We start from the raw sequence: 217848 nt of genomic DNA on the forward strand, positions 1-217848 counted from the left end.
ACTTTTACTTAATATAAAGGTATTAAGTATAAGTAAGTTTTATCTTATATTAAATATTACTTTATTAAGGTTATTTATAAAGAAGTTTATTCTTTATTAAAAATTAATTATATTATATTATTATAAGTATATATCTTTAAAAAGTAAAAATAAACTTAAAAAGAAAGAGAAAAAAGAAGAAAGATTTCCCTTATTTTACCCCCCTTTATATTCTTACTTAACTTATAGATTATTTAGGTTAGGTTTAAGCTACCTTTATAATAGGTTTAGCTTAAGCTTAAGCTAGTAGCTTAAGCATATAATAATAATTGCTTTAAATACGATTTTATTACGTAATCAAAGTGTAATATAAAAAGCAAATAGTTTTTAAACGATAAATATAATTATTAATTATCTGAAAAGTCTTTAAGCTTATAAGTATTTTATTATATTTAATATTAACCACCACACACGCTCTAACGAACCGCTACTAGAATAGCTAGCTGTTACGAACGACACTGCATAAGACACGGGACGGGACCGCACCGGCTAGGATAGGCATGACTCGTGGGTATAAGAAGAAGGTAAGGGCACGTGACTAGCCACGTGACCTAAGAGGCGATTAAAGAGGTTAATATTTAAATATATTAACTAAAGAGAATTAAACTAACTAAACCTTAAGCTAGTTAATTAAGGTTTAAAGAGATTAATAGTTAAGCTAATTAATTTAAGACTATAATAAAGAGATAAACGAGTACTTAAGGAGAAGGTATTTCTATAGTTAAATAATTTAAATCTCTATTAATTAATTTAAGTAATAGTTTTATTATTAAGAGTTATACTCTTAACGGCCTTATTATAATACTACTTAAAAAGCTACTTTATAGCATTTAACTTAACTTACTTTTTAAGAAATAAATTTATTATACCTTAGAACTTAAGCTATTATTATATTTTAATTAATTCTATTTAATAAGTTACCTTAAAACTTTAAGTAGTAATAACTTTTAAGATATTTACTTTAAGCGGAAAGACTATTAACTCTAAGAAGATAATAAAGTACCTTTATAATAAGATTATTAAGCTTAAGAAGTAAAATTGATAGCTTTTTAGCTAATAGAATAATCTCTATAAGAAACTTAAGGTATAAGAAGAGAAACTTATAATAGTTTAAAATCTTACACTTATATTCTCTATTAATAATAATAATATACTAAAATTCCCTAAGCTTAAATTATAAAATAGTTATAAGGGTAATATAAGGAACTTTCTTATATAAGCTTAAGCTTACTTATAAGTTAATAAAAAAATCTATATAACACTTAAGTTATAAATTCTTTATATTAGTAATCTCTTAACTAAAAAAGTAATAAAGTAATAAAAGCTAACTCTTCGCGTATATCTTAAATATAGCGTTAAAGCTAAAGTAAAAGTTATTTATATCTTCTTTAATTATAAAACCTTTAAAGAATAACTTCTTATTACATTTAAAAATTCTAATAAGTATAAGAAAGCTATATAATAACTTACTTAACTTAAGTAAACCGGATTTATAGCTTATTACGCTAGGGAGTTTAAACGTATTATAGTAAAACTTAACTAAAATACTAAACCTAAAATAGAAGTTTTTTATTAAGGACTTAAAGAAGAAGTAAAGAATAATATTTATTAAGAAGATTATTCTAAGCTATTTAATAACTTTATTAAAATGGTTATTAAGGTAAATAACCGTTTATATAAGTAATATTATAAGAAAAGTTATAGGAAATTTAAATTATATACTAGGTTTAATAAACCTAATAGTAGTAAGCTACGCTAAACATTAATAGTATATAGGTACCACGTTAAACTTATAGAACTTAACGTTATAAATAAGAAAAGGGGGAAGACTTATTATAATTATAGTAAAACTAAACACTTTATAAATAAATGTAAAGCCTTAAAGAAGCTATAAAAGCTAATTTCTAAAGGTAAAAAGCTTTATACTATAAACTAAGAAGACTTACCTACGCGAAATCTTAATATAGTAAGTAATAAAGAAAGCCTTATATTAATAAATAATATTAGTTTAAATAAAGATTAGAAATTTAAAACCTAACTAATACTTAATAACTTTTAGGAATATTAAATACTCTTACTAAAAAGTAAACCTTTACTAGAATAAATTTAAGAAGAAGAGAATTATTTAATTAAGAAAGATAAACCTAAAATTAAATATAAACTCCTTAATTAAACCTTTTATTATAATAATAATTACTATACGTACCTTAATAGTAAGTAAGGTAACAAATAGTTTCTATAAGAATAAAAGGGAAGAAAAATAACCCTTATAATATAATTAAAATTATAATAAACTAATTTAAAGATATTAAACGAAAATTTATATTATACTAAGAATAACGTATATATTACTTAAGCTATAACCTTATAATATAAGAAGAAAGGGAATTATATAACTATAAGTAACTCGCTTAGCTTAAGTTTAATTAATATAAATAGTAGGTTAAGCGATTACTAAGAAAGCTTTAATAATACGTTAAAAGATAACCGCTAATAATAGTAACTAGAATAATACACTAGAGAATAATATAAGAATAGAATTAATAAATTAAGAAACGATAGCTATTATTATAATTAAAACTAATTTCTTAATAAAGATCTAATAGGTCTTTATATATTATAAATATTAATAGTATAATATACCTTATAATTAATATAATTATAATAGAATAAAGAATTTAGGTAATAATTAATAGTAGAGTATAAGGAAATTTTATCTCGCTAAATCTCGTTAATAAATTACAATTACCTTAAACACCTAAAGATAAGCCCTATTAACTTATAATTATAAAAGGAATTATAGTAAAGTATAGCTAAGAAGTAATTAATATAAAAGTAGCGTAACTTCTCATTAATATATAAGGCACGAAATACTAGGTTATATTAAATATTATAGTAATCTTAAAACACGATATTATATTAGGGATACCCTAGTTATAAGCGAGTAATCCACGAGTTAATTAGAGAACTAATTAACTTTAATAGAATTTACTAGAATACGGTTATAAAGCTAAGAGCAGCTTATAAAGGGCACTTTAATTAAACTATAATAGGCCTTTAAAAATATATGTAATTATTAAAGAGTTAAAAGCTAAGATAATAGAGATTCCTAAGAAATACTTAAAGTATAGTAAGCTATTTAATAGAGAGCTAAAAATAGAATTACTAGAGTATTTACGCTAAGACTATAAGATTAAACTCTAGCTTAATACTAAATTAACGTTTAATAAGATTTATTCTTAAAACCTTAAGTAAAATAAGGCACTTAAGAAGTATTTAAAGGATATATTATAAAAGGGATATATAAGACTATTAAAGTCCCTAATAAAATACTTAATTCTATAGGTATTAAAGAAGAACGGGAAACTATAATTATATATTAATTACTAACACTTAAATAAGATTATAATTAAGAATTAATACCTATTATCGCTTATAATAGAAATTAAAGATAAGGTTAAAAAAGCTAAATAGTTTACTATACTTAACCTAAAAGAAGCCTATAACCTTATATAAATAAAAGAAGGCTATAAGTAAATAATAGCATTTTAAACTAGTAAAGAATACTACGAATATCTAGTAATACCTTTTAGGCTTACTAACGTACTAGTAACCTTTTAAAGAATAATTAATATAATCTTATAAAAATAACTAGGAGTATTTATAATTATATACCTTAATAATATTCTTATTTATTTAAATACCCTTAAGAAATATAAACGATATATATATAAGATACTATAAACTTTATAGAATAATAAACTCTTAATTAAAGCCTTAAAATACTAGTTTTACTAGAATACTATATACTTTTTAAAGTATATGCTTATATACGAAGAAATATAAATAAGCTTAAATAAAATTAAAACTATTAAGAAATAGCTTATATTAAAGAATTTAAAAGAAGTTAAAGGATTTATAATATTCGTAAACTTCTATTATAAGTTCTTAAGCGAATATAAAGATATTTTATAACCTCTTATAAACCTAATAAAGAAAGAAGTTAGCTTTTAATAGAATAAACTAAAAGCTATAGTATTCTAGAAAATAAAAGATTTAATTACGTTAGAACTTATATTAAAAGCATTTAATTAAAATAAACCTTATAAGCTTGAAACGAATACCTTAGACTTTATACTAGGCGAATAGCTTAAATAATAAGATAACTAGAGAAGATTATACCTAGTTATATTCTTCTTAAAGAAACTCTATAAACCTAAACTTAATTATAGGATCTATAATAAAGAACTTATAGCTATTATTAAGTGCTTTAAAGAATAAAGACACTATCTTATAAGAGTAAAGCATTAAATTAAGGTTTATATTAACTATAAGAATCTTATATTATTCTTAACTATAAAGAATTTAAATAAATAATAGATTAAATAGTATAAAACTCTTATAAATTATAACTTTAAGATTATATACTATAAAGAATCTAAAAACGAAAGAGTAAATACACTTAGCTAAAAAGAGAATTTAAAATTAAATAAGTAAGTAAGTAATACACTCTTATTACGCGCTATTAAGGATAAGAATCTTGTACTAGGCACCTAAGAAATTAATATAATCTAGTAAGTTAAGTTAAATAAAACATAAATATAATAGATTATATTATATATTAAGAATAATAGCTACTTAAATAATTAAGAAACGAAAACGCATTTATTTAAGGAAGGTAAGACCTTCTTATATAATAAATAATAATATATTCCTAGTATACTTTAAGAGTAGCTTATTAAAGAAATATATGAATACTTATTACACGAATACTAGGGTATAGGAAAGATAATTAGTAGATTAAAAAGATCGTATAACTTCTTAAAAAGCAGAAAAATAGTATAAGAAGTTATTAAGAAATGTAATACGTGTAATAAAGTAAAATTAACGCGATACGTACTATACGGAGAATTATAACTAATATTACTACCTAAAAGAGTATAATAAACTATTATAATAGACTTTATTATTAAACTATTAAAGTTAAAAGAACCTATAATAAGAGTAACTTATAATAGCATTCTAATTATTATAAATAAACTTATAAAATACGCTTATTATATTTTATATAAGAAATTAAGTAATACTAAGGACTTAGCGTATATATTCTTTAAAATAGTTATTATATAATACGAATTACTAATAAAGCTTATATTAAATTATCATAAATTATTTACCTTAAACTTTTAAAAATGCCTTATAGAAACTATAAAGATTAAATAAAGCTTATTAATAGTATTTTACCTATAATTAAATGGATAAATAGAAATCTTAAACTAAATACTCGAATAATATCTATAAAGCTATATTAACTATTAATAGAATAATTAGGTAAAATGGCTACTACTAGTATAATAGGCTTATAATAGCTTTAAGATTAATAATATAAAGATATTACTATTTAAGGTAAATTATAGATTTAACCTTATTATTAAGATATATATAACATAGAATATAAACGCGCTAGTAGCTATAGCGCATGTAATAACTATAATAGAAATATAAAAACACTTATAATAGAAATAAATATTTTTATAAAACTAAATAAAATACTACGCGAATAGAAAGAGATTACTAGTATTAATCCTAGAGAAAAGATATAAAGTATACCTTATTCGTAAAAATATTAAAACTAAGTAACCTAATAATAAACTTAACTAGAAGAAGATTAAACTATTTCTTATTAAATGAAAAATCTTAAATATTAACTATAAACTATTATTATTAAATAAAATAAGAATCTATCCTATATTTTATATATTACTATTAGAGAAAGCATTAAATAAATTTATAATTACTATAAATATTATAATAAAAGATACTAACGAATATAAAGTTAAACGAATACTTAAAGTATAAGAAGGTATAAAGAATTATTATTATCTCGTTAAATAAAAGAGATATTTAAACTCTAAAAACACCTAAAAACCAGCTAAAAATCTTACGAATTACTTAACGTTACTTAAATAGTTTTATTTTTAAGAAACGCATTCTAATTAATCTTTTAAGTACCGCTTAATAACTTAATATTAAATTTAGTATTTAAGGAATAAACGAAAATAGAATTTAGATTCTTAGAAGAAGTAAAAAGGACTCTTATAGTCTTTTAAAGCTATTTTACTTTCTTACGTTTTATACGTTTTAACTCTTTAACGTTATTAATACTACGCGTAATTACACGTATTATTTTCTTAAACTATAATTTCTTTTATTTTTATAAACGTAAGACCTTTTAATTCTTAATTAGAGCACGCTTCTTAGCTTCTTTAAGCTTTCTCTTAAGCTTATAATATTAATTCGTAATACTATAAAGTTATTAAAAGGTTACCCCTATAATATTATAATTCCCTTACTTATCTACTATACACTTTATATAATAACTTAAATTAAAAATAAAGGCTTTATATTAGGAAAATCTTATATAAGTGTAATAAGCGTAAGCCTTTATAAGAGATAAAAATAAATTATTAATTATTATAGAAAGAAGGTTATTCTAGTAAAGGAAAGAAGTAAATAAAGCTTTAAACTACTATTTTAAGATACAATTAGTTAATATAATAGTATATAATAATAAAAGAAAGAAAACGTATAACACTTAAGGTAGCTTATTTTAATAGCCTTAAGAATAAGACTAATAAAGAAGAGGTATAATATTATAAACGATACTATATAAGATATAAGATAGGACTATATTAGCTAAGATAAGCATAACCTATAGGTATAAGAAGAAGGTAGGGGTATGTAACTAGCCACGTAACCTAAGAGGCAATTAAAGAGGTTAATATTTAAATATATTAACTAAAAAGAATTAAACTAACTAAACCTTAAGCTAGTTAATTAAGGTTTAAAGAGAGTAATAGTTAAGCTAATTAATCTAGAACTATAATAAAGAGATAAACGAGTACTTAAGAAGAAGGTATTTCTATAGTTAAATAGTTTAAATCTTTATTAATTAATTTAAGTAATAGTTTTACTATTAAGAGTTATACTCTTAATAGCCTTATTATAATACTACTTAAAAAGCTACTTTATAGCATTTAACCTAACTTACTTTCTAAGAAATAGACCTACTGTGTCTTAGAACCTAAGCCACCGTTACACTAGCCTAGTAGGCACCTTTAACCTACACGATTTGGAACACGCTTTATATAACTATAGGTTATAGTAGGGCGGGGATAACTTGGAATAAAAGCGAGGGGGTTTTTCTTTCTATATAAAGGGTTTTCCCACTCGAACTATATGTAGAAGTACTAGAATAGCTTATAATAGCTCTAGGGTACTTAATAAATAAATAAATAAAATATATTTAATATTAATTACTAAATAAGAAAATTAAAAAAAACTATACGAATAAAAAAAATAAGAGTTAAAGCTTTAATTAAGTTAATATTCTTTATTAATCTAATTAACTTTAAAACGCTTAAAATAAACAGCTATTTACGATACACTTATATCGTGTTTAAATACATAATAATCTTCGGTCTTTATTAATAACCTTAATAAAACACCATGCAAAGTTGAAAGCTCTATGTCGATAATATGCTACCTTGTAGGGTAACTTCAGGGCATTCCACCTGCATCAAGTCCTTTCAAAAATGTCAACAGACAACACACAAACCACCAGATTTGAAGCTTTGTAATGTCATTATTCGTCACGACGCATTGTGAAACTTGTCTCCTGACCTAGTCCTAGAGCCGACATAGAAGTATATGACGCGAAAAAGGCCACGGTAAACAGGACCTGACCAGATAGGACAGGCATGTTGTGTCAGCAAAATCCTCTGCCACAGTACGAACGCGGTCAAATGAATTATTCAAAAGACTACTCACGGCGCTTGCCCAAAATGGCATTCCCAAGCCCAGTTCACGCTCGTCGCCGAGATGCGAGCCCAGGTCGAAGATTGTCGCCATTGACAAAGTTCCCAAAGACGCCCCTGCTAGCTCCGTAAGTGCTTGACCTGCGTATAGACTCGCTGTGCTGGAGCCCTGGCTCTGCGCTATATCTCCGAGAATGCCCTGCATGGCTTGCGGGAACGGAATTCCAAAGGACACGATAATTGTGCCTAACCAGCTCGGCCGTGGCTATTAGCTTGAGAGGGGCTTGTTTGCTCCAAAGAACGTAGGAAACATACCAATAACAACAAAGATGGCGCTAGTACTGAAACCAGTGATTATGTTCCCCACGGCAAGTAGAAATAGAGTTAATCTGCAAACGAGGATATCGATGCCGTCTTGGTGTGGATATCTAGCCTTCCTACTCACCAAGAAGTTCGCTGCCGGAACCAGTACTACAAGGACTACTATGGCACAGACAGCTCTAATGGATAAGAGATAGCCCGCCCGAGCCAGCGTCCATTCTAGGCGTTTAGAGGAAAACTGAAGAAGTAGAGGGCTGGACTGGATAGCAAAGGAGTGTATGAATATCAATGCAAACCAACCCAGGGTTCCGTCATTACGGCGGGCCCTGTCGTACAAACCCCTGAGGGCATCTACCATATTTCTTTGCCCAACAGGCTTACGCTAGACACGTTATTAGTAGAAGATCGTAAGAGAGATGGCTAGGACGCGAATCATATTGGATACCTCATGTGTTCTCTCCCGATCCTGCTGTGAGTTGACCAAGGGAGGACTTTGGGGGAGTGACATGGTTTCCGGAAGAAGGAGTATTATGGCAAAGGACAGCAGCATCAAGGGCGAGCAAAACTTGAAGGGCAGCCAAAGGTCTTGGCTCAAGAACCACGAGCCAAGAGGCAGCGCGACTATATCAGTAATATGGATAGCAGCACCAAATATGTAAAAGACTACCGAGCTGGGAAAATGCTTAGTGCTTGTAGAAAGCTGACAAGGGAACGGGACGGCGAACCGTTTTTCTTCAGCGCAAACATCGACAATGACGCTGTTGAGCACCGCTGTGAGCATACGTGAACCGCCGCCCAAGGCCAGGAACAGCGATCCGAACCAGATGGATTTGGGGGAGAAAACTTCGTAGAAGTAGCCTTTAGTCCGAGTTAGAAAGTACACGGGACGCTTGTAGTGACGTCGTCCAGGACGCTCTCACACACGATCAGAAGCCAAACGTAGGCGAGTATTTGGCCCGCTATGCAAAGCATTAGCACAGGCTTCCTCCCCCATCGATCAGCTAGGCGCCCGAACGGGAGGGTCAGTAGAAGGCCTGCCAGGGAGATATTGGGATGAGGTCAGCGAGAACGCAGCTCTAGGACGCACGAGGCCAGTTTCATCCATGAGTACGAACCGGGGATGCTGTCGAGACAGCGCTTCCAAGCTCGTAGATAGGCAAGCGAGACCTGAATATCAGCTACCTTGCAGAGAGACTCATCAACATATCCGAGAGGTGGTGGCCCGATAACACTAGGATCGCGCAACGCATAGAATTCTCTGCAAACAGTCATTTCGAGTAATCGAACCTCTGGAGCGGCCGTGAGTGAGCCTCCAAAGTCGGCTACGACGGTCAGCAGACCGCATAGCAGCAGCACCGTAGCTCGGTTGTACTTTGGGGAGGAGTCCGAGTTGCAAATAGCAACAAGTGGGGCGGCTTCGTCATCAGTATAAGTGTCATCGCGAACAGAAGGCGCATAGTCTGTTTCCATGACTGCCCTACTGCACCGTGTATTGTTGGAATTCAGCATGGACACTGTCACACTGGGAAAGTAGAGCTACGAGGGCGGCATGCCGCGTATAAGACGCAGCGGCCCTCGTATCTACGTGCTGGGTTGAACCAATCCTTTCGGCAGGCTAGCAGAGGACTCGGGAGCCAGCCAGGTCCTGACGACACATGACAAGTCTTTCTGGCATATCCTACCGTAGCATTGCGGGTGGGGAAGAAGGCAGGCCATTTGTGATACAACCCACACAAACAATTGGTAGTTGACACTTTATTCTAATACGTGCCCGTATACTTTGCACTCTGAGACACGGCACCATCCGTTGCATACAGAAGAAACGCTTCATTTTGCCCAAGCGGGGCATCGAATATGATCAGCGGCCACTCCGTACTCGCACAGTCATTCCAAGACCTGGGCCGATGTGCCGATGAGCCAGGTGACGGGCCTCGAGATCGCAATATTGGTATGTTGCGGCGGATGGGTGAAGCACCACAGCGCGTCGTGACTGGGCGGCAGCTTCACCGGTTGCCAGGGTTGAGCATGCCAAACTACATATGTGCATCTTCTGACGCACCCGAGGCTGGGATTAGGTCATCCGCCTCCCCTGACAAAAGCCTCTCGGTGGCTTTCTTGCGCCTGCGGCAGGTAAACAATGGCTTTTTATGCATCATTTTCAACCAGACCGTTGACGGCGGGGTACACCGCCCTTTTGCCTGGATGAAAGTGCCTTGTTGGATAATGATGAGGATAGTCTTACACTATACTATCTATTGAGCACTTGCGATTCAATTATCGTTATTAATTAAAGATGCAAAATAAGTTATAACATTTTGACATGTGCTACCAATTGAAGTGCATAACCAAGTGTCTCAGTGACCCCGCACAGCCAAAATTATCACATGTTCCAGGGAAGGGATTTGGTTTTCCGTTAGAAACAGCCCAAGGCTGTAAAGTCTTTAAACAGGACAGTCAACTTGCTTAATATCAAGGTATTTATTGTTTCCAGAAAGTCTGGAAAGTTGGCTAGGAAGCTTGCAGTGCAGTCTTGAGTGAAAATCTGCCACGCAATAAGTTAACCTACCCGAAAAATTTACTACATCTAATACATGTAGATGCAAACAAGGCCAATCATTCGCTTATCCTGTTTAGCCTCTACTTGAACACGAGCTCTTACTCTTTGACTTTACGATTGGGCTTAGACGGGTACTGAGTTATATATGAAGATGCCTAATATACAAGACAAGCTACAACTACGGTATAGCTACTTTGTCTTTTCCTGGCTATACTGCTCCACCTCGCTTGTTGCAGCTTTATCCACCAATTGGTTGACATCAACCAGGGCTGTATGGTGGCTATGGACAAGTTCAAGGGTAGGCGGGTGATACGACTTTCGCGCGCTCAGGATCCAGTTGGAGCCAGCGATGACGATGATGACTCCAAAGGCGACGACACAATAGTTCATGTTGACTGCATCGACCGGCCTTGTTGGAGGCCACACAAAGAGGACCGTCGTCAGCAGCGTCCAGGCAACGCTGGCAGCATTGCAGATATACCCCACGGTATTCGACAGCTTGAAGCTGCGGTTTTCAGGGAGCATGCACCGTCCGCGCAGCATGTTGATGCCCGGGGGGATGGCGTAGGTAATGGTAAAGCAAACGACGGCAGCCGAGATGATGGCGTTGAAGGCACTGGTGGAGCCGAGAAATACCAACCCGAGGACAATGTCCCATGCGAAACACCAGAGAAGCCCGGCCACTGGGGCGCCGACAGTCGGGCTAACATGCTCGAAATAGCTGTTAAAGGGCATGCCGCCATCGCGTGCTAGAGCGTAGGCTATGCGAGCGCTGGTAGCCATGTCGTCGATGGCACAAAGAACAAAGGAGAGAAGCGGGAACAGCATTAAGCAGATGCTGCCTGCCTTGCTCCGCGTGGCCTGGTAATATATCTCGAGGAGTGGCTGGGAGGACGAGATGGCTGACGGAACATCACCGATGACGGCGAGGACGGCAGCGATGTAGCCAAAGCCAGTAATCACCGCCATGGCGATGGCGTAGATGATGAGCCGCGGACCCTGACGAGTTGGGTTCAGCATCTCTTCGATCATGTGGATCGTAGAGTCGTATGCGGTCACAGAGAATGCACTTGATGACCGTGTTAGCTCGTAGCTTTTCAGCACGCGACGGACGGTACTTGCCCCTGCAGTAGACCGAGCTGCCAGGCCCAGCCATCGGGCCAGCCGGACTCGTTGATAAAACCGCCAAAAACAAACTTTGCGCTCTGGAAGTTTGGGGCTGCGCATGCGAGGATGGTGACGAGGCTGATTACGAAGCCAGCAAGGGTAAAGAACATGTTGTACTTGTTCAAGTGGCTCAGGAAGCGATTAGCAAGCAAGTTGTAGCTCAAGGCAATGCCGTCGACGGCAATATATAGGAGGAATCTTTGCCACGGCCTTTGCTGAAAGCCGGGATACATGAGCTCGCCATAGCTCATGATGATTCCACTGACTAGCAAGCAGTTGGCACCGGCCAAGCACACCCACGCGGCAAGGTTGATCCAGCCGGTGATGTAGCTGACGGCGCGTCTGGTCGACTTCCAGCTTGCCACGGCCGCCCAGTGGTACTGGCCGCCGGCGGTCGGATAGGCCGAGAGGAACTCGGCAAGCGAGACGCCGCTGCACATGTTGAAGACGCCGGCGATGACGATGCCCCATACGGCGCTGCTAGGTCCACCGGACGGCAGGGAGGCATTGACCGTCGTGCCAATGGCGCACCACGTATTGACAATTGCGAATGCCATCCCCAGCATGGAGAGGTTGGAGAAGGAGTTCCGGTCCAGGTCGGACTTGATGCCAAGCAGCTCAAGGGAGGCGTCGGCCTCGGGGGTGGCCTTCGGATGCCGCTGCCGGATGGTGCCCCGGTTTTCTTCCATTTAATGAGATGTGACAGGAGCTTATTATATAAGAGCCTGGAACGGCAGTTCAATTCTTGATAGTACCTTGCCTTGGCATCAAAGGTCCTCGTTTTTTCCCCAAGGGCCTTGGGGCAGATGGCCCTTGCTTACACAGAGCAGCGGTGAGCCTTTGAGCCCAGGTGCCTGAGGCCTTGGCTAGGTCTTGAGCCCTTGTGTAACTATCGTCAGGTTCAAGAGTCGGTCCGTGTCGCAATGCCGCCGCGGGGAAGCAGGCCGAAGTGATGGAGGAGACGAAGCACCGACCATGTTTGAGGGCATGCGTGGCTCTTTAAGCGTCAAATCCTCCTCGATAAGGCTCCGCCAACCCCGGAGTTTGTTCCGTTCCATGTTGCTTAGTTGGCTGTTTGTTATCTTCCGGGGTTACGCAGAGATGGAGATGAGTTCCTTTACTAAAACGAAAAGGGCAATTGGTAGCAAAGGAACACGAGCCGCCGTGGGTCCATCGATCCTGGCGCCACATCGGATTTTTGAATCTTCCTTTCCAGGTCACCCCTGACTCCCCGACTCCTTTTCCGATTCGGGACCTGCTGTTTCCCCGCAAATCGTCACTGAGGCTGAAGCCATCCGGCAAGCATCAGATTCCAATGTTCCCACCGACGCGAATCAGAATCACGAGGTCACGCAACGGGTGTGCGGTATGCAAATGCAAGAGGGTAAGCAGCCACTCGCCGTCGATCTGCCGTGTCCGGTCGCTAACCATGCGTTTTGCAGCTCAAGTGCGATGAAGCCAGACCCAGTTGCTCGCGCTGTCAGAGACTGGGCATCCCGTGCCCAGGGTACCAGAAACCCTTGAAATGGACGACAAGTCTGCGAACCCCCGAAGGGTCATCGAAATCTCCCGCCGTAAGTGCGTCGAGACCGCCTCCAAACTGGACCGCCTATCCGTTCAATCAGCCCCCGGCCGAACCTCCTGCCCTGTCTACCATCGACGTCTCCGGCTCCGAACTGTTGGAACAGTTCACGAACCCTATCGAAACCGGAGCCAATAGCATAACACAACATGATGGCCTTGCGTCAGATTCGCCGTTTGAGGCTCTTTCAGAGGGTACAGGCACCTCGTTTGAGCAAACTTCAGAAACAATGTCTGGTGGGGTATACCAGGCATTCAATGAGGATGGTTGCTGGCCAAATAGTTTGTTGAGCGAGACAAGGTCGGACTTCAACATGCCAACGCTCCTTGAGTCTCCAAGCCAGCCTTGGGGGTCTCGTTGCGAGATGCCGCTGGCACAGGCGCTGCAGGATCACACGTCAATCCTGGTAGAGTACTATTTCAAAGAGGTGTGCGGAATGATGTCTTGCTACGACAGTCAAATGAACCCATACCGAACAACCATTTCCAACATTTGGTCCGGCTCCCAATCGCTCTACTACGTCACTCAGAGCATGGCTGCTGCATGTCTTTCCGATGTCATGCCCGGCCTTTCTTCTCTCGGTAGGCAACTCCGAGACCAGGCAGCGCTGTGCCTGTCGATGGAAGCTCGAGAGTCTCAAATGGAAACCTCATCCCTGCTGGCATTAGTCATGCTCGGAATGAGCCTCAGCTGGCACGACCCTGATAGCGTAGGCCAGCTGGAGTTTGAGATACTCGCCAAGACGGTCTCGTCTTCTGCCAACTGTCAGATCAACTCTCCTCTGGCCCATAAACATAAACGCGTCTTTTTCTACAACTCTCTTGTCTACTGGCAGATGCTCCTAGCATTCGTTACCGACCAGGAACCCAATCTCCAGGGCATCACCCAAAACCAACCACAGCCAGCCCAATTCGAAGGGCCAGAAACATCGGAATCCTACATACCACATCCCCAAACGGGCATCGGCATCGAGGCTCAGAGGCTCGTGGCAAGAGTGGCAAGCCTTGTTCGAAAAGAAAGAAGACGTATTCGCAATCGCCAGTTTGCATCTAGAAATGATATCGATCAAGCCAAAACAGCCATTCTTGACGCGGAGCGCTTGCACTCCGAGCTGTGCGCAATTCAGCTGCCGCGCGAGGATGAGATTGTCGACTCGGGTGACGAGATGACTCCGGCCGATCATCTGCTCAAGGTTGCCGAGGCATACAGGTGTACTGGCTTACTACAACTCTACCGCAACTTTCCAGATCTGTTGTCGTCCTATGCGTCATCATGTAAACAAAAAACCCAGTCCGTCAGCTCAAGCACCCGTGAGGACTCTCGCCCCAGCTCAGATGCAGCATTTTCACAAGATGTGTGGCTGACTGGTTTGGCCCTGCACATTCTCGATTTAATACAGGATATTCCTACATCATCGAGGAGCCGGTCCATCCAGCCATTGCTGTTTGTGAGCATCTGCAGTGAGTTGGCTCTGGGTCGTGGGGCTCTCTCGCTTCCCGATGTGTTGATACCGCCCGTGGCAAGCATTGCCACCAGCCCACGGTTTAAAGCACCAGCGACTGACCTCGAAGTCTTGCGTGCAAGGAAGTTTGTCATCTCGCGCCTCTCGTCCTTTGAAAACATCCTAGCCGCGAAGCCCATACGTCGAATGCTGCTACTGGTTAAAGAGACTTGGAAGTGCATGGAAGAGAAACAGCAGAATGTATACTGGATGGACGTCATGATGGAAAAGGGCTACGAGACCCTTATGGGCTAAGCTACAAGGCGAGTACTCATGTTACCACCTGGGGCTGTGGTTGCATGTGTCTTTGTTGTATGATACTATTGGGGGGCGTTTTGTGCTCGATGGCAAAGTGAAGTGGGTAGGCATGTGAAGGACAACAATATCTTTTTTCCTGTGCTGGCACGGGGCTTCGTTTGCTTAAAGCATCGCGTAAACGACGGCTAGGCCCCGCTGACAGACATTAGACGATGCATCTATTCACCAGACCATATGACAGTAGGGACCCGAGCCCATCCTTGTTCATTTTCATTTGCTTCTTTATCCCACAAACCTTGAGCAAGGGATTTCCCATGGTGAATTCGGTCTGCTCCGGCGGTTCCAAGTTATGCAGTCAATATTATTTTCGACTACACGAATTATCACCACGGGGACAGCGTCAGCGCCGTCTTGCCTCAGTCAAACCGGCTCGTCATCACCAGCAGTGACTACGTGTCATCTCTCGAGGGCCGATGAAACACGCGCTCCGTGCAATGGTAGCCTATACCGTCGAAGCTCAAGAATCTTTTGGGCGTTGTTTGACGAGTTGACACTACATGATGTCCTCCTTTTTAGAAGCCGTCCCATTCTATTATGGGCACTTGTCGCCTACGGTTATTCCAAACTACATGCGAAGTAGATTTGTCTTTTTTCTCTTCTTTTCTTTCTTTTTTTTTTTTTTTTTTAACCACGCTTTGGGGAGCACATCGTGTGCGCCAAAGACATCAGCAAACGGATCATTCAAAGGGTCCGGCCCATGTCTATACTCCATGTAGTCAGTCACTTTCTGCACCAAGCCAGGATACTCGTCCTCGCGGTAGACGTGTTTCAGGAACGAAACCATGCCATCGACTCCCGCGCTGACGCCCGACGTCGTCCACACCTTGCCGGCCACGACGAACGCGCGCGCGCCACCCAGTGTGTCTTGGGGCCGCACTCGACGACTTGTTTCCAGACGGCATTGTTGGACGTGGCGCGGAGACCATCCAGCAGGCCTGCCCTGGCTGCCATGGCGGAGCCCGTGCACACGGTGAAGAGGTACTTGAGTGACGGGAAGACGGCTTTTAGAAAGCTGATTTCGGGCTCGACCTGGTCTGTTGGGAGGCTGCCGAGCCCGCCGCCAAGGACCAAAACGTCCAGCGGGGGTGCTGTGTCGAAGGTGTGCGTGGGGAGATGGAATTGCGAGGCTTTTAAGTGGAAGCCGTTGGTGGGCTTGGAGCGAGGCGGCCCCTCGTTGAGGTTGGCGGGTGATAATCTCATGGGTACTTGGCGGTCGGTGTGGACTGGGCGACCGATGACGGAGAGAGTCAGTTTGGCGCCGGGCAGGCACTCGGCGAGTGTGTTGAGACACTCGAGGGGACCGGCGATGTCGAGAACCCCGAATCCGGGGTAGAGGAGCACGCCATAGGATACTGGAGGTGCGCCCATACCTGATGAGGTCAAGGCCGTCAACGACCGAGATGCTTGCAGTAAGCGGTGGGTCGTAGAGATGACGGAGGAGCTTAAGAGAACATTGAAGGAAATAAGCACCAAATGAAGGGATTGATGGCGGGAAAAGGCAAAATGCTGGGCGATTTTTTGATGCAAGAGGGGAGTTGCAGGTGACAGAGACCATGAAGAATGCAATCTTGAGCAGATTTTCAGGTTGGAAAATGTCCCGAGAGGATCTGTTGCGTCACGCTGTTATTCCAGTGCAACACGGATTGTTGTCCGGGCCAAGAAGCAGTCCAATTGGATACTAATGAAGTCGACTCTGGGCATAGAGCATGGATGGGCATAGCCAAGCCTCAATATAAATGCGAAGCGCCGAATCGGCTCGCGCTATTCCGGAACGATGGTAGCCGGCCGTTTCGGCTCAGCTCGGAAACTGGCAACCACCTCCGGGAAACTGGTGCGATTTGGCATTGGTGATGTGATTTGGCGACGTCTAATTATCTAACCTTGGCGCCGGCAAACCACTCGTGTGGACCATGTCTGTGCGATTGACGGTTGTGGAAACGCTTAGATGGCTTCATTATTCCGAGATTCTTATCTGTTTCCCCGAACTGGCGAGCAGGTTGGCGGGAATTTTCCAAGGTCCACCCCGGATGGCCCCGCGAATTCACAAGGGATTGCATGGATTACTGGGCATCGTTCCTGCAGATGTATCGCGGGCGGAGGGGGTTCCTCAACGGGTGATGCTGCGCTCTGGGACCGGGCTTGATGCTGTCTGGTTGGGTTTGAGCCTTGCAAAGCCGCTGAGTTTAAGGATTTTATGAAATCCGGGCCTCTGAACTAGTCTTTTTCATATTACCCTGCCGGGGTCCGCCTGCAGCTAGCTTTAGCATCAACATCAATCAACACCACATGTGAGGTTCACGATGCATTTACACGTGAATAGCGTAAGCTAGTTTTTTATAAACTGGTAGCTAATGAGTGTTTTGATCTCTGATTGATTAAATACTGAAAAAGGTTTTCATTATATTATACTATATTAAGGAGGTAAAGCAGGAAGCTGCAGTCAGCTTGGTTGCTTGCCAACGTGCCGTTTCACTCTACGTCGGTCACTAATTTCATCCGCTTTTCCTAGTAAACAGAGTCCGAAGAATTCTCTCTTGGAGCAGCTGCGCAGATGTGACCTACAAGGGTTTTGCACATGTCCAAAAGAGTCGGCAGTGTGAACACTGACAAGCCATACTCTCAGACAGGAACCTCAGAAATATCCAAAGACACAATAAACGCATTCGGCTTCAAATATAGCCCATAGAAGGCACTCCAAGTGCGAATAGTCTGTAAATTGATTCACCGCCGTCATTCAAGACCTCAAAACTCATATAGTTCAAAAGAGATATCATTACAAGCAAGTAGCGTTTATACCATCCACAACATATCAATTTCAACCAAATGAATACCGAGACCTCGTCCACAAATCTCTTCGCAGCGCTGTGAGAATTACTGCAAACCAGCCTGTTCCTCGCTCACGACAGTCAACAGTTTATACCTGCTTGATTGCCCCCCGTTGCTCTAGAATCTCCGTTGCGAGCGTTCGTAGACTTGCTGCTTGTGTGATGGCGCTTAGAAGCAACTCGACGCCCGTCTCCCTGCGGATCCAGTTGCGCAACTCGACAGACACGAGTGAGTCCAGATTATACGATGCCACGGGCGCATCGGCCAGCACCTCGTCGCGCTCCATGATGGCCATGGCCGCAACCTTGGTGATGAGTGCCTCTGTGAGGCCCTCTAATGGGTTCTCAGCCGCTGTCCAAGACGTTGAATACATATCCGCACCTCCACTTCCGCCGGCTCCGTCTCTCTTCTTCTTGTCGGCCTTGAAGCGCTCTATTGCATGCACCGGATGAAGATACTCCCATGGTCCATCTTGTACTGCCTTGTTGTCAAGATAGAGTTTGAAAACGGCCGTCTTGCCGTCGTGATAGAAGTTTGAAGACTTGCTAATAATGGCTTTGACGATGGTCTGTATATTGGCCATTGTCAGCGTTGCGCCTAGCGTCTCCTGAAGAAGGCTGCTGAGGCTTCTGTCAGCGACGTAACCCACGTCCAGAACCACGGGCAGGGCAATGGAAACGGTGTGCTGGCCACGGGCGTTGCGATACTGGGCAAAGGCGTCGTAAAAGGCCTGATTGTCTTGTCAGCATTCAAACCAGCCTTGGTTGGGCTGCTGTCTTTATGAACTTACTGCTGTACCGGCATAGATGGCTTGCCCGCCGTTTCCGGTGTCACCGAGAAAAGACCCGAGAGCTATGAAGAAGTCGAGGTCGTCAGGCATGAGCTCGTGGAGGTTCCATGCACCCTGGACTCGAGGGCCCATGACAATCTCCCAGTCCTCGTAGGTGGTATTCTCAAATAATTTATCCTGTCAAGTCGAGGCTTAGTTCATGTACCGGATGGGAGTGGCTTTCTTGAATAGGAGGTATCTTACGCTAAGAAGAAGAGCACTGTGCACAACACCGCGAACGGGTGGAAGATCTCGAATGGACTCGACAGCCTTGGCGAGTTCCGCTCGAGATCCGACGTCGCAGGCCAGAGCTAGAACGTTGATGCCAGTTGCGTCGTATTTCTTCAACAACTTCTGAACTTCTGCGCCGGAACTACCGCTGCGGCCCAGAACAACAACATTTCGTGCTCCATTGTCAATCATCCAGTACGCCAGACTCAGACCGATGCCGCGGGTTCCTCCAGTTATCAGATAGGTCGCGTCGCTCTTCAACGAAAATGCCGTCGGCCGTAACGCACTCTCAGCCATGACATTTTGATCTGGACCCAACGTTATGACGATTTTGCCCATGTTTTCACCGGACCGAAGCTTGCGTAGACCCGTGGAAAACTGAGAAATTGGTAAAACCGATACAGGCTTGATAGGAACAACGACGTGACGCCGAAGTAGCTGCACCACCTGGCCAAAAACGTCCTTGACCTCTTCCGGTCGATGTTGAAACAGTCCACCCAGATCGATGCTGCTGAAGGAAACGTTCTTTTCAAACGTTCTCATGGGCAAGCTGTTATTCTGAAAGGCGGCCTTTTTGTCGATTTCCACGAATCGGCCGAATCGCGCGGCCAATGCCCAAGTGTCGGCCAGGAGCTCTCCGCCAAGCGCATTCACAATGACATCCACACCCTTTCCTTTCGTCGCACACAGGATACCATCTCTGAACTGAGAGTTGCGGCTCGAGAATATCTGGTCTGAAGGAACCCCCAGTGTCTTGTGTAGAAACTCTCTCTTGTCACCGGTGCCCGCCGTTGCGAATACCCGAGCCCCTAGATGCTGCGCGATAACAACACACGCCTGGCCTACCGCCCCAGCCGCCGAGTGAATAAGCACAGTCTCATTCTTTTGCAGACGAGCGGTGCGGACCAGTGCCAGGACGGCAAGAGAGTATGCTAGCGGCATGCTGGCAGCATCCGTGATGCTAATGTACCCTGGAACTCTGGCGGCATGCCATGCCGGCATCTTCTTATACGTCGAAAAGGCACTTCCTTCCAGCGCCAAGAAGAAGACATTGTCGCCCTCTTGCAAATCTGCCACCCCGGAGCCCACCTTGACGACCTTGCCGGCTCCGTCAAAGCCTGGCGGAGCCCAGGAAATGGCCCCCAGCACGAGATCGAGGTCTCGGTGGCCGACGCCCACCGCTTGGACTTGGACGATGATGTCGTCCTCGCCAAGCGGCGTTTGCAAGTCGTCGGTTCTGCGAAAGTATATGGAGTCGGGGCTGCCGGCCACATCGATTGTCATCTCCAACGCGCCATCGCCTTTCCAGATGTTTTGTTCTTTGCGGAACGAGACGCCTTGTTCTACGGCGAATTGCTCCTTGGTGTCCTTCAGCATGCGCATGCGAGGCAAATGGATCGAGTCCTTGTGCCACACAAAGTCCTGGTCCTGAGCGCGCGTCATCTCCGAGTCCACCAGTGTTCTCATCAGCTTTAGAATACCAGAGAGGCCCCGTTGCGTGTGTGGCACTTGGTCAAATGAAAGGAGGCTCTTGTTGCCTGCCTCGATCCGCAGCGTGCGAAGCATGCCTTTGATGGACTTGCACTCGGGGACGTCGCCCTCGGGAATAACCCACAGGAGCCCTGCGTTGTGTACGAGCAAGCTCTTGATGGTGTGAAATCTCTCAGCAGAGACGTCCCGCAGGAGAGGCGTCTCCGGCGAGTCAATCACGATGTAGTACGAGTTATTCGAAAAGTCGACCTCGGCAAGGGGCTTCGTCTCGACTGCAAAGCCAAGGTCTGATATAGCGTCCGCCAGGTTCTCGGCAAAGGCGACTTCTTCATCGTCAATCAACGGCCCGCAGACAACGACAGGCCCCGTCTCTTCCTGGCGGTCCACTTTGCTCGAACACATGATGCTCATCGTCTGATCGCCAGAGCCAAGACCGCCCTGGATGCAGGCGTCGAGTCCGGAGAAGCCAGTGTCTACGAGGAGGCGATTCCACACGTCTGTGGGCATCATGGGTCCCTCCTCGAGGTCACGGTAGTCATCTTCGGCATACCACCAGCCAGGCAGCAAAACAAACGGCAAGGCCAATGCCGGGTGATGGTTCCCCTCCAGCACGACTAGTTTGCCCCTTGGCTTCAGCAGAACCCGCAGGTTGTTCATCGTGGTGGACATGTTCTTGGTCGCGTGGAGCACATTGGCCGCGATGACGACGTCGAATTCCTCTGCTTCGAATCCTTGGGCAAGGCAATCCTGGCTGATGTCGAGCTTCTTATACGTGATGCGCTGCGCCCACTTGGCCAATTTGGCTCGAGCGTTTTCGAAAAACCCAGAAGAAATGTCCGTAAACGTGTATTCCAGAAAGGCGCCCTGCTTGGTACGCCTGGACAGAGCCTCGAGAACAGGCAGCGACGTACCGGCAGTTCCGGCTCCGATTTCCAGGATGCGCAGGTTTGGCTCCAGATCGGAAATGCCGAGGACCACGTCGCCGAGGACCTTGCTGAGACGCTCATTCACCACGTCCGCCTCGTAATGGCGTGTGAGGAGGCCGTCTGCGAGCATGATTTCAAGCGGTTCTACTTGCCCTCGCAGGATCGGCACCAGGCGCTCGCCAACGGCGCATAGCATCTCACCCTGCGCATCGTGACGTCGCACCTTGTCAAGCAAAGCCGTTGGCTCGGTATCAAACTCGACCTTGTTTTTGGCAATGTATCGGGTTGCCCAATTCACAAAACGTGCCAGGTGGAATGGCAAATTCGAGCGATCATCCCCCTCCGTCTCTTTCAGTCCGTGAAGGAGGTAGTATGACGCCACGATTTCTAGGTTGCGCATGTGCATGACTTGGGCCTCTTCGAAGCTGCCAACATGAAACTTCCTCGATACCTCGTCTGGCTCCATGAAGTCGATTTTGGGCAGCAATTCCCAGACCCAGTTGTCCGGGAGACTGGCCGCCGGGTCAGCATCTTCGTCGGCCGATCCGATGGAACGGAACGACACAGACTCCCATTCTGCTACGGGAGCGAGCGAGCCATCCGCCTGTCTTAGGAAGGCAGAGACGCTGATACGCAGCCGTCCGCCCTTGACGTCGTAATCCAGCAAGCGTGTGACGATGTCGAAGCGCTGTTTCGAGCCTGCTGGGATCTTGTTGGAGATTCTAAAGCGACTAATGTAGTTGGGCATCTGCGCGGGCCGCCTTCCGTCCTCAGTCACCTGGAGAGGACCGCCGCCTTGAAGAAAGCCGTCTAGCGTTGGAGGATCGACAGTAACATGGGAGCCGTAAGGGCCGGGGATTTGCTGCCACGGCTCGAGGTCGCGAAGCCGATGCTCCAAAACGGTAAACCCATCTCCCTCGAAGAACCTCACCGAGTTGCGGAATGTTGTACCGTATTTTGTGGCCCTCACACCCGCATACTCGTATGCGTGCGCGATGTCATGCTCAATCAGATTCGGAGTTGCGTCTACAAGCGGCAGGGCCACTTGCAGCGTCGGGGTTTCAGTAGTCATCTCTGCCGTCTCAGGCTCGATTCGACCGTATGCATGTATGGTCCATCCGGTGGCCTGTTTCCAGGTGGAAATCTCAAACGACCAAGTCGTCGACGAGAACGACCCGGTCCCGAGAGCAGCGGGCCAAATCCTCGTCACCATGTCGACGGACTCCTCTTCGTGAATCTCCATGCTCGTGACAACGTGGAAATCTTGGATGAGAAAAGCCGCCGCCGGGGCAGTCAGTGCCCTCCTTGCAGCCTCGATAGCGCACGACATGTATCCCGTCATGGGGAAGATGACTGCCCCGGCCACCACGTGGTCCCGAATCCAGGGCATTTCGTCGAGATTGAAGACCTGTCTGTATATATGCTGCTTCCCTCCGTCGGTGGCGACTCTCCTTCCCAGCAGAGGATGAAAAGTCTCTCCCGGGAAGAGTTTCTGGTGAGTGGCCCGCGGCCTGACCTCGTAGCTCACAGACTTGTCCCACGCATATGCAGGAAGGCCGGTGACTACATGAGCATTATGCATGGTAGTTTGGTTGACTTGGTCGAGAAGTATCGGGACTCCCATGTTGAAAAGGGCTCCTGCAAGGCTCAGGAGCGCGTCAATGCCTTTTGTTCCCCGTACAAGCGAGGAGAGATACGTGAACGACGTCTTGAGCCCTGGCTCAACTTGGGCGAGCTCTACAGTTTGCTTGATCGGATTCTTCAGAGCAGCGTGCGGGCCGATTTCCAGAATCACGTCTGGAGCAGTATCCCTGACAGTACTTGACTTGACGTTCTTCCGAGACGCAAGCATGCTTTGGATGGCACTTGCAAATTTGACCGGCCGGACCAAGTTTTGGACCCAGTACGAGGCATCGAGGCCATTCTCTTCCCATACGTGTCCGGTGACCGAGGACACAAATTCAGGGCTAGATATATCCTCTGGGGCTCTTACATGCTGTTCAGCTTGACAAAAAGGCTGGATTGCCTCGAGATAAAAGCCCGCCACCTCTTCCATGTGCCGGGAGTGGTATGCCATTTGTACTTTTAGCTTGCGAACAAACAGGCCCTCTGCTTCTGCAGCTTTTCGAATGTGCTCAATGGCGAGCTGGTCGCCCGAGATTGTTACGCTCTTTGGGCTATTGATTGCGGCTACGGTCGCATAATGACCATTTGCGTGTTGCTCGATCAGTGTCGACGCCTCTTCGAATCCGACACCAACAGCCAACATGGCGCCTTGTTGTTTCTGCTCACGGGCCAAGAGGGCCGCTGCCTGCCCTCGGAAATATGATATGGCCACGGCGGCCTTGAACGTAATCAAATTTGCTGCAAAGGCCGCAGCCATCTCTCCACTAGAATGGCCTGTGACTGCTGTCGGGTTGATGCCCCAGCTTCTAAGCAACGTCACCAGCGCAAGCTGCACCGCAGTACATGCCGGTTGGCTAATCTCGGCTTCATCGACTCGTGAGTCATCTTGCGTCTTGCTAAGCTCTTCAGTCAAGCTCCACGGCGCTCCCATAGCTCGCAGATGCTCTTCGGCTTCGTCAATGGCGTTGGCAAATACTTTATAATGTCGCAGGCCAACAGCCATGCCGGCGTATCTGTAATGTCAATACATGTAAGTGTATCCCCTGGTACCAAGACGAAATTACAGAGCATTATACGTACTGTGCGCCTTGGCCTGTAAAAGCAAATGCAATGGCGTGATCTTTGGCTCGCGTGGGTTTCGCCGTCGACAGCTTCTCCTGAAGGGTGGCGACCGAATCGGCAACAGCAGAGACACGATAAGGGTATTGTGTGCGGCGCTGACCTAGAGTGTAGCTGAGGTTTTTGATGAACTCGTCGGGTTCGGGAGCCTCGTCAAGGTATTCGTCAAAAGACGTCAGATAGGAAATCAGACTCTTCTCAGTCCGCGCAGACAGCACAAACAGGCGCGGATCCTCAGTTCCGGCACTATTACTGCTACATCCAGTTGCTCCGTTTGATTGGTGCAGGCCATTCGTCCCGTCACTGCCATTTGTAGCATTTGTCAGACTAGCACCATGATATCCATTCGTACCGTTGGTCCCATTTACGCCGTGAATGCCGTTCAAAGTGCTCGTGCCATTTGTCCCATTTGGCACCCGTTTGGGCAGCCACGGTGCGGCGTCTTCCAAAATAATGGCAGAGTTACTTCCACCGAAGCCTGACCTTGATAGTCAGTATTTTTTTGCGCAACTGAGCGCAAGGGAGGAGTCCAAACATGACAAATAAACCCTTCACTTACCAAAGTTTGTTACCATGACTCGTCTTGGTTCTTCACTTGGCCATGGAATTGGGGCCGCGGGTACCACGAGCTTCTCCTTTCCTTGGATCCTAGGGTTCATCTTCTCGAATCCTGCCGTTGGCAAGATTATGCCGTTTTCGATCATCAGGATTGCCTTGACCATGCCGAGAATCCCGCTAGCTCCCTCTAGATGTCTGGACAAAATGGTCAATTGGGATTTACGCATGTTGTATCAAGCCTTCTAATGACCACATCACTTACCCGAAATTGGATTTCACAGATCCAATATAAATGGGGTTTGATGAAGTTCGGTCTTTCCCCAGCACGGCGGCGAAAGCACCAGCCTCGATAGGGTCACTATCAAGTTTGTCAATTCTCTCCGGTCCCCTTTTATCTGCTGAAGGGCATGCTGACATACCCGGCTGCTGTTCCTGTTCCATGGCCCTGTCTCAATGCTTAGTAGACTTCAAGAGTATGTTTTGAAGAGGGCCAATGTTGGAGCGTCTTACTTCAACCACAGGAGTCTGTGAAGGATCCAGCCCAGCTTTCTCGTGAACTGTCCGAAGTAACTCCCGATGTGCCACGCCGTTTGGCATGGTAATTCCCTCGGAACGGCCGCCATGATTGCAGGCTGAGCTCCGAATCACGGCATGAATTGGATCGCCATCACGGATGGCGTCATCTATGCGTTTAATGAGAAGACATGCGGCACCCTCACCGCGACCAAAACCCGCTGCCTTTTCGTCATACGAGTAGCTCCTCCCATGCGATGACAGCGCTCTGTTTGATTTTCGCTTCGTGGTCAGTTATGAAAAATACAGCCAGAACCACGGAGCTTCACGTACCCTGTTTTCTCAAGGGCAAGCCATCCGCCGGGGCCCAGGGATAGCGCTGCTGCTCCGACAAACGCAGCATTGCATTCGCCGTTGCGAAGTGCCGAAACAGCCTGGTGTGCGGCATAGACACTGCTTGCACATGCGGCGTCGAGGGCAACGCTCGGGCCGTCAATGTCAAAGAAATACGAGAGGCGGTTTGAAACCATGCAAGGTGCAACACCGGTTGCGGAAAAGGTATTGGCAGCGTGGTGGTCGTCGCCGAGACGTTGCGAATACTCGTGCTGGCCGGACCCTATGAAGACGCCGATCTTTTTACCGGCAAGATCGAGCAAGCTCTTGCCAGCATCTTCAGCTGCCTCCAAAGCACATTCTAGCATCATTCTATGTTGTGGATCCGATGTCCGAGCCTCCTCGGCTCTCATGTGGAAGAAACCGGCATCAAAGGCATAGATGTCTTCAGGTAAAAAGTGCGCTCCCTCGGCCCTGAAGACGCCAGATCTGTCCCCTCCAGGTTTCCAGTACGCCGAGGAGTCGAACCTCTCTTCAGGAAACTTGGACCAGGCAGACCTGGCCTGCTCCAAGTATTCCCACAGTCCTTTCCTCCCAATACCAGGCGCACGGTAAGACAGGCCAATGACGGCAATAGGAGTATCTTGATCCATGGCGTCTTGTTTGTTTTTCACGTGACCCGGCTAAGATTATAGTGTTCCTTAAGGATATGGGAGCGATGGGGTCTACCAGGCATCTACACCTCAACTACACCCTGGGTCATCTTTTCCTCTATATATGCTGGGTGGTGACATGCAAGAGTAAGGACATTCCAACGTAGCAAAATGAGCCTCAGCAGACACTTGGAGGCTTCTGAGAAGCGCCAAGCCTCTGTATTGGACGCCCTGTAGGGAAGGGACTTCTGGGCTTACCAGGATTTCATGGGCACGCTCCATGCTTTCCCCTGGCTTCCAGCTATTCCCGATTTCTCCCAACTCTCAAATGCTCCTCTGACAAGTTCTGACATTGTTTTCTTAAAATGGTGGCCAGGACGCCGAGGACAAGGTTCTGATAACAAATAGTCTGACTAATATTCAAGTCTTGTCACTTCTCAAACAATAATTGCACCGCGTATTCTGGCATGTCAGCACCTGTACAAGCAGCATGCAAACTTGCATTAGCCGAATAAGCGGACACGATGTCTTCAGAACCAAAAGGGCCGTGATAATGCTCACCATCTACACCATCTGCTTATCGTTGACCAATCCATGTGTAGAGTGCTTCCTAGTGATAACCGTGGCGCTAGGCCTTATTCCAATATTGCACTGTCTATATGAAGACAAGGGGTGAGTCGTATCATACTTTACTACCGCCACGTCCTAGAGGAGCTGTCAGCATGCATGAGGGACAATGGGTAAAAATGGAAAGGATCTTGTCGGGTACGCCACGCAAACGTCAGCATGCAGGAGCCAACATGTAAGTAAGCCTCATACACTCGACTCCTCATTGCAGTTGTCAGACTGACATATTGGTCCAACAGTGCGTATTGCAAGTCCCGCCCCAGATGTTCATGTAACATGCGGAGTAATTTCAGAAAAAGATCTCTGGAGTGTAACTAATTTGTTCAACAATGGCCTTTGGGTCGCTGCAAAAAGCCAAGCATGTTTAACTATTAGGAAAGCATATAATTTTAGATCCGATGAGGCTTAAATCATCATAGTAGAGAGTATTATCGGCCCAAGATGCCAGTGACAGGAATGAATTAATAATGTTGAAAAACAATCCGTCATCCACTATCATTACATTTCAATTACTAGCTTGCCAAATTGTTTCCCACCCTTCAAGTCTTCAAACAAGCCGTCAATGGCATCGACGCAATCCAGACCCTTGACGGATCGACTAACTATGGGCTTTATCTTTTTTTCCTGGATAAATCGCACCATATCCCTGAATTCCACTCTGGACCCCAGAGTGCTCCCTCTCAATTCTATATTCTTCAAAACCGCCTGCATGGGCCAGTCCATCAGCGGCCCTACCGTCATGCCATAGCTGGCGATGACTCCTCCCGGTTTGAGGATGGGCGTAGTTTTGATAACAACGTCACCGCCTGCTCCATCAACGACGGCATCCAGATAGGGTCGTTCCTCTGGCAGTTTCTGACTTAGCTTCTTCGGCCAATCGTCATCCTTGTATATTACGCCGTCCCTTGCCCCCAACTGCACGGCCTTGGCGATCTTTTCCGCCGACCCAGACGTCACGTACACGTTGCACCCGAATTCCAGGGCAAACTGGAGCGCCTGAAGGGCTACACCTCCGCCTATGCCCGTAATGAGGATATTGCGCCCCGGCTTCGCATTCTGCGACTTGACAACGAGAGCACGCCAAGCTGTCAATCCGCAGGACGGTATGGCAGCCCCTTCCACAGCACCAAGATGCCCCGGACACTCTTCGACCTCGGCCTCATCAACGACAATATAGTGCTGGGCGGCTCCTAGATGAGTGTATGGCTCTGTGCCGCCCATGGTGCTGAACTTGTCCCAGTCCTCCGGTCCGTCTAAGCTTGCGGACCATCCGCGACATGGCGTCAGAAGTACTGCCTTGTGTAGAAGACCGGCTGTGCAGCCAGGCCCTTCTTCAACGACTGTTCCGTAGCCGTCAGACAGCAGAGGAGCCTTGAAGGATATATTTGGGTAGAGATTCTGACGTATAAACAGGTCGCGGTGATTCAAGCCAGCTGCTTCCATCTTTACTAGGAGTTCATTGGGTCCAGGCGAGGGTCTTGATATGGCCTTTAGTTGCAGCGGGTAGTAAGGCTGGCCGGCCTTTACCTTCTTTTCGCGTATCACCAGAGCATGAGGCATTTTGCTACCTGGGACTCCAGAGAGAGTTCGGAGAAACAAGAAGTTATGAGTTGCAGAGACAAGAGATGTTGGTTGATCAGAAGAGAGTATTGTCTGGGGTACACAACGGCTCATCAATTTAATCCTACTAAAATAGTGCTCCGGTAATACGCTCCCCCGTTTTGTGGGATATTGAGCCTCGGAATGCCTAGTTTGTCTTTTTGATGGCTTGCGAGAAGAAATCGTCAACTTTGCTGGCGTACGTCTACTCGTAAATGCATCGCCCGGGGTAGCTGACAGTCATGGCCAGGTGAGCATTTCAGCAAGATATTATTGTCAACATCTCCGGCATGATCTGACCAATTCCCAAGGATAGAGGGAGCTGTACCCTTGTTGCATTGTCAGCACATATGCACCACACTGCGCTCAGCAGGCTTGGCTTGTCACTGCATGGGTCGTATTACAAGGTCAGATGACAAGCTCGAGTGATACGTAGTGGCATGATTCCATCGTTCGATCTAGGCCACCCGGCATCCAGACAGCCAGTCATTGCACCTTGTTAGCTTTTTGAATGAATTAATTCTGCTTTCTTTCGTTGCGCATATCGCCTTCATGTTCTGATCCAGGTCCCATGACCGCTCACGTAATTGTGGCTACCCTAGACTCTTTATCCGTCTCCCACAAGACCACATCCAAAAAATGGCCTATGCTACCAAAGCAATAGTTGCTGTGGCATTGATATATTTTTCACAGTTTTTGCGTAATTTTCTTCGGAATATTGTCAACGGACGGGCTATTAAGCTGCCGTTGGTTATTGTTCCGGTAGATCAGACCTCGCTGCTCTGGTTGATACTAGCCCCCCTTGGTAGAAAACAACTACAACAGATATTGCCTGTGCAAGTCTGGAATAGGCTGGCGATTTCTATTTTCGGCTGGGAGTTTCATGAAAAATTGCGACCGTTTCAACAGTTCGCAGATGACCGTGGTGATGGAAAGGGATTGTCGTATCTGCTAGCTGGATTGGGTCAGCTCGAGCTCTGGACAGCCGACCCGATAGCAGTCCAAGACATCTTGCTTCGCCATCGCGACTTTGAAGTACCACACTCACTCGAGTTTGCCCTTGGACAATACGGGCCGAATGTACTGACAACAAATGGAGATCAATGGACAAGGCATCGGAGAATAGTCTCTAGTGTCATCGACGAGCGCATATCAAAGACTGTTTTTGAGGAATCGATCCAACAGACTAGAGGCTTGCTAGGTGAGATACAGCCATCTACAAGTTTGAATAACCCTCAGACCACCGACACCTTCCATTTATTTGACATGCTAAAAAAAATCACCATTCATGTTCTTCTCACTGCCGGAATGGGAAGGACAGTAGCATGGAATGACGGCAACGACCAAGAAGCAGACAAAGGTTTCAGAATGACACATATAAGATCACTTACGACGGTTGTAACAAGCATTGCGGGCGCTGGCTTACTTCCAACTGGCATGCTCACTCATTGGCCACGGTGGCTACCAGGCCATGACAAAATGACATCGATCGGACGTGCGAAGAATGAGGTACAGATGCGCAGCAAAATAATCTTGGAAGCGGAGCGGATTTCCATGGCCAGGGGAGAGACGTCTGGATCGACGAACAACATCATGAGAAAGTTACTTGAGGCTTCACAGGACGGCCATGATTCTGGCAAGCCACTATCGGAAGCTGAGATGATCAGCAACCTGTTTATTTTTACTGCTGCAGGCTTCGAGACAACAGCAACATTGTTAGCCTACGCCATGGTTCTCCTCGCCAGATATCCCATGTGGCAAGATTGGCTGCTTGAAGAAGTGGACGAGCTCGCTTCGGTCGATGAGCCGTCGGAACCAACGGAGTACACGGCTGCTTTCCCTCGAGCCATACGCACCATGGCATTCATGTACGAGACTCTGAGATTATACAGCCCGGTATGCCACGTCCACAGAGAAACGGCTTCGCCGCAAACTTTGCAAACGGCCACGGGCACCGTCCACCTGCCGGCCAAGACGAGAATTTACGTGAATTCAGTGGCGGTGCACCTTCTTCCTATATGGCGGGACATAAATAGAGACTCGGACCCGCCCTTTTACAAGCAGGAACCAACGGCCTCTGCTGACGAGCACGCATTCCGGCCGTCGAGATGGCTCAACCCGCCCGACAAGACGCAACGAATTTACCACCCGCCAAAAGGGACGTGGATTCCCTGGGCGATGGGGCCACGAGTTTGCCCGGGCCAGAAAATGGCCCAGGTGGAGTTTACGGCTGTTGTTTTGACGCTGCTGCGGAGATGTCGCATCGATGCGGTCCCGTTGGACGGGGAAGGGCGCAAAGAAACAGAGGAAAGGTTGGACGCTGAGCTCCGTGACAGCAGCTGGGTCACGGTTCTACAAATGAACAACGTGTTTGATCCCAAGCCGAATAAGGGGCTTCCTATGAGGTTCTCTCGAAGGAGATAGTCGTTGAACTGCTCCATCTGTCACGGCTGGATATAGCAGGCTGTATGATGACAAACCCTTTGTTGGCTGGCTCTTCGCAAAGCGACTACGTCAACCTATGAGTTGCTGAAAGCTATGATTAGTTTGTTGAAAGGCCGGGATTACCCTCCTGTTAATCGAAATTGAGCAATCTGACACTTGTGAAGGGAAATAATGAGCGACGGTTGGGATGACTTTGACCTGGATGAAAAAACTTTCCAAGGTTGCTCGATGAGACCAAGGTACTTGTGACGTACGTGTATCTACGTGTAGATGCTGCTACTTGGCGGTACTTGTGCGAATGCTGCCAAGGAAAACGGGGTCGGTGCTCAAGATCTGCATTTTGACGCGGCACAAGAAGCTTAGCGTCTTGGCAGTCGTATTATCCTATTTAGGACTAGTGCCACGGCCAGGGCCTGGTGACACCCGATGAGCTCGGCCAATCATGACGAAGCGGCTTATGAGTACCAGTTGACGTCTGTCAGACCTTCAGTTGCCTTCTGCTGGTGGTCAGGCACTGCCAACAGAGGCATTCATGATTCCGAAATCTTGACGTCCTTCATCCCAAATCGCCTTGTACCAGCTCTCATGCCATCACGCAGAGTCAAAAGAGAAGACCGCCTCAAAAACTAAAGATTGGCCCATCAACTCAAGATGGCGAGCGGAGAGCCAGGTAGGCGTCATGAAGCTCCTCTCCTCCATGGACGCGACCGCAAATGCTAACAAGCTCAAGTTCTGGGCAGTCTTTTTGTATACGCCCCTAACCAAGCCGCGCCAATCTTCTTCACCATTGCCTTTGGCCTCTCGGCAGTCGGACACATATGGCAGTGCATGTGCGTGCCAGCGGTATCGTATACCATGCTGTAGACGAATTGGCTTGGCTGACATTATACCGACGCAGTCGATATAAGAGCTTCAAGCTTCTCGGGTTACACCCGCTCTGCGCCATTCTCTTTACAGCCGGCTATGCTCTGCGGGAATACGGATCCATGAACTACCTGTACAGCGACCAAAATCTGATAATATACATACTGAGCCAGGTTTTCATCTACGTTTGCCCGTCAGTTCAAAAATCCCAACCAAACTTATTTAGCAACTATAGTTGACACCAAGCTCGCTGCCGTACCAGTCCACTTCTCGAGCTCGCCAACTATCATGTCCTCGGCCGAGTACTATACTACATCCCGTATCTCGCACCTATGCCTCCGGGAAGAGTGCTGGCTACGTTTGGTGCCTTGATGGCGCTTGTCGAGACCCTGAACGCTGTCGGTGTAGCATTGAGCTCGAACCCATCATCGGATATCTCGCAGCAAAAATTGGGGAGCAACTTGATCATATCCGCTCTCGTAATCCAACTCGTCGTCATTCTCATTTTCGTCGTGCTCGCCGGCATTTTCCACGGGCGTTGCAGGAGATCCAACTTGCACGTCAAGGCCGTCTCCACCACTCTAGTCGTGCTGTATATCAGCATGGCCCTCATTTTGGTCCGTTGCATCTATCGCCTGGTGGAGCATGTGGGCAACACCACGGTGGACATTTCCGACCTGGAGCTGCTCGAGGCGCTGAGTCCCCTTTTGCGCTACGAGGTGTACTTTTACATATTCGAGGCCAGTGTCATGCTTATCAATTCCGTGATATGGAATATCTGGCACCCGGGCCGTTCCCTCCCCAGGAGCTCCAACGTTCACTTGTCGCCAGATGGGGAGACGGAAGTCACTGACAGAGAGGACGTGGATGATCGGTCGCTTCTAGCCAAGGTGGCGTGTATTCTAACGTTTGGCATTTTGTTCCGCAAAAGGACCAAGAGTGCTCCATTTCACGAGCTTGACGATTACCAGGCTGCCCGCTAGTACCATCACCCGTCAACGCCCTCTTCCTTTGCGACATGGGACTATAGTGTACACTTCTCACAGAATGATGACGCATAATTGAAAAACGCCCCCCCGGCGGATTGCAATAGTTGGGCATTGGAAGAAAGGGGAGGTTATGCCATCTACTGTGTTATTTGCCTGTTTGGGGGTCGCTGCAAAAGAGTTTACTCGGCTAGTCTATAATTAATGGAACGTAAGATATTGTTGAACGGGAATTTATACTTTGTTGGTGAATTCAAAAGTTCTAGTTTCAAAAATTAGGTCCATGGGAGACTTGGGGTTTGGTATTTCTCCACTCTGCTTTTTGGTTCTTTAATAATGCAATGTCGTTTCATGTACCATTGGACGTTGTGAGCTAACTGCTATGGAATGATCGTCTCTATTATCTTCCTTTGCTATTTTTCTTTTCTGTTTTCCACCTAATTTATCAGTCAAAATCAGGCAATTGATGGAACGTTGGGCCGGAAAGTTGTCATCTTCACCCGACTCTATGCTTGGGTGACAGATTTCAAGTCGGCAATTCTCGATTTCCCGCAAGAGGGTATGGACCCCTTGCAAAGTTCAAGTTGGCGGTGGCAGATCCCAGGTGCCGACAGCTCGACGGTACCTTGATTTCGGGGCAGATTCTGAACTTGCTGACTTCGGCCACTTCCTTTTTGGGATCAGCAAGTGCTGACAGGAACTGGGCCGAAATGCATGAGAGAGAGAGCTATGCTATGCAGCCGATCGGTGTGCCACGCTGACATGCAGGTTGACCGCGGCGGATCCAAAGTAAGACTGGTTGCGGTCCGTGTGGGAGTATTCGGAGCAAATCAACTTATTTCTTACATGCGTTATTGCCGCCCGCAAGTCCGAAGGGGTGCGCCGAGAGCGCGCAGTCCCGACCTCTGGGCTGGACGGGTGTAACACCAGCCTCTATGCTTACATTTCTGATGGTGAGCTGCTTGCACATATCCCAAGCGTCGTAAGCTGCACGTCTCGTAATATCTGTCGATTACACCGTGGTTCCCATGGCATTCAAGATCTTCTTGCGTTGATGCCTCGACCGGCAGTCAGGTCGCCTCTCTGGCACGTACGCGCGTTCGCAACGGTGTCTACGCGTACAAAGAGGATTCTGCGAATGCACAAACTGCTACACAGCCCCCCATTTGTGTCACTTGTAGGTTGATGCGACTGTGAGTGTGGAGCCGGCAGCACCATGTAGTGTTCAGACAGATGCCATGGCACAATGCACTGCCGACGAAGCGTCGTGTCTTGACGAGCGAGGCAGATCTGTACCTACCTAGAGCATCGCATTGCATTCGAAAGGGGCTAGTTTGCGAGGGGACGATGTAGGCACCAGTGTATCGTCAGACACGCGGAATTGTGCATATGTGAACATGAACGCTTGTAACATGACTGTATGTCGACGACGACGCAACGGCTGCAGGCCAAGGGCCAGAGCTTCACGCTGTCTTAAAATATTACCCATCTGCATGGATTCACATGCCTTCTAACAAAATCTGCCGGCGCCGCTGCGCCGTGGGCCTGCGTTGCAAGTGTTTCCCGCCTCCATATATCAAAAGTGCGCCCCGAATTCACCACATTTTCGAGGCCTTCCCAGGGCTCAGTCATCACTCCGAGTCTCCATCGTACGAGTTATCTGTGTAGCTCGAGCTTTCGCAGTCTTCGTCTCTCAGAAACGGCATCTTGTGGTATTTCCGCCTCATCGCGGCCAGGTAGTTCCTCACTCGGTCGTCTCTTTTCAGGAAGCCGACCTTGACACCAAGCTTGTAAAGCACTTGGACCTCCTTGATTGCTTTTTCTGCAGGAGACCGCTTCTCCATGGCCTGGCTGGTGCTTGGATTCGCCCCGAGGCATGCTGCCGGCGCGTCCGTGTCGCTGCGCTAATGGTCGACAATTAGAAACACGACGCAGGACTCGCCCGTGGGAATTGGGCATCGGGAAGTAGGAAACCTTACCCTGTGACTCGCATCAGAGGCTGACTGCTGGTGCTGCACCTGCGAATAGCTACGACGTGGCTGGCCACTGAGCAAGGCGTGACTGCTCATGCTCGACGATGATTGCGAGACCGAAGCCGGACTTTGGTATTGGACATGTGGTGACGAAATGATGTCATCGGCGACGGGTTGCACCATGACATTGTCGTGGCCATCCTCTCTAAAGTGTTCGTCTCGCTCATTCCGGGTGACGGGAAAGTCAAGACCCATTAGTGGCCAGGCCGACTGAGAATCTCCATGGCTCTTCGGTTGGTGCTGTACCCAATGCGGGGGATCTTGAACAAAGTAGCTCACCAACGCCTGCGATCCGTGTAAATACTCGGGGTGAGGCGGCGACGGGGGCAGGCTCATGAATGGTGTGTTGATGGTTGCTTCCTTGACGGTGAGTTTCTGTCCCACTGGACCGAGCAAACCGTCAATGGTGCTGGGGCCAGACGGTTGTTTTTGACGCTGCCCTAGAGTTATACCATTGTCAGCTTGGCTACGCACCGCAGTTCCGGTCAGGGCTGTCATACTTCGGCGTTGCTGCGATTCGCGGTTCTGCCGTCGCCGTCGCTCACGGGACTCTTGGTTCAGTGGCATTTGGATAGGAGGAACTTCTTTCTTCTTTTGGAAAAAAGATGTCAAGTCAATATGTTGAGCGACCTGTTTAGTTATGAAGGTCGCTGTATCAGCAGATGCCAAGGGGGGGTCATGTCAATAGCCCGACGCGGACTACAGGCATTCAGTATAGTTCTCGCTGGTACGACGAAATCGGTACGAATGGCCCTGCACTTTTGCCATGTTACCAGGTTGATTGGGCTAACTAGTATCCTGACTGACGTGCCGGGTCGGCAACATCTATTCCTCGGTCAGCCACATCTCGAACGAGCCGGTGAATCCTTCTGGACTCAATCAAAAGCCGTCTTACTAAAGCTCGGCAGACAACTAATGCAAGGTGGGGGCTTCGAAGCTCAGCAGCCAGATGACTGAGGAAGAAGAGACCATGACTCCTCCCCCCTTTCATGCTCGATTCGAGCAGAAGTCTGCTCACCATGTCTAAGATAACCGCATTCAGCACGCAGACGCACCGTGTGTCTAGACTACAAGGTTCGCGATTGATGGCCCGAGACAGGCTACAGGGTGGCTTATAAGTATTTTTGAAATACCAGGGCCTTGGTTTAACTTGCGTGACGTCGTTGCCTCAACAACATACAGCGGCGAATAGATGGACTCCTCAACATGGTCGCTTGCATGGTCGCCTGCAGTGCCCGCACATCTTGGCACCCAATAGCTCGTCACGTAGGGCTTACTATGTATATTACTTCATTTTGTTTCAAAAGAGGAGTGTCAGACGCAAGCAACCCCGTGTTGGGTGCTGATGGTGTCTTAATATTCTTGGCGACTGGGTGTTGCTAACCACGGTTTTCGTATCTTATCAATAGGGACGGTTATTAGAGCCTACGTAGGCGGGTTGCTCCATCTCTTTGAATTAAGATTCAATGTTGAAAATTTACAGCGGAGCCGGCGCATACGCAGTTGGCGAGACTTGAGACATTCCGATACATGGTCCACCATCTGCAGGCCACAATGGTACTATCAATATAGAGGCGATGGCGTGTCTGACTTACGATATGTTTCCACATAAATATATATATATAGAAACATAGGTCTCACTCAAACTCCCAGCTCTTTTGCTGTTCGCCGCCCTCTTTCAACCTTTCCCAAGCTTGGAGTCTACTAGGCGAATCCGTCTTGTAAGCATGGTACCACGTAAGCCCAAACCTTGGCACGAGACACCCCGAAAGTCTGTCCCCATCTCACGGATATTCCTGTCTTAGCGACTCTTGACAAATGATACCATGGCAAACTTGATAGTGTACTCTCATATCTCGGGATGCGGAGATGCTGCACGTTTTCCATGTTTGGGGGCAGAGGAAACGGGTTCCCCGTGAATATTAAGCATATCAATGGCACCCTGCCTGCTGATCGGTACATCAACACGGCGCGGGGTTGTGAGACATGTTCTTGGAGCATGCTTCATTGCAATTGGCCGCAACTCGAAATTGCCAGAGCTACATCTGTATGAATGGTCTGACTCACGAGCCGGGAAAGTTGGCCGAGGCATGTCAAGCTCGACCTCCATCCATACATCATATTTTCGTTGGAAAGATATGGTCAGCATCATGCCACGCAGTAATGGACCGATACTTGGTCTAGAACCAGGGCAACCGTGGTTCGTTAGTTGTGGCGGCGGCCGCGCGCGTTGTACTTGTACACCTGCTGCATGTGTAATCGGGAGCAATCTCGTCCGGCTTGACGGGTAGACAAGATGATTCGCTCCCGAATCAACCCTATTGCTACGTTCCATTAATGGCAGGCCTTGGCACAAGCAAGGGTCTCGGGTCGCTTGGGCATCCTTCCGCACTCTGCAGCCATGGTTGGTTAATTGGTTGCGACATGGATAGCCGCAACTTCTCAATGGATCTACGACTACTAACGGGAGGTCGGTACAAGGGCGTCTGCAATGCATCACCTGTGCCTAGCTTCGCATCATGGTAAAATCACAAATTGCCAAATCTTTCCTTGCATATTCTCGATATAATTCCAAATCCCAGGCACTGTTCGAGCAGGATTCCTAGGTAGTAGAGAGATCTGCGCTAGAAAGTAGGTTCTTGGACGTGTTTAACCACCGGCGAATCCTGTCCCTATCTACATTCCGAGTATTTCCCCAAGGTAGCCGTTCTACTGCAATCCAAATGGTAGGAACCGCCTCAGAAGGTAGGGCTGCTTGCGCATATTCTTCGACAACGGCGAGACTGCGGTCCACGATTTGCTTGTGCGGCCGAGGCAGTCTCTGTAGTGTTCTTGTTGTTGGTAAACGGGCATCGGATAAACAGACCACAGCCACGACTACGGTTCGGCCTGCCGAGATCTGGGTCAGCATTACAACATGACTTAGTTCATCACAGCCGAGAAGCGTCCTTTCGAGCTCTTCAAGTTGTACCGTCCGCCCCTTGATCTTGACGCGGCTGCTTCGTCGTCCGACCAAGACAATGCTGCCGTCAGGGTTGTATCTGCCGAGATCCCCGGTGCGATAAAACTTGGAGCTGCCAGCCGCAAACAAAGAAGCCCATTGAGGTGGCGCGATGAAAGAAGCTGCAGTTTTGAGCCCATCTCCAAAATAGCCTTGTGCCACACCCGAACCCCCAATTAACAGTTCGCCGGTGCTGCCGATCGGGGCCAGGTCGTGAATGTTTTGAGGGTTCACTATCCAAACTGAACAACCATTCGGGAACCCGACGCAGTCAACGTCGAGAGATGCAGAATTCACCTCCGAGAGTGTACTCAGCAAGGATGCTTCACATGCCCCCCAGCCACGGAACAGTCGTGCGGCATGATTCCACGTCGTCATCACCTTGCTCTGCAAAGGCTCGCCGGTGCACACTATGGACTGCAGGCTGGGGGCATTACCCGGCAGTAGTTTGCCAAGCTCACCTGATGGAAGTATTGCCCAGTTTGGCTGAGTGACTTGGATGGCGCGCGAGAGGCTATGCTCAAGGTCCGAATCAGTAGAGACGCAGAGACAACCCCCAGACAACAGCATCCCCAGGACCTCATAAACACTCCAACTCGACACGTAGGGCGCCATGTGTAGCAGGCGGCTGCCTGGTTGCCAGCTCAGCGCTTGAGCTTGCGACTTTAATGACGAAACTAAGCTGCGGTGTTGAAATACCATTCCCTGGGACTCTCCCCCGTTACCGCTGGTGAAGAGGATATAAGCGATATCCGCCGGGCTGCTCATATTGCTCACAACAGCGCTGGGGGCGTCGAGTATGGAGCTGACAGAGTCGGCACCGACAGAAAAGATGTCTACTGCAAGACCGACAGACTTGGAGTACTCTGTAGATGATGTCAAGACAAGTTTCACACCCACCCGGGAGCAAATTGCTGCTCTGTCCTCGATGTTGTCATTCTTGTCGAGTGGGACGCATATACCTCCCGCTTTCAAAATTCCGAGCATCGCGACGACTGCCCATAGGGACCTCTCAAACACCAAGGCCACCGCAACGCTGCGTACGACGCCTCTTCGTCGCAGTTCTTGAGCCAGCCGATCAGTCATTTGGTCCAAAAGTCGATAATCAGCCGTCCCGTCACTGGCCTCCACTGCCGTTGCGTCAGGTCGAACTCGCACTTGATCACGGAACAACTCGTGAATAGGCTTTGCTGACTTCTCCACAACTCGTGCATTCCATGTGGAAATACGCTGACGGTCATGTGGATTCAGTAGCTTCAAGCTGCTCAACTTGGTCTTTGGCGCAGCTTCTGTCAGCAGTTGCAGTACATACTCGAACTGATTCAAGACTTGGTTCAGTTGGACCTCGGAGATGGCCTCGGGATCGAACCTGGGATCGATGATGAATCCACCGTCATTTATGCTGAAGATTAAATGCAAGGGAAATGGTGCTTCAACAGACACCATGCGGTCCAACTTGATATCGGTGTTGCCACCCGCAGCAGGAAGCTCGGGCAAGATATTCAGCAGTGTTCGGTACGATGCAGCGTGCTTGGATGCCTGGCTAGCAGCGTTAATCTTGCTTATGCCCCAATGTACGGCGGGATGCGCCTGCAGCTGTCGCAGAGAAAGAGCCCTGTTTTTAATCAGTTGTCCGACGGTCATGTTGCGATGCAGATCAACCTGCACAGGAACTTCGGTGACGGTCGGGCCCAGAGTACCCTGGAACCCATTTGAAGAGGACGACCGGCCAGACAAGAGGTAGCCATAAGAGACGCTGTCGTTTCCCGTGTAAATACTCGACGTTATAGCCCACGCGGCCTCGATGTAGTAGGGCATTTGGGCATGGACTTCTTCGCCGCTCATACGTCTGAAAGCTACCTCTCTTGTCATGGCTCTCCTCACTTTATCCGAACACCCCGACTTGAAACTGGGGAAAGCAGCAGGAATACCTCTGAATCGGGAGGCCCAGAAAGACTTGGCTTCGGAGTCGTCAATCGCCCTACAGTGAGCGACAAACTCTTTGAACGCAGGGCGCTCCGGAGTTGCATGTCCGTAATACGCAGCCGCCACGTCCACGTTGAACATTGTGAACCAAGACCAGTAGTCCATAACGGCGTGGTGTATCGTAGCAACAAAGTTCCTGCCGAGGAAGGCCGCGCGGAACAGTGGTACTCCCAACCACAGACCGTCTGCTCTGCTACCACGCAGATACTGATCGACGTCGCCAGAAGGGCGGATGGGGATTTCCTCCACGCCCAAAACTACTTGAAGGGTCCCGAGATGACATTTTGCAAACCTCGTGCGCAACGTTGGATTCTTCGAAATCACACCCTGAAGGGCTTCGGAAAACCGCTCAATACTGGCTCCAGGGCCGAACGTGAGGACAAACTGGTATACTTCGGGTTTTGTTTCATGAATCATGTGGATTTGTGATGGGGTGCATTCGTAGAGGTCTTCTATGGCAGTGACTGGCGTGTTGCAAAACTTTGCGACGTCAGCTAGTACCGATTCCTCGATATCAGCTCGCGACATGATCCCAGATGATGCCATACTGGCCGTGCTGTTGGTGTTGGAGATGGGACTTTTAGCAAGAAACCATGTGGGAAATTCACCCCGTTTGTAAACAAATTTCAGTGTGCCCAGCCGAGTGCCCTGGTCAGCATACGGTATTCTCCTGGGCTATGGCAAAAAGTCACCCGCGTTCTGTGAGCTTTGAGATGATGCTAAGAGGACGGTGAACAAGACTCAATGACGTGAGTACTGTTATTGGAGTGGTTGAATGCAACAACAACCCTCTTTGGCGGCAGCTTTTGATGGTCGTGCCGACTCGGAGTATGCCAGTGGCACAACTACTTTGGACTACGTTGTGCATGGACTTGTGATTGCCCAACCCAAAAGGCCAAGAAAGATAGGATCAAGTAGTTCAAGGTTTGTAAGACGCCAATGAATTGCTGACTGCAGATGCTGACCACACGTCAGCATACTCCTTGTCCCGTTGGGCCTGTGAGGTCAGACGGCACAGCTACCCGTAACCACCGGAGCTGACTTGTTTGACTACAAGTAACAGGATCTTTTGCATAGTGCAGTAAGCCCTGACTTTGGAAAATTCTAGGGCTCCTGCGACCAAAGTAGCTCATGAGAGGGCGTTGCTCTAGCACCTTGGAGGTTGCCATGGGTGAGTGGACTTGGTACTGCCAGCTACAGTTCCTTGGAATATGATTGCAAGACTTCTCGTAAGCCATTCTTCAAGGACGCCACTTTCGGAATCCTAACAGAGGCCGTACAAACGCGGTGTTGTATCTTTGTTAGCCGAGTCCGGCATTCCGGGGCTTGTTCTTGGCCTGCTCACCTCTGTGTGGTCAGCTTCACCATTCCTCTTATGCGCTTGTAGACGGCTATCAAAGGACTAAACGAAAATCCAAGTGAAGCTCAACTTACTCAGCGTGGTCGGGGCCTCCCACTGCGTAAGTCATTGCTCACACATGCACCTGCTGCACGGGACATCCAAACTCATTCCTCCCTTGGTTGCTGAGTTTTATAATTTCAAGAATTGGGTTCTCCAGTAGAGAAAAAAAAAGACATACTAATTCACGGCAGAGAGTGGACATGCATGAGGCAGCAAGAGCTGCATTGTCGTCCCCAGGCGACTCGGATGAATCCATAACCATCGCACCCATTCCGTGCCATACATCTACGAGTCCCAACAACCGCGACTATGAAGAAAGGAAAAACAGCAGGGCGGAATCAAGTCTCAAATCCTTTATTGTACGTCATGATCAGATGTGGCTCGGACCTGGTGCAAAAATTAACGTCAACTGTGTCAGCGAGTCTTCCGGTACAATGACACGCGGGGATGGATTTTGAATGCCATCGCCTTTTTGGCCATGATTGGCGCTGGTACTGCCCTGCCGCTCATGGATGTCGTTTTCGGCGGCTTTGTCAATGTCTTTAATAATTTTGTCACTGGAAAGCTTTCACCCGCCGAGTACATGGATGAGGTCGGCCATTATACGTACGCATTGCTCTTTGAATGGCCTCGCGTCGTCCACACATGGCTAACCAAACGTGGCGAAAGACTGTATTTTGTGTACATTTTTATCGGGAGATTCTCACTGATATACACATGGACGGTTTGTGCCTTGGCTTTGTGTGTCTTGTCTTCATGGTCGTGTACTGAGAACCCTAGATGCTGGTCAACATCACAGCTATCCGCACAACTAAAAACCTACGGGTCGACTTTGTTCGCCAAATTTTGCGTCAGGAGATATCCTTTTTTGATACTCCCTTGCTATCTGTATCAGGACAGGTAACTATCAATGGGAATCTCATCTACTATGGCATCTCTGAGAAACTGGGATTAGTTATTCAGGCACTTTCGATGCTCATTTCCGCATTCATCGTAGCTTTCGTTGTGCAGTGGAAGCTAACGTTGATCACTTTGGCCATTGTACCAGTCAACACTATAGTCATGCTTGTATGCATTTATTTTGATGCCAAGTATGAGTATCAAATGTTTGACATCTATGGCAAATCTGGATCTCTTGCCGAGGAGGCCTTCTCGACTATTCGCACGGCTCATGCATTCTGGGCCTTCCCAAAGCTAGCTGCGAGATTCCGTGAGATTCTGAAAGAGGCCAGGCAAGTCGGTGATAAGAAATCTGTTATATATGCAATCTTATTCCCCGTGGAGTTTTTTAGCATCACCGCCGGCTATGCGCTGGCATTTTGGCAGGGTATGCGAATGTACTCGAGTGGTGAGATCCAGAGCCCTGGGACTGTGGTAACGTAAATACCCTGCCATCAAGCACTCTTCGCTGTGATGTCTCTTTCTAAGGTATGCACAGGGTTATTTTTGCAGTGTTGGTTGCAGCCCAGGCTCTGACGCAAATCGCACCGCAAATGATCGCTATATCGAAAGCCATGGCCGCTGCACAAGACTTGTTTTCTACCATCGATAGAAAATCCTCCATTGACTCACTTTCGGATGAGGGGATTAAAATTCAAAACTTCCAAGGCAATGTTGAAATTCGAGCGCTTTGCTTCTCATACCCGTCGCGACCAAGTGTCCCTGTTCTGGATAATCTTGGCCTGGATTTCCCTTCGGGCAGGACAACGGCCATAGTGGGTGCCAGTGGCTCTGGGAAAAGCACAATATTTGGACTTTTGGAGCGCTGGTACCCGTATTCGAGCGGCGAAATAACGCTAGACGGACAAAGGCTTGAAGACATCAACTTGCGGTGGCTAAGAACCAATATTCGCCTTATCCAGCAAGAGCCCACGCTATTTAGTGGTACCATATATCAGAATGTCGTGGATGGCCTCTGCGGTACTGACCATGATAGTCTGCCTGATGAGGATAAGAGAAATCTTGTCATCGAGGCGTGCAAGTCTGCCTTTATACATGATTTTATCCAGGACCTTCCTAGCGGGTACGAGACTTGGATTGGAGAAAGAGGCGCCTCATTATCCGGCGGTCAAAAACAACGCATTGTTATTGCCCGTACTATTATATCCGACCCAAAAGTCTTGCTCCTGGACGAAGCAACCAGCGCGCTGGATCCAAGCTCGGAGAAGATCGTGCAAGCAGCACTGAATAGTATAGCCAGGGGCCGCACCGTGGTTATCATTGCACATCGACTATCCACTATAAGGGACTGTGATACTATTATCCTATTAGCCAAAGGCAAAATGATAGAACGGGGCACCCATGCTGAGCTGATTGAGCTTGGGGGCGTCTATGCCAGACTCGTCAGAGCGCAAGACCTCGGGCAATCGTCAGACCAGATTGAAGAAGCCCCTGATGATGGACAGCATAAAGCTATGGCTGGCAAAGAGTTGACGCAAATCTCTACAACGACAAATCACAACAAGAGCTCTACAGAGCCTACCGATCGACATGCCTTGCTCCATGGACTTTTCTTGGTCCTAAAGGAGCAACGAGCATTGTGGTGGCCCGCACTTGTGATTTTTCTAAGTTGTATGGCCGGAGGTAAGATGTCGTTGACCGCTTTTGACAACATCTCGGCTAAGAAATGGTTTCCAAACAGGGATTACTTACCCAGCTATGGCAGTCTTGGTTTCCAAGTCGTTGGAAGCATATGAAACAACCGACGTGACCAAGGCCAACTTCTTCGCCTTGATGTTTTTTGTTGTCGCACTTGGAAACCTGGTTCTGTACGCTGCCACCGGCTGGCTCTCAAATGTCGTTGCTCAAGTATGTCCTTTTTGCTTTTCACACTTTGCATTTAAAACTAGTACCTGACGGGTTCCTCATTCAGACTGTGATGGAGTTTTATCGAGGCGACATCTTCAATAGCACTCTTCGACAAGACATGCTTTTTTTTGACAGGCCAGAGAATAGCACGGGCGCGCTTACATCAAGACTTGCCTCGGAACCTACAAGTCTACAAGAGCTTCTCTCTATAAATATGGCGCTCATAATAATCTGCATAGTCAATCTCATCTCTAGCTGCATTCTCGCCATTGCGTACGGATGGAAGCTAGGACTAGTTCTAACCTGTGGCGCTCTGCCCTTTATTGTAGGATCGGGCTACTTACGTATTCGCCTCGAATCAAAGTTTGAACAAGACACCGTCGAGCGGTTCGCAACTAGCAGCGCTATAGCTGCTGAAGCGGTCATGGCCATTCGTACCGTATCCTCACTGGCTCTTGAATGGACAATTATCCAGCGGTATCAAAAAGGCCTCGAGGGCATCGCACGCCATTCCATCGGTAGCCTTGGCTACAAGATGCTTTTCTACTCGCTGAGTCAGTCAGTGTCCATGCTTGCAATGGGCCTCGGTTTCTGGTACGGCGGAAAGCTCGTTTCAACCGGCGAGTATACATCAAGCCAATTCTATATTGTGTACCTGGCAGTCATCTTCTCCGGCGAAGCGGCTGCCATCTTGTTTCAGCACACAACCAGTATTTCCAAGGCTGGTACGGCGATCAACTACATCTTCAAATTGCGGCGAGACCGCATCATGTTTGACGACGAGCCTGGTCCGGACTTTCCGCCCCATGCTGCTATTGAGACTTTGCGCGACGAAAAGGGCTTGGAGGTGGCCTTTGATGACGTGCATTTTTCCTATCCCCTTCGGCCAAAGCAAAAAGTTCTCCGTGGCGTCAATATCAAGATTAAATCCGGCACCATGGTAGCTTTCGTTGGGGCCTCTGGGTGTGGAAAATCTACACTTGTAGGACTGCTCCAGCGCTTCTATGACCCTACAACCGGCATACTGTGGGCAGGCCATCGAGACATCAAAACTCTTCATCGACGTACCTACCGCCGGGATATGGCGCTGGTCCAACAAGAGCCCGTCTTGTACCAAGGATCTATCCGGGAAAATATCACGCTCGGGATCGAGCAAGGTGACCGTGACCCTACCGAGACGCAGATCATGGAAGTATGCCAGAGCGCGAATATATGGGACTTTGTCTTGTCCCTCCCAGACGGGCTTGAAACACCTTGCGGAAATCAGGGATTCGCTTTATCGGGAGGGCAGAGGCAGCGTATCGCGATTGCCAGGGCTCTTATTCGTAAACCTCAATTATTGCTTCTTGATGAAGCGACGAGTGCGTTGGATACAGAGTCTGAAAGGGTGGTAAAGGCAGCACTAGATCGCGCAGCAGCAGGGAGAACGACAATTGCGGTTGCACACCGTCTCAGTACAATTAAAGATGCTGATAATATCATCGTTGTGTCTAGGGGAAGTATAGTCGAGTCGGGAACCCACGATGAGCTGTTGCGTAAAAAAGGCGTGTATCACGAAATGGTATTGGGACAGTCACTAGATAGAGAAGTGGGATGATGCAAAGGGGACGACGGCCTTGCCATAACATATCGCCGATTGCCAAAGGCGAATAAAGGCCGTAGTAGAATTGTGCCAGCTGCTATGTAAACCCATATTTTAAGACAAAGTCGTGATACTCTGGTAGCTTGATTGTCCCCTGGCTCTCAACTTGGCACCGAAGCGCCAGACTGTTCCCCCAACCGTATCCCAGTGCCTCGTAAAGGGTATTTAGAGACAATGGGAAGGCAAAAGCTAGCTGCTCCGAAGAACCTGCGTCGCCGCTGAAGCTGAACTGACATGCTCGGGGTAGGCATCCATGACTTATGCGTGTAGCGTGGTGTCGAAGATTTGCATGCCAAAAGACAGCAGGAGGATGCCAATGTCGAGAACAAGCCAGAAAGGCTGATGCTGCGCAGTCCATCTATACAAGAGGAATTCGATGGGTGTGAAGAAGACTCCCGGCAAGCAACAAAAGCGGAATCCGGAGCCCGGGGACGCTGGTATTATCGGTACGACCTGTCATCCGTTTATACATGTGGTCCATGTGTGGTCCGCAAAGTTGGGAATCAGAGATGGTGCCAGTGTATATTGAAATGTAGTACAGGCCAGAGATGGAGATAGATTCGCCATGCGCAGAAACGTAAAGGAAGGAGAAGCTGGCCGGCGCAACGTGCAGCAGACCGTAGTTGATGCCTTCCGGGATGGCCTGGATTTGGATGATTGGGTGGAATACAAGGAGACGGAGCGGGCGAGACAAGCTGCGACTAAGCTTCCAGAAAGTAGGACGACCGGATTTGCGCGTCTCGAGCTCGGTGTGATAGCGAAGTCGCCCGTCTCTTTGCGCCGCTTCTCGGCTCGTCGACAGAGGACAACTGCGTGACTCTCGTGGAGTAGGAGTAGGGAAGAAGCCTCTAGAACAACCTAAAGAACAGTAGTCGCCCAGAACATCCGCCTCCAAGTGGAATGTTCGACCATGAGGCCGCTGACAATGGGCCCGACAGCAGAACTGGTCAGCGAGATGAGAAGGTATAAGCTCAACGAGTGTCCTCGCTGCTCCACCGGCCATACATCACCGAGCACACCATATCCCAAGCTGTATACTGCACTGACCCGAAGCCGGCCAAGAGACGGGTGCCAATCAGCAGACCCTTGGAGTGGCGAACCAGATATTGGTGACGTGGAGGATGGATTTTCTGCCCTACATTTCCGACAGTAGAGGCCCGATAATGGGCGGTCCAAAATTCAAATACCGTGGCCGAGAGATCGACAGTGCCGTTGTCGACTCGGTTATAGACATGTTCAACTCATCTGCGATGGTTTCGATTCCTAATGCCATCATCTACAGGCATGTCGCATTAGCAAGTGTCCGTAGTGTTAGCCCGGGCATGTAGTCTTACCGTCGAGACCATGATGCGGACACGAAGGGATGACCGCTCCTGGCACCAATGACCGTTGTGCCACTTATATCGTCATCGGGCATCAGACCGTCGTCTACTGGGTTTCAGGTGGAATTTTTATTTAGACACGGAATCTTTACTTTCAGTTCGCGGGTAGTGATTATTTCAAAACAGGGCCGTCCTGAGAAACTCAAATGTGCTCTCGGATGTACTGCTCCATAAACTTCCAAACGAAAGACTTTGAACACTCCCAAGTGGTATGCGGCTGATACGATGCCTTTTCAGTGAATCCCCAAAGCCAATCATCGTGTACGCTACTCTAAGGGTTCAATCAAATCCCTATTCTCTCACAGGTTCGAATATTTCCCATGTCCATTAGAATACAGCCAGGCTCGCATCTTACCCTAGGCACCACGGCCATTCCCAGACCAGAATTTAGTTGCGGGTCTGCTTTGCGCGCGGGCAACAGCCGTCTTCGGCAGCCAAGGACTCACATTTACCATGTCTGCCATCAGACTGGGCTCTTGTGCTAACGACTACGTCATCTTAAAGCCGTGTATCCTCAAATACTAGTTCTATAACGGATACGTTGCTCCGACATGGAAAGATTAATAGGGCTCAAAGTTGTAATGCTTTAACTATTTCTCCCAGAACCCGGTAGGAGACACGTAAGCTACCTCTTGGCTTAGCATCCAACTTCATCCTCTGGCGAAATTACGTTAAAAATAAAGAAATCAATCGTCTTTCTTTGCTATTTCGTGTGGAATTGGGCCTTCAATTGGCGTCTGTGAGGTGCAAAACGGGAAATATGTTGTTCAGCATATTCGTCTTGTTGAAAAAAAAAAAAGCTGAAGACAGGTGGATTAGAGACACTGTAAGTTACTTGGCTAAACGAAAGAAAAATGGTGTGTTTATATCGAGAGATTTACCATTGCACTAGTTAGACTATTATACTAGCCGCATGATCAATCAATGAAATTAATGCTTCAAGCTCACATCAACATGTACCAGCGACTAGAACCAGACCACTCACATGGTGCCGAAGCCATCGCAAGCCCAGCAACCGCGCCATGTTGAGTGAAAATTGCAACACTGACACAGCATCTATACCAGAGTCAGATAAGCGAGCATGGCTCGTCATTTTTCAAAGTGAGGTCAATGTCGCCTCATTGCCTCGGAGACCCGGATGGCACAGCACTTTGGAACAGCCCCCTTGGTGTGGTGAGGTGAACCGGGCTGCTTCTGCATAACTGAGCATGGTTGCAATAAATTTCTCCCATTTTCTGTAAGAAATAGTACCGCATGAGCTTCCCACGGCCTTGTAAACCAGTGACGTACAGAGTAAAATGCCAGCGTCACCTCGGCCCGCGTATTGCGATATCATAAGCTGGGCTCACCGTGGAACTGGGATGATTCCCTGCTTTCCCCGTCGCCCAAGAAAAGACAATGGACAGCATTTCTATTAGCTCTTGCCTGGGAAATATATTCCTGTTACTACCTTGCTGCAGGATCGTATTGCACGTATGATCACTCGTGTCTATGTAGTATCACTTTCTTATCGTTGGCTATAACGAGCAAGAGTCCTCCATGGCTAGCTTTATTGTTCCCGTTCCTCACACCACCAGACAAGACACTTCCTATACCAATCGTCTGTGGCACTACTGTGTCGACTTGAGCTTGGATAACTCGCCGAACACAGCACCGGCCAGGAGCACGTCGTCTTTATATTAAGGTTACTGAAACCCCCTGGGCTACAAGAAGGGTGAATTCTACTCCGAGCAGCGCCATCACTGTCTTCGCGCAGCTCATTTTATTCGGTCCATTGCTCTGCGTCTAGTTATACAATGTTAACGGAATATAAGGGGGGATAATTCCTATTTAATTAAAGCGCGTTCTTTTTCGTAATAATTATGAGCCTAGTTAACGTAACGGTATAATTTACCTTAATTCCACGCACCTGTTATCCGATTTCCTTCTAGTTTAAGACCTATATGCGGTATATTTTAAGGGATTTTTAGCTGCCTAATATAAATAACCCCATTAAGCCTACTACTAAGCCTGGCGTAACCAGCCACAAGCACACGAAAACGCTGCCAGTAATAACCAACTACTATCCAGCTTACATTATAGCTGCGATACCATAACTTTAATCTAAACTGCGGGGGTGTGTTAACGGAATATAAGGGGGTATAATTGCTGTTCGATCAGAGCGCGTTCTTTTTCGTGATATACAAGTTGAACATCTATTGCATTGTCCCTGCGTCGGTACTGCCCTCCAAAAAAAAAGCTGTGGGCAAAGCTCATGTATCTTGGAACTGCCAGACAGTAGTTGTATCATGGTCAGAATAATGTATTGTAAAATGGTATCCAAGTGTATCGCTATGTAATGCCATGGTCCCGCTTCCCAAATCAATAAATATGTTCAATGCCGAAAAATTACACCTTTTGCAGAACTTTTTTCCCCCCAACCACGTTTGCACACAGGTTCAATGACGCCATATTTTACGCAGCCACTTCAGTCTCTTCTGGGATGGTTGCAAATTTAGTGAGTACGTTCTTTAGCGCAGGTCGGCGAATTGGCTTGCTCAAGAACTCGTCCATGCCCGATTCCATGCATTCCTTCACGTTGCTCTCTTCCGAAAAGGCAGTGAGTGCGACAATTGGTGCCACATAGCCCATCTTGCGTATCAGACGGGTTGATTGCAGCCCATCGAGGTTGGGCATCTGGATATCCATGAAGATCAGATCGAATGGCTGGTCCTTTTCCATATTCACCTTCACTAGCTCGTAGGCCTCTTGGCCATCCTTCGCTATCGTAACATTGTTCACTTTCTCGAGTTTGAGCATCCTGCTGACTACCTCGATGTTGGTTGAGTTGTCGTCTGCAACAAGAACCCGCAGTTCGGCCCGGCCCGCTTTATCGGCTCTTACTTTTTGGATCGCTGCTTTTTGCTGGTCTTCACTGGTTCGCGGTGGCGTAAAGCTGGGGGCGAAAAAGGGAGTGCTGAGACCAACCAGTCTAGGCTGGTTATCTTCCCTAACAGAAGGAATGTCGTTCTGTTTGGCTTCTTGTTCGGGATCGACGATGCCGCTGCTGAGTGAATTGTGGTGAACGTCACCGACGGCAGACCCAACACTTGGGGTCCTGGAACGAGTGCTGCTTGATGCAGTGCTTGGGGCACGGCCTTGGACGTGTTTGAGCGGGATCCGCAAGGAAAACGTTGATCCCACACCCTCCGTACTAGTGACGCTAATAGAGCCATTCATCAGCTTGGCAAGCTGCGCGCATATGCTCAGTCCGAGACCGGTTCCTCCAAATTTCCTGCTTAAACTGGAATCGACCTGTACAAAGGGCTCGAAGACTTTCTCTTGCATAGGCTCGGGAATTCCACTTCCGGTGTCCTGAACTTCAAACTCGAACATGTAGAGTTTGGCATTGAGCCGAGGCGGCGTTGGGGACCGCTCCCGCACATGGACGTGCGCATTTGCCTTGGGGCCCTTGTGGCTTGGTACAGCTGTAGTAGTACTGTCCTGAAGCGCCGAGGCGTGAGTCGTAGCCTTGGAAATAGATGATTGAGTAGAGCCTGAGCTTATCCTGTGCCAACTTTGTCCAACTCGAGTGGAGCTGTTCCATTGTGACCTTGCTTCGTTGCTGTTTCGCTCAATCTCGCCGACGCAGCGCATTCGGACTTCGACCCTGCCTCCAGCCGGTGTGAATTTCAAGCTATTGCTAACCAAATTAATGATGACTTGTAGGATTCGATGTTGATCGCCCCAGAGATACACATCCTTGAGCCGGCCCATTCCTGGCGGTCCCAGAGCGGGGAGTTTCTTGGCCTTTCCTTCCTGCTCTGAGCTCAAGAGCTTTTCGTCGCATTCGAAGCCAAGAAACGTAACTTCAAACGTGATGTTGCTCTCGCGTACTTGCTTATCGAAAATGGATATGATTTGTGATTGAATATCGCCTAAGCGGAACTCTCTGTCTCCGAGTCTAACTTGCTGGCTGATTTGGTTCTTGGAGAAGCTCAAAAGATCTTCCAGAAGGTGGAGCAGCAATTCGCCTTTGACTCGTTAGTAACCATGGGTTCTGGAAAATTTCATACTGCGGCAGACAAACATACCCGATCTGTAAAGAGTCTTTAGCGACTGCTGGATACGCACAACATCGTCGTCTTCCATGCAAACAGCACATATGCCCATGATGCCATTTAACGGTGTCTTGAGCTCGTGTGAGATGTTTGCAATGAATAGTGTTTTACTCTCGTTGGCGGCCTCGGCTGCCCTTTTACTTATCTCAAGTTCACGAGTTCTTTCGGCGACCTTTTCATCAAGAGAAGTGTACTGCTTCACGAGCTCATCCGTCATTTCATTGTACACTTGCGTAAGCTCCGTAAGCTCGTCGGTGACAAAGTGTTTTCGCTCTTCAACTCGCCCAGGAATCTTGAATATTCGACGATGGTTGTCAATCTCAGCCTGTGTCATTGCTCGTCGTCTCTTGTTGAACTTGCGACGTAAATTGGCAAAGAGGCCTTTGATCGAGCCGGATGACCTCGAACCTGAGCTAGGACTCTGCACATCATACTCGTCGTACTCCTCCTCGTATCCAGCCGGCCAGATGGACTTTTCTGTCGCCATCTTGAGTCGTCTGATGGGGCCAACGCTGAGGTGCGCACATGGGATAACGAGGATCAATATCAATGCGGCCGTGCCAAACACACAGCCAAGCAGAATCTGTCTCAAAGTACTAATTGGCGCATAGGCTTCGCCACCGGCTTGCTCTACCACGATGGCCCAGTCAACTAGAGCTGACTGAGGACGGGCCACACCCACCGCGACCGCCACGTCTTGCTCGTTGCTTGTGGACAAAAGTGCTCTGGCGTTGTTCGGCTGCGAGTTATGCTTGGTATAGTCTTTGAGCACCGCTCGGTATTGTGCAAGCGTAAACGGGCCATGGAAGTCGCCCGTGGCGTAGTCTCGCTTGGCATGGCGGTCAGCTTGCCCGGCAACGGGAATAGGAGGAAGGACGAATTTCACGGCTGAGGCTGCCAAGGCGTCGGCTGGAGGTGAGTAGGTGCTGTTAGAAAGCAAAATGGGAGGCAGAAAATGGTTAGATGGATGGGTTGGCCCCACAAGCAGAACCATGCCTGTCGATCCCAGACCCTCGCGAGTCGTCTGAACGTCGAAAAGGGCTCCAGCAGAAACAATTAGCGTCATGTAGCCAAGGATGAAGTTTCGCACGCTGAGCGATCGGACAGGAACCGTGAGTGACATGAGGGCAAAGGACTCGTTGATCATCAAGGGCCCTAGAAGAAGGCCGTCATTGTCGCTTATTGCGACCCCCGGAAAGGCGTAGGCGCCAAAGGCTGGGGTTGAGGGCTGGTACGGATTGGGATAGCCCAGTCTCCGATATGTAATATTCGGGTACAGGAGCGGCGGGTAACCATAGTCTGTGTCGCTGAGGTTCACTCTGGATCCGTTGGGGGTCAAATTCGGCAGCTGTATGTTCTCGGCCTGGGTACCGACGCCGCTGCCAGTGACGTTGAGAAGACCGCCCGGGTTGGCGCCCGTGTCGTTTCTAGAATATAATCTAGCCTGGAGGAGGCCAGTCAAGCGGCTGGTGCTCATGGCACTTGCCAAGTCGGTGCGGGCGGCGGCAAACGGATCAGTCTCGTCTTCATTGTAAAAGTTGACGAATGCCTGCTGGAGCAAGACGCGAGTTGCCAACGTCTGACTGATTGTTTGCAACAAGTTGAGCTCGGAGTCAATCCTTGCAGCCTTGAGAGCGGCAGTTAAGGAAAGGCCGCTCGACGCAACACCAGTGACGAAGGTATGGACAAAAAACCATGTGGGAACAGACACAATGGCGAGGGCGATGAGGACGGTACATATGACGAGCGTTGCCAGCTGTTCTCGGATCGAGAGTCGCATCTTGATGGCTTCGCAACACGTGTGAGGGTTTGCTTGCCGGTAACGGCTTGTCTACGAGTCGCTACGAAGCATTATTCGGCGGCTTCAACGAGTGCGATTGAGTCTGACGGGAGCTGCTGCAGGGCGCCATGCAGAGGTGCGACTGCCGAGGACAGTTGATGCATCGAGCCAGCAAAACGCCGCTCTGTTCTTTCGCAACAGCTCGGTAGATTGGACCGTCGAGACGAGCGAAGGGGCGATGTCGTAGTCACGGCGTCGATCAGCACAGGCGGGGTGCGATTGAAGAGAGGGCGGCAGCGAGATCAAGACGGACGATCAAGGCATGGGAGTTGAAGTCGATAAGGGCAATTCTACCCCTGGCATGATGCCGCATGGCCGTATCGCATCACCGGCCTCGCAGGCATCTCTGAGCATGGAGAGCGAGATGTCGGTAGGCTGGCTGGCTTGGTGGCTTGGCTGCGAGTCACGGGGAGTTTTGTGCTCAACTGGAGGCGTCAACTGGTAGTTGCAGGGCGGATCAACAGCTCCGCCAACTTGTCGGCTTGTTGGCTTGATGGCTTGTCAGCTCACGGTTGATGGTTGGTGGTTGATGGACCGGGTTCTAGACCAGACCCTCTCGATTGTCTGGACCGCGGAGAAGGTCAACGATGCTCCTTCAGAACCAGACGCAACATGGAGGCTGGCGGGGTCTAGCGGGCAGGTGGCGGCACAGTCTAATTGATCAATGGCTGCATGTGCATGTGCATGTCTGGTGCGTTTAAACTCGGTGCTGGTTTAAGCAGCAAGCCATGTGGCGATGCTCAGCCAGCTTGAAGGGTTTAATGTATCTGTGAGAATCTACTGCACATGGTCCAGTTCCACGTTGACCCCAGATTCTGGCAGCCCCAGATCAAGCAAATTGAATTGACATGAAGAAAAAAAAATAGGACCAACAATTCCAGATTCGTGGGCGATCTGTGCACGGCGGGGATGCGGGCCGCTGATCGCTGATCGTTTGACAGCTACCCTAGATCCGGTCCGATCGCTGTGCTTGGTCCAATTTGTGAGGTCATGCACAGCTCTGCTGAACTTGTTCCAACATGGGATGAAAGAAGGTGTCACCGGCCAACACCACAGCGGATCAAGGCATGTGTCGTGGTAGCAGGGCCGCCGAAAGTACTACCTTCTCCACGATAGAGTTAGGGAGGGTTTATTTGGCCACCCTCCTGGCGGAATTGGCCACTTTTTTGTGGCTGGATGTGGCTGGGACAACCGATACCGGGCCCCCATAGATTTTTGTATGGGGATAACGTAAAAACTGTCTGTACGGTCGCGCCTTTATGAAAATCGGTCAAATCAATTGATTCAATGAAGCTATTCAGAGATATCTGTCGTGTGTGCCGGCTGTCGCATAACATCATCCATTGCAGCTGCCTGTTGAGTCATTTCTTTAATAAATTGATCCATTTCGCCTTTAAATTCAGCGGGGATATCATCATCCCAAATAAACGAGGCGTCTTGGCTGCCCCATTGTGACTCTGTAAAAGGTCGTTGTGAGGCTTTTGGCGATGAATTTTGTGGTGTTGAGGCCGGACTTCCGTCAATTGTTTCATCGAAGGGCTTCCATTGAAAGGGTGAGAATGCACGAATTTGGCGTTGTGTGTTGTAAAAAGCTTCAATTTACAGCGTTGTTGCGTTGTGTTGTGTTGTGTTGTGTTGTGTTGTGTTGTGGGCAGGTATCACGTGATGCGTTGTGTGCGAAGTTATGATGGTGTTGATGAGGTTGGCCTGTCTAAATCCCCTTGCTAATCACTGGTAAATTCCGACACCAGGCGCTGACAGGCACCAGCCACCAAAAAAGTGGTTAATTCCGCCAGGAGGGTGGCCAAATAAACCGTCCCTAGAGTTATTTAGGTAACATGCGAGAGTTGACTCAGCACTAAACCCGCCCTAACGCCGTCAAATATGGAGGACCCGACCTAGACGCTGGGTCGTAGGGAGGCATCTGGGCATGTCTCAGCCATTGCGTATAGCAGTCGCATTCTGGCATCGTTATCGGTTAATCCGACAAATCCGTAGACGCCATTCGCGCCACGAGCCAATCAGAGGCGTGCCTGGCGCTCATCAGAGTCCCCACCTAAACTCACGTCCAGAATGTCCCGAGTTACTAATCCCAGACCTTCGTCCTCAATTAAAACACCATGTTTCTCATCGGTCTGGGGCGCCTCGACCCCATGCACAGGACCCTGACGCGCATGGGTTGCCAAGTTTGGTTGCAGACTCGAGGCCCTCTTTGATTCCTACTTGCGGCCTGGTGTGCCCTCATTTGCAGAAAAACACTAGAGATGGGCATGGCAAAGTGACTGGTCATGATGCCTTCGAGTCAGAGCGGACCATATCAACTACCTGGCAGCAGTGCGGGAGTCGAAAATATCATGATGCAGGTGGATCAATTTCATTTATGCCAGAAATTACAAACGCTCTCACGACCATCGACACAGCAACTCCTTCGCCCCTTTATACAATGCTCTAATAATGCTCCCATGCAAGTCTATAATCCGAGTGCCCGTCTATTTCGTTTTAATTTAGTTCCAACGAGGATGTGTCACCGTCCTATGCCATGCGTCAAACCACGGAATCGGGCTCGGCCTTCCAGAACAGCCAGCTACAGGCAATGACGAGCTTAATTCCTGCCACTGTCCACAACGATGGGTCAACTGCGCCGGCCGCCTTGGAGATCCAGCCACCGCAGATGGCTCCCACCAGTGTCAGGACAAAGGCGATGAATCGGCGGTTGCGTTTGTCGTTCTTGGCCAGCGTGAACAATGCCGGGTCAGACATGAGGTCGCACAGCATGCTGGTGACCACGACCGTGGGAACCTCTCCCACCTTTAGTGTACGACTGCTGACAATTTGACCGGCTGCCTGGAAACTCAGCAAGGCGATGATGAGGAGCTCCTTGAAATCAACGTCGGTAGGAAGCCGTCTTGACGGGTAAGAGCCGTCCACGACGCCGCCCTGCACAATGGAGGCGGCGGCTATGACGAGGATTGCTTGGATGAGAAACGAGAGCATCATGATCCCCCGTCGTCTTCCGCCCAGGTACAGCGCAAAGCGAGAGAATGCAAAAGAGCCTACAATGAAAAAGGCAATCGAACATAGCGACCTAGCCCATCCATACGGCTTGTTGTTGTAGCCAGATGTGCCGAGGGCAACGAAAATCGTGTTTCCTAGAAAACATGGTGTGAGTCGTACCATCATCAATCATCTCAGTGAGACTCCTCCTGGCGCTGGGTGATGAACAATGTACCTGTTTGCATTGACACAAAGGTTCCGTAGGCTGTTAGGAAATGACAAAAAAAACCACAACACTCATGTTAGCCTACCGTACTTGGCGATGAAGAGCGGATACTGCGCAAACTAACCATTGTATATGGTGCCGTCAGTCAGACCTGACACAAAGCAACACGCTAGCATGGGCAGATAGGCCAATTTGAGGTCAACATTTTGCGATAATTTCCTGACAACTTGCTTCTCTTCCTTGCTCTGTCGGTCTGTGTCGGAGTCCGACCTGCCTGGGTTCTCCATGTTGAAATCTAGGGTGGCTCCCGAGAATGCACGTACGGAGTACAGTTGGAGAGCGATGGACAGGAGAACAGTGATGAGAGTCAGCGTTTCTGACAGCGGCCTACGGAGTAGAGGTGTCAGTTATGTTTTTTTTTTTTCGCCAGTGCCTCCTTTCCCTCCCGTCCTTGACCCATTTCAACGGAGCGGGAATAAACGGAGTCACTTGAGCCTTCAGCCAATCCTTGGACGCAGGTCGCAAGAAAATCTAATATCGACCCGCTTTATGGGGCGGTTCCTCTTGGCCATGCCGACTCAACACTGGGCAGGCAAAAGGTGTGATGTGATGGTGCCCTTCTTTTTTTTTTTCCCCTCAAATGAAAACAGCATCACGGAGACAAGTTGCTGTTGAACTCAACACGTTCGTCTCGTGGTTTCCGTTCTATTGAGTAGCTCATGCATGAGTTTCTGTTTCTTTGCCTGCCAAGGAACTTATGCCACGTAAGCCCTGGGGTATAGCACTGAGCCAAAGTAACCCTTTTCCCCCGAAGTTTAACATGTTGATGCAACACTGCGTTGCATTGGAAACGCTTTTCTCAGTCTGCAAGACCACTGACGCCTTTATAGAATTAGCATGCTCACATACCTACCTTATGGAGTACATTTGACAACTCGGGTTGCGGGCCGCTCATGTCCCACGCAACATCATCAACAACGTTAACCCAACGTCCATTGGTCATCATGGCCAGCATGGCGCTTTGCGAGGCCGCAATTATTGGACCAGCATCGACTGCCGCTGTGGCGGAGTTTCTTGGGTTTCTCCCCCCTCCCGCCGACGCACCTTGCCGGCCACCCGTGGTGGTGAAGCCGATCGCGACATGAAAAGAAAAGGGAGTTTTGGTATGGTAATACGTCTCCATCCGCATCCCGTGTTGGGCCGGGGTGATCAGGGTGATCGGGGCTCGTTGGTATATTAGCGGCTTTCGCCATGTGGAGACGGACGGTGGTATCATGGTATGTGGGTATTCCCGGCTATGGTTCGCGAGCATAGTTCGCAAAAGCACGGATGATGACCCTTGGCGGGAGTCCTGGGTTAGTGTTGGTGATAGTAGTACTACAACCATCAGCACCTACGGCTAGCCTCGACGCTTGGCTTTGGAGCCTGGGAATCTCACCATCTCGCATGAGCCATTCCGCCAGTAATCCCGAGCAGATTGCCGTGTTGCTAAGGCGTTGGACTTATCCCCGGCGTCTTGGCAGGGTGTGTGGTTGCGATATTCGGTAAAGCCTGTCGATGTCCGACGATTGCCAACCCCTGGCAAACCTGCAAAACATTCGGAGCAAAGAGGACATGACACATCTTGGCTCATCGGCGTCCCGTAACATCGTCAAGGTCTGACTGTAGAAGTTCAGCAACTCCTCCCTCTATCTGATAAGCTTACTTGCTAGCTCAGCCACCGAACAGGTTCCCCCAATCCTACATACAGCCAGGGAGGAGGGGGGGGGGGGGACCGGCCGTCGTCGCCAAGCTTTGTTGGGGGCGACGCCGTGAATGCCCTGCAGAGTCATGAACAACGTACGACCAGTGGCCAACTCTAAATTTTGTACCACATACTCTGTACTATTATGTATCGTGGTTGTGTGACCAAGTTGGCCCGTGTTTAGCTGGGTGGCGAGGAGAAATCGTCAAGGGCAAAGCCGGGCTTATGATGATGAGGGCTTTGTAGGACGTGAGTTTCTGCGACGTTACTGGTGGCCGTTTTTCTATAAAAACCCCCCTGATCGCCGTGAAGAAAAAAGAGATATCAAATTTGAACTCTGTTCTATATCCAGAGCACTACAAAACCTTTTACTTGGCACTTCTCTCTTGTGCCCTTCTTCCTCCAAGCAGCCCCCTCTAGCAGTTCCTTTCTACACTTGGTCTTTTTTTCTTTCTTCAAATCCAAAATGTTGCCCAGTGCAGTTGAACAGTCCGTGACTCGGGAAGACCCCCTTGCTCGTGACATGGGCGATGCCTCCAGCAGTCATGAACAGGTGTCTGGGCACGGCAACCTCCCTGGCTACCTGTCTCTCAAGCATGCCAGCGCAGAGGTCAAGGAGCCTGTTTCGGGAGCCACCAAACTGCGCAAGATGCTCTTTGAGACAAACGAGCTCATTGTCTGCCCAGGTGTCTACGATGGCTTGTCAGCCCGTACTGCCATTGAGCTCGGCTTCAACGCCATGTACATGGTATGTCACCCTAGTCTCACTGTCAAAAACGTATCATATACACATATTTCCTAAGGCTTCATGAAATTTCAGACAGGAGCAGGCACCACGGCCTCCAGGCTCGGTCAGCCCGACCTGGCCATTGCCCAGCTGCATGAAATGCGTGAGAATGCGGACATGATTGCAAACCTGGACCCCTTCGGTCCTCCACTTATTGCTGACATGGACACTGGCTACGGAGGTAAGCATATCCCGTTGAAATCTACGAACCTTTGTCTAGCATATCCGAGTACTTACCGTGTGCCGTCCAGGTCCCATCATGGCTGCCCGTACTGTGGAGCAATATATTCGGGCTGGAGTTGCCGGCGCGCATCTCGAGGACCAGGTCCTTACAAAGCGATGCGGTCATCTCGCTGGCAAGAAGGTTGTTCCTCGAGAAGAGTACTATGCCCGTATCCGTGCAGCCCACGCAGCACGCGTCCGTATGCGATCAGACTTTGTCTTGATTGCGCGAACGGATGCCCTGCAGTCGCTTGGCTACGACGAGTGTATCGAGCGTCTCCGTACAGCACGGGACCTCGGCGCAGACGTCGGTCTCCTGGAGGGCTTCAAGTCCAAGGAGCAGGCAGCTCAGGCCGTCAAGGACCTGGCACCCTGGCCGTTGCTCCTGAACAGCGTCGAGAATGGCGCCAGCCCAACCATTACCGTGGACGAGGCGCGCCAGATGGGCTTCCGAATCATGATCTTCTCGTTTGCCTGCATTACACCTGCCTATAGGGCCATCAAGGAGACTCTTACCCTGCTGAAGACCAAGGGTATTGTTGGCACGCCAAAGGACTTGACGCCTGTCCGCTTGTTTGAAGTGTGTGGACTGCAGCACTCAATGTCTGTTGATATGGAGGCCGGTGGACTTTCGTTTGCAAATGGTGTATAACCTTTCCATCAAAATTCATCTTGTTACTATTATGATCCATATGAAACACGTAAATATCTCAACTGCGCATAAGACTTTCCGCCATCTTAGATGTTTCAAGTAACAGTTTTGGGTAAAATTCTCATTATTGCTACACATGTCCTCATCTGTCCCACACTGACTATACATGGTGAAGATGATGAAAGGAATACGCGACATCCCCGTTGCTCCACTGGCAAACAATGGAGATCAACAATACTCAGGGGTGGTATAGCCGTTGCGTCATGATGGGTCACATTGAGGTTTATTAGTCGTTCTGACTCCGTTTTTTGCCACAAAAACTCGAGTATCCGGGTTCGGATAACGCCCGAGGAAACGGGTGTTGTGCATCACGAAAGGCAAGGTGAAGGCTCCCTGGGGCTCCCTGTTAACCCTTCCTCTGCATTTCGACACGCCACTTCCGTTTCTGTGACTGCGTAGCGCCATCACATACTATCGCTCCGTACCACACTATTCAAGAACCATGACCTCCGCCGCCCGGGTTTGTTGCACTAAGATGTAAAGAGCAGGTACTACACCTTACTAGTCACTTGCCAGTTCCTGATGCGAAACGGATGTTGTAGCCGTAAGCGTCCTCCCTAATATGGACTTCGGCTCACCCGGACGCTGCGCTGATTGATTAGATCGCTCAACGATAACGGGCTTGCATATTCCAAACGACGTGGACGGGGAAACCCGGGTGCGGCTGAATATTAGCCTCGACGCCCGAATCATTTGAAAAGAAGCTCGAATCTTTCCAACCACTACCATGGATAAAAGCGAGGGATGGCGAGACTGCTATAAATAAGTAGCGTTCCTATCGCCTCTTGGGCAGATTAAGGAGGGATAGTCTCCATTCGATTTTATATAGGGCCAACTATTTCCTAGTATTTAGAGTGAGATTTTGATCATCTATTCCCACAGGGGGTTAGGCTTAATACAATCATGGACTCCGCGGCCGAGTGAAGGGAAGAACATGGACAACTAGTCTCTACACTTAGTTGTGCGTTTATATCGGCTGTCATGGAGCACGAATCCTGGGCGATGACAATGAGAGTTTGGATTGCCGCCATTTCAAGCCAGCGCGCGAATGGAGAAAGTAGCGAATTACTGTTTGTATGCGTCTATTCTCGCCATAAACGTCGCACGATAGGATTACCTCGGCCACCCTTAGGTTTATATAGAAAAAACCGCCAACTACTCGCTATATGATAATGACTTGACCTCTGATTATAGACCGATTTGTGTCACCGCGGGGGGGATTTTGCCCTTGTAGGCATCCACAGATACATTTCCGTCCTATATCCTTGACGCACGTGATGGCCAATAAGAATCCCCGAGTGTCATTATGGGTGTATCGGACAAGCTGCGTGAATCCACGGATTGATTGGTGACGATCTTTACGCGGAAGAGAGGAACCGGTGCCACCCCTCCCACGCGACGACGTCCAGTCTCCTTGGGCTTTTACCAGCAGACGCAAATCGGAACATCTCAATGGGGCAAGTGTCGTCAAGTTGCTGCTTGCTGGCAGCGCCACTAGATGCAACCCGGTCCGGGACCCCCCAACCTTGCAAGTTGTTCCCCATGGACGAACCAATAGACATGACCAGGTAGGCTGCCAAATTGCCGCATTGGGAAATCGTTGACGGTATTGCTTCAACTACATGATGCAGTACTAGGAACATGCTTGTGTGAAGCGCCCAAGGAAGATGTTCGATGGAGGCTTGCAAGACGACAAGCGTAAGTTTCAGGATGGAAATCTTGGGGGTTACTGCTTGATAAAGTAGGTGGCAACTTTTTGTATTGGACCGCATTGCTACTGTTCTGCTTAGCTGGCAAGAGAATTTGAATAACCTATTATACTGGCTCGGCAGTGTCGAGGTAGCCGCGAAGATTCATGTTGAAGGCGAGATTACTCGGGCTGCTGCCATGTTACGAATGTGCATTAACCATTGCAGAAACCTACTTTGGTCAGCCGACTGCCTGTGATAGAAAGTGAAGAATAGGTTTACACGAGGAGAAGAAATGGCTGTCTTGCCGCCTCTACCCTGGCGAAGAAAAATGCCGAAAGAGGCACAATCGCTCTTTCGAGGACACTTATTATTTACAAATGGTTTTAAATGTCTCGAGAGTTTTTGTTTTCTTTTTTTCCGCTTCTTATCCTCCTGAAATATAAATTACTGGCATTGCCCACCCTTGTTATCTTTGTTGAGCGTGGGCGAGGAACCGTCTTCTGACTGAGGGGCTGACTGCCCAGCAAGAAACATGTTGAATTTAATCAGCTAAAAAGACCCTACATGCTCGTAATGCTAGTCAGGTATCCATCTCACGTCTGCCATGCCGCAATTCGTGGCTATCCTCGTCTAACTATTCTCAAAGTCTACTCCTCACTATATCGGGAGACGTTGTGGGCTGGCATGTCGGCCATCATGTGTAAAATTCGTCTCGGATATCTCCCGCAAAACGAGTCTGATTCCCGTCAGCGTCCGCGACTTGCCGTACTCTGAGAAACGCGAACGTCGAGGCCCAACTCATGCACTTTATTCGTCATGTACGAGTCGACAGGTCAGCTCCCGTAGACACAACAGAAGAGAGACATGTGACTTGTCGACTCGGAAATGGAGCTAATCAAAGCTGTGATGGCCCAGAAGATGTGGAAAGTCTCAACTTCGCACTCTCGGTCTGACTAGACACATGCTGCCATGGACATGTCGACGCTTGGCATCAGGGCGTGCGTCTCTTTTATTGGAGATGCGTCAGCCATCACAGTCACTCAGCGAGCTAATACCGCGTCAGTCGCGCGTTGGAGAGATGGACGTCACATCACAAACATGACGAGCGAGGATCCGAACCCTTCAGGCATTGTGATGATATCTGCTGATACACGGCAGATGCACAGCTGCACGGGAGTGGAGATTTCTCTGAACAACTCAGCCTGCAGCATTCAGTGGGCTCAACCCAACACTGAACGGGATTTCCTGGCGTCTCGGAAGTGACGTGGCGCGCGCCGGAGCGAGTATCACGATGTCAGGATTCATGCAGGTATCCCCGCTGCACATGTCGGTCTTGCCAAGCATCTACGCCGCCAAGGCCATGAAATGTTGGCTACACAAACATCGGGATTCCGTGGCACGCAATATTTGTGCTACGCCTTGTTTCTTTTTTTAAGACGGCGCGGCGCACTGCAGCATCTCACAGGACAATTTGCGACTCGGGATACACAGGCGGGGGAACCAGTCACCACCACCCATTGCGAACCGCATCTACAATCGCAATCACTCATCTTGAGACATGTCGAGCGGTGATCTGACTGGATGTGGCCAGTTGCTGCTGCATCTTTGGCCGTGGCGCGATTGCGCACAGCCTGTGGTGCCCATCTGCCTCGATTCAGCCCTTCCTCCCCGCATGATTGTGACATATAATTGACTCTGGACGGCGCTGGGGTCGCAGGGTGGCAGCCCGAGATGCCGTGGTTTCTTGCAGAATTCACCTGTCGCGCGCAGCAGCAGTTACAACTGATGAAACGGTACATGGAGACGTGCTGGTCTGTCTGACTCGGGACGGCCAAGCTGAATGGGATGCATCGTCGTGTTGCTGGCCCCATTGGCCGGCCATATACACACACAACAAGACGCAGAACAAGAACCAATGATGCAGAGAGCCCCGCATCACCAGGGCGAGACACATTAATAGGTGCTTATGCGGCGGATACCTTTGGCCAAGGGTGAATGCATGAGTGACAGGAATAGGTTGGCATACAGATGGGGTTACAAGGTGGCCGGTCAGCCCGAATGTGGCCGTCGGTTGCCAAGGTCTTTTTTCTTTTGAATACTTTTAGGCCATTGGTGAGGGGTTATATTTGCCGACGTCGTATATATGACCATGACGATGAACCACTTCTCTGTATATACTCCTGTATTCCTGTTCCAGCATTGTCACTGGACCGCAAGCTTTTAGCCACCATGCCGAGCATCACGGACGATTACCCCGAGTATAGTCGTACTTGCAAGCTCGACACTCTCCGAGCGACCGAGTACGGCTATCTCGACGAGCAAGACCACATCTATCTTGATTATACCGGGGCGGGGCTTGCAGCCCGGACTCAGTTTCAAGCTCACAAGAGCCGTCTTGACGGCGCAACGTTTGGAAACCCACATTCGGAAAACCCTACCAGCCGCGCCGCAACAGACCTCGTAGAGCGGGCGAGGCGGCGAGTCTTGTTGCATCTCAACGCATCCCCAGAAGACTACCAAGTCATCTTCACGTCCAATGCTACCGGCGCCGCAAAGCTCGTGGGCGAAGCGTACCCGTTTGCAAAGAGCTCGAGGCTTGTCCTCACCTCGGACAACCACAACTCCCTCAATGGGCTGCGCGAGTACGCCCGACGAGCCGGCGCAAAGAAAACACGATATGTCCCCATGCGGCCCAAGGACCTGCGTATCGACACGGAAGCAGTCATCAAGACACTGGGCCGTCCCAGGCCGTGGCCCTTGGGACGGCCCTCGAAGCGTCAAAGAAAGGGCCTCTTTGCGTACCCGGCTCAAAGCAACTTTAGCGGCGTGCGGCATCCGTTGAGTTGGATCAAGCTGGCCCAAGACCTCGGCTACGACGTGTTGCTCGACGCCGCGGCATACCTCCCCACGAGCCAGCTCGACCTGTCCACCGTCAACCCGAGCTTTGTCATTGTCAGCTGGTACAAAGTATTTGGATTCCCGACGGGGGTCGGCTGTTTGGTCGCTCGCCGCGATGCGCTGGCCAGGCTCGCACGACCGTACTTTGCCGGAGGCACCGTACAGGCGGCCACGGTAGCCATCCCCTGGCACACGCTGGTGTCGGGGGAAGGGGCCTTTGAGGACGGCACCGTCAACTACCTGTCGATTCCAGACGTCCACGTCGGCCTGGACTGGCTTTCCACCGTTGGAATGGACATGGTTGCGACCCGAGTACGATGCCTGACCGGGTGGTTCATCGACCGCTTGCTGAAGCTCCGGCACAGCAACGGCAGCCCCATGATTGTTCTGTACGGACCGGCAGACGCAGAGTCTCGGGGAGGCACCGTTGCGTTCAACTTTGTAGATGCCCGAGGAAAGGTCGTGGACGAGCGCCTCGTCGCCCAGGAGTCCAGCAGGGCACACATTTCGCTTCGCACCGGCTGCTTTTGCAACCCGGGCGCGGGCGAGGCCGTCTTTGGCATTTCCGCAAGGACGCTGAAGCCGCTCGTCCGCCAAAAGGGCGGCACATTTGACGACTTCCTCCGCATAGCACATCTGCCGACTGGTGGCGCCATCCGGGTGTCGTTTGGCATCGCATCCACGTGTGGCGATGTCGACTATTTCATTGCTTTCGCGACAAAGACGTACAAGGACCGCGTGACTTCGACCGAGGGCTTGGCCCCGAGGCCGGGCTGTTGATGTGTTGCATTCACAACATGCTAGTTTTCGTGCAAAGGCGTATGTGGCATACGGACGATGCAGTTGGTGCGTCATGATATCCAGATACCGTGGGCTTGGTGGCTTGGACTATACCACTTGTGTTTCAAATGTTCTTTTTGTAACGGACAATTCATGGGTAGGATTACAAGGTAAATGGCATTTAGGGGTCTTCTAGATGCAGAGTAGCCTTTGAATAAAATTATAGAAAATAACGTACACTTATTTGATCTAGTGGCATTTAAATTATTCATCTAAAGAGCAGATATATTATCTCGATTGACGGCTGTGCATCGCATTGGACTGTGAAATCAGTCTTTGGGTTGAATCTGCATGTCGAGGGAATTAAAGTCTCCTTTATAGTTGGAGAACGCAAGGCACTGGAAAGGCCACGTTTGAATTGAAAAGGCCCTATTCCAAGGTTTTAGCTAGCCAGCTTCTAATTTGAACCTTGCAGCCTAGTTTGAACCTTTTACATGACCAAGGCACGGCTGGATGACCCCTCTATGACATGTTACGGACTCGTTGACAAATGTATATTGCTTTACCCGACTGGCCTATATGCCAGCTGTAATACAGAAAAACTGTCTATAGAGGCTGCGAGTTGGCATAACAAGTCACAAGTCAAACTGTGGAGCCATGGAGCCAGATGATGCAGCGACAGCCGTCTTTGGCCGAAAATCCCCGGCATCCAGCTTATAAGTGTGTCCTTTTGTCTCTCTCTGCGGCCCTGACACACATCTTCTCACTGCCATATCCCATTGAGGGGAGCCAGAATGTGGATAAATTGTTAGCTGCAGGTGAGCGGTGGTACCAGCACAACACAAGGGCTACATGGTCCTGGAAACCAAACGATTCTACAACGGCATACATGTCTCGGCTACACTTATTCCCTGTCGCACGGGTATTACAGCATGACGGCACGGACCGCCTCTTGAGCCCGACGATAGTTACACAAGGGCTCGGAGAAGCTGGAGGTTTTATGCGTCGGTGACCTCAGGCCTCAAGGTTTACCGCTGCTTTGTGTCAAGACCGTTCTACCTACCCCAAAGGAATGTCAACGGATAAAAAAAGGTAGCGAGTGGGTGAATACGGAACTTGGGCAAGCTTCCGCTTCACCTGTTTGATTTGAAATATAACATAGGTACTTCTCGGCCTATAATTAATCAAAGGAAAAATATTTCTTGGTAATCAATTGATTGAAAAATGGAGATGTTGGTATTTTCGTCTGTAGCATCGCGTTTGTGGCATTCCGGATTCTGTTGTAACATCGAATTTGGCGGCTCTACGGAGTAGCGGGCTCCAATTGAGCGGCCTTGAAGCGCCCGCATCAGCAGCTTGAACAGGCCAGGCTCGAAAAGCGGCTTCAACGGGCTCCCGGAGGACCTCTAAAAGGCCCCTAAAAGGGATAAATTACAGGCTCTAGCTCTCTCCGCTTTGCCTATGCCTGGGGCAACTTGCTCGTTGGCATCAGGGTCTTGTACTACAGTAGAAGGCTTAATTGGTGCCGTCGTTTTACTATACAAAATACATACTAAAACCTGGAAGGGGACGAGGCAAGCCACATCATTCCGCTTGATCTAAGTTGGGCAGCCACGGGCAGTGGACACGCACGGCTCCAGAGCGTGCCTCAACTTCACATTGACCACGAGAGTATATAATTCATCCTACCACTCTTCATTCATGTACTTGATCCACAATTCAGCTTACAAATATGTCTCTTTCCGCCCGTTCTTATGAAGGAGAAACCACTTGCTCTGGATGTATTAAAGCGGAAGCAATCTCTCTACGCGTTGGTATGGAGCCGGGAAATCCTCAGTTCAATAACACCTTTTAGCTGCTTACGTCTTTGCCTAGGTTTCAAAATGCAGAAGAATGGTGCACCGAGCTTTTAACAAATGTGCTCCAGTGTAGTGAGTAGAATGCTTGACGGGGTAGCATGGGAAACTTTCTGGCTCCAGATGCAGGCAAACTTTGAATGTTACGTCCCAGATTTAGGTATTTGGGCTGTACGTGAAATCTGCCCGCAGCTAGGGGGGATTCGAATCCTCTTTGTAGAGCGTTGTAGCTAGGATTAGCTAGCAATATAAGAAAAGTACTTTTCAGGTCGTAATAGCATAGCATAAATGCCTCAGAGAGTTCATTCGGAACTGGGCTTTTAGGCATACGAGAGCTTTATAGAAGGTACGTTCTATATTTGCGACTTGTTTAAAAGTAGAATTGCCTCGAGTTAAAAACAAATTTGGTACACATACCTTACGTGGCTTCACGATGTACAAGCGAGCCAGAATCTTATGGCTTTTGGGTGGTAAGGCTCCAAAAAGTCTCCATGTCTCGATAAACACTGTATAAGTAGGAGCCTTAGTTGGTGTATTATTTGCCGTTATTTCCGTCCTAGGAAGATCGAATTTCCAATAGCCTAAAGACGCTCTGGATTAGGAAGATGAAGTATTATTACAAGAAGGTCGCAGTTAATATTCCAAGCAAGAAGGTTTAAAAATAATACATTCTTGTACTATCGCGACAACTATCGGGTTTGAAACATCGAGTGATGGAGCAAAAAGGCCCAGTAATAGCGGCCCGTAGTTGAATACCCTCGATCTAGATCACAATTGTGCCATTGCGGCCCTGAAATATACTGATTTGTTCAATTATAGTGGAAGAAGAAATATGATACAACACGAACGCCTACCAGTAGTGAGACTGGTTCGGCAGTAGCCATTAATCAATTGAGCTCACATTCGAAAATATCAGACCTTAACCTAGCGTCTGAACTAAACTTGCTTTTATAATCCATCTTTGTTATAACGTGTCATCCATGGCAAGCGCTATATCATAATATCGTGCATCAAGCACTCATTATCACTATTGCCCGCTTTCGGAACAACCCCTGCGCCTGATGTAGGTACAAAGAGTTCTTCAGTACTAGGAGAATAAAACCTTGTAGAGATGCATCATCGTCAAGCCCTGCTGGCAACATCTTGCGTTTCTCCGTACCAAGGCCTATAGTCTAGCGGCAGCGCTCGATGCTAACATGACGGGACACTGGCAAATTGTGAATGACATTTAGCTCACAGACCGCTGAAGAAAATTTAAAAAATTGTCAACTAAATCTTCGCAAGACTTGGAGTCGGGAGTATAATGCTGCACTATCCTAACCACGTGCATTTATAGCTACGTCGTGATAGAAAGGGACGTATTGCGCAGGGAACTAGCATACGCCGCAAAATGCAAAACAGCCAGTCCCACGCTGATAGTAAAGTCTGTAAAACAAAATACAGTGGAGATACCTGTTTTTCTGCTAGTGCTGGTAGACCTTTCGAAAACTGCCAATGGTAGCACGTCGGTGCTGTTTCGGCTGTGGCGGGAAATACCGAGTGACATGTGTAAGAAAGAGTCTGGTAGCAGTAGCACCAAAATCCGGGGATTTAAACACTGGACTAGCCAGCGGCACGCGAGAAACCAGCACACCAGACTTGTCAGAAACGAATACGGCCAAGCTTAAATGACGATACCGTAGCAACAGTGCTTCTAGGGCAGAAGATGAAGACTCGGGCACCAAAGTCTTTCGAGGCTTTGATTGTTTCCTATAGGCTTGATAACCCAGATCCCCATGTGAGCCGAGGAAGGAGTTATGCAGCGTCGTGCGGCCGACCTGCATCAAGGAATTTTGGAATGGTCTGAGAAGAGTTTCCTCCTTCTGGCATCTCGCTCGGTCCAACTGATGAACAAGCATTTGCTGTCATTCTTTGACGTCTGCTGTTAGTTAGAGCTCGTCAAAAATCCACAAACGATAAATATGCCGCGGCCGAATATTTCCACCAGACACCTTCGCTTTTCCAGAAGCATGGCCAGTTGAACAAACATATGGGGAATTGAAATCTGGGCAAGGCCGGGGCTCAGTGTCGGAACCTGCCAAGCATGTGAATCAAGTCACGCCAACCTCGGATTCACAGGCTCACCAGTGTCGCCACCCCTGCCAGATTTGATGTTCAAGGTCCAATCACGTCTCTTGTCAACGTGCTTCGTGCCTTCCAACTGAGCTAGTGCATAGGTACGTCACAGGAAACACATCGAGCTTCATCGGGCCAACCAGTCGGATCTAATAAAACGCGACAAGAATCTTGGTTCGAGGCGGGCACGGATGCCTCCGTCAACACGCGGCTCGACGAGGCTGGGAGTCTTGCGTCAAGCTTTTATGTCAATATTCATGCTTGATCTTTTTCTGTTTTTTTTTCCTCCCAAGTAAAAAAAGCTTGGATGCCACGCGCTGATACAAAAACGCTGTTATTTGTGACGCGCGCAAGACATGGTATTGGGAAAGGAAATATTTTTGCAAGGTTTGATAGTCTCAAGGTATCGAGACGACTATAAATTAGGTAAAACTTCTAGCGTCAGACATTTTGAAAAGTAATATATTTACTACATTCTGGTATCTTGGTTGCGGTAAGCGGGCGGTCCGCTCAGAGTGTGAGATGCAAAGCACCTCATCCAGTTCGACACCTGGAAAAGGATCCCCGGAAGCTCCGTGTTACAAGACCACCAGACACTTTCAGACCACCAGACACTTTCAGAGAGGGTGTTTAGTACTCCGCACTTTCCTTGGGGCTAGGGCTGACGGACAAGAGCACGCGTGAGGTATCCAAGTCCGCGGTGGGGATACGTCTGCATAATAGCTGGGGAAGACCGACAAGGCTCTACACGCACAGACAAAACGGTCATGCGTGGCTGTGTTGGGATGGTGAGCCAGGGGAAGGGCAAGCGGCGGTAGGTGATGATGGGTGAGGGGTGGTTTCAACGTTCCCAAGGATCGACGTCATGGTGGCTCACTAGCACTCCGTCTAGCCAGCCAATTCTGGGGTATTGGAGAACATGGCGTCTAAGATGCCGGCTTGGGATCAAAGTATTCGTCGAGTGCTTTGCGGCTCCAACTGCGCGAATCAACCGGAACCCTTTCCCAACCTGGGGAAGTCCAAGCACCGTCTGATCGGCAGTGCCCCTATCCCCGGATCTATTAAAACCATGGTCGAGCAATCGTTGCCCACACATTGGGCGCAGAATACACACAAGTTTTTCACTCACCATCTTTGCATATCTGCAGTTCAACTGGCTCCTCGAGCCATCTCATCTGGTCGCTTAGACGGACACCAGCGGCAATGCTCGCAACCCAAGCAATGACTGTCGACGCCACTCGGCAGGATCACTATCCCGACTTTGACCGTACGTATTGAAACTCGAGTTATTTTTTTTTTTTTTTTTTTTTTTTTCAGAAAAGCCTTCATTAACACGGTACGCGCGATGATTCAGTGTTACACGACCGGCCAGGGCTGTGGTCAGACATCCCGTCAAGTAATCTCGACGCTCGCTCATCACAAAACATTTGTAGCCAGTTTGATCTTGTAGCCCACATGGCCTTCCACGCAAACATGTTCCCAGAGTATCTATCTTCGCAGAGCCTTCAGGGTCAACAATGGACTGGCAGGGAAGCATGCCGTTCACAACCACAGAGTCCCTGCTCATCTCCGTTGCAAAGTCAGCATGGCCAGATACACGAAACACGCGACTTTGAGGAGGAGACGACGGATATTCCAGATCAAAGAGGTCAACAAGGCAATGATGTGAGATACACAGACTTTACTACATCACAGCGTGGCCAGCGGTCCCAGTCTCGGTCATTGCCCGTTGGACACCTCCGCCATCAGTCGTCTGTGGATTTTGGCGAGGATCTCTTGCGCAACAGCCACGACACAATCGACGAAAACATCTTTGCAGACTGGGCCTGGGGTCCACGGGAACGATCTGGGAGACGAGCTGTTCGCGAGGGCTCCATGCAATGGGGAAGCGACTCTGGCTTCGACTCCCCGAGAGGTTCTCTCGCGTCCATTTCAGGCGACGAAATGGATTCAAACTCGTTCCCCCATGTGAATGGGTCGGAGAAGGAGGAATCTGGGTTCACAGCTCTGTCATTCGGATACCGTACTCAAGTCTTGAAACCGACAACGGGACTTTCATCATCCCTCGGCGAACACCCGACTCCTTGGCCGGTACTGAGGACCCGGACCGGCTCCATCGATCCAGACGTGGCATCTACGTACAGAGCGCTGTCCATGGAGTACCTGGGCTCTGCAATGCACGAGCGCAAGCCGCTTGCTACGGTAGGCCCGCGGCGTGAGAAACTGACGGAGCAGCAAAGGCGACGAAACCACATCCTGCATGAGAAGAAGCGTCGCGCCCTGATCAAGGACGGATTCGACGACCTACACAACCTGGTCCCGGACGTGAAGGATCGGGGCCTCAGCAAGTCTGCAATTCTGCTCAAGGCGGCCGAGTGGTTGAGCAGTTTGATATGTGAGAACAAGGCATTGCGTGCCCAGGCAAGGGCCCTTGAAAGCGCCGACACGATGCCCAGCCCACCGCAGCCTGCATCTCCCCATCAGAAGAGTCACAGACGGATTAACCGGCGTATTTGATTGGACTGCATGGAAGCCGAAGGCGGGCTCCGTTTTGTATCTTGTCTTGAGGATGGATTTGGCGTGTTAGAGCCACCAGATGCCCACTGGGGGAGAAGAGGATCAACGAAAAAGAAAAAAAAAAAGCCAGACCTCTAATCTCGGGGGCGTCTAAAGGGGAAAAATGGGTTTGTTGGCCAGTAGTCTTTGTATGGTAGAGCACAAACATGGCCAGTGTGAATGAGGATGCTCTTCTAGTCAACATGGGTGGCTCCACGTAATGACAAGCTCTAATGATACTTGCACCACATACACTGCATTCCGCGTCTGACTGTGAAACTGCATGTTTTGCCTCCGGGCCTTGCCGCCGAGAGCACTTGGGTCCTGAGCGGAATACTCGGCCTCTTCTCCGTGGGCCGTTGTGGCGCACCAACATCCCCAGGTGCCCTGAACGTGCCCAACGCTGTCTAGTCTGGGCGACTTGCCGCCATGTAACCTCACCATGGAAATAATTCGTGGGGACGCGCTTGGGTTGGGGTAGTTGGCCTGGCCGGCTAGGCGTCATGTTGCTCATTCTCTCGGAGCCCGTCGTCTGTTGTGGTGTCGGCAACTCGAGGACCAAGCAGACGGACGGACGAGACAAATGACACCAGACGTCTTGTGATTTTCTAGTTTGGCAAAGAGTTGCCCAGCACACTGTCCCGACTGCAACATCACAGCAGAGCATTTGACTCTATTCTCATCTCGGCCACTTGACTTCTCCAAGTCCAAGACACTGCGGGGGAGGGGCATGGAGCATCGAAGTCCGTGCATAGGACAAGGTTTTCCCCAGCCATTAATTTAATTTCCCCTGGCTCCCCCCCTGGACCAATGCCGAGTTGCGACTGGCTGGTGGCAAGTCTTGTCCGAAGATGGCAGCGGGAGCGAAAGAGAGGGGGTGGACCAGTTGACCCCGGCAAGTTGCTGCAACACACATGAGCCGGCACTCATCAACATGTCTGGCTGTCGGATCTATTTATCGGTTCTGTCTTGACTTGAGACTGGGTTTGGGCTTCTCAAAAGAGCACCCGCCGGACCTTGGTGTCCGGGCCGCGTATGAACCTTCGGACGTATATTTTGCTATCGGGTTTGGTGTCGGCCGCCGAGATCTGCTCGTTAGCCCATCTGCCATCGGACAGCAATGTGGACTTCGAAAAAATTAAAAAGAAAAAGAAGAAAAAACATTCGCAAGTCTATTGAAATTCCGTCCAACTTAAGACAGTCGCTGGTGTTAGCGCGAGTGTTCGTTCAGACCGACACCGCTGGTCTCGACACTATTTCGTATCCCCCGCGAAGAACCCTCATCATTGTCTTAAAGCTTCCAGAAACTTCGTTTCAACTTGGGGAAAAGGAAAGTAACTACACCGCCTCAAGGCTCTAGGGACTTAGACACGAATGTGCAGCCTACTAAGCCCATTCGGGGATTCAAACATTGCTCAACGGCTACTAAAAGTTCTCGAGAGCAGGAGTAGCCAAGATGGTCTGAGGAGCCCTGTGGTATAATTTTGAGGTCGCGTTACCTTTTTCTGCACTTCAGTCCCGCTTCACCTCTGCCATGGTCGTATGCTAGACCGTCATACCGTGTTGCTGTCAAACCTCTTGTTTGAGCAGTCCCTTGGCATTCATAACAACAAGACGCATCGTTGATAGACTTGTGCCCCTAAAGAAGCAGTATTCCTGCTTTATTTCATAAAACGGCTAAAAAATTGAATTCATAATTGAAGCAGCAGACTATCTTGTCGTGTACACATCGGTACAAGATGAAAGCACTGGATTCAACTACATTGGGCGCAATTAACAGATATCAAACCATATTGCATCTACCGAGAAGATCAAGTTGAATAAAATAATAATTTTCAGCTTGTTCGCCGCCCAAGTGCAGACTTGTTACAAAAGGAAACTACCCATTGACAACTACCAAGTGGCCCATGCACTTGGTCGCTCACAGGTATGGAATTGAGTGGTGGAGTTAGCCCTTAATCGTATAGACGCGTTTTGTATAATTCATTGAGAATATAAATCCATTGGTTGGACAACCTACCAGCTCGAATGTCCTAATCTGTGACTATTCGACAAGAATGCTACCATTGCGGCTAGAGAGAACTTCGCAAGTCTACCCCGTAGCTGGAGAAATGATACCCTACCCAAAGAAATTATAGTTCATAGACCATGGGCTTGTTCCACTCTGAAGCCTTGGCACCATATTTCGCCGCGCTTTGACATAATTCGCCATCTTCGGCTCCTGTTTTCACACCGCGCAGGCCCATCGTTGCCCTATTAAACGAGAGTATTTGAATCAGACCATGCCATCTGTTGATTATTAATTGATAAACGTTTCAACTCAAGCTGTTACATGATCCGTAATGCGGGAAACGCAATGTATAGATGTGTCACTCAGCTGATGCTTGTATCTTGTATTTCCTCCATTATGTACCTTGGCTTGCCGCCTTCATTGACTCACTGCCCTCTTCATGACACAAAGATGAAAGTTTCCTGTTTCTATTCCTCATTTTAGCAGCTTCCCGTCCGACTGAAACATGCAATATTTCTCTTGCGAGTTCTTGTGAGTCCCAGAGGGCATGTGTTTCCGGTTTGCAGTTCGCCCAATGCCCAGCAACTCCACGTGATAATCATAGTCGTAGCGATCCGTCCATGGAGGAAGTACTACTTGAGGAGCTCTCGCACTATTTCAAACTAGTCTCCGGATGCATGGGAATGATCAGTCATGTATGTATATACCAGATTGCTTCGTAATATGAGTTTGCACCGCCGTGATGTACGCTGCACACAATGTGCCCAGAGTTGAGTTTGGCAGTGGGTTGGGGCTTAATCCAGTCGTAGATTCTCGCAATATCGAGCTTGAATTCGTCTGACAGAGTATAATATATTTTGCATCCAGGCTCACCGACTTCGTATGTGGCTTGCTTCCTCAACTTCCAGAGAACCTGAATGACGGACGACATGGGGGCTGATGACACGGTTGCCAATACTACTCGAATTTCCTGTGCCAACTCACAAACACGATCCTCAGAAACGCGGCATATTGACCCAAGGTTGATATAGATTGTCCGTATTTTGAATAGCCACTTTGCCAATTCTGCGTCGTTATGCTCGACGTTGCGAGCAGATCTGAGGATCGGGCCACAGGGTATAACGTGCGGTGGAATGACAGAGAGAAGATCGAGTTCTAGCAATGTTCCTACGAGAAATCTGGATACCTTGGGGTCTCTTTAGTAGCAGGTTAACCAGAGTCCTTAAAATTACTCCTACCTTGCTTAACGAGTGAGCTTCGACATCTTTGATATGGCGGTCAGTTTTAAAGGCGAAGACCGTATAAAAAACAAGTAGGATGTCCAGGGGTATCAAATGCCGTGGTACAGGATATTTATCACGAAAAAGAACGCGCCTCAATCGAATAGGAATTATAACCCCAGCTTATATTTCACTAACACACCCCCGTAATTTAAATTAAAGTTATGATACCACAGCTGTAATGTAAGCTAAATAGTGGTTAGTTACTACTTATAGCGTTTTTTTTATAATGCAAAGGGGCCTGATCAGTGAGCACGGCTCGACGAAGCGCAGAGTACAAGACTTTTATTTGGGACACACGCGGGATTTAGCCAGATATTTGCACGTTTGGCTATGATGAACCAAATGATAGCAAGCGGTAAGATCGGCAGTCATTAGATAGTCTACTAGAGCCAGGTCCGCACATACGGAAGTAATGATGCTAGCAACCGAATTAAATAATATCTGCATATGAGTACCACTGTACGGCACCGTAATTGTCATGGTGTCGCGAATGGCTCGCATCGTTGTTCTAATGCCCAGTGGCCTCAAGTACGACTCTGGAAGGTAACTATCGCGGCATGGAACGAATGTCGTAGAAAAGTATTGCATGAATCCCGCTTCCATTTTCAAGCCCTGGAGTCTGTGGAAATCAATAGGTGTTGCCGTGGCAGCTTGATTCTCGGCATTTTCCCAGAGCGAGTACACCTCCGTCTGGAGGCTGTTCAAGGTTGCAAAATGAATTTCAATTCTTGCCTTCCTCTGTAGCAAGTCCTCTGCAACAGCAAGGAGCGCGCTGGCATGACCACGGCCAACTTTGGTCAGTAACAGAAGCTTCCTTGGCATGGAGGATGTGACCGACGGGTGTCGTACCAAGCTGGCAACTTTTCCGAACACCAAGTGGCTGCATTGCCCATTATAAGTATATATTCTTATGCATCCCGGCGCGGACTTTTTACATAGTATTATACAGAGTATCATGCACCCGAAAGTGGACGGTTGTCCGGTAACCCTGCATATGCCAACGCATCGCAAGCGTAGGCAATACAAAAGACCATGTCATGTAGCGGGATCACATGTTTTCGGCAATTTCCTCTGAAAACTCAAACTAACCCTTGACTCACCTTGGTTGACTCCGGCCCGGTATGCTGAGTGATTTTTCTGTATTTGAGTCTGTGGCTAGACTAGCTCCAGCGTATACTTCAATATGCAGACAATTACATGATCTACCAACATCTTTCCTTCGGCCTCTCCGACCTTGAGGCTCACACTATACCTACTAAGCGCGTTGATACAAGACAGTCAACTCAATTGTACAGTAACAGGTCCTTGAGCGCCCACATCTCGGTGAGCACAAACTCTACTGACAACAGATACCAATTCCTGCAGTCCTGGCATCCCTCGTAACTGTATGGCCTTTGCCATGATCGGGTAACATGGCCAATCCTCATCGCACATTCCGAAAAGGGCCATAGCTCCGTGGATGTAGGGATCATTACGGCCAACTACATGGCGTGTTGGAACGTCGATTATGCTGTCGCATTCATCGGCCAGCAAGCAATGAACTGTTTTGTCTGCCAGCCGAACGGGTGCCATCCGGCAAAGAAGCATTCTACCCAACAGGAAAAGAGTTAAGATAGTGCAAAAAAGTGGAATCAAAGTTCAGAAAGGACAAACACACCTGAATCTGTCGGGGCCTGCCTGCTTCCTCCCATAATCACTTCTCCGCTAGGGATGAGTGTCAACGGAATATAAGGGGGTATAATTGCTGTTCAATTAGAGCGAGTTCTTTTTGTGATAATGAGACTAGCCGCCACTGTGGCACCTTCTGAGTAGCCAAGTATTCCCTTTCTTGGTCAGGACTATGACCATGTGTATTTTGAGAGCAGAATAGCACAGTAACTTGCTGTAATGTCCGGGTCTTCATCCAAAGCCTTGATGAGTCGCCTCAATGTGTTTCGGACAGCCGGGGCGCTGAAGGATTGCTGACCGCCTACCAACGCCCGCATAGTATCTTCGGCAGTCATGTCTTCTAGAAACCCGCGCAGCTTCGACAACATGTCGTCGAGTTCGCTGACACCGTGAAGGCAATAAAGCGATATAGCGGACCCGGACCAAACTAGGCGTCGAAGCCTGCCGGAGGTGTCGCAATATGTCCGCCATTCATCCATTTGAACTTGGCGGAACCGGATTTCCCTACTGCATCAATAAAAGGCCGGAGTTGTGTTTTAAAGTGCTGAGAAATGTAAGTTGTTGTACTGCTGTAAAGGAAACACCGTGCATGATGGACTTATAAAGGCACTGCCATAGGCTCCGTGAAGACACAAGATTGTTATTCTCGAGAAAGACTGTCGAGGACAGTGAAGGTCTGGCGCGAGATGGCCTTCCTATTTAGCCACAAGGCTGGCTCGGTCGTTCATATGGAGCCTGTTCACGAGCCGCGGGATAGGGCGCTCAAAAGTTATCACGAGTTCTGGAATCATTGGGTGCGACGGTCCAGGGTTGCAGCCTTGCATTTCCCCGCAAAGAATATGCAGGGACGACGGTTGATTGTGGCTTGAAGGTTGGTACCCGGTTCGTGGCGCGGCACATGGCTAACCCCGAGGTTATCATAGTCATTATGAGCTATAACGACCGTTCGTCCAGACCCACGGGTCCTAGTCCGGCAGTTGGCGGCGTCATATCCAGGAGGCAAATTTCCTACCTACAATCAGCTTGTCGGGAATGAGCAAACAGGCACGGATCTGCAGATCCACGAATAGCTTCAACATACAGGCGTGGCCAAGGGGCGGCTACGTACCAGACTGAACTTGAACCAGACTTTAATCGAATAGGCTTAGTACACTAGGACTATTCTGTTTGCCGGCAAGTTGATCTGGGTTTGGAACAACAGTTATTAAAATGCTACTTTAAGTGGACTGACAGCCAGCTGGGTTCTGAGTTATGATAAATGGCTCTCATCAATCACCTGTCTGGTAGATGCCGTATACTAGCTTCTGATGACATGTGAGCGCGGGCCGAAGGGTATGAGAATCCTTGTGAATTCAGATCCGGACAAGATGAAACCTTCCTTCATCGTGGTGGTTAATGGCAACCCTACCGTTGCACATACAGGGCCAACCCTGCCAACCACCCATTCCTGGTGGATGATCAGGAGAGATGGTAATTCCTCAGCTAATCCATGAGGCCATTCGGCGGTTCTGCAAAGGCAAGTGAAAAAGGGATGTGCGCAACCTTGTAAACCGCCTTCCGGTGAAACCGCCTTCCGGTCCAAATACAAAGCAGAACCTCGTCATCATGCATCCGTGATTTTACATATTTGTATACATAAACTTCTTTTCAATTCTTAATACGTGTCTCATATTGCCCAGATACCATGTCTACAACAAGCCCGATAGCTATTGTGGGCATGTCATGCTGCCTGTCTGGCGCCCACTGCCAATTTCGAATAGGCAAATGCAGAAATTCCGCTAAGCAAGTGGCATATGAAGGTGGCCGTCACTCTGCCTCCTTGGCCAAAGGACAAACCCCTCATTAGGTCAACAACTTTGGCTTTGGTGGATCAAACGCTCATGCCGTCATGTAGAGAATTCCCCTCTCGCTATCTAGGTTGCCAGTCAAAATCTCCAAAGAACAAGCCAAGTTGTTTGTGCTCTGCGCCAATGGCGAGGGTGCCGCAAAACGGATGATATCCCAGCTGAGTGTGTCCTGGAACACCACCCGGAAATATTTGAGAAGAGGATCTTCAGCGAAATTACATATACTCTGGGCGAGAGACGATTATATCTGCCGTGGCGAGTTGCGATTACGGCAAAACCAAGCGACGAGTTGGCCATGTCACTAAACAGTCAACTGGTCCTACCAATCTTCCCAAGAGGTCCACCAATAACACCCCAAACTGGGGTTAATTTATACCGGTCAGGATGCCCAGTGGGCGCAAATAGGACACGAACTTATTGATACTTATGCCGTATTTTCCAACGCCATTCGTGCCGCGTCTGTCTGAAGGACCTCGGCGCGAACTTTTGATGGAGCAGCTACTAAAGCTCAAGGACGAGTCCAGGATTGCCCAGGCGAATCTATCCCAGCCAATATGTACAGCAGTACAGCTTGGGTTGACTGATATTTTAGCCTCATGGGGTATTAAACCAAACATGGCGCTCGGCCACTCCAGTGGTGAAATTGTCGCAGCGTATGCGGCAAGGGCCATCACCGTGCGCGAAGCCATGGCGGCTGCATATCATCGCGGACAGGCAGCCCTGTTGGTAAAAGAAAGACACCCGGAGCTTCGAGGACTTATGATGGCGGTGGGTTGTAATGCAAACGAAATTCAGCGCAAGATTGAGATCTTGGGACTGTACGAGTTGACAGCGGCTTGTCATAACTCTCCTAATTCTACAACGGTCTCGGGCGACGAAGACGCGATTGATAAACTCGCTGCTGAGCTTGAGAGAGATGGCATCTTTAGCCGTAAGATTCGTGTTGATGTTGCCTACCATTCGTGTCGCATGGTATTGGTTGCGCAGGATTACTTGTCGGCCATCAACGATATGGCGCCTCGCCCATGTCTTCCCGAGGCGGCATTCTACTCGCTTGTAGGCAAACACAAAACCACCGAGGCCTTGGGGCCCTCATATTGGGTCAATAATTTAGTGAAGGCGGGGGAAAATAGATTATATTGTGATATGAAATTTTATAGAATTTCAAAAATCAAGCTTGTGTAGGAGCTACATATTCTTTTAATATTAATTTTAAAGCATTCTATTCTCAACAGCTCTCCTGGACATGTATAACAACGAGTAGCCGGGTGTATTGATCGAAGTCGGTCCTCATTCCGCTCTCAAAGGACCCATCCAGCAGATACTGCGATCTATAAGCCCGCAGGCGAACAAAGAGGTGAAATACTTGCCATCTCTGATGCGGCATCAAATCACTGCCACATCCCTGATGAATGTTGCTGGAAACCTCTTCATTCAGGGGCTCGCTGTGAACTTCAGCGAGATCAATCAGACAGCAGCAACGCAACCACCGAATCTCGTTACAGATTTTCCCCCATACCCTTGGTCTAGCCATCCATACTGGTATGAGCCGCGTGCCAGCAAGCAACATCGCCTGAAGCCGTTTGCTCGCCATGATTTGCTCGGAATACTCGACGACAAATACACAGATTCTGAACTTACTCCGTACTTGGCGCAATATTATATCGGTCGACGATATTCCATGGCTCAAAGGCCACCGCATGCAGTCTCCTGTTACGTATCCGTTGTCAGGGTATTTATGCATGACTGTTGGGTCGGCATCGCAGAGGGCGCAGCTCCGACAAGTTCAAGTTGAACAATTGGCGTCGTTCCATCTCCGGGAATTCATCGCCTCAAAGGCTCTCATCATGGATTCCACAACCCACTATGAGACAGTTATCACCTTGCGTCCGTAAAATGAGGGAACTAGATCTCATTCAAATGACTGGGACGAGTTTTGCATCTCCTCGTGGGCACCAAGCAGAGGTCGGCTTGAACACTGCCGCGGCTTGTTGTCTGCCAAAAAGTCGCGGAATGCGAACACCGTCAACCAAGCCAAGTTCCAAGGAGCCTATTCTCGATTATAAGAAGCCACGAATAAATCCGCGGTTGTTGTCCCCGTCACCTTGAATGAGATGTATGCCGAGCTGGGTCGTCAAGGGGCCGAGTACGAGTCATCATTCGTAAACTCAGCTGGATACACCAGCGTGTCTAGCGAATATACCGTGAGAGTTGTTGCTATTCCGGATACCGCGACATCAATGCACTCTGCCTATCAAAACCCGTCAATTTTTCCAGCCTCATTCATGGACCTGATGTTTCAGTTTACTTTCCCACTGCTTGGTGCCGAGTTTGGCATCATGCCGTCTCTGTTCATGCCCTCAGCCATCAGCGATATTGAGATTAGCACAAGGCTACCGAATATTCCGGGTGAGAGTGTTCAGGTAGTAGCAGCCGGCCGTCTCAGTCTTGAGAGTCCAGGCCCCGTTTCATCTTACATCGACGCTTGGCATGTTGCATGTAGCGAGCCGGTCGTCACAATGGAAGGTTCAAAATGAGTCCTGTCAAGAGCGATGTCAGCGCCGATCAAAAGCCCAGATATCTATGTTACAAGGTTAAATGGAAGACCTTCAACACGAGTGGTGAGGACAAGAAAGTAGAAGCTTTCACAAAGGGTGTAACCATGTCCCCAATGGAACCGCCGAAGCGCGGGTAAATGGAAGTGCAACACACGAAGAAACAAACGGACACCTAGCCACAAACGGGGAGCAATACACGAATGGAGAATCAGAGAGCCATCAACCCCTTCACAGCGTGTTGACTAATGGGCATTGGAATGGCTGCAATGGGCCCAATGGACATGGTTCGAGATCCGAGGCAAAGATTAACGGCAATGCCAATGGATTCCACAAGACTCCCGGAGTGAATGAGCACCATGATGCCCAGTCATTATCATCTGAGATGAAGCTGGACGTCACTAAAGCTGTGACAAGGCTTAGGATCAAGAGCTTGGAGCAAAAGACTCAATTCAACCATAATCTTATAGGATACGGATACTAAAGGTCCTTAATTTAAGAAGAACGAGAGGGATTAAAAGACCTTTAGTTACTCATGGAAAAAATAAAGGGGCTTATGGTCTCTCACCGCCCTCGTGATCTCCCTGTGTAACTTCCTGTTGGTTCTCTTTGTTGGTCTCCCAACCGTGTAATAAAATTCGTCTTGGTATCCGGTCGACATAAGTCGGACCAACTGATCTCTTCACTCTCTCAGCCGTTGTTATTTCTCTTAACGAACCAAGTCCAGCTCCATCTGCTCATTTCCTTTGTTTACTTGAGCTTGATGACAATTTCCTGTCAGATTTGTCGGAAGAAACCTTCTGCAAACTCCAAAGCTTGCTACTCACCGGATCGTCTGTGTTATGGGCGACGACAGGGGCATATCGCTTTGCATTGCATCCTGAAAGAAATATGGCTCAGGGCATGTTTCGTAGCGTGCGCTCCGAGACGGGAAATACGAAACGAACTCTTGATATAGATCCAAACTCGTCATGAAGCCACTCTGAGAAAGCGGGGAGGTCATAGTGCGTGCTTTTACTGCCATCACAAATCCCGTCAGCAACTTTTCAGTACAAGATTTTGAGTTTCACGAAGACAGCGGCAAGCTAATTGTGCCTCGGATAGCGATTGACGATGCCATGAATTTGGAAAATTTCCACCGAGCAAACCCCTTGGTGCCATATGCTCAGAATTTCCAACAGCCTGGCCGTCGCCTCAAAATGGGTGTTGGCACAGCCGGGGCACTCGACTCCCTGTACTGGAAAGATGACCTTGAGAAGCCCTTGCCTGACGATGAGATTGAAAACCAGGTTGCTTGCAAATGAACTTCAAAGACGTTGTCATAGCAATGGGCCAGCTCGCAAGCCCGTACATAGGTGTCGAGTGCAGCGGCACTGTCACACGCGTAGGCGCGCAAAGGTCACGTCTCTTGCTATATGAGATAGAGTCTGTGCCGTGCCGCTCGAAGCATATGGATCTTTTTCTCAGTGTCTTGCCTCGAGCGCGGCTGTGATTGCGCATGACATGTCCATTGCCGTCGCCGCTTCCATACCCGTGGTGTATTGCGCAGCCTACTATGGCCTTGTTGACCTGGCTCGAATCGAATCGGGTGAGAGCATTTTGATTCATGCAGCATCAGGTGGTGTTGGTCAAGCTGCCATCCAGTTAGCTCAGGTGATTGGTGCAGAAATCTACGCAACTGTGGCTCGGCAGAGAAGAAGCGGCTTCTAATTGATACGTAAGGCATAGCTGAGAGTCACATATTCTATAGCAGAGATGATGCATTTGATCCTGCTATTCGTCACGCCACAGGCGGCCGAGGTGTGGACGTTGTCATCAATTCTCTAGCTGGGGATCTCCTACGAAAGAGTTGGGCGTGCCATAGCTGAGAGTCTTGCACCCTTTGGAAGGTTCATAGAGATGGGGAAACGAGATGTCACTTCAAACACACGTCCAGACATGCTGAAGCTTGACTCTAACTGCATATTTAGTTCAGTGGAGTTGACATTGGTAGCGGGCGAGCGACCCAGGTTGATGAGTCGGATCATGGGGAACGTTATGAACCTCTTGAGACGAAAGGTTGTATATCCCATAGGTCCAATCACAGAAACAAGCATCGACCAAGTAGGAACATCTTTGCGAAAGCTGCAAAGTGGAAAAACACCTGGAACGGTCATTGTCAACCATTCACAGCCAGCAAAGGTCAAGGTGCGTTTAGCTTGGATTTAAACGCCATGATTGCGGACTAACAAATCGCACCAGGCCACGCACCCGACCATGCCTGTCAACGTGCTTGGTCCAAATGCGACTTACCTCATCATCGAAGGCACAGGTGGTATTGCGTGTGCCATTGCTACAAAGCTCGTCCAGCAGGGTGCCTGTGACAAGGGCTCGTTATAGGGCTTGGAGCAAAAGGGCTCTATTCAGTAATAATCTCGTAGGATGTCAAAGGTCCCGAGTTGCCTCAAGGAAGGAAGAGAAAGGTGACCTTTATTTATACATGAAAGGGACGCCCGGGCACGTGTTCCAGCTGTGTAACCAACAAGTCCGTTTACGTATAGAAATGCGATGTGAGTGACAAAGGTGCTGTGTCGGCCTTGGTCTCCGGGCTACGGAAATCACTCCCACTTTTTCGTGATATCATCTATGCGGCCATAGTACTCAGGTTAAGGCTCCAAGTTCCTTCCATCATCTGACTCACTCAACCTCTGACACAAACATAGGACATATTGTTTGAAAAGATGGCGTTTGACGATTATAACACCGTCATCCGGTCCAAGGTCAGCGGCGCACGCAACTTTCACGACGAGTTCCATGATGACAAGCTGGACTTTTTTATCCCGCTCTCATCCGTAGGTATTGTTGGAAACAGGGGCCAGGCTGCATACTCGGCGGCGGAAACCTTTCTTGATGCTTTGGCTCATCATCGCTGGCAAAATGGGCAGGCTGCCTTGTCCCTGAATCTCGCAGCTGTTGACGACGTCGGATATCTAGCCAGCAATTTGGCCAAAGAATCCGAGGAAATGAAGACTATATATGGTAGCTCAATGACCGAGGCGGAGGTGCTTGGTCTTGGGGAAGTTGAATCCAGGGGCCAATGCATCTTGAGGCTGAATCTTGACAATCCGGCGATGCTGCCATTCTGGGCAAGCGATGCAAAGCTTTATCACATCCGTGAACAAGCCCTTGCCACATCCGCGAATCTAGGGTCAGCCGGAGGGTCGAATATACCTGTCGCGGAAGGACTAAAGCATCTGTCAAATAAAGAAGAGGCGATTGACCTGGTGGCAGATGAGCTTGGTAACAAGCTGGCTGCCATTTTGATGTTGGCACCGGAAGACATGGCAACGCAAAAGACGTACATGTCAATCACGGCATTTGGACTGGACTCATTGATCGCCATGGAGCTGCGAAACTGGATTGGAAACGAACTTCAAGCACATTTACAGGTATTGGAATTGCCGACAAGGGGTAAACGTACGAAATTGGCAGCATTGGTTTTGAAGAAGACGCGATTTGCTACACCCTTGGGATAAAGAGGAGAACCGGGGCTGGACATAGAGGGGTAAATACGTTTTGACTTCATTCAAGCATCTGGCAATACATAGGGCGAGATTGTTATATTAGTTATGTTCGCCGTTTGTTTCTCTCTATTCTGGCCTTGTCGATATTCAAGAAGACGGCCTCTTTCGAAAGTGTGTCAATGGCTACTATGGCACAGACGATATACTATCCGCCGCTAATGAGACCTTTGAACAGGTTACCTTGGCAAACATCGGCAAATGACAGGTTTCAGGACTTGCAATTGCATCTATGAAGGAACAAAAACTTGGGTCAAGTTTGCCCCAAGCCTGTACGAGATGTGACGATTGAGAGACCTGCAACTGCCCCAGCTGTGCTATTTCATGGGGTCTGCCAGAGTGATCCAAGCGGTAGATTAAAACAACATATTCACTATTATGCAAATGCCTGTAACGCAATTTAGAAAACTCTTCAAGAAGACACCGGTATAGACGCGGCCGGGTCCCTCAGAGTCTAGCCTGGCCAAGTATTTGACGCCTGGACACATTCATGGCGGATCATATCGTCATTGCCAATTGGTGATCTGTGGGATGCCAATTCCTCTCTTGAGCAACAATTGGCAATACACATTGCAGGCCAATATCCCAATCGACAACTAATTGCATCACAACTTGGCCCAAGCACTACACTGCCTCGAGATAGAGTTTTTGGCTCGTGTCGCTAGACCTTGCCAAAGCCACCACTCCGCCTCAGAATGGAAAGTATCCTCATTTCCGCCTTTCCTGGCGACAGTCATGGATGCGGTGTTGCAGATTCCCGGTGCTATCGACCACGCAAGTGCCGGCGGATTTGAAGAGACGCTGGTCACAAGCCGCATAATTGGTGACGTGCTATTATTAGTGAACATGTCGCATCCAAAATTGGCAGATGGCAGCAGAACAGCCCAGCTAAAGTGGCAGCGGAAGTGGCTGGCATGGCAAAGGAAACACGCCCAATCTGGCTCCTGAGACGGGCAAACACCAGCATCCATGGCGATTTACTTCCTATGAGTACCAAATTTAGACAACGAGGTCTCAGGTATCGTCAACTTACATGCATGAGATTTATGAGGCAGATTCCGCCTAGATCTAGAGCTGGTGCCGGAAATGGCCCAGCAGACGGGGGGCAAATGACAGTGTTGAACATTATTGTTCTCACCATGTGGGTTATCGAAGCATTTACATGGCCTGTGCACAAATTATGGCATCAATTGGCGCACATGCACGAGGCATTGGTAATGCACTACTGCACAACTGCGGCACACCTGCTGCAAAAGGCGCGGGGACTCCGCGGGCAGGCCAAGGGCACAGTGCCACGGCCAGTGCCTGCATGCATCCGATGGGTAGGGCAGGCCGGCTCGCTTCAAATGCGGAGTAATCATGATTGATGGCTTATCCATCATCAATTCTTCTTCGCTTCCACGTTGCATCTGCACAAGACAAGTGCCTGTCATGTGTCTGGGAGGTCAGCCAATCCTTTGCCCACATGGTTGCCTACAAATGCAGTCGACGTACCCTCATCTTGCCGTCATGGTCTCGACGACCTCCACCAGGCGTTTCGACATTCTAGCCCGGCCGTGACAGGCAACGATCGAGTACAGGGCGCATAGTGCGAATCCAAGCAGCATGGTGACAAGGCGGTTCGAAATAAATTGCGATGCCCCAGAGCTAGTCAGTGGCGTCATGAACCAAACGACAACATCCCTGCGCCAGCCCTAGATGGCGTCTTCAGACATGTCAGATCCGTCCCCTCGACAGTCGGAATGAATCGACAGGCGCAGGTCAAGCGTTGCGACCCGAGAGTCGGAGCTTGCCGTTATCCGAAGAGTGTCACAACTTGGGAAATACGACACACGACACGCTCAGACTTGCTTCCCTCCGTCTGCCTGCCTCTGCGCGTGAAGGGGACCCTGGTGGACAAACTCAATCGACACAAGTATATATTAAGAAAAATCAAGCCTTTTTCGTCCACGCCACAACCAAGCCGCATAGCTCTCTGCCCAGTCACGACTCGTGTGGTGTGGTCAGTGGTCGATCTAGCTCCGCATCGACCCCTAACTCGTCAAGTCCCTGAGTTCTGGCGTTGGTGGTGCAATGGCTTAGGACAGCCTCTAACGCTTCTGGACGCCATCTGGACCACAGCCGTCTCCCTGGCCTGCCGAGGACGGGTCAACTGGTACCCTTCTCTGGCCACGTCGTGGCGGAAACAAAATGTACTTGCCACGTTGTTTCAAGACCTTCAGCTAAACGCGCCACGATTCGTGCGGTTCCCATGCGCACGACTCCATACCCTCGACAAGTAAGACAGCACGGCAGGAGGATCCGAGTCTTGGGAGCAACGGCATCAGAGTTCTTCCCGCGAGAGTAGTCCGTACTAAAAGTCAATATTCGAACTCTGGTATGGGTTGGTTGCGGGGCTTACCCGAGCTCAGCCTCAGCCCTCTCAAGAGTCCAAGATACAAAGGGCCATCGGTGAGAGTCCGATCAGCCACATCCCAGCAAAACGGCAGGCCAGTGGCTGCTCATGTAGGCCTGGGCCGTTTGTCCCCTGGATGGGGAGCAGCTAAGCATTCACTAGCACCAGCTGACCAGGGTCCAGCAGCCACTTGTATCGTCGTGTCAGACTTGGTGACGGGACTCCGTGGGCGAGACATCGGTCATGAGTGGCGCAATATTTGTCGCACCTGGCACCAAAATGACCCCCAAAGATGCGGTAATTTTGTGAGCGAGAGTCGACATGGACACAAACTTCGCAGGGCTTGGCTGGGCGCGCGGGCTGCTGACCACTGCCGTCAGGTTGAGAAGTAGTCATGCCGCCCGTGATGCATAGCGAACCCAGCAACCTGGTCTGTGACAGCTTGTCACAGCCGCCTCCGATATGCAGCTATTATTAACAGCCCAGCACTGCCCAGATGCCACTTCTGTATTCCTATAAAGCTATCTTGGGTCCCAAACACACACCTCCGGCGAGCGATGGTTGCGTAACTTGAACCCGTGGTCTCCGAGGGCTTCCAATATTGCAATATTGCGGTCTTGCGTTTGGTGGGCATAATTGGCTCCTTTGTCGGGACAATTTCCAGACTGTTTAACGCGGGCGGATCAAAGTTGCAATGATGAATTCTTGATCAACGCCGCAGAGATGGAAGTAACCAAGCATGCCCAAGACACCATGGTCGGCGCAACAATAAGAGAGATTGACAATGACAAGCCGGCGACGATTTCACAAGATAGTTTGGAACATGACCAGAGGCGACGGCGACGGCGACGGCATTCGGACCCGAGCAGATACGAAATTCTCTGTGCTCGGTCTCTACTCCTGTGGCTGATTGCCAGCGGCGGAACTGGGTTGACCATGTAAGTTGATTCAAATGAGTAAGGCTGTGGTATTTTAACCAAGATCCCGTCGCCACTGACACGGGCTCGTCTGCAAAGCGGAATCATCCTCGTCATTACATGGGCTGCCCAACCCAAGGCCATGCGACCAACTCAGTCGCACAACTTCATTTCCATTAATCCCATCGATACGTCAAGCCCGTCTCCGGACACGTACCTCAATGACTACGCAAAATCTGTCATCCCCGTGCCAGTGCATTCGCACAATGACTATTGGAGGCCGCATCCACTATACTCGGCCCTCGCGGCTGGCTGCATGAGCGTCGAAGCAGATGTATGGCTAAGCCCAGATGGTAACGACCTCTACGTTGGCCATCACCGTTCATCGCTATCAGCAAGCCGAACTTTGCAAACCCTTTATCTTGATCCAATCAAGGAGATTCTCGACAGGCTGAATCCGGGCAACGTTTCTGACCTCGATGGCGGGCCTAATGGCATGTTTCAGACGGCACATGATACCACATTAGTCCTTCTCATTGACGTCAAGGGAAACGCAACACAGATCTGGCCAGTAGTTGACAAACAACTGGAAGCCCTTCGCAAAAGCGGCTACCTCTCAACACTTGAATACAGCAACAGCACATCCAGCTCAAAGTCGGCACCTGTCTTCAAGCAAGGTCCCATCACTGTTGTTGCGTCTGGCAACATCGGCAAGTCGAATGTCACGGGAGTCGGATGCGACGCCCTGAATCAGTTCAAGGACAGCTTCCTTGACGCACCTATTGATGCGCTTGTTGACGGCTCCAGCTTTGGTAAACTTTCGGATTGCCAGGTCGACTCTCTTCTTGACCGACCACTTGCCAAATTTTACACAGCATCGGCGCCATTGATGCATATCTTTAGGCCAACCAACAGTGGCCTCTCAAGTAGTCAAAAAGACCACATTCGAGCCGCCTTGCAAGCCGCGGCAGCAAAGAATCTAACGTCCAGATACTGGTCTCTGCCGTCGTGGCCCATTTCACGGCGAGACTATGTTTGGCAATTCCCGGTGGACGAGGGCATCGGCTTGTTAAACGCCGATGACATTGAGAGTGCGACTAGACTGGAGTGGAACAGGGCCTACAAGGCTGAGCTTGTCTGGATTGGCATCTCGTCCGCCTACATTTTTTTTGCTTCACTGTTGTTTGCCTACTTATACGATAGGTCGAGTAAGTCGAACAAGTCGAAAATGGCAGCACAGGAGTCAACATAGCATGTTGGGAAGGAGTTTGGCAAGATACACGGGCCTTTGTACAATGTTACGAATTACGACTTGATATACCCAGAACATATTTGAGCTTTTTGATACACGACGCCAATTGACATTTGTATAACTACTTTTTGCGATCAGTAACTGAGCCGACTAAGAAGTAGCGACGCATGCGTTTTTGTGTGGTGTTGATTGCACGATAATAGACTGGAGAGTTTGGAGTGGTCAACCCGGCTAGAGGTATGGTGCCTGCCGGGTTTGACGGGGAATTGCTGCGTAATAAATGAGGAGCTTGGCAGTTATATCATGACATGCAGTGACAGCACTTGAGACTGAAATACCACCGGCAGCCCCAATGAAACGGTCGAGTGTATCCGGCCATGTCCATTCGGCTTCATCGAGTGGCTTCAGTGTCGACGCGAGTATTCGACCACGCGGCGGCGTTGAATTGCCCCGAGTCCTTGCGAGCGACCACTGAACTCTATACTACAGATGACTGTCTACAACAAGCACCTGCGCACACAAAGGTCTTGTGACAGGTACATGTGTAGCTTGATCGCTGGCTCGGGTACCCATGCATGCCTAAGACTGCCAAGCTAGGAAGGTCCAGTTGTGCAGGCTAACAATCCTGCCGAGATGGGCGAAACACAATTGAGTGCAATCATGATCATCACCAATAGTCACGAGACTAATACACGTCGTCTTGGCTTGCTTGTTGGAGCAGCAAGCGTACCCGAAAGTGCTGGTGGCGGTGCCGGACTGCGTGCGCGCTTGTTGAGGCCGTGACGCAGGTTTGTGCAACAGTTTCTCAGCTTTTCTAGAATAATGGTAATATCACTGTCGGCAATAGCAGCTACATGCTCGTGATTCTATTTCAGGATGTGGGTGGTGATGGCTGGAGCAGGCGTTGCCGATCCATGATCGACGCTGCCACCGGTCGGGCCCGACAAGATTGCCGTCGTGATTGGTTTTTGAGTCGAGTTGATCTCATTCAAGGACGGGCAGTGAGAGCCTATGAGCAGCTATCAATTGATCTGTCGCACGTAGTTACTACATCCAAGATAATTCACGTACGCCATTAACCCCAACCCAATCTGCATCTGCGTCATCCACAACATCATGCACATCATCATCATCGGCGTCGGTATCGACGTCCACATCAGCATCGAAGGATAATGATTGCGACCGTTGGTCCGTACGGCAGTCATTAAGCGCGACAATTAAGAAATACAACAGAGCGCGCCTATATGTTCCGCCCATTGCTTGGACCCCCACACATTTAAAGGTCTTGCGTGTGCAGTTCAACCCCAAGCCTCGACCCAATGTCAGTGACCACGGTCGCCGACATGATAAATGCGCGCCCCATAAGCGTGAGATACTACGTGCCGCGGGACACCTCAGGTGTAAAAGTGCGGAAGCGCAGCAGATTGCCATGGGTGGGATTCTGAAGCACTACAAACTCGAGGAACTTGAGATGTTAGTTGGTTAACTGAAAATAGTAATGAGCGGGCTCTGTATCTTACATTGGGAACTAACCCAATTGCAAAGTAATAGAACCAACCGCCTGGAACTGCGTTACGGCGACAAAAAAAAGCTGCACTTGTTCTTACAGACGGTATCTTCAAAAGGAAATCCAGATTACCCGTTGGCAACTAAGTGGGCTAGTGGATCGTCCACTTAGTCGCTGACGGGTAGGACGGTTGGCATGTATCAACCTGGGGACTATACGAGCGCTTTGAAACGAATACATCTGGCACAGGAACCCTCTATATCTGAAACGGAGGAAAGTACAAATACCTAACGGACCGGGGTTGGACTTCGGAATGAGAAGCTGCGGCGCCTCAAGCCGGCAGTCGAAGCAGAGGATCCCTACATCATTTGTGTCTTGATTGCCTTGGCACAGACACAACGACGGGAAAGGAGAACCGCTTTGGATGGACTTGGGTTTGACGACAAGGGACCGGTAGAGAAAGTGCATGCGGTTGCGTTCCCGTTTATTCGGGCACGGGTTGCGTACTTTTATAAGGCTGATATACCGCATGCCTTCTTGCAGTAATTAGAGAAACCATGAAGCTGTTAGATACGGAGGATTTACGGTTTCATATGTATCAGTTAGCCTGGCCGTGCTAGAAGAAGCTCTTAATCGCTTAATAAAACTCTTTTATTCGAATGAACTCTTGCACTGCATGGGATTAGATGGCTAATTTTGCATTAAAAAATGAAACCCCTGCGCATTGGTATAGCGTGAAATGAAATGAACAAAGTGACAAAGACCGTGGGTGACAGCTGATATTGCAACTGTATGTATTGTCAAGTATAAGTTACACCGGTACACATTATAGGCGGTATAAGCTCTAATATACACCCTACCTACTAATCTAGCTAAAGTAACTGTAATTAGTTATAGAAATTAAATACCTCTTCTTAATGTAATTATAGAGGCTTATTCGCTAAAAGCTAATATATATATTCTATTACTCTTATTAAAACCTTATAGGAAAAAGAGTGGTAATTAATAATTATTAACGTAACGTTCTTTATTAATATTATTCTTTTAAGTAATAGTCTTCTTTTTCTTCTTTTCCTTTCACTTTAAGCTAATAAACTTAATCTACTTCTTTAACTCTAGCTATAGTAATACCTTTATCCCTAAATTCGCTAGGTTTTTCTCCCTAAAAGTCTAATTAACCTTTACTATATCTTCTTATATAAGCTCTTATATCTTATAATAGTAGATTTAAATATGCTTAGTTTATTTATAGAATTTAGCGTTATTAAAGATTATTATAGCGCTATTATTATTAGTAAATAGTTATAACGGTATTTACTCTTTATATATCTCCCCTATTAGGCCTTTTAAATATATAGCTTTTAATTCTATATTAAAGAGCTTAATATACTTAAATTTAATACTTAATATAGCTATTATACTTTATTTCTTACTCTTTTAACTAATAATAGCGCTAATTAGTAGAAAGATATAATAGTTTATAAATCTTAAGTTACTTTTATCTTATACTTACTTAGCGTTAAAGTAGCTTATAATTTATTAATTACTATTACTATTAAATTATAATAGTAAATTAAGTGTGTATTTAATATAGCGTAATACTTACTTTACTATAAATAAGTGTTTTATTAATAGGTTTATTATAAACCTATTAAGCTTTACTATTAAATAGATTAAATTAACGCGAGTATTAATTATTACGAATATTAGCATTTTAAGAATATATTAAAAAAGCTACTTATTATTCTTATTATATTTCTTACCCTCTTTATAAGGTTTTAATACTTTAAAGACGTTTATAAGTGTATATTAAAGCTTTATATTATTTATCTTTAATTACTTAAGTAACCTTTTTAGGTATAATTATTATAATAATAAGAGAGTTCTTTTCTTATAATCTCTTATTATAATTATACTTAAAAAGAACGTTATTACACTTAGGTTAATTATCTTAAACCTATTTAATAACTTACCCTTTACTTTTATAATAACTTTCTTATTTAAGCTAAAGAATAATAAGTTATTCACGTAAATACTAATAATAATATTATTTTTAATAAATATAGCCTTATTATATTTAAATTATTTAAACCTATAAGAGATTAATTTAATAAAGAGTATCTTAAATTATACTTTAAGAGCTTATTTTAAGCTATATAACGCCTTCTTTAACTACTAGACCTTATTAAATTTCTTAAAGCTATTTAAAAGTTTAACGTAGATTATTTCGTTTATATAATTATATAAAAAAGCTATCTTTACGTTTATTTATTTAATCTTTTAGTTTAAGAGTATAATTAAAGTAAATAATAGGTAATAAGTCTTTTATTAAATTATTAAGGTAAAGGTTTTATTATAATTAATATTATACTTTTATTTAAAGCCTTAAATTACGTATTAAGTCTTATAGTATTTAATCTTACTAGTTAAACCTAGCTTAGCTTTAAATACTTACTTATTAGTTAATACGTGTATATCGTTTATTTTATTTACCTTATTATCAGAGCATTAACAAGAAAACTACATTTTCATTTTTTAAAAAAGCTTAAATAATTAATAATAAATCTAATAAAATACTTGAATTATAATAATAAATACATAAAATAGCTAATATTATAGCCAATCAGCTTATTTAAAAAAGTGGGTCCCTTTAGCTTTTTGTAAGCTTAAAAACTAGATTATATAGTTTTCTAAAAACTTACTATACTACACTACACTACAAAAACTACAAAATGTAGTTTTTGAAGTTTTAGGCTTATAATAGTATATAAGGACCCACTTTTTTATTTTAAGCTTATAATTTTAGATTTATGCTAGTTATTCGTAAAACTTATAATTCTATAAGTATTTTATTAGATTTAATATAATTTTTTATATTCGAAACTACAAAAACTACAAAACTATAAAACTACACTACTTCTAATGCTCTGCTTATTATAGGTTTCGTTTTCTTTTAAAGCGTTAACTTTATTTATAATAGCTATCTTTTATTTTAGCTAATTAATTAACTATAAGGCCTTTACGTAAGTCTTAGGCTTCCTATTCTTTATTACTTTATTTAGCGTTATAAGGTATACTATTAAAAGGGGTATAATATTCTTTAATATTAAGAGAAGTTCTTAAAGTTTATTTATAAAGGCAAACTCTTATAATAGATTTTTAGGTAAGGCGTTTAACTTAATACTTTTCGTTTTTATATTAATAGGTTAATCGTATAATATACTATTAGGTTTTTTAGGGGCTTATTAGTTAATTTACTAGTATAAATAGCTAGTTAAATTCTCTCCTAAACTTCTTACGCTTAATAGTTAAATTAATTCCCCTTTTAAGTCCTCTTTTTAGACTAATTAATAAGAGCTTTTATAGTTAACTTTACCTTAAAATTAATTAAGAAGTATTATTATAGCTATTTAATTAAGAGAATCTCTTTTATATAGGGTAATATAGGTAAGTTTATACTTTATTAAGAAAGTTTAAATTTAACCTTTAGGTTAATTTACATTTACTCGTTAAAAGTAATCTTCTTAGCTTATTTAACTAAACTAATAATTAAATTCTATAGTTAGTAAATATTATTAGCTTTATATTCTATAAGAAAGTATAAATACATTTAGTTATTAAGCTTCTTTAAAAACTTAGCCTTTAATATTAGCTTATACGCTTTATAGCTTAATTATTAAAGGTATAGTATATATAGTTTAATATTAGTTTAAGCTTTATAAAGTATTATATTACTTATTACGCTATATAGTAATCTTTTTTAAGTATAAATAACCGCTTATAATATCTTCTTTTAAAGCTTCTTAGGTAATTTACTATTATAAAATATAACTTTAACTTAATTTTATATTATTTAATAAGCTTACTTTATAAGGTTTTAATTTAATTAATATAATAAGGTTCACTTAAATATAATTCCCTTATACTTAAAGAAGTTTAAAAGGATTATATTCTTAAATTTATTATTATTATTTAACTTATACTATTAAACTACTTTATACGTTTATACTTTTATTATTATTACATTCGCTTAAATGTATATAATAGCTTATAACTTCTCTTATAATAGGTAAACTTATAGCTTTTTAGTAAGGTTATTAATTATTAGTAGGTAATAAGCTTCCCTTATTAGAGTTAATAGGCTAATAGATTTCTTAAGGTTAATTATTTATCTTTAACCTTAATTAAGTGCTTTATAAGTTATGCTTTAAGCGTTCTTAGCCTTACCTTTTCCTATAATATAGGCTTTATAAGGCTTTACACTCTTATTTATTACTTAAATACTTAAATTTATTATTAACTTAATATAGTTTACGTAATTAAGGTAGCTTATTCTAAGGTATAGCACTTATAAAGGGATAAACTATAAGGTATTATTTATAAAGAAAGCTATTAGGTTATTAATAACTTTAAGAGTATTCTAGTACTTTATAGTTTACGTATATAAGTAATTTAAGTAATTAAACTATTTATACGTTATACCTTAAATAATAAGATATTCTTTATTATATATTACGCGCTTTTTATAATAGTTTTATATGTACTTAAAGCGCGGCTTTTTAGTAAACGCTTTTAAGGCTAATAGATTTACTAGTAATATTAGAATATATAGTACTTATTAAAGCTTAATAAGCTTAGTATTATTAACCCTTTAAACTATTAAAGAAATTATACCGCTATTAAGTACTTAAGTACTATTATTTACTTTATTTATAGGGATTAGTTTATTAAATATCTTATAATTATTAAATATATATTAATTATAATAAACGTAATACTTTATAGTATTATTAAATATTTAATTAAGGCTTTTTATATTTACTTTATAACCTTTAACTATTATATTAATAATCTTATTCTTATTAATTATTATTATAAAGAAGTTACTTAAGTCTTATAGCTACATTAAAAATGCTTTTATATCTTAGGGTATATTAGCGTTTATATTATATACTATTAAGCGTTTATTTATAGTATTTTTATTAACGCGTTATTTATTTTAAACTATATACTTACTATTATTATAATTACTTAAAGTGTTTAGCTATTCGTGTATACTATAAACCTTTTAAAAGAGCTCTTAATAGTTATTAGGCTTTAAGGCCTTTATTTACTTTTATAGGGGCTAATTTAACTCTATTATATCCCTTTTATACTTATTATTAGCACTATTATTAATATAATAGGTAAAGGGATTAATAAGGCCTTTATTACTTTAATTAACGAGCTTCTTTTTTATCTTTAAGCGTTAATACTTATTTTAAGTAAGGTTTATTAGTAAGTTTAAGGTAATATTCGTACTATTATTAATACTAGTTACCTAATATTATTAATAAACTTATAAACGAAAAATACTAAAGGTATCTTTTAGGTTAATAAGAAACTATAACTAATAAAGGTTCTTAAATATTATTTAATTTAATTATATACGTTTAAGTTTATATAGTTTTTCCTTAAATACTTAAGCGAATTCTTATACGTTATTATATTTTTATAAGGTATTAGTAATAAGTCTAGTAATAACTTTATTAAGAATATTAACTTTACGTTATTAATTAAGTTTTTATAATATTAAGTAAGCCTTATATGTATTTATTTTAACTTTAATCTTTTCTATTATATAAGTAAAGTATAATTTATAAATACTTATAAGTAAGTTATAATTACGTTATTCCTAGAATATAAGTTATTATACGTGCTTATTTTAGATTTTATTTAAATAAGGCTCTATTAGAGAAGTAAGTTATAAGAGTTCTTAAAGAATAAGCGTAATAAATTTAACTATAATAGCGTTTTTTAATACTTTATTTTACTTAGCCTAATTAATACAGTTTTTAAGTTTAAGTATAATTAAGTAATTACTATTATTATTAATAGCTTTAATTATTAAGCTTTATACGTTAAAGTAATTAATATTAACTTTAGGTTCTTTATTTAATATTAGTTTAAGAAGTATAGTATTATTACGTTACTAGAGAGCTATTATACGTAATATATTACTAGAGTATTAACTTAGTAATCTTAGTGTATATTAATATTTTAAGAGAATAAAAGCTAGTAGTAACTTAAAGGCTTAAAGGTTATTAAATTATTTAATATAATTAGGTTTTTAGTTTATTTAAGTGTTTAAAAGATATTAAATATTTTAAGTAATTATATATACTTATAAGGTATAAGTCTTACTTTTAATCTCTTTTAAATTAAAAGGGGAAATACTTTAATATATTACTTAAAGCTTACTTTTAAAGATAAAGTACCTATTAATAAAGGTATCTTATTAGTCTCGCGTATAAGTTATAAGTAAATATTTTAATCTAGAATTAATGCTTATTAAAGAAATATCTTTAAAGGCTTAAATATATTAGTTTACCCTTAACTTTTACCTAAAAGGTATTATTAAGCGGGAATTACTCGCGCTTAAGATATTACTTCTCTTAGTTATACTAAAAGGCGTTTACTAGTATTAGTAATTACCTATATTAATATTCTCTTTACGTATAACTTACTTAAGTTTAAAGTTAATATTAATTATTAAAATATTAATAGGCTTATTACGCTTCTTATTTAAGATAAATAATAGGCTACTTACCTATTAATTTAAATTCTTAAAGTTATATTAAGTCTTTATAATAATAATAGTAATACTAATAATAGTAAATTTAACGCTATTTTAATCTAAGATTTAAGGTTATCTTACCTTAAACTTACTCTTACCTATAATAAATAATAGTGGATTTGATAGAGTAATATCTATTATATAATAATTATATTTAATATAAAGGAAAAAGAGAATTATATTTAAAGAAGAAGGTTTAGTCTTTAAAACACCTATTAAAAGAGCTTTTTATAAACTTAAAAGAAGTTTAAAGTAATAGTAAAAGCTTTAAAGCTACTAAGCTTATAACCTATTATAACTATATATATTATTCTATTATATAAGATAAAAAGTACAAGTTACACCGGTACACATTATAGGCGGTACGAGCCCTAATATACACCCCACCTACTAATCCAGCCAAAGTAACTGTAATTGGTTGTGGAAATCGAACAGCTAAGGTACCCTAGGCAGCGTAATTTGGTAGCGTAGTGACTGACACACATGCTGGAATGGACAAGACCCCGCATCGGAGGAGCGGCCTCCATGATGCCGCGACCAAGAGCTTGACTGAAACTGTGCCCAACTCCTTGACCAGGGCGTCGCCGTGGACCGCTTCAACGCCGAGCGCGCAACGCCCTTGCATCCCGCCATCAAAGAAGGCCACGTCGACATTGTACGACTTGACAGTGTCGAGGCACCCTACCGCCCCATATCGTTCAAGCCGCTGCACGTGGCAGCCAGGACGTTGAAGCCCGCCATGCCGCCGCATGGGACAGAGGAATGCAGCCTTGCTCGTTGGGCGAATCTACATCGGCGCCTCTTTCGAGCAGCAACATCATGACGTCGCAATAGCCACGCTCAGCTGCCCAGGAGAGAGGATCGCGCCGGTCAATCTCGACGCCTGTGGAAGCAGTAATCCAAGCATCGGCTCGTTTCCTTGTTTGAGCATACACTAATAGAGCTTGGAGCGAATAATCTAGGACATCTGCGTGAGCATTGTTCTCAAGCAGGACATGGACCAGATTACTGTGCCCGCCCACAACCGCTCGGGAAAGTGCCGATCTGCCCCAGAACAGCATCGATAAAAGGCGTTTTGTGTTTCCGGCCGTATGCGAGAATAACATCAATTGATGTTGGCCATTCTTCAGCACTTGTGAGAGGCTGAGTAGAATGACATCATTGAAGACATGGACGTACGGACTGTAGGTCTCACGTGCTGCCACTCCTTGACTTCAAAGTAGGTAAAGCGAAAAAAATTAGACGGGGGTACGAGTTGACTAAATTTCGAAGCAACCTAGGATAAAGAGTCCGGGTCTGAACTCTGCCGTTATAAAAACGATATACGCATTAATGCAGTACGAATAGAGCTGTAGTATTACTTGATAAAATCGTAATTAAAAGACTACTATAAAGTAATAAAAAGAAGGCACTCCGATAAATGGTCTTATAAGAGACAATGATGCGTGGTTAGTAACAGTCTCCTGGCCTAGGTACGGCCAAAATACAGTGTTACTATATGCCCTCCATCTAGCCCCTTTTTTTGATTTTTTTTCTTTTCAATAATTTAATAAGAGATAATTACACATGTATGTATACATATTCGCGGTATACCTACCTTATTATTAGCGGCCAAGGCAGTTGGTAAGTAAAGTAATGTAAAAGTGCAGCAACTGCTATTACCTTGAATAAGCGACTTGATGTCAGTGCTTATATAAAATTTTATTAAAAGACGAGTGTAACACTGTGAATCCGCTACTTAGTAGTCATCTAGCAGCAGCGGGCCAATATATTGAAAGGGTATAGAGTCGACCGCTGTACGATACACAAGATCACTCTCTATAAGCAGCAGTGACAACAGAGGCGACACAAGCTAAGAGACGACGGCAGGTCGGCGCATAGATATATCCAGCGAGTAACGCGCCAATGCGCCACCAGCTGTTGACTCGGGGCGCAGGAAAGACAAGGCCTCGGGGTCGTTGGCCCTGAAACGACAAGGGGCTTCACCAAACAACCCAGGGCGTGCAATAGAAGAAGTAGGGTGAGAATATGGTGCCGGCAAGGCTTCTCATTCGATAAGGAGAGGAGCATTGGTGGTGGTGCCTGCACAGTTAGCGGTCGCCGGGTAAAACTGCAGACTCGTATCGTTGTCATAGCTTCTCGTTGACCGACCCACGGTTAAGTGTTATAGAGTAAATTAAGCTAAGGGCAGCGCTGCCAGTCAATGGTTCGTTGTCTGTTTCCCACGTAGCGTAATTTCGAACGAAACAAGCGGCTCTTTCCAGCATATTCCTGGAGCTTAGCATGAGGAAGCTGTTACAGGGCTCCAGGGAGGCTATATCAGTGAGGACGTCGCAAGCATTATTGATGACACCGTACTCCGTATTGCAAGGTTCGGCGCCATCAGGATATTTAACTGTCGATGGCGAACGTGCCTCGCTCGTGTCGAGCAGGATTCCGCCGTTTCATCAAGATGCCGCCATCGCCGGAACTATCAGTGCACAAGCACAACCCCTCTAGGGCAGACTTCCATTCGCTAGCCATGACATCGCAGGCTTCAACGTATTCCTGGGCCTGAGAAACGCCCGATTGGTAGCTAGGTGAGCCGAAGCCCGATGTCTCTACGCTGCCAGTGGCCGATCGTAAGCATAATGCAAGCATTTTTTTATGCTCGGCGATCGCAGTACCCATCGGCGGAGGAGGGCAAACCCAATTCAGCACGCCCCGAAGTAGCCGAGCACCCCTAGCAGCAGCTCGCTGCATGCAGGAGCCATCCCATCGTCGGCGAGCCGGCGGGTTTCCTCGAGAAGTGCGGAGAGGCCAACTTCCTTCCCGTGTATCCCAAGGCCTCCTGGTAGGCGGATATAATATCGACTGAGGGGCAGAGTTGAAAGGCATTGTTATCAAAGATCCCGACGACTACTATTGTTGGAACTACAGCAGCAATTTCCACAGCGGACAAGGTGGTTATTAGGTAGACATTTGGAACCTCGATTGATGTGGCAAGGACAGGATAACTGGGCTTGGAACAAAGGGTTCAATTCAATATTTAATAAGCAACTTTGAGACATTAAAGGTCCTTGGTTCTCAAAGTCTTGAGGGACCAGGGTCTCTATATATACAAGACGTCGGTGTGTGCTAGAGGCCTGATGCAGCCCTCGCTTGTAGTCTCGGACCTTGTAATAGCTTCCTTGTTATTGGGTAACACCCTTGATGGCCCAACGCCTCTGTTGTGGTCTCAACCGGGTGACAATTGATCAAATTTGAAGCTATTGGAGGTGAATTGTGTTACACAGAGGCCACATAGCAATGTAGGCATTGGGCCATCCCTTGAACCTGACGATACTTGCACGAGGGCTCGAGACCTAGTCGGGGCCTTAGGCCCAAAACTAGCTTATTCTCCAGAATTCCCACTTGCCAGCCATCCCCTTCGTGTCCAGCTAAAAGCACGGTATAGCCCAAAGCACAAGGGGGGGGTGACGAGCAGTCTAGACGCGCGAACAAAAGGCTGCCGATATTTCTTGCCTCAATTCTTACCATGTCCCATCCCGAACATAATAGCGCTGCCAAATATCAGAAGCAGCTTCCAATTCTGAATACGAAAGATCGACGATGGCCATTATAAAGGCTAAGCTCCAATACGGTTGGCAACAGGTATACGTGATGGCAACCAGGCCCTTGTAAATCCAATGGTAAGGAGCAGTTGATTGAAAAGCTTTTCTTTGCTGATTGTAGTCGAGAAAATTAAGCAGAAATGGAAAATTTTCCACCTACTAGTTGGACTGGGCTCCAAGCACATCGAAGCCTCCTTCCTCTGGGCTTCAGGGACTAAACTCAACTTTACTCGGAGCCTCGTCGAGACCCCTGGCGCTATACCGGCAGATGCCGCCATTGAGGTGATGAGCCCTTGTCGGAAAGAATCCCTCGCCAGAACAGTGGAAAGCGTCAAGGGCGTTCCCAATGTTATTATATTCACTTTCCTTGCTATCAGTGACAACTATCAAGAAACGATATTCGAGGCCAGCCAAGAAACACTACTAGAGCGAGCTCGAATTTGCACCGAATATGTTCGCTCTATTACAAAGATGAGCCTATTGCAAGCTCGCTGACAAATTGGTCATTTGGTTTTGGGATGGAAGACTTTGGTAACAGTCGGCTGGAAGTAGATCTACGTCTAGGGGAATTAGTTCGGAATGCCTGGAGCCCCTCGTGAGAGAATCCAGTCATCTTGAGCCAAGCTTCTAGTGTGTAGTGTCTACGCCGAGCAAGGGAATGTTCTTCAAGAAACATCTCCAATCGCGAGACTGTGTGTATATCCCTGCGCACCCACAACGACCGTGGGTGTGCTGTCGCATCCGCCGAGTTGCATTGTCTGGTAGGAGCCGACCATGTAGAGGGGTGTCTATTCGTCAATAGCAAGCGAGCCGGCATTGTTGACCTTGTCACCACGGCGTTGAACCATCTTCGCCAAGGAGTCAAGCCGGGGCTCAACTTCTCCCAGCCGCCGTACATCCGCCATGTATACCAAGAAATTACTGGCCTGCCCATCCTCGGACACCCTAGTCTAGCGACTTGTATTTCAGAGCATGGAGTGGCTCACATCAAGGTTCCATAAGAAAGGGCATGGCCAAGCACCGCAATGCGATGACGGCTACCAAGAAGCAACCCAGCTGGCAGGTTCCGTATCTGCCCCTTGATCCTCTAGATGTGGGACGGTCATTGAATAGCCTCATTGGCATTAATAGCCAGAGTAGCAAGGAAGGGATATCATGGGTTATACTCCATGGGCTAGGCCTGGATCTACCCGGCGAGGGTGCCCTGGAATTTTTAAGAGTGACAAAGGCTCATTCGGAACGACTTGGGCGCGGAATTACGGCCACGGAGTCGCGCGACCTCTTTGTGCGGACTTTCTCCGTGAGCGACATGTCAAGGACGTATGGTTGTCGTGCCATGGTGTCCGTCATTTTAGCTTAACATTGACAAGTATGCCAGCCTCGGCTCTGTAAAAATGATGGTTGCGCAGCTTTCTGGCTTGCTAGAAAGAACCCTTGACCTTGTGGGGACGATTTCACAAGACGTGGACAGCGTGACTCCTCAAAGTGCAGCTTTTGTCAAGTGTAATGTGAAGGGAAATAGTATTGGCGTCGGAGGAGGGGCCATGGCACAATCAGTTTTGTCTAGGCTAATAGTAAGTCTTTCAAATATTACGCCAACCTGAACATGTTTCATAGCATTTACTGGCACCAATATTGATTTATAAAATGTTAACTTGGCCATGTCAACTTCCATCTCCAGAATTACTTAGCCCGACTAATAGTATTAATAATGATATTTGATAATAAAAAATAATAATATCAAGTTTCGATATCTTTTTTTTACTATTTTGACCTGTCTTAATAAGGGTACAAGCACTACATCAGGTAGGGCCCAGTGAGGATAACACAATGTAGCCAGTCGTACCTCAGCCAGAGGTTCGTAATCTACCGAGTCAAACACCATGAACGCATGGCGAAACGTCAGATGCTAGCAGATGGTGATTCATCGCGGTGCGCTTATTTCAAATATATATTATAGTTCTGCGACCCTGCGGTATGGCAAAGACAGGACAAAACTAATAAGCATCTACATTCTGCCATAAAACTACGTGAAAATTTAATTCTTATTTCTTCCGCCGGCAGCCAAACGGTATTAATTCCCAAATGTTCCCACAACTCGGCACAATCATAGCAACAGCCTGGGCAATGAACAGCCACACGGCCACCATGTCGGTATCCGACTCGATGTGGTTTCGCTGCACAATCAATTCCGTCCACAGAATAAGTGGCCACCCTCCAAACATGATGACTGCCGAGCCGATCAGAATATCAGGATACTTGTAGCTGGAAATACCGCTGCTTAAATCCCCGCGCCACGGGATTATCTTGGACGAGTAGTCGACCTCGTCAAGATACACCATTCGGATGGCGGTGTAAATGGCCGCAAACACGCTGACGAGTGCGAAAATCGAATCGCTAATCTGCCACACTAGAATAAACCTGTGCCACCCTTCCGTCAGGGTGCGCCATCCGAAAAAGAAGAATTGGTACTCGTTGAAGCCGTCGGGCTGGTTCGTTGCCCAGCTCACCCATGCAGAAACCGTGTTTAGAACGATGACGCCCGCCGTCCCCATGCCAAGCACCATGGCCATGAAAATGTTGTTAGAAGTCACGCCGCCGAGGTATGTGACCACGTATATCAAGTTAAAGTGGACGGGCAGCAGCGACAATGCGTGCAGCTCATTGCCCCGGACAGCCTTGTACCACTGGAGCTGGGTATACCAGTTGTATGCGAGGAAGCCAATGTTGCTGGGACAGTTGCTGCCGATTCCGGAGATGAACTGCGCTGGGGACAGCATGAAGCTGGTGTACAGCAGCCATCGGTTGGTAAGGCTGAACCCGTCCACGACTTGGTTGGGCAGCGACATGGCGAGGAGTACAAATTCGTTACTCTTCTTGCAAATGGAGCGCTACTTTGACACGGGGCCGAAGAAGTTGAAGATGGGTTGGTGGTGATGGCCACGTTGTAAGGTCTATGGATGGGCACAAGAGGAAAACCCTCTTGGGGAGATTTATAATATCATCTTGCCACGGCAAAACGTCTTGTTGTGCTGCCTACATGAGGGGCAGTGCATGAGGCTGAAGAGAGTACTGGTTTTGCAAATGCATGAGGTGACGCAGGAGGCCTTCAGCCTCACTTTGGTTGACGGCGGCTGTTGCGCCTGGAGAGATATGGCTTCCACAGCGAAAGACACCAGCCTACTTCTGCAGGAAGCAATGTTCAATGTGTGCTAATAGATAGCACCGTGCCGTCTTCTCATCTCGACTGGAAAACTCGACAAATGCCATACTCAATGACAGCCTAAGCGGCGCAACCCATGGCAATATTGGTGCCTTCCAACAATAACTGGTCGCAGTAGCGGGTCCTTATGGTGATTTCCAGAGCTTCCAAGTTCTTAGACTTGTAACATAACTACTGTATGGAAGTACTCCTTGGAAAAGGTTCGTGAAAAATGCTCTCGGAACATGCCTGGTTATTTTTGCGGCACTGGGGTTGGCTGTGCTGGTCACGGCGAGACTACATCACTGTCGGTTAGCAGGCCGGCCAGTGTAGCCGTGGCCGTTGAGCGTCAGACTCAAGACTCAACTGATAATATAGTGATTCAAGTGTGAGCGGAGAAGCAAGAAAAAAAAGTAAGGAAAAACACAAAAGAAACGAAATGATGCAAAGAGACCAATCACATTGAACAAGCAAAAAATGTAGACAATGAGACCCTTTTCAATAAACTCCGGTACAGGGAATCGAACCCTGGGCTGCTCGGTGAGAGCGAGCGATGTTAGCCACTACACCATACCGGATTAAGTACTTGTGGATGCCGGGTGTGGATGCACAAAACACCTATACTGTCAGAGAGATTCTGCAGCAGTAGCAAGCGTAAATGTGGAGCCACCTTGCAAACAACATGATTATTCCTGCTTCCACTGTTGCGCGCCTTGGCGTTTGGTAATTCCTCTTCCTAATCCTCGATATCGTTTCTGGCAAGTGCGCTTGTTCACATATGTATGATATGGGTGTGGTGGCCAGGCCACACGGGTAACTAGCCCCCCTGCAATGTGAGATGCGGAAGAGACGCCTTGCGGTCTAAAACCCGAATGCAAGCGGCCAGCCCTCTTTCATTATTTCTACAAGGCAGCGATTTAGCCGCAAATATACTAAGATTAATTAGACTTGGATGATAAAGCCCGAAAGGAAAGTTCATGGGATGAGCCTGGTAATGCTTCAAATGTTGCTATTTCCGACTACCTATCTAGGTACCTAGGGTAGCTGATGCGCCACATTGGCAACTTGACAACTTCTTGCGCAGCCACTCAGCCTTACCAGGCTGATTTTAGCGCTTCCACATGGCTGATTCATACATTGATGGCTCCATGTCTGGAGTCGGCACTCCGTTAGACTACCTAGGTAGTTCCGTATATTGAAATAGGTACCTAGGTAGCTGGCCAAGTAAACCTCGTGCTATTCTTAATGTCCCAGCAACCTAGGAAGCCATGGCATTACTTGAATCGATGAATCTTGCGGACCCCACCAACATCGCAGGGCACTCGAGTCCTGCAGAGGGCCCAGATGCCGCATCACGGCCAGCACTCAGCCGCCAACACGAAGAGCATGTCACGCCACCAAGGACCATCCGTGCACCGCCGGAACGTCTTGTTGAAGGCGGTTTAGTTTTGAGAAGATGGAAGCTCTCTGACGCGGCGGAACTATACGCCGCAGCGAGCAACTCGACCGTCGAGCTGGCACGGTGGATGCCCTGGGCTGCCGACGGATATGATCTCACCAAAGCACAACAATTCCTCGACTTCACATCCAAAGCATGGGATAACGGAGAGACGTACGACTTTGCCGTCATTGTCGACGGCCGCGTCAGTGGCTCGTTTGGATTGATGACACCAGCTACCAAGGCTCCCAATACTCTCGAAGTTGGCTACTGGCTTGCTAATGAAGCTACTGGTCGCGGATTCGCAACACGCGCTGCGTCGCTTCTGACACGTACGGCCTTTGAAATGGGCGCCGACCATGTTCAGATCAGGCATGATGAGCTCAATCACCGAAGCGGTGCAATCCCCCACCGTCTTGGATTCAAGTCTCTGGGTCTTATCAGGCTTCCTGCGGGAAAGGGTGGAGGAAAGGTGGTATCCTTGTTGTGGCAAAAAGACGTGGACAGTGACACGTCTGCGCCGCCATGTGGATGATTCGCGTTTCGATTCGCGAGGAATCCGTCGTAGCCTGTGTTATAGTAATAGAATCAAACGCATGGAGCTATAAAAGGCAATACTATGTTTTTAAAAGAGGCTATTTCAAGTCGGAGCTGCAAAGAAGATTCGAGCGACGTGTTCGACTTCCAATATATGCTTTTGAAGCCAATGAGAAAGTAAATACAAAGCATGTTGCGACATCTGTCATGACTGTACCTATCGGAGTACACGACTTCCTCTTCGTCAATTGCTGTACAGCATCCGGACGGAACAAATCTGCGGCATTATGAATCAAGGTTATGCTAAAACTCAATACCACGTTGCAGGATTGACGGGTTTCCACGTGTACAAGACAGTGACATATCCTCATCCAGTCTCGCAGCCTGTCACACGGTCATAGCTCAATAATCTCACCGTCCAACAACGGGGCATCGCCGATACAGGACCTAGAGGTTACACAGACTGAACACATGACCTGCTGGGAGCCTTGGGCACAACTGTTCCTTTCACGTATATAGTAGTCACTGATCCCTCCCTTCCTTTTGGGAAACTAAGGGCCTCTGACATCCTACAAGGTTATTCTGAATAGAGTCATTTCACTCCAAGCCCTTGAATATCAAGCCCTTGTCAGACAGCCCACTGCTGGCGGCAGCTGCCAGGTATACCAGTATGGTCGGAGTCATGTGGAGCCTCACTGCCTTGGACGATAAGAATTGAGGTAGAACTGAAACCATTGTCATCTAGAGTGCTCTCCATTGCGCAAGTAATGTCATTCGCCGTGATGGGGAAGAACAGAGGCTATCGTCGTGCAGTCATCTCCCTCACCCTTGACGAGGACGATTGAAGGAATTATTGCCGTGGGTTCGCGAAATGAGTCGTTCTCTGGGATAGGCTAATATATGCTGTTACATATGGAGGTTTACTTCCATGTCATGTTGCACTGATTAATATCAAGACTGCAAGAAGTTCCCCATGGTCAAGTACGTCATGATTTGGCTCTAGGCCATGGCTGGCGAGTAACAGACGTTGGAGTCCGCGCGTAATTGGCCGTGCCTCAAGACAAGAACCCTTCCAATTGAGTTCGACAGGGACAACGCATGAACAATACCTGAAAGGGCTTTGTTCCCTGGAAGCACAATAGACTAGCTGGATGATGCGATGGTGGGGTGTCGTTACGTGCTTCGCCGACGCCAACATGACAGCCAGCCCGCGCATTGACTGGAAAAAGTCTAACAGGGCATAAGTATTAAGCGCCTGGCCCTGGAAGCAGCCGGTAGCTTTCCTGTTCATCCACATCAAAGGAAACAAATGACTGCTGCGATTGAAGAACCACTGCCCCGGGGCAACATTCAACGCCGTCCGAATGGCGGGACTACACCTCCGCTCAACGGCCCGCCATTTACCAATGGCTTTCCACTCCAAGAAGACATCAATGGCTCGCATGGCCCACCTGGGCTCTCATATGAGCTTCCCAAGGTTTCACTGATAGATAGATTCATTGACGAACCCCGCCCACTCCAAGTCGCCGTTATAGGCGGAGGCTTGGCGGGCGTCCTTGCAGGGATTCTCCTGCCGGCCAAAGTCCCCGGAATTGACTTGACCATTATTGAAAAGAATAACGACTTTGTAAGTCGGTTTTGGAGTGACTGGAATACATTACACGGCTAATATACACATAGGGCGGTACCTGGTTGGAGAATATCTACCCTGGCGTGCGATGTGATATCCCCTCGCATGTGTACCAATCTACATTTGCTCCCAAGAAAGACTGGTCGGACAAGTTCGCTCCAGGGCAAGAGATAAGAGACTACTGGCAGTCAGTTGCTCGGAAGTACAATGTTTACAAGTATGCAAAGTTTGGTCACCGAGTTGACTCTGCGGCATGGGACGCAGATGCAGGCAAGTGGTCGCTTCGTGTGACCGAAACCAAGTCGGGGAGCCTATCAACGCTAGAGTACGATTTTATCATCGCAGCAGTTGGGCGTTTTAATGACTGGAAGCTACCAGACTATCCGGGAATGTCAGAGTACAAGGGCAACCTGCGACACGCTTCAAATTGGGATGCTACGTTTGATCCCTCCGGGAAAACAGTGGCTGTGATTGGCAACGGAGCAAGCGGAATACAAGTCGTTGCAAACCTGCAGAAAAAGGTCGCCCGTCTTGACCATTATGCGAGAAGCAAGACGTGGATAGCGACAAGCTGGGCAGGTGACGAGAGAACCCTCCCAGCACAGCCAATATCCCAAGAAGAGCAGAAAGGCTTCCAAGATGACGAGGCATACCTCAAATTCAGGAAGGAGCTCGAGGACAAGTACTGGCGACGGTTCGACTCCTTCTTTCGCGGCACGGCTGAAAATGCAGAGCTCAAGGCAAACTTCACCAACATCATGAAACGGCGCCTTGCCAGCAAACCAGAGCTCGCAGACCAATTGGTGCCCGACTTTTCGCCAAATTGTCGTCGACTTACTCCTGGGCCGGGCTACTTGGAAGCAATTGTTCAAGACAATGTAGACTACATCCAGACAAAGATCCGTCGCTTCACCGAGTCTGGTATAGAAACGGAAGATGGAAAGCACCGGGCTGTGGATGCGGTTATTTGCGCTACCGGATCAAGACCAGACCTTATTCCTGCGTTCTCAATTACCGCCCATGACAAGAAACTTGCCGACTTGTGGAAACAAGACGGCGTCTATGGGTTTCCCTACACATATTTTGGAGTGGCGACGCCTGGATTTCCCAACCTGCTGTTCTTGCATGGACCACATGGCACAGGACCTTCGGGGACGGTACCACATTCTGTAGAGACGCAACTTGCCTATTTCGCAAAGATTCTGCGAAAAGTGTCGAGAGAAGGCATCAAGTCGATGGATGCGTCTAGCGGAGCTGCCGACGACTTTGTCCAATACTGCGACGCCTTCTTTGCCAACACGGTGCTGTCCGACAACTGCAGCTCATGGTACAACGGCGGTCGCTCCGGGTCTCGAGTTCATGGAGTTTGGCCTGGTAGCGCGGCTCATTTGAGTATAGTCCGGCGAGAGCCAAGGTGGGAGGATTTCAAGTATGAGTATCTTGGCGATACCGGCAATAGATTTCTCTGGTACTTTGGGAACGGCAAGACAAGCAAGGAGTTGAACCCGGAGTCGGACATGACGTCCTATCTGAAGAAACCCAGCGAGAAAGACTTGAGAGAGCTGTATGAAAGCTGGTGGGATTTACCATGATGGCAAAATAGAAATACACTAGCTTGCTCAAGGCATCTATTTACAGCGGATAATATGTGGAAGTGCGGGATTCGCGATTTGCGACGGCGTCCCTCCTACCGAAGTCGGAGCATTGCTGGTAAATCCAAAGCCTTTGGCAGCGTTCAAGTCCACAGCGCAGATTGAACTGTCAGTCATCCAGGATGATGACGTGATTGTCTTGGGTGCTGGCGACACTGCACATGTTATCCACTTCAACCTCCATCAGATCAGCATACGAACATGGCATATTTAGAACGGAGACTTCCTTGTTTGGGTTTGCTTTGATTGAACAATGTACGGTAAATTACTCAAATTCCCTTGAGTCACACATAACATGTCCGCCACAACGAAGGCCGAACCTGAAGCAGCGGCAGTTCAACGCCAGCAGAAGGGTAAGTGTATCGCCACGACATGGACAAGCCAGCCAGCGACGTCTAACAGTCTACAGTGAGATGGTACCGGTCCACCTTCTATAACATGACCATTCTTGGTCTGTGTAATTTCGCGGCGCCAGGAATATGGGGCGCAATGAACTCCCTGGGCGGCGGCGGCGCGCAAAGGCCATACCTGGTCAATACCGCCAATGCATTGACGTTCTGCCTCATGGTTGTCTCATGCTGGGTATCCAGTGCGCTTGTTCACTACATCGGAATCAAAGGCGCCCTGATATTTGGAACGTAAGTCAAGTCAAGGACGGCAGAAGGTGCTCCAAAGCTAACGAGCTCAGGCTTGGATACGCGCCTTACGCAGCCGGCCTTTATACGAACAACAGATTTGGGACAGAGTGGCTAGTGATCCTGGGCGCAGCTCTCTGTGGCATCTCCGCCGGCGTGTTTTGGATGGCCGAAGCTGCCATTGCAATCGCATATCCTGAGCCGTGGAACCAAGGCAAGGCTCTTGGCTACTGGCTGACATATCGCCTCGCAGGGCAGATTCTAGGTGGCGCGATCAACCTGGGACTAAACGCAGAAAAAGACGAGGCCGGGAAGGTCTCGTATACTGTGTTCTTAATCTTTATTGCACTGCAAGCTTCTGGTCCCCTTGTGGCCTTGTTGCTGAACCGACCACATCAAGTAGAACGGAAGGATGGTCAAAAGGTCGACCTGTCCATTCTCGACGACCCCTGGAGGGAAATTATTCGCACAACGAGGCTGTTTTTCAGCAACAAGTTCCTTCTTATTGTGCTGTTTATTGGCCAGGCTGTGTTTGCTGAGGCTGTCTTTTTCACTTATCTGTCTCGTGAGTTGCGTCCTTGAGGGAGATGGAACTCGTTGCTGACATTCATAGTCTGGTTCTCGGTCCGGGCCAGAGCATTGGGGTCATTTCTATCCGGCATTATCGCTGTAATCGGTGGAAATCTACTCGGGGTGAGATGACTCACAGATTGAATCACTGTGACAATGCTGACGTTTTTTTTTTTTCCAACGGCAGTCCTGGCTTGATCGTACTTCGATTTCGCACAGAATAAGAGCAAGATCATCATTTTGGCTTATTGTCATACTGCAGGGAGCGTGGTGGACGTGGGCAACAGTTCTAGTCACCAAATTTCGACATACTCAGCCGACGTACGACTGGTCCACCCCGGGATTCGCGGCTGCATTCTTGGTCTTTGTCTTCCTTACTCTAGGCTTCCAAGTAAACTACCTTTTCTTGTAAGTGTACAACTATCACTGCGGATGAATTCGAGGGCCTCGCTGACGCTCTTAGGTACTTCATCATTCAAAACATTTCCACAGATAATAGTGAGGTTGTTCGATATGCGGCGCTTCTTCGAGGTACGGAATCGGCTTGGCAAGCCGTCAGCTATGGCTTGTCATCCATTACCATCATGGCCCAAGTTGGTGGCGTATATGTCAACTTTGCGTTGTGGGCTGTATCCATTGTGCCAGCTTGGCTCATTGTGCGACATTTTGGAAGTGAGAAAAAAGCTTCAAGTCATAGTTCTGATGAAGATAGAGGAAACGAGTGACGACAGGATGCGGTAATTGTAGTACCGGACCGCCAAGCGTTACGCGCCTGCGGATTTATCTAGATATTAGGAGAGAACCTGGTTTTGATTTTCCGGGGAGGGTTCTGATTCATTTGTATAGCTGTGTCTCAGAATTTCAGATGCCCACACTAGGGCAATGTAGGTCTGGGTGAAGGCTATCTGTAAATAGCTATTGCGCTCTACGGGGTGCCCCGGGTAGCAGGCGGCATATCGCATGTAATGGACCTCCAGATACGGATGGTTCTTGCTTGAGTCATATATAACCCAATCGTGTAGGCGAGTCCCGTCATCCTGTCACTTTGATATGTCGGATCTATTTGCGATGCCAAGTCGCTTTTTGAGATCGAGGATCGCACTTATGCCATCGAGTGAGCGGTTGTGGTCTAAGCTTTAATCACGCCACCACCAGGAACAGAAACTTTGAACAAGCGCCAAGAATACGATAATTGATGAGGCTGCGTACGTCGGACTCTTTGATGCATGTGACAAATCCGAGGCATTGGAGCCGGTGGCGTTTGGTGTCACTGGACACAGCGATCAGCCTCAAATCAGCGTGGAAACGGCGGCATGAGTTTGGCGACTGGGCCAGGTGACAGGTCCAAAAATTGCTTTCAAGGCTCACTGATGCTGGAATTATGGCTAGGGGGGTGAGGAAAATACTCGTTTGGCCAACCTCCCTCTTGGAGACCTTGAAATGTAAAAAAAAGATCAGACAAGCCCAGCACTTACAACGAGTATGCAATTTATATACTCCTGTGAAATAATATAGAGAGAAAAAAAAAGAAAAACAACCATATTTCTCGAGCACCACCCATTCATACAGGACGGAAAACAAAAAGAAACTACGCAACCAAGAACATGTTAACAACGATATATTGCATCTGAGATATGAAATGTAGGATACAGGGCGTGCCCCGAGGTCTCGAGAGTAGACGCACCTCGCAAGTCTCTTCTTTCAACACGCAGTCGTCGTACCTTCAGCGTATACAAGCTGTGTCGTCTTTCATGTTAGGTCAATATACTAGGCACTAGCTGCGGAGCGTCACTTGGCCACTTGAGCTGGCTGTTGATGGCGCACGGTATATCATATAATCATCTTCATGGCAAAAGACAAAATTCGCCAAATTACTACAGTCTGTGCAATTGGTATTCTCGGAGCTGTACATTGCCTCGCAAGCGGATCCCTTTTCGTATTGTTGCTGAGGTAGAGAGTACTGCGGGCAACATGCATGCGTTGTTGCAATGCTGGGGCCGGTCTCGTCGGTGATGTAGTATATTTCCTCCTCTGTGCTGGGAGGCCGGCAAACTACCTTTCCTCCAAGGTCCCGGCCGTAATAATCATAGATGGTGGAGACATTTTCATGATCCAAGTAGTGGCAAGAATCAGCCAAGCAGGTTGATTGAGGTGTCATGTGCATATTAGAAGCCGTATAGTAGGTGAAGAATCCGTTTGTAGGCCCGAGTGTCCCGAACTGACTAGCTGCAGGTAAGCAAGGCACAAACTCGGATCTCAATGTGCTGCCGGCCGGGATATTGTGGTGGTATATGTTACACCGAGAGTCAGCTGTTGTGGTCTTTAGGTCCACGCTATTACATTGTGTCAAAATCGAAAGATGCAGCATAGGGATCATAGGGAGACCAACCTCCTAGAATTATATCCACCATGTCCGAAGGGGCGCGCTCTTGCATGAACCTGCCTGTGACGTGCGAGTGAAGAACACTACCAAAGCCGTCAGTATCATCGACAAATGATTAGGAATATTGTCCCAGCTTACATCGGAAAACCGTTTCCCACAACTAGTATAATGACATTGATATGGCTTCTCGCCCGTGTGAATTCGGCTATGAACCTTCAACGCACTTTGCTGAACAAAGCTTTTGCCACATCCTGGGGTCGTGCACACGTAGGGTCTTTCTTTTGTATGAATTCGGTAGTGGCGTTGCAAGTCCGACTTGCGCGTAAACGTCTGGTATGTGTTGTTGGTACGGAGTCCCCACGAAGATCAATGTTCACAACCTACCTTTTTACAATATTCCCAGTCACAATGAAAGGACCTTGTTGTAAGCTGAATACCCGCCAACAAAGACATGTCGTCTTTTACATTTCGTAAGGCTGATATCTTGTCATGATAGTCTGAGGGTGCGTCTGGCGACCAGGGATGGGGAAGTAATAAATGTGAGGGGTTCTTGAATCGTCTTTTTGGATACAAGCATTCCCATTCTGTAAAAGGGGAGGTGGTTAAGCTTTGAAAACAAGATACAGTAGCCCAAGTAGATGGTACCTATCAAGGTCTAGGTGGTTGCAAATGACACACACAGGCATGCACACGTGCGCACGTCCACACACAAGGTAGATTACATCTCACTGCCAGGCTGGGTATTTGTGGTCCTAATGGTACATAATTTGATTCCAAATATGGGTATCGCTTAAGCGGGTGTAAATTCTGCTTTATTCCACGGTGCCATTCTCTCTTGTAATATCCATTTAACCTTCAGCCATTACTATATCGCTTCAACTGCACATCCATCTTTGATGATTTCGGATCAGACGGCTCTCATGTATGTCTAATTGGTTGACAACCCATACCCTTGCGAAGAGAAAGACGGCGATAGGATGCTCGCTACAGGCGAGGGGCCATTCCCTACTGGGTGATTCATAGTCAGTGGGTATTCGGGACCATCTGGATTCGTCAGTTTCAGCGTCATGGGTTTAGAGATTTGGGTCTCCCATGCCCTCTTGGAGAATGAAGCCATTTGACACTGCCTGTCTTGTCGAAGCTGCATGGGCGCTGGGCCCGTTCGATCTTGACCTGTGCGGCTCGCGACTGGCCAACTCATTGCCGGCTGTCCCTTTGAGATATTCCCCAAGTAGATACCACTATTCCGTTTCGAGAATTCCTTGTACGAAGCATACTGGGAATGGGCAAGGATGAGGGCGTGAGTGGTGATTTAGCTCCTTATTACTCGTAGTTGGCACCTTGTTTTCATGTGCCGGTGTGCCGCGTTGGCGTCTTATGTGTTTTGCTTGGAAAATTCAAAAAGTTTGAAGTGACCAAAGAATTCAGAATCTTCAAGCGAAATAAATGTCCTCTCCGATGTCTGTGTGCAAACCATGGATCGGATATGGCTTTAGCCGGCTTAGCGGAGGCCACGGCAACAACCTGCATGGACCATGCCATGCCCCCGCCAGCTTTCATAATTACAGCCATTGTAATAGTTACCGGACTCAAAATGGCTTGTGGAGGTGGTCTTGGTGTAGAGACTGTCCGGCCGGAGCAGTTTACATGGAATTAAAGTTTGTTTGCCTGGAAATTCTGGTTCAGAAAGCGTAATGGTGGAAGAGACCTGGCAACAACCAATGTAAAAAGAGCGTTGGCCAATGTCCTGAATTCCGAGAACCCCAGCAATGCTAAAATCTAGGGACATTCCATTCATCCGAAACATCCATGCTTCGAAGGTGTTAACAGCACCTGCAGAGTCGGGTGCTTACGCCAGGGGCAGGTAGCCTAGCGATTTTCCTGATTATATTAATTTCACTCCTAAAGCTGTGACCACTACGCATGACGATATACTGAGACATGCGTTCTCGCGTAACTTACTAGCGATCCTTGATACACTTGACAGACTTTTGTCATCTGCATCAACACGACGGCGCAGAGGTTACCAGAGGCTGGGATAATGCCGGAGTGGATTGATGACTTCCACCGTTTGATTGGGCATGTTTGAGAACATGACATTCAAAGTGGCAGCATCAGCCGCATTGGCAGGGTGCATGGATGTCGCCATGCAAATTACCAGAGCGCAACAGCGACGATCAGTTGCATTATAAGCTCGGCAACTAACCTCCCGTACAAGGCAGTCGCAAAATCAGACCATTTCTGCTTGGGTTCTAATCGCAATCCGGTATCGTCTTGCAGAAACCAAGACTAGGGCGATGCCAATCCTGGTGCCGCGTTTTTACAGGGCCCTATGTAGGCCAAAGCAGTCACTCTTGGTCCATGTCAGCTAGGCACTCAAGTCACAAGTCCATAAATACTACTTCGCGCTCGATCGCGGCTACGGCAACTTCTCTTTCATGGCAAGAACTACAGTTTGACTTTCCCCGATCTCCGAACCCGGTGCTGGCTATGTCCCTACCGGCACGGGCGGAGGCATGAAGACTTTCCCCTTGACCAAGCATGTGTCGGACCCGACACGGAGACATCCATACAATTAGCTCATCGCAGGTTTTTAGAGACTGGGATAAAATCAAGTGTTGCCTCTTGCCGGGCTCCATTGACTGTACGTTGCGTAGTAGCTCAAGCGGTGCCACGCTCTAAAAAAAGCATCTCGCTGAGTTGAATCGGCTTCCGGCGTCGTGTAAATCCGCCAACAATTCATACGTACACGTTTCTCCAATGGCTTTTCGCCATATTGTCCAAGTCATCAGGTATGCTGGCTCACACTACCGAGACAGAGATCTAAATCTGAAGCCCCCCAAAAGTACTGTTCATGAACATTGAACAAGAGCCCATCAGTCCAAGCTCGACAGCCGAAGTCCGATCTTGAGATTGAGTGGTAGAGGCCGAATGCTACTCTGTCAGCCGGACAAACGTAGATGAACCAGAGTTCACCTCATGCCGGGTCAATAAGTCGTAAAGTGGGCAAATTTACACTAATTATACTAAATGGGGCAGTATACAAATAGCCGACATAGCTCCAAAAACTTTATATGAGCCCGATCGTTCGGGCTCATGATATTCAATAATAGTGAGGCGGTATGTCGATGCCTACTTGGGGCGACCGAGACCAGCTTCCCAGAAGTGTGCAACCAGCCCTTATTTCTCCGCCGCCTGGGGCCCCTCGGCAGCTAGGATTTTGTAAGCTGTCCCTGTACTGGCGAATGCTGGTGGGCGCGCCTCAATTCTGTATATGATATGTCGGACAAGTGGACTACTTCGGGTGCACTAATGCATACGTTATCACGTTATCCTGCCTGGGTTTGTCTAGAGGAGAAACTCTGTTCTTATTTTGATCCTATCGAGCTGCAGCGTTTCTATTTGGTGAAAGGATCACCGGTGAGCAGGGTTATTTGGTCATGATAATCCCTGTCGGGCAACACTTATTGCAGGAACTATCACGATTAAATTACCGGTAGCCTGGCATAGTTTGATCCGCGAGCCCTTGTGCAAGCCGGTAGTTACTAAATGCCAGGCCTTTATGCAAGTTGGTCGCACGGTCCGCCGGGGCTTCCGACCAGTGTTTTACCGTATGGCAGAGTGGTCTGCTCCCCAGCCGAGGTTTTGTCATAGTCTCAGGCCTCTTCGGCGATAGATGCTCCGAGCTCCAGGGGACAATTATGGCCATCCTGACATGGCCATGTGTGTGGTACGCTGAGCACGGGAGCCGGCTCTATAGACAGATCTTCGCCTGTAGAGGGATAACGGCTTTTACGATGTGCTTTCAGTCGAATAATGAATTCTCTAAGCAGAATAACTACCCACGACCCGTATAGGATGGTTCATTCCTAGCTCTTTCGACACATTCCAATGCCCGCGCAGAAATCATTTTACTGTTCCCATGAGAGGACAAAAAACTCTGATTCAGCCTCGGGGTTTTCATGCTTCTAAGAGGTCATAAGTACGATATAATTTGTAAGCAAAATCCTTCGCCACTAGTGTGGTTGCGTGGTCGTGGTGGTTGACGAGAACATGTGATGTACCATCCACATCAAGAATGTAGAATAGTGGCATGTCAATTTCAACGGCCCAACGAGAACTATTAATTCAAGTCATGCCTTGATTGGTATGCGTTAGTCGAGTAGACTGTGGTTATGCAATATTGAGGTACCGCGTTCGACCCTCCGGTGTGATGACCACTTTCAAACATAATTTATTGTCTCAAGGTGCTGGATTGGAAGTCTCTTGTGCAGTTAATCAATGTCCCTCTTCCAATTCAATAGCAGTATCGGGGTGATAAGCTGGCTTTTGTAGTTGATAGCGGTGGCAAGTCGTCTCGGGCTGGGTTCGTACCTGTGTATAACACTAGGTTGATTTCTGGGAAATGGAAAGTGAGAGGGACCAAGTTTTCTGCATTATACGACGACTTTGCTTGATATGCCTTTTTTCGTGCTAGCATTTATTGAGGTAGACAAGAGTTAGCAAATTGAATCGGAGAGTAATTGTGCGCAGTATTCTCTATACCCGGCCCATAACATATCCAGACATATTATTCATTTTACTTTGTCCACTAGAAATCTGATAGATGGAGGTTTCTTGGTGGCGACACAATCTTGCTGATGGTTGCGATACCCTGAATGTTGTATGGTTCCCCCTTCCAGCTAGTGGCTAGCGGTTTAGTACTAGATAACGTCAATTTTTATCATCACACCCAAGTCCAGTGCTTCATCGCGAATATTTACTAAGATTCCCCCGCCCAGTAAGATAATCAGCTGAACTAGCCTGTAATTTCTCGCTGCTTAGCCCTATAGTATGCCAAAGCTGCATCGTTCCCGTCTCAATTTCACACTTAGATGGGAGGACGCTTAACGGCTCCTACAACCATTTTATCGGCATTATGGCTGTTCCGAGACAATGGTGTGAAGCGGGCGTTAAGCATGCTTAGTGACCCAAAGAACGTGTTTTTCACGCGCCTAAAGAGTCTCAAAGTGCCAGGGTTTTATATGCCCAATAAGTGGCAAGATCTCGCCAGTAATAAGTTTAGCCATAAAGGCTGACTAGACATCTGATGAGCCTGCAGATATAGGGCTACAGGCTGCTTCTCTCCCTTGTGTGTCGCGTTGGAGATACGCCGATCAAGACATCTATTAACACTGATATATCGAGCTATGGGTACCATATCCGGTACTAGCAACTCGAAAGTTCTTAACCAGGCGGCTTTGGCCTCGTGCAACTCCAGCTGGCCCATTCATCCCATTCATCTCGGGCGACTTTACACATCTTAATTGGGGGCACTTTGGGGGCTACTAAGCCATGCAAATTATCTTTGCCCGAAACTCCAATTTGTCTGCAAGCACCATTCGCTACCAAGTGATGGTCCACTCGCAATACTTGATGGAGAAAATTGGTCCATAGCTTCTCATTGAACATGTGAATTTTCCATCCTTTTTTTGGTGTCAGAGTCAAGAGAAGACTTGATGTTGACTTGCACCCTTTGAATCAGCCCTCCAAGTTCTCCGCTTCTCCGTGCCTTTCTCCCAGGCAGACAAAGAGGAAACCTGCCGTGCGGGGGCTCATGCATGCGGAGGTGGAGCCTGTCCATGCAGAATTGAATAAAAGAACCGTCCGATTCGCCTTTTATCGTACAGAGGACGAGTTGATATGAGGAAGAGTTTGTCATACGCCTCGGCGGGAGGTGACAATCTGAGCCGCGCAACCCACATCGGCCACATCGGCCACATCGGATGACAGCCGACGGAGGCAGAAGCCGGGCAACGCCTCAGCTGATACCCAAGAAGAGCATTCAATCAGAGTGGGCATATTGTTCCGACGTGATACAATGACGCAAGCCGAACACGACGGCGCTGGCTACCGGCTCTCCGGGGCCACAAAGCAATGTCGGCGAAGCTGTCAGACTCCAACACCAATGTCCTATCATGGCCCCCAAGCTTTTACCCAACGTTGCGCATGTCAATATTGTATGCGGTGCCGCTGCATAAACCGGGCGTAGGTCAACAAAGTCTGGAGGCGGTCGGGCTGAAATCCCCCGTCCTATATCGTCTTCACCGATGCGAGAGCTCCAGACGGGCTGTCTTGAGTTCATTCGCCCACGTCTGCCCGTTGTGGCCCTACCCAAATACAAGTTGCCAGAGAAGAAGAATGCTCGTCTATTTTTGGTCCGCTTTGGGTAGATGCACATCAGTCAGGATCCTTATTGCAACCTATAGTCTAGGCCGTGGGCGGTCAAATAACGGAGGCTTTTGCCTGTCAGTGATGCCGATCCCCCGCAATTTGGAAGGAATTGAACACGATGGCTTGGCGCCTGAGACAACTGTCGATCCCTCCGCTAGATCGGATGACACTTCTCGTGAGCCGCGGGTAATCGTGTGGCCATTTCCTTTGTAGCTGGAGCTGTTTCCTGTTCTGGACCAATACGAATAGAGCCGGCGATCCGTGTTGCAGTGGTTGCATTTGGCAGCCTCGTATCGAGGCGTCAGTAGCCTTGAATATCCTGTGCTCATGCTCCAACGTGGTATTCGTTGCGACAATGCCTGCAGCCAAGGCGGGTCAACCACTCGGCATTATCCCTTCTTCGTATCTCGCCTTCTGTGCCTAAGGCTGATGTTGCTGATGACACGAGGCGGCAATGCACCAGAACAGCAACATTCATGCTGCGTAGACAAGACTTGGCTGATGCAACGGATCAATCACACGTAACGGAAACCCCGAGAGCTCCCATGATCCTCTCTACAAAAGGCAGGCCTGTCTCCCGTTAACCTTGATGAAGAAAGTCACTCAAGGCGCAGTACTTTCCCGTTGTATCATATCATACCACAGCCAGAACATACCAATACTCCTCTCAACTCTCATATAACTTTTCACAATGTTCGGCCAGGCCAATATTCTGGCCGTCACCTTTGCTATTGCCGGAGCCGTCTCGGCAGTTGGCAACGCCGTTGTCAAGAATAACTGCGGCTTCCCCGTGACCGTCTGGTCTGTTGGCAGCCAAATCTCGAACCCAAATACTCTCCAGCCTGGCCAGGCGTACTCTGAGCAGTTTTCACGCGACCCCACGACTGGTGGTCGTGCTCTCAAGATTACCAGGGAGCCCGATGGCCTGTACACCGGCCAGCCGCAGACCATCTTTGCCTATAACCTCAAAGACGGCGCCGTCTGGTACGATCTGAGCGATGTCTTTGGTGATGCATTTGCCGGACAGAAGCTGGTCGAGGGCAGTGCCGACACCTCGTGCCCTTCCATTGTCTGGTCTAACGGCACTCCTCTCGCTGGTAGCCAGGTCAAGGACTGCCGTGATTCGACCGATGTCACATTGACTTTGTGCTCTAACTAAAGAAGGTTCAATGCTACAAGAGGATGATGCATGAAGGTCACGATTGGATTATGATATAAATGCCCTGTCTTGTCCCTGTGATGGGTTTCAGAGGGGGGTAAATCGAGCCATGTGCTAGCTGGGTTAGATAAAGACGTTATAGCTTGGAATATGCATGAATCATCACGATTTGGGACTGACAATCACTTGTGCCGCGCTGGGTTTCGTTGATGGTGAACGTCTATGGCGGAATGAATTCGTCCGTCAGCAAGCTTCTACTAATATATTGAGGCGTAAAATAGACGGTGTCCGTTGTATATTAGTTGTCTAGTAGCTAGTGTGACCAAATCGACAGACATTATGGTACATTAGTTTAGACTGGGCGATTGTCAAGTGACCGGTGTAATTATGTTGACGGAATATGAGGGAGGTCTAGTCCATTCGCGATTAGGGCATGTTCTTTTTGAGGCAGATTATACAAAATTTTGCCATGATTGCGGTCACTAGGTCTTGTAGATGACAACTTAATCTCAAGGCTAGTGAAGGGACGCAGATGCTGACCGTACACCAGTGGCCAATGCAGGTATCATCTACATTAGAGATTCATAGCAATACAAGAAGCAATATCGCTGCATTTCGACCAACACGGGCAGGCACACTTGCCTAGCATACAGCCATTGGTCGATATGCTTGCATAGCAGTTTTGGTGGTGAACAAAAGGAGTTCGTCTCATTGCCAAGAAATCAATGCCGCTTATATGCATTGAGAAGGAGGCCTTTGGCCATCCTGATATGGGAATTAGGTTTACTCATCATTTGTCCGGCAATTTTTTGGATCTCCCGTCTTAGACCCGCATATCCGCCGGGACAATCACCGGGAGTAGTGATCAATTTGAGAACTTTTGCCCGGCCAAGTGGTCGCGTACTTCGTCGTTCCCAAGGGCCATACTAATCATGGTGTGTGGCGAATTTGTCTCTGGCCACTGACAATCAGGACATCACTTCGATTTCTACCTGCTTGACACGGGACCTGTCTGAAATAGCATTAGGACGCACATTTACATCGCACACCAATAATATCCATATCCTTTGGTGCTGCAAAGGCCCCAAATCTATATCTCCACAAGACCCTTGGAGCATGACCCTGTAGTCAAAATATGAGCACTTATATTTAGCGCGCTTTTTGTTTCAATGAGGGTAGCGATTAGCAAACAGGGCCTTGGCCCTCCATCCTCGGAGACTTCGCGTCAACAAAGGGCGACATCAAGGCATCGACTTACCCAGCACTCAACACCTAGAAGCTTTTTTCGAAGCCCCTGGACAGGCTCAAACTTCCATTTACCTCGGCTCCTAGTTGAGTTTGCTACGGACTCCATCCAATGGCAGGAAGGGTTTCGAACGGATCGATGTGTCCACAATTGACTCCTGAGCTAATCCACTTCCATGGCCAACTAGACTTAATTTTGTGCCGAGACTCCGTCGGAGTTTAAGGAAAAGGAAACATCACACCAAAACCTCCTATCCCGGAAGTCGGACTAGAACGAAAAAAATGGAGATGAACGAACTTATTGATGACGGCTTAATTGTTCGTCCGGCCCCTAGCTTGAAAGTTGTAATAAACAAGACTACTCTCGTCAACCCAGAATTGCTTGACTAGCAGCTTCAAAACAACTCATTGCAATCAGCTTTCAACTACCGACCTGGACTAGTCAAGCGAACAAACGAGGCCATCGCCATGGATCTCGAGATCGCAAGGCCACTAACCCTCCCATGCGGACTCACAATTCCCAACCGCCTCGCAAAGGCGGCGCTGGCAGAGGCATGGGGCGACAAGAATCGGCTTCCTCACAAAGGTCTGGTAGAGACGTACGGCGCATGGGCAGACGGCGGATGGGGTTTGGTAATGACGGGCAATGTGCAGGTAGATGCTGCATACCTCGGCACGCACGACGACAACGCCGTCAACAGCGACATTCCACGGGAGCAGCTCCTGAGGTCATGGAAGGAATGGGCTAGCACCTGCAACCGAGACGGCACACCGACAATTGTCCAGCTGAACCACCCTGGCAGACAATCAATCCCCGGAGCTGGGTCCCACGGGTGGTTTGGAAAGACCATGGCGCCCAGCGTGGTGCCAGTAAAGCTTGGCGACGGCCTCATTGCCCGGTTTATGAGCGCTCTCGTCTTTGGCAGCCCGAGAGAAATGGACACGACCGACATCCAGCACGTTGTGGGCCGTTTTGTCGAGGGAGCCAAACTCTCACACGAAGCAGGATTCGCTGGAATTGAGATTCACGCGGCACACGGCTACCTATTGGCGCAGTTTCTCAGCTCAAAAACGAACAAGAGGACCGACGCGTACGGTGGATCGCCCAAGAAGCGTGCCAGAATCGTCATCGAGATCCTGGAGGCCGTGAGGAAGGCTGTGCCCAAGGATTTCTGCGTCGGCATCAAGCTCAACAGCGTCGATCACCAGAGTCAAAAGGAGCTTGAGGAGTGTGTCGAGCAACTGGAAGTTATTGTTGCTGCTGGAATTGACTTTCTGGAGATTAGCGGCGGCACGTATGAAAACCCAGAGGTGAGTCTTTCTAGACAACGACATTTATCCCACCTGTGCGCTTTGTAACTGACCATAGAATAGATGATGATTGGCAGAGCCAATCCTCCCGTGTCAGAACGGACGGCAGCCCGCGAGGCCTTCTTTATTGAATTCGCCCACGCGATTCGTGACAGATTTGAGGGCATGCCCCTGATGGTAACGGGCGGTTTCCGATCGCGGCAGGGCATGGAGGCGGCCATCAAGGACGGCGACTGTGATCTCGTCGGCATCGGACGTCCCTCGATTCTCAAGCCCTTGCTCCCCAAGAACACCATTTTCAACAAGGAGGTCAAAGACGAGGCAGCCAAGTTGTACGCCAAGAGTGTTGCGCCTTCCTGGCTGAGCAGCGTGCTGGGTATGAGGTCGATTGGTGGCGCGGCCGAGACTGTGAGTACTGTTTTGCTCATGACGCTTCAAAGGAACCAGCATTAACAATTTTACCATAGCTTTGGTACGTGCAACAGATTCACAAAATACTAGCTCGATTATGATCCCATTTAGATGGAGGTGGTTAGTAGTATCCGCGCATCTTCAACTGGATAAACCTTCTATCAGAGGGTTTCAATGTCACAATTTAATGCCTTGGAGTCTTACAAATAGAGACAGTGGCAGGCTGCACGTATTCGACCAGACCAAGTCCTTGGATATGACGCTCTATACTATAATATACTAGAGTATGCTCATGTATGCTTTTAAGCAAGCAAATATATTCTATCAGATTGTGTTTCTTTCATACACCAACACAAACTTGGCCTATCCCCCCCTTTTCCGGCGCTCTAGCAGTTGACTTGGATGGCGTTGGAAAACAAAGCATAGGTGTCGGCGTTGTTAAGAGCGTTCTGGGTATCCAGCTTCATAGCATTTTGGTAACCGTAGCCATTGTCAGCTGTGCCCTTGATCTGCCTCAGGTGCGTAATCTCGTGTGAGTCGGTCGTGGCCTGGTTCTGGGCATGGCACTGGGACGTCAAGGCAGGCAAACTAAAGTACAAGTCGCAGTAGGCCTGGAAATTTTGACTAGGGACGGTATAGGCCAAGACACCGCTTGTGCAGTGATCGGCGACGTCGGTGCGTAGTACTTGGAGACGCCGCCGTTGGTCGAGCCGCACTCGGTGGCCACCTTGCCTAGCACTTCGGACACGGCGGTATTCTTCGTCGATGCGCTAGAGTCTTTGAAGTACTCGTTGACCTTGGCGTCGTTGGAAGACGCGGCCGACGGGGCGGCGCTGGCGAGCCGGGCGCAGTTGGAGAGCGCGCTCTGTGTGACGGAGAGCTTCTGGCCAGTGCAGTCAGACTGGAAATTGGCGCGCTTGTCGGCCCGGAGGAAGGACTTGAGGACGGAGCCTGCCTCGGAGCCGTGGATTTCGGCCGTGATGGAGTTGTGTAGGGGACGGAGCCGATGAGCGTGTTGTCGTCGTCGTTGGCAAAGTGCATGACGCCCGATGAGTGGATGTCGAACTTGCCGCCGGATGAAAGGTATGGCCTTGCCTGTGACATGTCAGCTTGGAGTTTTTTTTTTTTTTTTTTTTTTTTTTTTTTTTTTTTCACTTTTCCAGTTTTCTGGCTTGCAAGCTGAGCTTAATGAGAGGAAAAGGGGTGGCGTACCGTCTACATCGGTGATCCGGGTCTTTTGAATCGCAGAGCTGTCGAGAATGGTGCCTGTCCTGAAGATTTTCAAGTCCTTCTTGCCATTATTGGTGATGGTAGCCCTGATGGCACTGTTGCCATCCATCTGGAACTGGACGTCAAGGGGGCGGGCGGCTTGAGGAGCGGTTGCAGCCAGGGAGACGAGAGCAGCAAGACTAGCAAGCGGCTTCATTATGAATTTTGGGAAAAGATTTACTAAACCGGGTGTATATAAACGTGCTGGAGATGGGAGCAAGGCGGCGAGGCTGATTGAGCTTCGACGGGAGCGGTGATGGGGCTAAAGAAGAAGCAAATTACTTTGACAGACCAAGATGCTCTCTTATACTTATACTTGTTCTTGTGCGGATAGCTCTTCCGGCCTTGGCAACCCCAGTGGCGTACTCTGCTGGTCGTGATATCAGACTCTACTTGTTTTATCTTACCGTCGCTCTCATTTGGGGGATAAGACGAGTTAATCGACCCATTTCAACTCGTTTGGTCGTGATTGAGCCGGTAACGAGTATGATGGCCTTCAATTTGCAAGCAGATCGCCCCTCCCGTCGAACGAGCTCATATACACTATTTAATCATTGTTCATTTTTCCCCTTCATTGTTTTAAACAGCAGAACGAAGAGCCAAGGTTGCCGGGCTTTTGTAAAGCTGGGGTTAAGACAAACGCGACATCATTCGATTGGGTCCTACCCTCCCAGCCATGAAACAGTCTTTAAAATAGGCATAATGCGCATAAAAGTGATGAAAATCCAACCCTGCGGATCAAGCCAACTTTATATAGATGCTCCAGCCAAGGAAGGTCATAACCTACTAGACGTTGCAACTGTTGTGCGTTATTCCCCTGAATATGAGAACCTGCGAATCTCGATTACGATGAACGAATAATATTATACGCTGTAACATGGACGAAACATGGATAGTCATCCCGACAAACGACATAAACGCCGGCAAGTGCCGCACGGCCTAATATCCATATATGTCAAGAGTCGGCCTACTATCCTCCATTCATATAATTAAATTAATTGAATTATTGAACTATTAAATTAATTTAAAAAGTGGCTAAATTCAGGGCATCTAGTAACACTGTATTCCTCCTTTTATAAAGTAAATGGATCCGTAGATTGGCAAAACTTGCGGACTAGCTAGTTTTATAGCAATAATGTGACTGTTCACATGGTGAGACTCCCACCTATCATTAATTCACGAAATAGCGAGGGTCTGGGTGGTTTTTATAGCCATGTACGCAGTTTGGGAATGGTGAGCTGATCCCGTTTGTCAGGCAGTCGCCCGGCTGCGCTCGTCGAACAAGGGCGACACATAGTCCAATTGTGAGTCTGAATCCTTGGACTGGGATGTGAGAATGTCTACGGAGGGAAATTGCGGTCTGTAGTCACCGAGGTGTCGATGCGATGTTCCTGGCTTTGTGCCTGTCTCGTTCTTTCTCCTAAAGCTTGATTCTGTCTGGTGCACAACAAAGGCGATTGTGTGCAATTGGATGAGTGCATAGGAGAGCCGAAGTCCAGCCATATTTCTTTTGATTGTGACTGATCAGGGGAAAGGCTCTGTCTCTGTCATGGAGAACTGAATGCTTTGGCATGCTGTAGGTTCTGGGCACGTCGCCTGTAGCGTGGTAAAGCAGACAGGCACACATGATCCGGAAACTCACTGACTACGGCATCGCTTTTGAGCTCTGGGTTCCCACCGACAAAGCCGAAGTAAGAGCAGTGAGATACCCGAGTTGTGTGGTATGTGCTTCAAGTCGTGAGTATTTTACAGATGACGCCTGAAACGAACATCATCGCATACAATTCGAATAGAGAACATCTCGTATGCCCATATACCTCTGTTACTGTCCAATTGTCTTGATCCTACATGTAATACGATGTATGCTCGCTCAGACATTCATTCACTTGGCATTTGGTATTGTGTTGCGTACTTGATATGACGTTACGATGGTCGTTTTAGACGCGCACATTCAGTCCACAACACCTGGACGAATAAGAAAAGATTACACATCAGATCCGGGGTAGATAAAGAATTCGGACCAGGGGCTAGGCGGTTTGCATCATTACTCTAGTTCCCCTATGCCCCGCAAAAGATGTGATGCCGCGCGGGATGTGTCGCAACGGGCAATAGAATTTTGGCACTTGCCTTTCACTGCCAAGACGCCACGCAGCCAGTGGAACTCAAGCATGGAACTGCCGATTTGGGCGATGATACAAGAGATTACGTGTAATTGTGGCTCTTGACATGCCATCTGCTTCGAATCCCGACTTGCATAACAGCGGAAGTGATTGGTTAGCCATCTGCAGCATCATCTTTCACACCAGAACCGGGAATACAGGCTCCATGGATTTGCCTGGGGCTCGTCGTCTATCTGTCTTGGGGTTTACCTCCCAAGTCCTGTGTTTAGCCACAAGTGTGGCGGTTCGATATTTGCGAATCAGGAAGTGCTACTAAGATCCTGAGCTTAGTGGCTAAGGTGTCGCCGGGACGGCAATTCATGTTCTTCATGTTGTCAAAAGACTTTGCGTTTTGAAGAAGTAGGGAAACAGGAGGGCATTGGCATTGTGAGACGATCGGGCGTTGAATGCGGTGCCCGCTACGACTAATTTGTTGAACGAGGAGAACAACCGACAACAGAATGGAGCCCTCACCAACAAATTACTGTATCAAGACTTCCACCGTGTTTCTAATAGGGCATTCTATTCCATCAGCGACAAGACTCGAGGCTATGCAAGGCAAGCATAATAAGCCGCACTGTAATTGCCCTCCTGGAGACGAGTACGCCAGATGAAAACTTTGCTCCAAAGGGAGGCGGGGACAAGAGCTGGTTTCGAGCTATAGTGGGAAAGAATCTAAGGAAACCCTAAGGACTTTCGAGACAGTCGCAGCGGATTGGCTTCCACGAAAAGCACTAAGCCCATGCAGCTCTAAAAATTTGGCAAGCAAACTGCTTTACCGTTATCAACTATTATGCCATGGAACCTTGTTTTACCGTACACCGGCTAGATCCGCTGGCAATCTTTAAAGGCGTAACCTCACCCTTTCACACGATACATTCTCGGAATGCCAAGGGATAGCATGAATGATCATTGGGCAAAGTTATCGAAATCCAGCTTACTGCGGACCCCATGCTGTGACAGTTATAAATGATTACCTAGCCGCGGAGTTTTTGTACGACTTGAAGCGGAGAGCAGTTGTACGTCCAGTAATTGCAGCAGGCAGGGCAGCGGCAGCGATTTATTTAGAAACGTCTGGGAGATGGGATTGAGGGTGATATTAATAATACAGGCTATTAGGGGAAAAAAGGGGAGTAAAATTTTTTTTGACGAAGAGAAAGGTATTTAGAAAGCTTGCATACAACGGATAAAGAGAGTGTATTGCATTAATGCCACAACTATAAGAAGAATCTAGCCTAAGTAATACCTAGCGGATTATTAAGATAGAAAACAGCATTACTACACAGAGAAACTAGCTACGTAAAATCTTATGCTATAAGAAATGCAATCTAACTAAGAGTAGTCTTTCATTTTACTTTAAAGCAGGATAGTACCATTCAATTACTCTTAATACGTTATTGTAAAGATCAAAGTAATTTTTCAGCTATAATTTAAATAATAACCAGTTTAGTTACAGTATTTATAACAAAGCATCTAAAATGCCTCACATCTAATAAACTCATTTATGCTAGACTACGCCTAACTCGCATCGTGTTCTCAGCTTGTTCTGAATCTGGAGGGGTGAAAAGCTGGCACGGGTGGCATTTCCCTGGCCGATTTCCTCTAGAAACACTGCCCCATGTGTCTCGTCGGCAGTTTTTATTAATTTGTCTGGCTTGTGCACAGCGGCGAACATCGTCACTACTAGTGTGGCCACATTCTCGATAATGATAGACAATGTGATCGCACGTTCTTCCTATTATATTAGCAGGAAGTTTAAGGTACGTATATAAGGTGTTTTCTATACCTTCAATACTTTGAAACGAATAGAAATATATAATAGAGAAATAATAGTTCACTGTGGCAGAATCTAGCGAAAACGGGATAAATATCAGAGTTTCGGATAGTAGTTGGAGTTTGTTTTTGGAAGGACAACCCCCTTATTTATGTTACAGATTCATTCACCCTTTACACCGTTGAATGCGGTTGGAAATGGCACATCCACTACTTTCCGCATTCAACGATACGTCTAACTAATCTTGCAGCATGTTTACTGTCTAGGTGTCCCGAGCTCTACTATTACATGCGATGCAATTGGAAATCACATGAGGTATCACGGTTTGTTGATTCTCAATCACCGTTATAGTCGCATGCTATTAGCTATTTTAATATCTGTGCTGAGGCTGTGCCTGTTGTGCAAGCAATAGCTACACGCTGATGGGTCTTTGCATTCACCGCTAGGTGGTTAGTGTGCTGTGTTGTGGTGTTTCTTGGTTGCCTCTATGCGATAGTCACATATTCTAGCAAGGCCTCGTCCTGTTACTAGGCCGTGTGATGCTTGGTCCAGACAACCCGTGTAATGCCAACAGCTATAGTTCTTTCTCCACGTCGTCTCCGCACTGTGGCAAAACCAGAAGCCAACGACGCCAACTATGCCGTGCAAACCTATCTAACTGGTTGAAAATGGAGAAGTAGAAATACTCGGGGATGCTTAAAGGGTTGAGGACCAACTAGTCGACCATTCTGTCACGTGATATTGTCAAGTGACTGGTCGACCTGATGTATAAGCCCATGTGGTTACTCAATATCCCCTCACTCTCTCGTCAATTTGATTCATCTCGAAAAACTTCTTCCCAGCGACTAAATTCGAAAATTAGAGCTGACTATGGATGAAACGCTGCCTGGTGACAAAGCTATTACCGTTCGAGTTCCTACGGTCGACGTCACAGCTGAGGTTCGAAACCAGGGTCTGGAGGCAGCAGCTATTAGCCACTTCGTTGTCTAGTATGGGACCAATAATTATGCTATATCTGATGCAATTATGCTAATATCTACTAAGGCTTTCTGATAAGCGATTCAATTCACTCATGCAGCTTATTGCAGGTATTCCCTACGACTTTAATCAACCGTGGCCATTTTGTTTTTTTATTGGCAAGATAGTATCCAAGGCATTCTTTGGCGTCGAAGATCAACTCGAGTGGCTAAATGCCGTTCGAGTCTGTACAAGAGAGTTCATTGCCTTCTCTAATACTAGCATTCTGAAGGATGCCGGACCAAAATGGAAAAAGAAGTATACAAGTTATCGAGGTTGACTTTCTCAAACCGCAGCCGGGAGAAAATATGGAGTTACTTTAGAAACCTGCTAGACGTATCATCTCCGAGAGAGTGGAAAACTGTAAGTAGTCTTTGGATGGCTTCTATACCAGCTAAGCTAATATTGCTATTATGTAGGGATAGAATATGAGTCGAGCCAGAGCTGTAATTAGCGCATAATCTGGTTGTTTGTAAGCTGTGTTAGCGACTCCTTATTGTCTATTCCTCGTCGAGGGAGTGCTAGCACTACCCAAAAGTAAGAAACTACCTGGTACCGCCAAGACAGAGACACTGTTATGAGTAATTAGACTCCAATATCTCGCATTTAATTAACGAAAGGGTGGAAAAGCTAATAACAGAAAGAGTTTAGAGAATTGTTGTCTGTTAATTCAATTTGTACGCAATGCCTTTACACTATATCTTGTAGCATTTTCTGCTTAAACAAGCCCCCTCTGTCCTAAATACATTCGTTCGAGTAAATACTTCGGCTATTTTTTTTCAACCCCTCGAAAACCAACTACCCTGACAGTTTAACTCTGTTCTTTTACACCTGTGCCGTGGAACGGCTACTATTTACAGTGCTAGTTTACAGTAAGAATCATGTATATGTTTAGAATAACAGAGAATGCGCCACATTCCTCTGTTGTCTTTGTTGTCTTTTACGGATGCTTAAGTAGACAACATGAGTATCCCCTAAAAGCAGCGAAGACTACAACTAGGTCACGGTATCCACAGGGCCCCAGGTAGTAGCCGGTAACCTTAAGTAACATTAATAATAGTGAAGATTATAGCGTTTATAATATAGCGTTTTATAACCTAGATTTTTATAAGTACTTATATTATTATATAAAATGTTTAGGGATTAAAGTACCATGTAAAATTAAGGTTTTAATTAGTTGCTTATCCCCGTAGCTACAGTTACTAGATAAATGTAACGGTGGCTTAGGTTCTAAGGCATAGTAGGTCTGTTTCTTAGGAAGTAAGTTAAGTTAAATGCTATAGAGTAGCTTTTAAGTAGTATTATAATAAGGCTATTAAGAGTATAACTCTTAATAGTAAAACTATTACTTAAATTAATTAATAGAGATTTAAACTATTTAACTATAGGAATACCTTCTTCTTAAGTATTCGTTTATCTCTTTATTATAGACCTAAATTATTTAGATCGCCTAATAATCCTAATAATCCCGTCTCATTAAATTATTTATATAATCTAATAAGCTATTACATGACTTAATATTCTTATTAGTTAGTAGCTATACCTACCCTTACTAGTGCGGCCTAGCTTTTCGCGTCTTATATAGTAACGTTTATAATATAATATCTCTTCTCTATTAGTCTTATCCTTAAGGCTATTAAAGTAGGCTAGCTAAAGGTTTTTAGGTAATTTTCCCTTCTTTATTCTCCTTATATATTATTATGTTAACTAATTGTATCTTAAAACCTCCCGTTTAATCCCGTAAACTTTCTCGTAAAATAGATAAGCGAAACGCCCTTCTTAAGTTAATAATTAGGAACCTAGTTAATATGCCTGCTTATTCCTTTTACCAAGATTAAGGCCTCTAGAATTATAAGGCGTTTAACGTAGACTCGTCCTATTATTATAAGTGTATTCGTTTAAACAAGTCTTACTATAATATAAATCCTCTTACCCCGTAGTAGTTGCGTTATATTAGTATTTAATACTAGAAAGCTAAGTTTAAACTAAAAGCTACTAAGAAAGAACTTAAAAAGGCGAGCGTTAAGGTACGTTACTTGCGAAAATAAAAGAAATTATAGCTTAAGAAAATAATACGTGTAATTACGCGTAGTATTAATAACGTTAAAGAGTTAAAGCGTGTAAAACGTAAGAAAGCGGAATAGCTTTAAAAGACTATAAGGGTTCTTCTTACTTCTTTTAAGGATTTAAATTCTACTTTAATTTATTTCTTAAATACTAAATTTAATATTAAGTTATTAGGTAATACTTAAAAGATTAATTGGAATACGTTTCTTAGAAATAAAACTATTTAAGTAACGTTAAGTAATTCGTAAGATTTTTAGCTAATTCTTAGGTGTTTTTAGAGTTTAAATATCCCTTTTATTTAACGAGATAATAATAATTCTTTGTGTCTTCCCGTACTTTAAGTATTCGTTTAACTTTATATTCGTTAGTATCTTTTATTATAATATTTATAGTAATTATAGATTTATCTAGTACTTTCTCTAGTAGTAATATATGAAATATAAGATAGATTCTTATTTTATTTAATAATAATAGTTTATAGTTAGTATTTAAGATTTTTCGTTTAATAAGAAATAGTTTAATCTTCTTTTAGTTAAGTTTATTACTAGGTTATTTAGTTTTAATGTTTTTATAAATAAGGTATACTTTATATCTCTTCTCTAAGATTAGCGCTAGTAATCTCTTTTTATTCGCGTAGTATTTTATTTAGTTTTATAAAAATATCTATTTCTATTATAAGTGTTTTTATATTTCTATTATAGTTACTATATACGCTATAGCTACTAGCGCGTTTACATTTTGTATTACATGTATCTTAATAATAGGGTTAAATCTATAATTTACCCTAAATAATAATATCTTTATATTATTAATCTTAGAGCTATTATAAGCTTATTATACTAATAGTAGCTATTCTACTTAATTATTCTATTAGTAGTTAATATAGCTTCGCAAATATTATTCGAGTATTTAGTTTAAGATTTCTATTTATCTATTTAATTGTAGGTGAAATACTATTAATAAGCTTTATTTAATCTTTATAGTTTTTATAAGGCATTTCTAAAAGTTTAAGGTGAATAATTTATTATAATCTAATATAAGCTTTATTAGTAATTCGTGCTATACAATAACTATTTTAAAGAATATATACGCTAAGTCCTTAATATTACTTAATTTCTTATATAGAATATAGTAGGCGTATTTTATAAGTTTATTTATAATAACTAGAGTACTATTATAAGCTACTCCTATTATAGGTTCTTTTAACTTTAATAGTTTAATAATAAAGTCTATTATAATAGTTTACTATGCTCTTTTAGGTAGTAATATTAATTATAATTCTTCGTATAGTGCGTGTCGCGCTAATTTTACTTTATTACACGTGTCGCATTTCTTAATAACTTCTTATACTATTTTTTTGCTTTTTAAGAAGTTATATGATCTTTTTAGCCTACTAATCGTTTTCCTTACACCCTAATATTCATGTAATAGGTGCTCGTATATTTCCTTAATAAGCTATTCTTAAAGTATACTAGGAATATACTATTATTTATTATATAAGAAGGTCTTACCTTTCTTAAATAAATGCGTTTTCGTTTTCTAATTATTTAAATAGCTATTATTCTTAATGTATAATGTAATTTAATATATTTATGTTTTATTTAGCTTAACTTATTATATTATATTAATTTCTTAGGTGCCTAGTATAAGGTTTCTATTCTTAGTAACGCGTAGTAAGAGTATATTACTTACTTACTTATTTAATTTTAAGTTCTCTTTTTAGCTAAGCGTGTTTACTCTTTCGTTTTTAAATTCTTTACGGTATATAATTTTAAAGTTATAATTTATAAGGGTTTTATACTATTTAATCTATCGTTTATTTAAATCCTTTATAATTAAGAATAATATAAGATTCTTATAGTTAGTATAAACCTTAATTTAATGCTTTACTTCTATAAGATAATATCTTTATTCTTTAAAGCACTTAATAATAGCTATAAGTTCTTTATTATAAATTCTATAATTAAGTTTAAGTTCGTGGAGTTTCTTTAAGAAGAATATAATTAGGTGTAATCTTCCTTAATTATCTTATTATTTAAGCTATTCGCCTAGTATAAAGTTTAAGGCGTTTATTTTAAGCTTATAAGGTTTATTTTAATTAAGTACTTTTAATATAAGTTCTAATATAATTAAATCTTTTATTTTCTAGAATACTATAGCTTTTAGTTCGTTCTATTAAAAGCTAACTTCTTTTTTTATTAGGTTTATAAGAGGTTATAAAATGTCTTTATATTCGCTTAAGAACTTACAGTAAAAGTTTATAAGTGCTATAAATTCTTTAACTTCCTTTAAATTCTTTAATATAGGCTATTTCTTAATAGTTTTAATCTTATTTAAGCTTATTTATATTTCTTCGTATATAAGTATATACCCTAGAAAGTATATAGTATTCTAGTAGAACTAGTATTTTAAGGCTTTAATTAAGAGTTTATTATTCTATAGAGTTTATAGTACCTTATATATATATTACTTGTATTTCTTAAGGGTATTCAAGTAAATAAGAATATTATTAAGGTATATAACTATAAATACTCCTAGTTATTTCTATAAGATTATATTAATTATTCTTTAAAAGGTTACTAGTACGTTAGTAAACCTAAAAGGTATTACTAGATATTCGTAGTATTCTCTGCTAGTTTAAAATGCTATGATCTACTCGTAGCCTTCTTTTATTTGTATAAGGTTATAGGCTTCTTTTAAGTTAAGTGTAGTAAACTATTTAGCTTTTTTAACTTTATCTTTAATTTCCGTTATAAGCGGTAATAGATATTAATTCTTAATTATAATCTTATTTAAGTGTTAGTAATTAATGTATAATTATAGTTTTTTATTCTTCTTTAATACCTATAAGATTAGGTATTCTACTAGGGACTCTAATAATTATATATATCCCTTTTATAGTATATTCTTTAAATACTTCTTAAGCGCCTTATCTTACTTAAGGTTCTAAGAATAAATTTTATTAAACGTTAGTTTAATACTAGGCTAGAGTTTAATCTTATAATCCTAGCGTAAATACTTTAATAGTCCTATTTTTAGCTCTTTATTAAATAGCTTATTATACTTTAAGTATTTCTTAGGAATCTCCGTTATCTTAGCTTTTAGCTCTCTAGTAATTACATATATTCTTAAAGGCCTATTATAGTTTAAATAAGGTGCTCTTTATAGGCTACTCTTAGCTTTATAACCGTATCCTAGTAAATTCTATTAAAGTTAACTAGTTCTTTAATTAACTCGTAGATTACTCGCTTATAACTAGGGTATTCTTAATATAATATTATGTTTTAAGATTACTATAATATTTAATGTAACTTAGTGTTTCGTGCCTTATATATTAATTAAAAGCTACGTAACTTTTATATTAACTACTCCTTAGCTATACTTTATTATAGTTCCTTTTATAATTATAAGTTAGTAAGGCTTATCTTTAGGTGTTTAAGGTAATTATAATCTATTAACGAGATTTAATAAGATAAAATTTCCTTATACTCCGCTATTAATTATTACTTAAATCCTTTATCCTATTATAGTTATATTAATTATAAGGTATACTATATTACTAATATTTATAGTATATAAAGACCTATTAGATCTTCGTTAAGGAATTAGTCTTAATTATAATAATAGCTATTATTTCCTAATTTATTAATCCTATTCTTATATCGTTCTTTAACGCGTTATTTTAGGCGCTATTATTAGCGGTTATCTTTTAACGTATTATTAAAGCTTTCTTAATAATCGCTTAATCTATTATTTATATTAATTAAACTTAAGTTAAGCGAGTTACTTATAGTTATATAGTTCTCTTTCTCCTTATATTATAAGGTTATAGCTTAGGTAATATATACGTTATTCTTAGTATAGTATAACTTCTTATTTAATATCTTTAAATTAATTTATTATAATTTTAGTTATATTATAAGAGTTATTCTCTTTCTCTTTTATTCTTATAGAAATTATTCGTTACCTTACTTACTACTAAGGTACGTGTAGTAATTATTATTATAATAGAAGGTTTAATTAAGAAGTTTATATTTAATTTTAAGTTTATTTTTCTTAATTAAATAATTCTCTTCTTCTTAAATTCGTTCTAGTAAAGGTTTACTTGTTAGTAAGGGTGTCTAGTATTCCTAAAAGTTATCGGGTATTAGTTGGGTTTTAAATTTCTAATCTTTATTTAAACTAATATTATTTATTAACGTAAAGCTTCCTTTATTACTTACTATACTAAGATTTCGCGTGGGTAAGTCTTCTTAGTTTATAGTATAAAGCTTTTTACCTTTAAAAATTAGCTTTTATAGCTTCTTTAAGGCTTTATATTTATTTATAAAGTGTCTAGCCTTACTATAATTATAATAAGTCTTTCCCTTTTTCTTATTTATAGCATTAAGTTCTATAGGTCTAGCGTAGTACTCGTATACTATTAATATTTAGCGTAGCTTACTATTATTAGGTTTATTAAACCTAGTATATAATTCGAATTTCTTATAATCTTTTTCGTAATATCACTTATATAAACGATTATTTACCTTAATAACTATTTTAATAAAGTCGTTAAATAACTTAGAATAATCTTTTTAATAAATATTATTCTTTACTTCTTCTTTAAGTTCTTAATAAAAGACTTTTATTTTAGGTTTAGTATTCTAGTTAAGTTTTACTATAATACGTTTAAATTCCCTAATATAATAAGCTATAAATCCAGTTTACTTAAGTTAAGTAAGCTATCGTGTAACTTCTTTATACTTATTAGGGTTTTTAAATGTAATAAAAAGTTATTCTTTAAAGGTTTTATAATTAAAGAAGATATAAATAACTTTTACTTTAGCTTTAGCGCTATACTTAAGATATACGCGAAGGGTTAGCTTCTACTATTCTATTACTTTTTTAGTTAAGAGGTTACTAATATAAAGAATCTATAACTTAAGTGTTATATAGATTTTTTTATTAACTTATAGGTAAGCTTAAGCTTATATAAGAAAGTTTCTTATATTACCCTTATAACTATCATATAATTTAGGCTTAAGGAATTTTAGTATATTATTATTATTAATAAAGAATATAAGTGTAAGATTTTAAACTACTATAAGTTCCTCTTCTTATACCTTAAGTTTCTCGTAGAGATTATTCTATTAATTAAGAAGCTATTAATTCTACTTTTTAAGCTTAGTAATCTTATTATAAAGATACTTTATTATCTCTTTAAGGTTAGTAGTCTTTTCGCTTAAAGTAAATATCTTAGAAGTTATTACTACTTAAAGTTTTAAGGTAACTTACTAAATAGAATTAATTAAAATGTAATGGTAGCTTAGGTTCTAAGGTATAATAGGTTTATTTCTTAGAAAGTAAGTTAAGTTAAATGCTATAAAGTAGCTTTTAAGTAGTATTATAATAAGGCTATTAAGAGTATAACTCTTAATAGTAAAACTATTACTTAGATTAATTAATAGAGATCTAGACTATTTAACTATAGAAATACCTTCTCCTTAAGTATTCGTTTATCTCTCTATTATAGACCCGGATTATTTAAATCGCTTAATAATTTTAATAATCCTGTTTTATTAGATTATCTATATAATCTAATAAGCTATCACGTGACTTAATGTTCTTGTTAGTTAGCAGCTATACCTACCCTTGCCAGTGCGGCCTAGCTTCCCGCGTCTCGTGTAGTAACGTTCGTAATAATAAAGGTCTCGATAATAACCTATTTTTACACTAAAACTTATACTTTTTAAGTATAAATAAGTTAAGATTTTTATATGTAAATAAATTATTAAAAGTGTAAAACTTATAAATAATTAATTAAGGTTTAGTAATCTTATTTTTATATTATTTGTTAACCGAAATCTAGATAACAAGGCCAGCTATCAACTAGTTGGGCCACACAGCGGGCTTCCAACAAGCCTAGCACCAAAAACCCCTGTATTTATAGTGGGCCGGGGACCCTATAACCCGAATTACGGGTGGTTTCGAATTTAATACAGCGCTCGTTACAGCCTAGCACCTGATACAGGTCTGCTAGAGAGAGGTATCTTTTGTGTTATAAAAGAGTTACACGCTATTACTAGCTAAAACACAAATAAAATAACCTTATAAGATTAACTAAATATAGTTAAATATTCGGAAACTAAATATCCAATATTTTCCGATATTCTAGTTATATAGAGAGGTAGAATTCCCGTTTAAATCGTCTAGAAGAATAAGCTTAAATACACTCTTTTATCTATCTTTTATTATATGCCTTTTCTAGCTAGCTCTTCGACTTTAACAACATTATTTATATTATTTTTTAAAGCATAAAAGTTTAAGCTTAAAAAACGAAAAAATTAAAAATTTTAATTATAGTAGATTATAGACTTATAGTAGACTTTATAGGGGATAAAGAGACTAAAACGATTTACTTATATATTTAACTTTAATTATAAGAGAAGTACTTTATTTACAAGTATAAAAATTATATCTTATTATAATTATTATAAGAATCTAATATAATTCTAATTTTCATAAATTTTTATTAAAAGATTAAGTAATAATTAATTAATAAAAGTAGTAAGTTTAGGTGTAAAATCGCTAATTATCTTAACATTTGTCTACCCACTATACATAATTGTAGTCTTCGCTGCTTTTAGGGGATATAGCATTTCTCCGCTTTAACGGGATCCGCCGTACCTAAATATGCTCAATTTATTTACTTGTTTATTAATGAGTGCAAGGAATTCTCATCCTTGGGGGTATGTTGCATTTTCCGGTAATCCTTGGCACCGAGCTTCTAACTATTTTGGACTTTGCATCGCGGTATAGCAGCAGTGGCTACGTTTCTCAGCGCTTTATAAATATCGGAACGCAGCATTGTAATAGCAGAGCGAATATAACAGCAGGAACTCATTTGACAAGTCAGTTCCAAATAGATCATATAGACATGGCCTGGCCTTGGAGATGCATTGTATATTCGCATGTCAGAATGTACATGTGTATGTGCTTGTGCTAATGGCATCCGTCATACTTGGCGTCACATCTCAGCCCCATCACAACATTGCCTTGGTTGCCAGATGCCGTGTTCTGTGGTTGCAGCTTAAGTAGCCAGAATGAGTCTGACCTGCCAGACGAAATTACACTGGGCGGCATCAGCAGCCTCCGCGTCGCTGACTTGACACAAGGACTCTTCTGTTCCTTTGTATGTCTACTAGAGATTGGGTTTCTTTAGGTACACTCGTCTTCTCCTTCTAATGCTAACACTGAGCTCGATACGGACCCCCGTAATAATTCTCGCTCGAGTCGAAATGGACATAGTCGACCCATCATGCGACTCTTAGAATGCAATTTTGACAGCAGAATTAGTTTGACCGACAACCTACACGATAATGAAATCCCGTTTTATATTATACTTCCGCACACATGGTGCTCTGATTCCGAAGAAGTCATCTTTGGAGACCTCAGGGGAACACAACACTAGCTAGGACAAGGTAGGCTTCTGTGCGCAACAAGCGCGACGAAAACACCTAATACACTCTGTGTTGTATCGATAGATCCAAACACAACCACCTACACGAGGCCAACAGTTCCATGTTCCGCTTGTATCAAAATGCGGCTGAATGCTACGCGTGCTTGTCTGACGTCTCAGTCTCTAACCCTCAAACTAATAATCAGCTGCCTAAGTTTGCCTGGCGGACGGCATTTTGAGCAGATTCATGGTTCACTCGGGGCCCTGGACGCTCCAAGAGCATCTAGCACCAGCGTCGGTTGAATTCTTCAGCAAGGAGGGCTGGCGGCTTGTCAATAAAACGTTTTCCGAGCAAGGGATCCACTGAATAACCGGAATTGGTCTTCCAAGAATTGACGTCGATGCGAATAGGCAGAGAGGCGGGGGACTACATGCGTGGACGACTAGGCATACCGTCTTCTCGGCATTATTGGTGTCCTTTTGCCACTACTGTACGGTGACGATAAGGCAAATGCAGTTCTTCAGTTCAAAAAGAAAATCACTAATGCTAATAGCGACAATGCGTCTGAATTCCCTAGTGTACTCGCGGGTCAGACACTCTCACCACTGGATGCTCTGGAACGAACAGCGAGGCCGCCCGACTAGCCCATCACCAAGACCAGACTACGCTTCTTCAATTGATTGGAAGCCTAATAGACACTTGAGCCCCTGTTCCAAATCCCTTTTCCGTGACCGGGACACGGCTCTCGGAATCGGATGCGTGTCAGATTTCGGCTTCATGTGACAAGGGCTCAGTAAGGGGTTTAGATCAATAAATCGATTTATATAACTACAGTCTATTTTATTAAAGGTCCTTGGTCTTTCTCAACGCCTAGATAACTAGAAATCTCTATTTGTATATGGAGCAAATAAGCCTTATACCGTAGGCCCCGTGATCATAGCCCTCGTGTAACCTCTATATAGCACCTTATATCTCCTGCATTACGTTTGCGATTTTGAACATTAAAAGATGCCAAAGAAAGCAGCCATATGGAAGAGACTTTTCCGTCAGACTGCTCAAGTCCCGGCCCTGGACATCTTGACTACTTTCGGAGGCCGGTTAGGAAGCGCTCGGCTGACATCCTCTATAAATATAATTAATAACTTGGATACTCTTTATGCACATTAGCCGGTAGTATTGGTAACCGATGTCCTAAACGAATCAGGACGTGTCAAGCACATACGAGCAATCCCGAGTCCCTTCATTAAGGCCCGATCTAGAGTCCTAATCACAAGCCAGGGATCTGTCAGTGATATGGTCTTCTTTAACGACAGCATAAATTTTCGAGGTTCAGGGCATACGAGAATGACTTGAGGGCCTATGTGCCGAAGCCAATTGCTGAGGAAGACGTTTTAGAGAGTGCTCCCAATTTGCAGACAGATATTGTTTACAAATTCAACAGAGTGTCAGTTACCGGCTCTAAAGTTGCCCAGAACTAATTGATCAAGCTTTCATAAATCTCACGTCGAGAATATGGGCCGCCAAGGGGGACAGCCCAGCTGCATCTGGTATGGCTCGGCAGATGCATGATTAGCGGACATGAATCGCCGAAAAGGAGCTCTGGGTCTTCGTCGGACGCTCAACCGAGGATACGGGCTATACTGGGAGCCCGAGCATGCTTGCAGGAGCAAGGAGTGCAGCGAAGCGGTTGAAGGGGGACTAAACGAGGGCAATGTATATATTGCGCCGCGACTTAAGACTCCAGCAGATTCTGTCGACAACAAGACCTGCGCTCAGAGTCTTCACGCGGTGCTCCTGGAGTTCTTGCAATAACTGCCTTCAATCCAGTTTGTTCTTGAAAACCTCATCATGGCAGCAACTATGAGCCTTGACAATATGACCTTCTGGGTGCGTCCGGCTGTCGCAGTCCCAGAGAGTGCGCTAGCCAGGTGAAGCAGCAGGAGCAGCTTCTGTTCCAGCCAGAATATTCCTCCCCTCACGTGAGCGAAGATCAACCTCACACATTAGGTTTCACCGGTCCGACAACGAATGAACCGATATGATACCGTCCGATACTGAGGGCGGGTTAGACATAGACGATACAGATGGTGATAATGGCTGTCGAGGCGTGGGCTGGCATTCGGACGATACACTTCTATCGGCCGATGCCCTTGTGCCGTCTCATACCACGGCCTCGCCTGACGATGCTTGCTATATTGGTAGGTTCACGTCATAGTAAGATCTCGAACTCCAGGCATGGCTAATAGATGCACAAGACGCATTCGGTTGCGAATCTGATGACCTGGCTAATAACATACGCCGGCTAGGTACACCGACGGACGACCGACTCAATCAAGACACGACAGAGACAAAACCATAGTGCGCTTTACCTCTAAGACGAACTGTTACAATATCTATTTCACCACCCCATTCGCTCGTGAACGAGAAGAGCGAGACGCAAAATCCTACTGCGGCCAACACAGACGGCGACACTAAACTCATAGGTAGTAAGTCTGTAGTGGCAAGCGACGACATACCAGAGGGTTCCCTTACACAACCGCCCTCTCCGAAGAGATCAGGAGAAGAGGGCCTCCGGGAGGTCCGCGGCCGAGCTCCCAACGCCGATAAAGAGAGGACTCAAACCCATCAACGGTCGAATCCCAACTTCAATGTCAACGCCGACACCCGGCCCCGTTCCAACGGCGACAATGAGACGCAAGGATACCAGGAGGGGCTGGAGCATGGTATCCCCCCAGGCCTATCGAGCCTTCCACCGCGCGGCGACGGCAAAGCCAATGATACCCCTGATATCGACCAGCATGTGCTCAAACGCCGCAGGGCCCACAAGTCTATGGCCAGGGTCGATAGCTGCTCCCGCAAAGTCCATAGGGAACTCTCTCATCCAATTACGGCATCCAAACCCAAGACCACGTCGGAAACCAGCTCTAGTTATGACAGTGTCGTGCGAGGTGACCAAGAGTACTCTCCTCCAGCACGGAACAGCGACGCAACAGAGGCGCTAAGCGAGAGCTGTTATACCGATGATGGTTCTGACCACCATGCCCGCAAACGGCGTAAGCTTAGACGATCCTCAACCCGCGGCAAGCCTCGCCAACGACGACATGCTGCCAGTCCATCAAGCCGCCCACCACCATCGAATGATAAGCAAGATGAGGGTGATCCACGGGCTCTGTCAGCACCAATTAACAGGGAAAATTCAAGCTGCTTAGTAATATGTAAAGCTGTAAGCGCTAGCTAAAGCATTGGGATAACCGCCGCGAGGCTATTTTAGCCGTGGCACGCGATACGTATTGAATTGAGCCCTTTTTTGCCCGCGTTAACGGGCGCGCTGACGGGCGCGTTGACGAGGGCCGCGATAAGCTTTAACAGCGGCTTTAATAGCAGCTTTGGCACGATTGGCAGGAAGCTCGTGACGTGGTAAAAAAAAAACACAATCTCTGTGTATATACCTTATAATATTATTACATATATTTACCTAGTAAATTTGGTTAAAGGTATAAGCCTTATAATAATCGCACCTTAATAATAGTCGCCTAATAACGATAAAAAAAAGCCTCACGAAAGACATCGTTATAAACCTGGTTTACTGTACCTTTTTAGCAATAAGGTTAGCGCTGGGGCTATCATAAGTGTAATGTATCTTTATGTAAATAAAGAAACTATTAGTACTTATATTATCATATAAATTTCTAGTAAGGAAATGTACCTTTTAAATAAAGACTTTTCATTGGCTGATGTCCTTGTTCGGTACGCAAGTGGCACCGCCGCGCACTCTATAAGGGATGTGCCTTATAGACCTCTGACAATTTCACCTGACAGCTTTGCTTCCTCCCGGACTCCTGGCTAAGAACCGTGAAGACCGCAGGTTCGCTCGCGCATTAGCTGTCGCCGGGCCTTGTCCTTTTCTGCAGTCAACCGCCGTTAGCAAATAGCCATATCATCGTGATACAGTCCCAGGAACTATAGCTTACCTCTATCATAAACCAAGAACTCGTGGAGGCCAGCACCTGCTGGTACCATAGGCAGGACAGGCACCTTCTTATCGGTAATAACCTCGAGAAGAGCTGGACCGTCTGTGTTGATGAGCCACTCAAGGCTAGCCCGAACGTCCTCTGGCTTGGAGACCTTCCTCGCCTGCACACCCATTGCGTCGGCTAACTTGACAAAGTCCGGATTCCGCTGGTGGGTATGTGCATAGCGATCCTCATAGAACAGGTTCTGCCATTGAGTAACCATGCCTTGCTCCTCGTTATTCAGAACAATAACCTTAACGCCAATGTTAAATTGAGCAGCGGTGGAGAGCTCTGTTAGGGTCATGTTAAAGGACGCATCGCCGTCAATGTCAATAACGAGGGCGTCTGGTCTCGCTACTGCAATTCCAATCGCACTTGGCAGCCCAAAGCCCATGGTGCCTACATCCAAGGGTCAGAATTAGGGTCGTTACAAACTTCAATGAACAGGAAACATGACAAGATTTGGGTTTGGGGTTTGGGGGGGCGGAGAGAAACGGCCAAGGTGCTGCAAAAATATCACGTACCTAGTCCACCGCTCGTGACAAACGATCGAGGCTCTCTCCACGTGTAGTGCTGTGCTACCCACATTTGCTACTTCAGGTCAGTTGGTGTTCGTAATAGTGTTGGCCGCTCATGAGGAACTCACATGCTGGCCCACTCCGGTCGAGATGATTGTTTTCTTATCAATTTTAGAGGTGAGATCGCTCAGCTCCTCAATTAGGGACTGGGGTTTGATAAGACCGTTGCCTCCAGGGGAGTCTGCGCGCTCATAGTTGGAAAGAGGCCACTTTGCCTTCCATGCGGATATCTTGTTAAACCATTCACTTCGTTGCTCCATGCTTGTAGATGTGAGCATAGGTATAAGCAACTTGAGGTTAGTGGCAACATCGCCCTCAATAGCCTCAGTTGCTTGAATGACCTTATTGATATTCTTAGGCAATATATCAAAATGAATAATGCCGCCTCGCTTCTCAGCTGCTGCAGCTTTAGCATTAGGAGCAAATTTTGAAGCATTGAGGACAACACGGTCATCAAAGCGAGCACCGAGAGCAATAATAAGATCGGCCTCCTGCATAGACATATTGGCATATGCCATGCCATGCATACCCAACATTCCTAACGACTTCTCGTCACGCTCATCAAATGCACCAAGGCCCTGGAGAGTTGTTGTAACAGGAATAGAACACTTATCAGCTAGCTCGCGAAGAAGGTCAGTTCCATCTTTAGATTGGATGATGCCTTGGCCAGCGTAAATGATAGGCTGCTTAGCTACTTTGATAAGCTCAGCAGCATGACCAAGGGAGGTATTAAGTTGCTTCTGCATTAGTCGTTTGGCAGCCTGAGAAGCGATGCTTGGAAAAGAGGGTAGGCAGGTTTGTGTTGGTATAGCCTTTCGAAGAATCCCAGCTGTAATATCCTTAGGGAGGTCAATGAGAACAGGGCCAGGACGACCACTGGTAGCAATCTCGAAAGCCTCGTTAATTCGGCGCGGGAGGTCAGCAATGCTTGTAACCATGCAATTCCACTTGCACGCACTCCTGCTAATGCCCACAGTATCGCACTCTTGAAACGCGTCCAGTCCGATCGCACTTGTTACGACCTGTCCAGTGAAGACCACTATGGGAGTGCCATCTGAGAGAGCATCTTGCATGGGTGTGATGACATTGGTCGCTCCTGGACCCGATGTAACGAGTACAACGCCAGGTTTTCCGGAGGCACGTGCGTACCCTATGATGTGTTAATATAAACCTTGTTCAACCAAGCAAGTCTTACCTTGTGCCATGTGGCCCGCGCCTTGTTCGTGTCGAGGCAAGATAAAATCAAAGTATTTCGAGTTGTAGATGGCATCAAAGACGGGAAGGATGGCGCCTCCGGGGTAGCCGACTAGGACTATTTAGCACGTGGGTTTTCATTTGGCCCTGCTGACGAAGACAAGTTCGGTTGGAGAGGGGAGACAAACAAATATGCTTCACACCGTGTCTGAGCATCATCTCATGAAAGATCTCGCCGCCGGTCTTTCCGATGAACCTGAAAGCACATGAGCAAGGGCTCATCGTGGTTTGAGAGAGAATTCTTACGACTCATCCATCTCGGGTTTCGATCGGTTGATAAGAGGCTGAACATGACGACGAGATTCGGGTTTCAAGTTGAAGGCGGGGCTGGGCACAGGGCGAGTTTGACTGTAAAGCAGGTCAGCAACATGATTGAGATGAGATTAACAATGAAACATCGATTGACTTGGTGGAGCGAGCGTTGGGGCACTCCTCGCCGTCTTTCGAGTCAGGAACACGGATAGTCGTTGGGCGGTGAAGCGTGACACCACGGACGAGGTTATGAGGGTGCAAAGAACCAAGAAAAACAGCCAGAAACTTACGGCGCGGAAGAAGTGGTAGCAGTGGCCTTTGTTCTTTGCGTCGCGGGCAGCTTTGACTGCGCAAGAGTGGCTGTGGGCGGCGTCGACCAGGCCCTCGCCTGGCCAAGGTCGCGGACAGCCTTTCTCGTAGGACGATTTCGGAGCATCGCGGAGGAGTAGATGGATTCGGAGGGGAGGAAAGTCAGGGTGGGACGGAAAAGGAAAGCTCTCAATTGCGTGAGAAAGAGAATCCGAAGATGCCAGTCTTTGCTTCGGGATCGAGGATAATGAAAAAGAAAAGTTGGAGGAAGTGGGAGGCGAGGGAGGTGGGAGAGGCTAGCCAAGGAAGGTTTAGCTCTGGATCAAAGCGAAGCCGGACAAAAACCTGGGGCAAGACTCATAAAAAAAGGGTGGGTTTATTCAGCATCCCCTCTGGCGTAATTAGCATCCCATTTGTGGCTGGGCCCTGTCAGCTACCGGTGTCGGAATTTACTAGTGATTAGTAAGGGAATTTCGACAGGCCGGCCTCACCGTTGCCATAATAACTTCACACATAACATAACACACAACACAACGCGAGCCCTCTGAATTCGAGCACATTATCGCTGAAGAGGCCCTTGAGGCTCGAGCCGACCGTCAAAATCATCAAAAACCGCCGCCTTCAATAACTCCCGCAGCTATTAAAGTATCACGATCAACTTCAACAGCTATTGGCCTTAGAGCTGTTGATTAATATGATTCATACGAGCCAGGCACCGAGGGCCCTCGAGCTTACATGCGTTTTGCAGCCGCAATTGAGGACCGTGACGATGTCAATGAAAATGACGGAATTACGGCCTCAACACCACAAAATTCATCGCTAAAAGCCTCACAGCGTCCTTTTACAGAGTCACAATGGGGTAGTCAGGATGCCTCGTTTATTTGGGATGATGATATTACGCTTGAATTTAAAGGTAAAAGGGATCAGGTCTTTGAAGAAATAACATAACAGGCAGCTGCGATGGATGATATTATGCGATAGCCGATGCCGACGATAGAAATCTCTGAATAGCTTCATTTAAATAGATCAATTTGAGTCATTTTTTACAAAGGCGCAGACAACCTTTACGTTATCCCCGTACAAAAATCTATGGGGGCCCGGTATCGGGTGTCATAGCCACAGCAAGCCACAAATGGGATGCTAATTACGCCATAGGGGATGCTGAATAAACCCACCCTAAAAAAAAAATTGGCGCCACACAGTCATTGTAGAGCTCCGACCTCGTCCGGCAAAAAATGCGGGGGCTCTATTCGTGCCAGGTAGCCAATCGCGCGTGCGTTTCGACACCAGAAGAGTGGTGGCGCCTTTTGGCTAGTAATCAAGGCATTCAGTATGGTTGGCGTGCGGGGCGACATCGGAGTAAATGATCCATAACGAGCCGCAGCCACCTCCAACTCTTCTCCCTCACCCCTTCCCGCCTCCGGTACACGGAGCTAGCCAAGTTCTGTAGATCCGTCTGGGGCTGGAACAGACAGATAGATCTACATAACTGCATGCAGTATTGCGTCAAGAACAAATCTGGAAACTTTCCTCTTCTTATTTCTGGTAGTCGCGCGGCACACACGAATGGACATTGTCTTCTCCAAGTGGTTGTTTTGTCAGACACTACAGGTTACCGTGTCTTGCTAAGTTGGTGAAATGATTATCCAAATACATAGAATAGTAACACAAACCTGCCCCGATCCCGCCCAGCAACCTCGCAAACACCTGGCTCGTCTCATAGTCCTTGTCCAGAGCGCTGTTGGACTTCGCTTCAGCTCGAGTCTCGCTGAGCATGTACTCAGCTGGCGAATAAATATCCGCCGAAAACATGACATGGTAACAAATCACACAGCATTCTCGCTTTCCTCTGTCTCCTCGTCCAAAGAGCCGCTGGTCTCGGCTTTGGCTTCGGCTGCAGCTTGTCGTAGATATACCGTCTAGCACGAAGCGCATTTGCGGTTCGCGCCATACCAAGCTTATCCACAAACGCCATGTGGACTGATTGCCAGTCCTTATCTTCTACTTCCTCCTTCGTCACTGTCAGCAACCAAGCGTCTTCCGATAGGGACCACCTGCTGCATCGCTCCGTGCTTTCCGACGCGTCTGATAGAGGGTACAGCCTATGCTAGATAGCACTTGCAGTCCGCGGATGTCTGAATGCTTCTTCCCACGTCAGGGAGAGCTTCTTGGCGAGCTTCCATCGTTTGCTCACGTCAGGATAGGAGCGCAGGTAATTGTCTTCTTCCAGTGTCCATCTATGAAGCTTTCCGCGGGGACTTTTAGACAGACGAACAAGTCTAGTTTTTAGACTCGTCAGAGTCCTGGTAGGACCAAACTCTTTCTTCCAAGCCTGATACCTGCTCTCGTCGTTGTATCCATCCCGGAGGGTCTCGAGAAATTCGTCTTCCTTAGAAGTCCAACGTTTCTGTGAACCTTGGAAAGACGAAGAGGAGTGATTTTCGCATTCGGGGTTAGGCCTGTGACCGAGATTGAGGCTGAGGTATTCAATTCTCTGGATAATGTCCTTATCGTGTCCTTATCGGTTCGCTTTGTCTCGGTCGCCGACTTGAAGGCCTCAGTCATCGGCCGCGTTTTATCAAGGCCCTCGCATGCGGTCATCAGCGCTGCGTCCTCCTCGTCAGTCCAAGGAACAGCTGTCTCTGCTGCAATAAGCTTGAGGCGAGCAACCACCGCATCCGGAGTTCTTTTAGAACCAGTCTGCTCCACCCACGATTTCACAGCGGTTGGTATGTGCTCGCCGGAACTCACAATAGTCTGGAGGTGACTGAGCTCTGAAGGACTCCATTCCGGGTGCCCGACTCGAAATCGGGCCCCATCAGAATCTTTCTCTGTCTCGATATTGCATGAGTGGACCGATCGTTGTGGAATTCCTGGTTCACTTCGGTCGTCATCTGTTCCTCCATTGCGCCCAGCTCCGCATCCGACTGCATCATGTCGTCCTCGGCGTCATGGCAATGCCGTTTCTTGCGCTTGTGCTTCGGCCTGGGTAGAGGCGAGGTTTCATCGGCCGGTCGTTTTCTCGCCGACGAGGTAGAAGTCGAATGCTGTTCGAGTTCAGCATCCCCTTCCGCATCCTGGCCAGCAGTTCCGTGTGAGGGCACCGAAGCCCTGCTTGGCTGAATAGGTAGCTCGCTCTTGTCAGCACAGCCATCAGGTTCGGCATCGTCTTTCCGAGCTTCTTGGATAGCCAGGGTCATGCAAAGGCTTTGATCAAGGGTCATGCCGCACACCAATTCTTCCCAAAGAGGTGCAATCAGAACACCATAACGATCGCGCAGCCCAAGAATTCCTAGGGTTGTGTTGTGCCTTCCCAGAGCAGCTTCAATGGTATCCCATGCGCCTTGCTTCTCTAAGAACTCCTGAACCCAACGCGACGATAGGTCGGGGTTGAGCTCTTTGCCGCCATCATGGCCCACGAAAGAGTATGGGTGTTTTTTTGACTTAGGAAAGAGTCGCGCAAAGTTTCTCGCCAGAGGCACTGTCCTAGCTTCGCATCGGCCGGAAGTTCGCCGGTCCGAATGCAAGTCAGAACCCATTCGAAACGGTATTTCGCAGTCTCCCGCTGATTGAAGCCCCAGATATTTCCATAATCTTCCAGGAGTAAATTTTCCCCGTAATTTTTATCCTTTTCCTCAAGTGTTTCTAGTCCATCACTGTCACCGAATACGGATCGATGGACATCCTGCATACGACGAGCCAAGACTGCAAGAGTAGACGTTTTGTACTGTATAGCTGGCCGCTGCGTTGAGAATATTGTTGAAGATGGCCGTGTACCAATAATCATGGCGCCGAATGTTTTGTTGGACACGCTCAGGGTCTACAGAGATGAAGTTACTAATTAGTAAGGTCCTGTGTAGGCAGGCCCAGGAGAAAGAAGGGGGGGGTTGCAGAGGATACTTACACGACGGTATATCGGCCACTGGGCCCATAAATAGATATACATAAGTCGTCAATCATATTCTTGGCATACGCGGGTGTGAAGGTGATGAGAGAGATGAACTTGTCAAGCGCAACGCTGGCCTCTGGAGTCTGTCCTGAGTTCGTTTGCATAGTCGTCCGCGGCCTCCAATTCTGACTCCTAGTCGGAGGCAGGCTCCGCGTCATCACTTGTCATCAATAGTGTGCATAATCCAATCCTTTACACCCCTCATCGGATCCAACGCCTCAGAAAGTTGAGGTCGGCGCCGTTTCTTGGACTGCTGATTCCGAATAGTCTGGCTCCGGGTTACCGGGCGGGGCTGGGTAATGTTGAAATGCACCCGCAGCTTACCAAATTCGGCGCTGTAGTATTTCTCCTGCGAGGGCGCCATGCTGGAAATATTGGTTGATGACGGTCGCGGAGATTTCGATGAAAGAAAAGAAAGGTAGTCCAAGTTTTGATTGAATAAGCACAGTGAAGTGAGAACTCACCGACTTGACCCGGCTGCTGCCCCACTTTAACGTCTACGCGTGAATATTATTAAACGGCAGAGCTAGTCCGTAGTCTGGGCTAGTACACAATGGGCTAGCATACCTCCGTGTCTGTACTGGCTCATTGCTTGACTTACCAACCACTTCCGCAACGTCGTCGGAGATAACGAACAGGATCGCTTGCTGCTTGGGATAGAGGTACCAGTCAGGTTGGGTGAACGCTTTTGTCCAATCCCACTGCTACGTCCTCGTCGAGATGCTCTGGATACCATGATCGGTAGTACACAAGGCAGCCGCAAGTCAGGCTAGCCTGCTAATGTACTAGGTAGTAGGGGGTAGGTCGTCAAGATGCACTCGGCTAATGCCAATGCCATTAATGCCACCAAGTTCAGGTCTCACAGTCTGCCCCTAAGCCTCGAGTATGTTACATAGACTGTCCATTCAACCAACCCAACTGAAAAATCAGATATTTTTACAGCAAGCATTGGTTGGAATTGGATAAGTTGCCAAACTCACCCAGACGAAGTAACGATTCGGCGACCTTCACATTTCATAAAGGGTCTCACTGCTAACCCGTCATGCATTCCCGCGTCAGAACGGGAGGTATCTAGTGAGAAATGGGCGCCAGTATGAGAGGTAGAGAGAGCTTTTGTAGCTTGGCTGGAATAGTGATTTAATCGCACTGCCATATCAGTTGACCTGGATATTATGGACAGAACTTACTTTAAGCCAAGGAAAAATTGAGTCAACACAATGATGATTCTGTGCAATGTCTTTGAACATCAGGCTTCGAAACATTTCTGCATTGAGAAGTCCACGGCCACCAGATGCCTATCAATGCAGAAGCGAGCCCAATAACCACCGACTCGGTCATCAGCCGCTTTTGACTTGGCAACCATGTATGTTCGGCTAGCTTACGTAGTAGGAGCCACTTGGCCAAATCGTTAAATTTAAACCACTCTCCCCTGTAAAAGTTCAATGTTCTTCACTTCAAGCTGATACGATGGGTTGATAAAAGTGACTCAGATCTACGCGGCAATTCGTCTCCCCAGTTGTCTGGTTATGAGACTTATTATTGACCAAAATTCATGTTGAAATTATGAATCTTACTAGTATTTTCCCTCCTGAACTCTGAACAGTGAAGATAGTTTTTCACTTCCAGAACATTACTACCTTAAGGGCAGTAGCACGACGACTAACGACTACCATCGCCACTTACACTCCAGGGGCAAAAGCGCTTCCGTGTTTTATCAACAGAGACAGGTTTATCCGACAGCTTGCCCGCCCTAGCAGAATCGCCACTCCTTACTACTAGTTTGCCCATACCCGTACACTTCTCTTTCAATATTCGCCCTCGCAATCTTACCGGTGGTCTATCAGGTTCGATTCATACCTAAAGGTAAACTCTGGTGTCTCTTGTACCTGCCAGTGCTCCGCATTATCGGCGTCTCCACGAACAGCCAAGGCTCGGGCGACGAACTTGTATCTCCCTGGAGGGAAGGAGTTGACGCTTATTACATCTCGCGGGACCGGAAGAGGGGTTCATTACGTTAAACAGGTCCCATCATCTCTCATTATCAACACCTGCAACACGGGGATACCTTTGGCCAGTAGGCGGGAGACAACTAGTGCCCAGTTGCTACCTTGGACGCCGTAAGAAGACACAATAATCTGCATCTGATGTTTTTTCGCCTGAATCCAAGAAGCCATTATATTGTCTTCTCCATGAGCAGCGATTCCTCTGGTATTAGAAACCTTGTAGGCGCCGATTGTTCAATTCGGTGTAACACCAACGAAGCCATGCTCTTTGCTGTAGCCAACCAGGATGCTAGCAACAATGCTGTCGTGGCCATGGAAGTCCATAGGGTTAGACTCGATGATGACTCCATCATAAGCGCCCCCCAAGGCAACCCGACAGCCCGAGCCGAAGCAGCCACCCAGGGCCGGCACGCTGTAGTTAACATGCGTTTACTAGTCGTAGAAGTAGTTGTACCAAGGCGTATAAAGACAAGGAGATAAACTCACACCGGTATCAACCACTCCAATCCAGATACCGCTGCCAGTATACCCCGTAGCATGGAGCTTGTCGACTTGGTATCGTGAGCCCCAAATCTCTTGGAGATTACGCCTCTTTGGGTCCATCTGTAGTTCCGCCACCTAAGTTTTTACCTTTGTTGGGAGCGTGACAGTTGCCATTGGTCACACATTTTTAACTCCGCTACTCATTTTCATTCTAGCGCTAAAGTTACCAGCATAACTGCCATCTCCGCCTGGTAGCTGTACAGAGAGACCCAGGAGGATATCAGACGCGAAATTATGGCGAATAATGCCACCTCGACGCTCGATCTCTTGAGAAAGAGACTCTACATCAATTCGTGTTTCGCACTCGAGTATGAACGCGCGATCAATGCAGCTAGTTTCATGCTGGCCCGTCCCTGCTCCCTGTACCGCTGTGGTACCGTGTATTGCGCCGGCGGGTACGGCAGCCGTGAGAATCGGCCACACCGTAGACGAAAGACAAGGATGGATCATAATCTGGTGTTTCCAATGCCGTGTTTAATAGACTTTTCGGCTCGTAAGACTAAGGAAGTACTTTGAGGACTCTTGGGAGGACTTGCTGGATGGTTCTAATATCCTACTGTACCGAGCTCAGCCTAATGTGGGCTCGGTTTACACTCGCCTTCAGCCCCAGACTGCATATTCTTTATGCCTATGAATATTGGGCTGCTCAGCTGAAAGTGCATATTCCTGGGTATAGCTTCTAGAGATACTACCGAACTTGAACTATCAGAAGGTTGTGTATTTATTAGAGCAGGGTACATGGGTCACCCTTAGTTCCTCCCCGCCTGGCTTGTCCCCTTTGATCCTAATCTCGCTTGCCAAGTATGTAATTAGTGGAATGAAATACTGACCCATTATTAATTTGTCCGGATAATTAAGCATGGTTTGCTGCATGATTCGTGGCATGATTCGCAGCCACAGCCGAGTACGGAGTAGGCGAGTTAAGACTAGGATTTGGATCTGCATCCGTGGAATAGCTGGTAGCGGCATTGACGGCTATCTACTATGCGGCACTCTTGAGAAACCCAAATTCTTGAAACTGCTTTAAATGCTAGCGCGGACTGCAAGCACTCAAGGAGGTTAGCAGGACGGTTGTACATCGTCTTATGTTTGGCGTCACGGACAATATGGCAAATGCCCGGTCCTTGGGTTATAAGAGACTGCCCGCCTGGCATGGCAACGGCCTGACTAAATCTTCCAGGTCGAAAATGCGGAACAAGCCAAACCGCTCAGTGGATCAAATATTACAATGGCTCGGGTGTTTAGTCCTCAACAATGAGCCTTCTCACTTCCATGACTCGCTCAATCATGTCGAAAGACTTGAGAATTTGAATTATTCCAAGCACTACATGGTCTTGAGAGTTGTCTCTAGACCTGTGCGCCGTTGATTGCCGCCTTGGACGGCTTGCTTTCCGCGTTACAGCTCATAGTGGTAGATGTACTCTTGGAGGGGTGACTATAGTGGTTGACAATCGCTGCACCTGCCGGCCTGGCAAGGACATTTCTTCGTTGGAGGCTATATTCGAATAGGGCGTTATACTTGCAAGAAAGAAAGCTTAAAAGGCCTTTAATTCCTAGGTAAAGAAAAACGCTTGAATCTCTTAAGCCTGTCACTTGATAAGTTGAAGGGATTACTCGGTAAGGAGAGTACTTTACTTGAGAGTATTATTTGTTTAAGGGTTACTTTAACTGGTACGCGCTCTTATTAAGGATAGAAAGAACACGCTCTGAAGGTAACAGGCCTATTTCGGCACTACGGGGGCTGTTTTCTGCACACAAACGGCCGGATTGAGTTAGCGTTCAGCCATGTTCGGATCTCATTTCCGGGCTTTGATTTGAGCGCCGAGTCACCACCAACGTCTTCCGGAGTTCCGAAAGGCACTCCGCTCTCGGCCACGTTGCTCGAAACATACTCACGCTGCACGCAGGCCAACTCCGGTTCTTCACCACGTAGCTCCATTTCGTGAGCGATGCCAACTCCGCGATATTCCACTTCGCGACAAAAAGCGTGTCGTCAGTGTGCGAGTGCAAAGGCCAGATGCGACCGTAGGTCTGGGGGTGAAGGTTGCACGAGATGCGCGCAACGAGGGTTACAATGCGCAATCCCCAACACCGACAACTCCAACTTGTCTGCTACAGCCAACTTGACTGAGGATGGGTCGCAACAACCCAGCCCATTGTCTGTGTCGGACTTGTCTTTTTCCTTCGCCAGCCCTGAGAATACGCTACTGGTTACGACGCCCAACAAATCAACCAAATTCAGCCAGTTAGATGCCCCGAGAACACCAGTATCAAGAACTTCAGCGTCCGAAGATGCACGGCTCGTGGTCCCGCCCAGTTTGCGCGATGGGCTTAATGAAATCAACTTTTCAAATCTTGAACTCGTTTGCCCTATTAATCCTGATGATATTCAACATCGTTGGATTCAGGCATACCTGCCTGTCCTAGGACAAACAATAAAACAATATCCTAGTGGAGTCAGTGGGTTTATTTACCGAACTCTGAAGTCGTATGCGTCGGTCGCTATTAAAGGCCGTGGTTGCCTACCGTTTATTCATTCCGCGCAATTGATATCACAGCCATCGGGGTCGCCACTTACCACCTGCTTAAGCTTAGTACGAATATGTTCGAACTCCCTTCCCGGCAGTCATAACGCTGCGGCTACCCTGATACACCGAGAGATGGATAGGCTGTACGAACGACGGGAGGACTACGATGCGCAGACTTTATTCGCTGCGTTTCAAGCTTATCTGATTTATTCATTGGTTCTCTTCTTCGTGTTAAACCACTCCCGCGATGCAAATTTTCGCGAAATCATGACGAACTTGCAGCAACTAGCGTGTTCTTCCGCTGGCCAAGGTCTCGTGTGTGCTGCAGAGCAGCGCAGGGCCCGTCCAAGGTGGGAGGAATGGATCGTGTGCGAAGCCAAGCTGCGGACACTATATGTGATGTATCTGTTTGACAGCACTCTTTGTATCCAAGAGGGCCTACCTACCTTTCTGGGCAACGAATTGTCTGGATTGCCCGCTCCGAGCAACAAACTTCTATGGCAGGCCAAGTCTCGATACGACTGGGAGAAGGAATATAATATGCACATGACGGAATGGATGGGGGAGAGCCTGACTATAGACGAGCTCTGGCCAATGCCTGCTGATTTAGACACCAGGGCTGTCGAAAGAAGGCGGATAAGAGTTGACCACTGGCTTGAGAATCTTGACGAATATGGAACCATGCTGTACGCAGTTACGAGATGCACCCACGGCGAATAGTTAAACGTAAATATTGCAGTCAACCTTTCCAAAAGGTATATTTCCATTTAGTTTGGGAGGGCTTGTTTAAATGAACTTGGGAGACTCTGGGCGGCTTGCGATCAACTACCTTGACTTGTAAGACGCAATTCGTAGTCAGGTTCATTAGCAACTGTGACAACAATTGAGCCAGGTTGTGCGAAATAACCTCATTGACCAACTCCCTCTCTATTATCTTCTAAATAATCATGCTATGCAATTGAGGTAATTTGAAACATAACCATCCACAATAGGAGTCAAAGCTTGAATAAACTCGGTTGTGGACCTGTGGTACAGTCCGCGATGGGACCTGGGACAGTTGCATAAATCCGGTTCCCCTAACGCCCAAGCTCCTCACTCCTTTTGCCTTCTTTCTCGTCTTTCCTCCATTTAGCGGCAAACTTCCACTGAATTAGCGGCCCGATTAATGCCACTAGTTGCACAGCGACGCATATGGTAAAGGCTACTCCCACCCCAACGCCATTGATCATGGGCATAATAAAACTCGTGCCAGCCGCCGCGAACAAGCATCTTGCAAGGTTCAAGCTGGCGCTTGCTGCAGCACTTCTGTCAGGAAAGACGTCTACAAGATAGGTCATAATCAGAGATTGTGTAGACACTGCTGTCCATCCCGTCAAAAACGTAGATACAATCGGCACTGCAATGTGCACCTTGTCAGGATACTGAATGGTCCACCCAAAGAGAAGAATAGAGGCACACTGGACGGCGGAGAATATGGGCACAAGGCGGAGTCGAGCCTTTTCTAAGGGGAAGGCTTGCTCTCTGATACCATGAGATGGGTCAACCCCCTGCTCGCCATCGAATGAGGCCTCGTACTTGATCTTGACGCGACGGTAGTCGGCGTCGAGGATTTTCCCCGTCGCAAGAGTTCCAATTATTGACCCTACTCCGTTGGCAATAAACGTGAGGCCAATTTGGATCTCGGTCAGGCGGTACCGGCTCTTGAATAGCGACGACATGGCTGTGATGCTCATTTGCCACACGGCGTAATAAACGGCGAGGAAGACAATGATGGGACCAGCGTGCTTGCTCAGGAGTATTCGAAACGGACCAAGAAGATCTATGCTTTTCTTGGTCCGAGAATCAGGTTTGTCGATTTGCGTTGCCTGCCACTGCACTTTGGTCTTTTTTCGGTATACCTGCAAGGGATAACTCAAAATTGGATTCGACGGTACGCGGCTCCCATTCACGACCAGCGCTCGAAGCGTCTCAGGCAACAACAGAGTAAGCGAGCAGAGGAAAATGCCACTGTAAATAGCCAAGAACCAAAAGATTGCTTTCCACCCCAGTGAGCCGGCAATTGCACCTCCAATTACCGGTCCCACGGCAACAGGAACAAGCAGTCCTGCTTGGAAAATGCCCATGTATCCCCCGCGTTCAGCTCGTGTGGTGATATCGCCAATGACTCCAGCCCCAATTGCAATTGTGCTAGCGCTACCAGTGCTTTGCAGACACCGCAAGACAATGAGTGTAGCATAATTCTTGGTCTCGGCAAGACCAATGCAAGCGCCCAGGAACACGAGGAAAGTACATATGTACGCAGATCGTCGTCCCTTGACATCTGATATTGGTCCCCAGAGACTAGGTGCCAGACCCTGGAAAACGAGGTAGGACGTAACCGTGAGGTTGACCAGGTCAATGGAAACACCTAAATCTTGCGCAATAGTCGGCAAGGCGGGAAAATAAATGTTTGACGCGAACCCCGAGACTGTCTGATGTGTTAGCGGGACGAATAGTTTTGAGGTGTCAGTCCGGTATAACCTTACAGGTTGCTGCAGTGGAAGCAAGAATAACAATAATCCATTTCTGTCCCTTGTCGAAAATGCTGTAAGGCGGTTCTAGTGACGCAAGAGTAGGCTCCGCTTGCACTGGAGTTGATGCGTCAGAGCTCATCGTTGCGGCTGGCTCAACGGGGTCTCTGTTAATGTGAGATTGCATAATGCGTGATGTTCAGATTGAACGAGGTCTGGGACTTCTTGGTAATCCAGACATTCGGAACTAGACGTTATTTATTACGGATCTGAAGGGAGGGTGGAAATTTTAATGACGTTCTCATTACCATCTGAACTCCGGCGACTAGACTGGTGTTGTACTTGACCTCAAAGCCCCATCAAGTCCGGAACTCCGCCTCAGTTCCTCACAACTCCGGCTGACCTCCGGACTGCTCCGGTGACCAAGACTGATGTCCGGACATGGATTCCGTCTTATATTATCGGTACGACAACCCCGAGTAAGATTTTATTCCATCATAAATGTCTGGAATTTGTGACGGACTTTCTGTTTGACTTCATTATTTCTACTTTACGTTTCTAGTTGCGAGCTGCTGCCCTCATTACTTTCCTCCTATGGCCTCTTGTGCGAACGAGCCGCTGAAATTCGGCGGGAATTTCGCGGTTCTCAACTTGGACTGGATGTCTGTGCTCTTTGATGCTATCAAGGACGACCGCAAATGTCAGGCGCTGATGCAAAGTTGTGCAAAATGGAATGACGCAGTGCATCAGAAATCGCCTCGGCCCTTGACTATTTTCACCACGCTCTCTTTCAATCCCGGCCAACCCGAGGTCAAGCCAGGATCACCCTTTGCGCGCCTAATTGCCCCTTATTGCGAATTTGCACACGGCTCCGCTGAGGTAGCAATTGCTCAACACTTCAAAGTCGACGAGCATGATCTCATCCTACAAAAGACCAGGTGGTCTGCTACAATGGGAAGTACACTGGAGCAGGTTTTGAGGAGCCAAAATATCGACACAGTTGTTATTGTGAGTTTCCTTCCTCTTGAGTAAATGCTTTGGGCTGACAGGAAAGTCTGGTCTGACGCTCTCTGGAGCGGTAATGGCCACTATTTACCGGCTTTTTGATTCGGACTACAACGTTGTTGTCATCAGGGACAATGTTGCGGAGTTACCAATTGAGCAGACCACTGCCTTCTCGGATGTGATGCTGCATATGCTTCTACCAAAGATGGGTCTCACAGTTATGTCTGTTGATGAGGCTATCTGCGCGCTGCAAAATTCCTAGAACGGTTGCTTCGCGAGGCAAAAGACGCATTGTTGCTGCTGAACTATGATGTTTGAACTTTGAGGATTGTAATGAGCAGCAATGAAGAGCATAAATAGTATTGCATGACAAAGTTAGATATATAAGGAGAAAGACTGTATATCCACCTGGCTACCGGTATCTTTTTTACCAGCACTAAGAGCAATGACATCGTTAGTTTCGGGTAGCATGTTCGTGATCTGTTACGCGGAGTCCTCGCGTTTCTGAATGCAGCCCCTTCGTACAGAGAATTTTAGGTACGGGTCGGCCCGTCACTAGATCTTGCCCTACTTGCTGATCCGGCATTGTCAGTGTCCGCACAAGGCAGTATAGCAGTGACAGCAGATTGCCAATGTAAATGTTGTTAATAAACTAGCATACGTTGCTGGTAGGCTCCTCATCAGGAACGCAAGTCCTCTAGCTAACGCAGTCTTTGCCTTGTTCGGCGCATCTCAGCCACAAAGACTTGAATTTCCAACCCTCGGACCATAATGACCTGCAAGTATCTCTGCTTGTGTAGCCATGCCCGCACCATTTACCCGAGCAGCCAGGCTGTTGCCAATAGCTTTTAATCTGCCTCGAACCATTCGGACAAATGCCAGTACTAGTAATATCAAGACTTGTAACTTGATAATTTGTATCTACGCACATTCTGTCCGTGTTATATTGCATTTTAATATTATTATGTATACTATGTATATCACCTGTACCATCTGGATGGTAGTGGCTTTTTGCTTGGAATGCCAGGGAACTGGGTGACCCTGAGCAAAAACCCTCAGTCATCTCTACATCCGCTTTGCATGTTCCCTTGTACACGCGAGGTTGGCCTTCATACATACATCTGACCCATAGGGACTTGAACCTCGAGCTATCTGACCATAAAGCCCTACAAGGGTCCAAGCACTTCATAATTAGCGGACACGCACTGAACCCCAATAATGCGATCCTTCTCATTAACATTTAGCTCCAATCGGCAGACCAGGAAATAAAGAACATTATTTGTTATAATGTCCCATAATATATTATAATATAATACTCTATTGACTTATTTAAAAAGAATATCATAAAAACGGGCTAGATAGAGGGCATCTAGTAACACTGTATTTTGGCCGTACCTAGGCCAGGGAACCGTAATTAACCGCGCAAGACACCATGAACGCATCGTGATGCGTATATAATACTTTACAGTTAAAATACAAAAATAGAATGCTTTTAAAGCTCTAATTACCAGCCTACTTATTTATAATATAAAGCTATTAGAATAATTCCTTGCGTTTCGCGATTTATCTCTACGCTTAAAATTTTAGTTACCGCCTTATTATAGTCGACTAAATAGCCCCTGCAAATAGTCGCGAAATTGTTATTTAAAAGGTTATTATAAAGTATAAGCCTTCTTTTCCACTACAACAGAAACCCCTCATCGACTTATGCCCAAGGCCCAACTCGGCCATCTCCAAATGCAACAGAGCGTCCTTCATTGCTTGTCCTTTAGAAGCAGCGAAGCAAGAACCCCAATACCCGTCATTACAATCGAAGCGTAGTACCCCGCGCGATACCCTGAGAGCAGCGCACCCGGATGCGTTTTCCCACCTTCATTCGCCGTGACTGTGTTGCTAATCACTGTGAGTAACGCAACACCCACCACTGCACCCCCCACGTTTAAAAACATCTTGCCATGGTTAGTTTCTCATATTGCACTTCTTTAGAAAAGGATTTCGGACAAGGTTCTGCTTACATTATACACACCAGATACAGTGCCTTGTGTTTCTGACGGAGCACTTGCTACGACAGTGACATTGCCGACAAAGTACACGGTGCAGATTCCAGTAATGTACAATATCATGCCTGGTAGACAATACCGCCAGTAATCATCCTCGGATTCCATGCGTGTAAATAACACGAGCCCAACCATAGCTGCAAGCCAGCTTATGACCAACAAAACTCGTGGTCGGATGTGTTTCGAGATGGTGGGAATGACAAAGTTGACTGCCATGGCTGTGATGCCAAGAGGCAGGAATCGGACCGCTGTATCAACAGCAGAGAATCCAAAGCCTGCGATAATATTATTCTGCTTAGTTGTTTTCGGTCCTCTCTTGTTCGGTTCTTGAGATTGTAGAATACGTTTGAGTAAACTCACCTTGTAATTGGAGGGTCAACAAGTAATTGCACCCTTGCCATACCGCATACGTAAGAGCTGCCAAGAGACATCCCACGGCACGAGTGCGATCCCCCCATATGTACTTTGGAAGAATTGGGTTGGAAGCAACCCAAACCTCCACGGCGATGAAAGACGCAACAAGCGCAACCGCCGTGGCAAGACAGGCAATCACGTCCGGCTGGTTCCATCCGTGGATATTGCCCGTTGTCAATCCGTAGACCAGTAGAGCCATGGAAGGGACGGATAAGGCGGCCCCGAGAGCGTCAACTTGACTGTGTAGGCCGATCCATTTGCTTTTTTTGGCGTCTTTGGGAGGGGGCGCTCCAGGAAGCGCGTGACTGAATAGAAGTGCTAATGCTGCAATTTCCAAGGCGCCTTCGCATATTAAACTGATCCAGAATATCTGTAAGATTCATATCAGTGGGCCAAGTAACATTCGAATATGGCCATGGGTCAAATTTGGTGTCATACCCAGTTCCAGGATACTAGCGAGGTGAGAAGTCCGCCAATAATTGGCCCGACACTACGCAAGTCAGTGATGTGCCGTCTCGAGCTGGGTAGGTATGGAAGACTAACACGAAGCCTGTAGAACCGGAAGCTCCCCATACAGCGAATGCCTTTACACGAGACGAAGGGTCTTCGAACATCAACGACACCAGAGACTGAGCGGGTGGTATTGTGAAGGCAGCACCGAGTCCTAAAACGGGATAACGGCACCGTGAGTCATTGTACAAGATTGATGCAAAAAGCTGCTTAATAACCCGACGTACCTTGGACTGCCCTCCCAATGACCAATCCCACTCGGTTATCGATGAGCGCGCAAAGCAATGTCGCTGAATTGAAGAGCGTCATGCCTAGCAGCAATATATTACCGTGGCCGAAAATGTCACCGAGTCTCCCGCACGCCATAAGAAACCCGCCGAACTAGTTCAAGGTAAGCTAGGAAGAACCAAAGCATGTCGTAGGCACCGGAGGCGGTCTTACTGTTAGGGCGTATGCAGTTAGGACCCATTGAAGCGTTCCGTCGTCGAAACCAAGCGCTTTCTGGATCGTAGGCAATGCAATGTTGGCCATACCCAGATTAGCAATATCGATGAAAAATGCGCCGCACCTAGAGGCCCCAGTAAGCTACTTGTATAATGTAAGCATCGAGACGGGGGCGAAACTATACACTATAAACAGTGTCGCAAATGTAGCGGCCTTGTTAAGACCATTGTCTGCCATAATTGTCGTAGTCGACTGACTGTACGATCACTCGGCACACAGAGAAGTGTTCTGAGTTGTTCAAGAACGGCGGGCGGAATGAAAACTAGTCGGCTCCCCTAGTTGTGGATTGTGAAATATCGCATTTCAACCACATACCACCGTCTCGCCACGGTCTCTCCCTAGCATTCTGTTACCAATAAATAAGTTGCTTTTGGTCTACGCGTCTCATTGCAGCCTGCTTATGAACCTTAATGGGTGGGGTTTGCAGGAGAAAATTGTACTTTACACACCGACTCTATAAATCAGGCAATTATTGCAAGGGTCAGGCGGAAAAGTTGCCGTTTCTGGTTCTGGATTTTGGCTATTTAGGACCGAGCCGACTACCCGTCGTACCCGACTTCCGCTACCCGTAGCAAATACGACATATGCAAGAGCTAAACTCGAATAAGGAAAGGCTCGGACTAACGAGGATTAATAGCCGCCCGGGATTTACGAGCTCCAGTCGTGCGTGACAATGTTGTAACCTCGGTAATGGTGTAGATGCCATCCTGAGGCGTAGATTCTCGGTAATTGTGGATAGGTTTTGTCCAAGTCCAAACGTTCCTGAAGCGCTGCTGCCATCGTCCTTGCTCTTATCTCTTGAGTCCCGACGAAGTCGACTTTGTAAGCCGCCTTGATACCGTTAGTCAAAACTCATCCTCTGTACCTTGTACTAAGGACTTACTAAAAGTTCGCTGGTCAGGAGAAACGGAACTTTCTGGCGCTTCGGCCTGTTCCAACACTGGCAATGCCAATGTCGGAATTGCTGTGCCGTACGCAGCGCTCATAGCCATAACTTGGGCCATGAGAGAGGACCGACTCAACGGAAGTCCGGAAGGAGTGGCCTGATTTGAAGGTTCGTGAAAGACGGCCAAAATTTGCTGCATGAGGCGAAGCACTTCTGACCGGAGATACCCAATTTGTGTACGACATATTCCCTGAATGTTTGGCGAGGCGTGGCATAGCAGGTGGGGGGAAAGCCGAAAAGAGGTAATTATTGCGGAGAGTTTGTAGGGGTAAAAAGTACTTAATTTTCTGTCATGAAATCTCTTCAAGAAAGTTACTATAATAAGAGTTATTAGTCCTATGTTTCAACTAACATACTCTCTCATAAATGAAGAGAGTTATTGTTAGTACAAAGGTCCCTGTATATAACCCTTATCAACTTCCTTGTCAGGTCACTCTTGGCTAGACTTACAAGGGTTGCACTATACGAGCGGCCATTCAAGTGCCCTCTGTGGGTGGCCTGGAAAAAGAAAGAGATCTACAACCAGTCACAAGAACTCGTAATGCAACAGGCAAGTTTACTGCAAAGCAGCTTAAAATGGAAGGAAGGTTGAAAGGCTCTTTTTTTTTGGCTTAGCTGCTATGGTGGGGAAGCGCATATATCAGGTTCGCATGGGCAGCATCACAAAACCAGAAACCATTATGTGGAACAAGGAAAGTTGTATAAATACCTGCTATAGCACCATTCGAATATTGGCAACTAAAAGAAACAATTGCTAAAGACTACACTCCACTATATACCTCACAATGGCCCTGTTCAGCAACGATATGTGTTTACTCTCTGGTGTCGCCGGAAAATTTGGTCGTTCGAGGGGCATCAACTGTCTTGAGAGCGTCTTCCCGTTGACAAAAAGCCAGGAGGGCATGTGGATCGCCTACTTGGCAGATTCATCAAGCACAAAGTACAATCTTACGCTGGAGTGGAATTTGAAAGATTCGCCTCCTGGCGAAGCTGACATAACTAATGTACTTGGAGGTACGTAGTGCAGGAGGAGTCCTTTATTTTGTTGAGTAGAATTGCTAAGCAGTCACAGTCATTGATGTGTTGACGAGAGCCCATACTTGCCTGCGCTCCACGATCGACACAATAGAAGGAAAGGCACATGTTTACGTGCATGGCGAGAACGATGCACACCCTCAAGTACTTGTTGTGTACCGAAAAGGGTCTGCAGTTTCCGAAACATCACTTCGAAGCATACTTCGACACTCATTTGACCTGAGGAATGAGTTTTCTGCTCTATGGGTCATATTACAAGACTCCGTGAATTTTCGAGTCTACTTGGTCGCTCACCACATCATCCTTGATGGCCAGTCTATGTCGCTTCTCTCGAAACAATTCTACGCGTTACTGCAAAACGAGAAAGCTGATTTCGATACCGGAGCCAAATTCAGCTCAATGCACATGATGGAGGTATCCACACCTGTCCTTTGCCCGCGCCTCCTTTAAAGAAAAGGAACTAAACTAATTGGTAATTCAGAAAGCTTGGTTCGGATCCGAAGCTTGTGAGAAAAGCCGCCAAACTCTCCTGTCCCAAGTTTCCAACAAGCACAATTTTTCTTGGCCGAAAGAGCTGTCGCTGCCACAGAGTTCCGAACGCCAGGACTACCGCAAAATCGACTCGTGGCTTACCATTTCCAAATCTGTAAGTGATGTCCTTCAAGAGAGAGGACTCACAGGTCTAAAACGATTTTAGGAACTTGCACAATGGAGCAACTGCTACAGCACTTCGTGGTTCAGAGTTGCCGTGTCGTTGATTGGCCTGCTTGTGGCAGACATAACGCACCCGCCGTTTGGACACGACGAAGTGGTTTCTGTTGCCTTTGGTAGTCGGCCAAAGGAAATGGACTCTTGCATTGGCCAATTCGCCAATGCACTTCCGGTAAAGATTCCACTTTGGGAGTGCCTTGGGGCTGACGCCTCCCAGACTGCTTTCAAAAGTTTAGTTTCCGTTGTGGGAAAGAACATCAGTGCAGTGAAGAAGGCCGAGCTATTCCCTGCTACCGAGTTAGCGCGGACCTGTAGGAATCTGAACATGGATTATGAACCGCCAAAAGTCACCGTCACGTACTCGCCTAAACTTGCTGAACCGAGCTGTCTCCTCTTCCCGGTGGAGGGGCCATGGGACTTGTTCTTCTGTTTCCTAGAGTACGAGGATCATGTTAAACTTGGGGTAAATCACCTCCTCAGAGTTTTAAAGCGTTCCCGAAGACAAACTAACACTTGTTAGGTGATTTACAACCCACTGGTCTTCTCTGTCAAGGCCATGGCAGAGATGAAAGCAAAGATGGTCAACTTGATCCAGTTAAGCAAGTCACAAAACACGGCCCTGAAGGAAATGATCCCGTGGCTACCCAGTTACCCGCGCCTGCCCTTGCAGCCTTCAATGGCGGACAAAGGCCGACCGCTGAAGCACATACATCAATGGTTTGAGGCCCATGCGAAATCGAGACCAGACTCGATCGCCTTGTCCTCAGACGAACTAGGACTTCAGATGACATACGGTGAATTGCAGCAATCGGCCGAGGAGAAAGCGATGAGTAAGTCATTGTTCAACTACTATGAGACATCGATTCTAACCCATCGCAGGTTTGATTCGCGAGGGAGTCGGGAAGGAATGCAAAGTCATCCTGAGCTTGCAACGCGGGTTTGCCGTTATTGAGTGGATACTCGCCGTTTTGAAGGCCGGAGCCGCTTTTGTATACGTCGATCCCAACCTTGAAGCGCAGAAATCGGCCGTTGTTGCGAGCTGCAAGCCCACTCTCATCGTCGACGACGAAACGGCTGACCACCTCATCGCGGAAAATGCAAATCACATACGGGTAGAGAACGAGTCGGGAATGGAGACTGGTGAGATGGACGCGACTCTGAAACTTCCCAAGGATGACACCTCGGATGATGACCTGGCGTATATCATATATACTTCTGGCTCAACCGGCAAACCTAAAGGCGCCATGCTGGAGCATGGCAATGTGGCTGCTTACGTCAAGGCAGCTACTACTACATATGAATGCGGCTACGGGGCACGAGTTCTCCAGCTGGCATCTTTTTTGTTCGATGCGTCGATTTTGGAATGGACCACTGCTCTTTGCACTGGAGCAACTTTATGTTTCGCAGAGCACCCGGCACATCTTGTTGGAGAGTATCTCGCCGATGTTATCGAGCGCAACAACGTGTCGTTCTTGGAGATTACTCCAACCGCATTATCAACTCTTCCCCTCAATCGAGAACTCCCGTCGCTGAGGCAAATATCGGTGGGAGGAGAGTTACCCTCCCGCGAAGTTTTTGTTCAGTGGCACTCAAGAGTCAATCTGGTCAACACATACGGCCCTACAGAAACCGCCGTTGCCGTGGTGCTCGGCAAGATTGACAAAACAGACCATATTTCAGATACCCTGTATACCGGCTTCCCTATTGGCAACAATGAGATCTACGTTTGTTCAGAGGACTTTAAATCTATACTGGGGCCAAACTCGGTGGGAGAGATCTGCATAGCCGGACCGCAGGTCTCCCGGGGATACTGCGACCTTCCCGAGGTCACGGCTAAACAGTTTGCTGTGCATGCCAGTGGCGTTCGCATGTATCGGACTGGTGACCGCGGGCTCAAGGACAGCAATGGCCAAGTATTGGTTCTTGGCCGAATTGATCGGGAAATGAAAGTGCGCGGGTTCCGCATCGCCCCGGAAGAGGTCGAACAAGCGGTTCTTGATTCGGATTTGGGTGTGCTAGAGGTTTCAGTTCAATCGTCCGAAGATGGTCTGGAGCTCATGGCATTTGTGGCGCCACGCAACGTCGACGTTGCGGCGCTTCAAGCGAAGTTGAAGGAATCGCTGCCAAACTACAAGGTACCGTCCAGGTTTGTCGTGGCGCAAAGCTTGCCAAAGAATGTCAGTGGCAAAACGGATCACAAAGCCGTGAAAGCAAGGCGCAAGGAACTGGCCAGGGATAGCAAGCCGGAAACAACCATGGCAAAAGGTGTCACGAAGCAACGGAAGAATTTGGAAAACCTGCGTAAGCCGCGCATGGAGAATGCCGAGAACATGGTTGGCCAAGTATGGAAAGACATCTTGCACCTCGAGAAACCTCCCGTCCCTACAGTCAACTTCTTTGACATTGGCGGTCATAGTCTGCTGGTACCCAAGCTTCACGAAAAGTTGAAAGCTACATTCCCATCCACGCACATTCGACTATTAGACCTGTTTCATCAGTCAACAATCCAGCAACAAGCTCAACTGGTTGGTGACGGAGCCCTGGGGAAGAGTGAGCCAGGCCTGCCGCCCTCTCCCATGAGCTCAGGCAAATTCACACCGCCATCGGAGGAGATGCCGCTCCTTGAGAATGACATTGCCATTGTCGGCATGGCTGGCCGATTTCCCGGGGCAGCTTCCGTTGATGAGTTCTTTGAGAAGCTCATGAATGGTTACTCGGGAATCAGTCCCAGCAATGTCCAGAAGGAGACATTGGAAGGCAACATTTGGGTCAACAGAGCGGGTGCCTTGCAAGACATTGAGGACTTTGATCATGAGTTTTGGAACCTGTCCGAGGAAGACGCGACAGACATGGATCCGCAACAACGTTTGTTCTTGGAAGTGGCCTACGAGGCTCTTGCGGACGCCGGCATCATCCCTGGCAACATAGACAGTGGCCGAACGGGAGTATTTATCGGATCCGCAAACCAGAACTACCATCTGTATACAGAAGGTGTGGTGGCCGATTCCTTCCTGCGAGAGAACAGAGGTTTTGTTGCGCCGTCAATTTCGGCACGGACCGCGTATCACCTGGATCTTCGCGGCCCGAATGTAACAGTGCAAACGAATTGTGCTTCGAGTACAGTGGCACTGTCGCTGGCCTTTGATGCCATTCGCTCGGGTCGTTGCGATACGGCTCTTGTCGGTGGTGTCTCAGTTCAGCTCTATGAGTAAGTGTGCTCACGTTGCAGGCTGGTTGGTCCGGTTGATTCAATGCTGACACGGTAGTAGTGGCGGATATGTGACCAAGCATGGACAGATCTTCTCTCCACGAGGAGAGTGTAACCCATTTGACAGCCGGGCGGATGGCACGGTTCCAGGAGACGCCGTGGTAGCCGTAGTTCTGAAGAAAGCAGCTAACCATGATACACAGCCTTGGAGTGCCTACGCAAACTTGTTGGGAACTGGCATTGGAGCAGATGGTGCCTGCGAAAAGGCTGGCTACCAAGTTCCATCACCTCGCGGCCAGGCAGAGGTGATCAAGACGGCTTGGGCTGTTGCCGGAATCACACCAGCGAGACTAAAATACGCCGAGTAAGGCAAATTGACCCCAAGAATGATGACTGGCAGTGGAAGCTAACAGCTTGTGCGTCAGAATACATGGCAGTGGAACTCCTGTAGGAGACGCTCTCGAATTAGAGGGCTTGAGCTTGGCAGTTCAGGAAGCCGGAGGCGCTCAGGCGCCATTTGTCGTCGGCTCGACCAAAGGCAACATTGGCAATACCCAGCATGCATCCGGCTTGGTCTCTCTCGTCAAACTCTGCAAGTCCATCCAAGCTGGGACTGTGCCTCCCATGAAGGGGCTGTCAGAACCGAATCCCATGATCGACCGCAACTTGCCATTGAGATTCGCTACAGAGCCCACAGTATTGGAGCATGGCGATATTCTAGCCGTTTCTGCTGCCGGTTGGGGCGGCATCAATAGTCACTTGCTCTTGGCATTCCCTGACCCAAGTCATCGCAAAGAAAAGACAAATCACGTTGCTTCCATGACTTGGCGGCGCAAAACCTTGGCAGCCCCAAGATTGTCGCAACCTCGGTCAGCGGGTCGCAGCGACCGTGAGGAGATGATGATTGAATCATTTATCCGTCATGCTTCTAACATTCTGGGATGTAGCGTTGAGTCCCATACCCGCCTCAAAGAGCATGGTCTCGACAGTATAAAGTACATCGCCTTGTCGACAGCTGTGGCGAATGATCTTCAGACAGCACCAGTAAGGTAAACGACTTCCATATACATCCTTTGGTCATTGCGGTTTCCCCTGATACTAATTTCTGCGTGCAGCATCCGTGGGTTTATGGATGACAATTGTAGCCCATCGACTTTGGCGAGTCTGCACTCAACTACATCAACAAAGTAAGGCGCGTGAATTGAGGGACGAATGAAGTGTATCTAGTTATGAAAGCACCGCCTTGAATGGCGCATCGCTTAGCGCAAACATAATGTCTTTTTGTTTTTCGATTTTGTTTTACGTGCCTCGATGTTTTTCACTTGTTAGGAAAACAACTAACAGGACACACAAGTAACAACCACATGCAATGTTAACTTTTAACGGCAGACACGTGTTAAATGTTAGCTTTTTATGATATTCATTAATTAATTAAAACTTAAAATTAATCTAATTTCCACGATTAAGTTCTGCCCTAGTTATAATAGCGGATCTCCAATTACGTTAACCCCCTGCTCTGTAGCATCGGTTGGGAGGCTCAGCCATCAATGGCTTGCGATGGCAGCATGCTGGCACCAGTTGACACTTCAGCACCGACACATGGGTATTTCCTGGGAACCTGGGGACTCCTCCTTGCGCCGCCCTCAACAGCCGCCTACCGCCGTTTTCAACACCTGGGACAGGAATTACCGGTATCGCTGATTGTATAAAGCGAACTGGGCTTCGTTTGAGCGGTAGTCTGGCATGTTTTTGCTCTTTATGTCATATCGTGATGGTAGCTTTGGTGCGCAAACTCACCCTGAACAATCCTATGAGCGCAAAACCATGAGCCGGCCAGTTTGGACTTGACATAACTTTCCAATGTATTTCCTAGCGTGGTGTAAGTCAATTAATCCCCTTTAGACGAACTCCCCATGCTCCGTGCAACCTCGGATTCTCCGACAGCAGCCTCATCGAAGCAGCATCTGCAGCGCTACTTGCAGGCTCAATCTCCAAGTGTTCCAAGGTCAATCTAGCATACTTCTTTGCTTCGTTGTCCATGCCAAATGCAGCGTAGTTTATGGCCGCCTGTTCATAAGCCCTGCTCAAATACAAATCTAGTCTCTCTCGCTGATACAGCTCTACCAGCTTAGCACCCGTCTCGGGCATCACCAACATGTCCTTGAAGTTACCAAGGTCCCCCTCAAGACCGACTATGGCACGTAGGTGAGCATCAGACGTGGCTGCATCTTTGTCGCTCATGTTACAATGCCCACAGGAACATTCGAACCCCCAATGCTTCAACTGTGCTAAACGCTGAGCTCGAGGAGAGAGCAGACGGATGTAACTGATGCTCAGCTCTTCACCAGCGGCAATATCTCGTACCGCGGAGATAACATGGACAGAGTTATTGATGTCGTATACGAGGCTATGACAAAAAGGGTTGGCTGATTAGAATATCTATGAGGGAGTGATGTGCTCCAGTCACGTACCTCGGTCTGCAATCGTGGTTCAACCTGGCGACGTCAGGGTAACAACCAATATGGTGATCGCCACCATCGGCATTCTCATCTGTGCTTATCCGCAACCGAAAACAGTTCTTGTCAATCTTGTCGCCCAGGTCGCTGCCAATCATACCCATGACACGGCCGCGGTCTCGGTCTCTCATCCTGTCCATTGCGTGACCATAAAGAATGTCTCGTACGTGTACGTCTGTCCTGGCTTGTATTTCTACTTGTACGAGCAATGACGGCCGCTTCTTCATGACAATTTCACCTCTTCGAATTGGTCTCCCGGCAATGAGCCCAATACCCTTCCCCGGTATGTCACTCTCATAGAACATGTCGTCTTCTTGCTGCTCGTTTGTGAGTGAAGATGGAGGCAATTCAGACAATTGTGAGAGTTGTGCAATGATATTGTCGGCTTTGGAGTTTCTTGTGACCAGCGCAATGTCACGGAGCGGTGTCCCGTACGTGCAAAACCCAGAGAGACAATACTCGGGGCCTTTCCACTTTCCACGTGGCTCATGGCCTCTGGCTTCTGGATTGACAAGATACGTCCCGTCATATTCATGTCTGGCCGGTAATTCGAAAAGGGAAACTGAATCGTTAGATTGGCAGCTAGCGATTGGCGTCTTGTCAACCTCCATTGACGCAGCAATTCGAGTGAGAGCCAGCACCAACGCGACGATGACCTGACGCATTCTGAAGATGTCTGCTTAAGATGATCGCAGGCCGTTGTCACGTCTCAGGATGATTCAGGGCGGCACTGTTGAGGACGAAATCTTCCAACAATGCCCGTATAGCAGGTATGATGATAATTGAACTACCCTGCACCTGTTGGGAATGAGTGTTTTTTCTGGATCAACAGTTCATCCTCGGAATACACACTGTGAGAACCGAAATATGCCCTCATGTGGTTAGGTAAAATTTTCCATTTCCTTGGAATATCATCTTCCAAGGCACCAGTGGTGATGGTATGGCAACTCGGCATCTAGCTTGAAGGACTTGCCGAATGAGGCGGTGGATTATCACCTGCGACGTGACGATACACGCAATGCAGTCAGCAGTCTTGCATGTTGGCTGGAGAAGTAGTTTATGACTCGATTTGGGAACGAGGACCGAGAAGGTATCACAAGTGACGCGAGGTGCCATGACATTGCGCAATCATAAGCTGAACTCGGAGGTGAGATGGCCCCCGCAAATCCTACCCACTTTTGGCGCTTGAGGTCAACGTATTTGATAGCTGACGACTCAAGTCTGGTATGAATTCGCTAGCCCGCAGCTGGGGAGAGGGCCAAGCCGTCAACGTTGCAGTTGGATGGCTCAAGTGCTGACATGGAGCGTCAATGCATGTAGCCGGGGGCGGTTCATGCACACGCCTCCATCTAGATCTACCAGACCAGACTGTATCGTGCTATGCCGAGACACGCCCGCGCTTCAGATCGACCAACGTATCGGGAAATTGCCGAGAGCTACAACAGCAAGCCACGGGAACGGACTATGCAGGCGTCATGTCGAGCGTCAATCTTGCGCCGCCATCTCGAATCTGTTCCGCACCGGCACGTCTCCCCGCGGCACCTGGGGGGTGCGGTATTGGTAGTTCGCCTTTGTCTCTCACGCCCGCAGAGTATCCATTACCAAAGTAGCATCTACTCATGCCATAAATTCGATATTTCGACTCGAAGATATGGTTATCGTGCATGACGGTTCCTGTTCGCGCAGTTGATGGCCAACAGAGGCTTGTTTCAAGAAAAACACATCCGAAGGTTGGATGCTTACAAGAACCACCCGTTTGCAATTGCAAGTATTGGCAAGACATGGCAACTCAGATGTCAGAAATGGCGAGGAATGGTATAGAGGCTGGCGAATCCTGAACATTATCCCAAGGTCAATGCTCTTCACTTGAAAGGACTGATCACCCAGCGTGCCTGGAGAAGTTAGATGTCACCATTACGCTTCAGAAGAATTCTTGTTTTCCCCTTCATAATGTCCAAAGCCGTCGCTCTCATCGTCCTCACTATTTGTGCCTCTCTCATAATACCCACTGGAGCCACGTCGTCCAGCAAGATGCCTTCTGACGGCGTCTTGCTATTCTGCCGCGCCCTGGAGCTGTCATGCATCCGCTGAAGACTGTTTTCATTACCAGTATCAACATCTCCATCGCCTGGAAGAATCGGGCAGATGACAAGTGCATCCTCAAGTTCGCCGCTGACTTCATCGCCAATAGCGTCAAGGTTGCAAAGGACAAGAACCTCTTCCCTGACTACATCTACCAGAACTACGCTGCAAAGGACTCAAAAGTGTTTGACGGATACGCTGCTAAGAACCATGACCGCCTGAGGCAAATTAAGGCCAAGTATGATCCCACTGGTATCTTTTGCAAGCTGCAACCAGGATACTTCAAGCCATAGATATGCATAGACAGACGGGACTTATCGCTCATGGTACCTTGTATATTCAAAGACATGGCTTATAATCTAGTTTTTAAAATGTATATAAGGCTTTATTACAACCAGTTCATAGCTCCTTTTAAATGAAATCCGGGACTATGTGCACTATAAATCGTAAGAGTTCAAATATGACATCTATAATCTATTACCGTAAGTAGCAGAAGGGCAATACATTAGTGCTTAGTAGTGGGTGCTTCTGTGACACGACTCCTTCCAGGAGCTGTCTCGAGCTGTTGGTTGCTGGTCTGCGGCCACCTATCCAAGAAAGAATTACGTGCTATGCTGACAGTCCAGGCTCATGTTGATATCAATCTTCATTCCTCCACCTGCACGCACCAAACCGCCCTCGTGCTTAGCAGTGCACATGCAGTGGAACATCTTCTAGACGCACTGATAACGCTAAGCCGAGTCTATTGGCAGTAACTTGACAAGTACTCCTTAATACTGAGGAAGAAACGGCGCATATAACCATGGCGCCCCTGACTGGTCGGCAGCAGATGGTTTCCGCCACGGAGCACGAGTCCAATAGAGGGCGTGTAGTTCACAGCCAATGCATTTTGGCACATGTGCGGTGGTATCTGCGTAACAACGAGCTACACCAACGGTACGGTGTATCAGATAGATTGACAGCTACCACACATGTATGGACTCAATTTAGGTTACCAAAATTAGCCAAGGTTGGCTTCCTTCCAGGCCTCATCGCCAGTGCCACGTCGTCCAAGGTTAGCCTCTTTCCAAGCTTCATCTCCGGCAGCACGCCTGCCGAGGTTGGCCTCCTTCCAAGCCTCGTCACCGGCACGACGACGACCCAAGTTGGCCTCCTTCCAAGCCTCATCACCAGCACCTCGGCGTCCAAGGTTAGCCTCCTTCCAGGCCTCATCGCCAGCAGCACGGACTGATGTAAATGTCAGCTCATCTGTATTTACAATACTTGTCTGTTAGTCTGGAACAATATGCTCACCATTGTTAGGTACCGCAATGGCTCTAATGGCCAAGGCGGCGATGGTGAGAGCAATACCGAAAGTCTTCATGTTGACGGATTAGCGTCGTTGTATAATTTGTATTGTTGGAATCAAGAAAGCCAAAAAGCGTTTTACCTGTGATTGAAGTCCCGAGGAAGACAGGATCACCTGGAGAGCCGGATCATTTATACCTTTACGTCTCAAAGCATACTGGCTATGACCATGGCGCTTGTTGACCTGCGTCCCCTCCACTTACACCGGCTTTAGCCATATTTTTCATGGTGACGTAAGAGTAACTTGAGCCTCAGAGTGACCTACGTTGCAGCCATCTTCATCGTCTGGTTTCAGTCCGTGTTGCACTGCAGTCTGCATATCCTATCACTTCCCATCACTTCCCACGTCAAGGGCACATACACTCCCGTTTAACACACCCACGATCGTTCGTACACCCCAACAAGCTGCATGTAAGCATCTACTATGCATACATATGTTACAGCGGTTATGTAGGACGATCCTTGTAGCCAAGGCTGATAGTTGATGTATCGTTGAGACTTTCCCACCCCTCCCTTATACACGTCTCTCGCTCTAGAGAGGGCAGACGCTGGCCGGCAAACTATTGATTTCTTTTATTTCGGATCTACATTCACCTTCTATATCTATCTGTTGCCGATTGGATGAGGGGTATATCTCGTTGCAGCTCGGGCGAAGGGGGTAGCATGCATCAGTAATTATTGACATGCTGGCATCCAGCCATGTGTGTCTTACCCAGACTGCTAAGAAGTAGGTGGTGTGGAGAAAATGAGGTGAACACGTCATGAAAGATTCGACCAAAAAAAAAAAAAAAAAAGGTTGTTAGAAACCAGAGTGGAAACACGTCGGATGAAATATCATTACATAATTGTATAAATTCGGGGTGATTTTAGAACTACATATTTTCATCACGGCAGTATTGTTTGGGACAAAATCCGTAAACTCCAAAATCACCTCGAATCTATACAATTCTAATGTCAGATAACAAGATATCGAGTATTTACTACACATCCGGTCCTTGATCACCTCCATACAAACCACCACCATGCAAGTCAACTGCGCCAGTATGAGCTCCCTCATCTTTTGCATAGGGGTTCCCTGGAGATTAAAAGAAGGAGTTAGAAAATTCTATGTGCTACAGCTACTGCTATGGAGATGGCTAACGTACCAAAAGTTGGATGAACAAGTAGCCCAGGTTGCAAAGGGTCAAATGCGCGACTGGCCATGAAATCCACAATGGGCCCCCAGGCCACACACTGGTGTTTTCCCCAGTCTTTGGATACGGGTCCAGGAACACTATTGCATATAATGTCAATCATGACGATGCGAAGAGGGATAGTAAAATATCTCATAGTGAATTGTACGTACCTTGCCGCCCAGCGAATGGGAATGAGTGTTGTATCGGCATTACATTGCACGTATTGCCGAAGCCAATCCAGACAGTGTTCTGATAATTAGCTTTGATCTTGATTCACTAGACGATTCATATTTACCTGTATGCTGTTTCAAGGCGAGTGCGTCTTCATCAGATAACCCTGCGTGGTAATGATCCTTGTACATGTATCGATGAAGCCTCTGAACGCAGTGAAGTGCATGCTGAACAGCAACTGTCATGTAGTATCCGCTACCGTCGCTCAGTTTAATGAGACTCTTTTGTCCTTTGAACTCTCCAAGCTCATGCTCTTGGACACGGAAATTTTGATCTGTAAGCACTGATGAGTAACGAGGTGCGAACCAAGCAAGGTTGTTCACACTCACAGTGTAGGATATTGTCCCATGCTTCTTCTAGCTCTGGGCGAGGAGGCCCAGAGAAAACAACATTGGATTTATTTCTGTTCAGGGTTCCGTCAGATCTGTAGACAGATCGCACATTGAAGTATCGTTCTTCGAAGTGTATCGAGTCCCGGAAGATGGCTGGCGACAATGTGTTAGCATCCTTATTGAGCAAAGGCGAAGAATATTACCGTACATTTATCATTTTTTGTACTTTGAAGACACGTATACAGAGACTTGCTGTTGGCATATATAGAAATTCCGAACAAAAGGAGGTTGGCGGTCATGAAGATTGCATGGAACCAGACTGAGTTGGGCCACCGGTGCCACATATGCCACACCACGGAATGCCCCTGTTCCAATCGTGGTCTGGGAATGCTCAAGTTGTCATTGTCCTCATCGTTTACTTTTGTTGAAGAAGAAGAGCTTCTCAGAGCCCTTTCCTCATTGTCTAGTGGTGTGTAAGCGCTGTGTCGCTTCTCCGATAGCATGGCGAAGCAGAAACGAGTGAAACAACCGAGAAACAACCGAGATAATACAAGATGACAAGCGGTATGAACGCACAATGGAGGTCGAGGGCGAGGGCAAAAAAAAGACAGTTGGACGTGAGCCACCGGAAAATTGAAGGGCGAGTCGGTATCCCCAAGACTGGGTGAGCATTCGAACCAAGATTAGTGCTACATTGCATCTTCATGATATCAACCTAGACGAAAACGAAAACGAAAACGACCAAGACCAGGTCCTCGGCTATTCCCCTTCTAGATGAAAGTTGGACAAACAAAGATCGCCAAAATACACGCCACCACCACCATGTTTGAGCATTATGGCCAACTGCATATGCTTTCATCGTCAGATATGCAATGTAACCCCAATCGCCACGGCTGCAGGAGTGGCGATGCCGTCTTTGTTCATTTCCAAAACTGGACTATTCGCGAGAAACAACCGAGAGAACACCTAGAACTACTCGTTTGTCTCTCTTCAAACGGAATTGTTGCTCCGTCTGTAGTAGCCAACTGTGAGGGATGACAGCCGATATTGAGTGCACGAAATCGAACATTTCCAGTGCTAGCTATGACGCTGCTTGCCCCCAACTTACCTGTGCAATAATCCTGATACTAAGGGTCTTTTTGCACTCAATCTACCACCAATTTTCTCTGGCCTCAAGAACCTTGTATCTGATTCACTTTGTTCAATTCTGCTCTCTCTACGGGAGCGTAATTTTCGCCATGTCGTCTCGCGTTCCGCTGCTCACCTACGACCAAGAACACGATGCCGAGGACGTATTCGAAAATGGACATTCTCCATCGTACCATGAGAAGAAGGGATACAATGATACACGCTCACCCAAGATGCAGTATATATCGAGAGCATTTCAATTCTTGACACGCGTCCTGGCGATCTGGGGCATTGTGTCGTTGGGTCTCCAAGCGTCATCGGCTCTACAGCCAAGTAGCAGCTCGTCCGGGCACTCATCACACATGTCACAATCGCACAAAGCTATTAGCAAGATTGATGGATATCATCCTGAAGTACTTCCACCTCTTCTCAATCTATGCGACTGTGGTACTTCCATTCGAGAGGCAATCTCACGAAACTGTACATACGACACACTTGCTACAGCTTGGCTCCCACCCTACTGTAGAGATGATGAGCTCACGGCTGAGTTTGACAAGGCTGGGCCTGGGCCTGACGGTGCCTGGGCATATTTTGCCGACGAAGAAGGCAAAGTCCCACTGAATAAGAGCGAGGTTGCGGCCTTGGGTGATACGGGTGGTTCGTTTTGGGCATCGCGCGACTGGCATATTGCTCATTGCCTATTTTACTGGCAAAAATACCATCGTATGCGACACACCAAGATCATCATGGAGGAACGGTTTGACAGTCTGCATCATGTCAAGCACTGCGGACGCCTAATTCGCAATCCAACGCCAGATCACTTCTTTCTCATCGAGGTTCCGGTGACCATGAATTCCAGCAAAGATGCCTGATTGGGTCGTCTTTATATGCTATTATCGCCGATGTCTGGACGAGAGGATTGAGCTTCATCGGATCATCAGCGACACCAGCGGCATGGATACTGTGTTGTTAATAGATACTATAAGACGGCTTTGTGAGGCCATACATCATGTAATACACAATGAAAAAAGCTTGAAATCTTCAGCAATACCAAAGAACAGACTGGAGCATCTACGTGCAGTTGCAAAGCCTACCGGACAATGCCAATACATCCTAGTGAGAATTGCCATGGCCAGGCTGTACCAGCACTGCGACCATAGTAGCAATCCTTTCTGGCCCCAGACGAGGTACGTAGTCTCCGCCATGTTGCGCATGCACACGAGGAGGCGCCAACGGGAAAGGCGGGAAGATAGAGACCAAAGTAATTGCTTCGGCAAAGCACCGAGGTCTGTGTGGTTCCCAATCCATGGCCAGATAAAGTAGCAGAATGTTAGACAAGGCACCGACCGGGCTCATGATGCGCGTAGAGTGTAAAAACGGGTACCCGTGGGCACCCGTGGGTATCCAAGTTTTTCTTGGGTTATTCGTGGGCTACCTATTTTATTATGTAGGTGGTTTAGGTATACCACAGGTAACCTAATATAAAGATAAGTACCCTATAAATACCTATAAACGTATAATAATAAAATACTACGCCACCCCTTGCACGTTAGAGCTGTGGGTGCAAGGGGTACGATCATCCGAAGGCTGGGAGTCCTTGGGCCAAGCAACTATTAAGCCATTACATTTAGCTAGCTATCTAGTTATGCAGAGCCGTGGTCTGACCTATATGGATTCCGTGTAAGGACCTGTCGTCTTCTATGCCGCTCATCCCTCATCTTCATCTTCATACCCTCTGGTGGAGACTCGTAAAACAGGTGACCACGATCAAAGGGCGCATCCAGCATCAAGCCCTGGAGCGTTTTTACGCGAGAGACAGCTACGTAGCTTAAACCAGTCTGAAAGTCCCGACAGGAGAGATCTGTCACGATGACATCTTCAGTGATGCTCTGCGACTTGTGAACCGTAATGGCGTAGCATACGATCAGGGGAAACTGCGTGCGAGTGCAGAGAGTGCTTCCGATGAGGAAGTCCCTGTCTACTGGGAGAATCGGGACAATCTTTCTGCCATCAGCGGTGGTCAGGAACACAGGTCCACTGTACTTGTCAAACTCCATCATGATAACACAGGGAGGGTCTTGGACTGGGTCAGCCCCCGGTGCCCAGCCGATATCGTAAACGGTACCGCGAGCGCCGTTGCAGAGACCAACTGGCTGCCAAAGGTTAGATGTCAGCATCAGACGGGCGCCAATGCATATAGGGATCTGCTTCGCAAGGTTGCCCGCCTTGTCATCAGGCGCCGCAGCCGCGCCAAGGCCGACATTCTTAGCCTTGACCTGAATGACTGGCCGGCCGAGGCGGTCGAGGTGGTAGTGGTTATATTCGTTCACCCTATCTTTCGTGGCGTATACTCGCAAGGCGTTGGCGAACCTGGCGACCTCCAGATCATCTAGCTTCGCCTGTACTCGACCGGAAAGGAGTTTCCAGGACTCGACTGACAGTTGGAGGAGCCGCAATTCCTCGAGAGCTGTGCGAAACGCCTTCTGATCGTCGCCCCGTTGCCGTTGGACAACCTTCAAGAAGACTGATTTATCGAAGCGTCTATATGCGTTCCTGCCTTTGATCTCCACTCCCTGCACCTCTTTATCGTAATAGAGCGGCTTCTGTAGCACGGGTGGAAGCTGGAAGAAGTCGCCAACCAGAAGGATGTTAAGACTACCAAAGAACTCCTCATTCCTACTCGGGAACGCCTCGCGCAGGCGGTCATCGATCCAAGAAAGCTGTCGCAGTCCCAGCATGCTCTTCTCATCGATGATCAGGTAGTTGATGTCCTTCAGCTTCTTCTGGAGCTGGGCCATGTCAGTGGGCGAGAGGGGCTTGAAGTCCTTGTTGATTGGAAGGTGTAACAGGGAGTGCAAAGTAGTGCCCGATATCTGATTTCCCGCGACGCCAGTGGGCGCGGCACGCCAAACAGGTGTCCCTCTCCCGGCAGCAGCGGCTTGGAGGTGCGCGGAGAGCAAATTAATGAGGTATGACTTCCCGGTACCACCTCCACCATCCACATGGAGCAGCAACTGAGAGGGTTCCTGATTCAGGAAGTGGTCCATCACGGTATCGTATACTAAGCGCTGATCCCGGTTTAGGGAATCTCGAGCTTCCAAGGGCTGATGATCCACATCAAGGTCAAGGCGGTTTGCCGCCTTGCGTTGCTTCCAGTAGTCGCCCTTGAGAATACCGTCATCAGTATACCGTCCAACGTGAGGGGTCCAATCATAATTGATGTCGATGTCTCGGCGGCCGAGCATGTCGATATCCTCTTCCTCCAGCGGGCGGTCGGGAAGCATGCGGGCGAGTTCATGCCAGTCTTCATCCACAATGGGCTCTTCATGGACCTCAAGCTCAAATTCGTCGTCCTCAGCCCTCAATTCATTTGTATCTGGCTCCCCATAATGATCGTCCGCATGGGTGTCACGGTGCTGCTCTCTGCAAAACCTGTACGCAGCCGCGAAGGAATCGAACCGCTGCCCGCCCACGGTGAGCAACTCCTCTGGAGAGCGATGCGGATGAGCCATCATCAATTTAACACGGCAGAAGTCACCAAACTGGGGAGATGCCTCCACGGACCTGTATCGAGGAAAGTAAGACAGGACTCTCTTCTTCGCGTTGGCAGCGAGTCTCCTCCACGTCTTGAGATTATACGATTGCAGGTACTCGAGGTAAGTTGCATCCTCGTGCTGGTCATTTCTCTCGAGATACCTCCTGTAGCTGCCGACGGTCTCGTTGACATCTTCATCCACGCGATACGAACGTGCATGTTGCTCCAAAGGACGGCAGTCGACAGAGACCACCATCCGCGTGCCTTCCTGCAGAGGAATGTTAAGGAGAAGATGGGAAATCTCCTGCGCCGAGTAATCTCTCTCGGCAATCAGCTTATTCATCAGGCGAGAGGAGAAGGATAATAGCGGCTGAAGGTGTGCCGTGTGCGGCAAAACCTGGTCTGCAAGCTTACAGTAAGGCTCAGTCTTCTTCTCAGATTTGCTGCAATACTTGGCAGCGTACGTAATAACCGCCTGTAGGCTGGTGCAAGGAGATATGTCGATATTGGCTAGCCAGCCTAGTATAATGGCGGGATTGAAGTGATTCATGAGGTTGTCATTCCGCGCCGCCTCGAAGACATAGTACGACTTGCCTTCCTTCCTGATCACTGCGGCCAGCTCCCGCAAGGCACGAGGAAAGTCAAAACGACACTCCCGCTCTGGATTGGCCGCATTGGCCGCCTCGATATCTGCAGCAGCGCCTTCCATATCCCTCGCCAGATCAACGGTTCTCTTCCTTACGCGTAAGCAGTATGTGGTATTGCATCTGTGGCGCTGGCAGCGGTTGACGATTTGTGAGAGACGCAGGAATGTCAGTTCTGTACTCAGTGGATCTACGCTCAGGGGGTTACCCTCACCCTGGGGCATAGTCCTAGTCGGCTCAGGATTAATGGCAGTGATGTGGAATCCCCACGTGCGTGCAAAAACATCACGAGCGGCTTCATCCACCATGTCGACTCTTGGGCAATTCTCCATCCAGTACAGGCCATGGTTGTGCGGACTGCCACGCCCTTGCCATTCATACCGATCCCAGTAATCCGTAATGTTGAACTTCTTGCTTAACACGATATCTCGAAAGAAACAGTATCGGCGGTAGAAATGGAAAGCAGCAATGTGAGGATTCTGACGCAAAAGTTGGCGCGAGAGACCCATCCTCTCGGACTCGGACGCAGCCAGCCATTCATCATATCGGGGCATGTGCTGGTAGAGACTCCGCCAGTGTAAATCTGCCGGGCTGAATGTGATGAATGCACCAGGACATCCAAGGTTGTAGGCATAGGCCTCGAGGTCCTGCCTCTTCCTGTTCCAGAAGGGGCGCGTGCCGCGAATAGGTACCGCATGTCTTGTGATTGAGTTGATTAGCACCTGCGCCTCAGGGTCCTCGCTGTGCTCCAGTGCCTGAACAAGCTGCTCCCGTGTGAGCGGTTCATGACTACCATCGTGTTGCTTCACGAAGAATTTGGACCGTGCACGGGCCTGTGACCGCATCAGAGTATTGAAGGCGACGAAGCGGAAGGTCGGGTGGCGTGCAAAACGCCCGTCATGCCAGCGCATCGCGTGCTCGATGTAGTCCTTGTAGTCGATTGACCGTAGCCGAGGCTCAACAAAGTCGGCTCTCCCGTCAGGAAAGAGGCAGGGAAAAGCTAAGGAGAGTAGGGCATGAGAGCGATTGAACTCATTAATGGGTGTGCGCCGTATATTCGGAAGCTGCAGCTCGTGCTGCACCTGCTCCTGGAAGCTTGTGGAAAGCCTTGGTTCAGCTTCTGGTTCTCCGGCAAGAATAGACCGCAGAGCATCGAGCTCCGTGTCCTTGGCCAAAAGGTCCGGCACCGCAGCCTCGTCCTCCAGGTCCGGTTCTGCCTCCTCATCTTCCTCGGGTCCAACTTCGGCAGCCTCCACCTGGCTCTGGGGGATGTCGTCCAGGACATTGCCATCTTGAGGCAATTGACTCAGCCGCTCTTCGTCGATGACGATGCATCGATAGCCAGGATGATGGCGCCGGAGGTAGTTAAGCCATATGGCAACTGGCTGGCGGCGTACACGGAACTGGCGGGTGAATTGCCGGCTAAGGTTTGCATGGGACGACGTATTGGAAGGACGGAGTAATACAGTGTTCAACTCCCGCGGCAAAAGCGGGAGTTGGTTGTACACCAAGCCAACCTCGCGGAGAAAGTGAACAACATGTCCCCGATATTTGTACTGCTGGCCCCGCACAAGCATAATATTCACGTGGACGTGAACACGGCCTATTAAAGACTCTTCAGTAGGTGTAAGCTGAGGCAATTGAGTCGGTACGGAGCCAAAATCCAACTGGTTGTCCACAGAGAAGAAGTACGGCTCTTCAGGGCCGCGTTTATCATCCTTTCGACAGCAACGCGCACAAATGCCATCAGAATCGATCTTCATCTGGAACCAACGCTCTTGACATCGACCACAAAATTGCATTTGGTCATTGTCCAGCTTTGTCCAGAACTCACGGAGGATTGCTTTATCACGACAGGTCAAGGCGCAAGCGTCCAGGTCCCCATTCCACACCGGATCTTGTGCGTGAAATACGGCCGATTCTTCAGGTGGAATCATCACTGGACTCCGGTACCGTCGTGGCGGCCCCGACGATCGAGTTTGCCTTTGAGATTTTTTTGGCCGCCCTCCTGTACCAGGGGCAGGACCACGGCGAGCACGGCGACGAGGCCCTGACTTTCTGGAAGGCTGCCGCGAGCAATAGCGAAGAGGGCTTTCGTCCAAGGCATTGCTATTATCGTTCCCGTCTTCGTCCCCTAGATCGGAATCAGACTCTACCCCTAGGTGTTCGAGGTACTTCCGTGGTCGAGCAGGTGAAAGCAGCAAGTTGAAATAGTCCTCGACGTCAACATCAGATTCAGAGAACTGTCCCCTGTCATCCGCTTCCTTGGTCATTCCATCCCCATCTGGGAGCTCATTTGCCTGTAGTCGATCTTGACTCCCAGCTACGTTCCGTGGTTAGCTTGAACAAACTGCCGGGACCACAGCACAAGGATACCTTCTCCAGGACCATCAGAACCTTCAAAGACGCCGAGTTGAGAGATTGTGGGAGTTAGTGACACAGCCTCCCCTGCACGGCGTCGTGAACGATGGTCGCGCCGAATAGTGGCCTGCTTGGCCCTGGCGCCGGCCTTGGAGGCATCATCTTGCGAGTCCTTCCCGCCCTTGTGGAACCTAACAGCCAGGTAAGAGTAGTCCACACCAGTCGTGCTGCTTCGGACAGTAGATGGATCAGAATGTGAGGCGACAGGATCGGTCGAGGGCGGCACAGGCGGTGAGGGAGCTAGAGCCCGGAAGAGCCGCGAGCTCGCTTGGGTTGGTGGGATCGGCGTCCCCAGCACTATCTGCGGCTGGCTGCCTGGCTCTCCGAACAAACTCCTAGCTGTATGTTGTTGCCGTAGCTTCTCTGGCGATGTAGGTTGGGTTCCAGATCTCTGGTTAGGAGGCGATAGGCCAGCGTCTCTGTCGGTTCTTTTCGGGGCAGATCTCTCAGCTGAGGTAGGACGGACAGCCAGCTTTCTCAATGCAAGGACGGCACCTTTGGACCTGGCACGCTTGATCAGGTTAGGGAGGCATATATAGTATATCAATGGTGTCAGTTACCTCGGAATTGCGGTGGTCCCGGCATTCCAGACAGGTTGTAGTTGGATTGGCAGATTTCCTCCTGCTAACGAAATTACTTGGTGATTTTGTTCGGTCGCAAGACGGGCAATGGACTGCCAATTCAGATCTAGGACTAATATTACCCCTAGAATCATAATCCATACCCAACCATGCGGTACATCTGTTTCAATAATGGAAGAAAGGCTGCTGGCCAAGCAAACGAACAGATCGCTGGGCAAATTTAGCGATTGTAAACGATTGTAAACGATTGTAAACGATTGTAAACAGAGAAGTAAACAAAGAAGCACCGACAGACGGTGGCTGTCCTTTACCCACTTTTCTAGAGCCACCAACCAATCCAGCCTTCTTTCGCGATTTCCCATACAAAATTTGGACCAATAGAAACTTATTTGTCAAGCCTGCACCAAACCCTCATTATTCGGAAAACTTATGGATTAATGTAGAGTCAGCCTTCGGCTGAATAAATATTTAATTATATTTATAATAAGTCTTAAGTTTAAAGCATAAAGTAAATTATATAAGTCTTATTTAAGTACTTAAAAACACCTAATATTCCTAATAAATAATTATAGGTACCCTATTTTCCCCCACGAATCCATTTAAGTCTTTTTTTCCTACCCATTACCTACCTAAAGCCCACGGGTAAGCAACCCACACGGGTACCCGTGGACCTTTTACACCCTAGATGCGCGTAAGATTGGTACGAAACTTGGCAGTGGGTTAGGCTGGCGACTAAGAATGAGCATCAATGATTGCGTTTGTGTTGGACCAGAAATGCAGCTCTCGCCTCATACGGAAATCACCGAAACGTGTCACCGCGACGATTCGCGTCGACGAACTTTTGTCACGTTCCACATGTCCACGGAAAGCAATGTCAAGATTACGATTGAAACATGCGATCAGCAATATGTTCAAGGTAAGAAATGGTGGGGAAATATCCGGGCGTGTGCGTCGCTGCATCTGCTTGTTTCACGACCGACCTTCAGGCCGGGCCGGTTGGATGAGAAGCTTCATTCGCGTAGCGTCGAAGAAACGCGAGCCAACAGGAACGATATGTCATGAGAAGGTGAATGTGGGTAAGACGCCTATTCTGCATAGTAGAAGAGGCACTTTACGGATGTCATCGTGTGATGGCGGTGTGAGCCAGGACTAAACGTGGGACAGGATATAGGGTGTGCCGGCGACTGCGCTGTGTCCATGGCTCGACCACCCGGTCATGGTGAGCGACTCCAATTTTCAACACAACAAGGCTTTTCTCGTCTACTTCCCTAGCCTAGCCATAATGGCGTCATTTGAGGCAAATGCTGGCCGGGTTGCTAGCTCTCCAGAGCAGCTAATGTCATACCTGTTCTACCAGACCAATCGTGAAAATCACGTAGCTGGTATTGAGTACAGACAGCGGATGTTGGAGTATTGGAAGATAGCTTCTGGGTCCAGTGTACTTGAAATCGGATGTGGTCAGGGAGAATTCACCGTTTGCCTTGCTGACGCGGTTGGACCAACTGGTAGAGTCGTTGCTGTTGACCCGGCGCCTCCTGGTTGGGGTATAAGCCCCTCATTCACGATCAATTAAGATTGAATCGCATGCTGACGGTTCACTTTACTGGTTTTAGGAACGCCCTGCGTGATCGAATCTCAAAAGTATCTCGCAGCTTCCCCCATTGGCAGTCGCATCACATTCATCAACAATACTGGCCCAAGCTATATATCATCCCTCGGACAAGACACGCCGCGGTTCGACCATGTCCTCTTGGGTCATTGTGTGTGGTTCTTTGAGAAGCCACAATGCTTCAGGAGCTGATGGAGACGCTGCAACCATGGACACGATCCGTTCTCATTGCCGAGTTCAGCTTCTCAACCTCTATGCCCGCGGCGTTTCCTCACGTACTGGCGGCGCAGTACAACAGCACTGTGGAAGCATTGTTGAGCGACCGCGAGGAATGGAACATACGATCGCCATTAACGCCAAGCCAAATGACACAGGCAGGCGAGTCGGCTGGATTCAGACTGGCCTCGCACAAGACCATGACGCCTGGCGAAAAGAACCGCGAAGGCTCACGGGAGGTGCGAATGCTGCTCAAGGCCAGGGAATTCGAGAACGAGCGACAGCTTGTAGAGCAGCGTCATGGTCCGCGCATCGCACTCATGTTGAACGGTCTGAAGGATGCCGTTGCCGAGAGCGTCGAGCGGCTCGGCGGGATTGAAGCCGTCAGAAACATGGATGTCTGGCTCGCAAAGTTTGACCAGTTGACGTCAAGTGACAAATAACGCCAGGCGCTTTGATGGAGCATCATGGAGGGTGATTGGCTGGCGATGTAGAGTGACATAGATGCGATGCCAACCTACGCAGCGGAATAGAGTACTGGTTTATTTTAGTTTTGCCTGGCATGTTCAATGTCAACATGTCAACTGGTCTGGTGTGGTCAACATTGAATGATTGTCAAGTTGGCTGGGATCGATTGATGGCCTGGTCGCGCTGCAGCCACATGCAACCAAGATTACCCAGACCAGACCGCTGACATAAGTTCCCGGCAGCGACTTGACCCCGTAAGCACGTCAACTGGTGCCGTTGACGAGACACAGTCAGCACTGAGCACCAGACCTGCTGCCAGGTCTGGTCGTTGTTACATTCCACATCCACCGTCTTTTGTCCGTCAAGCCAGACTCCAGCTGGCATGTCGGCAGCCTGATGTCCTCAGCTACCCCATCAATGGAAGAAAGAGAGGCAAACGAGTCCACACGCCTGCTGCGTTCACAAGATGGCCATGATGCAGCGCCTCAACCCGAACCCTCGACCGTCCCGAGTGCGCGCCACACAATCCTCGTCGTGGCCGCAATTCAAATCTTTTTGAATATTGGAAGCTATGTCAGCTTCGCAGCCCAACTAGCCATATTACAGGACATCGTCTGCGAAAGTTACTATGAGCGAGGACTACCTGTATCCGGGGACGACGGTCGATGCCAGGTGGACGCTGTACAGAGCGAAGTCGCCTTTATTAACGGTTGGAAAGATGTGTTTGAGATGCTGCCAGGTACGTTTGATGGCCACAGAGACTAGATTAAACCAAGAGTCCAGAAGGTGGCGAGCCGTGGCGCTGACTGAGCTACCAGCCATTGTCCTGGCTGTTCCATATGGAGCTTTGGCAGACCGCATCGGGCGCAAAAAGGTATTTCTTCTCGCCATTGTAGGCATAGGTATGAGTGACCTGTGGATGCGAATCATTTGTAAGTAACTACCACTAGTATTCTCTGCTCGGTGTTCAGAGACTGCACCTCTCACATGGACAGGATATGGCTTCAGTGTACTGAGATTTACTAGTCTGGTTCTCCCACGTCTTCCCCGTTCGAGCGGTTTGGTTCGGCGGCTTGTGGCAAATGATCGGAGCCGGCGCCGCATCTCTGTCATCTATTTCGTATGTAATGGTTGCCGATGTTTGCCCAAGCGATCAAAGGTATGGCGGAATTCGATTCTTCAGCTCCGCAGGTTCAGCACGAAACTGACTATTCCTTGTTGCCACGAATAGAACGACGGCCTTCTCTCAGCTTCAATCAGCCATTATGATTGCTCAGTTTGTCTTTGTCCCTGTAGGAGGCACATTGATATCCGTCAACCCTTGGATTCCCATGCTCATCTCCTCCGTGGTGACTGCTTTGGGCTTCCTTGGAGCGCTGATCTTTCTACCGGAGACACTGCCACCGGAAGAACGCGACTCCGGCATTACTGGTGTCTCCAACCACCACCGTGACGATCAAACTACATCCACAGGCGCCAAGTATGGCTTTCAAGTTCGGTGGACGAACTTGGTGGCAGGCTTTGCCGCGATGATGAAATGGGTCAGGCAAAACGCCCGACTTGTCCTGGTACTTGTATGCTTCTTCCCATGCAGCATCGGGCAGCAGGCAAGCGGGTCTCTGCTTTTGCAGTACGCCTCGAAGCGCTTGAATTGGTCTTTGGGCAAGGTACGTACATCATTAGCACAGTGGTCACTGTGCCCGGAGCACATTATTCTGACCGCCGACGTATCAGGCTTCGTATCTCGTGTCCCTTGGCGCGGGAATCAATTTGATTGTGCACGCCATCGGCATTCCTGCTCTATCCACTCTCCTGTTATGTCGTCTCAAGCTACATGAAATCGCCAAAGATAAAGGCATTGCCCAAATCAGTGGCTTTTTCCTCGTCCTTGGGACAAGTATCATCTTTGCTGCAGGATCTTGGCCTATCCTTGTCCTCGGCCAAGTACTATATAGCATGGGACTGGCGTTCAGTGTCCCTGCGCGAAGTATAGTGACAAGCATGGTCGAGAAGCGGCATCTCGCAGCACTTTATACGACAATCTCAGTCTTGCTATATGGTGGTATGCTCACTGGTGGGCCTTTGTTTGCGGGCGCATTTGGCTGGGGGCTCCGGATGGGTGGGCTGTGGATTGGGATGCCATATTTGATAGCTTGTGGCTGCTTTGCGTTGGCATTAGTGGCCGTTTCAACGGCGCCGACAGCGGGTCAAGTGCCAGGTGCGGTGGGTGGTGAGGATGGAGACGTAGATTCTCTCAGTCCAGAAGACGTCAGATAGTTGAACGGCGTTTCGGCGGCATAGACCCTGCGCCGCCAAGAGTAACAGGGAAAATTATGTGCTTTGCCAGTGCATATCTTCGAGTAGCGAGGTGAACGGCTATTGTGCCGACGGCACCAAGGACGAAAAAGAGAAGCAATCCCGAGCAGATTTGGCTGGTGGAAACAAGCGGACCGGCCCGATGAGGCCCCATATAACGGACATCAAGCTTGAACATGCACATGTTAGTTGCTGGGGCCCCATGGTCACGTGTGCGGGACCCCCAGTGTCGAGTTGTTGGCCAATCGCACCTTCCCCATGCGGCGATCAGACACGGCAGTGACGGCACAAGACCGCCACGCTGCGCGGACAATAGAACCAACAGCTTCATCTCCATCGCTATTCTACAATCTCATTCGTCTTCCAGCCCTGACCCGAGCTTTTGCGCTCACCGCAGTGAGCCAAGGAAGCCAACTAGTGTCTTTCACGCGCAGCCATGGTCCGATTTGTCTGATTGCCAAGGCCCAAGGGTCCAAGCATGGTATGCAGCTCATCCCCTTAGAAACCTCCTGGAAACTCTGATTCTTTCGACTCAAAGAATTGGGTGACACGAAGTAGTGGGCAGCGACGCCGTGAATTTCCAACATATAGTCCCTTCTCTACGTTTTTACTGCACGCTCGTGCCATCGTTACGAGGTACATTGACACCCCGGGAGCGTGGTTCTAACTTCTGGCTCTGTCGGATCGCTTTGGATGCGGAACTATTTCACTGCTCAGAATTCAAAACGCCCAAAACAAACTCGTGCAAGTAAATCGAGACAGAATTTACGACGATGCAATGCCCTGTTGGCAGCGATGACAGCCTCGGTCCAAGAGTCAATGTCGCGTGCCGATCCTTCGACTTCACGCTGCTGTTTGAGGACGCATTCTTCATTGCTCTACCTGCTGCCGCCATGGTGCTAATACTCCCCCTTCAGCTCCGTAAACTGTGGAGGATGCCGATTGTGACCGCTTCATATCGGCTCGCGGCGTACAAATCAGCCGCCTTGGTCGCCCTCATCATTTTTCATCTGGTTGCTCTCGCATTGCGTGTACAATCTAGCGCTCTGCACACCCGAATGGCCATTGCCACAGAGGTGCTGTCTGTTTCCTCAAACGTCGGGGCACTGGCTCTTTCGTTTCTCGTCGATCAGCGTTCTGTCAAACCGTCAGACGTATTGGTGCTCTACTACTCCGCATCCACCATTCTCGGTATCCCGCGACTGCGCACACTCTGGCTACTTTCGTCAGACCATTTGATACAGCAGACCATATGGACCATTTTGCTTATCCTTACTGCCAGTGTTGCCACCATTGAATGCTTTGGGAAAACAAAGTACTTGCGGCCCGTATTCAAGGATGAGCTTACCTTTGAGCAAATGACGAGCTTTTGGAGCCGCAGTTTTTTTATTTGGCTGCTTCCTGTATTTCGAAAGGGATATAGTAGTGTGTTTTTTGTCGACGACTTACCCGACATTGACAAGGATATGAAGGAATTGGCAACCTGGACTGAACTGGAGGCGGCCTGGCGCCGCACCCAGGGAGGGCGCCTTGGGTTCCGCCTCGTACGAGCGACCTTTGAAGCCAACAGCTGGTCCCTCATTTCCGCGATTGTGCCACGGTTGATGCTGTCCGCTTTCACATTTTGCCAACCCTTTCTTATTCAAGCGGCGGTATCGCATTTAAGTGGCAAAACAAACGAGGACGACCATGAGCGCTTCGGACAGGCCTTAGTGGGAGCATTCGCGTTGGTTTACTTGGGTATTGCAGTAAGTTAGCTTCCAGTCGATGCAGTTTCGCGTTCTCCTCCACGAAAACCGCGACAGACGGAACCACTAACCGTTGTGTTCCCAGGTATCGAGGGCAGTATACTGGCGTCAAACTTATCGTATGCTCGCCAAAGTACGAGCAGGTCTGACAGCAAAGATCTACCGCCAAACAGTGTCGCTTCAGTCTCGAGATGTGGAAGATTCAGCGGCACTTACTTTTATGGGCACTGATGTGGAGAGAATTGTAGAGTCATTGAGATTCTTTCACGAAACATGGGCAGCAGTTCCAGAGGTCGCCATTGGTGTTTGGCTTCTTACCCGCCAGGTTCTTTACGCCTCAATCGCACCAGTTGTGATCTGCGTGAGTGAGTGAACACCCCTTTGGCTACTAGGACCGACAGTGCTGCACCAACATGTACTAACTTCTCGTCAGTAAGTCTAGTTGGAACATCGCTCGTTGCCAAGCACTTTGGACCAGCCCAGAAACGTTGGGTGGACTGTGTTGAGAGGAGGATAAGCGCAACGTCCAATATGCTAAGCAATATAAAATCAGCCAAGATGCTTGGCCTCATGAATCACTGGGGTCAAGCAATCGAGAAGCTGCGAACCATCGAAATCGACGTGTCGGGAAAGTTTCGGATACTGCGTGTATGGGCCATTATTATCGGTCAGTTACTCCAACCGAGCTAGAATGACTACGGCTCGAGGGCTAACCACCACTGACTGCAGGAAATGCTCCTGGGTCGCTGGCACCTTTCTTTACACTAGCCATCTATGCTCTCATTGCACTGACCAGCGGCGATCAATCGCTTCTAGTCACTCAGGCCTTCACATCTCTTGCCCTCATCAACCTAGTTACAGAACCGCTGCTCATGTTCTGCCAGGCCTTGCCATCGCTCACCCAGGCTGTATCTTGCTTCTCACGCATTGAGAAATTCTTGATGATCAACCCGCCTTCCCGGCACCTGGAATCGCAGAGCCCTCTCGAGGAAGACACGTTTGCTATGCCCTTGCGTTCTCGTGCCGGACACTCCTGCTCTCCGCACCTGGTAACATTCCAATCCGCAGACGTCTCTTGGTTCCCAAAGAATCATGGAGGTCAAATAGTTCTCCGCAACCTCAACTTCAGCATTCCCGCTGGCTTTACGGCCATTATTGGGCCAGTGGGGTCAGGCAAAACCTCACTTCTAGCTAGCGTTATCGGAGAAACGACCCTAGTTTCCGGCGAAATGCAGTCTCATATCACCTCCGAGGTGGCATTTTGTTCCCAAAAGCCGTGGTTAACGAATGACACCATCAAAAGCAACATCATTGGCCAGCTGGAATTCGATCAAGCGTGGTTCAACTACGTCGTTCAATGTTGCGCGCTTCGTGAAGACCTGGAAAACTTACCTGGGGGTCTCATGACCGTTGTGGGTGAGAACGGCTCGTCTCTTAGCGGAGGTCAGCGCCAGCGAGTGGTATGCCGGGCCACGGAATCTTCCAACGTTGAATGTCGTGTACCTAACATTCGTTTTCTAGGCGCTCGCTCGTGCCGTTTATTCAAAACTACCGGTTGTTATCTTGGATGATTTCACTAGCGGCTTGGACCCAAAGGCATCTCATACGGTACAGACCAGCCTGTTCCACACAGATGGCCACTTTCGCAAAGCAGGTATCTCGGTGGTTCTCGCCGTCAATGGCTGTAAGTTCTTCTGTGTACTGATCCGCCATCGTGCCATGTAATCCGTGTGCACTGACACTTTTACAGCGAGTTTACTTCCTTACATGGACAGCATAGTTCTTCTCCAGGATGGGTTCGTTTTGGATACTGGATCTTACGGACATATTAAAGCACGAAGACCTGATATGCTCAAATGGGACGGACATAAAACCGACTTCAATTCGGACCTGGCGGACGAAGATGGTTCAGCTGGTCCTGAGGTGGAACCAAAGGGCCTCAAGTCTACCGCCCCGGGGCGACAGGGCCAGATCGGCAGCCCCAATAGTGGATTCAGCAGACAAAAACGCAACTGGAGCGTTTACGCGTATTATGGAAAAAAGGCAGGCAAGCTCTCATTGTTCTTATGGGCATTGTCTACTCTCGTTGGCGCCATCTCCAACTCCTATTCCAGTAAGTCCATGCTTTCAGTGCCTGTCGGTGATGATCCAACCGCTAAGTAAACGGCAGCATTGTGGGTAGATCGATGGACTTCGGCGAGTGCAGAACGAGGAAACCAACAGCTCGGGTTATACCTCGGGATCTACTTCCTATTGGTGGCTCTTGCTATAATAGGAGTTTTCTTTGAATGCTGGTCAGTTGCACAGTTGCACCTACCGTAAAAATACGGTCTTATTGTTTAGTCTTGCACATATTGTCTGACCCTGTATGCTCTAGGACCTTTTTCCTTTATATAGTCAGGGACACTGCGATCAAACTTCACACGGACCTGCTGCACGCAGTTGTCAGGTAAAAATGGCAGTCACGCAATCACACTCCCATGTAATTCGTCCGCTAACGTTACTGCGAACCACTTCGTAGTGCACCATTTTACTTCTTCCTCGAGTCAGACCTTGGATCCATAACGAATAGGTACATCTTGCCAGCATCCTGCCTGAAAATGCATGAGCGCCGACTGACGCATTGACACCACAGATTTAGCCAAGATATGAACCTCATCGATATGACCTTGCCGTCTCAAGCCCTTCAGTTTACATCCGGTGTGGACGCTTCCTTATTTCTAGTTCGTAGAGGAAGGACACTCACTAATGATGCGCTTGATTTCAGGATTTGCTTGGTGCCTGGTTCAGCTCGTTGTCTTGTGCGTTTTGGGAAGATACCTTGCAGCTGTAGTTCCAGTCCTTGGTGGAGTTCTGTTTGTCGTTCAGCGTTACTACTTGCGAACGTCCAGACAACTTCGAATGCTGGAAATCGAGGCAAAAGCCCCGTTGTACTCTCACTTCACAGACACCATCAGCGGCATTGCAACTATCCGGGCGTTCGGTTGGGAGATGGCCTTCAGCGACCGCCTGGCAGGCATATTAAACCGATCACAACGGCCATTTTATATGCTTTTTTGTGTGCAGCAGTGGCTAACACTGGTAGTGGACCTCGTGGCAGGAGCTTTAGCAGTCGCCCTTGTCGCGATTGCGTTGTCTCTGACCGACAACGGTCTCGGACCCGGCGCGCTGGGAGTGGCATTAGTCTTGACACTTCAATTCAACGGCCTGCTAATTCAGACAATCCAGTCCTGGACAAAACTAGAGACTTCGATCGGAGCGGTGGCAAGGGTACAGCAGTTTGTGAAGGAGGCTCCATCAGACTTGGGTAGATCACCAGCGCCTTCAAATTCGTGGCCCCAAAGCGGCAGGGTGCAAGTACAGCGCCTCACGGCGGCACACACGTAAGTAACTCGCAAGCTAGACTTTGCACCGTCACAGTGCAAGTAGGGAGTACATGGTCTGATACAATGCTTGCAGACCAAGGTCCGAAGTCGTACTAAGAGATATTAATCTCGATGTTGCTGCCGGCGAAAAATTAGCAGTTTGTGGATCATCTGGGAGTGGAAAAACGTCACTGATCATGGCCATGATGCAGATGATGAATGTTCGGAGCGGACGAGTCGTGATAGATGACACAGATGTAGCCAGGTTGGACGGGGAGAGCATGCGTGGCCATTTCAACGTGGTGCCGCAAGAGCCGTTCTTTATGCCTGGAAGCCTCAGATTCAACCTGGATCCCAGAGGCATAGCCTCCGACGCGTCAATTGAGGCGATGCTGCGACGCGTTGGCGCTGGTCTTTGGGACAAGCTGGAGACGGGCTCGAATGGAAGCCTTGGTGAAGAATTCAGGTCATCGCAGTGGTCTCATGGAGAGCAGCAGCTATTTTGTCTGACGAGGGCCTTGTTGGTCCCTAGCAAGGTTATCATCTTTGACGAGGCAATGAGCAGGTATGGTTTAAAATTGGGGCCTCGCTATCTCGGCATTTCGCAAATTTGCTAACCTGGATGGAACATCTAGCGTTGATGAGAAGACAGAAGCTCTCATGCAGCACATTCTTGAGGCCGAGTTTAAGGATAGAACAGTCATATCTATCATTCACCGGTACTCGCATATCGATTGGTTCGACCGGGTTGCGGTTTTGCGAGGGGGAAGAATAGTGGAATGCGACAGTGCACATGCGTTAGTAAGCAGATCCGGGTCGGCCTTTAGAGCGCTCTACGTCCCCGGTGGTAAATATCATTGATGCTTGATTTTTGTGAAGTGTTTATTAGTTCCTCTGTATAGAATTATGTTATTTACCTGCTATTTTATATAAATGCAGTTTGAACTATTTAAGTCGCTTGACCTTCCAGGGGAAGAGATATGCAATATATTAATAATGTATAAAAATTCTTAACAAAAGAAACGCGATGTATATATCTTAAGCGCATAAGCTTGAGTAAATAATACAACTTATTATAAGCTTAGCTATATGTAGTAAGATTTACATGAACAGAATTGTCCATGCGTAGCGAGTCATGAAAGAGGGACAGTTGTTCTCAACTTCTCATGTGCCGCCTCGCCGTCATCTTGCCTAGGAACAAAACATGATTTGTGAGCATGCTCCGGCCCAGCCCGCTTATCCATCAGTACAGAGGATATGATTGAGCTGGAGACCAGGGTGACCTGCAGACCCGAGATATTTCAGCCAGCGAGCAGATAACTGATATTCTGCAGCGTGCGACGGAGCGCCCTGGAGGGCAAACAGCTGCAGAAGGTCAGGCTGACAGGATTGCCAAGGCACCTGCACCGAACAACGGGGGATTTCCTACTCAAGAGCAGGAAGAGAGAACTCAACTTACCAATGCCCAACGAAAGGGATTCCGCGGCAGCACCAAGTTTAAGGATACACCTGAAGGCGCAGCCGCTGCCGACAAGTCCAAGAACACTCCGACGGAGCGTCCTGGAGGGAAAACAGCTGCAGAAGGTCAGGCCGATAGGATTGCGAAAGGCGACCGACAGTGAAGACCAAGTTTTGAGGATATCTTGTATAAAGATGTCGAAATTGCTATCCTGTCGATGTAACTAGGAAATCAGGTGGCAAGGCTAGAGGCTGGATACTCAGGCCTTCGTAGATTGACTCGATTGAATAGAATTCGTCGCTCGCTCCTTTGGACAGAACAACTCATCGGTCGTTTGGCTGATGTCTCTTACGCATAGTGCTAGAAAAAAAAGGTCAGATAAAATATCTCAAGCACCCCTAAAGTTGCCAAGGCATGGGACTTGACCGCTAAAAGTCCAGCCCCAACGATTGTTCAACATGAATGGCGTTTACGCAGAAAGCAAAGAGTTACTGCGAGTGCGGAGGGCGCACTTGAGTTCCGTTTTTACTTGGTATTTAGTTGTGCCTAGCCTTAGCACGCCGCTTGTCCCTGTAAGGGATATGTGTAGCTGTATGCTTCCGGCGCTTAAACGGTAGATCAAATCAAACCGACCTCTCCCTTCAACTCTCCGTTTTTTTCCTCTCCATGAAGCTGTTAGTGGGCTGGTAGTGGGATGAAATCTGCAGGCCACTCGACCATGCTTTTCGCTGCGCGCGCCCATTGTACTAACAGCATAGAAGATGACGTACGGAAAATCCATCATCCTCTGCAAAGCCGGTCTCGACAATGAGGTCCGAGTTTCTTCGGGACCCAGGAGCTACGAGCATTAGAAGGCTAGTTCTTCTAAACAACGGGCGGCTGGTCGCGGAGGTTTTCTCTTCAAAGGCAAAGTGCTTAATAATCTTTGATTCATTGAAAGGGTTTTCCCCTGCCGCCGCCCCTACACCATTTCCATCGCCTGGTTACTGGAGGATGGACTGCGGCAGTAGCCTCGGCGAAGTCGCGAGATAATTCTGACCAGGAAATCCAAGGGTTGACCATTGTTGCCATGGGCCACAGCCCAAGATGCCGGTAATGGGTGGGAGCCCTGAATGCCTAACCCGGGACACGACAAACCATGCAGTAGAGGTGAGGACACGTTGGGTTGTGGCCTGGGGGGGCCAATGACATGCTGGATGGACGGTTGTAGGAGAGAGAGCCATAGATTGAGACTTGTACTATGAGCTGGTCGAAACCTCGGCCTCCCGGGTGAAGCTCATCTGCAGCAGGACTCTTTACCCCCAACTTTCAACTCTTGGACAGTTCGGACCTATACACACCTTGACCCATTGCCCGTTGAATGCTGGGCCTGTGACCGGGTCTTGTTGTGGAGTGCCCAATGCACCAAAGCTAGTGGACATCTGATGTCAACGTAACACGCGAGTTAAACTTTAGCCGACCAGTTGACGCAGCTTGCGCCAAATTTTGGGACTTTAGTGTCATGAGGAGGTGCTCCAGGTCAACTGGTCGCGGGCAGCGTCTCGTCTGAAGCGCGAATCAAACGGCGCTGTAAATGCATGCTCTTTCGATTACGACGAAGATGTAGGGAGTATGTATGCCATGTAAAAATTTCAAAACCAGACAGTCGCCAAAACTGATGATTCTCCGAGTCACCCAGTTTAGGTATAGCCCGTTGAATAAGGTGGGCCAGCCGAAGTTTCTAGCCTTTTACCACACCTGCATGCTTGTGTTCCTTCAGGCAAGTTCAGGGATCTTGGGATCAGAGATTCCCGCAGCGATCAGGAAATGTCCGCTTTATCAAATCGCTCGGCTACCAAAAACCTATGCAGGGCTTACTAAGCTAGAGCTCTTTATAAACGTTTTCACGCTACACCCATTCCATGCGACTCTTTATTCGGTTGCTGAGAATGCATATGAGTTCTTGAAGACCAGCGCGCCGCCTCCAGTCATTCAATGGATCAACGGTCTGTTTGGTGCACATATAGGTAGACAAGGGCCCCTCCCTGTATATTCACTCTCTGGAATATTCTGCTGCTGACTGCGTTTACATTCATAGGCCATTGAATAACATAACCGTATTTGTTCTGCGGCGACCCATGCCCAGTTGGGAGGAACAGACCAGTTGACACCCTATTGTGATATTGCCTGCTTGTACAAGTCATATTCCACTGTCTATCAACGCTCCCCTGGGTGCATCATCCTGCGACTCTAGGCTTAAGAGTAATTTGGGTTACACATCATACACCCCTCCCCTGGGGAAATGTCGTTGGCCCAGCACGTAACTCAAGCCGACGGCTTCGAGTATAAATTTCCCCCCGCGGATGAGCGTCCCTCGAGCAACGCAGACCAAGAGACTTTATCGGTGGCTCGCGTTGCAACCCCCAGCAAACCTGAGTGGCAACGCATGAACTTTTCACCAGCCGGCTCGGATTCCGAAGAAGCCCACATCGCTGCATACAAGGTTTCTGTTGCGAAACGAATCGGTACAAGCCCTTTGAATTCTCTGCCAAAACTGCACATGTCTGACCCTACGGCTTCTTAGTCCAGGTAGCGACTGCTATCGCAGCTTGCTGGTTGTCTGCCGGCATCGTATTTGGCTTCGCTGCACTTAAACCTGTCTTGGTTGCTGAAGGAGTCTACAGCGACTTGTGTCATCGCAGCGACGACCGTCTTTCGCACAACTCGAATCCCGCTGCCATTGTCCCTTGTGACGAGCAGGATCTGCGGCTGAACCTTTTCTTTACCGTCGCATCCGTTACTGCGAATGTATCGTCGCTTTTAGCTGGCTATATTCTCGACCAGTATGGCAGGCGCACTTGCTGGATCGTCGCTTGCGTGCTTCTTCTCTCAGGCAGTCTCTTGATGGCCGTCTCGTTTGCCATTCCCAAGCTCGATGCCTATCTCGTGGCCAATGTGCTACTTTCACTGGGGGGAACCTTCATTTTCATCCCTAGTTTTGAGCTGGCAAATGCTCTTCCAAAGTTTTCGGGCATAATTGTGGCCATGACTACGGGAGCATTCGATGCGTCGGCAGCTGTTTTTCTTCTCTTCCGCATGGTTTACGAAGCAACAGGCGGCCGGTTTTCCGTTGCAAAATTCTTCTTCGGCTATGCCATGGTTCCCATTCTCATCCTCGCCGCTGAGCTTAGCTATATGCCACAACAGTCCTATCACACCATTTCCGAACTTGAGCACAAGATTGAAGAAGCGCAAGACAGCAGCCGTGATGTCCATGAGTCAGACGACGACGCGGAAGATGCAGGGGAGTTGACAAGAGTACAAGACGCTCGTGCGGCACACCGCATGGCAAAATTAGACCAAATTGAGTCTATAACCGGAGACTCCGAACGTCGTGACGAACAGAGGAGGATCAATGAGGCACGGCAGACGGCCAGTGGCGTGTGGGGTGTCATGCACGGGGTCCCGACTCGCGGGCAGTTGCTCAGTCCTTGGTTCATGCTCATTCTCTTGTTGACTAGTATCCAGATGTTGCGCATGAACTTCTTCATCGCTACTATACGTTCTCAGTATCGATACATGCTGGGTTCTGACGACCTCTCCGCAAGGGTTAACCGCTTTTTTGACATCGCTTTACCAGTGGGAGGGGTCGTCACAACTCCCTTTATAGGCATGCTGCTCAACAATTACAGCATACCCACGATAGTTGGCTTCTTAACAACGTTTATCATTATTATTGGCACGCTCAACTGTCTGCCATACTTGTGGGCAGGCTACGTTACTGTTGTTGGGTTTGTCATCTTTCGACCATTGTACTATTCGGCCATCTCGTAAGTAACCTGACAACAAAGGCGTGCACATCATTACTGATATATCAAATAGGGACTACGCAACTAAAATATTTGGTTTCACTACCTTTGGGCGTATCTATGGCACGTTGATATGCGTTTCGGGAGTAATCAATCTCGCGCAGTCAGGTCTTGACGCTCTCATACACAGGGCCCTCGATGGAAACCCTACTCCCATCAACGTCGCCTTTACTGTACTAGGAGCGTGTACTGGTGCGGTGCTGACAATTTTTGTTACTATCAAGGCTCGCATGCTTTCAGAAGGAGATAGTACGATGCCGTACATGCGTGATGAGCGCCGGCCACTACTATTGGGAGACCAGGGCGGTTACAGCGGATAATGCGGATCGAATAAAGGTCTGGTACTAAAAGGCTCAAGGATAACCAGGAAAACAAAAGAATTGTTTTCTTGGTACTTGACTTATGTAATAGGATGCTAAAAGATTTTTATGATCGCTTTAAGAGGCTTACTTTAGAGGATAATATAACGTCTCCTTGATGTCTATCCAAGTATCTTGCAGATTCTAGAGAATACAGCGACTGATGCTATTTGATATTATTTTTCGTCAGTTCCACTGGCGGCCAAGTTCGACGGGGTACAAGTGGTCAAGTTTTCGATAAGGCTATGATCCTGACGGCGAGCATATTGACAATGCCTTCCATAGGTTAAAAGGTTAAAATGTAGCCGAATCTCAGACATTTGCACCGAACTCACCAAAACTTGGGGTCGGTCGGAACCGTCCAAACTCTGACGCAAGTCATTCCGCTATTATAGGGGTTAGTGTCATCGACACCTCGTCCAGATGACCTTCAAGCCAAGTACGAGACCGATGAGAACCCCCGCGGTATACGCAAACTCAAATAGGCCGTACTGTTTATTGAACCTGATCAGAACACCAAAGGCTGGGATAATCTCGAGTTGGATCAGTTCTGTTAGCCTACCGTCTAGGCAAAAGTGCGATAGGAACCGAATCGGCCTGGCTGCTCCGTCTCAAGATCTTCGACGGCACCGAAAATGTCGCTCAAAACTGGGGTCATGATCATGCACATGGCGATACCAATGAAACCAAGACCAACAAATGGCCCGATTTCTTTGAGTCTGTCATCGCCGGTATGGAGTCAAAGAAGGACGAGAATGTAATGTAGCCTGTAGAGGCTACTAGCCGGTTGCCAACCTTGTCGCAAAGCCGCCCTGAGGCCTGGTTAGCTACCACAGCGTGCTAATCGGAGATGGATACTAACTAATCATGGGGCCTAGGAAGGCTGAAGACGAGCGTTGTCTTGAACGGTTCGTATCCAGCCATCTCTCGAAGGTGGATGGGGAGCGAGACCTCAAAGGCCCTCATAGTGACGGCCTGAACTAGAAAACAGGTCAGATTGATCAATAATCTGGTCGACTTGATTAGAGTCTGGTGCGCGAATTTGATGTCCGGACTCTTCTCCGGCTTCTCCACCCGGCTCCAGGCCACATCGTCTCGACGCTGCTCTTGGAGTGGAAGTGTGCATGCGGCTTGTGTGGATAGTTCAATGTTGCTCTTCAACACCAGCTCCATGGGTCAGCTATTCGGCGGGCAAATCCTTCTTGTCCATGATCAATAGTTTCAAAGCCAAATCCTAGTCGAGGAGGCCGACAGCGATGGCCATGGTGGCGTTGAAGTCACCGGATGAGTAAGTGATGCCTCCAATGATAGGTCCAAGGACAGTTCGAAGCTGAATCCAATGTTCACGTATCCCTTGGCGATGGAGGCGTCGCTCTTGCCAACGGTGTCAACAAGGAGCGCCAGTCCCACGGCCCAAACCGCTGCAGACGCAAGCCCCTTTATGAACCGCCCTATAAACATCAAGGCAACATGTTTGGCAACCCGGATCATCAAGGTTACGCCGACAAGTATTACCTGAGGACGTGCGACGGTTTCGAATGTGGCCTTGGTTTGGCCCCCCCGGTTAGCGTCCACGGCAAGAGTAGTAACATTTGTTCAAAAGTAAGCATTTTACCGGCAAGGTAGCCAAAAAGACCTAGTCATCACCGTGGTGAGCAATTTATTCACCGGCTCAGGACGGGTGACAATTCTACTCACACGCTCCGATCAAGTTACCTGCTCCAGATAACCCAACCGTCAACAAATCCATACACTAGAAGACAGGGAACTTACCGTCAGCATTTTAACGTTCATAAACACTGTGTTAGGACGGAGCTTGTGGGGCCGTAAAAAAACATTTGCATTGAAAAGAACGACTTCATATATGGAACGTTATTATTAAGAGATTAACTAGCTGCCAGCATACTATAACATGGTATCATAGTATCTTTGTCACGGAGGCTATGTTGGTGGTAGAGTTTCGGTCTGGACCGGCTCAAACTGGACAACCGTGTCTAACATGAGCGCCTTCCGGTCGCTACCAATAAGGGGCATCCAGTTGTACTGTTTCGTCCGAAAACGAAACTGATCCTGCATCATTCGAAATATCCTGCCCGTTTGCATATCTTCAAAGTCAAACGACAACAGGGGTTCCTCCTTGAGGCGAAACTTGCGATACTCGACAAAGGGGCCTGCCACGATGCTCGTCTGATTGTCAAGTCTGTACTTGCTGAGGCAGTAACGACGGAATTTTGGTGACACAACCAGGCAAGTCTTCCACGTATCGTAGTCGACAAAGTCTAGAATCCGGTCGTGCAGTTCAGACGGGAGAGCGACTGGCGATTTGGATGCTGTGCTGGGGTTCGCGGTGACTGCCAACGAGTTAACGAGCGGGACAAGGACTAAAGGCTTGGATGCTGCGCGGCGGCTTGCGGCGGCTTGGAAGAAGTTGACGAGCACAGCGAGTCCGGGGAATAAGGTTCGTAATCTTTCCTCGGTCCCGATGCAGCTTGGCTCCATGAGGAGCTCGCCGGAGTGACGGTGCATCTCCCTATCCGGCTTTAGCTCTGGTCTCTCGCGCGGATGCGTGCTTACGCAATACTTTGCGCGAAGAGGCGAAAGATTGACACTTTTGCTGACTTCGACCAATGGCTCATCGTCATCATATAAAAAGACGTCTGCAAAGGACACCTCGAAGAGTGACAGGACGACTACCTGAAAGCTTGCCCGCCGCTTGTTGATGCCCCAAGCAACGGCATTCGTGATAGCCTTGCCGTCGACGACTAATGTGAGGCTGACAAGCACGTCCTCGTGCCAGTACATGGTCTCCATAGGTGATGTTCCGGGAGGGTCGCCAGGTCGGTGGGACATGGAGCCAAACTCGAGCAATGGAGCGCAATCGCCAGCCCACTCTTGACCAAGACATCCAGAGGACTTGGGAAGGTGTTTCTGCTTGCAGCCGTAGATGCAGCAACTTCGAGGGTTACATGGCTGAGCGGGAAACGAATGGAATTTAGCCTGGCCAGATGCAATAGAGACGAGGGCAAAGGCCAACTCACGAAAAGGAAACGAGTCTGGGCTCCACTCCCTTCCAAATCGAACAATGGTATCCTTGTAGTCAATCATAATCCTGGCAAGAACCGAGGTAAGAAACGCTTTTCGTGGCTCAGCGATATCCATGTTTGGGGTTACAATGTCAAAGTCATACGCGATCTTGCGGTCCCGTCTGGGGAGCTCTAAAGCCAGAGAGGCCATGTGCTCTTGCGGGCAAAGGTCGAGGGATATTGTGGGCTTAAAAGGGTAGATGCTATCTGCGATGGCACGAAGCCAAAGCTGGTCTTTGCGTGGGATATTTCCAAGCTGCCAATGTATGCTAAAGTTTATGGTGAGAACCTCATGATCAAGATTGATAATGTAGAAGTATTCGGCGTCAAAGTCGTCGAGTCGCTGCAACTCTGATGGGAGCACCTCGAGTTCGTCAAAAAAGGAATAATCAGGTTCGGATCCGTCGCGAATCTCGTATACGTGTTGCTCAAGAGCGCGTTGCTTGGCCGCATACTGGGCTCGCATAGACGTGAGCCATTCTGCGCAGTGTTGAGTTAGCATAGCGTTCGCACGTATTGTATTAATTGTGTGGACGGTTCAATCGCACGTACCCTGATACTTGTCGGGTTCGGTCGGAACGCTCGCAACGATTTCGGCGCCGAGACCTTCAAAGTAGCTGTCGAACTGATTGTAGTAAATGTAATAACGGCCACGAAAGCGCACAATCTTGAGGCCTCGAGTCCCCATGGTGAATAGAGTGATTTGGTATCAAGGAGTAAACGAGCACACGAGTAACCGCGTCCCGTTAACGTGTCCTACGAACACAATCCTAAGCACGTGACCTCGCCAGCACCAATAGTATTAGAGCGGCTTTTACCACATCTACTTGCATGAGGAGACACGAAAGCATAGATTGACCTTGTAAGTAAGGCCAACTAGCTACAGTATATAGCTCTATGCGCTATCTTCTTTATAGTTATAGCTATAAAGCAAGGTGGCGTACGCGGCCTGGTCTACTACTAATGTTGGAATAGGCGAGTAGTCACGTGGAGATAACGATACGGGCACTCTGGTATATGTATATATAGTGAGCTAGTCCCCTAACCTTTACAAGATTAATACAACTACGAGATGAACACTCTACAATCTTAACAACTAAGGTGCCCGGGTGGTGAGCACGGAGGGCTTTGCTAGCTGGACAACCTAAGATGGGGCGTGGCACGAGTACCTAAGAGCTACTTGGCAATTAAACCGCTAATTAAGGCTTGAATTTGACATCATTGATACTTAAATACCTACCTAGGTAGGTAGCTAGCGGTGCGTGTCACACGGTTAGGCCAAGCAAGGTATCACGAGGCCCGAGACCGGACCCTAAACGAGAGCTGCCTCGGGCTATCAGGGCTCAGCGACTCCTTGAAATTATAGAGACCTCTGACTCTTAAAGGCCTCTTAGAAAACCGTGAACTTTTGATACCTTAAAGTTGATTATTGCGCCCAGGATCCCTGCCCCCGTCACAGTCTGTCACACCAAGACTATCGGCAGCGATGTGAATAACAGAGAAGACGAGATGGAAGTCGTCGTCGATAAAGTTGGCTTGGATCCAGAAAACATTGACGGGGTCATCTTGAACGTAAATGACCTTTGGCAAAGTGCAAAGAACCTCTGCCTAGAGTAGATGCCCTCGACAAGCTCACTGTGGGCTGCACGGTTTCGGTGCTTCGATGATTACTTCACTACCCTCCATCGCCGCCGAAGGGCTTGGTGACTGGCAAGGTTCAGTTTGGTGCCGGTGCCAACGCTGAATTTGGTGCTGTTACGCTATTGCTATAGGATAGCCACGCAGGGCTGGAAGTGCTCGACATGAAAACGAATGAATTTGTGGTCGTAGACCCATTTCTGAATGCATTGGTCTTTAATGTTAGTGACATGCCGTCATTTTGGACAGATGGCGAGTATAAGAGCAGCGTCCATTGAGTAATCAATAACTGACAATAAGGCACCGACTGATCGGTATTCGGCAGCCTTCTTCTATAATGGCGCGCTAGATTGCCCCTTGGCACAGCTGAATCAACTAAAAAAAATATCAAAAAAACTAGCTAAATAAAGGGCATTTAATAACACTATACTTAGCTATTCCTAAGCTAGGGAACTATAACTAACTACATAAGATATTATAAACGTATTATAATACGTTAAATATATTAGCTAATTAGTAATTTATTATAGTGCGTGCTACACTGCTAGTAAAGGCTATTATAAAATAACTTTAGCTATTTATACGTGAAGTATAATTAAAATAATAGAGTTTATATTAATAACTTATACTATAAAGTTTAATATAAACGCGTAATATATACTAATAAGATTTACACTTAATAGCTTATAAGTTACTTCTCTCTCTCTTTTTATTAGAGCTATAAAGGTAGTATAGTTTTATAGTTTTATAGTTTTTATAGTTTCTAATATAATAAATAATATTAAGTTTAATAAAATACTTATAGAATTATAAGTTTTATAAATAACTAATATTAATCTTATATTATAAGCTAATATAAAAAAATGGGTTCTTATATATTCTTATAAGCTTAAAACTTAAAAAACTATATAATATAGTTTTTATAATATAATATAATATAATAATTTTTTATAAAATTATATAATCTAGTTTTTTAGCTTATTAAAAGGTAAAAGAACTTACTTTTTATATTAATTAATTAGTTATAATATTAGCTAATTTATGTATTTATTATTATAATTTAAGTATTTTATTTAATTTCTTATTTAATATTTAAGCTTTTTTAAAAATTAAAAATATAGTTTTCTTGTTATAGCTCTGGCTGAGGGACATTGCCATTTCAGCCTTCCGACGAGGTATCCCCAAGCATGTCACATTTAAAAGCTGGCCAATATGTGGACTCCGCCCACCGTTTCAACCTTTGTAGAGCGGCAAATAAGGTGTATATAGCAAATATTGAATCCGTGCTCCCTATGGGGATCGATTCGAATGTCGTCGCTTTGTCATCCTCACCGAGTACTGTGGCAACGAATCGCCAATCGTGGCCAATCACAATAATCCCAGCAAGAAATTCGATCGCAGACAAAGCCTTGCCTCCCCAACGTAAGCTACGCCATTGAGAGGCGTGCCAAGTAGCAACCTGGAGCAAGGCAGTGTCGTAGGGATCTCCATGTCCTTTTGTTTCTACCGATATGGCGATAGGGAACTTGTTCAAGTCCCCCCAATCAGTGTGGTTAATCGAGAATCCTGGTCGACTTCGGCAAAGAAAGTTGATAATCCGCTCCTCCTCTTCGTTTACTTCGATAGCAAGGCAAAAGTCCACCATTTTACTTGGAGCATCTTTAGGTTTGTACTGTGGGAGGAGGCCAGCGATTAGACTGTGAAATTGTCAGTTAGGCCTAAAATCCCACGTTACAAAGCTTACCAATAACGGTAGTCGAGAGGACCACTGCTTTCGGGGTCTCTTAACACCCATTCAAAGAACTTAGAATGAACGTCCATATTCCAAGATGACTCCCCATGGTGGCCATCGCGGCATTTCTTTGCTCGTTCGAAGATCTGACGAATTTTTTCCAGGCCCGGATACCGGTAAGAGGTCGAGTCTTCGCTATCTGAATAAGCAAACCAAGGAATGTCAAATTCCGAGTCTAGCTATTGGAGAAGATATTAGCACATGGCTATGGTGTCAAAGTAAAATAGCGGCACAAACCTGAGCTCGCAAGCCTTGAGGCAATATCCTATCTCCTCTCTGGATGCCGATCAGGTCCCGGCGTAATTGTTTTAGTGACGGTGATTGTATTTCATCTTTAAAACTAGCGGTGCGGAATCCGGTTTGCTGTAACTCTGCGTTTCGAAACTGTTTCCTCGGTGAAGAATTGCGAGATGCTTTGGAGGCTTTAGATGAGGCGCGGGAAGGTGTCGAGTCTCCTAAGGAGATGCTCCTGTCATCCAAATCAAATATTGAAGTAGATTTCTTAGCACGAGGAGTACGGTCTAGCTCTATGTCTGACTCAAGAACAATAGGCTCTGGGTTGTCGCGCAAGCGCCGCTTTTGCTTTTGCTGTGAAGCGGACGTAGACATTTGTCGATAGCTGGTGCATCCATGAACTGGGGCGGAAGGAGAGGGCGATAGCAATTCTCCTCGCCTTGCTCTTTTGGTGTAGGCCGGGTGACTCTCTTGGAGCTCGTCGGGTATGGTATGTTCCCTTGAACGCGTAACAACAGATTCGCGCCAACTTAGAACTTCCGAATCGCGCATCATGGGTGTCGACGCAAGGAAGGTTTTGAGTGTTTTGGTGATGTTGCGCCTCTAAGGAGCAGATCCTGGGTTGACATCCATCCATGCTTTGGCGTAACATGCAATCGTGGGTTGCCCGGGGAACGGGATGGAACTCACCGCGGCCCCTAAACCCACTACTACCTTGTATCCGAGCGACTCTGCTTAGTTAACTGACAATCTCTAATTTGAGGACCTTACGACAAGCAAAAGATTCCCGGAATAGATGGTTGAGTTTGTTTTATCTTTATGGCCCTACAAGCCTGTTAAGTTAAAACAGCCGTCTAGTCTCCCACAAAAACAAGTCCTCATGGTTTAGGTGGGGCCACTTAGGCTCGGGTCCTTAATTAGCTTTTAAGTGGGCCACTAAATCACTAGAGGAGGCCACCAAAGGAAGCCACAGAACACTGCACTGCATGGAAACATGTGAATGTAGAGACGGCTTTGTATTTGAGAAGATAAGCGAGGAATGATGAGAGAACTAGTGGTTGAGTACTGCCTTTGCAAAGTTAATAGTCTGTGTAACCACGAAGAATGCAGCGACTTGCATGCTTCGCAATTACTGCCTTGCTGTTCGTGACTCAGTTATGTTCGCTAGCCGGATTCATTACAAATAGCAGTCTAAGCACTGCAAACCCTCAGGTGGTAACAATATTATCGGTGTCTCATTAGCTTCGTTTATGCAGTTGGTTGTCATTTCACTTATGGAGTTATGGTAGGGTCTGCAAGTCGATAACGCGGTCCCGACGGTGAAGGAGTCCATCTGTTAGGAGCTATATGCATGAGCGCTGTATGCATATAACTAGCTTAATTTAGTTAGGGACTCTATAACCTACACCTCTTAGTATATTTTACATATAAAAAAATAATAATATGTTATTTTTAAAAAACACGCTTAATAATAGGTTTAAAATTTAATAATATTAAGTAATAATAATATTAAAAGAGCTTAATTTATTTAAAAACGTAATTTTTAATATTTTATTTAAAATATATATATTTTATTAAGTTAACTATTAATTTCAGTTATTTAAGAGATTATTATAATGATAATTTTTTTTTCTTTATAATTAACGCTTATAATAAGCTACTTTTAATAATTAATACGTTTATTAATCTTATTATCTTATTAATTATAATATTTTTAAAGTAAATTAATAATTATAAGCTATTTTTATTATTACTTAATATTCTTAGCTATAATTACCCTTTAATTTTAGCTTATATAAGGTTTTTTTAAATACTAAAATTAAGCTACTATAAGCTCTATTAATTTAAGCGCTATAATTATAATTATAAAGGTAATTTAATTACTTATAATAGTTAAATTATTATTAAATTATATTATTAAGATTTAATTTAATTATTTTAAGCTTTATATATATAATTAATTTTAATAGAGTTTAGAATTTTAAGGGTTAAGTTATTAATATCTTAAAGGTTAATATTAGATATAATTTTTATATTATTTCCTTTTAAATTTAATTAATAACTTACTAGAGACTTTTAAAGCTACTAGTAAGAATAAATAATAGTTTTATTAAGCTCTTAATTACTTAATTAGGTTATAATTTAACACGAAAAAAACGCGAAAATAATAATATATTACGATTTTCATTTAATTACACGTAAATTATATACGAGGGTATAGTAGCCTAAATATATATCTATTATATTATAGGGTAATATAGGTTATAGCGCTCATACATACAGCTCCCAATAGATGGACTCCGGTGAAGGGCACGTTCGATGGCGCCTTTGAACCGAATACATAGCTGCGTGGCCTCGTATACATAATACCGCTCGCCCTACTAAAAACTATGCAGCTCCCGCCTCCGGCGCCTAAACCGAGTGTACAATTCATCTATGCGCCTTAAAATCTAGGGTACTCTAGATATTGTCAACTACTGTCATCGCAACATGTAACTAGTTTTAACGCATTACTGTAAAGCGGCTCGTTTGCAAATAATGCGAGTGCCTAGGACAGCATTATCCCTTTGGGTAGGGTTTCCTGTCGTCGGCCTGCTTATGCCCCATCCACCGTATCTGGAGACATGCTGTCGGACCAAGTGTGTGTGTATTTAACCATGTGTTGGTGCGAGTACGTGCTTGGCCATAGGACGTTCCCAGTAGCCCCAATCCATTGCCAGGGATTAGCGGCATTTAAGATGGCCGTGCCGACCAACTGTCCGCTTATAGTGACACAGGGTGTGCGGTACCAGTATTACGAGATGAGATGCTTGTCACAGGCATTAGGCGGTTGAGTTACCGTGCCGTCCCAGGCAGGAAAGTTAACTTGCACGTGTGAGGGAACTAAACACTCCGTAATAAGAAGTGTTGCTCTACATGACTGTAGAGTATCTATCACTTGCAAAGCTTCAATAATTTGACCTCATGCCCGAACTGTGAGTGATCTACCTGTCTATAAGTCTTTTAATTTTTTTGTGCCTAATGCCCACAGTACATAGCCATCGAATCGTTCTTGCCTAGAAGGGCCGCGGTTCGGGAGAGGCTGAAGATGCCAAGGTAGAATAATCATGGGGCACACTAGGCACGGGCCGTTCCTTTCATGTATATAAGATAGTCTCCCCTCGCCTTCTAGCTTGGAGGAACCAAGGACCTTTGACATCCTACAAGATTATCATTGAATTGAGCCCTTTTGCTTCAAGCTCTCTACTAAGCCCTTGTCACATTAATACTCTAGCTACATCTTACACGTAGTTTATATTTGTAGTAATAATAGTAAAATAAAGGGTCATATTATTAAGAAATCTTTAGGTAGAAATTATAAAAAAGAAGACTAATTAATATAACTAATACCCTAAATTATTATAACAGGTCTCCTTACCGCTTATTACGTTAAAGATAGGGTGGGGTTAGATCCGTAAGGACTCTTAGCTGCAATAACCGACACTAATCTAACACGTGCCGTCAATTAGTCTCTAACCAGAACCCCCCCACCTTGCCAATCCACAAAGTCTGTTCGGTCCACAGGGACCTTTGCTTGCTAGGCAACGCAACTTGGCCTCCTTCATCAGCTGCATCCGCGCAACGCGAACGGCATTATTCAGGCTACACCGATGTACAGACAGCATGGCTGCTCCTCATCTCCGGCATCAAAACTCCCTCGAGGGCTTTGTGAACTTATCGTCAAGCCCTCCTCTTCCAGCTAATATTCGTACCCAAGCCGACCACCGCTTCCAGGAGATCATGGAACGCTTCCGAGATAGAGACCCCGACCGAAGCTCTAAATACGATCGACCTAAGCTTATTAACCTCATTTACCAATATGCTATATCCCAAAAGTCCAGAGATAATATCTTGCGAGCCGTATTTCGCGCTCTAGAGCTGCCGATAGAGGGAGACGCGGTCGATTTCTCAACCGAAACAGCGCTGTTATTGCGTCTAATTGGATTTGCAGACCACTTGGTTGATAATTTTTTCATGCCATGTACGCTGAAAAGGAGCTACAACCGTGTACGCGCCTTTACATGCTTGGTGCTAACCGACTCCATTACAGTACGGGCGTTAACGGCCAAGACGCCTCAGCCTACACCACATTACCGGTCCGCAACGCTGCGATCGAGCAGTAAGGATTTCGTCGGAACACCCGAGCGACTATCTACTCTTCGTGGCGACTGCCTAGTTCGGGATAAGCATCGATGTGTTATATCACGAGTCTATGATAAGACGCGTGCAGAAAAACAGGCAGCAGCGGATGTTATGCTTGACGATGATCAGCGTCCAATTAAAGACGGCAAGTTTGCTTATTTGGAGGTTGCCCACATCATGCCACACTCCCTGGTGCAGGTCGGATCGGATTTAGAAGAGCTAGTGAGTCACCGCTGCCTCTTTTCATAGCTTGGACATCTCTATCGCCCCTCTACTGTCTTTTATGACTTTGGTATTATTGCTGCTATCAATATCGTTGGCTTTGCTAAAGTTGTTGAGGTTGACGCTGTTATTCTTGCTGCTGCCAACATTCTTGTTGATAAACTTTTCTCTCTTCGCTTTTCAGCTATCAGATACAGTGAATTCCCCTGCTCTGTACTGACTGGCTTTTCAATTAGAATGAAGCAAGGAAAACCGCCCTAGAAATCCTCAACATGTTCGACAATGACATTGACCATCGTATCAATGGCACAGATATTAACAGGCCGTTTAACGCGTTAACATTAACCCTCAACTTGCATCGAGCCTTCGGCAATTTTGAAGTCTACTTCACATCTATCCGCGGCCGCGAGCATACGTATGAGATTAGCACATTCCAACGCACAGGGTTCACAGAGGTGGCCCTCCCTGTTGTGAGGATTACACCTCACGGAAGATCGAAATATCGAGCCTCCATCTCCCCAGCTTTTGGCTGTGCACCGTGCTATTGCTCACATTCTGCATCTATCGGGCGCTGGGCGTTATATAGATCGCATCGTTGATAGCATGAATGAGCAACAGGCTAGAAGTGATGGCTCCACAGATCTAGGGAGTCTTGTACGCCTGCGCGCACAAGCATGGATCGCTGGCGGTGTATATATGTAAATAATTTGTTTACATCTCATATACATATTTGAGCGTGCTGTGTCATTGCTAGACCTACTACCATGCTGAGATTTGTTAGTGGGTAGTCCCGGATGCACTAAAAGGACAAGCAACTTTTAATCCTCGACGAAGTTAGCATGCTAAGGGCCCGCACGCTGTTTGCTATCAACGAACAACTAAAGTCTCTTCGTAGCTCACCACGGGATTTTGGCGGTATACCTATTATCATTTTCTGCTATTAGTTCAGGCCTGTGCAGAAGAGATCAATGCTACAGCCGAGCACCATGAACTCGTGGGATGACGATGTAAGTTTTCGAATAGAGCAGAGGCATGACCTCGATGTAGCGCATGCTCTCTGGAAGAGGTTCTCCACAGTCGTGATGTTGAACGAGCAGGTGCGAGCAGCTAGAGACCCTAAATTGCATTATCTTCTGACAAGAACCTGCTAGGGCTCGTAAACCCAGGCCGACCTGGACCTTTTAAATGACAGATGCTATGAAGAGGGCAGGGTGATCCCTTGGGGGACGGGGATTATTATTGTAACACCATTGAACTGGAACCTGAACATGGAGGCCACTGTAGCCTTTCACAGGCAACGGCAAGCCACACTTCGAATCTTCCTGTCCGAACACAAGTGGGTCGACGGCCGGAACCGAAGAGGAAGCCATTATAATACAAAGTCAAGGAGATGATAGTAGCATCCCGGTACATCTAGTCTTCATGTTTATAGCTGGCATGCCGATCATCGTTAATAAGAACACACTGTAGGGATTGAAGTTTATGAATGGAGCGTTATTCACGGCCGTTAGCACGGTGCTGGATAAGGCGTACCCGGGCTACCGGATCTCGGCTGACACGATTCTCCACTTCGGCCCGCCGGCAGCGATGGTGCTCATGGCAGACTTAACCAATGCGTTTAATTTTGCTGGCATGTTACCTGGCACTATACTGTTGGCGCCGTTGAGAGCCAGGATCTATTGCGAAAGAAAGCGACCGTGGCAGCAGACGGATTGTTCGCGGAAGGGTTTGCCCTGCATGGCAGCTTTCGCCTGCACAGACTACAAGGTGCAGGGCTGAACGCTCTAGCGGGTGGCTTTGGAGCTACGTGGAACCCGGACAACCAACATCAACGGTGAAGCAGTCCCGCCACCTGCGATCCATGTAGCCTGTACGTTCAACTATGCCGTTGCCCAACATTAGACGGCATCATGTCATTGTCAAATGTCAGAAGGAGAGATTTTATTGGGAACACGGCATCGGAGATTAGGGTCGCCGCAAAGAACCGACTTGAGGGGCTGAGCGAGACGAGTTTAAAGGATTTAAAACGTGGCAGACAAATTTTCAGGCTGAGAAAGCAGCTTTGCTAGCATGGAATGGGAAGCCTTTAACGAGCGAAGGAAGGAGGCACGGGACAGAAAAACCGGACAAAGGGAGTGGCAAAGAGTCAAATGCAGCCAAAACCGGTCACTAAGGGGCAGATATAAATGGTTCGTGCGATATGGGGGGGGGCCCTTGGGCTTTTCGGGGTGAGGCAGAGAGCTCTCGGAACTTCGTTCCTCAGGGTCCTCTTTGTGCAGTAGCTCGCGCTCTCATCCTCATCGCCGAATGAAGTGCCTGACGCCATGGAAATTGCATTAAGCTTGGATTCATATGCCTGGTTCGAATATGTGGGTGATGAACTCCTTATAAGTAGAAGTCATGTACCTTGCGATCTCGCGCACCACTGCCACAACAATGTAGGCCCCAATGAGGCTCTTGTTATCTCCAACAGACATATCCCCCACCATTTCCAAACAGTTGCCGCGATCACAGGCATAATAAAGCTTCCATTCCTGTTCCAAGACCAGAAGCTGTGGCAGCGTGGCGATTGCGCGTTCATCTTCCTCTGGAAAAGCCGAGCGCTTTGCCTCCAGGAAAGCCCCTATGCGCTGATGCCACGCAGCTGTAGATACGCCGAGCTGAATTCTACCCTCCTCGGCGGAACCTGTTATCTTCGTCTCGATCATGCTGCCTATCGGCCGGAATTGGACGGGTTGATACTGCGTCTGGTTGACGGATTGCATGTCTCTCGGTTCAGACAACACCGTGTCTCGGATCCGCTCAGCCAATGTCTTGTCTGCGCTTGAACTTTGAATGTTGTCCAGTGCCAAGACTAGGACAAAATCGATCATCTTGCTCTCTACAGCCTGTCCCGCACCGTCCGAGGTGGGTACAAAAGGTGGAAGAATCCGCGCCGTCGTTGCCAACTCCCGTTTGACGGAGCTAAAAGGTTTCAATGCTAGTTTAAGCAGTGGGCCATGAACCTCCATATTCCAAGAGGCTTCCGAGCGATTAAGGGCCTGACTATCCCGAGCATCAGATACAATGTCCTTAAGCTTCTCTAGTTCTTTCAAGGCCATAGACCGATCTTCGTCTCGGGACATGCTACCCTGCTCTGTTGGCGACGTAGCGAACCATGACCCTTTAATATTTCGGCCAGTTGCCGCACAAATTTCGTCACGGATAACATGTGGCAGGAACGCGTCTCGCTCTACCGCAATTTCATATATCCGACTATACAACCTCTGTACGTCGGATGGTAGCTGGTCGGTCGCATTATCGTAGAGTGGCGTGTAGAGCACAGGCTTTTTGAGAGCCTGAAGGTGGAATCGTTTAGTAGGGCTCCCTGAGCGCCGGCTGGGGCTCTTCGAATATCGCGATGACGCAGCGGACGACTCGGACGCGGCGAAGCTTGGTGGATTTGAAAGTCGGTAGGGCAGGTTTGATGCGTCACGAGAGCGGGCAGTGGGTGTCTTCTGAACATCACCTTCCTCGACTGGGCTTTGTCCTACTCGCCGTTTCTTCGCAGGCGACGGGCTGCGGTCCATGTCGTGATTTGATGGTGGAGGCGTAGGGATATCTCTGCATGGCCTCTTCCAATGCTGTTCTGGCCCTGTTGGTTGCTTATAGTCGTTGATTTGGATCGCTGTATCGAGTCTCCATTGTTGTATACGGCTTTTAATGTTAATTACTTGGTTAAACATGACTTTGGCGCATCGTCGACTGTCGTTGAAGAATTAGCACTAGACTGGGAGGAGCGGGGTCTTTATGAATTTGTTAGGTGTTGGTGATAGGTTGGCAGGCCAACAGGTGGGTGGCAACCAACACTGCGCCCAATGAGACGCGTTATTTCCTGCCATATTATAATCGAAAACGTAGACTTAACTAGCTGTTCCGGCTAATATTAGCTTTTAGCACGTGAGTAGTCAACTAAGAGTCACGTGAAGTTGTAAACCTATAAACAGAATTAAAGCTAATCTCACTCTCCCGTTATTAGAGGGGCTAGTAGGGTTAGGGTCAAGCGGGCGGTGAGAGGGTATAGCGTAAGCGTGGTCGCACTCTTATTATATCCCTCCGGGCGAAATACGTAAATGCTGCTGGTGACGTCCAAGATACCAATTCTAATGGTTGAATGCACTGGCTGTACCGGGGACTTTGTGTAGTTATTTAAGAAAAAAAGGAAGTACATAGGGTTCCTAAGGAAATAGCAGGGTAACAAAGTACCGAGAATTTCCTGATCACTGACCATTTTCCTACTCAGTGTCCCCCCGTATGTGTGGAGCACCACGGGGGATCGACTTTAAGACCCCCAAGTACGGCGTACTAGTCCATTAGATGAGCCTGGTGGTTTTTGTTTCAATCACAAGCGTACACAACTTTGACTCGCCCACTTGGGGTCTTGGTGGACTTCCCAGTTGTGAATGCATAGCCACGAGGTTTTGCCCAGGAATTGATGTCCGCGAGAAGAGCCTCGCGTGATTCGTAAACGCCTTCCCGTGGAAGGGCATCTTCCACGAAAGTTTCCTCGCCCTTTAACAATCGGCCATGTCTCGTCTAGCCCCACGTTGTCTACTTCCTCTCTTTCTTGCTCGATTAGCGATTATAGCACCCTTGGCTGCTCATCCCCTCGTCCAGGCGCTCGTGTCCAAAGTGAAATAAAATTCGTATTCGCATCCTTAATTTGTCTTTCCCTTTGCTCACAAGTACCTACGTTACCTTTTTTCACCACCTAAGTTCTCTGGCTAGTTTTGGCACGTAGCTGATGTGTCTCGGCTTGACTGATAGCAAGGCCAAATGGCTGTCATCGCTCAGCCCCGCCGCTCCTTTTTCTCCCGTCGCCTGTATGGCGTGTTCGATGCACCAATGAGGAAGCGCCATCAGCAGTGATTAGTCAGTTGGGCGCCCATGTATCAGTCGCCTGCGTGGGTGAAGAAGAGCAAACCATGCCACGTAACCCTGCGGACAACACACTCCTGCGAGCGACAATGAGATAAGAATAGAAGATAGCGATATTGCTTGAGATTTCAAGCTCCGGCAGCCCTGACGATTCTCTCATCCACCGCAGCTCGACTGGACGCATCGACTCAGTCCACCATGGGCGAAGCTTCAGACTCAATGTTAGACGCCGAATACAGTTTCTCTGACGTGGAACCACGTACTGGTAAGCTTTTCTTCAGTCAATCTTTAGCTTAATACCTTTAAAATTGTCTCAAATTTGGGCTGAAGATGTCACAGCCAATCCGGTCCTTAACTCCTATGAAACGAATGATATGACATACGAGTTCACTGCCACATCTTTCAAAAAGACATCGCGACTTCCCTTCAACCATCCCTACCGTGACGGTACCAAATTTACATGGTTCAGACCATGGTAAGGAACAGTATAGTTTCAGCAGACCATTGAGTTGAAAGACACAATCCTTTCGTCACATTAGAATAAATGCTAACCAAAGATGAGTTCTTACAGGAATCACGAACGTATTACGAATGAAGCTAAAGCTTTGAAGCTAGTTTCTCAGCAAACGACGATTCCTGTGCCTAAGCTACTTGAGCATGGAAAATATATGGATGGCCGGCGATATCTAGTGACGGAGCTCATAGACGGTGTCACCCTTGACGAATTCCCAAGCCGACCATGTTCGAAGCCAAAGGGGGAGAAACATGCAGATGGTACATCATGCAAGATATGCTCAAACCTTGCCTACTCTAATGCTCTCAAGTTTATTGAAGACACTGTTTTGCCCCAACTCGCGAGATTAAAATCTCAAAACCGGGGTATCGATGGATTTGTTATGCCCCCCCATTGGCTTGACCCTGCGCGGCCTCCGTGGAAAGGCAAAAGGCATTGGGAGACTCTCCCTTTAGAGAAGCCCGAGTACGTCTTCCAACATGGCGATATCGCGGCTCACAATCTCATAATGGATCCACAAACTCTTCAACCAAAAGCCCTGATTGATTGGGAGTATGCCGGCTATTTTCCACCAGGCATGGAGAGATGGCCCGGAACGCTAGATGCAGAAGCATATTACAATCGTGGCACTCAACTAGCCCCAGCAATAGCGGAGTTCTTTCCTAAAGAATACTTGGAATGCTACAAGCAATGGAGCAACAAGGCAGAATTGGGCAAGTTAATCGAAATTGGACAGCTGCCGCATCCCAATTCGACTGTAGTTGGCCCATAAATAGAATAAGTTGAAGAATTGATCATATGTGAAAGTACATGCCATGTTGTCCAAGTCATAGCCTTCCGCTTTCCGATTTGACCCAGTGATGCACCCTTAGCACATGATAACGAATGTAATAAGTGAAAACGAGCTCTCCACTTTAAGGATTGTGTCTTCTGTGACCGTTGTTACTTCTTCCACGTGTAGCCACACTGCAAGCATCGTATAATAGATCGAGAGACTTTCGCATCACAACCAGGACAAGTCTTCAGTTTCGGGACGTCCGACATTGTAGGAGATTCTTGTAACATGATCAGTACAAAGTGAATAGTGGTAGGTATAAAACTCACTATTTGTAATCTTTTCGGAAGAGGAAAATGCGTATTTGGAACGTAAAAAGAGTTGAGTTGAGTTGAGTCGTCTGTGCTGCTATGGGAAGTAGAAGAAACCGCGTGCCTTTTATAGCCGAATACTAGAGCTTGAATGGACCATCGTTCCAACGAATCTCCCTAGCCGGGTGCAGGAAAACGATAAATGATAGAAGACTCCTCATCATTTCATGTTAGCATGCCATTGTATGGCTAGTTTAGACTCGCATTGGTTAGCAACTGCAGATGAATTGCGGAAGCGTGGTAGGTAAACGGCGTTCTTGACCTTGTTGCATGCCGTCTTACAAGACGAGTTGCGCCAATGAATTTCGTGATTCGGTGGGGTTGGGGCAGTTGCGAAAGCGTCATCTATACCATCTCGGAGTGGAATATAACTGCCCCCTTGAGCATCCACGCATGAAATGCTTGTTAACTTGGTCACCAGCTGTGCTCAGCCTGGTGCATTACTTCTCTTGGATGTATGGCTGTGTTTGCTGTACCTCTTCTCAGGCCGCTGTTACTCCTCCATTATTGTCTAGTCACAGCAGTACTAGTTCATATCCGGAACATAGCGCGAGCTGCTGTCTCCATCTGGACCAGGTCCCCCCTGCATGTCTCCCGAGTCCCTACTCTCAGCACAACGCTACACACCCTCCATCATCACTCTGGCTACAGTGCTCTGGATGGAGCGTTGGTTTTCGCCAACCCTGGGCCGCCACTTGCGAGGGGAATCAGCGTACCCAGCTGCATGAAGATAGATTGAGAGCACACTGCCACCACCTATGACCGTGTGGCGGCAGGCGGCAGGACCTATCTATCCTTATTCCGACAAGCTACATGTGTGTCACTTTGATGACAGCATATGCGGCGCTAAGTTGAACCGTCCTGGTTTGAACGCCAACGTGAATGCAAACAGCCTTGCTCGCGGCATGTTAGGCGGTAAATGGAAGATCCCGAGCGACGCTTACACCTGCCTGCAGCCTTCTCCCGCCTTAACTTAGATTCGGTTGTAGCACAGTGCTGAGTAGACCTTAGGGTTAAGGTTAGGTCTATTTTTCTATCTAGACTTTAGTCCTACTAGGTTTTCTAGCTAAATAAGTACTTTTAAGATATATAAAAATAGGAAATAAAAGAATTTAACAGGTGTTAACAGCTATTAACAGCTGTCTAGCAGGATATATTAGCTGGTAGTTAATAGTAGCTGTTTTATAAGTCTCTAGTAGAGTGTAAAAACGGGTACTCGTAGGTACTCGTAGGTATTTAAGTTTTTCTTAGGTTATTTAGAGGCTATTTATTTTATTATATAAGTAATTTAAGTATATTATAAGTAATTTAAGAAAAACTTAAGTATCTTATAAATACTTATAAAATATATAATAATATAATATAATAATATAAATTAATTTTCTTAAAT

General features: G+C 47.0%; 52 protein-coding genes and 1 non-coding gene across 60 annotated transcripts; 28 read left to right on the forward strand and 25 right to left on the reverse strand.

The window, feature by feature from the left end:
* Nucleotides 1-7444: 7444 nt before the first annotated feature.
* On the reverse strand, nt 7445-9674 carry J3458_009558 (uncharacterized protein). Its single transcript, XM_066119858.1, has 7 exons — nt 9293-9674; nt 9098-9211; nt 8903-9035; nt 8623-8848; nt 8172-8559; nt 7870-8102; nt 7445-7780 (listed from the first exon to the last, which is right to left on the reverse strand). Exons 1-7 carry the CDS (start codon nt 9645-9647, stop codon nt 7685-7687), a joined length of 1545 nt encoding a protein of 514 aa, XP_065975655.1. The 5' UTR covers nt 9648-9674; the 3' UTR covers nt 7445-7684.
* A 1181-nt stretch (nt 9675-10855) lies between these two features.
* Nucleotides 10856-12990, reverse strand: J3458_009559 (uncharacterized protein). Its single transcript, XM_066119859.1, has 2 exons — nt 11857-12990; nt 10856-11803 (listed from the first exon to the last, which is right to left on the reverse strand). Exons 1-2 carry the CDS (start codon nt 12588-12590, stop codon nt 10924-10926), a joined length of 1614 nt encoding a protein of 537 aa, XP_065975656.1. The 5' UTR covers nt 12591-12990; the 3' UTR covers nt 10856-10923.
* Nucleotides 12991-13159: 169 nt separating this feature from the next.
* On the forward strand, nt 13160-17229 carry J3458_009560 (uncharacterized protein). Its single transcript, XM_066119860.1, has 2 exons — nt 13160-13285; nt 13344-17229. The coding sequence occupies exons 1-2, from the start codon at nt 13217-13219 to the stop codon at nt 15237-15239; spliced, it is 1965 nt and encodes a 654-aa protein (XP_065975657.1). The 5' UTR covers nt 13160-13216; the 3' UTR covers nt 15240-17229.
* On the reverse strand, nt 16071-17583 carry J3458_009561 (uncharacterized protein; the record flags this gene model as incomplete). Its single annotated transcript, XM_066119861.1, has 2 exons — nt 16673-17583; nt 16071-16525 (listed from the first exon to the last, which is right to left on the reverse strand). The coding sequence occupies exon 2, from the start codon at nt 16500-16502 to the stop codon at nt 16071-16073; it is 432 nt and encodes a 143-aa protein (XP_065975658.1). The 5' UTR covers nt 16503-16525; nt 16673-17583.
* A 397-nt stretch (nt 17584-17980) lies between these two features.
* On the reverse strand, nt 17981-26651 carry PKS2_1 (polyketide synthase). Its single transcript, XM_007814042.2, has 9 exons — nt 25755-26651; nt 25419-25689; nt 25328-25353; nt 25171-25266; nt 24910-25103; nt 24312-24828; nt 19162-24244; nt 18919-19095; nt 17981-18858 (listed from the first exon to the last, which is right to left on the reverse strand). The coding sequence occupies exons 1-9, from the start codon at nt 26405-26407 to the stop codon at nt 18217-18219; spliced, it is 7659 nt and encodes a 2552-aa protein (XP_007812233.2). The 5' UTR covers nt 26408-26651; the 3' UTR covers nt 17981-18216.
* A 623-nt stretch (nt 26652-27274) lies between these two features.
* Nucleotides 27275-28986, reverse strand: YOG1_1 (Zinc-type alcohol dehydrogenase-like protein YogA). Its single transcript, XM_007814043.2, has one exon. It carries the CDS (start codon nt 28706-28708, stop codon nt 27533-27535), a length of 1176 nt encoding a protein of 391 aa, XP_007812234.2. The 5' UTR covers nt 28709-28986; the 3' UTR covers nt 27275-27532.
* A 1126-nt stretch (nt 28987-30112) lies between these two features.
* On the forward strand, nt 30113-31057 carry J3458_009564 (uncharacterized protein; the record flags this gene model as incomplete). The annotated part of the gene is made up of 1 exon (XM_007814044.2): nt 30113-31057. One exon carries the CDS (start codon nt 30113-30115, stop codon nt 31055-31057), a length of 945 nt encoding a protein of 314 aa, XP_007812235.2.
* An 839-nt stretch (nt 31058-31896) lies between these two features.
* J3458_009565 (uncharacterized protein) lies at nt 31897-32925 on the forward strand (the record flags this gene model as incomplete). Its single annotated transcript, XM_066119862.1, has 2 exons — nt 31897-32135; nt 32205-32925. 2 exons carry the CDS (start codon nt 31897-31899, stop codon nt 32923-32925), a joined length of 960 nt encoding a protein of 319 aa, XP_065975659.1.
* Nucleotides 32926-34389: 1464 nt separating this feature from the next.
* J3458_009566 (uncharacterized protein) lies at nt 34390-36819 on the reverse strand (the record flags this gene model as incomplete). 2 transcript variants are annotated; one of them, XM_007814046.2, is made up of 2 exons in its annotated part: nt 34390-34832; nt 34908-36819. In XM_007814046.2, 2 exons carry the CDS (start codon nt 35526-35528, stop codon nt 34560-34562), a joined length of 894 nt encoding a protein of 297 aa, XP_007812237.2. In that variant the 3' UTR covers nt 34390-34559. The 2 variants fall into 2 exon arrangements, with proteins under 2 accessions (XP_007812237.2, XP_065975660.1); XM_066119863.1 differs by having other exon boundaries at nt 34390-35401; nt 35462-35528.
* A 744-nt stretch (nt 36820-37563) lies between these two features.
* On the reverse strand, nt 37564-40494 carry J3458_009567 (Nonribosomal peptide synthetase; the record flags this gene model as incomplete). The annotated part of the gene is made up of 1 exon (XM_007814047.2): nt 37564-40494. One exon carries the CDS (start codon nt 40492-40494, stop codon nt 37564-37566), a length of 2931 nt encoding a protein of 976 aa, XP_007812238.2.
* A 1334-nt stretch (nt 40495-41828) lies between these two features.
* Nucleotides 41829-45832, forward strand: J3458_009568 (uncharacterized protein; the record flags this gene model as incomplete). The annotated part of the gene is made up of 6 exons (XM_066119864.1): nt 41829-41956; nt 42020-42074; nt 42131-42729; nt 42789-43933; nt 43992-44158; nt 44223-45832. The coding sequence occupies 6 exons, from the start codon at nt 41829-41831 to the stop codon at nt 45753-45755; spliced, it is 3627 nt and encodes a 1208-aa protein (XP_065975661.1). The 3' UTR covers nt 45756-45832.
* Nucleotides 45833-49302: 3470 nt separating this feature from the next.
* J3458_009569 (uncharacterized protein) lies at nt 49303-53495 on the reverse strand. Its single transcript, XM_007814049.2, has 2 exons — nt 51256-53495; nt 49303-51195 (listed from the first exon to the last, which is right to left on the reverse strand). Exons 1-2 carry the CDS (start codon nt 53060-53062, stop codon nt 49637-49639), a joined length of 3366 nt encoding a protein of 1121 aa, XP_007812240.2. The 5' UTR covers nt 53063-53495; the 3' UTR covers nt 49303-49636.
* A 2056-nt stretch (nt 53496-55551) lies between these two features.
* On the reverse strand, nt 55552-56741 carry J3458_009570 (uncharacterized protein). Of its 2 annotated transcripts, XM_066119865.1 has the most exons (2): nt 56352-56741; nt 55552-56271 (listed from the first exon to the last, which is right to left on the reverse strand). In XM_066119865.1, the coding sequence occupies exons 1-2, from the start codon at nt 56359-56361 to the stop codon at nt 55667-55669; spliced, it is 615 nt and encodes a 204-aa protein (XP_065975662.1). In that variant the 5' UTR covers nt 56362-56741; the 3' UTR covers nt 55552-55666. The 2 variants fall into 2 exon arrangements, with proteins under 2 accessions (XP_065975662.1, XP_007812241.2); XM_007814050.2 differs by having other exon boundaries at nt 55552-56442.
* A 1811-nt stretch (nt 56742-58552) lies between these two features.
* J3458_009571 (uncharacterized protein) lies at nt 58553-58888 on the forward strand (the record flags this gene model as incomplete). The annotated part of the gene is made up of 1 exon (XM_066119866.1): nt 58553-58888. One exon carries the CDS (start codon nt 58553-58555, stop codon nt 58886-58888), a length of 336 nt encoding a protein of 111 aa, XP_065975663.1.
* A 147-nt stretch (nt 58889-59035) lies between these two features.
* Nucleotides 59036-59747, forward strand: J3458_009572 (uncharacterized protein; the record flags this gene model as incomplete). Its single annotated transcript, XM_007814051.2, has 2 exons — nt 59036-59054; nt 59125-59747. The coding sequence occupies 2 exons, from the start codon at nt 59036-59038 to the stop codon at nt 59745-59747; spliced, it is 642 nt and encodes a 213-aa protein (XP_007812242.2).
* A 3446-nt stretch (nt 59748-63193) lies between these two features.
* J3458_009573 (uncharacterized protein) lies at nt 63194-65686 on the forward strand. The gene has a single exon (XM_007814052.2). The coding sequence runs from the start codon at nt 63527-63529 to the stop codon at nt 65174-65176; it is 1650 nt and encodes a 549-aa protein (XP_007812243.2). The 5' UTR covers nt 63194-63526; the 3' UTR covers nt 65177-65686.
* Nucleotides 65687-70368: 4682 nt separating this feature from the next.
* J3458_009574 (uncharacterized protein) lies at nt 70369-71664 on the forward strand (the record flags this gene model as incomplete). The annotated part of the gene is made up of 2 exons (XM_007814053.2): nt 70369-70414; nt 70502-71664. The coding sequence occupies 2 exons, from the start codon at nt 70369-70371 to the stop codon at nt 71662-71664; spliced, it is 1209 nt and encodes a 402-aa protein (XP_007812244.2).
* A 7463-nt stretch (nt 71665-79127) lies between these two features.
* On the forward strand, nt 79128-79697 carry J3458_009575 (uncharacterized protein; the record flags this gene model as incomplete). The annotated part of the gene is made up of 1 exon (XM_066119867.1): nt 79128-79697. The coding sequence occupies one exon, from the start codon at nt 79128-79130 to the stop codon at nt 79695-79697; it is 570 nt and encodes a 189-aa protein (XP_065975664.1).
* Nucleotides 79698-83104: 3407 nt separating this feature from the next.
* Nucleotides 83105-83446, forward strand: J3458_009576 (uncharacterized protein; the record flags this gene model as incomplete). Its single annotated transcript, XM_007814055.2, has 2 exons — nt 83105-83254; nt 83309-83446. The coding sequence occupies 2 exons, from the start codon at nt 83105-83107 to the stop codon at nt 83444-83446; spliced, it is 288 nt and encodes a 95-aa protein (XP_007812246.2).
* A 341-nt stretch (nt 83447-83787) lies between these two features.
* J3458_009577 (uncharacterized protein) lies at nt 83788-84582 on the forward strand (the record flags this gene model as incomplete). The annotated part of the gene is made up of 1 exon (XM_007814056.1): nt 83788-84582. The coding sequence occupies one exon, from the start codon at nt 83788-83790 to the stop codon at nt 84580-84582; it is 795 nt and encodes a 264-aa protein (XP_007812247.1).
* A 2938-nt stretch (nt 84583-87520) lies between these two features.
* Nucleotides 87521-89303, forward strand: AIM6_1 (Altered inheritance of mitochondria protein 6). 2 transcript variants are annotated; one of them, XM_007814057.2, is made up of 2 exons: nt 87521-87960; nt 88039-89303. In XM_007814057.2, exons 1-2 carry the CDS (start codon nt 87746-87748, stop codon nt 89189-89191), a joined length of 1368 nt encoding a protein of 455 aa, XP_007812248.2. In that variant the 5' UTR covers nt 87521-87745; the 3' UTR covers nt 89192-89303. The 2 variants fall into 2 exon arrangements, with proteins under 2 accessions (XP_007812248.2, XP_065975665.1); XM_066119868.1 differs by having other exon boundaries at nt 87521-89292.
* Nucleotides 89304-102842: 13539 nt separating this feature from the next.
* On the reverse strand, nt 102843-103756 carry J3458_009579 (uncharacterized protein; the record flags this gene model as incomplete). Its single annotated transcript, XM_007816996.2, has 1 exon — nt 102843-103756. The coding sequence occupies one exon, from the start codon at nt 103754-103756 to the stop codon at nt 102953-102955; it is 804 nt and encodes a 267-aa protein (XP_007815187.1). The 3' UTR covers nt 102843-102952.
* An 859-nt stretch (nt 103757-104615) lies between these two features.
* On the reverse strand, nt 104616-104687 carry J3458_009580. Its single transcript has one exon. It is a non-coding gene; the product is annotated as a tRNA-Glu (tRNA).
* A 574-nt stretch (nt 104688-105261) lies between these two features.
* On the forward strand, nt 105262-106181 carry J3458_009581 (uncharacterized protein). Its single transcript, XM_007816997.2, has one exon. The coding sequence runs from the start codon at nt 105378-105380 to the stop codon at nt 106080-106082; it is 705 nt and encodes a 234-aa protein (XP_007815188.1). The 5' UTR covers nt 105262-105377; the 3' UTR covers nt 106083-106181.
* Nucleotides 106182-107393: 1212 nt separating this feature from the next.
* J3458_009582 (uncharacterized protein) lies at nt 107394-109306 on the forward strand (the record flags this gene model as incomplete). Its single annotated transcript, XM_007816998.2, has 2 exons — nt 107394-107711; nt 107765-109306. 2 exons carry the CDS (start codon nt 107394-107396, stop codon nt 109304-109306), a joined length of 1860 nt encoding a protein of 619 aa, XP_007815189.2.
* A 355-nt stretch (nt 109307-109661) lies between these two features.
* Nucleotides 109662-110583, forward strand: J3458_009583 (uncharacterized protein; the record flags this gene model as incomplete). The annotated part of the gene is made up of 3 exons (XM_066119869.1): nt 109662-109719; nt 109776-110004; nt 110055-110583. The coding sequence occupies 3 exons, from the start codon at nt 109662-109664 to the stop codon at nt 110581-110583; spliced, it is 816 nt and encodes a 271-aa protein (XP_065975666.1).
* Nucleotides 110584-119858: 9275 nt separating this feature from the next.
* Nucleotides 119859-120326, forward strand: J3458_009584 (uncharacterized protein; the record flags this gene model as incomplete). The annotated part of the gene is made up of 1 exon (XM_007817000.2): nt 119859-120326. One exon carries the CDS (start codon nt 119859-119861, stop codon nt 120324-120326), a length of 468 nt encoding a protein of 155 aa, XP_007815191.1.
* A 1554-nt stretch (nt 120327-121880) lies between these two features.
* J3458_009585 (uncharacterized protein) lies at nt 121881-123723 on the forward strand. Its single transcript, XM_066119870.1, has 3 exons — nt 121881-122882; nt 122946-123290; nt 123350-123723. The coding sequence occupies exons 1-3, from the start codon at nt 122040-122042 to the stop codon at nt 123392-123394; spliced, it is 1233 nt and encodes a 410-aa protein (XP_065975667.1). The 5' UTR covers nt 121881-122039; the 3' UTR covers nt 123395-123723.
* A 675-nt stretch (nt 123724-124398) lies between these two features.
* On the reverse strand, nt 124399-124719 carry J3458_009586 (uncharacterized protein; the record flags this gene model as incomplete). The annotated part of the gene is made up of 1 exon (XM_007817002.2): nt 124399-124719. The coding sequence occupies one exon, from the start codon at nt 124717-124719 to the stop codon at nt 124399-124401; it is 321 nt and encodes a 106-aa protein (XP_007815193.2).
* A 16340-nt stretch (nt 124720-141059) lies between these two features.
* Nucleotides 141060-142382, forward strand: J3458_009587 (uncharacterized protein; the record flags this gene model as incomplete). Its single annotated transcript, XM_066119871.1, has 3 exons — nt 141060-141219; nt 141277-141379; nt 141509-142382. 3 exons carry the CDS (start codon nt 141060-141062, stop codon nt 142257-142259), a joined length of 1014 nt encoding a protein of 337 aa, XP_065975668.1. The 3' UTR covers nt 142260-142382.
* On the reverse strand, nt 142356-145658 carry ILV2_1 (Acetolactate synthase, mitochondrial). 3 transcript variants are annotated; one of them, XM_066119873.1, is made up of 9 exons: nt 145409-145658; nt 145113-145214; nt 144995-145062; nt 144808-144918; nt 143681-144762; nt 143559-143625; nt 142993-143433; nt 142728-142926; nt 142435-142613 (listed from the first exon to the last, which is right to left on the reverse strand). In XM_066119873.1, exons 1-8 carry the CDS (start codon nt 145552-145554, stop codon nt 142865-142867), a joined length of 2079 nt encoding a protein of 692 aa, XP_065975670.1. In that variant the 5' UTR covers nt 145555-145658; the 3' UTR covers nt 142435-142613; nt 142728-142864. The 3 variants fall into 3 exon arrangements, with proteins under 3 accessions (XP_065975669.1, XP_065975670.1, XP_065975671.1); XM_066119872.1 differs by having other exon boundaries at nt 142356-142661; nt 145113-145658; XM_066119874.1 differs by having other exon boundaries at nt 143681-144918; nt 144995-145214.
* Nucleotides 145659-147032: 1374 nt separating this feature from the next.
* J3458_009590 (uncharacterized protein) lies at nt 147033-147362 on the reverse strand (the record flags this gene model as incomplete). Its single annotated transcript, XM_066119875.1, has 1 exon — nt 147033-147362. The coding sequence occupies one exon, from the start codon at nt 147360-147362 to the stop codon at nt 147033-147035; it is 330 nt and encodes a 109-aa protein (XP_065975672.1).
* An 812-nt stretch (nt 147363-148174) lies between these two features.
* On the reverse strand, nt 148175-148966 carry J3458_009591 (uncharacterized protein; the record flags this gene model as incomplete). Its single annotated transcript, XM_066119876.1, has 1 exon — nt 148175-148966. The coding sequence occupies one exon, from the start codon at nt 148964-148966 to the stop codon at nt 148175-148177; it is 792 nt and encodes a 263-aa protein (XP_065975673.1).
* A 274-nt stretch (nt 148967-149240) lies between these two features.
* J3458_009592 (uncharacterized protein) lies at nt 149241-149480 on the reverse strand (the record flags this gene model as incomplete). Its single annotated transcript, XM_066119877.1, has 2 exons — nt 149241-149247; nt 149332-149480. The coding sequence occupies 2 exons, from the start codon at nt 149478-149480 to the stop codon at nt 149241-149243; spliced, it is 156 nt and encodes a 51-aa protein (XP_065975674.1).
* A 6046-nt stretch (nt 149481-155526) lies between these two features.
* Nucleotides 155527-157102, reverse strand: J3458_009593 (uncharacterized protein; the record flags this gene model as incomplete). Its single annotated transcript, XM_007817006.2, has 2 exons — nt 155527-156917; nt 156976-157102. 2 exons carry the CDS (start codon nt 157100-157102, stop codon nt 155527-155529), a joined length of 1518 nt encoding a protein of 505 aa, XP_007815197.2.
* Nucleotides 157103-157388: 286 nt separating this feature from the next.
* J3458_009594 (uncharacterized protein) lies at nt 157389-158432 on the forward strand. Its single transcript, XM_007817007.2, has 2 exons — nt 157389-157968; nt 158015-158432. Exons 1-2 carry the CDS (start codon nt 157555-157557, stop codon nt 158225-158227), a joined length of 627 nt encoding a protein of 208 aa, XP_007815198.2. The 5' UTR covers nt 157389-157554; the 3' UTR covers nt 158228-158432.
* Nucleotides 158433-159477: 1045 nt separating this feature from the next.
* J3458_009595 (uncharacterized protein) lies at nt 159478-161862 on the reverse strand. Its single transcript, XM_066119878.1, has 8 exons — nt 161575-161862; nt 161388-161514; nt 161174-161327; nt 160980-161100; nt 160875-160926; nt 160383-160806; nt 159981-160297; nt 159478-159914 (listed from the first exon to the last, which is right to left on the reverse strand). The coding sequence occupies exons 1-8, from the start codon at nt 161625-161627 to the stop codon at nt 159720-159722; spliced, it is 1443 nt and encodes a 480-aa protein (XP_065975675.1). The 5' UTR covers nt 161628-161862; the 3' UTR covers nt 159478-159719.
* A 150-nt stretch (nt 161863-162012) lies between these two features.
* J3458_009596 (uncharacterized protein) lies at nt 162013-162535 on the reverse strand (the record flags this gene model as incomplete). Its single annotated transcript, XM_066119879.1, has 2 exons — nt 162013-162281; nt 162334-162535. 2 exons carry the CDS (start codon nt 162533-162535, stop codon nt 162013-162015), a joined length of 471 nt encoding a protein of 156 aa, XP_065975676.1.
* Nucleotides 162536-163181: 646 nt separating this feature from the next.
* On the forward strand, nt 163182-168810 carry J3458_009597 (putative Hybrid PKS-NRPS biosynthetic cluster; the record flags this gene model as incomplete). The annotated part of the gene is made up of 9 exons (XM_007817009.2): nt 163182-163410; nt 163469-163845; nt 163913-164077; nt 164129-164605; nt 164663-164972; nt 165022-167350; nt 167412-167714; nt 167776-168399; nt 168466-168810. The coding sequence occupies 9 exons, from the start codon at nt 163182-163184 to the stop codon at nt 168539-168541; spliced, it is 4890 nt and encodes a 1629-aa protein (XP_007815200.2). The 3' UTR covers nt 168542-168810.
* A 424-nt stretch (nt 168811-169234) lies between these two features.
* SET5_1 (SET domain-containing protein 5) lies at nt 169235-170531 on the reverse strand (the record flags this gene model as incomplete). Its single annotated transcript, XM_007817010.2, has 2 exons — nt 169235-169757; nt 169822-170531. The coding sequence occupies 2 exons, from the start codon at nt 170529-170531 to the stop codon at nt 169235-169237; spliced, it is 1233 nt and encodes a 410-aa protein (XP_007815201.2).
* A 790-nt stretch (nt 170532-171321) lies between these two features.
* J3458_009599 (uncharacterized protein) lies at nt 171322-171742 on the reverse strand. The gene has a single exon (XM_066119880.1). It carries the CDS (start codon nt 171647-171649, stop codon nt 171329-171331), a length of 321 nt encoding a protein of 106 aa, XP_065975677.1. The 5' UTR covers nt 171650-171742; the 3' UTR covers nt 171322-171328.
* Nucleotides 171569-172241, forward strand: J3458_009600 (uncharacterized protein; the record flags this gene model as incomplete). The annotated part of the gene is made up of 1 exon (XM_007817011.2): nt 171569-172241. The coding sequence occupies exon 1, from the start codon at nt 171945-171947 to the stop codon at nt 172239-172241; it is 297 nt and encodes a 98-aa protein (XP_007815202.2). The 5' UTR covers nt 171569-171944.
* A 707-nt stretch (nt 172242-172948) lies between these two features.
* On the reverse strand, nt 172949-173311 carry J3458_009601 (uncharacterized protein; the record flags this gene model as incomplete). The annotated part of the gene is made up of 2 exons (XM_007817012.1): nt 172949-173175; nt 173242-173311. The coding sequence occupies 2 exons, from the start codon at nt 173309-173311 to the stop codon at nt 172949-172951; spliced, it is 297 nt and encodes a 98-aa protein (XP_007815203.1).
* A 2960-nt stretch (nt 173312-176271) lies between these two features.
* J3458_009602 (uncharacterized protein) lies at nt 176272-177033 on the forward strand (the record flags this gene model as incomplete). The annotated part of the gene is made up of 1 exon (XM_007817014.1): nt 176272-177033. The coding sequence occupies one exon, from the start codon at nt 176272-176274 to the stop codon at nt 177031-177033; it is 762 nt and encodes a 253-aa protein (XP_007815205.1).
* A 7211-nt stretch (nt 177034-184244) lies between these two features.
* J3458_009603 (uncharacterized protein) lies at nt 184245-185758 on the forward strand. The gene is made up of 3 exons (XM_066119881.1): nt 184245-184414; nt 184507-184561; nt 184956-185758. Exon 3 carries the CDS (start codon nt 185128-185130, stop codon nt 185608-185610), a length of 483 nt encoding a protein of 160 aa, XP_065975678.1. The 5' UTR covers nt 184245-184414; nt 184507-184561; nt 184956-185127; the 3' UTR covers nt 185611-185758.
* Nucleotides 185759-185940: 182 nt separating this feature from the next.
* J3458_009604 (uncharacterized protein) lies at nt 185941-188215 on the forward strand. The gene is made up of 5 exons (XM_066119882.1): nt 185941-186374; nt 186454-186567; nt 186662-186794; nt 186867-187302; nt 187370-188215. The coding sequence occupies exons 1-5, from the start codon at nt 186032-186034 to the stop codon at nt 187910-187912; spliced, it is 1569 nt and encodes a 522-aa protein (XP_065975679.1). The 5' UTR covers nt 185941-186031; the 3' UTR covers nt 187913-188215.
* A 1079-nt stretch (nt 188216-189294) lies between these two features.
* On the forward strand, nt 189295-193986 carry J3458_009605 (uncharacterized protein). Of its 2 annotated transcripts, XM_066119883.1 has the most exons (13): nt 189295-189699; nt 189785-190064; nt 190133-190366; nt 190429-191159; nt 191221-191383; nt 191450-191812; nt 191870-191993; nt 192077-192148; nt 192221-192271; nt 192335-192399; nt 192467-193082; nt 193159-193629; nt 193700-193986. In XM_066119883.1, the coding sequence occupies exons 1-13, from the start codon at nt 189310-189312 to the stop codon at nt 193923-193925; spliced, it is 3786 nt and encodes a 1261-aa protein (XP_065975680.1). In that variant the 5' UTR covers nt 189295-189309; the 3' UTR covers nt 193926-193986. The 2 variants fall into 2 exon arrangements, with proteins under 2 accessions (XP_065975680.1, XP_065975681.1); XM_066119884.1 differs by having other exon boundaries at nt 192467-193629.
* Nucleotides 193987-196349: 2363 nt separating this feature from the next.
* On the forward strand, nt 196350-198839 carry J3458_009607 (uncharacterized protein). The gene is made up of 3 exons (XM_066119885.1): nt 196350-196529; nt 196601-198332; nt 198385-198839. Exons 2-3 carry the CDS (start codon nt 197407-197409, stop codon nt 198689-198691), a joined length of 1233 nt encoding a protein of 410 aa, XP_065975682.1. The 5' UTR covers nt 196350-196529; nt 196601-197406; the 3' UTR covers nt 198692-198839.
* Nucleotides 198840-200551: 1712 nt separating this feature from the next.
* On the reverse strand, nt 200552-202652 carry J3458_009608 (uncharacterized protein). The gene is made up of 2 exons (XM_007817018.2): nt 202366-202652; nt 200552-202293 (listed from the first exon to the last, which is right to left on the reverse strand). The coding sequence occupies exons 1-2, from the start codon at nt 202499-202501 to the stop codon at nt 200672-200674; spliced, it is 1758 nt and encodes a 585-aa protein (XP_007815209.2). The 5' UTR covers nt 202502-202652; the 3' UTR covers nt 200552-200671.
* A 1924-nt stretch (nt 202653-204576) lies between these two features.
* Nucleotides 204577-206040, reverse strand: J3458_009609 (uncharacterized protein). Its single transcript, XM_007817019.2, has 3 exons — nt 205481-206040; nt 205196-205422; nt 204577-205148 (listed from the first exon to the last, which is right to left on the reverse strand). The coding sequence occupies exons 1-3, from the start codon at nt 206030-206032 to the stop codon at nt 204611-204613; spliced, it is 1317 nt and encodes a 438-aa protein (XP_007815210.2). The 5' UTR covers nt 206033-206040; the 3' UTR covers nt 204577-204610.
* A 3007-nt stretch (nt 206041-209047) lies between these two features.
* J3458_009610 (uncharacterized protein) lies at nt 209048-211346 on the forward strand. Its single transcript, XM_066119886.1, has 4 exons — nt 209048-209498; nt 209568-209881; nt 210118-210888; nt 211033-211346. The coding sequence occupies exons 1-3, from the start codon at nt 209141-209143 to the stop codon at nt 210478-210480; spliced, it is 1035 nt and encodes a 344-aa protein (XP_065975683.1). The 5' UTR covers nt 209048-209140; the 3' UTR covers nt 210481-210888; nt 211033-211346.
* Nucleotides 211200-213668, reverse strand: J3458_009611 (uncharacterized protein). The gene has a single exon (XM_066119887.1). The coding sequence runs from the start codon at nt 213604-213606 to the stop codon at nt 212230-212232; it is 1377 nt and encodes a 458-aa protein (XP_065975684.1). The 5' UTR covers nt 213607-213668; the 3' UTR covers nt 211200-212229.
* Nucleotides 213669-214739: 1071 nt separating this feature from the next.
* J3458_009612 (uncharacterized protein) lies at nt 214740-216122 on the forward strand. 2 transcript variants are annotated; one of them, XM_066119888.1, is made up of 3 exons: nt 214740-215063; nt 215138-215273; nt 215370-216122. In XM_066119888.1, the coding sequence occupies exons 1-3, from the start codon at nt 214997-214999 to the stop codon at nt 216082-216084; spliced, it is 918 nt and encodes a 305-aa protein (XP_065975685.1). In that variant the 5' UTR covers nt 214740-214996; the 3' UTR covers nt 216085-216122. The 2 variants fall into 2 exon arrangements, with proteins under 2 accessions (XP_065975685.1, XP_065975686.1); XM_066119889.1 differs by having other exon boundaries at nt 215138-216122.
* The last annotated feature ends 1726 nt before the right edge of the window (nt 216123-217848 follow it).

Source organism: Metarhizium acridum, assembly GCF_019434415.1.
Source record: "Metarhizium acridum strain ARSEF 324 chromosome Unknown scaffold_141, whole genome shotgun sequence".
NCBI classification, from domain to species: domain Eukaryota; kingdom Fungi; phylum Ascomycota; class Sordariomycetes; order Hypocreales; family Clavicipitaceae; genus Metarhizium; species Metarhizium acridum.

Coding starts and splice junctions, on each gene's coding strand:
- J3458_009559 (XM_066119859.1), bottom strand. CDS start 12,590: ATGGAAGAAAACCGGGGCACCATCCGGCAGCGGCATCCGAAGGCCACC. Junction 11,804..11,856: donor CAGCTCGGTCTACTGCAGGG/GCAAGTACCGTC, acceptor ACGGTCATCAAG/TGCATTCTCTGTGACCGCAT.
- J3458_009608 (XM_007817018.2), bottom strand. CDS start 202,501: ATGGGGACTCGAGGCCTCAAGATTGTGCGCTTTCGTGGCCGTTATTAC. Junction 202,294..202,365: donor CGAACCCGACAAGTATCAGG/GTACGTGCGATT, acceptor AACACTGCGCAG/AATGGCTCACGTCTATGCGA.
- J3458_009607 (XM_066119885.1), top strand. CDS start 197,407: ATGGCCGTCTCGTTTGCCATTCCCAAGCTCGATGCCTATCTCGTGGCC. Junction 198,333..198,384: donor TTGTACTATTCGGCCATCTC/GTAAGTAACCTG, acceptor TATATCAAATAG/GGACTACGCAACTAAAATAT.
- J3458_009585 (XM_066119870.1), top strand. CDS start 122,040: ATGGATCTCGAGATCGCAAGGCCACTAACCCTCCCATGCGGACTCACA. Junction 122,883..122,945: donor GCACGTATGAAAACCCAGAG/GTGAGTCTTTCT, acceptor ACCATAGAATAG/ATGATGATTGGCAGAGCCAA. Junction 123,291..123,349: donor TTGGTGGCGCGGCCGAGACT/GTGAGTACTGTT, acceptor ATTTTACCATAG/CTTTGGTACGTGCAACAGAT.
- J3458_009603 (XM_066119881.1), top strand. CDS start 185,128: ATGCTTCAGGAGCTGATGGAGACGCTGCAACCATGGACACGATCCGTT.
- J3458_009611 (XM_066119887.1), bottom strand. CDS start 213,606: ATGTTTAACCAAGTAATTAACATTAAAAGCCGTATACAACAATGGAGA.
- AIM6_1 (XM_007814057.2), top strand. CDS start 87,746: ATGGAAGTAACCAAGCATGCCCAAGACACCATGGTCGGCGCAACAATA. Junction 87,961..88,038: donor GGCGGAACTGGGTTGACCAT/GTAAGTTGATTC, acceptor TCGTCTGCAAAG/CGGAATCATCCTCGTCATTA.
- YOG1_1 (XM_007814043.2), bottom strand. CDS start 28,708: ATGAGCCGTTGTGTACCCCAGACAATACTCTCTTCTGATCAACCAACA.
- J3458_009599 (XM_066119880.1), bottom strand. CDS start 171,649: ATGTCTTGCCAATACTTGCAATTGCAAACGGGTGGTTCTTGTAAGCAT.
- J3458_009569 (XM_007814049.2), bottom strand. CDS start 53,062: ATGCGACTCTCGATCCGAGAACAGCTGGCAACGCTCGTCATATGTACC. Junction 51,196..51,255: donor AAAGACTCTTTACAGATCGG/GTATGTTTGTCT, acceptor AACGAGTCAAAG/GCGAATTGCTGCTCCACCTT.
- J3458_009581 (XM_007816997.2), top strand. CDS start 105,378: ATGGCATTACTTGAATCGATGAATCTTGCGGACCCCACCAACATCGCA.
- J3458_009558 (XM_066119858.1), bottom strand. CDS start 9,647: ATGGAAACAGACTATGCGCCTTCTGTTCGCGATGACACTTATACTGAT. Junction 8,560..8,622: donor ATCGGGAGAGAACACATGAG/GTATCCAATATG, acceptor TAACGTGTCTAG/CGTAAGCCTGTTGGGCAAAG. Junction 7,781..7,869: donor TGCCATTTTGGGCAAGCGCC/GTGAGTAGTCTT, acceptor CTATCTGGTCAG/GTCCTGTTTACCGTGGCCTT.
- J3458_009560 (XM_066119860.1), top strand. CDS start 13,217: ATGTTCCCACCGACGCGAATCAGAATCACGAGGTCACGCAACGGGTGT. Junction 13,286..13,343: donor CGGTATGCAAATGCAAGAGG/GTAAGCAGCCAC, acceptor TGCGTTTTGCAG/CTCAAGTGCGATGAAGCCAG.
- ILV2_1 (XM_066119873.1), bottom strand. CDS start 145,554: ATGCTCCGAAATCGTCCTACGAGAAAGGCTGTCCGCGACCTTGGCCAG. Junction 145,215..145,408: donor GCTACCACTTCTTCCGCGCC/GTAAGTTTCTGG, acceptor CCTGCTTTACAG/TCAAACTCGCCCTGTGCCCA. Junction 142,927..142,992: donor GTTCTTGGTTTATGATAGAG/GTAAGCTATAGT, acceptor GGTTGACTGCAG/AAAAGGACAAGGCCCGGCGA.
- J3458_009609 (XM_007817019.2), bottom strand. CDS start 206,032: ATGATGCGCGATTCGGAAGTTCTAAGTTGGCGCGAATCTGTTGTTACG. Junction 205,423..205,480: donor CTCAAGGCTTGCGAGCTCAG/GTTTGTGCCGCT, acceptor CTTCTCCAATAG/CTAGACTCGGAATTTGACAT. Junction 205,149..205,195: donor CCTCTCGACTACCGTTATTG/GTAAGCTTTGTA, acceptor ACAATTTCACAG/TCTAATCGCTGGCCTCCTCC.
- J3458_009595 (XM_066119878.1), bottom strand. CDS start 161,627: ATGGCAGACAATGGTCTTAACAAGGCCGCTACATTTGCGACACTGTTT. Junction 161,515..161,574: donor TTTGCGACACTGTTTATAGT/GTATAGTTTCGC, acceptor TGGGGCCTCTAG/GTGCGGCGCATTTTTCATCG. Junction 159,915..159,980: donor CTGTATCTGGTGTGTATAAT/GTAAGCAGAACC, acceptor AACCATGGCAAG/ATGTTTTTAAACGTGGGGGG.
- J3458_009594 (XM_007817007.2), top strand. CDS start 157,555: ATGGCCTCTTGTGCGAACGAGCCGCTGAAATTCGGCGGGAATTTCGCG. Junction 157,969..158,014: donor ATATCGACACAGTTGTTATT/GTGAGTTTCCTT, acceptor CTGACAGGAAAG/TCTGGTCTGACGCTCTCTGG.
- J3458_009612 (XM_066119888.1), top strand. CDS start 214,997: ATGGGCGAAGCTTCAGACTCAATGTTAGACGCCGAATACAGTTTCTCT. Junction 215,064..215,137: donor TGACGTGGAACCACGTACTG/GTAAGCTTTTCT, acceptor AAGATGTCACAG/CCAATCCGGTCCTTAACTCC. Junction 215,274..215,369: donor TTTACATGGTTCAGACCATG/GTAAGGAACAGT, acceptor GAGTTCTTACAG/GAATCACGAACGTATTACGA.
- J3458_009605 (XM_066119883.1), top strand. CDS start 189,310: ATGACGAGCTTTTGGAGCCGCAGTTTTTTTATTTGGCTGCTTCCTGTA. Junction 190,065..190,132: donor ACCAGTTGTGATCTGCGTGA/GTGAGTGAACAC, acceptor ACTTCTCGTCAG/TAAGTCTAGTTGGAACATCG. Junction 190,367..190,428: donor TGTATGGGCCATTATTATCG/GTCAGTTACTCC, acceptor CACTGACTGCAG/GAAATGCTCCTGGGTCGCTG.
- J3458_009610 (XM_066119886.1), top strand. CDS start 209,141: ATGGCTGCTCCTCATCTCCGGCATCAAAACTCCCTCGAGGGCTTTGTG. Junction 209,499..209,567: donor TGATAATTTTTTCATGCCAT/GTACGCTGAAAA, acceptor ACTCCATTACAG/TACGGGCGTTAACGGCCAAG. Junction 209,882..210,117: donor GATCGGATTTAGAAGAGCTA/GTGAGTCACCGC, acceptor CTTTTCAATTAG/AATGAAGCAAGGAAAACCGC.
- PKS2_1 (XM_007814042.2), bottom strand. CDS start 26,407: ATGGATCAAGATACTCCTATTGCCGTCATTGGCCTGTCTTACCGTGCG. Junction 24,829..24,909: donor AGTCATGGTAACAAACTTTG/GTAAGTGAAGGG, acceptor TATCAAGGTCAG/GCTTCGGTGGAAGTAACTCT. Junction 24,245..24,311: donor TTTACAGGCCAAGGCGCACA/GTACGTATAATG, acceptor TTGACATTACAG/ATACGCCGGCATGGCTGTTG.
- J3458_009604 (XM_066119882.1), top strand. CDS start 186,032: ATGTCCTCAGCTACCCCATCAATGGAAGAAAGAGAGGCAAACGAGTCC. Junction 186,795..186,866: donor GTTTGCCCAAGCGATCAAAG/GTATGGCGGAAT, acceptor TGCCACGAATAG/AACGACGGCCTTCTCTCAGC. Junction 187,303..187,369: donor TGAATTGGTCTTTGGGCAAG/GTACGTACATCA, acceptor CCGACGTATCAG/GCTTCGTATCTCGTGTCCCT.
- J3458_009573 (XM_007814052.2), top strand. CDS start 63,527: ATGGGGTTACAAGGTGGCCGGTCAGCCCGAATGTGGCCGTCGGTTGCC.
- J3458_009570 (XM_007814050.2), bottom strand. CDS start 56,302: ATGATGGTACGACTCACACCATGTTTTCTAGGAAACACGATTTTCGTT.